This window comes from Salmo salar, chromosome 15 (genome assembly GCF_965601325.2).
Source record: "Salmo salar chromosome 15, fSalSal1, whole genome shotgun sequence".
NCBI lineage: Eukaryota > Metazoa > Chordata > Actinopteri > Salmoniformes > Salmonidae > Salmo > Salmo salar.
The window spans coordinates 78,215,354-78,483,079 of record NC_138305.1 but is presented as its reverse complement, the minus strand read 5'-3'; the positions used below and the strand labels follow the sequence as shown (position 1 = coordinate 78,483,079).

General features: G+C 42.7%; 3 protein-coding genes and 1 long non-coding RNA gene across 5 annotated transcripts; 2 read left to right on the top strand and 2 right to left on the bottom strand.

The window, feature by feature from the left end:
* The first annotated feature begins 81,151 nt into the window (after positions 1-81,151).
* On the top strand, positions 81,152-219,820 carry LOC100380856 (TOX high mobility group box family member 2). Of its 2 annotated transcripts, XM_014146042.3 has the most exons (9): positions 81,152-81,732; positions 149,545-149,640; positions 168,568-168,627; positions 183,037-183,297; positions 205,649-205,876; positions 215,358-215,438; positions 217,052-217,423; positions 217,787-217,923; positions 218,348-219,820. In XM_014146042.3, exons 1-9 carry the CDS (start codon positions 81,643-81,645, stop codon positions 218,388-218,390), a joined length of 1,368 nt encoding a protein of 455 aa, XP_014001517.1. In that variant the 5' UTR covers positions 81,152-81,642; the 3' UTR covers positions 218,391-219,820. The 2 variants fall into 2 exon arrangements, with proteins under 2 accessions (XP_014001517.1, XP_014001518.1); XM_014146043.3 differs by lacking the exon at positions 149,545-149,640.
* Positions 219,821-222,098: 2,278 nt separating this feature from the next.
* LOC106572324 (E3 ubiquitin-protein ligase TRIM35-like) lies at positions 222,099-225,070 on the bottom strand. Its single transcript, XM_082962078.1, has one exon. The coding sequence runs from the start codon at positions 224,847-224,849 to the stop codon at positions 223,566-223,568; it is 1,284 nt and encodes a 427-aa protein (XP_082818204.1). The 5' UTR covers positions 224,850-225,070; the 3' UTR covers positions 222,099-223,565.
* Positions 225,071-226,482: 1,412 nt separating this feature from the next.
* On the top strand, positions 226,483-229,801 carry LOC106572325 (uncharacterized). Its single transcript, XR_001321104.3, has 2 exons — positions 226,483-228,650; positions 229,091-229,801. It is a non-coding gene; the product is annotated as an uncharacterized LOC106572325 (long non-coding RNA).
* Positions 229,802-242,604: 12,803 nt separating this feature from the next.
* LOC106572151 (large neutral amino acids transporter small subunit 1) lies at positions 242,605-259,218 on the bottom strand. Its single transcript, XM_014146044.3, has 12 exons — positions 258,819-259,218; positions 257,899-258,290; positions 257,531-257,702; positions 257,025-257,150; positions 249,830-249,935; positions 249,399-249,443; positions 248,789-248,912; positions 248,492-248,595; positions 248,239-248,335; positions 247,726-247,875; positions 246,708-246,882; positions 242,605-246,196 (listed from the first exon to the last, which is right to left on the bottom strand). Exons 1-12 carry the CDS (start codon positions 258,895-258,897, stop codon positions 246,087-246,089), a joined length of 1,680 nt encoding a protein of 559 aa, XP_014001519.1. The 5' UTR covers positions 258,898-259,218; the 3' UTR covers positions 242,605-246,086.
* Positions 259,219-267,726: the final 8,508 nt, after the last annotated feature.

Genomic DNA, 267,726 nt, shown 5'->3' with positions numbered 1-267,726 from the left:
TGAATGACCAGTCTTGAAACCTGACTGATTTGGATCAAGAAGGTCATTCTGAGAGAGATAGCAAGAGAGCTGGCCAAGGACGGCACGCTCAAGAGTTGTGGAGAGAAAAGAAAGAAGGGATACTGGTCTGTAGTTGTTGACATCGGAGGGATCGAGTGTGGGTTTTTTGAGAAGGGGTGCAACTCTCGCTCTCTTGAAGACGGAAGGGACGTAGCCAGCGGTCAAGGATGAGTTGATGCGCGAGGTGAGGTAGGGGAGAAGGTCTCCGGAAATGGTCTGGAGAAGAGAGGAGGGGATAGGGTCAAGCGGGCAGGTTGTTGGGCGGCCGGCCGTCACAAGTCGCAAGATTTCATCTGGAGAGAGAGGGGAGAAAGAGGTCAAAGCATAGGGTAGCGCAACGTGAGCAGGACCAGCGGTGTTGTTTGACTTTACAAACGAGGATCGAATGTCGTCAACCTTCTTTTCAAAATGGTTGACAAAGTCATCCGCAGAGAGGGAGGAGGGGGGGAGGGGGAGGAGGATTCAGGAGGGAGGAGAAGGTGGCAAAGAGCTTCCTAGGGTTAGAGGAAGATGTTTGGAATTTAGAGTGGTAGAAAGTGGCTTTAGCAGCAGAAACAGAGGAAGAAAATGTAGAGAGGAGGGAGTGAAAAGATGCCAGGTCCGCAGGGAGGCTAGTTTTCCTCCATTTCCGCTCGGCTGCCCGGAGCCCTATACCAGTTACTAGTTATCATCATCATGCTTTCTAGCTAGTTCTTGTGTTTTCCAGCTATACAAGTGCGTGCTACAGTAACGCCAAAGATTTGTATAACTAACCCAAGATAGACCTCTCGCTGTTGTTTCCAATGGGAAGCTAGTGAGTCGAGTGGGCAGAACAAGCAAGGAGGTGGGCAGAGCCAAGCATGATCTTATTGGCACATTCTAGCATGTATTTGCATATTTCCGTTAGGGAGTGCTAGTGTTTGAAGTGCGTGTGTGCAATAACTAAATTCGCCCTTCCTCTCCCTTTTTTGAAACTTTGGCAGAGTCCACTCTGTTCATAAAATATTCTAGTTTTGGGAACAGAAAACTGTATTGAGATAAAATGTTTAATCGATGACAAAATCATCACAATGTCAGCCCAGTTCTGTAACGACCATAGCATAGCTATTTGTCATATTTAGGTTAAGTAACTTAGCTAACTAGCTAGTCAAGGTTAGAAAACTAGCTAGCATGCTTGCTAATCAAAACAAAACCCAACAGATTGCATGGAAAGTCTATTCTGTAGAATGTGCTATTGTAAATACTTAGCTATCTAGCCTATTTGGTAGGCATAACAAAAACACCAGCTAAAGTTGCTACCTAGCTAGCTACGTTTGCTAGCTAGCCAACACTTGGTTAGGTAGCTTGCAAATGCTAGCTAGATAGCTAAATTCCTATGCTAAATAGTTCAGCAGAATTCATGTATCCCCCCCAAAAATTAAACAAATTGCATGGAAAACGTACTTTCTCTCTCCTGTCTTGATGTTTTTGTCTCGTCTACAACACTTCTTTCATTTCGCAGAAATCCGTCGTGTCTGGATTTTGCAGTCTGACCTTCTTGACCCCGTTCTTTTACAAAGGGACACATTCGAGGCCATTTTAATTTCGAGCTTGTTGCACAGATTGGCAGATATGAACTTCTTCAGGATTGGTTGAGCTAACATAGGCTAATGTGATTAGCATGAGGTTGTAAGTAACAAGAACATTTCCCAGGACATTGACATATCTGATATTGGCAGAAAGCTTAAATTCTTGTTAATCAAACTGCACTGTCTAATGTACAGTAGCTATTACAGGGAAAGAATACCATGCTATTGCTTGAGGAGAGCGCACGGTTTTGAACACGAAAAGTTATTAATAAACAAATTAGGCACATTTGGGCAGTCTTGATACTACATTTTGAACAGAAAATCAATAGTTCATTGGATCAGTCTAAAACTTTGCACATACACTGTTGCCACCGTAGTGGCCAATATCTAAATTGCACCTGGGCTGGAATAATACATTATGGCCTTTATCTTGCATTTCAAAGAGGATGGTTCAAAATAAAATACAAAAAAGGTTGTTTTTCTTTGTGTTATCATTTACCTGTGTTTAATGTGTTATATTCTCCTACATTCCTTTCACATTTCCACAAACTTCAAAGAGTTTCGTTTCAAATGGTACCAAGAAAATGCATATCCTTGCTTTTGGACCTGAGCTACAGGCAGTTAGATTTGGGTATGTCATTTTAGACAAAAAAATGTGATCCTTTTAAGCCTTAATTACTGGGATAAAAAAATGATTGCACCACTTGTCAACATCGGGTGTATGAGAGGCAAAGTCAGGTGCAGGAGAGAAGCGAAATGTAACCAAGCGCACTTTATTATAGTTCCAAAATACGAGAGCACTACATAAATAAAAATGCGCTCAAAACCACGGAACATAACCAAAGTAAAACGCGTAAATCAAACGCCACGAAAAAACATGAAACAATTACACACAAAACATGATGAGAAACAGAGGGTTAAATAAATACAAGTAGATTGATTGGGGAAATGATAACCAGGTGTGTATGGAAACAAGACAAGACAAATGGATAATAGAAAAATGGAGTGGCGATGGCTAGAAAGCCGGTGACGTCGATCGCCGAACGAACAAGGAGAGGAGCCGACTTCGGCTGCATCACTGCATCACATCCAAAAGTGAAAATGTTATTCCACAGTGCAAGGTTACATGATGGAATAAGAGTATGACTTATGACCATTTTAAGAGCATTTATAAACCGTTCTTCTACCAAGCTTACAATTTGGCAAGCACAAATGACTCTCACAATCTGAACCATAACTGTTCATCATTGTGTCTAAAATTGTTTAATTGATAGTTAAAGTAACTTTCCTTAACAATTTAACATTACTACGGTATTTAGTCAACCGTACCCACCAAATCCGTCGGTTTGCTCTCGGTGCCTTCAGTGATCATAAACAATGACCACAGAATTACCCAGGCCAAAACGTCAGTGCCGAAAAGCAAATTGGAGAATGGCTTTAAATTCCACGTGGTCCTATTTAACTGATTACGAAGGTATGCATAGTTAACATTATTAACCAACTAGCTAGCTAGCCAAGATAGCTCAGTACTTGCCAGCAGCAACAGTGTTAGCTAGCTCGCTAAACTACTATTTGTATTTGTATTTATTAAGCAGCTACTCTTCCTGGGTCCAGCAACATAAGGAAGTTATATACAGTATAATACTTTTTTTACATGACATTACATTTCATAACACATTTCAGTAAACAAAACAACCAGTTAACTTACTACCTGGTGATCTAAGCAGAGTTGTGTCAACGAGGAGATAGGTTCTCAGTTGGCTAACACATATCACAGGGTTTGTGCACGCTGAAATATGGTATGTTTCCGATGCTATCAGCAGTGGTGTAAACTAAGGTACTTAAAGATGCACTCCAGGATCTTAAGCACAACAAATGTGTAACATATAGTACGAATTGGATTCGTAACATATCATACAAACTGAACACACATTGTACATTTTTTTTCAGGATGTAACATATGATACGATATTGATGACGTAGTACACAATTTGATGATGTAGTACACAAAAAACGGGCACCACTTTTGGCTAATGAGCACCGCTTTCAAAACTACTGGCTGAATTTATACAAAAGTTTGAGAGTGCATGTCACGGTTGTCGTAGGGTAAAGTGGACCAAGACGCAGCTGGGAAATGTGCACTCATCTTCTTTTTATTAAATGGATAAGAAGGTAAACCAAAACAACACGTACACAAAAAAAACACAACGACTAATGACAGGCCGGTAAGGCACAAAGCTATACACAGTACAATCTCCCACAAATACTAAAACAAACACATACCTATTTATAGAACCCTCAATCAGAGGCAACGAGAAAACACCTGCCTCCAATTGAGGGTTCAACCCCCAATAAACTAAACATAGAAATACAAAGAACTAGACTAAACATAGAAATACATTAACATAGAACAGTGCCCAAACCCCGGAATAATAAATCAAACACACCACTAAACACACAACCACCCCGAACCACATAAAACAAATACCCCCTGCCACGTCCTGACCAAACTACAATAACAAATAACCCCTATTACTGGTCAGGACGTGACAGTGCATCTTTAAGTAAAATACTTTAAATACTACTTAAGTAGTTTTTGGGGTTATCTTTTACTTTTCCTCCACTACAGTTCTGAAAAAAATTATTTACTTTTTAGTCAATACATTTTCCCTGACACCCAAAAGTACTCATTACATTTCAAATGCTTACAGTAGAAAGGCAGTAAAATGGTCCAGTTCACACACTTATCAAGAGAAGATCCCTGGTCATCCCCACTGACCTGGTGGACTCACTAAACACAAATTCTTTGTTTGTAAATAATATATAATGTATCATATTTTTTAACACTTTAATTGTGGTGAGGGCCAGAATGTCAGGATGGGTAATGTACTATATAACTACACATTAGTTACAAGTTCATTTTAACTAGCTAAATCCTGTGTAACAACTAGTAATTACATTGTACTTAGACTAACATTACATGTGCTTTGAAATAATGTCTTAATTCTCATCTGGAATCTGTTTTCGTAAACTCAACCAAGTTAACCCAGATGGTACATTTTATTTTGGGGGCAATTGCTAGTAGCAACAACGTTGACTGGAGATATATTTTGAAAATTCATGGTTAAGTGTATAGAGCCTATTTAGTATAGGCCCTAATCTCTCAGACACCCAGCTCGTCCATAAGGGTTCCTAACCTTTGTCACAGTTGTTAATGTATCGGATGCAGCTGAGAAGAAGCAAAACACTAAGTTGGTGAATTTAGTGGAAAGCTGCCCATTTGTAACAAGTATAGTAACAAGCATTCGTTGTTACACTTCTGTAATTACAGACCGCAATTACTACCCGGTATATGTTGCTATTACATTGTAACTATGAGTCATGACAGTAAACTACAATACTTGTTACAATGTAAGTACACATGCAATTACCATGTAATAATTACCGTTTAAAAGGAAGTGTTACCCATATATATTAATGGTATTAATGGTAAATGCTGCATATGTCGGCTCAATTGGAAATAACCTTTACATTTCAAGAGTGCTACAAGCTAAACTTCAGCGATACGGATTGAATCAATCCCTTGGTGTTCCAAGTCTTGTTTTTGTCCAATTCAGCAGTCCACAGACATTTGTCATTCATTTGACATACCATGGCATTTGTCCAGTTTCCATAAAGCTCTCATAAAAAAAAAAGATACATAATAATTTTACGGCAGAATTTTTCTTTTTTAGTTTTCATGTCATAGACATAATTGTACAAGCAATAATTTAGATGTGCTTATAAATCAATAAGAATTTCCAATAAAGCTCCACAAATCAATCTTGTAGCCTATTAGAGCATTTTGTCATCGGCCCCAACAAATTCGGAAGGCACTCCAGATGATTTGTCTGGCCCTTAGAGAGGAAATTAAGATGAATCCAACATCTTTGCCGGTTTCCCACCAAATATTAGATAAAGGCTTACGAGCACGTCTCTCAAAGATGAGAGCCAGGCTAGTGTACGTACCAAATGGTACCCTATTCCCTATATTGTGCACTTCTTTTGACCCGGCCATGGTCAATGGAAGTGCACTATATAGGGAATAGGGAACCATTTAGGACGAAGATAGGACTCTCCACTCTGAGATTGCCCTGTCTCTCTGATTCAGACCCTTGATCTTGATTTAAAGTGGTCTCCGCCTGTCGCACCAGAAGCAGAGAAGCCCTATGTTAGCACTACATTGTTCTATTACAGCAAAAGCTGCCATTAGAGATATTAAGTACACAATGACACATTACATCTGCTCAATTATTAGCCAAGTCATGAAAATGACAGTGAAAATGTGCAAGGTATTTTTTATTGCTAATTGTAAGCTAATTGCAAGGAAATTGTATGTGTGTGGTTCTGTTCTGGAGAGTAGGGCTACATGTATTGACACTTGATTTCAATGGCATGAATATGAACAATAACTAGAGCCAGTACAGTCAGTCAATGCTGATTCTTTTCATGGCTTGTATCAACAATGGCATCTTCATTTTCATAAACATGCATGAGTGCACTTGATAACTGTCTCTAACTCAATTCATCTTTCCGTGATTCCTTGCGTCCTTTCCTCGCCTCCTCTCCTCACCTCTTTCTCAACCATATTGGAGGAGAACGTCCAAGGTCCCTCCCCTTGGACCTTCTTCTCCAATGCGTTTTAAGAAAGAAGCAAGGATAGAAGATGCAAGGAATCGAAGAACCTTGAGAGAGAGCCAATGTTTTGATTCCACTGCAGTACCACAGTTTTCCTGTAGATGGTTGTCTTTGCTTGAAGATAGAGCCACAGCGCTGATTGCTTTTTACCTCTTCCACAGGTTTTACTGTAGCAAATAAAGGCTTATTCTGAAATCTTACAGCTTTAGTCAGTGTAGGAAAAAAACATATTAGAAATGCCTAAAATATCATTAACATGCAATATGTCAACCCATAAGGCTGTATAAGCCTGCCAGTGGCTGCAATCTGTCTGTCTCAATGAAGCAGCTCTCTGTGTTCATTTTGATTGACAGCTATCCCCAGATCCCTCACACAGTGTTATTATACAGGGTGAAGTGAGGAGTAATTTATCTCCAAGAAAGGAAAGGCCATGCAATTTACAAGGCCAAGAAAGTGCAGGACTGCATTTATAGAGTGCACAGTCAGTAACCAATGGAAATGTGGTTGTAGTCTGTTCAAGACTAGCTCTTGTAGTGCCTTATGTAAGAGCATCATCTTCTCAGTCACATACCACAGCACATATTTTATTTTGTATGTAGACTACAGTATCTGCCATACACATTGGCTTTTGGTATATGCTAAGAAAGTCTGCCTACTTCCTGGTTCAAGTCCTGTACTGTTTTTGAATGTGCTTCAAGCTAATATCAAATTCATGAAAATGTGGTCATTTAAGATATGCAAAATTGTATATTCATATTTGTGGATTAATTAATTTAAACCTGATGCCTTTCATGAAGGTTTTTGATTGCATTTCTTTCTTTCATCAAAAACCTTCGTTCTGAGTAAAGGTCAATTAATCCACAAATACAAATATCATTTTACATAGTGTCATAATCTTCGTCGTCTGAAGAGGAGAAATCATCGGACCAATATGCAGCGGGTATATTGCTCATCTTCGTATTTATTGATGGCAAACACACTTAAACAAAAATAACGACGATAACAGTCCAGTAAGGTGCACAGACTAAACCGGAAACAACCACCCACAAACACAAGTGAAAACAAACACACTTAAATATGGCCTCCAATCAGAGATAACAACAAACAGCTGCCTCTGATTGGAGGTCATTGACAAAACTAACATAGACATAGAAAAACTAGAAAACCACAGAAATAGAAAACATAGAACATAAACCAAAAACCCCGAAACACACTAAACAAACACCCCCTGCCACGACCTGACCAAACTACAATAACAAATAACCCCTTATACTAGTCAGGACGTGACACATAGGCTATATCTTAAATTACCTATTAGAAAACAGTACGGGACTTGAACCAGGAAGTAGGCCAGGACTTTCATACGGTATTGCCAATTCCCTCCATCTTGTTTGCCTGATTGGTATTCATCAGTGCATGCAACGAAAATGTTTTAAACGTTTTGCAACGGAAAACATATATTTCCGTTTCTCTTTGGACAAGTCCAAGTAGTCCCTCTGTTTAAGTCTGTTTTCTTCTGTTTGGTGTCTAATGAATACAACCCAGGGCACCACTTTTACATTATATTTCAGACTCTCCCGATGCACAATTGTCTTCCCCTCATTGATATTTGCATCTCGTGTGAGGTGCCTTTACCCCGACACCTAGCTAGCCTCCCCCACCAAACCAGACCACACCACCACCACCACCTATTTTCTCTGTCCTTGGGAATTCAATCATGGGATTGCAGAATGCCTTCTGCAACGCGTGCATGTAACACAGCTTCGCTGCATGTCCTTGACATAATATCATTTTCACTTATGATTTTGGATGTTGAATATACTGTACGTGAGTGGGGAAATTATAGGACTGTAAGTATGGCATTTTTATGTGTACTTTAAGGTCTTTCTATAGCCTAAATAATGGGGGCAATCTGTGGGATCAACATTTGGATAGACATTTCAAAATTTCAGACTGGTTTTAAACAAAAATAAAAAGGATTTTCATGCAGTTCCACATGTGTACTTACAGGAATAAAAGTGAATATATGCAAATTGGCCCATAACTCCTCCTATACAACAACATAGGACTAGGACTATTCATCCTTTAAGCAGGGTTCATACAGACATTGGCAAATCAAATGCAAGCACTTAAATGTCATTTTTGAGGACCTCAATTGTACATATAGGGCCTAATATAGAACCCCCACCAAAAAAAAGCATGGCAAAAGTTTCAGAAAGGAAGGCCATTACCACTTTAAGAATAATGCATTTTAGGCCTTGCCAATGCATTGATATTCAAATGTTTATTACATTCTAAAATATGTGAGAATGTGGACATTGTCTGACTAAATAGATTGGATGCATGGCAATTTTTCTGTAGCCTATGTGGCCGACACAGTCACACATAATAAAGCCATGAATAACAGTAGCATTAATCTCACCATAATAATCACACATGGTTTTACCGCAACAGAGTAGCGCAACACCCTTCAATTGAAGCTGCGGGAAACAAACAAAAATGACCACATTTCTCAAAAACGGACAAGAAAAGAAATCACAGATAATTACAAGGGAGCAGGAGAGCTTATCAATTGGCTACAAATTGAGGAAATGTCAAATTTTCAAGGTATGCCTATTCCAGTACTTGAATTTCTGAGTTCCAAATTCAAGTAGGCTACTTAAGCCCTTTCTATTGTTTAAAATTTCAGGTGTAACATGGAAAGTAAAACGTATTTGTCATGTTATTTCATTATCAGATCTTATCATGAATAAGCCCAGTAGGCTATGTAATTTGTTGTCATTATATCCAGAATAATTAGCAAGAATAACATTGGGAGTCTATACAATTGTGCACAGTAGATACGGTGTCCCTGCTCTACAACAGATTATCAACATAAGTTCGCTAGGGATATTAGATCCAACTTGGATTCAGGCACAACTGTCTTCACCAGTGTAAAAATGTCTTCCTGGATCAGATGATGATGTGTGAAAATATCACAGTGTAACTAATCAGCTGGGCACCAAATGCACATCCAACAAGTATTATGCATAATTATTGAAGAACCACGTTAATGACAGTTGGTGGGAAGCATTCGATTTTGCAACAATTGCATACATGATTTTGGATTTGTGCGCCATGAACATAACATAAGGAGACAAGAAATGTTACATAGTTACACTGCATTTCTGGCGCACAAATCTATACAAAACACTGTCCGACAGCTAGATCCAGGATTCTTCAGGGTTCAATTTCAATGTCTAATTTAACTGATTAATGCTTAATATATGATATACCGGCAACTTACACTGCCGTAAATGCAAGGATAGAAATGTCATGTTTTATGTCACTTGATTTTGGACAAATCCGTCAAGACACCAAACATGATAAAGTTAAACATATGGTTTAAATCAACTAGTGAATTTTATTGAATATAGCTATGATCCCCACTTACAGTATATGTTAATGTAATGACAAAAAAAAATGCTGATTATTATCTATGACTTATAAACAGCTGTAACAAGTTGTCCAACATGGGAAATCCTCACTGCTCCCCTAGTTTATAGAAATACCCAGTAGTGAAATGTAAAAAATGAAAAGGGAAAGGTGAAGCAATTAAGAACAGGTATGGATTGAAATGTCAATTTATGTGAATGATATCAATGCAACTACTGTATATGGTTGAAGAAGAGTATGGTACCATTCAGTAAACTCAACTTAGACCAATACTCCACTCACTGCATGTAATATTCTTCTTGTAATAACCAGCGCTCCTTGTTATTGAATCCTTTGTGGATCCATTGTCTTTCGACAGACTCAAAACAAGTCTAATTTGACCTCTGACTCTTGAGAATGCACCTGCCCCCCCTGACCACACCCACACACCCCCCCCCCCCCACACACACACACACACACACTACAATATTCGGTTATGTACATTATAGCACTGTACATGCCCTGGATTTGACCCCCATGCTAAATCCAATTGCCATATTATCTGCACTCAAATGTTCTTCTCATTCCAGTCATCTTGCAGAGAGGGAATCAGATTTGGACCCTAGATTGCCCTGAGGCCCTGAGGCATCTTCAAACAACTGTTAGGCACTTGAAGGGTAAAGGGCTTGTCATATCAATCTCCAGGAATTGGGAATTCAGGGATACAGGGCATGCAGGGATTGGCTGTGATTGGCTGTGATTGGCTGTGGAGGAAACATGGTTCCCATTGTTGTGAGGTGAGAAATTGAGCTTATTGAGGGATAAAAGCAGCCTTATACCGTGTTTGTTTGTTATTACTCTGTTCCTGTCATATGGCTAGTAAGGCCCTTTGTTAGTGAAAAAAAAACTTGAATAGTGCATTTCAATTGTCGTACAAACACTAAGAATCAGAATCACCTTTATTCGCATGTACAGGAATTTGACTCTGTGAAATAGTGCTGCCACAATAAACAGAATATAAAGACAATAAACAGAATATACGGACCACATATATAGATGCAGAATTTACACAATCCACATACCGTATTTTCCAGAGATTCTGGAGCAGAGGGGCCACAACCCCTAGGAGAACAGCTTTGGGGAAAAGGAGAACGGTTCCCCGACATAGAAGCATCATACCAGCCTGTGCCGCCGCTTCCCCGCCCACCTCCTCAGACTCTGTGGAGGCCCCAGCTGATCCCCCCGTGGCTCCCCCCGGCACAGACAGAGATAAAGAGAACCCCAGGGAGGAGAACACCCCTGGCAAAATGTTTTCAGAGTTTCCCTTTCCGGAGAAGGGAAAGGGAACCTCCCCGAGACAGTTTGGCACTGCCCAAGTCACCGATCCCAACCTGGAACAGGCGAGGACGAGTGTGGGAGCTGCCTGTGGAAAACCAGTAGAGGGGGTGAGTGATCGTTCCTTTCCACATTTTGCAGTAAAAAATAACCTATTTTATCGGGTTGTGAAAGTGGGAGACAAAATGGTAGAACAACTCCTAGTGCCCAAATGTTACATCTCCAAAGTCCTATACCTAGCACACTCACATTTGCATGGAGCACACCTAGGAGTAGGGAAAACCTATGATCGGATCCTAGCTTGGTTCTACTGGCCCGAAGTGAAGAGGGGCTGTCCAGGATTACTGCCGACAGTGAGAGGAATGCCAGAAAACAGCCCCAAAGGTAACCTATCAAAATCCATTGATCCCTTTACCAATAATCAATACCCCTTTTCAGAGGGTAGCCATGGACATAGATGGACCTCTGCCCAAGTCCAATCGAGGACATAGGTACATCTTGGTAATCATGGACTATGCCACCCGCTACTCTGAGGCCATCCCACTATGTGCCGCCAGCGCCTGTTCCTTCTCTTCAGTCGGGTTGGGATTGCAGAAGAAGTCCTGACTGATCAAGTATCGTGATTCATGTCTCGGATAATGAAAGAAATGTGCAGGATGTTAAAGGTGAGCCAAATACGTACTTCTGTGTACCATCCCCAAACCGATAGGCTTGTGGAATGATTTAACAAAACCCTGAAGCAAATGTTAAGGAGAGCCATTGACGCAGGAGGAATAAGCTAATACCCTTTGTTCTGTTCTCCATGAGAGAGGTCCCACTGGCATCCATGGGATTCTCACCCTTCAAACTCCTGTACAGCAGATGGCCCCGGGGAATGCTCGACCTGGCAAAGTATGCCTGGGAGCAACAACTCTCCCTTCACAAGTCAGTTATTGAATGTGTGAAAGAGATGCGCCACTGCATGATGAGAGTCTTGCCTCTGATGCGGGAAAACATGCTCCAGAATCAGCAGGCCCAAGCCCGGGTCTACAACAGGATGGCCCATCTCCTGGAGAACTGGTCTTAGTACTTATCTCCACTGACTGAAAATTCCTGGCCAAGTGGCAGGGCCCGTATGAGATAATAGAATGAGTTACCTGAGAGGCCTTTCAATTGTATTTCTCCCCACCCCGTTCTCCCCAATCTTTATTAACCTCTCTAGGGCCGGCGGGACGAAATCGTCCCACCTACGTAACAGCCAGTGGAATCCTGTGGCGCGTTATTCAAATACCTTAGAAATGCTATTACTTCGATTTCTATGCTATTACTTCAATATGACTATTTTACAGCATTTTAAAGACAAGACTCTTGTTAATCTAACCACACTGTCCGATTTCAAAAAGGCTTTACAACGAAAGCAAAACATTAGATTATGTCAGCGGAGTACCCAGCCAGAAATAATCAGACACCCATTTTTCAAGCTAGCATATAATGTCACAAAAACCCAGAAGACAGCTAAATGCAGCACTAACCTTTGATGAGCTTCATCAGATGACACACCTAGGACATTATGTTATACAATACATGCATGTTTTGTTCAATCAAGTTCATATTTATATCAAAAACCAGCTTTTTACATTAGCATGTGACGTTCAGAACTAGCATACTAGCAAACTTCCGGTGAATTTACAAAAAATGTACTAAATTACTCACGATAAACGTTCACAAAAAGCATAACAATTATTTTAAGAATTATAGATACAGAACTCCTCTATGCACTCGTTATGTCCGATTTTAAAATCGCTTTTCGGTGAAAGCACATTTTGCAATATTCTCAGTAGATAGCCCGGCATCACAGGGCTAGCTATTTAGACACCCAGCAAGTTTAGCACTCACCAAAGTCAGATTTACTATAAGAAAAATGTTATTACCTTTGGTGTTCTTCGTCAGAATGCACTCCCAGGACTTCTACTTCAATAACAAATGTTGGTTTGGTCCCAAATAATCCATTGTTATATCCAGCGGCGTTTTGTTTGTGCGTTCAAAACACTATCCGAAAGGGTAAAGAAGGGTGACGAGCACGGCGCATTTCGTGACAAAAAAATTCAAAATATTCCATTACCGTACTTCGAAGCATGTCAACCGCTGTTTAAAATCAATTTTTATGCCATTTTTCTCGTAAAAAAGCGATAATATTCCGACCGGGAATCTGCGTTTAGGTAAAAAGAGGAAAGAAAATAAAGCACGGGGTCGACTCGTGCACGCGCCTAAGCCCATTGTCCTCTGATCGGCCACTTGCCAAAAGCGTAAATGTGTTTCAGCCTGGGGCTGCCTCGATAGCATTCAGCTTTTTCCCGGGCTCTGAGAGCCTATGGGAGCCGTAGGAAGTGTCACGTTACAGCAAAGATCCTCAGTCTTCAATAAAAAGAGCCAAGATGAACAACAACTTGTCAAACAGGCCACTTCCTGTTCAGAATCTTCTCAGGTTTTTGCCTGCCATATGAGTTCTGTTATACTCACAGACACCATTCAAACAGTTTTAGAAACTTTAGGGTGTTTTCTATCCAAAGCCAATAATTATATGCATATTCTAGTTACTGGGCAGGAGTAGTAACCAGATTAAATCGAGTACGTTTTTTATCCGGCCGTGTCAATACTGCCCCCTACCCCCAACAGGTTAAATAACAACTTTGGTTTGAGCAACGGTGTCCCGTTGTCTTATTTTATTGTGAGTTTCACCTCTGACTCCCCTGGGCTGCCACAATGTATAAATAGTATACCAAACATTAGGACACCTGGAAAAAGGTTTGAGGAGCATGTGTCCATTAGGCCTATGAACTTAATCAGCACGAGTTAGATGTACAATAAAAGCTCCACTTGTGTTCTTCTTAAATTAAACTCGTTTTTGACAGTATTAAGCACAATACCATGGAGGAGTTTAGAAGGGACGCACTCCCTCAAACTTTTATTCCACAGGCTGGGATCAGCACTATGTGGCTGTTGCAAGAGCACATTTTTCATTGGGTGTCGACAAAAACAATGGCAGCTTAAACTTCTTAACCTCTCTGGGCTAGTAGGATGTCACCGTCCCACTCTATTCAACAGCCAGTGGAACCGCGTGACGCGAAATACAAAAACCAAAAACATTCAATAATTTAAATTTTTCAAACATACGACTATTTTACACCATTTTAAAGATAAGACTGTCGTTAATCTAACCACATTGTCCGATTTCAAAAAGGCTTTACAGCGAAAGCGAAACATTAGATTATGTTAGGAGAGTACATAGCCCAAAATAATCACACAGCCATTTTCCAAGCAAGAATATATGTCCCAGAAACCCAAAACACAGCTAAATGAAGCACTAACCTTTGATGATCTTCATCAGATGACACTCCTAGGACATTATGTTATACAATACATGCATGTTTTGTTCAATCAAGTTCATATTTATATCAAAAAACAGCTTTTTACATTGGCGTGTGATGTTCAGAAAATGTATCCCCACCGAAAACTTCCGGTGAATTTACTAAATTACTCATCATAAACGTTGACAAAATACATAATTATTTTAAGAATTATAGATACAGAACTCCTTTATGCAATCGCCATGTCAGATTTTAAAATAGCTTTTCGGCGAAAGCACATTTTGCAATATTCTGAGTACATAGCTCAGCCATCAGGGCTAGCTATTTTGACACCCGCCAACTTCGCGGCACACTAAACTCAGAATTAGTATTAGAAAAATGGTATTACCTTTGCTGATCTTCGTCAGAATGCACTCCCAGGACTGCTACTTCCACAAGAAATGTTGTTTTTGTTCCAAATAATCCATAGTTATGTCCACATACCTCCATTTTGTTCGTGCGTTCAGGTCACTATCCAAAGGGTAACTCGCGAGCGCATTTCGAGACCAAAAAATTCTAAATGTTCCATTAGCGTACTTAGAAGCATGTCAAACGCTATTTAAAATCATTTTTCTCGTAAAATAGCGATAATATTCCAACCGGACAGGAGTGTATTCATTCAAAGAGGAAAAGAAAAAACAGCGTGGTCTCGTGAACGAGCATATCCAATCTCTTTGTCACCAGGCAGACCACTGACAAACTGAGCTACTATACTCTGCCCAGAGACAGGAGACGCCTCAATCCACTTTCTGAAGGCTTTAGAGAGCCAATGGAAGCCTTAGAAAGTGCTACGTAACCCCACAGATACTGTAGTTTTGATAGAGAATCTAAAGAAGAACTCCAAATTCTCAGACAGGCCACTTCCTGCTTGGAATTTTCTCAGGTTTTTGGCTGCCATATGAGTTCTGTTATACTCACAGACACCATTCAAACAGTTTTAGAAACGTCAGAGTGTTTTCTATCCAAATATGCTAATAATATGCATATTCTCGTTTCTGGGCAAGAGTAGTAACCAGTTTAAATCGGGTACGTTTTTTATCCGGCCGTGAAAATACTGCCCCCTAGCCCAGACAGGTTAAATGAAACCATTATTGGGTTAAAATGCATATATACATTTGTGAACACGCGTCCACAACAACCACAATCCATTTGTAAGGCCCACAGTGGTGTACCGCAAGGTCTGTGTTTGTATGCTATCTGGTCGGGGCTGCGGGCTCCTTGCGGGGTCTGAGGTGGTGTGTGGTACACAGTGGTGGTTCTAGCTTGTATGGTTCCCTGGGTGAACACCCACTTCAGCGCCCCCCCCCCCCCCCACCCGCCCCCCAAAAATAAAAAGCACCATTCGCCATAACTGTAATTTTTATTCAGACATTTGGAACAACATAAAAAAACAATCATAACATTTAAACTATACAAATATAGCAATATATACGAAAATAAAAAATAAAGTAACTTAGACAAATAGAAACACATTTTTGTTGATTTGGCACTCGAGCATCAATACATTACCCATCCCCCCAACACGGTCAACCAAGAGTCAACACTAAACCAATTCACCTTGGTGATGTGCAGACCGGTTTTATATTATTCTTAATGATTTCGCACAAACAGAAAAAAATGCAACAATATGTCTGTGAAACTACATATTCACAGTATTATGAATGAATTGTGGTTAATTTGGTAGCATTTCGTAGTGTGACTGATTTTACTAATTGCATTAGTACTGAACAAGGTTTTGGTGCGCAATTTGATAGATCCCCCCCAATCACCCTACCTCGGGATTCCAGTGGGGAGACCTGAGGTCAACCTACCCATGTCCCCCTCCCCATCTCGTACTTCTGAGTGGGAGACCTTCCCAGGCAGTAGCCTGCCTAGCTCACAAACTAGATTTAGGGTGTCCACTCCAACAAGGTTAATTGACCCACAGTCCCACACAGTGACATGATATCATTGACTTGACGTGCAAATGAGCGATAGAAAACCAATCGCGCAAATGTCACCATTTCGACTTTTGTTGTGCGGGCGCCCGTGCCGTCCTCGGCAAGATGCTGCCCTGGGCGGCTGCCCATGTCGCCTATACCTAAATCCGCCACTGGTAGTACGCCAGTGAAGGCCCTAATAGCTAAATGAGATAGTGCATTGATGTGAATCGCACTGCTACTATGTAGATATCAATAATAAGTTATTTGTATCGCATGTAGGCTACACCACTGCTGTCGTCCTTAGCTCTAAGCATTTATTCATGTTGGATAATCTTTGGATGCCGACAGCAGTCGCACCATTGGACTGTAGCCTACAAAAGCCTATTCCTGCTCTTTTCCCGTGATCCATCAAATGCATTTGGTGTGTCATCATAGTGGTCTCTGACTTGTTGTCAAACTCACTCAGGCAGAACAAACTTAAACTTTTGTCAATGCTGGTTTGAATGTCATTGAGAGAACTGAAAGGTGTCAATTTTCTTCTCTCTTGCAAACATTTTTTCTGAATTTAAAAGTAATCCTAGAAGTAATCATCCAGTTTTTCAAAAACATCTGTAATTTGATAACATTTTAGCTGGTAACGTAACAGATTACAGTTACTGTAGGCCTACAGTTTTTTGTACTACGGTATTACTACAACTACAATTACTTCAACCACTACTACTAATGATAATACATATTCAAAAGTAATACTGATAATAACAGTGATGATAACAATGCTTTTTAGAAATCCTCCACATAATCTTCTATATAGGCGAGGATCCCAAGATCTCTTGGGAAATCTAGAATATATTCAGCCCAAGCCTTGGAAGTAAAATGAAAACAAATGTAGTGTAATAAAGCCAAGAAGATGAAGAGATTCCGTGATGATGCTCTCCACCACCCCTTTAAATCAAAATAAAAGTGGAGCAGGCCTCCTCCGCCTCCTCCATGCATACAGATAAAGGGTGCATGTAAGACAGAAGGGGCTTGAAGACAATCTTATCTCCACCCACACCACCACCAGTGGGAATATTCTCTGATGATAGGGTGATAGCGAGAAAGAGGGGAGGGAGGGAGAGATTCTCTATTGGGCTAGCTTTTAGTAGACATGGAGAGAAAAAAGGAGCGGCCTATTGTATGCTTGTTTCAGTCGGTTGTGTAACTGCATGAAGTTGGTACATAAACTCAGCAAAAAAAAGAAATGTCCCTTTTTCAGGACACTGTCTTTCAAAGATAATTCGTAAAAATCCAAATAACTTCACAGATCTTCATTGTAAAGGGTTTAAACACTGTTTCCCATGCTTGTTCAATGAACCATAAACAATTAATGAACATGCACCTACAGCCGGTAGGCAATTAAGGTCACAGTTATGAAAACGTAGGACACTAAAGAGGCCTTTCTACTGACTCTGAAAAACACCAAAAGAAAGATGCCCAGGGTCCCTGCTCATCTGCATGAACGTGCCTTAGGCATCCTGCAAGGAGGCATGAGGACTGCAGATGTGGCCAGGGCAATAAATTGCAATGTTCGTACTGTGAGACTCCTAAGACAGCGCTACAGGGAGACAGGACGGACAGCTGATCATCCTCGCACTGGGAGACCACATGTAACAACACCTGCACAGGATCGGTACATCCGAACATCACACCTGCGGGACAGGTACATGATGGCAACAACTGCCTGAGTTACACCAGGAATGCACAATCCCTCCGTCAGTGCTCAGACTGTCCGCAATAGGCTGAGAGAGGCTGGAATGAGGGCTTGTTGGCCTGTTGTAAGGCAGGTCCTCACCAGACATCACCGGCAACAACGTCGCCTATGGGCACAAACCCACCGTCGCTGGACCAGACAGGACTGGCAAAAAGTGCTCTTCACTGACGAGTCGTGGTTTTGTCTCACCAGGGGTGATGGTCGGATTCGCGGTTATCGTCGAAGGAATGAACGTTACACCGAGGCCTGTACTCTGGGGCGGTATCGATTTGGAGGTGGAGGGTCCGTCATGGTCTGGGGCGGTGTGTCACAGCATCATTGGACTGAGCTTGTCATTGCAGGCCATCTCAACACTGTGCGTTAAGGGAAGACATCCTCCTCCCTCGGGTGATACCCTTCCTGCAGGCTCATCCTGACATGACCCTCCAGCATGACAATGCCACCAGCCATACTGCTCGTTCTGTGCGTGATTTCCTGCAAGACAGGAATGTCAGTGTTCTGCCATGGCCAGCGAAGAGCCCGGATCTCAATCCCATTGAGCACGTCTGGGACCTGTTGGATCGGAGTGTGAGGGCTAGGGCCATTCCCCCCAGAAATGTCTGGGAACTTGCAGGTTGCGTGGTGGAAGAGTGGGGTAACAGCTCACAGCAAGAACTGGCAAATCTGGTGCAGTCCATGAGGAGATGCACTGCCGCACTTAATGCAGCTGGTGGCTACACCAGATACGGACTGTTACTTTTGACCCCCACTTCGTTCAGGGACACATTATCCTGTTATGGATAGGGGGCAGTATTTTCATGGCCGGATAAAAAACGTACCCGATTTAATCTGTTTATTACTCCTGCCCACAAACTAGAATATGCATATAATTGTTTGATTTGGACAGAAAACACCCTAAAGTTTCTAAAACTGTTTGAATGGTGTCTGTGAGTATAACAGAACTCATATGGCAGGCCAAAACCTGAGAAGATTCCAAACAGGAAGTGCCCTCTCTGACCATTTCTTGGCCTTCTTTAGCCTCTTTATTGAAAACAGAGGATCTCTGCTGTAACGTGACACTTTCTAAGGCTCCCATAGGCTCTCAGAAGGCGCCAGAATGGGGAATGATGACTCTGCAGTCCATGGCTGAAAAACAGTAGCGCATTTGGATAGTGGTCGATCTGAGAACAATGAGACGGGTGCGCGCGTGCACGTGAAGAGTCCATTTTACATTTTCAGTCTTTGAACGAAAACAACGACTCCCGGTCGGAATATTATCGCTATTTTACGAGAAAAATCGCATAAAAATTGATTTTAAACAGCGTTTGACATGCTTCGAAGTACGGTAATGGAATATTTTGAATTTTTTTGTCACGATATGCGCCTGCGCGTCACCCTTCGTTACCCTTCGGATAGTGTCTCGAACGCATGAACAAAACGCCGCTATTTGGATATAACTATGGATTATTTGGAACCAAACCAACATTTGTTGTTGAAGTAGAAGTCCTGGGAGTGCATTCTGACGAAGAACAGCAAAGGTAATCCAATTTTTTTATAGTAAATCTGAGTTTGCTGAGTACCAAACTTGGTGGGTGTCAAAATAGCTAGCCTGTGATGGCCGGGCTATCTACTCAGAATATTGCAAAATGTGCTTTCACCGAAAAGCTATTTTAACCTCTTACATCTAGACGTTCCGCTAGCGGAACACCTGCTCCAATATCCAATGATAGGCGTGGCGCGAATTACAAATTCCTCAAAAATACAAAAACTTCAATTTTTCAAACATATGACTATTTCACAGCATTTTAACCTGTTATGGCTAGGGGGCAGTATTTTCACGGACGGATAAAAAACGTACCCGATTTAATCTGATTAGTACTCCTGCCCAGAAACTAGAATATGCATATAATTATTAGCTTTGGATAGAAAACACTCCAAAGTTTCTAAAACTGTTTGAATGGTGTCTGTGAGTATAACAGAACTCATTTGGCAGGCCAAAACCTGAGAAGATTTTGTACAGGAAGTACCCTGTCTGACAATTTCTTGGCCTTGTTGATTATCTCTATCAATTACAGGGGATCTCTGCTCTTACGTGACACTTTCTACGGCTCACATGGACTCTCAGAAGGCGGCAAAATGCTGAATCATGGCTTTGCAGGCTCTGGCTGAAACAAAGTAGCGCGTTTGGGTAGTGGCTGGTTACAGTACTGTGAGACTCAGGCTCGTGCCCGCGTCGACCGAAAGCTTTGTTTTCTTTCCTCTGTTTAGCTAAATGGAGATTCCCGGTCGGAATATTATCGCTTTTTTACGAGAAAAATGGCATAAAAATGGATTTTAAACAGCGGTTCTGAACGTCACATGCTAATGTAAAAATCTGTTTTTTGATATAAATATGAACTTGATTGAACAAAACATGCATGTATTGTATAACATAATGTCCTAGGAGTGTCATCTGATGAAGATCATCAAAGGTTAGTGCTGCATTTAGCTGTGGTTTTGGTTTTTGTGACATTATATGCTAGCTTGAAAAATGGGTGTCTGATTATTTCTGGCTGGGTACTCTCCTGACATAATCTAATGTTTTGCTTTCGTTGTAAAGCCTTTTTGAAATCGGACAGTGTGGTTAGATAAAGGAGAGTATTGTCATTAAAATGGTGTAAAATAGTCATATGTTTGAAAAATTGAAGTTTTCGGATTTTCTAGGAGTTTGTATTTCGCGCCACGCCCTATCATTGGATATTGGAGCGGTGTTCCGCTAGTGGAACATCTAGATGTAAGAGGTTATTCAATTTCTGTTAGTAACATGTCTGTGGAACTTGTTCAGTTTATGTCTGTTGTTGAATCTTATGTTCATACAAATATTTACACGTTAAGTTTGCTGAAAATAAAGCAGTTGACAGTGAGGACGTTTCTTTTTTTGCAGAGTTTACAATAGTTCCCTCTGTAGATTCTGTGTTCACCCTGCCCTGAAAGCTTCATAGGACCCCAACATCTAAATACTGCCATGAGAGATGAATCCAATAAAGAAAAGGTGGCATTGTAGATTACATCTAGAGAAAAAGAGAACATTCATTAGGGGACACCATAGCAGTGTTGTTTTGCTACAGAAAACAAAAAGGTTCAGCTAGTCCCACTATTTCACTCTGGTTGTACAACCAATATCTATTATGTAAAGAGAAGTTGACTATTTCCGCCACAGTCCAAGGGCTGCTGTTGTAATTGTGACAGAGACAAGTGCTCCACAACAGAGTTAGAAATGCCAGTGGTTGAGCTCAAGAGGAAAATGTCTGAAAACGTTAAACTTTTTCATATTTAATTTTTTTAAAACAGCGGAGTCCATCACACTGGTATGCCATCTACAGTCTTGTGACAGGTGTGAATCAGTATAGCAATAGTCACCACTAAACAATCTATTCTCTTCGGTAGTTTACTGTAGTAACACCTGGCGGTTGTTCAGAAACACATTCAACGTAATTTAAAGCAACAGATTGTCAGGGAGCTCTTGTGTCAAGGAGCCTACTTATTACACCGCTAAAGAATAAGCAGTATACGCACAATAAATAATTTATACCAAAGTCTAGGGAGAGGGCTGTTTATTTTTCTCCCACTTCATATCCTTCTCATTTTATGAGGCATTAGCATACATAAAAGCTAGTCGAAACGAAATAAAAAAGTACTTGAAAAAAGTTAGTTGAAGACAGATGAAGCTGGGGATAGTACATACAGTATGTCAAAAACAGGTTTCTAGATCCCAGGCCACCACATAGACAAGGTTGTAAAGGTTTAAAAATCTTTATCCAGAAATGATTGGGTTTGTCATATTCAAATAACACCATTTACACGCAAACTTGGTCCCAGAGAATAATGTTCATGTTGTTGAAGGGATGTTAAAATGCCCGCCGCCACCTGTTGGCTGCTCGTCCAGCATTTGCCATTAGTAGTCAGTTTCCAGTTGTTCCTCGGCGTCCATTGTTATCAAGTGTCTGTGGCACCCAGCCCGTGGTCCGGTCCCATGCAGGCGACAAAGGGGCAGAGTGTCACGCCCTGACCAGGTGAACTCTTCTATTTTGGTCAGGGTGTGGCATTTCTATCGTTTATTTTCTATGTTTTTGGTATAGCCTTGCTTTGGGGCGTATTTCTATGTTGGGTTCTGTCGATTCCCAATCAGAGACAGCTGTCACTAGTTGCCTCTGATTGGGGAATCATATTTAAGTTCCTTTTCGCCCCACGATGTTTGTGGGTTGTTGTCTCTTTTTGTTGGAGCAGTAGCGATACGTTTATGCTCTGTTTTGACCGTGTTATTTCAGTCTGTAATAAATAACATGAGTTCGCTCCCAGCTGCGCCTTGGTCCACTTCTTCCTTCCTGCACGACGATCGTTACAGAACAACCCACCAAACCAGGACCAAGCAGCGGGAGGAAAAGGAGCGCGAGAGATGGGCTCGCGAGGGAAAGGAGTTCTGGACCTGGGAGGAGATCATGTCGGGGAAAGGACCCTGGCGGAAGGATTCCCAGGTCGAGGAGGTGATGCCAGCCGGTGGAAGGAGTCGCAGGCGGCGGGCGAGGAGGCCCGGAAGACACCCCCAAGAATTTTTTTGGGGGGGGCTAATGGGGTGGTCCGGAAGGGCAGAGGAAGAGCCCAGACCACTGCTCTCGTGGGGGATAACGGCGAAGGAGGAGGCAGAGATGTGGCAGGTCCTGGAGGACCTGCATAGGGACAGCGTGGAGGAAGAGCCTTGGGTGGCAGAGGTGCGCACGGTAACGCCAGTGCGCCTCCTCGGTCCAGGATATCCGGCGCCGCTTATGCGCACTGTGTCGCCGGTGTGCGGCCCCAGTCCAGTCCGGCCCGTCCCTGCTCCCCGCACCAAGCCAGTGGTGTGTGCCACCAGTCCAGTCCGGCCCGTCCCTGCTCCCCGCACCAGGTTAGTGGTGCGTGTCCCCAGTCCTGTCCGGCCCGTCCCTGCTCCCCGCACCAGGTTAGTGGTGTGTGTCCACAGTCCTGTCCGGCCCATCCCGGCTCCCCGCACCAAGCCGGTGGTGCGTGTCCCCAGTCCAGTCCGGCCCGTCCCTGCTCCCCGCACCAGGTTAGTGGTGCGCGTCCCCAGTCCAGTCCGGCCCGTCCCTGCTCCCCGCACCAAGCCAGTGGTGTGTGCCCCCAGTCCAGTCCGGCCCGTCCCTGCTCCCCGCACCAAGCCAGTGGTGTGTGCCCCCAGTCCGGCCCGTCCCTGCTCCCCGCACCAAGCCAGTGGTGCGTGTCCCCAGTCCTGTCCGGCCCATCCCTGCTCCCCGCACCAGGTTAGTGGTGCGCGTCCCCAGTCCAGTCCGGCCCGTCCCTGCTCCCCGCACCAGGTTGGTGGTGCGTGTCCCCGGTCCTGTCCGGCCCGTCCCTGTTCCCCGCACCAGGCCCACGGCGCGTGTCCACAGTCCGGCACGGCCTGTGTCCGGTCCACCGGTGACCAGTCCTGTTCCGGTCGGCGGCTCCGCTCCGGAGCCTGAGCATGCCGCTCCACCGTGGTCCAGTCCGGGCCAGAGGGGTAGGGCTAGGGTGGAGGCAGGGGGAGAAACACGCCCGGGGCCAGAGCCTCCACCGAGGGTGAGGCGCCCACCCGGGTCCCCCCCCCAATAGACTTTAGGTTGGTGCGCCGGGAGTACGCACCGTTGGAGGGGGGGTACTGTCACGCCCTGACCAGGTGAACTCTTCTATTTTGGTCAGGGTGTGGCATTTCTATCGTTTATTTTCTATGTTTTTGGTATAGCCTTGCTTTGGGGCGTATTTCTATGTTGGGTTCTGTCGATTCCCAATCAGAGACAGCTGTCACTAGTTGCCTCTGATTGGGGAATCATATTTAAGTTCCTTTTCGCCCCACGATGTTTGTGGGTTGTTGTCTCTTTTTGTTGGAGCAGTAGCGATACGTTTATGCTCTGTTTTGACCGTGTTATTTCAGTCTGTAATAAATAACATGAGTTCGCTCCCAGCTGCGCCTTGGTCCACTTCTTCCTTCCTGCACGACGATCGTTACAGAGAGGAAAACATACATGAGCAGGGAGCCATTCTGAACAAACATATTCGACCACATTCATACATTTGGTCCCCCTCTGGCTGCAAGGTAATCGGCGGCTGGGTGTGACGAGGTCCTGACGCCGGTAGTCGCGACAGCAGTCGTCTTCTGTGGGGTTTTACAGGGGACTACATCCTATTATGATGCATGCCGTCACCTACTGGATGGTGTGAAAAAGCTTTCCAGTGAACATTTTTTAAAGTAAATATTCCCCAAAACAACAAAATAGTCTATAATCCATGTCTGATCCCTACACAGGCTCAGGAGCCTCAATAACCCTTGCAAATCTTCTGCTGTGAATTCCTGAAGCCTCAGATACTTTCCTGCCACAGCATCCAATTTCTTGGACTTCCTTTCTACTTAAGCCATGCAGTTAAGCACATTTGCAATGAACACCACAAAATCCACTTTCTTTACATACATCATATCTGGTTCTCTTAGTTGAGAAATATTCACTACAGGCTGTAGTGCATCCACAACCATCTCAACAGTACTGTCACCTCCTCTTAATTATTTTGATTGCCTCAGCATAAGAGACCCAAAGGACTGCCCTAACTTCAGCCACCTCCACACTTACGAACTACGGGTCATGAGCCACACCACAATTGCAACACAGCTGTTCTCTCATTCCAACCTTCCATATATACACACACTCCACACACTTGAAACATGGCCAAATCTTACATTAGTGGTTTTGGGACAAATGCCCAAATATACCCTACTTTTACAGTTGTAGTCGGAAGTTTACATATGACTCCAACCTAAGTGTTCTTCAACCACTCCACAAATTTCTTGTTTAACAAACTATAGTTTTTCAAGTCGGTTAGGACATCTACTTTGTACATGACAAGTAATTTTTCCAACAATTGTTTACAGGCAGATTATTTCACTTATAATTCACTGTGTTACAATTCCAGTGGGTCAGAAGTTTACATGCACTAAGTTGACTGTGCCTTTAAACAGCTTGGAAAATCCCAGAAAATGATGTCATGGCTTTAGAAGCTTCTGATAAATGATGTAAATTAGCCCGAGTCAATTGGAGGTGTACCTGTGGCTGTATTTCACGGCCTACCTTCAAACTCAGTCTCTTCGCTTGACATCATGGGAAAAAAAAGAAAAAAAAAATCAGCCAAGACCTCAAAAAAATATATTTGTAGACCGCCACAAGTCTGGTTCATCCTTGGGAGCAATTTCCAAATGCCTGAAGGTACCACGTTCATCTGTACAAACAATAGTACGCAAGTATAAACACCATGGGACCACGCAGCCGTCATACCCTCAGGAAGGAGACGAGTTCTGTCTCCTAGAGATGAACGTACTTTGGTGCAAAAGTGCAAATCAATCCCAGAATAGCAAAGGACCTTGTGAAGATGCTTGAGGAAACAGGTACAAAAGTATCTATATCCACAGTAAAACAAGTCCTATATCAACATAACCTGAAAGGCCACTCAGCAAGGAAGAAGCCACTGCTCCAAAACCGCACTGTTTGGTCATAATGACCATCGTTATCTTTGGAGGAAAAAGGGGGAGGCTTGCAAGCTGAAGAACACCATCCCAACCGTGACGCACGGGGGTGGCAGCATCATGTTGTGGGGGTGCTTTGCTGCAGGAGGGACTGGTGCACTTCACAGAATAGATGTCATCATGAGGGAGGAAAATTGTTGATATATTGAAGCAACATCAAGACATCAGTCAGGAAGTTAAAGTTTGGTCACAAATGGGTCTTCCAAATGAACAATGACCCCAAGCATACTTCCAAAGCTGTGGCAAAATGGCTTAAGGACAACAAAGGCACGGTATTGGAGAGGCCATCACAAAGCCCTGACCTCAATCCTATAGAAAATGTGTGGGTAGAACTGAAAAAGCGTGTGTGAGCAAGGAGGCCTACAAACCTGACTCAGTTACACCAGCTCTGTCAGGAGGAATGGGACAAAATTCACCCAACTTATTGTGGGAAGCTTGTGGAAGGCTGCCCGAAACGTTTGACCCAAGTTAAACAATTTAAAGGCAATGCTACCAAATACTAATTGAGTATGTAAACTTCAGACCCACTGGGAATGTGATGAAATAAATCACTCTACTATTATTCTGACATTTCACATTCTTAAAATAAAGTGGTGATCCTAACTGACCTAAGACAGGGAATGTTGACTAGGATTAAATGTCAGGAATGGTGAAACTGAGTTTAAATGTATTTGGCTAAGGTGAATGTAAACTACCGACACCCCAGAGATTACTCCCTTAACAGGTGCCCTACTCTGGAGCCCAAGGCACAATACTTCGGATGACAATTCTTGTGACGTCCACTGCCTTCTTACTCTGTTCCTCAGACACACAATTAATCAGGACAAGCCACACCTGGTCACTGATTGATTTCACTTTTCCCAGCAAACAGTTCACCCTCTCTCAAAGACTAGAACAGATCTCCCAGATAAAGATCCTTATCCAAACAAGGACCCCAACAAGAAAAAACAAATCCTTGTACAACATACACTTATCATCCCTTTCAATACACTTCCTTTTCAGTCAATTCTTCACCACCACTACTTCCTCTCCTCTCCTCTCCACTACTTCCTCTCCTCTCCTCTCCACTACTTCCTCTCCTCTCCACTACTTCCTCTCCTCTCCTCTCCTCTCCTCTCCTCTCCTCTCCTCTCACGTCCTGACCTTAGAGACATTTATTTTCCTCTAGTTTGGTTAGGTCAGGGTGTGATGTGGGGTGGGCAATCTAGTTTTTCTATTTCTTTGTTTTGGCTGAGTGTGGTTTCCAATCAGAGGCAGCTGTCCATCGTTGTCTCTGATTGGGAACCATACTTAGGCAGCCCTTTTTCCCTCCTTGAGTTGTGGGATCTTGTTTTTGTGTAACTGCCTTGGAGCAGCCCCAGAACGTCACGTTTCTGTTTATCCTGTTTATTGTTTTGCTCGGTTTCACTTCAAAATAAAGGATGTGGAATTACCGGCACGCTGCGCCTTGGCTTATTTATGATAGGGAGTTTGAGGACAGTGATCGTGACAGAAGATCCCACCACAAGAAAGCCAAGCAGCGTGTGCTTACTGGGAAGACGAGTTGGACCGGGGAGAACCAACATCAAGGGAAGCACCAGAGGCATCCCCCCCCAAGAAAATTGGGGGGGGGGGGGGCACACGGGGAGTTTGGCAGAGTCAGGGTGGAGACCTGAGCCAACTCCCCGTGCTTACCGTGGGGAGCGAGTAACGAGGCAAGCACCGTGTTACGCGGTGATGCGCACTGTCGCCAGTGCGCACTCACAGGCCGGTGCGATCTGTGCCCGCGCCCTGCAGTTGTCGTGCTGGGTTGAGCATCCAGCAAAGGTGGGTTATGCCAGCCATACGCTCCAGACCTCCAGTGCGCCTCCACGGCCCAGTATATCCTGCGCCAGTGCGCCTGCACAGCCCAGTTCGTCCTGTGCCAGCGCTTCGCCCTTGCCGGGCTAAAGTAAACATCCAGTCAGGACGGGTTGTGCCAGCCCTAAGCTCCAGACCTCCAGTGCGCCTCCACGGCCCAGTATACCCTGTGCCAGCTCTGCGCACCCGGTCTCCAGTGCGTCTCCCCAGTCCGGTGAGACCTGTTCCAGCTCCACGAAAGAAGCCTCCAGTGATGATCTATGGTCCGAAGCCTCCAGTGATGATCCATGGCCCGGAGCCTGTGGTGATGATCCATGGCACGAAGCCTCCAGTGATAATCCATGGTCCGGAGCCTCCAGTGATAATCCATAGCACGAAGCCTCCAGTGATGATCCATGGCCCGGAGCCTGTAGGGATGATCCATGGCATGAAGCCTCCAGTGATGATCCATGGTGCGGAACCTGTAGCGATGATCCATGGCACGGAGCCTACAGCGAAATCCCCCGGTCCGGAGCCTCCAGCGACGTTCCCCAGTCCGGAGCCTCCAGCGACGTCCCCCGGTCCGGAGTCTCCAGCGGCGGCCCGCAGTCCAGAGTCTTCAGCAGCGGCCTGCAGTCCAGAGCCTCCGGCGATGATCCACGGTCTGGTCCCTCCGGCGACACAGAAGCGGGGGGATCAGCGGGCGGAGTGGGGGCTACGCCCCGAACCAGAGCCACCGCCAAGAATAGATGCCCACCCGGACCCTCCCCTATAGGTTCAGGTTTGTGGCCGGGAGTCCGCACCTTTGGGGAGGGCAACCCCAGAACGTCACGTTTCTGTATATCCTGTTAATTGTTTTGTTCGGTTTCACTTCAAAATTAAGGATGTGGAATTACCGGCATGCTGTGCCTTGGTTTATTTATGACGGAGTTTGAGGACAGTGATCGTGACACCTCTTCTCTCCCACCAGTCCAGAAGTGAGTTGGGAGCTCCATTATAACCAGCATGGAGCTCATTAACTGAATCAGGCCCAGGTGTGGCAGACCTGGGCCAACTCCCGTTTCCAAGGAGACCAGAAAAGTGGGAGGAATCCACAATCAATCAATTAGGAAACACAGCAAATCATAATCATGCAAAATTAGAATAAGGCACACAAAATATATACAAATCAAATCAATTAAAATGGTATTTGTCACACATTCCAAATACAACAGGTGTAGATCTTAAAGTGAAATACTTACTTACAAGCCCCTAACCAACAATGCAGTTTTAAGAAAAATATTTTCAAAAATAAGAAATAAAATTAACAAATAATTAAAGAGCAGCAGTAAAATAACAATAGCGAGGCTATATACATGGGTACCAGTACAGAGTCAATGTGTGGGGGCACCAGTTAGTGGAGGTAATTGAGGTAATATGTACATGTAGGTAGAGTTATTAAAGTGACTATGCATAGATAATAACAGAGAGTAGCAGCAGCTTAAAAGAGGGGAGGCAAATTGTCTGGGTAGCCATTTGATTAGATATTCAGGAGTCTTGTGTGTTGTGTGTAGAAGCTGTTAAGAAGCCTCTTGGACCTAGACTTCGCGCTCCAGTACCCTTTGCCGTGCGGTAGCAGAGAGAACAGTCTATGACTAGGGTGGCTGGAGTCTTTGACAATTTTTAGGGCCTTCCTCTGACACCACCTGGTATAGAGGTCCTGGATGGCAGGAAGCTTGGCCCCAGTGATGTACTGGACTGTACGCACTACCCTCTGTAGTGCCTTGCGGTCAGAGGCCTAGCAGTTGCTATACCAGGCAGTGATGCAACCTGTCAGGATGCTCTTGATGGTGCAGCTGTAAAACCTTTTGAGGATCTGAGGACCCATGACAAATCTTTTCAGTCTTCTGAAGGGGAATAGGTTTTGTCGTGCCCTGTTCACGACTGTCTTGGTGTGCTTGGACCATGTTAGTCTGTTGGTGATGTGGACGCCAAGGAACTTGAAGCTCTCAACCTGCTCCACTACAGCCACGTCAATGAGAATGGGGATGTGCTCAGTCCTCCTTTTCCTGTGGTCAACAATCATCTCCTTTGCCTTGATCATGATGAGGGAGATGTTGTTGTCCTTGCACCACACAGTCAGGTCTCTGACCTCCTTCATATAGGCTGTCTCGTTGTTGTCGGTGATCAGGTCTACCACTGTTGTGTCATCTGCAAATGTAATGATGGTGTTGGAGTTGTGCCTGGCCGTGGAGTCATGAGTGAGTAGGGAGTACAGGAGGGGACTGTGTGTTGAGGATCAGCGTGGCAGATGTGATGTTACCTACCATTACCACCTGGGGGCGTCCCGTCAAGAAGTCCAGAGGTGTTTAGTCGTAGGGTCCTTATCTGATGAGCTTTGAGGACACTATGGTGTTGAACACTGAGCTGTAGTCAATGAATAGCATTCTCACATAGGTGTTCCTTTTGTCCAGGTGTGACAGGGCAGTGTGGAGTGCAATAGATATTGCATCATCTGTGGATCTTTTGGTGTGGTATGCAAATTGGAGTGGGTCTAGGGTTTCTGGGATAATGGTGTTGATGTGAGCCATGACCAGCCTTTCAAAGCACTTCATGGCTACAGACGTGAGTGCTACGGGTCGGTAGTCATTTAGGCAGGATACCTTAGTGTTCTTAGGCACAGGGACTATGGTGGTTTGCTTGAAACATGTTGGTATTACAGACTCAGACAGGGAGAGGTTGAAAATGTCAGTGAAGACACTTGCCAGTTGGTTAATGCATGCTCGGAGTACACGTCCTGGTCATCGGTCTGGCCCTGCAGCATTGTGAATGTTGACATGTTTAAAGGTCTTACTCACATCGGCTGCGGAGAGCGTAATCACACAGTTGTCCGGAACAGCTTATGCTCTCATGCATGTTTCAGTGCTACTTGCTTTGAAGCGAGCATAGAAGAAATTTAGCTCGTTTGGTAGAGTTCACTGCAAACTCTAAATTAATATTAAATACACAAAAAGGGCTGGTCTCCATTTGGGGAAAAACTAGGGAGGGGATCATGTGACACATACTTCTCATCTTATCATGGTTGAAGTAAAAACATTTTTTTGAATTCACAACATACTCCCCGTTTCGGTGCAACAATGATGTTGTTCAAGCACAAAATGGATACCTGTCTTCTGAAAAATAGATGCCATACTCTTCCTTCTCCTCATCTTCCTCCTCACAAATCAACATCATAATCTAGTCATATTATTCCCTGCCTGCAACTATAATCTACTACGTAGACATCACTTTTGGTTAATTCTGTCTTCATCCTCAAGTATGAAATCATTTTTCTCTTATGCCAGAGGCTTAAGGAAGTTTAAATAATCCTCATCCTCTGAGTGGTTCTTCATTACATTTCATGAAAGTCACAGACGTGGTGCCTCATTTATTAACCATGCATACATTTCTCACTAAATTCTGACGTAAGTGGAGATTCTAGGTTTTCCGTGCGCAACAAATTATTGGAATTTAACAAATGTGGCATGCAACATAACATGCATGTTTTCATTGATAAATCAGAGACAGACTATTTTCCTGGAAAATGCCCTCCGTTCACCTTTCATGGTAAAAAAAACACATTCATTTGCTGTATGATTTGGAGATGGCATCCCTCATTTCCGATATGATTTGACAGACATGACAGCTCTGCTTCTAGCTCCTAAGAAACTTTGCAGTATTTTTTTGGTGTGTGCTATTTCTTTCAGTATTGTGTTATTACATACATCCGGAAATAACTTTTGGATATCAGAGTGACGGTAACTCACCAGCATTACGACCAAGAATGCGACTTTCCCGAATTGGATCCTTTGTTCGCACCCCCCAAGACAATTTAAGTTATCCCAGAGGCTAATCCATGACGCCGCCGGCGGAGAAGAGGTTTTCGGAGTGGACTTTTGTCCGACTCAGGATGCGGGCACACCATCCACCACTTTCGGGTATATATTAGTATATATTCAGTCTCTGGACAATAAAGTAGACAAGCTCAGGGTGAGGATCTCCTTCAAGAACAACATCCAGGACTGTAACATACTCTGTTTCACAGAATCATGGCTCTCTCCGGATATACTGTCCCCGTCCATACAGCCAGCTGGGTTCTCAGTACATCACGCAGACAGGATTAAAGAACTCTCCGGGAAGAAGAAGGGGGGAGGTGTATGTTTCATGATTAACCACTCACTTCTGTCATCATGAAGTGCTTTGAGACGCTAGTTAAGGATCATATCACCTCTACCTTACCTGACACCCTAGACCCACTTCAATTTTCTTACCGCCCCAATAGATCCACAAATTATGCAGTCACCATTGCACTGCACACTGCCCTATCCCATGTGGACAAGAGGAATACCTATGTAAGAATGCTGTTCATTGACTATAGATCAGCCTTCAACACCATATTGCTCTCCAAGCTCATCATCAAGCTCGGGGACCTGGGTCTGAACCCTGCCCTGTGCAACTGGGTCCTGGACTTCCTGTGGTGCTTCCCCCAGGTGGTGAAGGTAGGAAACAACACCTCCACTTCACTGATCCTCAACACAGAGGCCCCACAAGGATGCCTGCTCAGCCCCCTCGTGTACTCCTTGTTCACCCATGACTGCGTGGCCACACACGCCTTTAACTCAATCATCAAGTTTGCAAACGACACAACCATAGTAGGCCTGATTACCAACAATGACGAGACAGCCTACAGGGAGGAGGTGAGGACCCTGGCGAAGTGGTGCCAGGAAAATAACCTCTCCCTCCACGTCAACAAAACAAAGGAGTTGATCGTGGACTTCAGGAAAACGCAGAGAGAGCACTACCCTATCAACATTGATGGAACTGCAGTGGAGTAGGTGGAAAGTTTCAAGTTCCTCAGCGTACACATCACTGATGATCTGCAATGGTCCACCCACACAGACAGTTTGGTGAAGAAAGCTGAAGAAATTTGTCTTGGCTCCTAAGACCCTCACAAACTTTTATAGATGCACAATTGAGAGCATCCTGTCTGGCTGTATCACCGCCTGGTAAGGCACCTGTACCGCCCAGTAATCTTAGGGCTCTCCAGAGGGTGGTGTGGTCTGCCCAGCGCATCACCGGGGGCACACTGCCTGGCCTCCAGGACATCTACAGTTCCCGATGTCACAGGAAGGCCAAAAAGATCATCCAGGACATCAACCACCCGAGCCACGGCCTGTTCACTCTGTTATCATCCAGAAGGCGAGGTCAGTACAGGTGCATCAAAGCTGGGATGAGAGACTGAAAAACAGCTTCTATCTCAAGGTCATCAGACTGGTGGGTACAGGGTCAGGACAGGCAAGGGTCCAAAACCAGGAGGACGAGAAAAGGGAGACTGTGGAAAAGCAAGAGCTGAATACAAAAATGCTCTTTGACTTCACAAACAAGACGAACTGGCAACAGACAAACAGAGAACACGGGATAATGGCGAAGATGGGCGACACCTGGAGAGGGGTGGAGACAATCACAAAGACAGGTGAAACAGATCAGGGTGTGTCAGTACAGTACACCCCCCCCCCCCCCCCCCCGGGGATCCACATGGCGTCCAGGGTGGAAGTGGTGGAAGTTGGCAATGAGGGCTGGGTCCAGGGTGTCTCTAGTGGGGACCCAGCACCTCTCCTTCGGGCCATAACCCTCCAAGTCAACCAGGTACTGGAAACCCCTGCCCCGTGGTCGAACCCTCAGGAGGCGTCTCACCGTGTACTCAGGATGGCCATCGGGGACACGGGGAGGAGGGGTAGGCCTGGAAATACAAGACAAAGGGCTGTGAGACACGGGCTTAATTCTAGACACATGGAATGTAGGATGAGTACGAAAGGTACTTGGCAACAGAAGCTGGACAGCAGAGGGCTAATGATCTTGGAGATGGGGAAAGGGCCGATAAACTGGGGGACAGCTTGCAAGACTCCACCCAGAGGGGCAGATCCCGGGTGGACAGCCATACCTTCTGCCTGAGACGATACCGGGTATCCGCTTGTCGTCGATACCTGAAGGTGGTCTTGAGGAGGGCCGACCGGGCTCTCCTCTAGGTACGATGACAGCGGAGGACAAACATCTGGGCCGACCTCCTCTTCCTGCTCAGGGAAGAGCGGGGGCTGATACCCCAGGCAACACTCCAAGGGAGATAGGCCCGTGGTAGAGCAGGGAAGGGTGTTGCTGGTTCCAGGTGGTTCCAAGCAGCGCAGGGTAGTCTCGATGTCCTCGTTGGCTCGCTCCAACTGGACGTTGGACTGGGGGTGGAACCCGTAGGACAGGCTGGCCAACAACCCAATAAGGGTGCAGAACGTCTTCCAGAACTGGGACGAGAACTGAGGACCTCGGTGAGAGACCATGTCCACGGGCAGTCCATGGATCCGGAAGACGTGCTGCACCATGAGCTGGGCCGTCTTTGGCAGAGGGTAGTTTGGGGAGAAGAATGAAGTGGACGGCTTTGGAAAACTGATCCACCACGGTCAGGATAGCAGTGTTGCTATCAGACGGGGGAAGACCCGTGACAAAGTCCAGGGAGATGTGAGACCAGGGACGGTGGGGGATAGGCAGGTTGGAGGAGACCAGCCGGAGCTTGCCAAGGAGTCTTGCTCTTCTGCACACACTGTGCAAGCGGCGACGAGTGAGGACATGTCAAGGACCATAGTAGGCCACCAAAAGCGCTGTCGCACAAAGCCCAGGGTCCGATGGGCGCCCGGGTGGCAGGCAAGCCTGGAGAGGTGGGCTCACTCCAGGACCACGGAGCGTACGGCATCAGGAACGAACATCCGGTTATCAGGGATGTAGCTTGAGGTCAAGGTCAGAACGCTGGGACAAGACAGTCCTCACTCTGACATTCGAAGCGTCGGCCTCTATCATGAACTGGATGGATCAGGATGAACCAGGATGGGAACTGTGGTGAAGCGATGTTTGAGGTCCCGGAACACCTGGTCAGCAGCTGGAGACCACGTGAACGGAACCTTGGGCGAGGTGAGTGCTGACAGGGGGGAAGCCAGAGTGCTGTAACCCCGGATAAAGCGGCGATAGTAGTTGGTGAACCCCAGGAAACGTTGAAGCTGCACCCTGGATGTAGGCTGAGGCCAATCCATCACTGCTCTCACCTTCCCGGGATCCATCTGGACACTCCCAGCCAAGATGATGTAACCCAGAAAGGGGATGGTGGAGCGATGGAACTCGCACTTCTTCGCCTTCACAAACAGCTGATTCTCCAGGAGGCGTTGAAGGACTTGCTAGACGTGGAGCATGTGTTCTTGAGGGGAGCGGGAGAAGACAAGGATGTCATCAATGTAGACGAAGACGAACCGGTTCAACATGTCGGGGAGAACATCGTTCACCAGAGCTTGGAACAAAGCAGGGGCGTTGGTGAGGCCAAAGGGCATGACCAGATACTCATGGTGGGCACTGGCTGTGTTGAAGGGGGTGTTCTACTCGTCCCTCTCTCGTATCCGCACCAGGTGGTAGGCGTTCCGTAGATCCAGCTTGGAAAACACAGTGGCCACCTGGAGTGGCTCGAAGGCCGAGGAGATGAGTGGTAGCGGGTAACGGTTCTTAACCGTAATGTCATTGAGAAATTACGGGCACAGGGTCTTGTCCTTTTTCACCACGAAAAAGAACCGTGCACCGGCAGGAGAGGAAGAGGGACAGATAAATGCAGCAGCTAGGGAGTCCCCAATGTAGGTATCCATAGCCTTGGTCTCTGGTCCCGACAGAGAGTACAGACATCCCCGGGGCGGCTTGGTGCTAGGGAGAAGGTCAATCCCACAGTCATAGGGTCGGTGTGGCAGTAGCGACGTTGTCTGGGCCTTGCCTGGGGGTCCTGGTACTCCGTGGGAATGGCGGAGCGGTCCGGGGCGCCTTCCGAGCCCCCAGGAAGACATATCGGGCAGGTTGTGCTGACTTCAGGCAATGGGCGTGGCAGAACGGGTCCAGCCCATGATGGCACCAGTAGACCAGTTAATGAGGGTATTGTGTCGTTGGAGCCAGGAGAATCCCAATACCACAGGAATCAGAGGGGACTTGATGAGCAGAAACTGGATATGGATAACCTCGCTGTGGTTCCCTGACACCCGTAGGTTGATGGGAGTGGTGTTGTGGGTGACTTGGCCTATAGAGCGCCCGTCCAGCCCCATAACATCCATGGGAATGGAAAGGGGCTGAGTGGGGATGTTCAGCACGGACGCCGTTAGTGTCCAAAAGCTCTCGTCGGCCCCAGAGTCAATGAGAACCCAGAGAGATTTTGACTGGTCTCCCCACAGCGGAATGGCATGAAAAGGGGTGCAAGCAGGGGAAGCAGGAACATTCTCCATGTGGCACCACCAGAGTACTTGCTCCTACCTGTGAGCCTAGTTTCTTTAAAGGACAAAAGGACACGAAATGACCAAGAGTCTCGCAATACAGACAACTCTTCCTGTCGATCCTGTATTGCTGTTCCGCTGGTGACAGCCCAGCTCTGCCTAGTGGCATAGGCTCAGGAAGCGGTGACTCGGACGTCTTCAGCAGCCCTCGGGGCAGGTCAGGAAGCCTCAGGTTCTCTCGGTAACGAGACCATCGGGAGCTACCGGAATGACTCAGAGGCAAGGTGGGATCCCTGGGCTGCAAGCTGTCCTTGACCTCCTCTGAGACACGGTGCAGGAACATATCAAACGGTGCTTCTTGTTTCCAAGCACTCTCCGCTGGCAACATGCGGAAATCCACCGAATTATCAGCTACACTGCGGGAGTCCTGCCAAACCTGGATTAGCTTCCGGGTGGCTTCTCGCCCAGAGAACGGGGCATCAAAGATCTTCCTCACTTCTCCCACAAACCCCTCCAGACTAGAGCATATGTGAGAGCATAGGTGAGAGCCCTCCAGGACATCAGCATGATGAGGTAAGCTATCTTGGAGCGATCCGATGGGAAGGAGAAGGGTTGAAGCTCGAAGATGAGGGCACATTGAGCTAGGAACGCCCGACAGGTGCTCAGCTCTCCATTGAAGCGTTCCGGAGGAGGTAAGCGGGGTTCCTGAGAAGGCGGGGTGACCGATGAGACAGCGCTGCCAGCAGCTGAGTCACTGAGGAGCTGTGGGGTTGCCAGTGTGGTTGGCAGTCTCCCAGACAACCCTTGGAATTGCTCCAGCAAACAGTCAACGTTTGGACCCCCTCCACAAGGCCATGAAGCAATTCCTCGTGCATGCCGATGGTGGCTCCCTGGGTGGAGATGACGTTGTGCAGCTGGCCTGGGTCTGCTGGGTCAGTCATGGCCAGTTCGTACTATCAGGAATCAAGATAAGACCCAGATGCAGACCGTGTCAAAGTAACAATGTTTGTTACAGCAAAAGGGGCAAAGATACAGGACGGCAGGCAGGCTCAGGGGCAGGCAGAGTGGTCAGGTGGGCGGGTACAGGGTCAGGCCAGGCAAGAGTCAAAAACCAGGAGGACAAGAAAAGGGAGACTGGGGAAAAGCAGGAGCTGAATACAAAAATGCTGGTTGACTTCATAAACAAGACGATCTGGCAACAGACAAACAGAGAGCACAGGTATAAATACACAGGGGATAATGGGGAAGATGGCGATACCTGGAGGTGGGTGGAGACAATCAAAGACAGGTGAAACAGATCAGGGTATGACACTACCGGCCTACTTACTTTCGAGCATGCTTGGCTATTAAATAAGCGATGGATAAATGGTAGGCTAATATTTGTTGTGGAGATGGAATAAACCAGACATGTCATAAAAATTGAGAATTATCCTGCAATATTATTATGATTTAGGCCAGGGATGGGCAACTACAGTCCTCGGGGGCCGGAGTAGTGTAACACTTTTTCTCATCCCAAGCAAACACAGCTGATTGAACTAATTTCATTCTAAACTGAAGATCATGATTAGTTGATTATTAGTCAAGTGTGTTACCTGGGGCTGTGGCAAAAGTGTGACACCAATTAGGCCCCTGAGGACTGGAGTTGCCAATCCCTGATTTAGGCCTATATACTATAATAAAAGTAAAATGAATACATTAGGCTACAGGTTTTTTTGTGTATTTTTTTAACAAAGCGATTATTATTAATTCATTTGGAATGATATAAAAGCCCCTTAGATATTATCACAGATCAGATTTACCCTAACAAAAAATGCCCCTTAGATATTAATTTAGACTCCTCCAATCCTCTAAATGTAATTATTGGCGGAGAGTCACGTGATATACTGTAGGCCTATCGTAGGCGACATGAGTCTCACTAGTGTTGAGTAATGTGCTGTTAAAAGTGGTGTTGGTGTTATTTATTTAAAAAGCATATTGAAGTAAAAAGCAATAGGATTTGAAGCAATAGTTGACCCGCTGTGGTCAACTATTTCAGCACCGTTTGCGCTGCTCTGAGACAAGCATGGGAACGGATCTTGATAAATCAATGACATTTTTATTTTCACTGAATCTCCATTTGGGTATTGATTAGACTACAATTAGGGTGTGGAAATGTTATGCTCTTAGTACTGTAGCCTACTCCCAACCGTCACGTTCTACAGCGCATATTTTCCGTTCCATCCTAGCTGAAACCCTGAGGGTTTAGTTTTTCTTGGAATAGAAACACCATAATATTAATCAAATTAATGAAGCAACATTTCTTAAAATCAATCCCATATCCTATGTTTTTACAAAACACATTTTTTTAATTATCTAGTACAGCCACTATTGAAGGCTACCGAATGCTTCTCAAAGATGCCCTCTGGTGGTCAAACTAGCACTAACTAGCATTAATGGTAACAACGGCTGACAATTAAATAACGTGCGATAGAATTCTGCGGCAGCCCGCAAGGTGTGCTGCAGTATGACGCACCTTATGAAGGAGGAACCACTGTATAGACAAGTGTGTGCCTTTCCAAATTATGTCCAATCAGTTGAATTTACCACAGGTGGACTCCAATCAAGTTGGAGAAACATCTCAAGGATGATCAATGGAAACAGGATGCACCTGAGCTCAATTTAGATTTTTATATTTAAATTTGCAAACATTTCTAAAAACCTGTTTTCACTTCGTCATTATGGGGTGTTGTGAGTAGATTGATAAGGATTTTTATTTTTATTTAATCCATTTTAGAATAAGGCTGTAATGTAACAAAATGTGGAAAAAGGGAAGGGGTCTGAATACTTTCCGAATGCGCTGTGTATTTGTATTCATGTTGCATAGATAGGGATTGCTTAACCCTCCTGTTGTGTTCATTTCATGTTATGAATTCTGTGTTCCCGGTCCAAAATGTCCGCCCCATTATAGCTGATTATATATCCATGACAATACATATATTATCACTTAATGTTGTGTTAGATCTTTTTATCAGCTTAAGTTATTGTGAACATTACACGTTTTGAACTTCTATTTGCTATTTATGGCCTGTAGGCCTCATTGACCTGAGCTCATACAACTTTATTTTGAGTAAAAAAAGCATAGTGTATAGATTATTTTGACTATAACAAATACTCAGATGAAACTTATTGTGCTATTTATCACAGACTAGTTTGTGTCAAGTTTAAAAAGGACTCTCTCCTCCTCACCAGTGTCATGATCAAAGATATGTTCAAGAGCCTCACATACATCGTTTGGTCATTGTGCTGCCACATAATTAATTGTGAGCAAGGCCTCAAAAAAGCCTTATATACCAGAGTTGCGAGAAAAGTTCTAGATATTATTGAAACAATGTTGCGATTGTTTGTGAGAATGCCAACAGGTGTGGTTCCCGTTGGGGAAAGATTCTATTGGGGAAAGGTTCCCGTGGGGGTTGCCATGGAAGCCAAGAAGGGGAGTGAGGTGTGTGCGTGTGTGCGTGTGTGCTTAAACACATGTGGGGGTCTGGGAGAGGAAGTGTGTCCATCTGATGAATGGGCATGTGCCTGAACTCAATTGTACACACTAATTGTAGTCTCACCCATTCATTTCTAATGACCGGTCATTTTTGACCGGGAACACCACAGGTGTACCAAAGTTAAATAAAACACCCACAATGTAATGAAACTCATCAACATTTATTTTGTGTTCAGATGCCCTGTGTGGACAAAGTCATGGAACCTTATGACAATCAGATAAAATGAACTACATTTTTCAGAGAGAAAACTTTGAAAATCGGTCCAATTCGACTGGAACACAGCAGGAGGGTTAAGTATTCTACATCCAGTACGAATGATCAAGTGTTTCTTTAATTCAGTGGAATGACACCAAAGGCTATGCCAGGGCATGTATTCACAAAGAGTATCAGAGTAGGAGTGTTGAACTAGGATCATTTCTTAAATGGATTGTGTTGATCATGACTTGGTTTTAAATTATTTTGGGATGATTTGGGAATGACATTTTAAACATGCTAAATGGGGGAGATTGACTTAAATGGGGTTTTGGTCCCAAAATGCTAATATTAGCGTTTGTTGATAGTGGCTAGTTTATTAACTAAATCTAATTGTAGATTGCAGTCACTCCTTGTCCATAGACTGCTTCCATGGTAAGGAAGCAAATATCTAAAGATATAATTTTGCTAAACTATCCCTTTATCGACAGTGTATATCAGAGAAGGCCAATTTCTATTGGAACAGTCAACTAAACAAAACCACAATAATCTGTTTACATCATTAAACAGCCTATAAATTGAACCGCAAATGTTGGCTATATTTGGGACTAAAACGCATTATTTATGTATCTAAAGCTATGCATTTCTGCTCACAGTGACCCAGAAAATGAATTTCCCCAAAAGTATTTCAAATGTGCAAACATACACTGTATGCACTTGCATATTATATAAATGTAAGGTGTGTGTGTATGTGCAGGCTGTATACAATTGAAAGTGCAGCATACATTAACATTGTGCTTCTTTGCGTTGTACTATTTCCTGAGCTCAAACGCTTTTAATAGACATGCCTTTGTTCTATAATTGGGTTCCAGGGAACAATAAGTAATCAACAAGTAATCAGTAATCAGTAATCAACAACAAGTAGCTATATAAAACACCATTGCAAACCACAACTGAATCACACAATGTTTCTATCCATTTGTGTGTTCTGTTCGTTCTTAAATGCAAAAACATGAGCAGGTAAATTAATGTGATGTTATCATGCACGTAAGACACAATTAAGAATTAGCAAGAACTGAAGGCAAGAACATGCTCTCAATGTTTCATTTGATATCCAGTGAGGCAGCACCACTTTAGCTGCCTGGTTTAATAACACAGTATTTGACTAAAATACATGTTTAAAATGGTTTTCTGTTTCCTTTGGCACATTTGCCAATGTCAAGTTCTTCCTAGCTGATGACCAAATGTACTCTAAACTCCAAACTCCATAGCTGTAATTCATTTCATGGTCTGTTCTCATTTGAAGAAAAGTGGTGCATAAGAGATTCTCAGATACACAAAGATGGAAAATATTGTAACCTTTTCATGTCTTATCTATGTGACACCATGTGATGCCATAGACTATAACTGGGACACTTTCCCATGATGCAAGCTTCTATTTTAATGTCATCCAGATGTGCTGTCACCTGGGAACACAAAGCCTGCTATTAAAAATACTTGACAGGGAAAATCACTATCCTTGACAATGACAAGTAAATTCTCATTGAATTATTTAGTGTACAGTGCCGTGAAAAAGTATTTGCCCCCTTTCTGATTTTCTCTATTGTGCTTATTATTGATACTGAATGTTATCAGATCTTCAACCAAAACATAATATTAGATAAAGGGAACCTGAGTTTACAAATAACACAAAAAATGTATTCTTATTATATTTATTGAATTAACACAGTTAAACAACACCCAATTACCCCGTGTGAAAAAGTAATTGCCCCCTTACACTCAATAACGGGTTGTGCCACCTTCAGCTGCAATGAATGACTGCAACCAAATGCTTCCTGTAGTTGTTGATCAGTCTCTCACATCGCTGTGGAGGAATTTTGGCCCACTCTTCCATGCAGAAATGCTTTAACTCAGCGATATTTGTGGGTTTTCAAGCATGAACTGCTCGTTTCAAGTCCTGCCACAACATCACAATTGGGATCAGGTCTGGACATTGACTAGGCCATTCCAAAACTTCAAATGCGTTGCTTTTTAACTATTTTCATGTAGACTTCATTGTGTGTTTTGGATCATTGTCTTGCTGCATGACCCAGCTACGCTTCAGCTCACATACAGATGGCCTGACATTCTCCTGTAGAATTCTCTGATACAGAACATAATTCATGGTTCCTTCTATTATGGCAAGTCGTCCAGATCCTGAGGCAGCAAAGCATCCCCAAACCATCACACTACCACCACCATGCTTGACCATTAGTTTGAGGTTCTAATTGTGGAATGCAGTGCTTGGTTTTTGCCAGACATAATGGGACTCATCTCGTCCAACAGTTGAATTGTATTTTTTTATTTTTTTATTTCACCTTTATTTAACCAGGTAGGCAAGTTGAGAACAAGTTCTCATTTACAACTGCGGCCTGGCCAAGATAAAGCAAAGCAGTGTGACACAGACAACACAGAGTTACACATGGAGTAAACAAACAAGCCAATAACACAATAAACAAGTCAATGATACAGTAGAAAAAAGAAAGTCTATATACAGTGTGTGCAAAAGGCATGAGGAGGTAGGCAATAAATAGGCCATAGGAGCAAATAATTACAATTTAGCAGATTAACACTGGAGTGATAAATGAGCATATGAAGATGTGCATGTGGAGATACTGGTGTGCAAAAAGAGCAGAAAAGTAAATAAAATAAAAACAGTAAGGGGATGAGGTAGGTAGATAGGGCGGGCAATGTACAGATGGGCTATGTACAGCTGCAGCGATCGGTTAGTTGCTCAGATAACTGATGTTTAAAGTTGGTGAGGGAAATAAAAGTCTCCAACTTCAGCGATTTTTGCAATTCGGTGATTTGGTAACAAAACGGATGGCACTGTGATAGAATGCATCCAGTTTGCTGAGTAGAGTATTGGAAGCTATTTTGTAGATGACATCGCCGAAGTCGAGGATCGGTAGGATAGTCAGTTTTACTAGGGTAAGTTTGGCAGCGTGAGTGATGGAGGCTTTGTTGCAAAATAGAAAGCCGATTCTAGATTTGATTTTGGATTGGAGATGTTTAATATGAGTCTGGAAGGAGAGTTTACAGTCTAGCCAGACACCTAGGTATTTGTAGTTGTCCACATATTCTAGGTCGGAACCGTCCAGGGTGGTGATGCTAGTCAGGCGGGCGGGTGCGGGCAGCGAACGGTTGAAAAGCATGCATTTGGTTTTACTAGTGTTTAAGAGCAGTTGGAGGCCACGGAAGGAGTGTTGTATGGCATTGAAGCTCGTTTGGAGGTTAGTTAGCACAGTGTCCAAGGAAGGGCCAAAAGTATACAGAATGCTGTCGTCTGCGTAGAGGTGGATCAGGGAATCGCCCGCAGCAAGAGCGACATCATTGATACATACAGAGAAAAGAGTCGGCCCGAGAATTGAACCCTGTGGTATAGCAGACCATAGCGTGGGCTTCGCAATCGATTTGAATTCAGCTAAGAGTAATTCCAATAGTAATGACATTCTGATAAAATTTGAAGGCCCTGATATTTAACAATGAGAAATACTGAGTGACTATTTGCACACACACCCACACACAAGCACGCACACAAGCACGCACACACACACACACACGCACACGCACATGCACACGCTCCACACTCGTGAACACTCGCTCCACTTACACTTAATCAAGTAAATTTCATCTGAAGTTCCAGCCTCTCTTTGAAATGGATGCATCTGTGCCATTATGGGGGGGGGGGGGGGGGGGATTAATTATGGCCACTTTCATCTGAGCGCAATTAGTCTTTTCTGTGAAGTTGTTTGCCATATAAAAGACAAGAGCCAATAGAACTTTTGTTACTTTCATCATGCTACTCTTTTTCTAAATCTAAATGTGAATCAATATCTAATAGTTGAATGTCAACAGCTCCAAATGCCCTTCAACCCGTTTATAATGGTCTTCTCGCAATGAGTCATTCATGCAGCTTCTGTACAGGAAATGGTATTAGTCATTAACTGTTTTCATCAACAATTACAGGGACTGTTTACTGCCATATTGTGGCTAGTAGTCTATCAGATTGAGAATGCAGAGAAGCAAAATGGAAAGTGTGACCTTAGAGATCATTGTTAATTGTTAAGGCAGGCTGCCTATTCTGAATGTACTGGGTGAGGTAGAAGCTGATACAGGTGCAGGTGTCCCGGTTAGAGGACAAGGATAGGGAGAGAGACTTGGGGTTTCAGTTGAGAGAGATTTAGCTTTTATCCTTTCAATTACTCATTTAATTTCCATAAGTGTGTGGTTGGGTATTGGATGCACAGATAGTACAAATAAAAAGGGATACATGCTGGAGAACTGCATGGGTTGTTTGGTACTGAACTAAAAGCAAAGGGAACTCAGGTATTTAATAAGGGATTTGGTTGCAGGTGTCCAAAAGCCTGTCTTAACATAAGCAGCACCATTAAGGACTGATACTTGCAATCTCTATACATCTCTATGGCTCACAGGTGCCTATAGTTAGAGAAAGTTAACCAAAAAGTGCAATTTAAGTGACAGTTTCCCTAAAAAGTATAATAAAAATTTGAGCCTTTTCTACAGTTATTCTACATTACAAAATATGGATAGGGGGCAGTATTTTCACGGCCGGATGAAAAAACGTACCCGATTTAAACTGGTTACTACTCTTGCCCAGAAACGAGAATATGCATATTATTAGTAGATTTGGATAGGAAACACACTGAAGTTTCTAAAACTGTTTGAATGGTGTCTGTGAGTATAACAGAACTCATATGGCAGGCAAAAACCTGAGAAAAATTCAACCAGGAAGTGTAGGATCTGAGAAATGTAGTTCTTCTTTCTAGTCCCTTTCGAAACTACAGTATCTGTGCTGTTACGTTGCACTTTCTAAGGCTTCCATTGGCTGTCTAAAGCCTTCAGAAAGTGGATTGAGCCTTCTCCTGTCTCTGGGCAGAGTATAGGAGCTCAGTTACTGAGTGGTCTGCCTGAGGACAAAGAGATTGGATATGCGGGTCCCCGCGAGCACGCTGTTTTTTCTTTCCCTCATTGAATGAATACACTATTGTCCGGTTGGAATATTATTGCAATTTTACGTTAAAAATACAATACAAATTGATTTTAAACAGCGTTTGACATGCTTCTAAGTACGGTAATGGAACATTTTGACTTTTTGTGTCTCGAATTGCGCTCGCGCATTACCCTTTGGATAGTGACCTGAACGCACGTACAAAACAGAGGTATTTGGACATAAAAACAACATTTCTTGTGGAAGTAGCAGTCCTGGGAGTGAATTCTGATGAAGATCAGCAAAGGTAATACAATATTTCTAATACTAATTCTGAGTTTAGGTTGCCCCGAACTTGGCGGGTGTCTGTATAGCTCACCGTGATGGCTGAGCTATGTACTCAGAATATTGAAAAATGTGCTTTCTCCGTAAAGCTATTTTAAAATCTGACACAGCGATTGCATAAAGGAGTTCTGTATCTATAATTCTTCAAATAATTGTTATGTATTTTGTCAACGTTTATGATGAGTATGTTTGTAAATTCACCGGAAGTTTTTGGTGGGAATACATTTTCTGAACATCACGCGCCAATGTAAAAAGCTGTTTTGATATAGATATGAACTTGATTGAAAAAAACATACATGTATTGTATAACATAATGTCCTAGGAGTGTCATCTGATGAAGATCATCAAAGGTTAGTGCTTCATTTAGCTGTGTTTTGGGTTTTATTGACATATATGCTTGCTTGGAAAATGGATGTGTGGTTATTTTGGTCTATGTACTCTCCTAACATAATCTAATGTTTTGCTTTCGCTGTAAAGCCTTTTTGAAATCGGGCAATGTGGTTGGATTCAGGAGAGGTTTATCTTTCAAATGGTGTAAAATAGTCGTATGTTTGAAAAATTGAAATTATTGGATTTTTTTGTTTTTGTATTTCGTGCCATGCGATCCCATTGGCTGTTGGCAAGGCGTTCCGCTGGCGGAACGGGGTTCCGCTAGCGGAACGCCTAGATGTAAGAGGTTTTAACAAAAGTAACATAACATATATCATAACATCTCATGACAGTGTACTACCTGGATCAAAATGTTGGGCCCAGTCCAGATTACACGGTGCACTTGCCTTGTGTATTGACATACAGTAACTCAGCCTTCAGTTCAAACAAAGTTAATGTCCAATTACCAAAAGTCACTAGTTATGACAGTTGTTGTGATGCCATTTTGGCATCATCATTGACACACCATCAGCCTGGTTTGAATCCCACTCTAGTCAACTGAACTAAGACTGTGCTGTTATCCCCACCCCCGTAAACCACTGATAAAGCTGATTTGGTCTGGCATGGTATATAGTTTTGAAAATAAATCAGTTGGCTCCTTCCACTTCGTGCACTCATGACATAATTTGTTTTCCACCTTAACTCAATTATTGTCAATTAGTTCATCTGTAGGGCAACAATGATTACCTGTAGCTACATTAGGCTGTAGTCCCTCCCCATTCAATACAGTATGACGAGCACTAAGGATGGTTACTCCTCCAGCCTGTGAGTTTGTTAATGTCAAATAAAGGAGGTATAATATCCCCTCCTTTCTCTATCTATCTCCATCCCTTCTTTTCTTCCCTTCATTTTCACTGACAAGCTTTGGTGAATTAAATGTCATCTCTACTTTTTAGAGATTGTGAATACTGCACACACCATTCAATATTCCATTCAATTTTATTCATATTCAATTTCTATGTTGCTTTGTTGTGTAGAATGACATAGTAGAATTGTAGCTGGTAATGTGTGCGAATAGTTCTCTAGGAAGCTAAATGAATGATCACATGGTCATTCTAGACTAGGACAGTCAAGCCTGTCTGAACATGTTGTATTTTTTGCACATCACTCCAGTTTAAAGGGACATTACACTCCAAAATCTCGAATGCGGTCTATTGTCGAGATAAATCCACATCCGAGTGTATTTTGTAGATCCAACTGTATGCTACAATTCTAAATGAATGAAAAAGATAAGCAGCTTATGTGGCCCTTATCCTTTCAATTAATTTGGGGCTGAGGTACATAGCTGGATCTACACAATCGATTGAATGGGATGTGGATTATGTCTTGATATTAGACTACATGAGGTATAGAAAACGTCTGGAAAATGTTTTATTTTGAAGTGTAATGTCCCTTTAAGTTGATATAACTATGTTGGTTGATAGTTTGATTATCTAGAGATCATATACGGACTACTATCCACATAAAGTAATCCGCAGTGATGTTTTGATTTGTCAATCAATGTGCGGACACACCTTTCACACACATCATTACGTATGTATTATATTGTACAATAGTTCTGGATATTACTTGCCTTTACCCTTGCCACCATAAGAGTTTTATCTTTCAGCAATACCAAAGATCAACAACACTCAACTGCCAAATTCTGGATAGTTGGACATACAAGTCTTCCTCTTGAATAATTCAGCATTAACACAAGATGCCAAGACATTATTACATTCTACATAAGCTTTTTATTGAACACACACATTAGAAAAGGTCTTTGTTGTGTCAATTAGTTGATTAAGTATAATCTATGTCCCGTGGGCTCTGACTACCTGATCTGTTTCTAAATGGATTCGTATTACAGAGCGAACCGAGAGCAAAGAAAGGGGACATTTTCAGTTACATGCCACTGTGTTGACTGACAGTCAGGCACTATTTGATAGGGCTTTTATTTTTAATTGCTTGTATTTCATTAAGGGCATTTATTATGAAAATTAATCTGTTCTGATTCAGCAATGTGCAACTGCATTATTCATGTAAGGCCAGCAGTCATTAGAATACATTCAATTATGGTATGAGAAGCCAGGTCTGACAATATGTGTGAGGAGACCAAGGAATATACAGTATGTTCTGTTCATTAGTTACCAAGGCTGTTGCAATGTCAATTAATGAGAGAGACAGAGAGAGAGACAGCGACAGAGACAGAGACAGAGACAGAGAGAGAGAGAGAGAGAGAGAGGGAGAGAGAGAGAGAGGGGTAGGAGGATGAATGCCTCTGTCACAGAGGGGAACCTTCATCCTTAAAAATATTTACAAAGCACCTGATCATCAGCTGATTTAAAAGACACCGGACATATTTGGACTGGAACATCACAAGACCTGTGGGCCAGATGCACACTCACAAGATTCAACCAAGATAACATACTGCTGATTAGTATTACTTCAAGTTTTTAAACCCCAGCGGCATGCCAGTTTGCCTCACTTTGATTTCTTCAGTCTCTATGAGACAGACCCAATTTTAGATAAATTGCATTGAATTACATTTCAAATACCTTTAATCTGAAATAATTTTGGAGAATAGCAAACAAAGGGAGAATAAGAACATCTCCTTCATCAAAACAATCAATCTGAATGTGCAACCACTGACCACATTTCCTCAAATTATTTGAACTGACATTTTCAGGAGCTCTACTTGGAAGTGTATGGCTCTAGACTTGTACAGTATGTCCAATGTTCTGATTTATCCATGATTCACACAACTCGGATCCTCCATCACCTCCATTGCTTGGACGTGTTCATTGCTCAAGTAAGGAAACAGCTTACACAGTTTTCAATAGGCTGTGTTACCAATGTCAAACTCAAGATGCTAGCATCACCTTTACACCCTGGTAGTCAATTCAAAGGCAGAATTCCAAGCACTGTAAGTCTTGTCCTTTGACAGCATACACAACAGATATAGGATCTTAATTTTATCACTCTTCTGAAATGCAAACTTGTAGTGTATTTTAGTTTTAAAAAGGCTTCTAATTTCGACTTAGAATTTCAGACTTGATGTGCCCTAACGAAATATTTACAATAATTATAATCCACATAATAATTCACATTTCCTGTTGCTGCAGGATTATTTTCCTGCTGTAACAAACTGGCTCAAATTAAGATCCTTCATCTGTATGTAATCCCTATTCCTTATCTTTATATTGTCCTTTCTATAGTCCTTTGTTGATTTTGACACGTTTTGAAAATATGCTACTTTTCAGTCAAACACTGCGTAGAATACAGCTGCACATCATCCATATCGAAAACTAAATTGATTTGGAAAGACAAAATGGATTTAGGCTATCATGGTTTCTTTAGAAAAATTGTTTTGCGGGCCTGTATCATTTTCAGGGTGTCATCTCAGCGATAAATCCATTCATATTGGAAAGAAACAACAAAAAAATGTACGTAAATGAAAAGCATAACCATGAGAGGCAGGCATAAGAAACCTTTTGACTGCTGTTCTCTCATATTGTTTGGGGTGGATGTTGGGCAAATTATGAGGTGGCACTACTTCTCCATACACAGCGCTCTGTGTGGGAGTGTGCAAACAGATGTGTGACCTGATCTAAATTATAATCTGGTTATCCATTGAGAAGAGGGACAGCTCTGAATTGACGGGCATGACATTTGCATAAAAGTATGTGTACACACTGCTGTGAAAATCCCATTGCAGAGACTTATGCCTTCACCTAAGTCTAGATCACAATGGAACCAAAAGATGAGGGTGACAATAGTCACACGGAAAGGAGCAAACCGTCTGCGTTTATGAAAATGTGATAAAAATGAATTTCTGCCATTTACTGTATTTATATCAGTTATTCTTGTGACTTAGTTGCACTGTAAGTCAAGCTATGCTTGAATGGTCGTCACACTTATTTAGACACCATATCATATTAACATACAGTACATTGACTGTGATAGAGAGGGACAAGATCTTTTGGGGAAATGCTAGGAAATGCTAGTTATTCCGTTGTTTGGAACAAACAGGGATGAAGGTTCAGCAGCTTTTGCGTTGACACATGTTAGGTGTCATAACACTTATGAGCTAAATTACAATTTGATGTAAACATACAGTATATATCTGATGCAATGGGTTCTCTAAGGATGGAATCCAAACTTGAGATCTGGGTGCGCAGGCTACCCTGAGTTTTTGTGCAAATCTCTCATTGACATCAATGCATAATTTACGTGAAAAGTATGTAATTGTAGGACTGAGTGACCAAAAGCATTGATCATTATTACTGTGGCATTCTACTCTAATTCATATTCTCTAAAAACAAATGTTAATAAAATTGGCAATACCTTAAAGCCCTGTGCAGTCAAAAATGTGATTTTCCTTTGTTTTATATATATATTTCCACACTATGAGGTTGGAATAATACTGTGAAATTGTGAAAATTATGATAATGCCCTTTTAGTGTAAGAGCTGTTTGAAAAGATTGCCTAAAATGTGCACCTGTTTTGGTAGGATGTTTTGGCCTGACTAGTGACATCACCATGCTGTAAATTAGTTAATAGACCAATAAGAAAATAAGTTCCAAACCTCTCTGCCAATAACAGCTTATTTTCAGTTTTTCACTCCCCACTCAGACCACTCCCAGACAGTCTTAACTAAATTAACGCTTGAGAAATTGCTCTGTACTAAGAAGCTATTTTTGTTAATTTTGACCATTTTATTTGAAAACAATCACAGTAAGGTACTTAATTCTTACCCAGAAAGGTTTTGATATTGAGGGGGAAAAAATTCTGCATTAGACCTTTAATTTTAAAGTTACCTTTACCAAATAGGATTTAAATATTTGGTTTAAAAACATACTTTGCTCTTCTTAGAACAAATGACAAATGTGGTTAAAATCTCCTATGTGCTTTTATTTCATGTGTTTACTCTTTTGTATCTAAATGGCAATATTTCCAGTGCTTTCCACCATCTGTGGGAATGTGAAACCTTTCTGTAGCACAGTGAACGGGGGGTGGTAGTGGTGTTTTCTGTAATTCCAGAATCCCTCAAATCGAATCATGCAAATGTTGTGCACTTTGAAGCTAATCCAACTCCTACCATATGCACAGTGAAATCAATAATCTATTATGCATGCATTGCACCAAGCTTAAGGTAATGTTATTTCACTGGTTTTCCATATTCTTTTTTAGAGTACATACATATCCTAAGTTAACTTAAAAAAATAGTTTTTGTATCTAATTGTGTTGTGCAATCCTGCATATTAAGTCATTAATTTAAAAGAAGCTGATGATAACTGTTTGGTTTGAGTAAGGATACATTTTTGCAATTTTAAAGTACAGCTCTGTTTCAGCTGTAGTACTACGTAATATCAAATCAAATTGTATTTGTCAGATGCAATGTGAACAACAGGTGTAGACTAACAATGAAATGCTTACTTACGGGCCCGTTCCAACAATGCAGAGAGAAAAATAATAGAAAGATAATAACAGAATGAATAAATACACAATGAGTAATGATAACTTGGCTATATACACGGGGTACCAGTACTGAGTTGATGTGCAGAAGTACGAGTTGATTGAGGTACATATGTACCCTGTAGATACGTACACTACCGATCAAAATTTAGGAGTCACTTACAAATAAATGTCCTTGTTTTTGAAAGAAAAGCACATTTTTTTTCAATTAAAATAACATCAAATTGATCAGAAATACACTGTAGACATTGTTAATGTTGTAAATGACTATTGTAGCTGGAAACGGTAGCTTTTTATGGAATATCTACAGTGCATATGCGTACAGAGGCCCATTATCAGCAACCATCACTCCTGTGTTCCAATGGCACGTTGTGTTAGCTAATCCAAGTTTATCCCTTTAAAAGGCTAATTGATCATTAGAAAACCTGTTTGCAATTATGTTAGCACAGCTGAAAACTGTTGTACTGATTAAAGAAGCAATAAAACATGCCTTCTTTAGACTAGTTGAGTATCTGGAGCGTCGGCATTTGTGGGTTCGATTACAGGCTCAAAATGGTCAGAAACAAAGACATTTCTTCTGAAACTCGTCAGTCTATTCTTGTTCTGAGAAGGCTATTCCATGCGAGAAATTACCATGAAACTGAAGATCTCATACAACGCTGTGTACTACTCCCTTCACAGAACAGCGCAAACTGGCTCTAACCAGAATAGAAAGAGGAGTGGGAGGCCTGGTGCACAGCTGAGCAAGAGGACAAATACATTAGAGTGTCTAGTTTGAGAAAAAGATGCCTCACAAGTCCTCAACTGGCAGCTTCATAAAATGGTACCCGCAAAACACCCGTCTCAACGTCAACAGTGAAGAGGCGACTCCGGGATGCTGGCCTTCTAGGCAAAGTTGCAAAGAAAAAGCCATATCTCAGACTGGCCAATAAAAATATTAAGATGGTCAAAAGAACACAGACAATGGACAGAGGAATTCTCCCAAGAAGGCCAGCATCCCACTGCTCCAGAGTCCAATGGCGGCAAGATTTACACCACTTCAGCCGACGATTGGCATTGCGCATGGTGATCTTAGGCTTGTGTGTGGCTGCTCGGCCCATAGAAACCCATTTCATGAAGCTCCCGACAAACAGTTATTGTGCTGACGTTGCTTCCAGAGGCAGTTTGGAACTCGGTAGTGAGTGTTGCAACCCGAGGACAGACGTTTTTTATGCGCTAACCGCTTCAGCACTCAGCAGTCCCGTTCGGTAAGATTGTGTTGCCTACCACTTCGCGACTGAGCCGTTGTTGCTCCGAAACGTTTCCACTTCACAATAACAGCACTTACAGTTGACCGGGGCAGCTCTAGCAGGGTAGAAATTTGACGAACTGACTTGTTGGAAAGGTTGCATCCTATGACAGTGCCACGATGAACATTACTGAGCTCTTCAGTAAGGCCATTCTACTGCCAATATTTGTCTATGGACATTGCATGGCCGTGTGCTCGATTTCATACACCTGTCAGCAATGGGTGTGGCTGAAATAGCCAAATCCACTAATTTGAAGGCGTGTCCACATACTTTCGTATATATAGTGTACAGTGAATTTGGAAAGTATTCAGACCTCTAGACTTTTCCCACATTTTGTACACACAATACCCCATAATGTCAAAGCGAAAACAGGTTTTTAGAAATGTATAAAAAATCTATTAAAAAAATACCTTTATTTATGTAAATATTCAGACTTTAGCTCAGGTAAATCCTGTTTTCATTGATCATCCTTGAAATGTTTGTACAACTTAATTGGAGTCTATCTGTGGTAAATTCAATTAATTGGACATGATTTGGAATGGCACACACCTGTCTATATAAGGTCCCACAGTTGACAGTACATGTCAGAGCAAAAACCAAGCCATGAGGTCAAAGGAATTGTCCTTAGTGCTCCGAGACAGGATTCTGTCGAGGCACAGATCTGGGGAAAGGGTACTAAAACATTTTGGCAGCATTGAACATGCCCAAGAACACAGTGGCCTCCATCATTCTTAAATGGAAGAAGTTAGGAACCATCAAGTCAATTCCTAGAGCTCGCTGCCCATCCAAACTGAGCAATTGGGGGAGAAGGGCCTTGGTCAGGAAGGTCAGGTAGGCACCTAAAGGACTCAGACCATCGTCTGATGAAACCTAGATTGAACTCTTTGTCCTGAATGCCAAGTGTCACGTCTGGAGGAAACTTGGCACCATCCTTACTCTGAAGCACGGTGGTGGCAGCATCATGCTGTGGGGATATTTTTCAGCGGCAGGGACTGGAAGACTAGTAAGGATCGAGGGAAAGATGAACGGAGCAAAGTACAAAAGATCCTTAATGAAAACCTGCTCCAGAGTGCTCAGGACCTCAGACTGGGGTGAAGGTTCACCTTCCAACAGAACAATGACCCTAAGCACACAGCCAAGACAACGCAGGAGTGGCTTCGGGACACGTCTGTGAATGTCCTTGAGTGGCCCAGCCAGAGCCTGGACTTGAACCCGATCGAACATCTTTTGAGAGACCTGAAAATAGCTGTGCACCAATGCTCCCCAACCAACCTGATAGAGCTTGAGAGGATCTGCAGAGAATAATGGGAGAAATTCCCCAAATACTCGAGGCTGTAATCGCTGCCGAAGGTGCTTGAACAAAGTACTGAGTAAAGGGTCTGAATACTTATGTAAATGTTCAGTTTTTTTTTATTTTATAAATACATAAACATTTCTATAAACCTGTTTTTGCTTTATCGTTATGGGGTGTCTGGTGTAGATTGATGGGGGAAGAAACAATTCAATACATTTTAGAATAAGGCTGTAACGTAACAAAATGTGGAAAAAGTCAAGAGGTCTGAATACTTTCCGAATATACTGTACTGAGTGAACAAAACATTAGGAACACATGCTCTTTCCATGACATAGACTGACCACGTGAATCCAGGTGAAAGCAATGATCTCTAACTGATGTCACTTGTTAAATCCACTTCAATCAGTGTAGTTGAAGGGGAGGAGACAGGTAAAATAAGGATTTCTAAGCCTTGAGACAACTGAAACATGGATTGTGTATGTATGCCATTCAAAGTGTGAATGGGCAAGACAACAGATGTACGTGCCTTTGAACAGGGTATGGTAGTAGATGCCAGGCGCACCGGTTTGAGTGTGCCAAGAACTGCAACGCTGCTGGGTTTTTCACGCTCAACAGTTTCATGCGTGTATCAAGATTGGTCCACCACCCAAATGATATCCAGCCAACTTGACACAACTGTGGGAAGCATTGGATTCAACACGGGCCAGCATGCCTGTGGAACGGTTTCGACACCTTGTAGATTCCATGCCCCGATGAATTAAGGCTGTTCTGAAGACAAAATGGGGTGCAGCTCAATATTGTAAACTCAGTGTGTATTTACATTTACATTTAATATGTACATATATGTACTGTATATGAGATATGAGATGTATTATGCACTGTGATGGTCCTTATGAATGTTACTTAAACCTTCATGAATGTGTTATTCATATTTTTACGTATATTGTTATGAAGGCTGACAACCTTCAAAGAAAGGATCTAAACCCAGCATTGATATTCATTGCTTACTGTACAAGTGTCATCCTGCTTGAATGTCTACGTAGTGTGTATGAATGCTTATTGAGCCCCCTAATTGTGACACAATTTCCTCCCTCTATTCCTGTCGACATATATCAAATGCCAAATTATGTCTGTGAGCGCACTTTATTCCTCTCTGTTTAGCAGTGGCTTAAAACGCAAATTAATTATATTTTCATTTGTTCGCTGTCTAATGAATTCTCTCACCACGCCAAGAAGCATTTTTCATCTCAGCTAATTCTTAATTTAGGGGAGGAATCATGCAAGCTGTAATTGGCAAGCAGGGATGTGAAAGAGGTACTGGTGTTTCCCTTGCGGATGTCAGCTTGTTTGTTTCCACATAGAACTCTCAGTGATGTGAGGAGTCAGTCAGTCACTGGTTCTGCTGTGCTGGCTTGATAACGTTAAGTTCAATACTATAATATATTTTAGCTCAATTTGTTACAAGTCAGCTTGACTTGTATTGCAACCATATCATCCATGAAGCTTTACACTTGCAACCGATTGTCAAAGCCTGGCTAAACTGCCTTCATGATTGACATTGCAACGTGGGTGGTGTGAAAGAGAAGGTGGTAGATTCCACGCCAGGACAGCCTGAAAATATTTTGGGTATCTCAGATTGTTCTGGCAATTCTCACATATTAACTTCGTTGGGAGGAAGAATGTTTGACATGCTTCTTACATTTGTATCACACATTTTTGGGGGGAGGAAATTGTGATGAAAAGGGCCATTTTAAAGGCCTTTTTTAGACCTATACATGCCTTCTGTTAAACCCTATAATCCATGAACCGTACTGGGTACAGACAACATCTTGGTGTTATTATCCTCCTTTTTCTCAAAGATTGTTTGTGATACAAATGTAAAAAGCATGTCAAACATCCTTCCACCCAATTAAGTTTATAAGTGAAAATTGCCAAAACAACATGAGATACCAAAAATCTTTTTGGGCTGTCCTTGCGTGGAATTGCCAAGATCCCATGTAAGAACCGGCAATAAAACACACACACGCACACACCCACACCAGTTACCATTTGCCAGTAAGTGTCAACCACAATTCTCATGTATCATAACATAATTTCTCATAAAATTGTTTCTCACATTCAACACCTTGTTCAGCATTGAGGCCTTACAGTGTGTAGATGACTCTGCTGAAATTACTTGGATAGAAGGTTTTACAGCTATTGTGATGTCTTGTGGTGCAATGTATTACTTTTGACCAGAGGTTCCAAATGTCCTCTATCTAATCATGTGTGTATGTATTACAACGTCCTGCTAGAATCATTAATGATGACAATAGTTGTAACGGTCGTCGTAAATAGTGGACCAAGGCGCAGCGGGTTGCGTACTCATTTGAACATTTATTTGAACACTGACAAAACAAAATAAGAAAACGAACAAACAGTAATACAGGCCACACACACACACACACACACACACACACACACACACACACACACACACACACACACACACACACACACACACACACACACACACACACACACACACACACACACACACACACACACACACACACACAAAACAAACTGGACCCACGCACATCAAGGTACAGTACACCTCATGAAGTGAGGATATGGTATGTGGAATAAAAAGCTGTTAAGCTTCTATTGAGAGACCAGTTTATCTGGGAAGCGACTATCAGACAAAATTAGAGGGATGTTGGGTGGCTTCATTTTCCAAACTTGCCTCATTTAGGCTGTGCTCAGCCAGGGAGACTCAAGTTTTTCTATGCAAGTGGAGCATTGATTTTCGACACGGTTATCTCACATTTTTCCTTATATCCCCAGAGGAAAATTGTGGGGATGAAAAAAATATTGTAATCGATTACTATCTCCTAGGTCAGTCCCACAATCTTAAATCGTTTTTTTTTTGTTGTGCCTAAAATCTGCTATAAGATTTTTCAAATGTTGAGTATAAGGTAAACAATGGAATCACTATAAAAGTGCAATTTGTAAAGGCTTCATAAGCATGACATTGTGAAGGGTGGTTGTCCATAGTATTGTTATACTCAATATGTAATACTCGTTATTATACAACAGCGAGTGTGACGTCACTGTTTATACAAAACTGGCCTCAAGGACAAAGTTGACCTGTTCTCAAGCATAACTGTGAAGTGGTAGCAAAATCAACGTTAAAAGAGAACTGAATGGAAACAGTATATGAAAATAGCTCCATTGTCAACAGCTAGTCAATTAGACACACTCTATGAATAAATAATGCTGCATCCACTCTATGTTCAGACAAGTTTCTATACATTTTCATTAATGTCAACTGATATTTATTTTATGTGCCTTGTTGTATGCCTTACACGTTCTACTCCTCCACCATTCTGTTATCAGTGATGCATGTAACATTCCACTTATGTTCAAATGTTACAGTAAATGCGTGAAGAGCATGAAACAGATGCCCAAGATAAAGTTCTTTGTCAGTGGGAAAAAGCTAGGAAACCCGAGGATCATAGTATGTCTGAATTCCAACCTGGACTCCAATTACTATGATATATTACGTTTGGTATGGTACAGCTGAAGTCGTAAGTTTACATACACCTTGGCCAAATACATTTAAACTCAGTTTTTCACAATTCCAGACATTTAATCCTAGTAAACATTGCCTGTTTTAGGTCAGTTAGGATCCCCACTTAATTTTAAGAATGTGAAATGTCAGAATAATACTAGAGAATGATTTATTTCAGCTTTTATTTATTTCATCACATTCCCAGTGGGTCAGAAGTTTACATATACTCAATTAGTATTTGGTAGCATTGCCTTTAGATTGTTTAACTTGGGTCAAACGTTTCGGCTAGCCTTCCACAAGCTTCCCACAATAAGTTGGGTGAGTTTCGGCCCATTCCTCCTGACAGAGCTGGTGTAACTGGAGCTGGAGTCAGGTTTGTAGGCCTCCTTGCTTGCACACGCTTTTTCAGTTCTGCCCACACATTTTCTATAGGATTGAGGTCAGGACTTTGTGCTGGCCACTCCAATACCTTGACTTTGTTGTCCTTAAGCCATTTTGCCACAACTTTGGAAGTATGCTTGGAGTCATTGTCCATTTGGAAGACCCAGTCAACTTAGTGTATGTAAACTTCTGACCCACTGGAATTGTGATACAGTGAATTATGAGTGAAATAATCTGCCTGTAAACAATTGCTGGAAAAACTACTTGTGTCATGCACAAAGTAGATGTCCTAACCAACTTGCCAAAACTATAGTTTGTTAATTAACAATACATTTGTGGAGTGGTTGAAAAACTAGTTTTAATGACTTCCGACTTCAACTGTAGAAGAAGTTTACATACACTAAGTTGACTATGCCTTTAAACAGCTTGGAAAATTCCAGAAAATCATGTCATGGCTTTAGAAGCTTCTGATAGGCTAATTGACATCATTTGAGTCAATTGGAGGTGTACCTGTGGATGTATTTCAAGGCCTACCTTCAAACTCAGTGCCTCCTTGCTTGACATCATGGGAAAAATCTAAAGAAATCAGCCAAGACCTCAGAAACAAAATTGTAGACCTCCACAAGTCTGGTTTATCCTTGGGAGCAATTTCCAAATGCCTGAAGGTACCACGTTCATCTGTACAAACAATAGTATGCAAGTATAAACACCATGCAACCACGCAGCAGTCATACCGCTCAGGAAGGAGACGCGTTCTGTCTCCTAGAGATGCAAATCAATCCCAGAACAACAGCAAAGAACCTTGTGAAGATGCTGGAGGAAACAGGTACAAAATTATCTATATCCACAGTAAAACGAGTCCTATATCGACATAACCCGAAAGGCCACTCAGCAAGGAAGAAGCCACTGCTCCAAAACCGCCATAAAAAAGCCAGAATACGGTTTGCAACTACACATGGGGACAAAGATCCTACCTTTTGGAGAAATGTCCTCTGGTCTGATGAAACAAAAATAGAACTGTTTGGCCATAATGATCATTGTTATGTTTGGAGGGAAAAGGGGGAGGCTTCCCAACCGTGAAGCATGGGGGTGGCAGCATCATGTTGTGGGGGTGCTTTGCTGCAGGAGGGACTGGTGCACTTCACAAAATAGATGGCATCATGAGGCAGGAAAATGATGTGGATATATTGAAGCAACATCTCAAGACATCAGTCAGGAAGTTAAAGCTTGGTCGCAAATGGGTCTTCCAAATGGACAATGACCCCAAGCATACTTCTAAAGTCAAGGTATTGGAGTGGCCATCACAAAGCCCTGACCTCAATCCTATTGAAAATTGAAAAAGGACATTTTTACTAGGATTAAATGTCAGGAATTGTGAAAAACTGAGCTTAAATGTATTTGGCTAAGGTGTATGTAAACTTCCGACTTCAACTGTATGTAAGCACTTCAGAGTTAAGCTAATAAGTCGCTCACAAGACAAGAAAGTTGTAAGAGTGTGCTTAACTGTATTTTCATTTATTTTATAGTTCTCACAGAAGGTGATAATTCTAACTAAATCTACAGAATAAAACTGCCAGTTAAAATCAAGGAACAGTTGTGCTCGTGGTTACTGGAGGGAGTTACAGCTGCTATGAAAGTGAACTGTGTTTACTGGTGGTCAGGGGTGTATTCATTCAGCCAATTCTGTTAAAAAAAACGTTTCTTAAACGGAAGTAAACGACACGAAAGAAACTCTTGTCTAATAGAAACTCTCATTTGCAACTGTTGGACTAATGATTACACCCTAGATCAGCTATATGCAGGCAAGAGTGTGCAATTCGTTATTGAACGTGTCACTGTCTGTCCATGTGTAACTGTCTGTCACCTAAACATTTTCTCTCGACCTGTGTGCACCTATGTTCCAAACTTTCATTCATAGGTTGGACTAGGTTGTAGCAACCTCATGATGGGTATTGGGAAATTTGAGTATCATGTAGTAGCCTAAACCTGTCACTGTTACATTGAACTTCGTGAATGGAATATGAATGACAGCAAACCAATAAACTACAATAGAAATAAGGCCATGCTCATGAAAAATAAAAATGTCCTCCCTCATCTTAAAAGGCACTGACGACCACTGGTAACCATATCAAACGTAACATATCATACTCATTTGAATTACCCAGATTTTTGTTTAGTATGTTACGTCTAGTCTATGACAGCAAAAGCACGGTTGTTTCTATTGGTGGTATGGGGGACCACAGGGGACCAGTACGAAGAAATGTATGCACTCACTCACTCGCTCTGGATAAGAGCGTCTGCTAAATTACTAAAATGTAAAAAAAAATTAAAATGTGGTAAAACTTGCAGAACTTAGATTTATGATTGTAGAAGCTCAAACAATTATAAATTGAACCACTCCTACGACAAATTATTTTCAATGGAACCACCACTGTTGTTTCTGCTTACAGTGGTACTACAAACACTTCAACAACAAAATCATCAACAACAATACTGCTATTTCCCATTACTACTGCTGATTCTGATGAAATTGACAAGGATAACTGTAATGACAAATCTAAAATACATTTTAAGAGAATGGTGATCTAAACAACAGCAGAATTGCCCTTCTTTTAGAAGATAAACATTATCAATGTAATTACATCAGCGTAAATATGTAATATTGTGTAAATTAGATCTTTAGCTAAAACATTCTTGTAAATGGAATTTTATCTGTAGCTCAGTACCATTAGTGGCAGAGTTGGAGGCAGCCTAGAGGACTGTAATTAACTCCATTCATGCGCGACTAAACATTTTTGACATTTTCCCTAGTCCAGAATGAACTGTCACTGCAGAGAGAGAGTAACCATCTTGTCACATTGTGTTTGTATAAGAATAACAGAATGCTGTGTGTTCTATTTCTGAGAGTGTCAAGTTTCGTTTCAGAGATTTTTCATTATCAGCAAAATGATGGAAAGAGAGATAAATATCAGCCTGAAACACTAGGGTGTGTCTGCCTTTTGGAGTGTGCTTGTGTGTGCGTGTGTGTGTGTGTGCAAGAGAAAGACAGAGGGAAAGAGAGCAAGCATATTCAAAATGTTTGGCAGCTTAGGATGGCAAGATTCTACTACCCTCTTCTTACCAAACTGCACTAAGGCCCCGATTCAATCAGATCGAGTGTTAACCCACGTTGAAAGTCTCATCCTAGTTTTAGGAAGTCAAGCTAGCCTATTCTAAAGCCCATAAACAGTCCAAGTGTGGGCTTTAATGGACTCCCTTTGCCCACTGGGGTTATCCTTTACAGAAAATAGGCCCCAGTTTGTGCCTCCAGAGTTATATCTCCACTTGGAAGGAAAAGGGTTCATTACATCTGCACAAAATTCAACCACCTTCAGACCACCCTTAGCGGGACAGTAACAACCGGATGCATCCGGTGTTCATGGGAAATGGGAAGAGGGTTTCCAACTAGCCTGTGATGCGACTTTCGTTTTTTGGAGATAAACCAGTATTTCTGCGATAACAAGGCAACACTCCATCTTAACTCTTCCTCCACATTTACTGGATTGGTTGAACAGTGGAGAAGAGAACCTCCCCAGACATTTGTTTTTCTCTCGCCAGGACCAGAAATAAGGAAACGCTGCACATGCATTTATTTTACACCTGCTACGTTAGGTTACCTACAAACCAACATGCTAGCCACCTCTCCAAAGTGCAAGCACGTTCTGTCAAGTTAAATACAGTCAGCCCTGTTAGCCTACCAGCCATGTGGCAGGATGCCTCAGTTGCTCCACTATCCTATCAACAGGCAGTCATAGATGGGATTGAGCCCCAGTCTCAGCCTCGCTACCTGAACAACAGTGATACTGTGCTACACGTTAATGCTATACTGTTTGAACCGTGGTCCTATTTTACCGCCAACCTAGCTACCAACCTGCTGCCTCTTGCTGTTATGACTCTTGCTGTATTTCCACTCCAATTTTGGAGCAAGCAGTAAAGTATGTGGGTACTTTGATTGTAAGTCGTTCTGTATAAGAGCATCTGCTAAATGACCAAAATGTAAAAAATACAAATACAAATAAAAGAAAGTAAATGTACTTTGTGTTTTTTTTCCTAGATACAAATATAATAAGTTACAGTGCATGGTGAACAAAGCATAAAGAGATGACAAGATGACTTTAACTGTAGCTTAGGTGATATTCCATGAGCATACTCAAAAAGACAAAAACATTAATCAACCTCCTTTTGCAGGAGAAAATGCAATATCCTACACAACATAGTTCCTGAAAACACCTTTTATGCATTGAAAGAACCAATAATGGTAGCTTTGTGGAGAGGTATCGATTTTGTAACATTAAAGCATTACTTTAATTGACTAAACAATATATCTGTCTTTATTGTGTACAGTGACATACCGTAGGTATGGTAAAACATAAATAAGGATCACCATAATGATTCTTCATTTTATGAAGTCTCAATTTCATTTTAGCAAAACCTTTTTAGCTTTGTTTATTTGTAGTTGTGGTCGCTTGTTCAGTGTGAATCCAAATGCATTCAGTCAGGGTCATACAAAAAATTCCAGTATTAAATAAGTTAATATGAACCAATATGGGAGATTTGTGAATATTGTTTTGACTGACATGAGAGTGAACATTGAGATTATAAACATTGCCGTATAATTGCAGTCCTACCATGTGTGTTTTTAATAATGGGGAAACATATTTCTGCATAACTTGATGGAGGAACAATATGATTTTGTCAAGGCACATCAGTTAAAGTTTGATTGAATTCCAGTCTCAGTTTGAACGACAGTGAATTAGCTTCAGTAAAAAACAACAAGTGAAGTCAAGCTTTAAATCTGGTTGCATACCATGTGACTTGACACGAAGACAGAGAGAGAGTGCAATACCCCCATAGAAACCATCTTTGTATTCGGTTTAAATAGGTCCTATGATTTCCATGACAACAGTGGTAATGGTAACATGGAAATATATTAATGCAAAACCATGGCAACGTTCTCCAATTGAATTAAGCAGCACCTGTGCACATTACAGAAAAAGATAAAAGACTAAAGGAGTTTGCGCTTGCCAAGCAGCTGTGGCTTTCAGACCTTAAGTTCATGTATATTTTCTGTATGGGAATAATTTGTTTTCATATGTTCTGTGTGGTACATCACCGTGGAATTCAATGGGTTTGTGTGATATTTGTTTCTGTGTGGTACATCACCGTGGCATTCAATGGGTTTGTGTGAAATTTGAGCAAACAGGGATGTGTGTGAGTAATGTGTATTTGGTTTGCAATCAACCCGATATGAATGTCAATGAGAAGGGTTTCATGATTAAATTAATTTCATTGGGTTTTATGTACGTAAAGAGAAAGGTTTCGATAAGTGAATACTGTGGTCGTTGTGTAGAGAATGATGAATAGTGGTGATGTGGTCTCTTTTCTCTAAGCTGTGGTGGGAGAGAACATGATCTACATCACCATGCAATCAAATATGATTGATTTACCCCCCCCCCCCCCCCCCCCCAGCTTCTGTGTTCAGTGGTAATGGCATCACCCTTCAAAATGTGTGTGTGTGGTGTGGTGTGGTGTGTGTGTGAGAGAGGGAGAGAGGTTGTCACAGGATCCAACGAAAGTGGCGCCCCTCCTCGGTCGGGCCGCGCTCAGCGGTCGTCGTCACCGGCCTATTAGCTGCCACCGATCGTTGTTTCTGTGTCGTTTAGTTTTGTCTGTCTGTTCCGCACCTGTTTTGTGTATGTCATTAGTGGGGACTTATTTAATGTGTGTTTTCAGTTGGGATTTTGTGCGGGATTGTTTATTGTCCACGTTGTGTGATCGACAGTTTTTTTTGTGGAAGGATTTACCGGGCTGCGCCCCTTGCCTTAGGAATTATATTTTGTGCTGTATGGGCGCAGTTAACAAATACTGGAACTGTGTATAGCGCCCTGTGCTTTTCGGCGTGTGTGAGTAAGAATTATTAAAAGACACTCACCTCCAGCACCTCTGTCTCCTGCACTTGATTCCACCTATCAGCCAGTCCAAGTCCGACGTGACAGAGGTAGAGAAGGAGGGGGGAGTTAAATGAAATGACTCTTAAAAGGATATTGTTGTTCCCAAAGAATGTTGAACACCTCTCATTGCAATATTTTATTAAAGTATTCATTGTTCTCACAGTGATGTTCAGCATAGATGTACGTTCAATCTGTCCACCTTGTTTTTTTTTTAATGAGGAAATGAATGACATGTCCTTACAGTGCAAGAGAGTGCTGATAAGGCTTTGGTTTTTCTTCAATGAGTCGGACGCGAGGGATATACTGTTGACACCCGACCAGGCCCCGATCCCCATGATTCGCTGGAGAAGGAAACAGAGATTTCGAGGCAAAAAGATCAGGGAGCCTTGTGAGGACCAGGCAACGAGTGGCTAATCTGCCCATGCCCTCCGTTCTGCTAGCTAACGTTCAATCGCTAGAAAATAAGTGGGACGAACTGAAAGCACGTATATCCTACTAAAGGGACATTTAAAACTGTACTATTTTATGCTTCACCGAGTCGTGGATAAACAACGACATTAAGAACATAGAGCTGGCGGGTTATACACTCCATCGGCAAGACAGAACAGCAGCCTCTGGTAAGACACGGGGCGGGGGCCTATGCATTTATATAAACAACAGCTGGTGCACGATATCTAAGGAAGTCTCAAAGTTTTGCTCGCCTTAGGTTGAGTATCTAATGATAAGCTGTATACCACACAATTTACCCAGATAGTTTTCATGTGTATTTTTCGCAGCTGTTTACATACCACCACAGAGCGAGGTTGGAACTAAAACCGCACTAAATGAGCTGTATTCTGCCATAAGCAAACAGGAAAAAGCTCATCCAGAGGCGGCTTTCCTAGTGGCCGGTGACTTTAATGCAGGGAAACTTAAATCTGTTTTACCGAATTTCAATCAACATGTTAAATGTGCAACCAGAGGGGGAAAAAACTCTAAACCACCGCTACTCCACACACAGAGACGTGTACAAAGCTCTCCCTCACCCTCCATTTGGCAAATCTGACCATAACTCTATCCTCCTGATTCCTGTTTACAAGCAAACATTAAAGCAGGAAGCACCAGTGACTCGGTCTATAAAAAAGTGGTCAGATGAAGCAGATACTAAACTACAGGACTGATTTGCTAGCACAGACTGGAATATGTCACTGGCTTTATCAATAAGTGCATTGAGGACGTCATCCCCACAGTGACTGTATTTACATACCCCAACCAGCCTTTGATTACAGGCAACATTCACACTGAGCTAAAGGGTAGAGCTGCCGCTTTCAAGGAGCAGGACTCTAACCCGGAAGCGTATAAGAAATCCCACTATGCCCTAACGAACTATCAAACAGGCAAAGCGTCAATACAGAACTAAGATCGAATCGTACTACACCGGCTCCGACGCTCGACGGATGTGGCAGGGCTTGCAACCTATTAGAGACTTCAAAGGGAAGCACGGCCGAGAGCTTCCCAGTGACACGAGCCTACAAAATGAGCTAAATAACTTCTATGCTCGCTTCGAGGCGAGTAACAATGAAACATGCATGAGAGCACCAACTGTTCCGGACGACTGTGTGATCACGCCCTCCGCAGCCGATGTGAGTAACACCTTTAAACAGGTCAAAATTCACAAGGCCGCTGGGCCAGATGGATTACCAGGACATGTACTCCAAGCATGTGCTGACCAACTGGCAAGTGTCTTCACTGACATTTTCAACCTCTCCCTGTCTGAGTCTGTAATACCAACATGTTTCAAGCAGACCACCATAGTCCCTGTTCCCAAGAAAACTAAGGTAACCTGCCTAAATGACGATCGACCGGTAGCACTTATGTCTGTAGCCAGAAATGCTTTGAAAGGCTAGTCATGGCTCACATCAACACCATTATCCCAGAAACCCTAGACCCACTCCAACTTGCATACCGCACCAACAGATCCACAGATGGTGCAATATCTATTGCACTCCACACTGCCCTGTCACACCTGGACAAAAGGAGCACCTATGTGAGAATGCTATTCATTGACTACAGCTCAGTATTCAACACCATAGTGCCCTCAAAGCACATCGCTAAGCTAACGACCCTGGAACTAAACAGCTCCATCAGCAACTGGATCCTAGACTTCCTGGCGGGCAGCCCCCAGGTGGTAAGGGTAGGTAACAACACATCCTCCACGCTGATCCTCAACACGGAGGCCCCTCAGGGGTGCGTGCTCAGTCCCCTCCTGTCCTGCCTGTTCACTCATGTCTCCACGGCCAGGCAAAACTCCAACACCATCATTAAGTTGGCTGATGACACAACAGTGGTAGGCCTGATCACCGACAACGATGATACAGCCTATAGGGAGGAGGTCAGAGACCTGATCATGTGGTGCAAGGACAACAACCTCTCCCTCAACGTGATCAAGACAAAGGAGATGATTGTGGACTACAAAAAAAGGAGGACCGAGCACGCCCCCATTCTCATCGACGGGGCTGTAGTGGAGGAGGTTGAGAGCTTAAAGTTCCTTGGCGTCCACATCAACAATAAACTAACATGGTCCAAGCACACCAGGACAGTCGTGAAGAGGGCAAGACAAAACCTATTCCCCCTCAGGAGACTGAAAAGATTTGGCATGGGTCCTCAGATCCTCAAAAGATTTTACAGCTGCACCATCAAGAGCATCCTGACGAGTTGCATCACTGCCTGGTATAGCAACTGCTCGGCCTCCGACAGCAAGGCACTACAGAGGGTAGTGCCTACGGCCCAATATATCACCGGGGCCAAGCTTCCTGCCATCCAGGACCTCTATACCAGGCGGTGTCAGAGGAATGCCCTAAAAATCGTCAAAGACTCCAGCCACCCTAGTCATAGACTGTTCTCTCTGCTACTGCACGGCAAGCGGTACCGGAGCGCCAGGTCTAGGTCCAAGAGGCTTCTACACATTTTCTACCCACAAGCGATAAGACTCCTGAACAGCTAATCAAATGGCTACCCAGACTATTTGCAACCCCCACACACACACACTACGCTGCTGCTCCTCTCTTTTATGATCTATGCATAGCCACTTTGACAACCCTACCTGCATGTACACAATTATCTCAAATACCTTGACACCGGTGCCCCCTCTATATAGCCCCGCTATTGTTATTTATTGCTGCTCTTTAATTATTTGTTTTTCTTACTTTTTTTACTATTTATTTTGTAGGTATTTTCTTAAGACTGCATCATTGGTTAAGGGCTTGTAAGTAAGCATTTCACTGTAAGGTCTACACCTGCTGTATTCAGCGCATGTGACAATGTCATATGTTTCGTCTTCTGATGAAGAGTAAGAAATATCGGCCCAATACGCAGCGTGGTAAGTGTCCATACTTATATTTTTATTCATACGTGAACACTGAAAGAAACCGCACGACTGTCCTGTAAGGTAACCTTGCCTATACATGGAACAATCACCCACAAACACAAGAGAAAATAAACCCATATAAATATGGCCTCCAATTAGAAGCAACGACAACCAGCTGCTTCTAATTGGAGGTCGTCCCCAAAACTAACATAGAAATACAAATACTAGAAATACAAACATAGAAATACAAAACATAGAATACCCCCCAAAAAACGACAACACAAAACAAACACACCCCTGCCACGTCCTGACCGAACTACAATAACAAATAACCCCTTTTACTGGTCAGAACGTGACAGACAAATACAATTAGATTTTATTTGATTTGATTTCTACACTCTTAAGGAAACTTGATCCAATGGAAAACAATTTTCTCCAGACGACTTTTACAATTCCTTTCCTCTCCAATATCAATTCTATGAATAGCAATCCAACAGTTTATTTTACCATTAAGTGAGCTTATATAATGCACTCAAGCCTCATCGTAACCTCCATTTAATGGGCAAAAATTACATAACCATCCCTTTAAAACCTCAGCCATTTCACGACAGAAAGAGACAGAGTGAATGAAGGTAACAGGTATACAAGAAATCAATAACAAGAGCAAACGTTGAGTCTCTTATCGGGCTTTGTCTCAATAGTGCATTAAATATATTAGAGCTTTTTGTTTCACTTTATGACCCCAGTTTTGTTGCACCACTGCCAGTGGGAGAGAGAATGTGCATAACTTTAACAGTTTATGTCCCTTTGATATTTTTCCCTTATTTTACCTGGTAAGTCGACTGAGAACATATTCTCATGTACAGCAAAGACCTGGGGAATAGTTACAGGGGAGAGGAATGAGTCAATTGCAAGCTTGGGATGATTAGACAGCCATGATGGTATGATGTCCAGACTGGAAATTTAGCCAGGACACCAGGCTTAACACCCCTACTCTTACGATAAGTGCCATGGGATCTTTAATGACCACGGAGAGTCAGAACACCCACTTAAAGTCCCATCCAAAATACGGCACCCTTCACAGGGCAATGTCCCCAATCACTGCCCTAGGGCATTGGTATCTCCTTAGACCAGAGGAAAGAGTGCCTCATACTGACCCTCCAACACCACTTCCAGCAGCATCTGGTCTCCCATTCAGGAACCGACCAAGACCAACCCTGCTTAGCTTCAGAGGCAAGCTAGCAGTAGGATGCAGTTATTAGTGCTACATGTTCGTCATGCCCTGTTACTATTGTATCCTGTCTTCAAATTCAATTGTAGAGTAAGAGTTTAGATCACCTTTTAGCAAGGTGAGTAATTAATTAACTAATAGATCATTCACAACAAATGATTTATGGGTGAACAAATTAAAATGTTTGTATTTGGGCTGTATCTGTTTCCTGTATCTGTCATTTCCCAACATATATCACAGACAAAATTAAGTATTTACCCTCTAAAGCAGTAGCATTAGCATTAAGAGTAATACATATACATTTGAATAATTTAGCTGACGCTCTTATCCAGAGTGACTTACAGTGGGGTGCATTCATCTTAAGAGCTAGGTGGGACAACCACATATCACAGGCATAGTAAGTACACGTTTCCTCAATAAAGTAGCCACCAGCAAATTCAGAGCTAAAAGGGGGGGACGGGACTATTTCAGATACTCCTTGAAGAGGTAGAGTTTCAGGTGCTTTCGGAAGATGGGCAGGGACTCTGCTGTCCTAGCTTCAGGGGGAAGCTATGGGGAAGTTCCACCATTGGGGCGCCAGCACAGAGAAGAGCTTGGACTGAGCTGAGCGGGAGCTGCCCTCCCGTAGATGTGGGAGGGCCAAGAGACCAGAGGTGGCAGAAGGTAGGGAGGGGCAGTCCCTCTTGTTGCTCTGTAGGCAAACACCATTTAATTTATTTTTTATTTCACCTTTATTTAACCAGGTAAGCTAGTTGAGAACAAGTTCTCATTTACAACTGCGACCTGGCCAAGATAAAGCAAAGCAGTGCGACACAAACAACAACACAGAGTTACACATGAAATAAACAAGCGTACAGTCAATAACACAATAGAAAAAAAGAAAGTCTATATATAGTGTGTGCAAATGGCGTGAGGAGGTAGGCAATAAATAGGCCATAGTAGCGAAATAATTACAATTTAGCAGATTAACACTGGAGTGATAAATGAGCAGATGATGATGTGCAAGTAGAGATACTGGTGTGCAAAAGAGCAGAAAAGTAAATAAAAACAATATGGGGATGAGGTAGGTAGATTGGGTGAGCTATTTACAGATGGACTATGTACAGCTGCAGCGATCGGTTAGCTGCTCAGATAGCTGATGTTTAAAGTTAGTGAGGGAAATATAAGTCTCCAGCTTCAGCGATTTTTGCAATTCCGTCCAGTCACTGGCAGCAGAGAACTGAAAGGAAAGGCGGCCAAAGGGGGTGTTGGCTTTGGGGATGACCAGTGAGATATACCTGCAGGATGGGTGCTACCGGTGGGTGTTGTTATCGTGACCAGTGAGCTGAGATAAGGCGGAGCTTTACTTAGCATAGACTTATAGATGACCTGGAGCCAGTGGGTCTGGCGACGAATATGTAGCGAGGGCCAGCCGACTAGAGCATACAGGTATTGCATTGGATGCAATCTTCGACTGAAAGACAGTGGAGTGTGTGGAGGAGTGGGGTGACATGGGAGAACTTGGGAAGGTTGAAAACCAGGCGGGTTGCGGCGTGCTGGACAAGTTGCAGGTATTTGATGGCACAAGCGGGGAGCCCATCCAACAGCGAGTTGCAGTAGTCCAGACAGAAGATGACAAGTGCCTGGATTAGGACCTGCGTGGCTTTCTGTGTGAGGTAGGGTCGTACTCTACGGATGTTGTAGAGCATGAACCTGCAGGAGCAAGTCACTGCTTTGATGTTTGCAGAGAACGACAGGGTGTTGGCTAGGGTCATGCCAAGGTTTTTTGCACTCTGGGAGGGCAACACTATGGAGCTGTCAACCTAATGGAGAGATCTTTGAGCGGGCAGGCCTTCCCCGGGAGAAAGAGAAGCTCCGTCTTGTCGAGGTTGAGCTTGAGGTGGTGGGCCGACATCCTAAGCTATCTGCAAGGCACGCAGAGATGCGTGTCACCACCTGGGTGTCAGAAGGGGGAAGGAGAAAAGAAGCTGAGTGTCATCTGCATAGCAATGATAAGAGAGACCATGTAAGGATATAATGGAGCTGAGTGACTTGGTTTATAGAGAGAAGAGGAGAGGGCCTAGAACCGAGCCATGGGGGACACCAGTAGTGAGGGTACGTGGTGCAGACACAGATCCTCTTCACGTCACTTGGTAGGAGCAATCCAAGAGTGTGCAGAGCCTGACACACCCAGCCTTGAGTGGGTGGAGAGGAGGATTTGATGGTTCACGGTGTCAAAGTCAGCAGATAGATATAGGAGGAGAACAGAGGAGAGAGAGTCAGCTATGGCAGTGCGGAGAGCCTCCGTGACACAGAAAAGGGCAGTCTCGGTTGAGTGACTCGTCTTGAAGCCTGACTGGTTAGGGTCAAGAAGATCGTTCTGAGAGAGACAACAAGTTAGTTGATCAGAGACAGCACACTCAAGTGTTTTGGAAAGGAAAGAAGGAAGGGATACAGGTCTATAGTTTTTTATGTCAGATGAGTCGAGTGTTAGTTTCTTGAGGGGAGCAACTCGGGCCATTCTGAAGTCAGAGGGGATGCAGCCAGTGGCCAGGGATGAGTTGATGAGGGAAGTAAGGAATGGGATGTCTCCAGAGATGGTCTGGAGAAGGGAGGAGGGGGTAATAGCAGAAAGTGTATTCCTATCAAGATCGACACATCTTTAACATATACTGTATATCTTTACATATATACAATGGGGCCGGAGGAGATGGCTGCCTTTTTACGGCCTCCTAACCAATTGTGCTATTTTTTTGTAATTTTCTTTGCATTGTTTGTAACTTATTTTGTACATAATGTTTCTGCCACCATCAATTATAACTGAAAAGAGCTTCTGGATATCAGAACAGCAATTACTCACCTCGAACTGGACAAAGATTTTTTCTTTAACGAGTCGCAAAGAATTTAATGCTGATACCAGACAATGCCCAAATCCCCGTCATTCTCATGAAGAAGAGAAGCCGATACAGGGGACGCAGGTCCGGGTGCCTTGTGAGAATTTGTCGGCGAGTGTGTAACCCGCCCTATACCATCCGTCCTATAAACCAACGTGAAATCATTGGAGAATAAACTGGAAGAGCTCCTACCAACGGGACATTAAAAACTGTTATATCTTATGTTTCACTGAGTCGTGGCTGAATGACGACATGGATAATATACAGTTGGCTGGGTTTTCCGTGCATCGGCAAGACAGAACAGCTGCCTCTGGTAAGATGAGGGGTGGTGGCATGTGTCTATTTGTCAATAACAGCTGGGGCGCGATATCTAATATTAAGGAAGTCTCTAGGTTTTGCTCACCTGGGGTAGAGTATCTCATGACAAGCTATAGACCACACTATTTACCAAGAGAGTTTTCATCTATATCTTTTGTAGCTGTCTATTTAACACCACAAACTGATGCTGGGCACAAAGAACGAGCTGTATAAGACTATAAGAAAACAAGAAAATGCACATCCAAAGGCGGTGCTCCTATTGGCTGGCGACTTTCATGGAGGGAAACTTAAATCTGTTTTACCTAATTTCTTCCAGCATGTCACATGTGCAACCATAGGAAAAAAACTCTAGACCGCCTTACCACCTTTACACAGACACGCTTACAAAGCCCCGCCTTGACCTCCAATTGGAAAATCTGACCATAATTCTATCCTCTTGATTCCTGCTTACAAGAAAAAACTAAAGCAGGAAGTACCAATGAGTCGCTCAATACGGAGGTGGTAAGGTGATGCAGATGCTAAGCTACAGAACTGTTTTGCTAGCACAGATTGGAATATGTTCCGGGAATCATCCGATAGCATTGAGAAGTATACCACATCTGTCAACGGCTTTAACAATAAGTGCATCAATGACGTCGTCCCAACAGTGACCGTACATACATACCCCAACCAGAAGCCATGGATTACAAGCAACATCCGCACTGAGCTAAAGGGTAGAGCTGCCATTTTCAATAAGAAATCCTGCAATGCCTTCCGAAGAAACCATCAAACAGGCAGTGTCAATACAGGACTAAGATTGAATCGTACTACACCGGGCTTGCAAACTATTACGGACTACAAAGGGAAGCACAGCCACGAGCAGCCCAGTGACACGAGCCTAACAGTCGAGCTAAAAAACTTCTATGCGCGCTTCGAGGCAAGCAACACTGAAGCATACATGAGAGCACCAGCTGTTACGGACCACAGTATGATCACGCTCTCCGTAGCCGATGTGAGTAAGACCTTTGAACTGGTCAATATTCACAAGGCCGCAGGGCCAGACGGATTACCAGGACTTGTACTCAGAGCATGCTCTAACCAACTGGCAAGAGCCTTCACTGACATTTTCAACCTGTCCCTCATCGAGTCTGTAATACCTACATGTTTCAAGCAGACCACCATAGTTCCTGTGCCCAAGAACACTAAGGTAACCTGCCTAAATGACTACTGATCCATAGCAATCACATCTGTAGCCATGAAGTGCTTTGAAAGGTTGGTCATGGCTCACATCAACACCATAATCCCAGAAACCCTAGACCCACTCCAATTCGTATACTTCCCCAACAGATCCACAGATGACACAATCTCTATTGCACTCCACACTGCCGTTTCCCACCTGGACAAAAGGAACTCCTACATGAGAATGCTCTTCATTGACTACAGCTCAGCGTTCAACACCATAGTGCCCTCAAAGCTCATCACTAAGCTAAGGACCCTGGGACCTAACACCTCCCTCTGCAGCTGGATCCTGGACTTCCTGATTGGCCACCCGCAGGTGGTGAGGGTAGGCAACAACATGTCTGCCACGCTCCGCAACACTGGGACCCCTCAGGGGTGCGTGCTCAGTCCCCTCCTGTACTCTCTGTTCACTCATGACTGCGTGGCCAGGCACGACTCCAACACCATCATTAAGTTTGCCGACGACACAACGGTGGTAGGCCTGATCACCGACAATGATGAAACAGCCTATAGGGAGGAGGTCAGAGACCTGGCAGTGTGGTGCCAGGACAACAACCAACGTGATCACGACAAAGGAGATGATCGTGGACTACAGGAAAAGGAGGGCCAAGCACGCCCCTACTCATCGACAGGGCTGTAGTGGAGCAGGTTGAGAGCCTCAAGTTCCTTGGCGTCCACATCACCAACAAACTGTCATGGTCCAAACACTCCCAGACAGCCATGAATTGGGCACAACAACGCCTATTCCCCTTCAGTAGACTGAAAACATTTGGCATTGGTCCTCAGATCCTCAAAGCGTTCTACAGCTGCACCATCGAAAGCATCCTGACGGGTTGCATCACCACCTGGTATGGCAACTGCTCGGCCTCCGATCGCAAGGCGCTACAGAGGGTAGTGCGTATGGCCCAGTACATCACTGCGGCCAAGCTTCCTGCTATCCAGGACCTCTATACCAGGCGGTGTCAGAGGAAGGCCCTAAAAATTGCAACCAGTCTAGTCATAGACTGTTCTTTCTTCTACCGCACGGCAAGAGGTACCGGAGTGCCAAGTCTAGGTCCAAAAGGCTTCATAACAGGTTCTACCAAGTCATAAGCCATAAGACTGCTGAACAGCTAATAAAATGGCTACACAGACTATTTGCTTTGACACCCCCCTTTTTTACACTGCTACTACTCGCTGTTCATTATCTATGCATAGTCACTTTATCCCTATCTACATGTACATATTACCTCAATTACCTCAATTAACCTGTACCCCCGCACATTGACTTGGTGCCGGTACCCCCTGTATATAGCCTCGTTATTGGTATTTTATTGTTACTCTTTCATTTTTTTACTTTAGTTTATTTAGTAAATATTTTCTTAACTCTTAAATCGGTCTACTCACGAAAACGTCTGTAGCTTCCGAACGTTAGAAAACCCTTTTGCAATTATGTTAGCACAGCTGAAAACTGTTCTACTGATTAAAGAAGCAATAAAACTGGCCTTCTTTAGACTTGTTTAGTATCTGGAGCATCAGCATTTGTGGGTTCAATTACAGTCTCAAAATGGCCAGAAACAAAGACCTTTCTTCTGAAACTCGTCAGTCTATTCTTGTTCTGAAAAATTAAGGCTATTCCATGCAAGAAATTGCAAAGAAACTGAAGATCTCGTACAACGCTGTGTACTACTCCCTTCACAGAACAGAGCAAACTGGCTCTAACCAGAATAGAAAGAGGAGTGGGAGGCCCTGGTGCACAACTGAGCAAGAAGACAAGTACATTAGAGTGTCTAGTTTGAGAAACAGACGCCTCACAAGTCCTCAACTGGCAGCTTCATTAAATAGTATCCGCAAAACACCAGTCTCAACGTCAACAGTGAAGAGGCGACTCCGGGATGCTGGCCTTCAAGGCAGAGTTCCTCTGTCCAGTGTCTGTGTTCTTTTGCCCATCTTAATCTTTTATTTTTATTGGCCAGTCTGAGATATGGCTTTTTCTTTGCAACTTTGCCTAGAAGGCCAGCATCCCAGAGTCGCCTCTTCATTGTTGACGTTGAGACTGGTGTTTTGCGGGTACTATTTAATGAAGCTGCCAGATAACTTTTTGGGGCAAAGACTCAACATCAAAACTCAAAAGAACAGATGATGACTCTTCTGTTTCACAACTCACGCCACCCTGTCTGCGTCTTATCAAACGACGAGCATCTCAAACACTGGGAATCTTCCCCCTTCAGTTGGTCAACTTTCACATTTACCGCTACACCAGTAATCACTCCTTTCAATAGCTCCCTTTTCTTGAGAGCAAAACAGGTCACAGCTCTTGTCCTCATTCGTGTGGCGTGGAGCTCCCTATCCCTCTGACTGGCAGAAACACAAACAGTGATCACAAGACCACTATGGGTTACCTTCACCGATTTCACAGCTACCAACTCCGTTTTCACCCACCCTGCAACCACGGATCAGCCAAAAGGAAGGGGTCCACTTTCTCCAAAAATGGCACCCTACCGTCACAGACACATCTTCATCCTGACCATCGTGCAAGCCTCGTTTAACTTTTTTTTTAAATGACTATCGTATTTGTTGATTAAATCTGACTTTATTAGTAGAATGAGTAATCCAGGAATGTCATGAGTTCTTTGACAACTCTACAAAGAGCCAAAGGCTACAATAAATGGCTAAATTATTTCTGGACACAAATGGTCCTCCTCAACACTCTATTAGGTCTACACATAAACAGAGCTGAGCTGAGCTGTAATGAAACCAGCAACAATGTAAGCTTATTCCATGCCATTTATGTTACAGTAAAAAGCTGAGTGAGCTCTTTGGCATTGTTTTATTTTAATGTGAAAGATAAAACAATGTTGCCTTAAAGCATCCAATGTTATCTCAGACAAAGCAGATGAGGAATGAGGTTTGCATGCTTTCTGATTTTAGTAATGATTATGAAGCTACCAATTGTTAAAGACCATGGCAAAATTCATCACATTAGAACGAGGAAAGTTAAGTGTTATAAAAGTATAAGCTAATACAAATTGTCATTTGTCATTATGCTTCATCTAAGCATAACGTTTTAAAAAAGATATATTTTGCTAATTCTGCTTACATTTATGCAGATGATGTCATGGTATAACAATTAGCACCACCTTTACCAAAACAATAACAAATAGGTGTAGGTTTAATGGTGAGCATTTATGAAGATAAATACAACAGAGAATAGGTCTCGTTGCTGACTACTGCCATGAGTGGTGATATATATTGTACATTCTCAAAGGAGTGCAAAATATGAACAGGAGCTGGATCTTATATGGCCAAGTGAGTGCAAATGTATAGGGAAAGGTTGAGAGAGCTAGCTCCCTTTGACAGCTCACTGAATGTGATGGATTGTGCTCCCTTCTCCTGTGATGTGCATGCACATTGATGTTGAAATGGCCTATCCATGGGACCATTGTCTTTCAATCATGTCAAGGCAAAGTACAGAATACACTCTGCAGCGCTGTGTTGTTATTATCATACCACTAGTCTGTAGCAGATCATGCACCATGCACAAAATGGCTTATACAGTGCATTCGGAAAGTATTCAGACCCCTTCATTTTTTCCACATTTTGTTACATCACAGCCTATTCTAAAATTGATTACAATTTTTAGAAATGTTTGCAAAATTATTTTAAAAAACCCTGAAATATCACACTTACATAAGTATTCAGACCCTTTACTCAGTACTTGAAGCACCTTTGACAGAGATTACAGCCTCAAGTCTTCTTGGGTATGACGCTACAAGCTTGGCATACCTGTATTTGGAGAATTTCTCCCATTCTTGTCTCTGTCAGCTCTGTCAGGTTGGATGGGGTGCGTTGCTGCACAGCTATTTTCAGGTCTGCCCAGAGATGTTCGATCAGGTTCAAGTCCGGGCTCTGACTGGGCCACTCAAGGACATTCAGAGACTTGTCCCGAAGCAACTCCTGCGTTGTCTTGGCTATGTGCTTAGGGTCGTTGTCCTGTTGGAAGATGAACCTTCGCTCCAGTCTGAGGTCTTGAGCGCTCCGGAGCAGGTTTTCATCAAGGATGTCTCTGTACTTTGCTCCGTTCATCTTTCCCACGATCCCGACTAGTCTCCCAGTCCCTGCCACTCAAAAACATCCCCACAGCATGATGCTGCCACCACCACGCTTCACAGTAGGGATGGTATTGGCCAGGTGATGAGCGGTGCCTGGTTTCCTCCAGACGTGACACTTGGCATTCAGGCCAAAGAGTTCAATCTTGGTTTCATCAGACCAAAGAATCTTGTTTCTTATAATCTGAGAGTCCTTTAGGTTCCTTTTGCTAAACTCCAAACGGGCAGTCATGTGCCTTTTACTGAGGAGGTGCTTCCGTCTGGCCACTCTACCATAAAGGCTTGATTGGTTGAGTGCTGCAGAGATGGTTGTCCTTCTGGAAGGTTCTTCCATCTCCACAGAGGAACTCTGAAGCTCTGTCAGCGTGACCATCGGGTTCTTGGTCCCCTCCCTGACCAAGGCCCTTCTCCCCCGATTGCTCAGTTTGGCCGGTAGGCCAGCTCTAAGAAGAGTCTTAGTGGTTCCAAACCGCTACCATTTAAGAATGATGGAGGCCACTGTGTTCTTCAATGTTGCAGAAATATTTTGGTACCCTTCCCCAGATCTGTGCCTCGACATAATCCTGTCTCGGAGCTCTAAGGACAATTCCTTTGACCTCATGGCTTGGTTTTTGCTCTGACATGCACTGTCAACTGTGGGACCTTATGGAGACAGGTGTGTGCCTTTCCAAATCATGTCCAATCAATTGAATTTACCACAGGTGGACTCCAATCAAGTTGTAGAAACATCTCAAAGATAATATTTTTAATACATTTGCAAAGATTTCTACAAATATTCTTTCGTTTGGTCATTATGCGTAGATTGATGAGGATTTTTTTTATTGAATCAATTTTAGAATAAGGCTGCAGCGTAACAAAATGCGGAAACAGTGAATTGGTCTGAATACTTTCCAAATGCACTGTATGTTTATATAAAGTAGGTAAATATTTCAGGTGCCCAACTTGTTCCTGTCACAAAGGTCGTATTGAGTGGACCAAAACGCAGCGGGTAAAGTGCTCATCTTCTTAATTTTATTAAAGAAAACACTTAATCAAAAATAAACAAATGACAAAAACAGTCCAGTAAGGTGCACAGACTATACTAGAAACAACCACCCACAAACACAAGTGAAATCAAACACAACTAAATATGGCTTCCAATTAGAGACAACAACAACCAGCTGCCTCTAATTGGAGGTCATTGCCAAAACTCACATAGAAATTGAAAAGCTAGATTAAACATAGAAATAGTAAAACTAGAACCTAAACCCACAATACCCAAACCCACAAAACAAACACCCCCCTGCCATGCCCTGACCAACTATAATGACAAATAACCCCTTTTACTGGTTAGGATGTGACAGTACCCCCCCCCCCCCAAAGGTGCAGACCCCGAATGCACCTAAAACAAAAACCCCACAAAACAACCCCAAACTTAAAGGGAGAGAAGGGAGGGTGGCCATCGTCAACAACGGTCCCTGTGCTACACTCCCCCCCCCCCAATCCTCCCACTACGGAGGTGGCTCTGGCTATGGGCGTAGCACCCGTTCCATAGACTCTAGGTTGGGGAGCGTCGCTGTAGACTCCGGGCTGAGGAGCGTCGCAGGAGACTCCGGGCTGGGGAGCGTCGCTGGAGACTCCTGGCTGGGGAGCGTCGCTGGAGACTCCTGGCTGGGGAGCGTCGCTGGAGACTCCTGGCTGGGGAGCGTCGCTGCTCAGGGCTGAGGAGCGTCTCTGCAGTCTCCGGACTGTAGGCAGTCTCTGCAGTCTCCGGACTGTAGGCCGTCTCTGCAGTCTCCGGACTGTAGGCCGTCTCTGCAGTCTCCGGACTGTAGGCCGTGTCTGCAGTCTCCGGACTGTAGGCCGTCTCTGTCGGTTCCGGACTGTAGGCCGTCTCTGTCGGTTCCGGACTGTAGGCTGTCACCGGAAGCACTGGACGGGGAACTGTCGGCGGAAGCTCTGGACGGGGAACTGTCGCCGGAAGCTCTGGACGGGGACTGCGCACTGGAGGCCTGATGTGTGGGGCTGGCTTAGGAGGCTCCAGACTAGTAACCCGCACCACAGGGCTAGTGTGAGGAGCAGGAACAGGATGTACTGGGCTGGGCAGGCGCACTGGAGGCCTAATGCGTGGGGCTGGCTTTGGAGGCGCCAGAACAGTAACACGCACCACAGGGATAGTGCGAGGAGCAGGAACAGGACGTACCGGACTGGGCAGACGCACTGGAGGCCTGATGCGTGGGGCTGGCTTTGGAGGCGCCAGACTAGTAACCCGCACCACAGGGATAGTGCGAGGAGCAGGAACAGGACGTACTGGGCTGGGCAGGCGCACTGGAGGCCTGATGCGTGGGGCTGGCTTTGGAGGCGCTAGAACAGTAACACGCACCACAGGGCTAGTGCGAGGAGCAGTAACAGGACGTACCGGACTGGGCAGACGCACTGGAGGCCTGATGCGTGGGGCTGGCTTTGGAGGCGCCAGACTAGTAACACGCACCTCAAGGCTAGTGCGGAGAGCAGGAACAGGACATACTGGACTGGGCTGACACACTGGAGGAAGAGTACGAGGAGCAGGAACAGGAAACACTGGGCCATGAACCCTCACCGGCGGTCTGATGCTTGCAACTTGCATCACCGGTCCAGGCTCGATGCTGGCTCTAGCATGACACCTGTGAAAAGCTTTCACCAAGCGCACCGGGCTGTAGCTGCGCACTGGCGATACCGTGCGTATCTCCGCATAACATGGTGCTTGCTTGATCCATCGCTCCCCATAGTAAGCACAGGTGCTCCTTCGTGCCCTTTCCACCAGTACCTCTTTCCGGAATCTCGCGTCAAGCTCCTCGCTTGATTCCTTGAATGGCTCCTTTTTGCTCCACGGCTCTCTCCTGTACGCCCGGGAAGTTAGGTCAGGGCTCCCCCCTTACTTAGCCCAACTCCCCGTATGCCCCCCCCCAAATGTTTTGGGGCTGCCTCCTCACCTCCTGAAGTGGAGGATATAATGCCTCATACCTCCGTCGTTCTCTCTTAGCTTCCTCCAGCTCCTCCTTCGGGCGCCGGTACTCCCCAGCCTGGCTCCATGGACCCTTACCATCGAGGATCTCCTCCCATGTCCATGACTCCAAATAGCTCTCCTGCTGCTCCTTCCGCCGCTGCTTGGTCCTTCTTTGGTGGGTGGTTCTGTCATAAAGGTCGTATTGAGTGGACCAAAACGCAGCGGGTAAAGTGCTCATCTTCTTAATTTTATTAAAGAAAACACTTAATCAAAAATAAACAAATGACAAAAACAGTCCAGTAAGGAGCACAGACTATACTAGAAACAACCACCCACAAACACAAGTGAAAACAAACACAACTAAATATGGCCTCCAATTAGAGACAACAACAACCAGCTGCCTCTAATTGGAGGTCATTGCCAAAACTCACATAGAAATAGAAAAGCTAGATTAAACATAGAAATAGGAAAACTAGAACCTAAACCGACAATACCAAACACACAAAACAAACACCCCCCTGCCACGCCCTGACCAACTATAATGACAAATAACCCCTTTTACTGGTCAGGACGTGACAGTTCCATACTGTATATTGTTGGTTGCAGCGTTCAAAAATAGAGAGGGCAGACTTCTTTCATTCAATCCTTCCACACCAGTCCTTAGAATTATTGTGATTTGCATTTACCAACGAAAAAACTAAGAATATGGATCTTAATAAATTTTTTAGTTGCAGTAGGTTAAGTCATCATGCTATATTGCCAGGATAGGCCTTCAACAATTTATTTGTAAACTCTAGATGTTCCCCATATAGGGTAACGTCTGACTGATAATGTTATTTTTCCAGGAGACAACAACAATGTATTTGTAAACGATGGATGTTCCTTATGATTGGTTGTGGACCTGTTTCATTCTGGACCCGATAGTGCATGCTGATTGTGTCGTGTGGACCGGACTGCATAGATTTGCCATTTGCCACACAGGGTTAACTTCGTGGCCCAGTGCCATAGATTCATGGGAATGGAATGTGGAGTGCTGTATGTGTAGGGCTCCCTTCCCCAGCAGCCTTCACTGCCCACTGAATGCTAATGATCAGTATTATTAAAGAACAATTGATGGGCTAGCAACCAAACAAGATAATAAAATTACTTCTAAAGCTTTATTGTCCTTTAATTACTAAATGCTCTGTGGCAATTAATGGAACAAAAACACTACCCACTTTAATGCAAAATAAAATGTATTGTGGCTGGGGATAAAACAACAGTAAAGGTAAAAGCTGGATAATGTAATCTAGCTCACAATACTGCTGTTGACGAATAATGCAACAATTATTTACTGAGACATGTTCTTATAATACTATGCCTCATTGTCTCACACCAGTCTGTCTGTATAATAATTCTGTATCCTTTCAGTTATTCTTTAAACAAACTACAACTTATAAAGGCTTTATAGGGCATTTACAAATAATTTATAAACAAAGTCATAAAGGATGTTATTCATTTTTAATTTGGTGCTTTAATAAATGTGGCATTACCCCTTTAAGATGACATTTGGTTACATGAATGATTTAAAAAAGTAATGCAGCTCCAAATGCATTACTAAAGTGTATGTAGTATGCAGCATATACTTTAGATCTGCATAAAGGATGCAAAGCCTACTAAAAACATTGTAAATTTAATTAGCTATACTTTAATACATGTAATAATAAATATAATAACAAATATATGAGGTACAGTACTGAAGAATCCGCTGACGGAAATTATCATTTTCAAGGGAACCCTTTTCTTGATCATGCACAGCCGTGCACACTACTACATTTCCAGCTAATCAGAATCGAGAAAGGAGAGCGGTTGTCAAGGCAGCCCCCAATATCCCCTCCCCCTTTTCCCCTCCTTTCCCGTTTATCAGCAGAGGTCGCATGGCATATGGAGAACAGTCCAACCACTTCTCTGTCCTGGAACCAATGTATGAATATGCACCTCCGTGACAAAGCCTATGGAGTATGAGAACAGCGGGGGAAAAAGAAGCAACATTATTTGTGTCTTACGCTTTTTTTTTTTTACATAAACCAAGGGGGTATTTAATTTAATTAGTTCTGGAGTACGTAATAGTATAACCGATCTGGATATTTGCAGTTATTTTTGTTCTACGGTTTAGCGATAACTGTATTTGGCTCTCCAAAGTGGACGCATCTTGTAGTCTAGCGAAAAAAGGACTGTGCATCACTGGGACGCGAGTTGGTGCAGAAGTTCGACCGCGAACGGATGTGAGGGACGAGTGCACTGAGAACCTCAACCCCCTTTTCTTTCTCTCCTGGCTAAACAATAGAGTCAAAGTCAAAGACACTGAAACTGATTTCATGCCGTCAGTCTCACAGACCCTGACATGGACGTGAGATTTTATCCTACGCACCCGTCAAGTGTGGGTTCTGATCCAAGTTGTCTAAACTCGTTGGACTATTACCACGCGAACAAGGTAAATACAAAGTGCAGTCCTCCTCGTGCGGTAGTACCATGAGTTTGAAGTCTACACGTTTTCTCACCTGCCCCCGCTTCTTCAGCATGTCTGCAACATTTACGCAATGCACGTGTAGGCTATGGAATGTGGTGTTTAAGCTTAATTTGTTTCCTTCTACAAAAAGTATGTTTTGAGATGGTGTTCGTTCCCTAACAACCCACACCTCCACATAGCCTAAACCACGTTTTTCTCTAGTACATATCTTATTCAGTCAACATTTTCGGCATATAATATAACTATTCTAGTCTAGAACATATAGCTATTTTGCTTTAGGCTATGTTTAACACAATTTGGATACCTGCTACAATATATTTATATAGGCTTCATGATTGCTGTTAGAATCGGTCTAGGCTAACGTTACTTTTGATAAACTATCTCGCTGTTATCATAATGCATTGCTCTTGCAGATGAATGAATGCACTTTCACGTTACCCAACATTTATAACCAGAGTGCGAATTACATTCGGTGGTCTGTTTCTTTCTCTTTGGACCTCCTGTGTGAATGCGCTTGCGTGTACAATACAATGTTTATGGGCCTAATAGTAAAGACATGTCATTTAACGGTAAACATTTTTTTATTATCTTTTAATTTGGCATGAACACAGCCAGTCATGGTTTCGTCTTATTGTCAAACATATCACTTCAAAAAGTAGGATACCTGCGCATGTTCGTTCACTCCAAAATAATAATTCCATCCAAACAGTGGTGTGCACTCGCGTCGTTAAATGAATGGAAAGAGACATCTGTAACGAAACACCTAACTGTTATGACATTTGGCGATTGTCATTGGGTCTACCTTCTTGTAGCCTGAATTCATTGATGTGTCTTGTTGACAAAATGACTTTTTTTTGTAGAAAGAACAGTTGGGACACCTGAAAAGGGGCTGAAATACAGGACTGTCTTGGGATGATGAGTGCAGCCACATGGGGAAACATGTTTTTAACCATGACACAGAGGTGGGGTTGTTTCATTTGGAATAAGCTTTCCACTGTAGCAGTAGGCATACGATTTACATTTTAAACAAATAGGATAATGGTTAAATCACCATTATTTAGAGACCCCTCCAAAGTTTGACTTTCTTACATTTTGGCCAGTCTTCATTTTTGCAATCTTTTTTAGATTTAGTCTAGTCTTAGTAATTTTGACTTAAATACCATTAAGTCTTTGTGGCATTATGTCATTTGAACAATGATTTAGTCCAGTTATTGTCAAAATGACAAAAACAGTGGTCCATTTTAGTCAACTAAATGCCCTTTCATTTTAGTTAAATCACATTTGTGTTGCTTCATTAATCTATAATAAACATAAATCACTGACTTCCATGTGCACAAACATACATAGCCTTGTCCTACTGACATGTTTGTTGGCCTAACATCCTAGCGCATGATTCTCTTCCTAACAGCCAAATTGGCAGAAGAACACATTACTCTGCAGCAGATTTCTTTTTAAATCACACCGTTGACAGGGCTCCAGACTAACATTTTCCCCTGGTGGCACTGGTGCTACTAACTTTTTCAGTTGGTGCATGGCACCAGCCCATGATTTGGTCACACCAATTTTTTTCCTCCGTGTCACGCAAAATATTATTTTTTGCTTTAGACTGTGTAATAGACTACTGAGATGGTAGGCTATTCAATAAATAAGTTGTTTCATCTAACATGTCTAAGCAGGAATGCATGATTAAAGATGTTGATGTGCAACTTAATCCAGTGATTATCATGAATTGTGAGTTGACGATAGGGTATTGTTGTTATATTTTACTGTTAAAATAGGGCTCCAGAATTTTCAGAATTTTGTTCTTCAATAAATAATCTCTATTGCACTCTGCACTGCCCTCTGCCACCTGGACAAGACTAACACCTATCTGAGAATGCTGTTAATTGACTACAGCTCAGTGCGCAACACCATAGTGCCCTCCAAGCTCAACACTAAGCTCAGGGCTAGGACTAAACACCTCCCTCTGCAACTGGATCCTGAACTTCCTGAGGGGCCACCCCCAGGTGGTGAGGGTAGGCAACAACACATCCGCCACACTGACCCTCAACACGGGGGCCCCTCAGGGCTGCGTGCTTAATCCCCTCCTGTACTCCCTGTTCACCCACGACTGCGTGGCTGCGCACGATTCCAACACCATCATTAAGTTTGCTGACGACACAACCGTGGTAGGCCTGATCCCCGATGACGATGAGACAGCCTATAGGGAGGTCAGTGACCTGGCAGTGTGGTGTCAGGACAACAACCTCTACCTCAACATCAGCAAGACAATGGAGCTGATGGTGGACTACAGAAACGGAGGCCCGAGCCCGTCCCCAACAACATCGACAGGGCTGTAGTGGAGCGGGCCGAGAGCTTCAACTTCCACGGTGTCCACATCACTAAGGAATTAACATGGTCCACACACATCAACACAATCGTGAAAAAAGAGGCTGAAAATAATTGGCATGGGTCCTCAGATCCTCAAAAAGTTCTACAGCTGTACAATTGATAGCATCTTGACTAGGGCTGTTACGGTGACCGTATTACCGCCACACTGGTGGACACGAGTCATGACCGTAGTCTAATTCACGGTCACGGTAACTAGGCTTATCCAAGCTCTGATGCGGCTGATGGTCATTAGTAGCCTATCAAGCGTCCTACATTCGCTTTTTTGATCCAAGATGGCGTAGCAGTTCAGACGTCCTTTACCCTCCTCTTGTCGTGTCCCATGTATATATATATTTACATATTTTTTTCTTCGCATATCTTTTTACATTTTTTCTTCTAAAAACTCAACCTCAAAGCACTCTCCTGCAACCCGTCTCACCAATTTAAAAAATAAAGTATTATTTACCTCAAATCTGAAATCCACAACAGAAGCTAGCCATTTTCACTGGCTAACGTTGGAGTTCAGCTAGCCATGGTTAGCGGTCATCAGATATCCATTAGCTCGAAAAGCTATCGCCAGTCTTTGTACAGTGCGACTCAGACCAGAGCATACCGGTCCTATTCTCTCTCCTTTCCCCGGATTTCTACCGCATGCTCTGGACATTTACACCTGGATCTTGCCGCTAACTAGCTGCTACCTGAGTGACTATTGGCAACGTCGGTCCCGGAATTAACACACATTAATCCGGAGCTAGCCAGCTGAAGAGTTCCGTCAGCCACTCCTGGGCTATTCCTGAGCTAGCCAGCTGAAGTGTCTCCTGGGCTACAATCACCTATCCGGACCCGGTTTACTGCCGATGCGGAGCCCCATCTGGTCTTCACGACTGGACCACCAACGTTATCTGCCCGAGGGAGTTATCCAACTGGCCCCTCCATCGCGACGTAACCTGATCGCCCATTCTGCGGCCCGCTAATCGTTAGCTGTCTTATCGGCTGCGATCTGAATAGGTCTATCGGACACTTTTCTTGGGCCACTATAACTAACTATTTTGCCAACTTGGACTGGTCCCCCCTTCCACACGGAACCCCACTAATCCACAGATGGAAACGCACGAGGTGGCTAAAAACAGACCTCCCTCCATCTTCCACCAGCTTGCTACCTATGGCCCGGCTAGCTGTCTGAATCTCACTGGACCCTTTGATCACTCGGCTAAGCATGCCTCTCCTTAATGTCAATATGCCTTGTCCATTGCTGTTCTGGTTAGTGTTTATTGGCTTATTTCACTGTAGAGCCTCTAGCCCTGCTCATTATACCTTATCCAACCTCTCAGTTCCTCCACCCACACATGCTATGACATCTTCTGGTTTCAATGATGTTTCTAGAGACAATATCTCTCTCATCATCACTAAATGCCTAGGTTTACCTCCTCTGTATTCACATCCCACCATACCTTTGTCTGTACATTATACCTTGAAGCTATTTTATCGCCCCCAGAAACATGCTCCTTTTTCTCTCTATTCTGGACGTCACAGACGACCAATTCTTATAGCTTTTAGTCGTACCCTCATACTCATTCTTCTCTGCTCCACTCCTACTCCCCAGGCGCTCTCTTTTGATGACTTCTGTAACCGTAATAGCCTTGGTTTCATGCATGTTAACATTAGAAGCCTCCTCCCTAAGTTTGCTTTATTCACTGCTTTAGCACACTCTGCCAACCCGGATGTCCTAGCTGTGTCTGAATCTTGGCTTAGGAAGTCCACCAAAAACTCTGAAATCTTCATCCCTAACTACAACGTTTTCAGACAAGATAGAACGACCAAAGGGGGCGGTGTTGCAATCTACTGCAGACATAGCCTGCAGAGTTCTGTCCTGCTATCCATGTCTGTACCCAAACAATTTGAACTTCTACTTTTAAAAATCCACCTCTCTAAAAACAAGTCTCTCACCGTTGCCGCCTGCTATAGACCACCCTAATAAGAACACCTCCTCCCAGCCGCCCACTGCAATGAGGATAGGAAACTCTGTCACTACCGATAAGCCCACTATAATTGAGAATTTCAATAAGCATTTTTCTACAGCTGGCCATGCTTTCCACCTAACTACACCTACTGCATTCAACAGCACTGCACCCCCCACAGCTACTCGCCCAAGCCTCCCCCATTTCTCCTTCTCCCAAATCCATTCAGCTAATGTTCTGAAAGAGCTGCAAAATCTGGACCCCTACAAATCAGCTGGGCTTGACAATCTGGACCCTTTCTTTTTAAAATTATCTGCCGAAATTATTGCAACCCCTATTACTAGCCTGTTCAACCTCTCTTTCGTGTCGTCTGAGATTCCCATAGATTGGAAAGCAGCTGCTGTCATCCCCCTCTTCAAAGGAGGTGACACTCTTGACCCAAATTGCTACAGACCTATATCCATCCTACCCTGCCTTTCTAAGGTCTTCAAAAGCCAAGTCAACAAACAGATTACCGACCATTTCGAATCCCACCGCACCCTCTCCGCTATGCAATCTGGTTTCAGAGCTGGTCATGGGTGCACCTCAGCCACGCTCAAGGTCCTAAACGACATCGTAACCGCCATTGATAAGAAACAATACTGTGCTGCCATATTCATTGACCTGGCCAAAGCTTTTGACTCTGTTAATCACCACATCCTCATCGGCAGACTCAGTAGCCTTGGTTTCTCAAACGATTGCGTCGCCTGGTTCACCAACTACTTCTCTGATAGAGTTCAATGTGTCAAATCGGAGGGCCTGCTGTCCGGACCTCTGGCAGTCTCTATGGGGGTACCACAAGGTTCAATTCTTGGGCCAACTCTTTTCTCTGTATACATCAATGATGTCGCTCTTGCTGCTGGTGAATCTCTGATCCACCTCTACGCAGACGACACCATTCTGTATACTTCTGGCCCTTCTTTGGACACTGTGTTAACCACCCTCCAGACGAGCTTCAATGCCATACAACTCTCCTTCCGTGGTCTCCAACTGCTCCTAAACAAGTAAAACTAAATGCATGCTCTTCAACCGATCGCTGCCTGCACCTGCCCGCCTGTCCAGCATCACTTCTCTGGACGGTTCTGACTTAGAATTTGTGGACAACTACAAATACCTACGTGTCTGGTTAGACTGTAAACTCTCCTTCCAGACTCACATCAATCATCTCCAATCCAAAGTTAAATCTAGAATTGGCTTCCTATTTCGCAACAAAGCATCCTTCACTCATGCTGCCAAACTTACCCTCGTAAAACTGACCATCCTACCAATCCTCGACTTCGGCGATGTCATTTACAAAATAGCCTCCAATACCCTACTCAACAAGCTGGATACAGTCTATCACAGTGCCATCCGTTTTGTCACCAAAGCCCCATATACTACCCAGCACTGCGACCTGTACGCTCTCGTTGGCTGGCCTTCGCTTCATAATCGTCGCCAAATACATTGGCTCCAGGTCATCTACAAGACCCTGCTAGGTAAAGTCCCCCCTTATCTCCGCTCACTGGTCACCATAGCAGCACCCACCTGTAGCACGTGCTCCAGCAGGTATATCTCTCTGGTCACCCCTAAAGCCAACTCCTCCTTTGGTCGTCTCTCCTTCCAGTTCTCTGCTGCCAGTGACTGGAACGAACTACAAAAATCTCTGAAACTGGAAACACTTATCTCCCTCACTAGCTTTAAGCACCAGCTATCAGAGCAGCTCCTAGATCACTACACCTGTACATAGCCCATCTATAATTTAGCCCGAACTACTACCTCTTCCCCTACTTTATTTATTTATTTTATTTATTTTGCTCCTTTGCACCATATTATTTATATTTTAACTTTGAACTTTCTTCAAATAACAAATCTACCATTCCAGTGTTTTACTTGCTATACTTTATTTACTCTGCCACCATGGCCTTTTTTGCCTTCACCTCCCTTATCTCACATCATTTGCTCACATTGTATATAGTCTTATTTTTTTCTACTGTATCATTGATCGTATGTTGCTTTACTCCATGTGTAACTCTGTGTTTTTGTATGTTGTCGAACTGCTTTGCTTTATCTTGGCCAGGTCGCAATTGTAAATGAGAACTTGTTCTCAACTTGCCTACCTGGTTAAATAAAGGTGAAATAAATAAAAAATTGTGAATGAGAGACTGATGAATTGTGTGCAGCCTGCAAAAGAAACAAATCAGAGCTCATGCCTTTCATGCAACACTTTTTTCAAATCATCATTAGTGTCGCATCCTGCAGCCTTAGAATCTATTAAAATCAGAACATAACCCAACGTTTGTATCACAATTAAAGTTGCATAAATACTAAGAATATAGGAGGACCTGTTTCTTCCGCTCAACACAGAATAGCCGCATGTGCACATCCTTTCTATTTTATTCAGCTAAATTCAATTGTATTCTTCATACTCTAAAATAATAAAATAATGCCACGTAATTCTAAGCAAATCTTGTCTGCTAAATTAACTAGTGTAGCCCACAGCCATATGGCACAGCCATATCAGGGCCTAAAATAAGGACAACTCAGAGTCTGCATCAGTGGCTTGTAGGCTATGCATGGAAGCTAGGAGATTAACGGTCAATTACTGTGAGACCGGCAGTTATTTGCTTGACAATCACCGGCTGACAAAATGTCATGACCGCCACAGCCCTAATCTTGAATGGCTGCATCACCGCTTGGTATGGCAACTGGTTGGCATCCGACCGCAAGGCGCTACAGATGGGAGTGCGTATGGCCCAGTGCATCACTGGGGCCAAGCTCCCTGCCATCCAGGATCTCTGTACCAGGCGGTGTCAGAGGAAGGCCCAAAAAACTCCAGCCACCCAAGTCATAGACTGTTATCTCTGCTACCGCACAGCAAGTGGTACAGATGCACCAAGTCTGGAACCAACAGGACCCTGAACAGCTTCTACCTCCAAGCCATAAGACTGCTAAGTAGGCAGTTAAATAGTTAACCAAATAGCTACCTGGACTATCTGCATTGACCCTTTTTGCAAAACAATTTTATTTTAGATGAATTTGCCTACATCTTTATATGCACTAATATCATAGAAACATTTCTTTTGGGGCTAATTCACCACATGAGGAAGTGAAAACTCAAAACGCATTAGCTATATCGCTGACACTACACATAATAGCCACTGCTAGTAGTCATGTATCAATGTCCTAAAAAAACTTTGCCGTTGTAGACTGCTACCTGACAGTATGTGCACTCACAATGGCCAATGCGCAATTGCGTCATTTTGTGGGCTTTGTATCTTAAAGCCATATCAAATATCTTCATTGTAAAATAGTTGCTATTGAGCTCAATATTAAGAGATGAACAATACAATTATTAAAGTAGTTTCTTCCAAAGCTATGTATTTCCCACAATTGGATTTTGAAATGTTATACAACAGATGCCTTTTTTCCCTCTCCCAGAGTGCACATCAAGTGGCTCGCTCATCACAGAAGCAGGCCCCAGAGAAACAGGCAAAGGGGCTACAGGAAGCACTTTCATTACAGGAATCATGAGGATAATGCAGTTTATTGTTTGACTAAATCATGCTTTTAGCAGCAAAATAATAAGAAGTTTTGAAACTTTTGAGTGAGGTGACCATGTAATGAATGTTCAGCTCGCGCTGATGCGACCAATTAAAAATGTAACTTACACAGCCAAGTCAAAGGGTCGCAAAATGCGACTAAATGGTCGCAGTCTGGAACCCTGTCCCTTGACATACTGTAGCTATGTTGTAATCAAAGTTCTGTCATAAGTAGTGGTTACAGCAAGCTAACTAGCTAGCATTATCAATCTGTTATTACCTGAGCGTATATATTGGAATGATGTGCTTTCAGATGTCTTTTGAGGTTGGTAGTATTTTTCCCTGTCAACTTGTGGGTACAAACGCTGTCTTCTCCCGTGGAAATCATTGCATTCGGTCTTGTTTGAATCGACCTGATACATAAAGTGACTCCAAATGTCGCTCTTTTTTCTACCAGGAGCTTGTACCACCGGGAGAGTAGCCATGCCTTACTCACATGATTGATTTGTTGCTGCCAGATTGGAGAACGGTTGCCTGGCAGAGAGGTGACTTGTGAATGACATGGGCATGGTATATATTTTCCACTGCATTGCAACAATTTAATGAGAAAGCCTTACAATTCTCCTAATGTCATGCATGCATTTGATTAGACCAAACAAATAACACTGAAAAGCTCTCAATGTCTCCAAAAACTCTTGTCAAATCCACTTACTAGTAAGATTTTAGTCACAGAGAACATTTAGTCTCGTCTCGTTTCCGTCAACAGAAATTATAAAAACGTTTTGTTTAGTTATAGCATTTTTCTGGGTCTATTCAGTTAGTTATCGTCTCGTTCATTTAGGGGGGCTCATGTCTCATTCAGGGGGTCTGAGACCCTCTCTGGGCCGCTGTAATCCATACCTTCTTGGATCATTTTCAATCACTTTGTACGGTAGGTAGGCTACTACTCTCGTTCTGAGAGGCTATCCCGTCAGATGAATTAGCATGTTGGATCGAAATAGGCCATGGGCTATTTGTCTATATTGCCCGTATCTTTGATGAGTCCCAATCATGATGTCTCACTATGAGATGAATAGTAAAATGGTTTTAGAGACGCATCTTTTTACACACCACTGCTTCAGTTCTCGAACTGACCTCTGACACTTCATCTCCATCTTTGGAGGCTGTATGGTTGACCTAGCCAACTATAGCTAGGCTACTCATGATGTATTGGTTGACCTAGCCAACTATAGCTAGGCTACTCATGATGTATTGATTGTCCTAGCCAAGTATAGCTAGGCTACTCATGATGTATTGGTTGACCTAGCCAACTATAGCTAGGCTACTCATGATGTATTGGTTGACCTAGCCAAGTATAGCTAGGCTACTCATGATGTATTGGTTGACCTAGCCAAGTATAGCTAGGCTACTCATGATGTATTGGTTGACCTAGCCAACTATAGCTAGGCTACTCATGATGTATTGGTTGACCTAGCCAAGTATAGCTAGGCTACTCATGATGTATTGGTTGACCTAGCCAACTATAGCTAGGCTACTCATGATGTATGGTTGACCTAGCCAACTATAGCTAGGCTACTCATGATGTATGGTTGACCTAGCCAGCAATAGCTAGGCTACTCATGATGTATTGGTTGACCTAGCCAACTACAGCTAGGCTACTCATGATGTATTGGTTGACCTAGCCAAGTATAGCTAGGCTACTCATGATGTATTGGTTGACCTAGCCAAGTATAGCTAGGCTACTCATGATGTATTGGTTGACCTAGCCAACTATAGCTAGGCTACTCATGATGTATTGGTTGACCTAGCCCACTATAGCTAGGCTACTCATGATGTATGGTTGACCTAGCCAACTATTGCTAAGCTACTCATGATGTATTGGTTGTTAGTTTTTTGCGTTTGATGTGCTTGAGATTATGAGCGCTATAGAAATGTAATCAATTATTATTATACCAAATATAGTTTATTCAAGCAAAAAGCTCTAACAAAGGCCAAGAGGCCGACACGTAAGCTTCAATAAAAAAGTGATGTTAGCAAGAGCACTGTGCAGGTTTCTTTTTTCTTTTAACGTATTTAATTGTTATGCACTTGCAACAAGATGTGCGAGTGCATTTTTGAATGTTGAAATGTTGAAATGGAACACAACAACAGTAGATGTACCGGTATCAAATAAAGGATTTAATTACACACAAGAAACACTTTTCAATGAGAAAACAGAAATCCACTTTGGGTTTTAAAAAAGGACCACTTCCAGTGTGCGGCTGTGACCTCCCCTCCCTCCGTGCTGACTCCGGTGGGGGGAGCTTCCAACTCCTGAAAAATATGCAAAAGAATAGCTCTCTGTCATCAAACATACTACATGTAAAGGCCTGTAAAAGGTATTATGCCAATTACAGTACATTTCTCTGGAATACACTTGCATCTTTCTAACACATAATACTGAGTGTACAAAACATTAGGAACACCTGCTCTTTCTATGGCATAGACTGACCAGGTCAATGCTATAATCCCTTATTGATGTCACTTGTTAAATCCACTTCAATTATTGTAGATGAAGGGGAGAAGACAGGTTAAAGAAGGATTTTTAGGCCTTGAGACAATTGAGATGTGAAATGTGTATGTGTGCCATTCAGAGGGTGAATGTGAAAGACAAAAGATTTAAATGCCATTGAACGGGGTATGGTAGTAGGTGCCAGGCGCACTGGTTTGACTGTGTCAAGAACTGCAAAGCTGCTGAGTTTTTCACACTCAACAGTTTCCCGTGTGTGTCAAGAATGGTCCACCACCCAAATGACATCCAGCCAACTTGACACATCTGTGGGAAGCATTAGCGTCAACATGGGCCAGCATCCCTGTGGAACACTTTCGACTGAGGTTCTCCCACTTATTTTTCACCCATGCAGGTGTCAGCTGCCCCTCCAGCTCACACTCCTTCACATATATCCTTAACAGTCATAAGATGAAGTACAACATTAACCAAAACATAGCTAGACTGCCACATCATTTGTCAAATTGGAAGGTGAAACAGTAACGAAAGCATTTTACCATTACTTTCACCATAACAGCTTATGTGCAATGAAACAACACAGATAAACTAGTGACAAATCAGGAGAACTAGGAGATTAGAGAAGTGTTGGGACTAGCTAGCTCTTGATCATGACTCTCGGCTCCATTACATTACACATAAGAGTCATTGGACGAAGGCGTCTTCTGTAGGGTGGAGTTTTGCTAAGATTTCCACATCGCTTGTGGTAGCGCTTGTTTACGGAAAACAGATGGAAGATGAGGCGGCCACATGTGCTAATTAGCTATCTAGCATGCTCCGAACACCTGTGTGTAAGGGTAACTCAGGAAGTGTAGTGGAAGTGTAGTTTCGTTGGACGGAGACACCCATAGCTGTATGGATCTGTTCAAAACTGCAACAGTAAGTGTATCTTCTTTCTCGCTGATGAAAGATAAAGGCCATATGTTTCAAAAGCCAGATAGCAAACAATGAATATTGACGTTTTTTAAACGTTAAAACTCAGAGTCGGGATTGTAGTTCACATGAGGCAGTCGTGGGCAAAGCTAATGGCTGTGAACTTTAGGGAGAAGGCCGAATGCTACCTAGAGTTTTCGAGCTATGACCAGCACCACTGTGGAAAATATGAATGCAGGCTGCCGCGTTATTAACGTTAGCTATAACATAGCTAGTGGCAATGCATAATGCAGTAGCAAGAGGACTAACTATGTCCACATGACTTACTCAAACCCTTTTTTTGTGGCATTTCTCCTGCTGTTTTCACTACTGAATTAAATGCCTGGTATTGTCATCAGACCTTGTAACAGTTTGAACACAAGCCCTGGTTGTCACGCCCTGACCATAGAGAGCCCATGGTTCTCTATGGTGTAGTAGGCGTGACTAGGGGGTGTTCTAGTTCAGTATTTCTATGTTGATGTTTTGTATTGTTTGTTTGTGGTGGTTCTTGTTACACCACGTTGTGTTGCTTGTTTATTGTTTTGGTTGAAGAAGTTTCACTTGAAGAAGTTTCACTTTAAATAAATATGTGGAACTCAAGAAACGCTGCGCCTTGGTCCGTCTCTTATCAGCACCGTGACACTGGTATTTACAACAAGTAGCTCGCTAACTCGGTTAATATCAAATATGAAGCTATCGCTAAACAACAAGCAAGTAACCCTATAGCTAACATTACTGTTCAAACAGTTATAACTTTTATTCCTACTAAAGCACGTAGCCAGCTAAATGCACGGCAGGCAGCAGGCTGCAGATCTGTTTTCAATGATCTAACGTTAGGATGAAATAGTTCGCTATTCGCCATCCTCCAAGTTGTTTTGTTGTTTACGTGAAGCTATCTATCAAAACGCACAGCCCTCCCTTTTCCAATGTATTGTGGCTGTGAAATTCCTGAAAAGTGTGCAGCGAATTCTACTAGATGAAAAACCGAAATTAGTATAATATCCTGGCATCTAAAGCATAGTCGATTTTCAAAGATGCACATACTTCTATTTTCACATACTGAGAATGTGTCATGCACAATTGCGTTGTTTCCCACTATAAATTGATTTCTGTAGTGCATCCCCATATCTAATTGATCAGCTGTTGTCAAAGCCAAAGTGAGTGTGACATCCGGGCATTTAAAGTATACTTGATGTTTGAAATGTCTATTAAACATAATTTTTTCCCGCATACTCCAGTGGCCTACTATTTAGGATGCAATTATGGGTATTAGGACACGGCCAGTATCTCAGGAAAAAAATAACGCATCAAGCTGGCTATAATAGGCTACATTGGAATGCTCCAAAATATGTCTTCGGTCCCATGAATCTCAGGTATTTATTTGAAATGTTTAAAGGTGGCCTATGCTTCTGGTTGAGAGGTCCCTCACAAGGCGAGATTACAATCATCCCACATGTAACATTAACTGCCTTCACTGGCATTACAAATGAGACAGAGACCATTGGGACCGTCTGATCTCATGTTAACAAGGGGCTCCGGGTCAGTTTCTGATCCTCAAACCGTCGTCAAACTGGCTGTCTCATTTAGAGTTGCATCAACCTCTCTAATGTAGGCCATATCTATATCTGATCTATCAGTAGCTAATCGTTTTAGGTGGGCTCTGCTGCCGAGATCCTCAGGGATTTTGACACATACCCTTTCAGAGATGGAAAGGAGGCAAAAGAGTCTCATGATTGCTCATTTCCATGACAAGATAATATGCCATTAGCAGACACTTTTATTTAAAGCGACTTCCAACAGTGCGTGTATAAATGTTCATATGGGTGGCCCCAGCGGGAGTCAAACCCATTGTCTCGACATTGTAAACGCCATGCTCTACCAACTGAGCCACACAGGTGCTGTTTTAGGTTTTTGTTGCACACTTCCAATTAGACATTGTGATCCCTGGTTAAACCTATGATGTATTTTGGGAGGAGAGATGAGAATATGTTTGGCTTAACGGTGAGGTGATTTGACAAAAAAAAGGTCCCGGGAAGATTTGCTGGCTGCAGTATGCCCCTTGAATATCCATCCTCAAGCCGAATCACATCTCTGAAAACATGGGAGAATAAACAATTCTTGTTTCTTACTATCCCTCTGAAAAGCAATTTGCAGCCTGAGGAAACGTTTTTCTTTTCATAGGTCTTGAATTAACAAGTCTCACGTGTCTCACCCAAGCTTGATTGGAAAACACGATAAAACATTTTCTGGTATAGATTAAAAGGTATGTTTCTTTGCCAGCTTTTTTTCAGAGCAAATTTACTACTTACTTTCAAATCCACATAGGTTACAAACCTTGTTAAGGTAACTAATTAGCATGCTTATGAGGCATCCAGAGAATCAAGAATGGTGTAGTTCTGTTTTAGCATACAACTGTTCATTTTAGTTTGACTGCTCTTACATATTTTAAAGGTATTTAAAGGAAATTAATTACAGTAAGAGGTTAATCAATGACCCTATGATTCAGTTCAACTGACCATGGCACTCTCCATAATTGGTTGAAATGTCTTGATGAGAGAAAATGTAAAGCCTTTTTCAGATTTCATTTTTATATAGCTACAAAGCATTGCATGTCAATTCCTCCATAATGTCTCTTCCATCCTATAGCTAGCCATTTTTCTTGGTGGAGCTGAACCATGCACATTTGAGGGCAAATGGAATTCTGTGAAATTATCACGATAGGGGCTACTGGAGGAGGAAAAGGGAATTGGTAAGGAGTTGAGACTTTCACATGTCCATGAATAACTCTGAATAATGTCTGTGATAATACGTCTCTCTTACTCTGTGGCTCTCACGCAGCCTAGAAATAACATCAAACGTTGTAATTACTGCAGTCTTTGTGCTACTTTGGAATATGAAACAGTACCATGTTTTAGTGTTCTCTACCTTTGCTTTCAGCACATCAAATAATTGCTGCATAGGTTGTCTGTAAACGATAGAAAATAATGGAGTTGAACTACATTTTTTTATACTGCCACTTCTAGATGTTTTGTTCAGCTGTAATTATGTATGGTCTTCTATTCTGTCATCCAGCATGTTCAGTTTGTTTTGGGAAATAAGGGTACGCAATGGCAAATCCACTGTTTGTATAACTAAATCAGACAGTGCAGCTGTCCTTCTGTCCTACAGTATGCTGAACACTTTAAGTGGAGGCCACACCCAGGTCCTATATTTTCCGACAACTGACATCTGGATGCCTGTCTGCCTGCTTTATATACCAAGCCAAGGCCACGTAAATCATTGTCTGTAGGAGAGAAACATTTTCGTGAACGGGGGGGGGGGTGTACCTAATGAACTGTGTGTGTGTGTGTGTGTGTGTGTGTGTGTGTGTGTATATGTATGTATGTATGTATGTATATATATATATATATATATATATATATATATATATATATATATATATATATATATATATATACACACAGTTGAAGTTAGAAGTTTACATACACCTTAGCCGAATACATTTAAACTCAGTTTTTCACAATTCCTGACATTTAATCCTAGTAAAATTCCCTGTCTTAGGTCAGTTAGGATCACCACTTTATTTTAAGAATGTGAAATGTCAGAATAATATCCACACAATTTTCCTACTTATATTGCCATCTATTTTGTGAAGTGCCCCAGTCCTTCCTGCAGCAAAGCACCCCCACAACATGATACTGCCACCCCCCGTGCTTCACGGTTGGGATGGTGTTCTTCGGCTTGCAAGCCTCCCCCTTTTTTCTCCTAACATAACGATGGTGATTATGGCCAAACAGTTCTATTTTTGTTTCATCAGACCAGGAGACATTTCTCCAAAAAGTATGATCTTTGTCCCAATGTGCAGTTGAAAACCGTAGTCTGGCTTTTTAACAGCGGTTTTGGAGCAGTGGCTTCTTCCTTGCTGAGCGGCCTTTCAGGTTATGTCGATATAGGACTCGTTTTACTGTGAATATAGATACTTTTGTACCCGTTTCCCCCAGCATCTTCACAAGGTCCTTTGCTGTTGTTCTGGGATTGATTTGCACTTTTCGCACCAAAGTACGTTCTTCTCTAGGAGACAGAACGCATCTCCTTCCTGAGCGGTTTGACGGCTGTGTGGTCCCATGGTGTTTATACTTGCGTACTATTGTTTGTACAGATGAATGTGGTACCTCCAGGCATTTGGAAATTGCTCCCAAGGATGAACCAGACTTGTGGAGGTCTACCATTTTTTTCTGAGGTCTTGGCTGATTTCTTTTGATTTTCCCATGATGTCAAGCAAAGAGGCACTGAGTTTGAAGATAGGCCTTGAAATACATCCACAGATACACCTCCAATTGACTCAAATGATGTCATTTAGCCTATCAGAAGTTTCTAAAGCCATGACATAATTTTCTGGAATTTTCCACGCTGTTGTCCCACTCCTCTTCAATGGCTGTGCGAAGTTGTTGGATATTGGCGGGAACTGGAACACACTGTCGTACACGTCGATCCCGTGCATCTCAAACATGCTCAATGGGTGATAGGTCTATTGAGTATGCAGGCCATGGAAGAACTGGGACATTTTCAGCTTCCAGGAGTTGTGTGAAGGTCCTTGCGACATGGGGCCGTGCATTATCATGCTGAAACATGAGGTGATGGCGGTGGATGAATGGCATGTCAATGGGCCTCAGGATCTCATCACGGTATCTCTGTGCATTCAAATTGCCATCGATAAAATGCAATTGTGTTCGTTGTCTGTAGCTTATGCCTGCCCATACCATAACCCCACCACCACCATTGGGCACTCTGTTCACAATGACATCAGCAAACTGCTCGCCCACACGATACCATACATGGTCTGCGGTTGTGGGGCCGGTTAGACGTACTACCAAATTCTCTAAAACGAGGTTGGAGACGGCTTTTGGTAGAGAAATTAACATTTAATTATCTGGAAACAGCTCTGGTGGACATGCCCGCAGTCAGCATGCCAATTGCACGCTCCCTCAAAACTTGAGACATCTGTGGCATTGTGTTGTGTGACAAAACTGCACATTTTAGAGTGGCCTTTTATTATCCCCAGCACAAGGTGCACCTGTGTAATGATCATGCTGTTTAATCATCTTCTTGATATGCCACACCTTTCAGGTGGATGGATTATCTTGGCAATGGAGAAATGCTCACTAACAGGGATGTAAACAATTTTGTCCACCAAATATGAGAGAAATAAGCTTTTTGTGAGTATGGAATATTTCTGGGATCTTTTATTTCAGCTATACATGTTGTGTTTATATTTATGGTCAGTGTATATTCACACACATGAAACCAATGCAAAACTTGTTGGTCTGAGGCATTTGCAATATTGTTAATTCCATTAGATGCCAGGAAATAATTCAAGCTATGGTACGGTTTTATATCCTAAGGCAGCAAATGTAGTAATGTAGCTATTAGCTAATAACAAGCCCTATTGTGGTGAAGGGAGAGCGAGTGGAATGGGTTGAAATAATCAGTGCCACACAGCAGGTGGACAGTGTGTGTGTCTCAAATGGCACACTATTCCCTATATAGTGAGCTACTTTTGACCAGGGCTCATACGATGTATTGCACTATGTAGAGAATAGGGTGCCATTTGGATTGCAACCAGTGTGTTCTCACTCTGACCTCAGCCATTCACTGGTTTTGCTGACTTAGACATCACAATCACAATTGCTTTTCTAGACTGTGAAGGGGAAGGCCATGCATACCACAGTGTGGACTCATGACACAGAGGGCCCTGGAGGAACAAAACACAGTAAATCACTTGTGCTCCAAGGAGATTTTTAATGGGAATTCGTACCATTTGAAATCATCCATGGGGCAGATATTTTGCACAGGAGACTAACTAGATTATTTTCGTTAGATGTGAGAAAGTCTTCGGGCCCCCATCTCATTTTGAATCTGTAACTGAGTGAATTTTGTTCTACCCCAAGATTTAGATTCTCAAGGAAGACATCCATTTGAATGTGTAACTTTTTTGCCAACTTTTAATAAAACACCTCTAGTTGTCAACTGTAATATCATCAAGAGAGTAATTACAGCATAGAAGAGCTCCATGCAGCTCATTTTAGAACAGGGATTAGTCCTATTTAAGAGTTGGACTTATTTAAATCAGCCTGAAGAGAGAGCAAAGGAAGCCAAGAAATGCACACTCAACTAACGGAAGAATCCTTTTTTTACTTTCTGAGGCCTCATCAGTCCGTACTGTGCATGTAGTGTTTGTGTTGAGTGTCTCTCTGTGTGTTGGATAGTGTGAGGGAGAGGGAGAGAGAGATTCAGAGAGATAAAGAGAGAGAGACAGAAAAATGGATACCCTTGCACTAATTAGTGGGACTGGCAGCCATGGATTGCTGCCTGTTGGTGTAAGAGAGAGAGGGGAGTAGTCTGTTCCTCGGAGCGGCTGTTGGCATAATTAAGACCAGTCGGCCTGTTCCAGTAAGACTCCGTCAGAACGAGCCTCCCATGGGGCAACTCCACGGCCCTCTAATTTTACCTGCAGAAAAGAAAGAAACTGCTGTGGGGTAGGCCCCTGGGCGTTGTGTTAAGTGTTGATTATGTTTGTTAATGGTTACGAGCGCTGAGAAGTCAAAAGCTGGGGTTGTTAAAATGGATGCGCTAATAACAGTGTACGTCCATCACGTTGGTTCCACTTCTTGCGGCATGAGGACAGAAGCATGGACAAACATTTTGGATGTCTTAGCATCACAAGGAAGCTATTGTTCTACTGGCCTTGACATGTTCATAGACCTTTCTGGTATCCTTCAGCATTTTGTGTGTGGGGTTGAGTTGTGCAGCATATTTGAGGGGATCGGTTTGAGCAAGGTGAGGGACAAAACCGATAATCCTGATCACATAATGAATAGATATTTGGGATGTAGGTGTTTTTCAGTCTCACAAAGCCAACCTTACAAATCGCACCTCTTTGACACGACTATTGGAATATTGGACTATTCTGTTAGCGAACCCTGGGCTTCTGAGGCTAGTTATTTTGTAGATCAGTGATTCTGCCCAGTCCAGCTGCAATGTAGAGGATTTCAAAGTCAAAGATGTACACTAAGCTATATGGAATTGTTTAGCTATTTTATTTAGAATTTTAAGACCCCTTGAAGTATAAAGAAAATATAAAAAGCTTTTTTTTGTATACAGTGGGGGGGGAAAGTATTTGATCCCCTGCTGATTTTGTACGTTTTCCCACTTACAAAGAAATGATCAGTCTATAATTTTAATGGTAGGTTTATATGAACAGTGAGAGACAGAATAACAACAACAAAAAATCCATAAAAAACGCATGTCAAAAATGTTATAAATTGATTTGCATTTTAATGAGGGAAATAAGTATTTGACCCCCCTCTGCAAAACATGACTTAGTACTTGGTGGCAAAACCCCTGTTGGCAATCACAGAGGTCAGACGTTTCTTGTAGTTGGCCACCAGGTTTGCACACATCTCAGGAGGGATTTTGTCCCACTCGTCTTTGCAGATCTTCTCCAAGTCATTAAGGTTTCGAGGCTGATGTTTGGCAACTCGAACCTTCAGTTCCCTCCACAGATTTTCTATGGGATTAAGGTCTGGAGACTGGCTAGGCCACTCCACGACCTTAATGTGCTTCTTCTTGAGCCACTCCTTTGTTGCCTTGGCCGTGTGTTTTGGGTCATTGTCATGCTGGAATACCCATCCACGACCCATTTTCAATGCCCTGGCTGAGGGAAGGAGGTTCTCACCCAAGATTTGACAGTACATGGCCCCGTCAAATGATGCGGTGAAGTTGTCCTGTCCCCTTAGCAGAAAAACACCCCCAAAGCATAATGTTTCCACCTCCATGTTTGACGGTGGAGATGGTGTTCTTGGGGTCATAGGCAGCATTCCTCCTCCTCCAAACACGGTGAGTTGAGTTGACGCCAAAGAGCTCCATTTTGGTCTCATCGGACCACAACACTTTCACCAGTTGTCCTCTGAATCATTCAGATGTTCACTGGCAAACTTCAGACGGGCATGTATATGTATTCTTGAGCAGGGGGACCTTGCGGGCGCTGCAGGATTTCAGTCCTTCACGGCGTAGTGTGTTACCAATTGTTTTCTTGGTGACTATGGTCCCAGCTGCCTTGAGATCATTGACAAGATCCTCCCATGTAGTTCTGGGCTGATTCCTCACCGTTCTCATGATCATTGCAACTCCACGAGGTGAGATCTTGCATGGAGCCCCAGGCCGAGGGATATTGACAGTTCTTTTGTGTTTCTTCCATTTGCGAATAATCGCACCAAATGTTGTCACCTTCTCACCAAGCTGCTTGGCGATGGTCTTGTAGCCCATTCCAGCCTTGTGTAGGTCTACAATCTTGTCCCTGACATCCTTGGAGAGCTCTTTGGTCTTGGCCATGGTGGAGAGTTTGGAATCTGATTGATTGATTGCTTCTGTGGACAGGTGTCTTTTATACAGGTAACAAGCTGCGGTTAGGAGCACTCCCTTTAAGAGTGTGCTCCTAATCTCAGCAGCCTTCCCCGTAGCTCAGTTGGTAGAGCATGGTGTTTGCAACGCCAGGGTTGTGGGTTCGATTCCCACGGGGGGCCAAGTACGAAAAAAATGTATGAAATGAAAAAAAATGAAATGTATGCATTCACTACTGTAAGTCGCTCTGGATAAGAGCGTCTGCTAAATGACTCAAATGTAAATGCAAATGTTACCTGTATAAAAGACACCTGGGAGCCAGAAATCTTTCTGATTGAGAGGGGGTCAAATACTTATTTTCCTCATTAAAATGCAAATCAATTTATCACATTTTTGACATGCGTTTTTCTCTATATTTTTGTTGTTATTCTGTCTCTCACTGTTCAAATTAACCTACCATTAAAATTATAGACTGATCATTTCTTTTTCAGTGGGCAAACATACAAAATCAGCAGGGGATCAAATACTTTTTTCCCCCCACTGTATATTTTTATTCAAGTTTTACTAAATGTACAAAGATTTGACCATATCCCAACCACCTTCCCTCCCTCCCTTCCTCCCTCCACACAACACATCCACCCTCCCCCAACCCCCCAATCCCCCCCAGCCCCTTCCCTACTTCAGTCCACCCACCTCAATTCCCTCCAAACCACTCACCCCAACCTCTCCCAACCACCCACCCCAATAAAACAATGATTTGATGAGAAATAAACATGTGGCCTTACTGCCATTAGCTCGTACAAACACATTGAATAAAAGATTCACTACATGGAGCAAAACATCGCAAGGAAGTTTGTTCTGAAGTATCTTTCCTATATCTAAGAGATGTAACAAAGATCAGGAAACATTATTATTTATTTTTGTACATGTATTTAACCCCTTAACTTAAGCACTAAACTGTCTCCATATACACTGAGTACACAAAACATTACTCTTTCCATGACATCGACTGACCAGGTAAATCTAGATGAAAGCTATGATCCCTCATTGATGCCACTTCTTAAATATATTTTCAATCAGTCTAGATGAAGGGGAGGAGACAGGTTAAAGAAGGATTTTTAAGCTAATTGAGACATGGATTGTGTATGTGCCATTCAGAGGTGAATGGGTAAGTAAAACATGTAAGTGCCTTTGAATAGGGTATGGTAGTATGGTAGTAGGTGCCAGGCACACCGGTTTGTGTCAAGAACTGAAACTCTGCTGCAACTCCGTGTGTATCAAGAATGGTCCACCACCTAAAGGACATCCAGCTAACTTGACACAACTATAGGAAGCATTGGAATCAACATGGGCCAGCATCCCTGTGGAACGCTTTCGACACCTGGTGGAGTCCATTCCCCAACGAATTGAGGCTTTTCTAAGGGCAAAGGGGGGTGGGGGGGGTCCTAATGTTTGGTATACTCAGTGTATACTTCCATAATAAAAAAAAATGTTAGCCGGGATATTCAGACGAGTCTTCTAAGGCCTGTGGGCGTCTTAGCCCAAACTGTTCGGACGCTACAGACAGAAGTTGGCATATCGTCTGTACCGACTTCAGAAGAGTCCCAAGGCGCGTGTGGGGGTCGTAGAGCAAAACAGATAACACCGTCGTGTTCGTGAGAGTCTCATTTTTTCCATAATAGTTTGCAGGCCAAATCGTTCGGACACTACAGATGGTTTTGTGAGAAGACCAATTTTCGGGATGTCTCACGGTCTGACAAACACTGCTCGAGCTTTGTCACCTTCCACCGTAGATGCGGAAGTGTGACATTGGTGGATGCGGTGGATTGAGACTCAAACAGATATCTCTAGCTTAAACTGACAGATTTTTATGGGGATTTGTTTATTATGTTAATTACATTTCCGCGGGGTCATCGACACTAGTTAAAGTGATCTACCAATAGAGGGAGATAATACGAGGGGGGAAATTAATTAATTAATGAATGGAGAGGAATGCAAGCTGCTCGGCCTGTGTATGTATGGAAGAGTCTGTGAGCTGGACAAACATTCACAGTTGTCTGAGCCTCCTGAGGTATGTCCTGTACAAATATTATCAGAAATGGCAAGCTCTTCGTCTGGCTTAAAGGCTCTTTCCCACACTTATTTTTCTGAATATCCTTTACAAACATTATCGGGTGAATGTCAATGCTGTGTTTGCACTGCGGCCTGGAGGGATGGTGTCAACGAAAAAAGGTTACATTCATTAATGATCTAGCTCCAAATGCAAACAAACAAACAGATGGGAAGAGGGCCCAGTCTTACATTTTGTCCAACTGTTCTAACAGTTCAAGTAGCTATTTAAAAGGCTCAAATCTAGACAGCAAAGATACGTTTTGTGGTAATGTTGCGTTGTTCTGTTGCAAAATGGCAGTATTGCATCATCCCTTGTAGATCCAACATATGTTTAGTTTGTGGTGTGTTACCCTCAGCCTTGATACATGGCAATCCATCACCATGATATAGAATGTGTGTTATATTTAGTATCAGTCTCCTTCAGAAATCCATTGAGTTTGTCGATCCCATTGGTTGTCAGGTAGAATATGGACCTGATTGACTGTGCCTCTCTCTTATATGAGGCTGTGTCTCCTGCCTTGTCCCTCGTCTGTCAGGAATGCCGGATTTATTGTGTGTGACATATTTAGCTAGCAGATATAATTGCCTGTGCGAGGTGATGATAGCCCCATCCAATGGAGTCACTGGAGAGGGCGCCGGCAGCGCGACAGCGAGATCGAATCTGAGGCTCATTCTTCTTCATTGAGACTTAATGATGAGATTAATTCACAATGGGCAGAGAGAAACATTACAGTGTATGGCAGAGCCAAGCAGAAGCTGTCTTTTTCTCACAGCATTTCTGTAATGAAGTGGTGTGGCAGAGCAGAGAGGGAGAGAGAGAGGCGCTATTTGTCTTTGTTTTGTCCGGCTGTTTAGTTTCAGTCGACAAGCCATCCTGATGAGGGATGTAAGAGAAACAAACAGAGGAAATAAAGTATGACACCGTGTTGTGCTCAGTTGATTCTGTTTCGTCTAAACAACACCATGACAACTTAGTAATTGTTGTTAACACCGCAAACACAGGAAAGAGTACCTTAGCATATATTTTTTTATAGAACTGTTAATCACACAGTAGACAGTAGTGAAGAAACACTGCCTGTGTGCGCACGCTTGTGCTCATGTGTGTTGGGGAGAGCGGGAGAGAGAGGGAGAAACAGAGACAGTGAAAGAGGAATGTATCAGAACATTTGGACAATTGCTCCTTTCAGCTTGGATCTGAAACTGAACTAAAACCAGAATTGTTTAAAATGGCTAGATCGCTGTTCTTCAGCAGCTCAATGTCCTGCAGGACTTCATGTTGTCTAAATTCATGACGTTCCTATGTACGTGTTGACTTTGAATATCTCAAATAGCATACTGTATGTGGGCAATTCCAAGGTAACAGAGTGATGTGGAGACTCAGATTTTTCACATTAAAATGTACCTCAAACAAAAAACAATGATTGCAAAGTGAAACAAACCATAGAGATCTATGCACAAGGAGAACTTTAGTCATTTTGCATAGAGTTGTTGTAACAGTCGTCGTATGTAATGGACCAAGGCGCAGCGGGTTGAGTGCTAATTTTTACGTTTATTTGAACACTGACAAAACAAGAAAACGAACAAACGCACATTATTACAGGCTAAACACAGCAGTGCAAAAACAACTTCCCACAAAGGACAGGTGAAAACAGGGCTACCTAAGTATGACTTCAAATCAGCAACAACGATGTACAGCTGTTCCTGATTGAGAGCCATACCAGGCCAACACAAAGAAATACACAACATAGACAGAGCATAGAAATAGAAAACATAGAACATAACCAAAAACCCCAGAATGCTCTAAACAAACACCCCTCTACATAAACACATATCCCAACAAACCCCGAACCACATAAAACAAACAACCCCCCTGCCACGTCCTGACCAAACTACAATAACAAATAACCCCTTTACTGGTCAGGACGTGACAGTTGTATGGTTTGTTTAACATGGAATTGCCCATGTATCAATGCATATAACATGTGGAAGATAACACTCCAACTCAATTTAATTTACTGAACAGCAGGTTTTGGGTATGCACTGGTACCCAGTACTCAAATGGTAAAACATGCTTGACTCCTTACTTACTTCTTGAGTCCTTTCCTTCATAAACAGTGCAACCATGAGGCCTGAGGTCAATACGATCTTTGGTGGGATTTACTTCACTACCCAGGTCTGAAAATACACTGAACACTGGCTCCGTCAAGCCTATTAGGCTTGATTGTTTGTACCTCTTCACCCTTTCTGTTGCTTACCGTGTTGTAAAAACCCATATAGAGAGGATAGAGGCTTGAGGGTGCAATGGCAGCAAGGCTAAAAATAGCTTATGAAAACATAATAACCGTCCTATTTTGGGCTTGATGAGTATCAATAATTCAATGAAGAGCTCTGATGATCCGAACAAGGCCCGTGGAATAAGAATGTCTGACTCATTTAATCAGATAGAGCAGGTCAATATCGATTATATTGTCAGAATAAGGGCTATAGTTGGGCGCTCTCATTGAAAATAAAGCACCAGGGTCCTTATGCATAAAGCGTCTCTGAGTAGGAGTGCTGATCTAGGATCTGACCATATAATCATATTCATTGTGATCTAAAAGGCAAAACTGAGCCTAGCCCAGCACACTTTCTTTGAGACACTTTGTGGATATAATCCCAGGTCCCCCCATCCATATCATTTAAATCATTATGATTTAAAAAGGAAAACGGATCCTAAATCAGCACTCCTACACTGAGACGCTTTTTGAAAGTGGGCCCAAGAGGTTCTTGTCGTAAACAGGAGCAAATGTTTGCGGTCCGACAGGTCATGTGATATCAAGTGAAACTGAATGGAGCCGACAAAGGGATCGTCGTCATATTTTATTAAACAAGATAACGTGGGCTAATCTCTGGCTCAGGTTACCCAGTGCTTTGTGGGAAATTAGAGATCATGTTATAGGGGAAAAATGACACCCCTCCTCTAATCCCTTCCTCCCCATCCACCTTTCTCTCTCGTCAACCTCCCTACTTTCCCTCTTCATTGAACTGCATGCTTTCCATAAACTGGCACCGTTTAAGACCAAAAACAAACACACAAACAGTCATGTCCGTGCTTCAGAGATTGCGGCTGTTAAATGAATGACTAATCCGTTCGGGCAAGTGCACAGCGTTTACTCTTACCCAAACAATGGCACTTGATACAGTGTGTCCTTGGTTTACACATAGGACTTCAGACCACTGGTGCTTTCTAACCGAAACACTGACTTGTCAGTTACAGTAAATTCTCAAAAAGCCTGCCAAAAAAAAAAACCTGCCTGTTGAATCTGTATACAGTTACTAGAGACTAGTCATGTTTAGGGCCTATTATAATAGAGCAGGTGTTACGATAGAGTTAATACGATTTCCCAATTACAACTGTACATTTCAGACCCCTACGGGACCCCCCCGTGTGATTTCCACATGAGACTGTAATTAAGTAATCTCAGAGCCTTGAGCGCATGAGTTGCGCACCGAGCTGAGACCAATCTGGAGCTAATTGTCCTGAGTTTTAATTTCTAATAGACTAAGGACCAGCGGGAACAGAGCTTAATGAAGTGCATGCTGTGTGTGTGTGTGTGTGTGTGTGTTAAGCAGCTTCAGAGCTAAAGATCAACTGACTCTGTATCAGTACTGTTTGCTTTCATCACTTCATCATCCGTGAAAATTTGATTAGACTTCCGGATTCTTCTAGATGGGTGGATTTGTTGTGTTCAAGAACTTGTATTCCATTATCAGTTATGGACTGATAATAACCGAGTTCCTTTCAATCTAATGCTTTACAACTGTTCCAAGGCTAATTTCTTAGTTGCTCTAGGTGTTGTGCTTTTCAACTGTGTTGAATAACTTCCTTTGCTACAGTAATAACAAGGGTATGGGGTGAGGGAGGTGGGCCCGCTCCGCCTTAGTAATTGAAAGGCACGGGAAAAAGTACTGACTTAGGATCTGCTCGTTATTGCCTAGAAACCATGCATGTAGATTGTAACATTGAATGTGTTTACATTGCCTTGGGAATGTTTGTCTAATGATTTAGATTCCAGTCATTTCGATATTGGAACAAATCCGTTTCGACTTGTGTGGGAAAATAAACCTCCAATATGACAAGTAACAGCTCTACCAAATATGCTAGATTGTTTTCCATGATACGTTCAGAACATTGTGTATACAATGATGAGCAGTTACACTAAGTATACAAAACATTATGAACATTATGAACTCTTTTCATGATAGACTGACCAGGTGAATCCACGTGAAAGCTATGATCCCATATTGATGTCACCTGTTAAATCCACTTCAGTCAGTGTAGATGAAGGGGAGGAGACAGGTTAAAGAAGGATTTTTAAGCCTTGAGACAATTGAGACATGGATTGTGTATGTGTGACATTCAGAGGGGAATGGGCAAGACAAAAGATAGTAGTTAAATAAACATTGAATTGTTAATAATATCTTATTAGCTTACATAACATGCTTTAGCCTTTTTATTAGATTCTGTTTAGTCCATTGCTATCACATATTCAAAATGTTTTGAAATGCTATTGCATTAGCAACAATATTCCTTGGATCTTAAAGGATTGACTTGGCCTATACTGTGTGTTATATTTCTTCATGAAGCCTAAACTGATCTAAATCCACTGGCAATACTTTTGCACCATCAGATTAATTATTCTACAAAGACTATAGTGAATGTACTGTCATTTACTGTGCACACTAGAGTCGAGTTTGCTTTTGCAACTGGCTCAAGGCTCTTCCTCTTATTGTTTCAACATGTCAGAGGCATTGTTTGAATGAGGTCATCCATTACCGATTTGGCCTGAGGCCAGGTTGACTTCGGCTGATTTTAATTGAATCTACAACATGACTCAAACTCAAACAAGCAGAGATTGCTCCGCCATGACAGCCTCATTATTCCACATTAAGGACTCATTTCGGAATGCATTGTGACTCGGCTGCTTGACGAACGATGGAAAGAGACTAAATAAAAAAAAGTGGGGAGGGCTCGTTTTGGAGAAATATATTCCCAAGACATGAAATGATAGGAAAAGGGGGCTTGGGGGGTTTGGGTTTTTACAGGTCAGAAGTGCATCATGCATTTCTGTCAAATCATTTCAAGGCAATAGCTATTAGTCTATATACTTGTACTATAGTTCATTAACGGGGAATGGCATTGACAGGCTCGCTCTCATGAATGTATAAAAAATCTAACCAAAATTATTTGTAAAAGCATTGGCAGTGCAGAGAAGGTCAAACATGCAAATCAAGCCTAAGATAGATACAGACCTATGTCATCTGCAAACACAAGCAAATGAAGAAAAGCCATTTTAACACCTTAACTAACTGTAAATCGGACAAAGGACGGATCAATATCATATACCAAGGCACTACAGAGGGTAGTGCGTACGGCCCAGTACATCACTGGGGCCAAGCTTCCTGGCATCCAAGACCTCTATACCAGGCGGTGTCAGAGGAAGGCCCTAAAAATTGTCAAAGACTCCAGCCACCTTAGTCATAGACTGTTCTCTCCGCTACCGCACGGCAAGCGGTACTGGAGTGCCAAGTCAAGGTCCAAGAGGCTTCTAAACAGTTTCTACCCCCAAGCCATAAGACTACTGAACATCTAATCAAATGGCTACCCAGACTACTTGCATTGCCCCCTTTTTTACGCTGCTGCTACTCTGTTATTATCTATGCATAAGTCACTTTAATAACTCTAACCACATGTATATATTACCTCAATTAGCTCGACTAACTGGTGCCCCCGCATATTGACTCTACTGGTACCCCCTGAATATAGCCTCGCTATTGTTATTTTCCTGCTGCGCTTTAATTTTTCGTTACTTAATTTATTTTTTTTTGTTGGTATTTTTCTTAAAACTGCATTGTTGGTTAAGGTAAGCATTTCACTGTAAGGTCTACACCTGTTGTATTCGGTGCATGTGACTTGCACAGAAACGTACAGTTGGCTTCGAACCGCCAGTGCCTCACAATAGGAAAGGAAATGTTGAGACTGTGAGGGCTGCAGAGAGAAGATAGGCAATGTTTGCTCAGGGCTAGGTATCGGGCACAAAAACAAACATGGCCACCCTTAATGAGCCTGTTTGCCTGCCAAAGGTAAAGACAGCTGCTCGCTCTCTCTCTCACTCTCTTTTTTGCCACAATGGAACAGCCTCACTGTGCCACAGAGCAGTGGAACACTCCACGTCCCCATAGTAACGTTCACCCTCTCTCTACATCCGGGGGAACTTATAACTGAGGTCAACAGAGATGGATAGAGTGATATGTACTGTAAATAGTGAGGCTATAGCTACAGGCCACAAAACGAGGCCTCTATAAGTACAGACCTTTAATTGTTTGCATGAGGTACTGTGTACTAGCCAAGTGACTGTAGTGTAATGTACGAGTTGAAAGAAGAGGGAAAACATACACATAGGTTTGTGAGTTGAGAGCTTGTCAATGATGAGGCTCTCTTTGCAGTCGTATGTATGGGTAGTGACTATAGTGGTCATACAGTAGTGCACAGTTGTCTTATATTTGTCTTGCCATCAATGGGGGATTGTTTTTAAGTGTTTGAAAATTCTGGTTATTTCCCTTTCATAAACCTCAAGGGACTTCTGAAAATGCCCCTAATGCAAAAGAATATGAGCAAAGTGGGGGGTATTGAAACGTTGAAAAGCACTTTCCTGGCTTACGAGAAAATGAATACACTTTCCTGTACCTGTCTGGCTGAATCAGCATTGACAAGTTTCTGCTTTCAGAGGCTATATTTAGCAATAGTTTTCAGGGTCGGTTTTTGAGTGAGAAGACTGCACCACTACTCTGCAGTGGGGAAGGCAACAAGAGACCACAAAACGAAGTCAAAGAAAGGGGATTTCATAATGATTTTATACTTACAGTACCAGTCAAAAGTTTGGAAACACCTACTCATTGAAGGGTTTTTCTTTATTTTTACTATTTTCTACATTGTAGAATAATAGTGAAGACATCAAAACTATGAAATAACACATGGAATCATGTAGTAATGAAAAAGTGTTAAACAAATCAAAATATATTTTATATTTGAGATTCTTCAAAGTAGCCACCTTTTGCACTTATTTCAGTATGGTGTCAAAGTATTCAATGTCAAAAGATGTGTTTCATTATGTGAAAATACCGAAACATTTAGAGTGTGGTATCTATGTTGAGTATAGTGGTAAAATATGCCAAATAAGATAGCTATCGTATTTGTATTTATTAAGGATCCCCATTAGCTGCTGCCTGGCGTCTGGCAACATTAAGGCAGTTATGTACAATTTCAAATATTACATGACATCACATTTCATAACACTTTTCACAACACGTTAAGTGTGTTCCCTCAGGCCACTACTCTACATATCTATAATACAAAATCCATGTGTACGTGTGTGTAGAGTGCATGTCTTATCATGTGTATGTGTGTCTGTGCCTGTGTGTGTGTGTGTGTGTGTCTCTTCACAGTCCCAGCTGTTCCATAAGGTGTATTTTTTAAAATCTGGTCCTACTGCTTGCATCAGTTATCTGATGTGGAATAGAGTTCCAGGTAGCCATGGCTCTATGTAGTACTGTGCGCCTCCCATAGTCTGTTCTTGACTTGGGGATTGTGAAGAGACCTTTGGTGGCATGTCTTGTGGGGTGTGTCTGAGCTGTGTGCTAGTTGTTTAAACAGACACCTTGGTGCATTCAGCATGTCAACACTTCTTACAAAAACAAGTAGTGATGAAGTCAATCTCTCCTCCACTTTGAGCCATGAGAGATTTACATGCATATTATTAATGTTAGCTCTCCGTGTTCATTTAATTTTCAAAGGTCCCTCTTTGTAGCACCTGACCACATGACTGAACAGTAATCCAGGTGCGACAAAACTAGGGCCTGTAGGACCTGCCTTGTTGATAGTGTTGTTAAAAAGGCAGAGCAGTGCTTTATTATGGACAGACATCTCCCCATCTTAGCGACTGTTGTATCAGCATGTTTTATCCATGAGAGTTTACAATCCAGGGTTATTCCAAGCGGCTTTACTCAAGGCCAGTGGCATGTCATTAGTAAAGATTGAACAAAGTAAGGAGCCAAAACAGCTGCCCTGGGGAATTCCTGATTCTACCTGGATTATGTTGGAGAGGCTTCCATTAAAGAACACCCTCTGTGTTCTATTAGACAGGTAACTCTTTATTCACAATATAGCAAGGGGTGTAAAGCCATAACACATATGTTTTTCCATCAGCAGACTATGATCGATAATGTAAAACGCTGCACTGAAGTCTAACAAAACAGCTCCCACAATATTTTTATCATCAATTTCTCCCAATCATCAGTCATTTCCGTAAGTGCCATGCTTGTTGAATGTCCTGCCCTATAAGTGTGCTGAAAGTTGTTGTCAATTTGTTTACAGTAAAATAGCCTTGTATCTGGTCAAACACAATTCTTTCCAAAACTTTACTAAGGGTTGGTAACATGCTGATTGGTTGGCTATTTGAGCCAGTAAAGGGGTTTTTACTATTCTTGGGTGGTGTAATTACTTTTGCTTCCCTCCAGGCCTGAGGGCACACACTTTCTAGTAGGCTTAGATTGAAGATATAACAAATAGGAGTGGCAATATCGTCCACTATTATCCTCATTAATTTTCCATCCAAATGTTCATGCTTCTCATCTTACTTGTAATGAAAATGCTTAATTTCCTCTAGTGTTCAGTGTTATTTTTGATTACCCCCTTGCTGGAAAACATTAACCGTTTTACATTGAGATTGCCATTCATATAGACATATTTCTAGTTGAATATCAACTCACATTTTAAGAAATATCACATATTTTGGGTCAAAATGTCCCTAACCACACATTTTACGCCACTTCCTAAAAAGGTTACATGGCACAAGCCACAGTGGTGACACACTTAAACATGCAGTACTTTAACATGCAGCATTCATTTAGGCTGGGACTTCCGAGGTACTCAAAGACTGGAGTTGGGAAACACTGTTTTGTTTTTCACAATGTGGAGTGCCTTCAGAAAGTATTTACACCCATTGACTTTTTTCCATAATTTTGTTGTGTTACAAAGTGGGATTAAAATGGATTTAGTTGTTGTTTTGTGTCAATGATCTAACCAAAATACTATAATATCAAAGTGGAAGGAAAATACAAACATTTGTAAAAAAAAAATATATATATCTTAATTAATATTTGGAATATTTGTATTCTGTACAGACTTCCTTCTTTTCACTCTGTCATTTAGGTTGGTATTGTGGAGTAACTACAATGTTGTTGATCCATCCTCAGTTTTGTCCTATTACAGCCGTTAAACTATGTTTTAAAATCACAGTTGGCTTCATGGTGAAATCCCTGAGTTTCCTTCCTCTCCGGCAACTGAGTTAGGAAATCTTTTTAATGACTAGTGTATTGATGCATCTGCCAAAGTGTAATTAATAACTTCACCATGCTCAAAGGGATATTAAATGTCTGCTTTATTTTTATTTTTACCAATCTAATAATAGTTGCCCTTCTTTGCGAGGCATTGGAAAACCTCCCTGGTCTTTGTATTTGAAATTCAGATAATTGTATGTGTTGGGTACAGAGATGAGGTAGTCATTAAAAAAATGTTAAACACTATTATTGCACATAGAGTGAGTCCATGCAACCTATTATGTGACTTGTTAAGCACATTTTTACACTATTTAGGCTTGCCATAACAAGACATTTCATCTTTTCATAATTCCACTTTGACATTATTGGGTATTGTGTGTAGGCCAGTGACACAAAATCTCTCTTTTTTTAAGGCTGTAACACAGGTGCATCCAATTTCCTGATCATCTTTAAGATGTCACTACAACTTGATTGGAGTCCACCTGTGGCCATTGTTTAGGCATGATTTAGAAAGAAACACACCTATCTATATAAGGTCCCACAGTTGACATGCAAGAGGTGCGTACTGGCGGCAGAGAAGTCAGACGCAGGAGAACAAAAACTGTGTTTCCAAACGGTGCAGTTTAATAACAAAGAAAAACACCGGAAAACAGAACAATCAAATAATAGGTACATAACCCGACGCACACCAGGAGCACTTACAATAAACAATCACCAACAAGGACATGAGGGGGAACAGAGGGTTAAATACACAACATGTAATTGATGGGATTGGAACCAGGTGTGATGGAAGACAAGACAAAACCAAAGGAAAATGAAAAGAGGATCAGCGATGGCTAGAAGGTCGGCGAACGCTGCCCGAACAAGGAGAGGGACCAACTTTGGCAGAAGTCTTGACAGTACCCCCCCCCACCGACGCGCGGTTCGAGCAGCGTGTCGACACCGGCCTCGGGGACGACCCGGAGGGCGAGGCGCAGAGCGATCCGGACGAAGACGGTGGAACTCCTGCAGCATAGATGGGTCCAACACGACCTCGACCGGAACCCAGCACCTCTCCTCCGGGCCGTACCCCTCCCACTCCACGAGATACTGAAGGCCCCTCGCCCGGCGCCTCAAATCCAGTATGGCTCGAACGGAGTACGCCGGGGCCCCCCCTATGTCCAGAGGGGGCGGAGGAACCTCCCGCACCTCAGACTCCTGGAGCGGGCCAGCCACCACTGGCCTGAGGAGAGACACATGGAACAAGGGGTTAATACGGTAATCGGGTGGAAGGTGTAACCTATAACAAACCTCGTTTACTCTCCTCAGGACTTTAAATGGTCCCACAAACCGCGGACCGGCAGGGCAGGCGAAGGGGCAGGTTTCGGGTCGAGAGCCAGACCCGGCACCGGGGTCTCACTGCGGTGGCAATCTGCATTCCTCTTTTGGCGCGTCACGGCCTGCTGAAGGTGGACACGGACAGCTTCCCATGTCTTCTCGGTGCGCCTGAACCAGTCGTCCACCGCAGGAACCTAGGGTCTTACCCTGATGCCAAGGTGCCAGAACCGGCTGGAACCCCAGTACGCACTGGAAGGGAGAGAGGTTAGTGGAAGAGTGGCGGAGCGAGTTCTGTGTCATCTCAGTCCAGGGCACGAACGCCACCCACTCCCCCGGCCGGTCCTGGCAATAGGACCGCAGAAAACTACCCACATCCTGGTTCACTCTCTCCACCTGCCCATTACTCTCGGGGTGAAACCCTGAAGTAAGACTGATCGAGACCCCCAGACGTTCCATGAACGCCTTCCAGACCCTAGACGTGAACTGGGGGCCCCAATCAGACACTATATCCTCAGGCACCCCGTAGTGCCGGAAGACGTGTGTAAACAAGGCCTCCGCAGTCTGTACGGCCGTAGGGAGACCGGGCAGAAGAAGGAGACGACAGGACTTAGAGAAACGATCCACAACGCCCAAACACGAAACGGGTGAAAAACATGGCCCACCTTGCCTGGCGATGGTTCAGTCTCCTCGCTGCCCGGATGTACTCCAGATTGCGGTGGTCAGTCCAGATGAGAAAAGAGTGTCTAGACCCCTCAAGCCAATGTCTTCATGCCTTCAAGGCCTTGACGACAGCCGGGCTGTGCTTCTTCAAGAAGGCACAGGGGCGGAGCTTCGGTGGCGTACCCGAGCGCTGAGAGAGCACAGCTCCTATCCCAGCCTCGGACGCGTCCACCTCCACTATGAATGCCAAAGAAGGATCCGGATGGGCCAGCACGGGAGCCGAGGTAAATAGAGCCCTCAGGTGACTAAAGGCCCTGTCCGCCTCAGCTGACCACTGCAAGCATACCGGCCCCCCCTTCAGCAGTGAGGTAATGGGAGCCACTATCTGACCAAAACCCCAGATAAACCTCCGGTAGTAGTTGGCAAACCCTAAGAACCGCTGCACCTCCTTTACCGTGGTGGGAGTCGACCAATTACACACGGCTGAAATGCGGTCCCTCTCCATCTCCACCCCTGAGGTGGAAATGCGATATCCTAGGAAGGAGACGGACTGTTGGAAGAACGGGCACTTCTCAGCCTTGACGTACAGGTCATGCTCCAACAGGCAACCAAGCACCCTGCGCACCAGGGACACATGCTCGACGCGTGTAGCGGAGTATATCAAAATGTCATCAATATACACCACCACACCCTGCCCGTGCAGTTCCCTGAAAATCTCGTCTACAAAGGCTTGGAAGACTGATGGCGCATTCATCAACCCGTATGGCATGACGAGGTACTCATAGTGTCCTGAGCTGGTACTGAAAGCCGTCTTCCGCTCATCTCCCTCCCGGATACGCACCAGGTTGTAAGCGCTCCTGAGATCTAGTTTGGTGAAGAAGCGCGCCCTGTGCATTGACTCAATTGCTGTGGCTATGAGCGGTAGCGGGTAACTATACCTCACAGTGATCTGATTCAGACCCCGATAGTCAAAGCACGGGTGCAGACTCCCTCCTTCTTCCCAAAAAAGAAACTTGAGGAGGCGGGTGAAGTGAAGGACCAAATGTACCCCTGACGCAGGGATTCGGAGACATATGTTTCCATAGCCTCCGTCTCCGCCTGTGAGAGGGGATACACGTGACTCCTGGGAAGTGCAGCGTCTACCAGGAGATTTATCGCACAATCGCCCCGTCGATGAGGTGGCAATTGAGTCGCCTTCTTTTTAGAGAAGGCGAGAGCCAAATCGGCATATTCAGGGGGAATGCGCATGGTGGAGACCTGGTCTGGACTCTCCACCGTAGTAGCACCAACGGAAACCCCTAAACACCTACCTGAGTACTCTTGCGACCCCCCCCCCCCCCCCCCCCGTAAGAGCCCTCTATGGCCAAGAAACAGTGGGGTTATGACAAGCTAACCAGGGTAGGCCCAGCACCACGGGAAACGCAGGAGAGACAATGAGGAAGAGACTAATTCTCTCCCTGTGACCCCCCCTGCGTCACCATGCCCAACGGAGCGGTGACCTTCCTAATCAACCCTGACCCTAATGGTCGACTATCTGAGGCGTGAACGGGGAAAGGCACAGCCATGGGAACAATGGGGATCCCTAAACTATAGGCTAACGCTCTATCAATAAAATTCCCAGCCGCGCCTGAATCGACGAGCGCCTTATTCTGGGAATGCAGGGAAAACTCAGGGAAAGTAACATGCACAAATATATGTGCAACAGAGGGCTCTGGGTGAGAATGGTGCCGAATGGCTCTGGGTGAGAATGGTGCTCTGGGTGAGAATGGTGCTCTGGGTGAGAATGGTGCCTCGATCCCCAGAGGAACCAACCCGGCACCGACCGGCAGTGTGACCTCTGCGGCCACAGATGGTGCACGAGCTGGAACCCCCTCCGGTCTCCCTGCGCACCGCCCCTCCCAGCTCCATGAGTATCGTAGAGGTGGTGCGGGTGGATGGAACCACCAGACCCCGATCAGAACGTCCGCGGGTAGCCAGCAGGTTGTCCAGCCGGATGGACAAGTCCACCGGCTGGTCGATCGTGAGGGTGGTGTCTCTGCAGGCCAACTCCTGACGGACGTCCTCGCGCAGACTGCAGCGGTAATGGTCGATCAGGGCCCTGTCGCTCCATCCCGCGCCGGCAGTCAGGGTCCTAAACTCCAGGGCGAACTCCTGGGCGCTCCTCGTCTCCTCCCTCAGATGGAAGAGGCGCTCACCCGCCGTTCTACCCGAGGGCGGGTGGTCGAAGACTGCCGAGGGCGGACACCCTCTCACGGACCCGATGGAGCCGGTTGAACAGTGGCCAGGTATAGGTCCAGTTGAAGAAGGAACCCCTGGCAGTTCGCAGCCTTTCCGTCGTATTCCTGGGGCAGGGAGAGATGAATCCCACTGGAACCGGAAGGAAGAATAACTCCCTGTCTCTCCCAGCGGTCCATAGTCTGGACAACGCGGTCCATGGCGGTGCCAAGATGGTGGAGCATTGCTGCGTGCTCCCGGACGCGCTCCTCCACCCCTATACCCGGGGTACCTGCTCCTGCTGACTCCATAGTCGGGTCGGTGATTCTGTAAGGGGTGCGTACTGGCGGCAGAGAAGTCAGACGCAGGAGAGCAAAAACTGTTTCCAAACAGGGATTAGCCTGTCCACTTTGTTAAGATGTTGAAATCAAGTGGCCTACCTTATTTCTCAGAATGAGAATGAGTTGCCAATTCCTGATATAATTGTTTCATGCTTATTGCACATTTATAAAACACAGTCTCAACAGCTAGTATAGCAATCTTTATTTGACTGAAATGCTGCTGTCGATACATGGTACCGTAATGCGCGTGCGACAAACTGAGCATTCATTTTCCAGAATGAGTGTTCATTGGTACATCCGCTTTAGCAGTGTCTGCTCTGCTTGAAATTTGAGGAGCTGAAATGGTTCGAAAGGTTACCTTCGCTTCTATTACATTAAAATAATGTCTCCAAGTGTTTCGGTGTCCATATGACCGATTCTGTTGCACCAAACCTCAAATACAAAGAGCGGGTTGAAACTGTTTGTCAGAGAGGAAGAAGTGGTCTCTTGGGAGAAAGAGGTGAAGCGAGAGGTTTCACTCTCGCCAAAGTCTGTCCAAAATAATCCCAATGCGTTTCTATGCGCTTATTTTAAACCTAAGCGTATGACCTGCCTTCCCGCCTTTGGGACAACCACTCCCATTGTTAGGGCGGAGACATGCGCATTTCGTTATTATATACAGATCTCTGGTGTAAATGGGAAGGTGCACAGCACAGAAGGAGCGAACGAGACGAGACCAAAAAGTTAACATGAGAACAAGCGGACATAAACGCTCATAAAAACGAAAAATACAAAGAAAACTAAATTCTGCGATACAGGCATTTGGAATATCGTGGGAAAACATAAATTCTAATTAATTGAATTAATTCAATATATCGCCCAGCCCTAATCCACATCAACACTAAGTCCTTTCTAAAACAATTAAGAACTACTCTTCTCTCAAATGAGCAGGCCGCCGCGCTGGGAGCCCAAATCTTCTTCAATGAACTGAAAAGGGCATTGGATAGCGTGAATAAAGATATTCCTCCTGAGGTCTATTTGACATTTAGGAACTAATTGGGTGTTTTAAATGATTAAAACAGCCATTCACAAAGGCTCATTTGGGAGAGATGTGAATAGAGCACAAATTTTGCTTTTATAAAAAAAGGTAAGGATGCCACCCATTGTTCTCATTTTCACCCCCTACCTTTGATAAACAGCGTTATTAAACTGTTTTCCAAAATGTTGTCATCCCGTCTTGAGACTTAATTACCCAAATAGGTCCACATAGACCAAAGCGGGTGTGTAAAAATTTTTTTGTGTCGGATAATCGTTGACTATTACATGTCTTCAATGCTTCATCAGAAACAACAGCTCAGTGGGCTGTTTTATGTCTTGATGCAGAAAAAGCTTTTGATAGACTAGAATGGTCATACAGAGTATTCGGAAAGTATTCAGACCCCTTGACTTTTTCCACATTTTGTTACGTTACAGACGTATTCTAAAATTGATTAAATAGTTTTTTGAGGTCCTGAGTGCTCTGGAGGAGGTTTTCATCAAGGATCTCTCTGTACTTTGCTCCGTTCATCTTTCCCTTGATCCTGGCTAGTCTCTTAGTCCCTGCTGCTGAAAAACATCCCCACAGCATAATGCTGCCACCACCCTGCTTCACCGTAGGGATGGTGCCAGGTTTCCTCCAGACGTGATGCTTGGCATTCAGGCCAAAGAGTTCAATCTTGGTTTCATCAGACCAGAGAATCTTATTTCTCATGGTCTGAGTCTTTAGGTGCCTTTAGGATAACTCCAAGTGGGCTGTCATGTGCCTTTTACAGAGGAGTGGCTTCTGTCTGGCCATTCTACCATAAAAGCTTAATTGGTGGAGTGCTGCAGAGATGGTTGTCCTTCTGGAAGTTTCTCCCATCTCCACAGAGAAACTCTGGATCTCTGTCAGAGTGACCATCAGGTTCTTGGTCAGCTCCCTGACCAAGGCCCTTCTTCGCCGATTGCTCAGTTTGGCCAGGAGGCCAGCTCTAGGAAGGGTCTTGGTGGTTCCAAATTGTTTCCATTTAAGAATGATGGAGACAACTGTGTTCTTTGGGACATTCAATGCTGCAGACATTTTTTGGTACCCTTCCCCAGATCTGTGTCTCAGAACTTTACGGACAATTCCTTAGACCTCATGGCTTGGTTTTTGCTCTGACGTGCATTGTCAACTGTGGGACCTTATATAGACAGCTGTGTGCCTTTCCAAATTATGTCCAGTCAACTGAATTTACCACAGGTGGACTCCAATCAAGTTGTAAAAACATCTCAAGGATGATCAATGGAAACAGGATGGACCTGAGCTCAATTTTGAGTCTCATAGCAAAGGGTCTGAATACGTATGTAAATAAGGTATTTCTATTTTTTATTTTTTTATTAGCAAAAATGTCTAAAAACCTGTTTTAGCTTTGTCTTTATGGGGTATTGTGTGTAGATTGATGAGGATTGTTTTTATTTAATATATTTTAGATTAAGGCTGTAATGTATCAAAATGTGGAAAAAGGCAAGGGGTCTGAATACTTTCTGTATCTCTGGTCTGTCTTGGAACATGGGAATTGGCTCCAATTACATTGATGTGAATGTATTGCCGTAGAAAGATTTATATATTGCCACGGCTGAATTTCTGTAATTCAATGCATGTCTCCCCTTTCTGGCTATTGGGATAAAATTCATAGTGCGGTTTCAAAATTCATGTGGCATGGTAAGCAATCCCGCATAAAATTAACAAACCTACAAAGAGTGAAAGACGTAGGAGGACTATCCGTACCAAACTTTAAATTGTATTCCCAGGCACTAGCATTTAGCCCCATCCTAAATTGGTTTAGACGTGATTCTTCTGCCCCCTGGCTGAGTATAGAGAGAAATTTGGTGTATTCTTTTGCCCTGGAAGAGGTGTTCTTCACTGATATATGGCTTAAACAATGTAAACTACTCTTTGGTTCTATTATTGCTCACAACATTTATATTTGCCTCAAAATAAAAAAAGCTATCTAACTGGGAATCAAAATAGCATGCCCGTACTCCATTATTTCACTATAATGCCTTGCGATCTGGAGGGCGGCCTTTTGCATCCCCCGCAATGATCCACATGTGGAATCTGTACCATTATCGATATGATGGACAGTAATGGTTTGAGAACATTCCAAGATTTGAAAGACACATACATTACCAGGCAACTCCAAACTGTCCAATGATGGGATTTATAAATAAATTATCTGGGCTCCCAAAAGGACTGATCTCAATAAAATATATAAACAACTTTTGGAAAGCTCATATTCTGAGCTAGCCATTAGAAAAGTATGGTCCACAGATCTAAGTGAATAACAACCCTTTAACTGGAACAGAATATGGAAAAATATGACCTTGGCATCCTGTTTGTTCACAGACTGTATTTAACGACAAAGAAAACTTTTCAGATGAAATTGGCCCCAGCTCCCAACTGTTCACTGTGTTCCCCAAATCAGGTAGGCACATTCCTTCATATGATGTGGGAGTGCCCTGCAGTTAAATGCTTCTAGGACAAAGTTACACAATTCATTTTGAAGTGCATAAATGTAAAAATTCAATGCGTTGCATTTACTATGTTACATAACATTGACAGCTCCTTGAATCTCACCCTCTGAATGGCACACATACACAATCCATGTCTCAATTGTCTCAAGGCTTAAAAATCCTTCTTTAACATGTCTCCTTCCTTCATCTACACAGTTCAGTCTGTCATGGAAAGATGAATTGTAGACTCAGTGTATATACAGTACCAGTCAAAAGTTTGGACACACCTACTCATTCAAGGGTTTTTCTTTATTTTTACTATTTTCTATGTTGTAGAATAATAGTGAAGACATAAAAACTATAAAATAACACATTTGGGATCATGTAGTCACCAAAAAAGTGTTAAACAAATCAAAATATATTTTATATTTGAGATTCTTCAAAGTAGCAATCCTTTGCCTTGATGACAGCTCTGCACACTCTTGCCATTCTCTCAACCAGCTTCACGAGGTAGTTACCTGGAATGCATTTCAATTAGCAGGTGTGCCTTGTGGAATTAATTTCCTTCTGAATGTGTTTGAGCCAATCAGTTGTATTGTGACAAGGTAGGGGTGGTATACAGAAGATAGCCCTATTTGGTAAAAGACCAAGTCCATGTTATGGCAAGAACAGCTCAAATAAGCAAAGAGAAACGACAGTCCATCATTACTTTAAGACATGAAGGTCTTTGAAAGTTTATTCAAGTGCAGTCGCAAAAACCATCAAGCGCTATGATGAAACTGGCTCTCAAGAGGACCGCCACAGGAAAGGAAGACCCTGAGTTACCTATGCTGCAGAAAATAAGTTCATTAGAGTTACCAGCCTCAGAAATAAGGTTCAAGTAACAGACACATCTCAACATCAACTGTTCAGAGGAGACTGCGTGAATCAGGCCTTCATGGTCGAATTGCAGAAAATAAACCACTACTAAAGGACACCAAGAAGATGAAGAGACTTGCTTGGGCCAAGAAATACGAGCAATGGACATTAGACCGGTGGAAATCTGTCCTTTGGTCTGATGAGTCCAAATGTGAGATTTTTGGTTCCAACTGCCGTGTCTTTGTGAGACGCAGAGTAGGTGAACGTATGAACTTTTGACTGGTACTGTACTTATTTTCATATTTTTTAACTTTCTTTGCTTCCAGGCCCACAGGGAAGGGGTGTTATGGGTAGTGTTTTCTCTTTTTTGGGAGGGTGGATGTAAAAGCATCCTAGGTTGATAAGGGGATGGAAACATGTTGGGCTCGGGGGAATGGGATAGGGAGTTGGCGGTGTAGGCCCACCTCCTTTTTGTTTCTTTTTCTTTACATACCAATTGTATTATTACAAAATCCTGCGTGGTCAATATGATCAGTTCTCTGTATGTATTTTGTACTTATTTTTTTTTTTTTAGAGTGGAAGCCTACAGGTACATGTGGTATAAACCTAAGTGTGTACATTTACATGAATATTGTACCCACTCCTCTTTCTATTCTGGTTAGAGCCAGTTTGCGCTGTTCTGTGAAGGGAGTAGTACACAGTGTTGTATGAGATCTTCAATTTCTTGGAAACTTCTCGCATGGAATAGCCTTAATTTCTCAGAACAAGAATAGACTGACGAGTTTCAGAAGAAAGTTCTTTATTTCTGGCCATTTTGAGCCTGTAATCGAACCCACAAATGCTGATGCTCCAGATAATCAACTAGTCTAATGAAGGCTAGTTTTATTGTTTCTTTAATCAGTACAACAGTTTTCAGCTGTGCTAACATAATTGCAAAAGGGTATTCTAATGATCAATTAGCCTTTTAAAATTATAAACTTGGATTAGCTAACACAATGTGCCATTGGAACACAGGAGTGATGGTTGCTGATAATGGGCCCCTGTACGCCTATGTCGATATTCCATAAAGAAATCAGCCGTTTCCAGCTACAATAGTCATTTACAACATTAACAATGTGTGCACTGTATTTCTGATCAATTTGATGTTATTTTAATTGTCAAAAAATGCGCTTTTCTTTCAAGAACAAGGACATTTCTAAGTGACCCCAAACTTTTGAATGGTGGTTTAATTCCCCCCTATGGGAAGATGATGGAACATGAGTGCTGTGTAGGTTGTGTTCATTAGGCACCAAACGTAAGAAAACGGACTGAAACAGGAAAGACTTATCTGGACTTGTCCAATAAGAAACAGAAAATGTTGTTTTCTGCTGCAAAAACTTTTAAAGCATTTCCCGTTGCATACATGACTTAACATTAAAACAAACTGAGCCACTCACACCCTGTTTTCCTTGTGAAACGACATGAAGTCAATGATGTTTAAGGCAGAAATTGCACTTCTCCGAGATGGATAGTTAATAGCCTCAGCTGGTTGTTGATTGAGAAATAAACCCTAATAAAGAGGGGCCAATTAGCCTAATATGATAGGGAATGTAATGGCAGTATTAAACGCCTGTGACAGACAGACAATAGGCTGCTCTGTCACTGCCACACACTGACTAGCTTATTACAATTAATCTGGCATGATTAAGAATGCAAATGGATTAAGGTCATTGATGAGTTTAAATGTTTTTATAACGTTTAACTGACTTAATTCACCGGAAAATGAACCGGCGAAGTGTGATTGAATATTTCCCCTCGCCGATTGCCACACACAAAATAATATTTATTCCCTCTTGCCAGGAAAACAAGGTAATGAGATTGTTCCTGTCAAGGAAGGTGATGGCATTGGTTTTAGAGGAACTGAGAAGGGGGACATTTTTTAAGAGGGCTTCACTTGCAGAAAATACATGTTTGTTTTTTTTACTTCATTTTACACCTCGTAATGTGGCCATCCGATACCATGACGTTTCTGGCAAGTCAAACTACACCATGTTCATTATGCCCTATTAGGCTAGATTTAATAAGATAATATGACCGTGTGTGTGTGTGTGTGTGTGTCAGATTTTCTTCCTAGCGTCCAACACATATTCTAAATAGTAAGTTCTGATATTGCAGTCAGCTCTACAAACAGAGCTAAACAGGACCACAATTAGATAAGATAGATTTGTAACTAAATGGAAAGTTTCTCAGTTGAAACATGCTAGGTTTTTACACTTTTCAGCTGCTGTGGCCATTAAGAATTCTATCATGAGAGGATATCCTGTCGGGAAGGAAATAGATTTTTGCCACTTTGTTTGTTCAAGACTGGTGGGCAGCTCTCACTGTATGTTTTCCTAGTCATGTTCTCTTTTGCCGGATCATTTTATGACCTTTATCGCTTCACTGCTGTTTTTGGAACAGTTTTATTTTGAAACCAGTTAGACCTTCTTACTGTTTTCCACAATAAACATACTTTTCTGTGCTGGCATTGATATGAATCTGATGCCAGCTGGGTCTATTTTACCAAAAGATTAGCTTTGACACATGTTCCTATTTGGACATACAGGTGGTCATGTTATTTTTTTATATTTGTGTTGGGGCAAATGAGAGGGATAATGTGTGTACTCGCATTGTTAAAGTCCAAGTAGCAGATAATGGACCCTAATAGATATTTATGTAGTTGGTACTGTATATTAACTCATATACATTAAAAAATGATTTGTTAGTTTACAATTGTACAATTTATGCTCCCTTCATATAAAAACCACGAAGACTGCCGAAAATCTCCGAACGCAAGATTGTAATTTCTTTGACTCACACGGTGGAGAAACATATTGCTTGTAGCCTACTGTACTTGGTAAGCTGTAAGTGGCAAGTGAGGATTTTTCTACAATATTCACAACATATTGACACAATTACATCAATAATATGTGATACCATGTATTTCAGTGAACATTAGCAAGCCAGCAGCAGATGAAACAGAAAGTGAATTCTCTCCTCCCTCTCTCCCTGGTTTTAGCTTGCCATCTAGCTGGCTATGTTTAGGATATTTAATAGCCCAGTGACAATCTTAGCTATGTTATCAACATATGGCAGTGCAAACAAACGCAATCTAAAATCTACCTTACTTATTTTGCTACAGTGGGGGGGGAAAGTATTTGATCCCCTGCTGATTTTGTACGTTTGCCCACTTACAAAGAAATTATCAGTCTATAATTTTAATAGTAGGTTTATTTGAAAAGTGAGAGACAGAATAACAACAAAAAAATGCAAAATATGACTTAGTACTTGGTGGCAAAACCCTTGTTGGCAATCACAGAGGTCAGACATTTCTTGTAGTTGGCCACCAGGTTTGCACACATCTCAGGAGGGATTTTGTCCCACTCCTCTTTGCAGATCTTCTCCAAGTCATTAAGGTTTCGAGGTTGACGTTTGGCAACTCAAACCTTCAGCTCCCTCCACAGATTTTCTATGGGATTAAGGTCTGGAGACTGGCTAGGCCACTCCAGGACCTTAATGTGCTTCTTCTTGAGCCACTCCTTTGTTGCCTTGGCAATGTGTTTTGGGTCATTGTCATGTTGGAATACCCATCCACGACCCATTTACAATGCCCTGGCTGAGGGAAGGATGTTCTCACCCAAGATTTGACGGTACATGGCCCTGTCCATCGTCCCTTTGATGCGGTGAAGTTGTCCTGTCCCCTTAGCAGAAAAACACCCCCAAAGCATAATGTTTCCACCTCCATGTTTGACGGTGGAGATGGTGTTCTTGGGGTCATAGGCGGCATTCCTCCTCCTCCAAACACAGCGAGTTGAGTTGATGTCAAAGAGCTCCATTTTGGTCTCATCTGACCACAACACTTTCACCAGTTGTCCTCTGAATCATTCAGATGTTCATTGGCAAACTTCAGACGGGCATGTATATGTATTCTTGAGCAGGGGGACCTTGCGGGCGCTGCAGGATTTCAGTCCTTCACGGCGTAGTGTGTTACCAATTGTTTTCTTGGTGACTATGGTCCCAGCTGCCTTGAGATCATTGACAAGATCCTCCCGTGTAGTTCTGGGCTGATTCCTCACCGTTCTCATGATCATTGCAACTCCACGAGGTGAGATCTTGCATGGAGCCCCAGGCCGAGGGATATTGACAGTTCTTTTGTGTTTCTTCCATTAGCGAATAATCGCACCAACTGTTGTCACCTTCTCACCAAGCTGCTTGGCGATGGTCTTGTAGCCCATTCCAGCCTTGTGTAGGTCTACAATCTTGTCCCTGACATCCTTGGAGAGCTCTTTGGTCTTGGCCATGGTGGAGAGTTTGGAATCTGATTGACTGATTGCTTCTGTGGGCAGGTGTCTTTTTTACAGGTAACAAGCTGCGGTTAGGAGCACTCCCTTTAAGAGTGTGCTCCTAATCTCAGCTCATTACTTGTATAAAAGACACCTGGGAGCCAGAAATCTTTCTGATTGAGAGGGGGTCAAATACTTATTTTCCTCATTAAAATGCAAATCACTTTATAACATTTCTGACATGTGTTTTTCTGGATATTTATGTTGTTATTCTGTCTCTCACTGTTCAAATAAACCTACCATTAAAATTATAGACTGATCCTTTCTTTGTCAGTGGGCAAACGTACAAAATCAGCAGGGGATCAAATACTTTCCCCCCCTACTGTAGCTAAAAAAGTTTTGCCACAAATTCATTCAGAAATGGATGAAGAAAATAGCTAGCTATAGCAAGCGAACGTTAACAGCTGCATCATCAACAAAAAGCAACTGTTACAACATTGATCCTAAGATAAAAAAGTAAACTCCCCCATTGAGCAAAATCCACAATCCACCCCTCCAAAGAAAGCGTGGCTCTGGGGCTTCTCCAAAATGCCTTCAGATCTTCGATCTGATCGATAGCCAAAGTGATGCATGTCAGTTTAGCTCGCAACGCGCAGCCCCTACAAACACATTGAAAACCTGCTCTATACAGTAACAGTGACATCCGTTGCGGCCAAAACTACTCTTTCCCATAGGCTTGTAATATCTATACGACAGCATCAGCAGTTAGCTACCAACAGCTGGCAGACATGTTTACATTTTGGTTAGTTTTATCAGTGTTGTTTAGATGGAAGACGTGAGCTAAACGTTAGCATAGAGGTAGCAAACTAGCTCTTTGAATTTCACTTACCAGGTGGACTTTCATGCTCACTGAAGCCCATGATAATGCCCTGTCTCTGCTGGTGCTGCTGGCTGTTTGTGATGCTTTAGAAGCCACATTGATGGTAGGGACAGCATCCACTTTGAGAAGCAACTTCTTACTGAAGCACTCCTTCCATGGTTGATAGCGGTGGAAGTTGTCAGGGATGAAAGGTGCCCCACAGATGGACGAGTAGACGCCCAATTCGCCCGCCTCATTCTTACAAATTTATCCCACTTTTTATGAAGTTTAAGTAACTATTACATGTGTTTCTGGCACTGAGAAATAAGTGCTACACTGCCTTTAAGATTCAGAGGTGGCAATATAGACTTACATTTTTTAAAGCAAAGTGTCTATTAAGAGTCACCGTAGTAATATGGTAATATTGCTTGATGTCCCATTTGCTACTAAAAGCAGCCCATGGAACTCGATAACATTTTCTTGCCATCACATAATTTATAGTGCAGAAATCAAGTAGTTCATAATGTGTCTCCAAAACTATTTTCCACGCAGCTATGAGGCTGCAATGCAGACATACTTCAGTTATTCCCCCTTCCCCCGACATTTTCCCTCGAGGGGAAAAAAAACACAATTTCTCAATGTGCTGTGCAGTATATCACATTTTGCACATTTCAGGCAGAGAAGACAGGCGCTGTTTTTTGTGGCATCGTGATCAATATGATTGAGAGGAGGAGGGAGGTGGTGGTTCACTGTCAAGGCATACATTGAATGAACAATAGTGTGTTGATTAGATTAACATACTGTAAACAATGGGTTATTTTTTAAAGATATTCCAGTTCAAGTGTTTCTATGTTAAAGGGAAGTGAACCGAAAAAGAATGACTGTGAATATTTGCGACATACACAAAAAGGCCGGAAAAGGGTTTGAATTTAAATATTGACGATTGGTTTGATTTGATCATTACTTGGTATGTTTGGGAATGTTGATATGTAGTAAATAGATATTGTGTCTCAACGACAATTATAACCGGGATCCAAACATACTATCTGGCAGTGAGTTAAAGTGCTATTTTGCTTCAACGCAGAAACTCAAACTCTCTAGTCCACAATGTATGTTGCTCATAGTACAGTCAGGGGCATTCAAAAGTTGGCCTTTACTGCAGTGCAAGTAAAAACACGTCCTTTAAAATGGATGTACCTATAGGTGGAAATAACTTAATCATCAGGGGAATATTTCAGAAATGTATTTCCTCACGTGGGTCATTGTTGTGATTGTAATTGTAAATGAGAACTTGTTCTCAACTTGCGTACCTGGTTAAATAAAGGTGAAAAAAAAAAATGGTTAGATGATTACTAATGAACTTGCTTCATGTAGACTAGAGTGGATGTAGAGCGTTAAATGCGTGATAAGAGCGAGAAAGAGAGACTCTCCTTGAAAAGCAATTGAATTGGGTCAGCACATCTACTGTACTGTGAGCCAACACTGAAATGACAGGAAACATGTCGGTGACAAGGAACACCCTGGCAGTTGCACACAGTAGAGCAGAGAGTAAAAATAGGGCATGGTAAGAGGTTCAGGAAGTTAGCGGACAGTGGCTTCTAGCAGGGACTTTCTTCTGGGGAGCAAAGATAAGAAACTTAACCCTTCGGTGTCTGTGTGGGCTTTCAGTTCAATCTTTCATCTTTGTCTTATTGTCTCCAAAATTGTTCAAGAATGTTGTTCGGCTTACCAAGGCCTAGTGTTACTCATAACCCCTCTTTTGGAAAGGTGGCGTACTGTATATTCTTGTGTGGTAGTTTCAAGGTTTACATAAGCAACTCTCTTAGCCTGGTCGAGCATATAGGAGTGGGCTATACAGCACAAACAGATCTGGAACCAGCCTCTGAACTTTCACCACTCTGAGTACGGTTTCACAGAGGTCATGTAAAAAGGGTCAAACAGGTAGCCCCCAGGGAAAGCAACCACACAGATCACTTCTATCTCCACAGGTTTTCCCATTCATCTGCTCTCCTCCTTAATGGGTAATTACCTGTAATTAGTGAATCATTCCCTCTTAATGAGGATGTTTAGAGCTGCCAGAAGGAGCAGTCCAGGTTGATGTGCAAGACGGTGCATGACTCTAATCAATTAAAGCCTGAGTGGGCTACTTGTTTTGCATGCACATCAGGGGCCATATGTATCAAGTGTCACAGAGTAAGATTGCTGATCTAAGATCAGGTCTCCTCTGTCAATTGAATCTTATTATTTGTGATGTAAAAGGCAAAACTGATCCTAAATCAGCATTTCACCTGATTACTATATATTTAGGCCATTAATCCCCATAGACGTATATTGTACAGTAAGTTAAGCTCTCAGTAGACGTCTTCTAACCTGTCTTTCTATGCAGGCTTTCCATGTAATGTAAGCTAGGCCAAGTAGCTTCAGTACTGTACATGCGCTGCCTGCCTTAGCCAGCATTTATTACATCCAACCATAACTCCAGTGACATCACATTTCCTTACTCTGGGGGGCAAGTGTGAGTTATTATATCAAAGCAGGCTAATGCGGGAGATGATAGCTGTGTGTGTGTGTGCGCACAGTGACTGTTTAATCTGGCCCAGTGGTGTGCCTTTGGCCCAGCTAATCATAGTCTGTCTGTGGGAGCGAGGTGAGCCAGGGGAGCACGCCATTGCTAACAGCGCCTGACAGACTCATTAGAGAGGCCTGGCACTGAGTTAGCAGACTCCCCGACCCACTCACACACTCCACGTGTGAGAACAAGGCAGCCGGTGACCTCTCACAGTCGCAGGCCAAACACGAGGCAGTGCCAGGAGAGCATCTGGTAAAAAGGGAGGGAGGGTGGGAAAAAAGGAGAGATGGGGAAGAGAGGAAAGGAAAGGAAGGAAGGGGAGGACCAAGCAAGTGAATCGCCTGACGCAGCAACTTTCTCTCCAATTCAAATCGTTATTTAGACAGTCAAATGGCTGTGGACTTCAATGGACTCCCGAGGCTTATTGCCATCTATGCTAAGGAGGCAGTCTGTATCCCATGTAGAGTTTTTTTAATCAACCTCATACCAGCACAGTGGATGGGTGTGGGACTGCAAAATGTGATGCTTATGATTGGTTGATCATTTGACATTACATACATACCAAATGCCTAAGTAGCGATGTTATTTTTTTGTTTGTTGCATAAGGCTATTTATTTCTGCAACAACACACTCATCAAATGAGGGTGGGCTATCAGCTGATTATTGATGTTGATGATTGATGTAAATCTACTAGTTAGATTGTGATTTACCTCTGTCTTTCTGCCTCTCTTTGCCGCGCATATCAGCCAACCAGACAGAATATTGATGATGATGTAGGCTCAATCAAGTGTTATCAAATGTTAATCAAATGTTGTGCTACTGTGGCAGTAATGTTGATATTTAAACTAGGTAGCTACACACACTCGACGGGTGACCTCATCTCTCAAGCCATGCATGTTTGGATACCGGATGCGCGCAATCTCCATACAGGGTAGACTGGGGGAAACGGGCACAACCAACGGACTGGGTGGGGGTGGTGAATTTGATGATGACTTGTGGGTAGTGGGTTCTGAACAACAATGACAAAAATGTGTTTTTAAAAATGTATTTGGGGGGGAAATTATACCACCACCCAAAAGGGCACTTTGAAAACTGGAAGGGCAAAGGGGCATGTGCTCTGTACAGGTTGAGCCCTATCTGTGCATATGCCTGCTTAGAACATATTTCACCCCTTTGGTGAAAAGGTTCTACTTGGAACCAAAAAGGGTTCTCCTACACAGGGACAGTTAAAGAATCCTTTATGGTTCTAGAGTTCCCCCGTATTTTTTCAAAGAGTGTGTGTGTTATCATTGGTGCATTGTTGTGATGAAATGAAGGTGTTGCGTGTGTGGTTCAGTGCAGAGGAAGACTAGGGCGTTGAATGTTGCACCTGCCACACCAATGGGCAGATTCACACACTTTGCACTGGAGTTGATGGCAGGGCAGGAGCGCTACAAGCAGCCAGTGGAAAATGTTTGGTTTGGCTCACTAACAGGTGGATGCAGAACAAGTCAAGACAATAATGTAGTAAAGTACACACACACACACACACACACACACACACACACACACACACACACACACACACACACACACACACACACCCAACACGCTCCAGGTTAACCTTTTTCATCCGTTGTGCATTATGGGCACTCGCAGAGTAACCTTCTTGTCAGTGACTTTCATCTTGCCCACTAGCTATAACAGGTAGACTCCTCTCTGACGACCTTGTTTCACGCAAAAACCAAATCAAACACGCTTGAATCTTCTCTCTCACTGTTCATAGAGACTGCGTCCCTGTGATGTGAAGGGATGTAATTGTGGTGAATAATGTATTCTGCTAGGATTGTAGAGAGCAAACGGAGCAGATGGCTGCAGGTTGGTGTGTGTGTGTGTGTGTGTGTGTGTGTGTTCTTGGGGGAGGGGGTGAGAGGAGAGTGCTGGGCTTGGGGTTCCATTGTGAATGCAAAACGTGCAAATGGTGGATTATTTTAATGCATTTTTTTCTAGATCTGAATCCCTAATCCCTGAAGCAGTTTGAAATGAAAAAAGTATATGTTTTCCTTCAAAGTAACGCCATCCCCCTTTCCAGATAGGAATTTACAACTACCAGCTGTCTAGGAATATGATCCTTTGCACTTTAATTCCACTGTGGCACAGTTTTATACTGCAAAGCAAATAGTTACATCACTGTAACATGGAATGGTGCCAGTTTGGTCAAAACCATACTGAATTAATTCTCCTTTTCAAATGTTATATGATGGTTATGATAATGTAGTTGTGATGATACTGTGGAATTATTTTTATCTTGTGTATTTACAGAGTTTAAAAAATTATACCCACACAAATAAATTCACCTTTGGAAAGGTTGTTTGACAGTGATGAGAATTGTAATTATACTGTAGAAAAGGTACTGCATTTAGAACCTTCAATTGAAACAGGGTGGAGGCCCACACATCAAGTCACTTGTCTCAGATGTCCTCTATAGACTCCAAGGTAACAGATGAGAAAAGCTCTTTGCACTCATAGTATTATACTGTAGGTGCTCATTCTACAGTATTACCTCAATGACCTCGACTAACCTGTACCACCGCACATTGACTTGGTACTGGTACCCCCTGTATATAACCTCATTATTGTTATTTTATTGTGTAACTTTTTTTAAACTTTAGTTTAATTAGTCAATCTTTTATTAACTCTTATTTTCGTAAAACTGCATTGTTGGTTAAGGGCTTGTAAGTATGCATTTCACAGTAAGGTCTACACCTGTTGTATTTGGTGCATGTGACGAATCAAATTTGATTTGATTTATATCACTTTAAATACAGTGTTGTTTGACATGACAATGAATGAAAATGAAAGGGAGGAGATATTGTGACAGGGTAGGAACCAACGTGTTGATAAGTGTTTCCTAGCTGACCCTATTTGTATTTGTATTTATTAGGGATCCCCATTAGCTGCTGCACTCTTCCTGGGGTCCAAACACACCAAAGCACCCACATTACATATAAAACAAAAGATAATACAGTGAACTATGTTTGTACTGAATGAGCTAAAGATTAAACAGTACATCATATAACATTCCTGCACCACCACATATCCACCACATATCCACAAAATGTTCAATACCACCATACACAAAATCACAATGTGTGCGTATGCATTTACATTTATTTTTTTTATTTTTTTAAACCTGGCAAGTCAGTTAAGAACAGCTATGTAGACCACCTCAAGATAAAAACGTAATATTCAATATCGGTAAGTAAATATTAGCACTACACAATCTGGTGGGTAATAACCTTCAATCTGGATAACAACACAAAACAAATCATAAGACTAGAGAAATGTATCGACAAATATTACGAAAACAAGCAACACCCAAACATGTCGGAGAGTAAGACAGGGGAACCTATTTCAAAATAAAAACGTGACTCTTCTACAGACACAGACGATTTCATATTTTCACCACCGGGATGGGTAAAGGTCGAAACCGATCTGTTAAAACAATAAATAACAAACTGGGTATATTTTAACTAGTCAGTAAGGATATAAAAGAGTTGAAGGCAAGCCTCGAGATGAGTGATGAAAAAGCTGTGATGAAAAAGAATGTCCAGTTCCCGAAGGAAATTGCACAACGGTGTAAAGTTCTGTATCCAATTTTCAAGGAAAATAGATGGAAAGGAAACACGTAGCTCTCGTCGTCGATAAACTGTAACCACTTGTTCAGAGACACAAAGATCACTCCATGGCTATTTAAAAAATTACAAAGTTCTCATAGAGGAGGCAAATAAGGAAACACACAATTCTAGCCCGGTTATGGATTGTAATAATACAACAACAAATCTTAAAAGTAATTAAATAATTAAAATGTAACTAATTGGAACATAAAAGCACTAATTCAACATGGTGGAGATAAAAACTCAGTAAACAGAAGGCAGGGTATGTGTGGATGGATGGTGTGGTGTGTGTTTTTTGGTGTTTGGAAAAGTGAGTGAGAAAGGAAATGGTTGCATATCTCAGAGCCAATGTTTTGCTGTGAGCAGGGGTTGTGAGAGAGCTTTCAATGTTGTTCAGATGAGGGATATACATTTTATAATGAATTATACATCTTATTTATGTATTTATTTATTGTCCTATCATGGTGGAACAGTGTTTTACATTTTTTATATAAATTATACATCTAATGTATTTATTTATGGTCCTATATTGATGGAACGGTCCACAACCCTATACCCTAGACACGCACCTGAATGACCCAGATACTAAGGAGAAGTCCCTAACTGTTTTCTGGGCCTGCTGTAAGTGATCTGTATGCAGTCAAAATGCGGTCAGAGACCTAGAGCAGCATCGCCCCCTCTGAGCCTGCTTGGCAGGGTTGATCCTGCAAAGCCAAAGCCCCCTGAAGGGAGAGCATAATATACAAGGAAATTCTCAAAGCTGCTAATGAGAACCTTGACGACCTTGTACTTAGCTGGTGGGGATTCCAGTGGGGTGCCCCCACCCAGGCAGTGGCAGTGCTGGCAACACTAGCTGCTGTAACCCATGGGGAGGGGGTCACACTCAGACATTCATAGAGGGGGCATATTATTGTGGCCCTTGTGGCACAAAATCAAAGGTCTGACTGCACGGAGATGCTTGGAAATATGGTCAAATAGGGTGGACCATGTTGTGGGTGTTTCAGGGGAAGGGGGTATATCTGACCTCCATCATCTTGGATGTGACAATGGTTAATCAAATCTCCCCATTTCTGCCCATTTTTTGCACAGTTTTGCAGGCCTTCTCATACAGCTGCAACTGTATATACATTCGTAAATCAAGAGTTGGGCTCTGGGATGGTGCAACTGTTGAGAATCTGAGTCTATGGTTGTTGTGGGGGAAAGGGGTTGAGTGTTATGAGGGTGTGGGTGTGTGTGTATCCCACAACTGTTGCAAGGGAGTAAAATATGTTAGGGACAATATAGGATGATTCACAATAATTGTTTGCTTATACAATAATTGCTTGCCATAGTGTCATTTTAGTAATGGCGAGACTGGTGAGAGGTAAAAATCCTTTGCATAAATTGCCTACATTACTACAAATATAAATAAATAAATAAAATTTAAATTAAAAAAAAAATATATATATATATATATATATTTAATGGCTATATATAATTCAAATCAAGGTGAGGTCGATGGAAATGCATTTGGCGGTAGATCTGCTTCTGTTCTGTGGGTGGCACTGTGTGCTCTTTTCGAAGGATGGGTCCTGGTCTCTCTGGGGCTATGGGATCCGGGGGGTTGGGAGTGGGACAACCCAATTCGGGATGAGGAGGGCTTTTAGCGGGTGGAATAGTGGGGACCAATTGGAGGTTTACTTAGTAGCAATGCAAATATCATGGTACAGCTATATAGACACTCAATCATCATGTTACTTTTTAATGGTACGTTTACAAACATATATTTTGATAAATAGAATTGAAACTTGTGTCTCATTAAGGTAAGTGGTGAAATAAGTATAGCCAGTTATAATTGAAATGGCTTAGCAGATAATAAGAAAAGGCGATCAGTGTTTACCTGGCTAAAAGAGAAGGAATATAATATCTATTGTTTACAGGAAACTCATTCAACAATTTTAGATTAAGATTTGTGGAAAATGGACTGGAAGAGGCGTAATATATTTCTCCCACGGGCAAAGAAATTCAAAACGTGTGATGATATTAATTAACAGTAACTTTGATCCAAATGTGCAAATTGTCCAACGAGATCATCAAGTTAGATGGATTATTTTAAATAGGTAATTGGACAATATATAGATATGGATTATTAACCTATGCGGTCCAAATAATGATGATCCAAACTTCTTTGAAAATATATATAAGAATTGATCAACTCTACAAGCAACACTATACTCTATTATTATGTTGGGGGATTTTAATAGTGGGTCAGAAGTTTACATACACTAAGTTGACTGTACCTTTAAACAGCTGGGAAAATTCCAGAAAATGATGTACCTGTGGATGTATTTCAAGGCCTACCTTCAAACTCAGTGCCTCTTTGCTTGACATCATGGGAAAATCAAAAGAAATCAGCCAAGACCTCATAAAAAAATGGTAAACCTCCACAAGTCTGGTTCATCCTTGGGAGCAATTTCAAAATGCCTGAAGGTACCACGTTCATCTGTACAAACAATAGTGCGCAAGTATAAACACCATGGGACCATGCAGCCGTCATACCCTCAGGAAGGAGACGCGTTCTGTCTCCTAGAGATGACCATACTTTGGTGTAAAAAGAGCAAATCAATCCCAGAACAACACAAAGGACCTTGTGAAGATGATGGGGGAAACAGGTACAAAAGTATCTATATCCACAGTAAAAGTCCTATATCGACATAACCTGAAAGGCCGCTCAGCAAGGAAGATGCCACTGCTCCAAAACCGCCATAAAAAGCCAGACTACAGTTTGCAACTGCACATGGGGACAAAGATCGTAGTTTTTGGAGAAATGTCCTCTGGTCTGATGAAACAAAAATAGAACTGTTTGGCCATAATGACCATCATTATGTTTGGAGGAAAAAGGGGGATGCTTGCAAGCCGAAGAACACCATCCCAACCGTGAAGCACGGGGGTGGCAGAATCATGTTGTGGGGGTGCTTTGCTGCAGGTGGGACTGGTGCACTTCACAAAATAGATGGCATCATGAGGAAGGAAAATTATGTGGATATATTGAAGCAACTCAAGACATCAGTCAGGAAGTTAAAGCTTGGTCGCAAATGGGTCTTCCAAATGGACAATGACCCCAAGCATACTTCCAAAGTTGTGGCAAAATGGCTTTAAGGACAACAAAGTCGAAGTATTGGAGTGGCCATCACAAAACTCTAACCTCAATCCTATAGAAAATTTGTGGGCAGAACTGAAAAAGCGTGTGCGAGCAAGGAGGCCTACAAACCTGACTCAGTTACACCAGCTCTATCAGGTAGAATGGGCCAAAATTCACCCAACTTATTGGGCAAGCTTGCAGAAGGCTACCTGAAACGTTTGACCCAAGTTAAACAATTTAAAGGCAATGCTACCAAATACTAATTGAGTGTATGTAAACTTCTGACCCACAGGAAATGTGATGAAAGAAATAAAGGCTGAAATAAATCATTCTCTCTACTATTATTCTGACGTTTCACATTCTTAAAATGAAGTGGTTATCCTAACTGACCTAAGACTGCATTTTTACTAGGATTAAATGTCAGGAATTGTGATAAACTGAGTTTAAATGTATTTGGCTAAGGTGTATGTAAACTTCCGACTTCAACGGTATATGGAAGCTTAAATAGCCTGACCTAGTGAGATATACATGGCGGAGACTTAATCAAGCTAGTCGTCTTGATTACTTTCTTATGTCATTCTGGCACAAAAGGTTTTTAAAAAATTGATAGGGGACAGAATGCGGTCGGATCATCACATAATTGGCATATATATTACTCTTACAGAATTTCCACGTGGGCGAGGATATTGGAAATTTAATCAAAGCCTACTGGATGATAACTTGTTTATAACTAGGACAGAAGAATTTATAACTGACTTTTTCCGACATAAAATAGGTACAGCAGATCCCCTTGTTGTATGGGACACTTTTTACATGTGCCTTTAGAGGCCATGCAATTCAGTACTCATCTATAAAACAAAAGAAATTTAGATCAAGAGTCCATATTTACAAAAGAAATTGAAGGACTAACAGTACAGTTAGATAGAAATAAAAACTGTACCATAGAGGCACCGAATAAGTTAGAGGAGGAAAAACAAAAAGAAATGGAGGAACTTTTTCAAGAAAGATCCAGTGTGTCATGCATGATTCACTGAATGATACTTTGAAAAAGGAAGTAAAGTACTTTAAAAAATATGTTTTCGTTTCAGTCTCCTCCATCGCCACTAACCGAAGCTAATTGTATGGATTTTTTCATATTAATAATGTAAAATTAACATCTGTACAGAAGGACTCATGTGAAGGCCAAATTACAGAGGAGGAACTTCTTGATGCAGTTAAAGCCTTTATGGCTGGGATAACTCCAGGGCTGGATGGCATACCAGTGGAAGTATACCAAACTTTTTTTGATATACTCTGTGGACCATTATTAGCATGTTTTAACCACTCCTATATAAATGGTAGATTATCGGACACCCAACAAGAAGGTCTGATTTCATTATTACTGAAACATGATCCAAGTGGTATACATTTTACATTTTCATTTTAGTCATTTTAGCAGACACTCTTATTCAGAGCGACTTACAGTAGTGAATGCATACATTTCAATTCATTTCATAATTTTTTCCCCCCGTATATATAAAGATCCAGTCCATTTAATAAATTGGAGGCGTCTTACACTTCAGTGTTGTGATGCAAAGATTCTAGCTAAATGCTTGGTGCATAGAATTAAAAAGGTATTGTCAGATATTATTCAGCCTAATCGGACAGTTTTTTTTTATTTTTTACAGGGACGATACATTTGGAGATAATATAAGACAAGTATTGGAAACAATAGAATACTATGAAATATTGGGGACACCAGGCCTGGTTTTCATAGCTGATTTTGAAAAGGCTTTTGATAAAGTACGACTGGGGTTTATATATAAATGCCTAGAATATTTCAATTTTGGAGAATCTCTTATAAAATGGGTTAAAGTTATGTATAGTACCCCTAGGTGTAAAATAGTAAATAATGGCTACATCTCAGAAAGTTTTAAACTGTCAAGAGGAGTAAAACAAGGTTGTCCACTATCGGCATATCTATTTATTATTGCCATCGAAATGTTAGCTGTTAAAATTAGATCCAAGAATAATACTAAGGGATTAGAAATCCGTGGCTTAAAAACAAAGGTGTCATTGTACGCTGATGATTCATGTTTCCTTTTAAAACCACAATTAGAATCCCTCCACAGCTTCATAGAGGATCTAGATACTTTTGCTAACCTCTCTGGAATTAAACCAAATTATTATGTGTACTATATTACGTATTGGATCACAAAATAAATGTACTTTTACAATACTGTGTAGCTTACCAATAAAAGGGTCTGATGGGGATGTGGACATACTCTATATACAAATCCCGAAAGAAAGAAATGATCTCACTCCAATACATTTTTATAGAAAGTTAGCAAAAATAGATAAGATCTTGCTACCATGGAAAGGAAAATACCTGTCTATTTGTGGAAAAATCACCCTGATTAACTCTTTAGTCATATCACAGTTGACCTATTTGCTTATGGTTTTGCCTACAGCTAGTTACCTGCTTTTTAAATTATATGAACAAAAAATATTCTATTTTATTTGGAATGGCAGCCAGCTAAAATTGAAAGGGCCTATTTATATGACGAATATGAATTCGGAGGGCAGAAATAATTAAATATTAAAGCATTAGACCTCTCACTAAAGGCATCAGTCATACAAAAGTTACACTTACATCCGAAATGGTTCTCTAGTAAATTGGTAGGAATGTCTCACCCCATGTTCGGACTTTTCCCCTTCATTCAGATTACAACTGCTCACTTTCGGTTGTTTGAAAACAAAATCATCTCCAAAATATAATTATTTTTTAAACAAGCCTTCGGTTGTTTGAAAACTAAATCATCTCCAAAATATAATCATTTTAGAAAGCCTTAGAAAGTTTGTTGCAATTTCAGTTTAATCCACCTGAAAAGACAGAACAAATAATACAACAAATATTGTGGTTAAACTCAAATATACTAATTGATAAAAAAAACGTATTTTTCAATGAAATGTTTAAAAAAGGTATAATTTTTGTAAATTATATCATAAATAGGATTGGTGGAGTTATGTCACACATGCAGCTAACACAGACATGGAAATGTCTGCTCTACCCAAAATTACAACCGACTAATTGCAGCATTACCACAAAAATGGAAGAGGCAAGTAGAAGGGGGAAAAAGTAATGAACTTGTCTGTCGGCCCTGCATTAAAGAAAATTGTGATATATAAAAACATATAGCAATTTAATTTAAGGACCCAAAAATTGACCACTGTGCCAAATAAATGGCAAAATAGTTGGGAAGAGCAACACCGGATTCAAAACTTCGAATTTTTCTATTTAAATTATTATACAAAATTCTTGCAACCAATAGAATATATATATAATATGAATATGAATATAATATAATAATATAATATGAAACCAATATTATGGTTGGGTTTTCAATAGGGTTATAAAGTGAGCCCTGAATCCTCTAAAAGAACACTTATATAATAACAGGATCGTGTTAACGAGTCTCTTCACGCGCACCCAGCATTACTGCCACGCGCACCCAGCCATTAAAACAAACTAGTCAATTGATCAAGGTTGCATTTCATGGAACTTAACACTATAATTCAAAAGTGCTTCATATATATATATATATGGGGGATACAATCTTCCCAGCTCTGCAGACTTTGCTGTGAGGAGGCAGAGTCATTAGATCATTTATTTTGGTACTGTCCATATGTAGCTCGTTTTTGGTCACAGGTCCAGGAATGGCTGAAGAATTGCAACATTTACCTAGAACTAACGCTGCAGATAGCAATACTGGGTGCTTTGAAAAGTCGTAGTCAATCAATCAATAATATAATAATTATTTTAGCAAAAATGTTTATCTTAAATTTTTTATCTGTAGTTTTACCTGCTTTTTAAATCTGATTCTATGGCTTGCATCGGTTACCTGATGTGGAATAGAGTTCCATGTAGTCATGGTTTTATGTAGTACTGTACACCTCCCATAGTCTGTTCTGGACTTGGGGAATGTGAAGAGACCTCTGGTGGCATGTCTTGTGGGGTATGCATGGTTGTCTGAGCTGTGTGCTAGTATTTTAAACAGACAGCTCGGTACATTCAGCTATTCAGCACCTCTTACAAAAACAGGTAATGAAGAAGTCAATCTCTCTTCCACTTTGAGCAGTGAGTGATTGACATGCACGTCATTAATGTTAGCTCTCCGTGTACTTTTTAGGGCCAGCCGTTCTGCCCTGTTCTGAGCCAACTGCAATTTTCCCAAGTCCCTCTTTGTGGCATCTGACCACACTACTGAACAGTAGTCTCGGTGCGACAAAACCAGGGCCTGTAGGACCTGCCAGTGTTGAAGGCAGAGAAGCGCTTTATTATGGACAGACTTCTCCCCATCTTAGGTACTGTTGTATCAATATGTTTTGACCATGACCGTTTACAATCCAGGGTTACTCCAAGCAGTTTAGTCACCTCAACTTGCTCAATTTCCACATTATTCATTACGAGATGTAGTTGAGGTTAAGAGTTTAGTGAATGATTTGTCCCAAATACAATGCTTTTTAGTTTTGTAAATATTTAGGACTAACATATTCCTTGCTATCCATTCTGAAACTAACTGCAGCTCTTTGTTAAGTGTTGCAGTCATTTCAGTCGCTGTAGTAGCTGTCGTGTATAGTGTTGAGTCATCCGCATACATAGACACACTGGCCTTACTCAAAGCCAGTGGCATGTCGTTAGTAAAGATTGAAAAAGCAAGGGGACTAAACAGCTACCCTATAATCTTTGGCTTCATTGAATGTTTTCTCTTAGCTACTTCATGTAGATAACATATTCTTGCATCAGCTTGCAGCTGTGGTAGCGTATAAGAAGGCTGAGTATTTTTATCAATCGCTGTTTGATCATCGACAATTTCATGCATCTAAGATGGTGGAAGCGGACACTGATGTGGATTGTGAATCGAATGGCGGTAGAATCAAGGAGCATTGGAATATTGTCCAAAAGAATGGAAAATGGAGCAAAGTAGTGTATAGTGCTGAGAATGACCTTCATATCTCGAAGGAGTACGGTTTATTAATGAGGAGCAGCTGATTGGATTACCAATCTTGAAGAATCCATTTGAGATATCCAAACTGGTGGAAAGAGTGCTGGGAAAAGTGAAGGCTGTAAGGATCACGAGAGGCGGCTTGCTTAGATTTTTTGTAGTTCTGAGGATCAGAAGGAACGTGTGTTGCGTCTCATCTGATTTGAGAAGTTAGACGTGTCATGTGTATCTCTTTGGAACAGGGCACCCATCAAGGGGGTAATATCTGGCGTCTCGTAGGAAGTCGATGTTGAAGAGATGAAAAATATTCCTGGACTGGTTGATGCACGTCGGATGAATCGGGTTGTGAATGATAAAAAGTGAAGAGTCTATCAGTTCTTTTGTTTTTTGATATGGAGTCTCTCCCTACTCAAGTGCAGTTGGGCTATATAAACTACAGAGTCTAAGCATTTATCCCAAGACCAATACAACAGGATCACTGTAAAGTTTTTGGACATGTTTCAGGTGTTTGCAGAAGGGAGAAGCCGAGATGTCCATGTTGTCGAAAGATCATGTCATCAAATCAAATGTATTTATAAAGCCCTTCTAACATCAGCTGATGCCACAAAATGCTATACAGAAACCCAGCCTAAAACCCCAAACAGCAAGCAATGCAGGTGTAGAAGCACGGTGGCTAGGAAAAACTCCCTAGAAAAGCCAAAACCTAGGAAGAAACCTAGAGAGGAACCAGGCTATGTCATGTATTTTAAAAGTGCTGAAAATGTGACATGTTGCAATTGTGGTGGGAACCATTAAGCCATGCCTTGGAATGCCCGACAAGGGTGAAAGGGATTGAGGTCGATATCATTGTGGATGCGGCGGAGTGGTTCCTGGGACTGAAAGATTTCTCGGTGGATGAGTTGCATGGAGTATTGTCAAAAGCCGTACCACTCTCTCAGGCCTTAGAGCCTGAAAGGGAGATATGGAGGTCTAAAAGAAGGAAGAAGTGGGAGTTTTGTTTTGTTTTGTCAATGTACTATCTTTATTTGGGTGGATTAAGTTAGTTTTCCCTATCACGTATGGATTTATTTTTTCCTTGTTTTCTCAACCCGTCCAGTTGGTGGCGGCAATACACCTTTTTGTTTTGTAGTCCGCCATAAAACCCACAGAAGAAGATGAAGAAGAACATATTCTTGCTTTGCGTATTCCTCTTCGATTTAAAAGATACTGTTGCACAAACAATATGCTGATTTACGTCTACACCATCACTGGTATTATCAGGCTGTATAGCTAATTACATTTGCTCTGACTCAGTACATTTATTAGCTAGCTAGCAATTAGCGGCTAACAAGATTTAGACCCAACTTACTAAGAAAATACAAACTAGCTTTTTATAGATGTAAGAAACACAAAATAATAGTGTAATTATAGAATGCTAGTGGACTTATATTAACCTGTTAGGGACAGACGTTCCGCTAGCGGAACGCCTCACCAATATCCAATGGTAGAGCGTGGCGCGAAATACAAATACCTTAAAAATGCTATAACTTCAATTTCTTAAACATATGACTATTTTACACCATTTTAAAGACAAGACTCTCATTGATCTAACCACATTGTCCGATTTCAAAAAGGCTTTACAGCGAAAGCAAAACATTAGATTATGTCAGGAGAGTACCCTGCCAAAAATAATCACACAGCCATTTTCAAAGCAAGCATATATGTCACAAAAACCAAAACCACAGCTAAATGCAGCACTAACCTTTGATGATCTTCATCAGATGACACTCCTAGGACATTATGTTATACAATACATGCATGTTTTGTTCAATCAAGTTCATATTTATATCAAAAAACAGCTTTTTACATTAGCATGTGATGTTCAGAACTAGCATACCCACCGCAAACTTCCGGTGAATTGACTAAATTACTCACGATAAACGTTTACAAAAAACATAACAATTATTTTAAGAATTATAGATACAGAACTCCTTTATGCAATCGCGGTGTCAGATTTTAAAATAGCTTTTCGGCGAAAGCACATTTTGCAATATTCTGAGTAGATAGCTCGGCCATCACAGGCTAGCTAATTTGACACCCACCAAGTTTGGTGCTCACTAAAATCAGAATTACTATAAGAAAAATTGGATTACCTTTGCTGTTCTTCGTCAGAATGCACTCCCAGGACTTCTACTTCAACAACAAATGTTGTTTTGGTTCGAAATAATCCATAGTTATATTGAAATAGCTCCGTTTTGTTCGTGCATTGAGGTCACTATCCGAAGGGTGACGCGCTGGCGCATTTCGTGACAAAAAAATTCAAAATATTCTATTACCGTACTTCCAAGCATGTCAAACGCTGTTTAAAATCAATTTTTATGCTATTTTTCTCGTAAAATAGCAATAATATTCCAACCGGGCGACGTTATATTCATTCATAGACTGAAAGAAAAACATGGAGTCATCTCGTGGACGCGCACTCCAGTGTCATTGTTCCCTGCCTGACCACTCACAAAAACTCCTGCTGTTTTTCGCCCAGAGACTGCAGAGACGTCATTCCACTTTCTGGCGCCTTCTGAGAGCCAATGGAAGCCTTAGAAAATGTCACGTTAAAGCAGAGATGCTGTATTTTTGATAGAGATGCCCTAGAAGGAGAACAAATTGTCAGAGGTGCACTTCCTGTATGGAATCTTCTCAGGTTTTGACCTGCCATATGAGTTCTGTTATACTCACAGACACCATTCAAACAGTTTTAAAAACGTTAGAGTGTTTTCTATCCAAATCTACTAATTATATGCATATTCTAGTTTCTGGGCAGGAGTAGTAACCAGATTAAATCGGGTACGTTTTTTATCCAGCCGTGAAAATACTGCCCCCTATCCCAAACAGGTTTAAGAAACAAAGTAAAAACAGCATCTTGTCATCAATATTGTTGCATGTGCTGCATTGACCATGCAGACTGAACGCAAGTGTCTCGTGGTTGAGGAACAACAAATGTGCTCCTTGAGTGAGGCTAGGTCTGTGTGGAAAGTGGCATGGAGAGAGATGAGTCAAGTACCTTAGTAAACTATAAAAATGTATGTTACACACGGCACATCACATTTAACAAACCAAACATTCAAATACTGTTATAGAAAGTAAAGTAAAAACTCAAACCGGTCCGTGCATCAATACTGGTATACCGCCCAGTCCTACTGACATAACTTTGTCACTCATTATTATGAGGTTTTGCACATTGCAAACATGTTACAAAAACTTCAGTGAAGAGAGCAGCAGGGTCCCCAAAGAAAGGTAGCTGTAAGAAAAGGTACTGTAAGACATTACATTGTCATTCACTTCATTGGTCCACGAGGGGCTGGATTCCTCTCTAATTGAAGTTGTTATGGTCATTGGGATTGTTCTGTTGGTCACATAAGCCACGCTATCTCAATCAAGCACAGATAAAGTATTTGAAATGATTTCACATTGTATATATGCCATGGTTGTGCTTAATTCAGAATTTTGGAATTGACTCCCATTCAACTCATGAGTTGAAAATGTAATTGAATTGGCCACTGCACAGGATGTAACATTTGAATTAGAGTTTGAGTGACAGGAACAGCGGCGATTTAGGCATGTAAATCATGGTGGGGCAAAAACAAATGATGCATGCCAGCAAAGCCACAACACTAAACAATACGTTAATTGCACTATAACGGTGCCCACAAACTGTTAGGGTCTACATAAAGCTGTCACAACAGCAGAGTCCCATCAGCAGTACCAACACCTTACCACTGCTATACCTGGCTATCAGCGGAGCCTTGTCTGGCAGCGAAACGGTACTGCCTTTTAAAAAAACATAGCTGATATGGCTGACTTGTTTAAATAAATGTGGTTTCTACTGACAATTGAAACCACATTTGAAACCACCATTGGGCGGTAGGTAGCCTAGTGGTTAGAGCATTGGGCCAGTAACCAAAAGGTTGCTGGATTGAATCCCAGAGCTGACAAGGTAAACATCTGTTGTTCTGCCCCTGAACAAGGCAGTTAACCTACTCAGTGGTATACTGGTATTGATGCACCTACTGTTCCCTGGTAGACTGTCATTGTAAATAAGAATTTGTTCTTAACTGACTTGCCTAGTTAAATAAATGTTAAATAAATAAAAAAACATGTAAATGTGCAAACTATGGCATAAAGGAATGACGAGCGGATAAGAGGCAATCTGTAATTTCGATTAAGACATTAATGAGCGAGCTAGGATGGACGTTGCCAATATAACTATTAGTTCAGCACTTTTGAAATGTACAGCGACCGAATTCAGAACATGGGCCGTTCTTACAGTATTCTCCCTGTACACCAAGTTAAACCCGTAGGATAAATAACGGGCCATATAACGGGCCATAAGCAGACAATATTCAATGATTACATTTCTCTAAAACAGGCTATAGGCTACAGGTGCACGTGCACCACCAAGTCAGAACAGTAGGCGAAAGAGGGAAAAAGGGACCAAATTATTAGCTTACTTCACCACATACACTTAGTATTACTTTCTTAGCTACAGTATACTACATATCTCCCTGGCATATTACATCATTTACAGCATACAATACATTTTTGGACTCACCTTGTTGTGCTCACTTCCTTCCAAACCACGCATTGATGAATTTGCGATTCCCAACTTCTTGTGTAAAGTTTATGTCCAATGGCCGATGTGCACCGATACGTTTTATCTGTAATTTCTCTTCATTATTTCTCTTCATATGACAAGGATTGAAAAGGATTTGCCAGTAGATTGTCGACTTGATTCATGATGCTGACTGCTAGCTAAGATTTTGAATGTATGATGTTCACATGATCAGTTCAATCGAAGCTACTGTACATATAACATGATTTGACGTAATTTTATCTGTGGCCAATGACCTTGAGCCTTCTTGGATGGGCACTTCTAATGTATCTCTATGTCAATACCCAAAGGGCTCGAATTCTCGAGGTCTCACCTTAGACTTCGCGATGACGTAGTTTCCCCATGAGTGACAGAACACTGAGCCAATCATGGCGCAACGCTCCGTATTTTCTGCTGGCTTGCCCCACCACCACAGAAGCACTGGCCTGGGCTAAAACACCTGCATTTTGGAGCTGCCTTACTTAGAAAACAAAAAAGAGACCATGTTTGTATGCAGCTTTATTAACTCAGTGATATATATACACTACCTTTCAAAGGTTTGGGGTCACTTAGAAATGTCCTTGTTTTTGAAAGGAAAGCACCTTTTTTGTCCATTAAAGTAACATCAAATTGATCAGAAATACAGGTTAGACATTGTTAATGTTGTAAATTACTATTGTAGCTGGAAACGGCTGATTTTTAATGGAATATCTACATAGGCGTAATGAGGCCCATTATCAGCATCCATCACTCCTGTGTTCCAATGCCACGTTGTGTTAGCTAATCCAAGTTTATCATTTTAAAAGGCTAATTGATCATTAGAAAACCCTTTTGCCATTATGTTAGCACAGCTGAAAACTGTTGTACTGATTAAAGAAGCAATAAAACTGGCTTTCTATATACTAGTTGAGTATCTGAAGCATCAGCATTTGTGGGTTCGATTACAGGCTCAAAATGGCTAGAAACAAAGAACTTTCTTCTGAAACTTTTCAGTATATACTTGTTCTGAGAAATGAAGGCTATTCCATGCGAGAAATTGCCCAGAAACTGAAGATCTCATACAACGCTGTGTACTACTCCCTTCACAGAACAGCGCAAACTGGCTCTAACAAGAATAAAAAGAGTGGGAGGCCCCGGTGCACAACTGACCAAGGGGACATGAACATTCGTGTGTCTTGTTTGAGAAACAGACACCTCACAAGTCCTCAACTGGCAGCTTCATTAAATAGTACCCGCAAAACACCAGTCTCAACGTGAACAGTGAAGAGGCGACTCCGGGATGCTGGCCTTCTAGGCAAAGTTGCAAAGAAAAAGCCAAATCTCAGACTGGCCAATAAAAATAAAATATTAAGATGGGCAGAAGAACACAGACACTGGACAGAGGAACTCTGCCTAGAAGGCCAGCATCAATATGTCGCCTGGTATGGAAAAGAGATGAGATGGAAGCGAACATCTGCTCGTGTTAGTCATATTTGCTAAACCGGGTATAATTGAACCAGTCTAGTGAAGTATTTTACAGCGATGATTTACTGTCTCAGTGGGATCTTTGATACTTTGAAAGAAATGTAACGTGAGGCAATATTCATTAACTGTAAATAATTGAGCGGCTTGGAAAGTGTATCACCAAGGTGAAATTAGCCTCTTATTATTTGATAAAGTTTGTGTTCCTAGGGCTTTCCAGTTAGGATTATGAAAAATGTACAGCCCTCCGACAAATTACTCACTAGAAAGATTCACTATTGGCCTTTAAAACAACCCAATCAGCTCCATGTTGTTTCAAATTGATAAAATGTGATGTTGCCCTCTGTCTCGTCTTTGTCTAGTACAGAGGATAGCTTGGTATATCCTTTATCTCCTGTGCCTTCTATATTTCTAACTACACCCATTATTTTGAACATTTATATTTTAGTTATAAAGGAGACTCTCTTGTTCGTAGAGACCTACAATAAGTGCATTCAAATAATGAGAAGTAACCGTATCATACAAACATTGCAAGTAAAACCTTCTTCAAAGGTTCAAAGAAATTGTATTTGAAGAGTTTCTCAAAAATGATTTCCATTTTGGGCCCCACTTGGGTTGATCCACTTGTTCTCCCAATAGGGGGTAATGGAGCTCCTCATTGAGCCAGGCAGGCGACAGGCCGGTAGATGAGTTGCCAGGGCTCACACGCGCCAGCTCTCCTAGGGGAAGCCTCACTGGCAAACAAACACATCTACCCTCTGCCAACGCTGAGTGAATCAGCGTCTTTTTTTCTTCTTTCATTTTTACCTCAGGAAGGATCTCGCAAATGGAGTTTGTTTACATTAGCTAACACCAGGCTAATTTCTTAACCGTTTGCGAACCCATATGAGTTTAATGAAGGTTTCACCTCTCTCTGCCTCGTGTTTTTTTTCTTGTCTCTCGCATTCTCTCTCTCTCTCTTTGTATCACCACAGTACTTTTGCATTGAGTCTCAGCAGTACCGATGTGGGGGTGGCATCTTCAGTTTCCGGGTGATGCAACATAAAAGGCCGCTGAGACTTTATTTAACATTTTATTCACCCACAAACCATGTGACAAATGAGAAATGGCGGAGCTGTCAATGCCTCGATTGGTTATTTTTGCAGTGTCCTTTAAGGTGATAGGCCACAGCCACACCACATTTTGAGGCCCGGGTTTCGGTATGTATGCCTCGGCTTCCCAAACTGTGTTCCAAGCTGCTTCTCAGTCAAGCAGTGTTGTGTTGGTAGATGTGCGTAAGTGTGGTACTCAGAGGTGTGCATACATTATGAAACGTGTTGGTCTGTGCATGTGTGGTGGTTGTGTGTGTGTGATTGTAGGCCTATGTGTGTGTCTGTGAGTGTGTAGTGTGTGTTCTCATGTGTGTTTTTGTGTGTGTGTGTGTGTGTGTGTGTGTGTGTGTGTGTGTGTGTGTGTGTGTGTGTGTGTGTGTGTGTGTGTGTGTGTGTGTGTGTGTGTGTGTGTGTGTGTGTGTTTGTGCCTGTGAGTGAGGTGTTTGTTCTCATGTGTGAGTTTTTGTGTGTGTGTTCGGTTGTATGTGTGTGTTTGTGTACGTACGTTTGATTATGTATCCTCTCTAGTTACAGTTCAAAGTGATCCCTCTTTCCCATCATTCATCCTAGCCCCTTATAGACTGCTCTAGTTTGGTCAGACAGCCACTACTATGAGGCCTGGGAGCTCCATGGCTCTTCCCTAGTCTCCAAAGCCTTGGCTCTGTGTCAGTGTTCAACCCAATACTCTTTTGGGAATTGGGGGGGGGGCACCGGGAAGAGGGCGGTAAGGAGGTGGCGGAGGATGTCAGCTCATTAAGCTCTATTCTTCCCGTGCAGCGTGGCACTGTATGGAACCACTGTTTGAGACCCATGTCATTACCCCTCGGCTCCCCCGGCATGCGTGGGGAGGGAAGGGTGAGAGGGGGAAAAATATTTTGGGGCTTGATATATTCCTTTTGAAAATGCCCTGCTTGTAACGCCGATCTAAAGGGCTTCCCTCTCCTTTCCTCCCCCTCCTTCTGTTCTCTCTCTACCTCTTGTCTCTCTCACCACAGGCCCGGTACGGTGCGGGTGGAAGAGGTGTTCACCTCCTCCACGGTACCCCACCCCCAGGCTCCAACCCAGCTGGGAAAAGACTGCCCACTGCTGGGGTGAGATATGGCTAAGGCCCCCCTAACCTCCTACCTCTATGCTAAAGCCCCAGAGGGTGTTCCCCAGGGGTTGGTACTGAGCCCCTTGTAGGTTCAGAAGGTTGTGATCCATGAATTAACACTCCCTAGACTCTAGAGTTAGCACATTAGTGGTCCTCCAGCATGCCAACAAGCAAACCCAGAAGCACTTGTATGCAGGGCAGGTACACACACCATTTATTTATTTAGCATAGAGAACAAGTAGCAGGTTAGCTAATATGCTTTTGTATGTTCTACTTATATTGTCTATTATACATTTAATAGGATATCATGGTCATAAACACATGTAGGGATTTCTCAAAGGATCTTTGTGACGTTTTATACGGCCGGGTAATTTTTGTAGTACATCTCACTGGAAGTTGCAGTGAGAGTATGTTTATATTGTTCTTGTGCTCCAATTATTTATATTCTAGAGGGTTCCGATTGATAGTAAATATGGAAATCATATTTAAAGCACACACACACTGCTCCGTACTCATCGAGACTCCAAACACTCTGGTAGTCAATGTAACCATTGTAACTTATGTTTCCCCCCGTGGTTGTTCTCTGTTCTTTTCACACCGAACCGTGCAGGGAGAAAAGAAGCCTGAGATGTAAATAGACTGATACGTTTCCCTTGCTGGTAATGATTTCTTTTTGTCACTGCCAGAACAGTCAAAACTTCAGCTGCGCTTTTTTTCCTCTCTTATTTTTATTCCTTTTCTCTTTCATACGTTCATATGGTGCAGGGAGGCACGAGAGCAGTAGATCGCATTCAGATAACCAATTATATGCTAGAGAAAAACTAACGTTTCCCCCCCACTGCCGTTATCTGATGTTGCGGCGAGCAGAGGCAAAGAGCTGGGGTAATGTGACATTCGCTCTGCCCTTCATCTCCCCATCGCTGTTTGCCAGATTCAGTTAAAAGTGGGTTCTGCTGTACATCCTCTACCTCGCCAGAGAAACCTCATAGACACACACGCGCACACACACACACACACACACGTGTACACACGCACACAAACGTGCACACACACGTGCGCACACACATACACACACACAAACAAAGAAATGGCAGACACCCGCTCACACTCACACTCACACCATCCCCTTCCCCCTCCATGGCTGCACCTTACTGTTACATTTGAATGTGTGTCTGTGGATGGGTGCAGTAGATATACCAATTGTTTGTTTGTGTGTGTGTGTGTGTGTGTGTGTGTGTGTGTGTGTGTGTGTGTGTGTGTGTGTGTGTGTGTGTGTGTGTGTGTGTGTGTGTGTGTGTGTGTGTGTGTGTGTGTGTGTGTGTGTGTGTGTGTGCTTGCGTGTGGTGTTCAGTGTCTGTGTTCAGTGTTTATCTACCTCTTCACTTGTTACCTTATGCATGCTCATGTTTAGGTTTCTGATAGGTCACAGGTTAGCCCACACTACAGATTATGAGCTAACACAGTTGATCCTAAGGAAGTCCTCTTATCCCCTGTTCATGCTAAGACTAAAGTGGCAGGCTAGTTATATTTTTCTCATTAATTCTAAGTGTTTCCCCCGACACAGGTTAATAGGTGGGCTGTCAGAGGCCATAGTGGCTGGATGGGTAAAGACAGATTGGGTGAAACACATTTTTCCAGGGGACGTTTTATAAGGGCTCTTTTACTCGCATGTTCACTTTCTCTCATGTATACACACATCCTTGTTCACACTGTCAAAGCAACAGACACTCAAGCTCATGAAGAAGCACACACAGATGCATGCACCCTCACACACATAAAAGACTTGCAAACATAGACCAAGAAGACTCACTGCATATAAACAGTATTTATTATACAGCTATTTTACATTTCATATCCCCTATTGTGGGCTGGTGAGGCCTTTTGTTATACTATGGCAGTAGTTTTGAATTAGATACTCTTTATGCTTCAATCTTGTCTAGTCCTTGTGTTTTGAACATATTTTTCTCTACTATTCTTTTAACTCCAAACTCTATCCGCCAGTATTGTGAAATTATTATTTGTTATAATGGAAGTGAGTTGAAAAGCTTGGAGTTGAAAATGGTCACAGTGGCCAAATCAAATCGGGCAAAAAGAGAAAAACATCTCTAAAAACTGATTCCATCTTTCTTTCAACTATTGACCTGTGAGCATTGCTTGAATGGGAGATTTTTATCCTATTGTACGCGCTCACAGTGAAAACAAGACCTTATTTAGCGCCACCCCACCCAACCCCATTCCATAGCGCCTTTCTCTTCAATCTCTCTTTCAATCTCTCTATTGTTCAACCTCGGCTGTGTTGTGTTGGTTCGACTGCAACAGCAAGTGGATGGATGACAACCATCTCAGCTGTCAGCCATTTTCTTTTTACATATTTGCAGTGAAAACATGCCTCCATAGTTTGTCATCCTTCTTTTGCTCTTTAAATTATCCTTATTTTAGAATGAAAACATTATTTTATGCGTTAGCACTACATTGATGTGTCGACCAAATAATGCTACCAACAGAATATTTTCTCTTTGAGTCTCTGTATTTATTGTCATAGAGTTCAATATTGTTGTCTTCAAGTCAGTTTGTTGGAGCATTAGGCCAACCTTGCTTACTGGTAGTAGTTTGACCCTAAGGTTTGCTAAAACAGAGTTTTTCATTGAAATTGTAGTGGGATTCAGGTATAATGCCACACAGTTTGATACTCGCCCTACTAACTCGTGTTGAGTGCTAATTATAGACTATATAAACACTTTATATACACTATATAAAAAAGTATTGCACACCCATTCAAATTAGTGGATTCGGCTATTTCAGCCACACCTGTTGCTGACAGGTGTATATAATCGAGCACACGGCCATGCAATTTCCATAGACAAACATTGGCAGGAGAATGGCCTTACAGAAGAGCTCAGTGACTTTCAACGTGGCACAGTCATAGGATGCCACCTTTTCAACAAGTCAGTTCGTCAAATATCTGCCCTACTAGAGCTACCCCGATCGACTGTAAGTGCTGTTATTGTGAAGTGGAAACTTCTATGGGCAACAACGTCTCAGCCGCGAAGTGGTAGGCCACACAAGTTCACAGAACGGGACTGCCGAGTACTGAAGCGTGTAGCACGTAAAAATCATCTGTCTTCGGTTGCAACACTCACTACCGAGTTCCAAACGGCCTGTGGAAGCAACGTCAGCAACTATTCGTTGGGAGCTTCATGAAATGGGTTTCCATGGCTGAGCAGCCGCACACAAGCCTAAGATCACCATGCGCAATGCCAAGCGTTGGCTGGAGTGGTGTAAAGCTCCCCGCCATTGGACTCTCGAGCAGTGGAAATGCGTTCTCTGGAGTGATGAATCACGCTTCACCATCTGGCAGTCCGACGGATGAATTTGGGTTTGGTGGATGCCAGGAGAGCGCTACCTGCCCGAATGTATAGTGCCAACTGTAAAGTTTGGTGAAGGAGGAATAATGGTCTGGGGCTGTTCTTCATGGTTCAGGCTAGGCCCCTCAGCATAAAATGACATTCTAGACGATTATGCTCTTCCAACTTTGTGGCAACAGTTTGGGGAAGGCCCTTTCCTGTTTCAGAATGACAATGCCCCCGTGCACAAAGCTAGGTTCATACAGAAATGGTTTGTTGAGATCAGTGTGGAGGAACTTGACTAGCCTGCACAGAGCCCTGACCTCAACCCCATCGAACACCTTTGGGATGAATGGGAACACCGACTGCGAGCCAGGCCTAATATCCCAACATCAGTGCCCGACCTCACTAACGCTCTTGTGGCTGAATGTTCCAACATTTAGTGGAAAGCCTTCACAGAAGAGTGGAGGCTGTTATAGCAGCAAATGAGGGACCAACTCCATATTAATGACCATGGTTTTGGAATGAGATGTTGGATGAACAGGTTTCCACATACTTTTGGTCATGTAATGTATCTGTAATATAGATCTGTGTACTAGGTATAGAAATAAATATTTGCATGTGCAAATGAATTGTGTGGTAGAGAGGAGAAAACAAAAGGTGGATTTGAGGCACTGTTGGTGGATTTGACCTAGCAGTGCTGGTGCAGCTCTGTCTGTGTAGTTAGGATCAAGCAGTCAGACCCAGGAAGAGGCCCTGTTTCCCCTTATCTAACGACAACAGAGCGTGTGTCGCCATGGCCACGGGCTGCTCTCTTTATGGGCTTACGGCTGTGTGGGTGTGTGTATGTGTGTGTGTGTGTGTGTGTGTGTGTGTGTGTGTGTGTTCGTGTGTGTGCAATAAAACATTTTTATTTATTTATTTCTCTTCTTTCTTTCTTTTCTTTGTGACAGGTTGGGCCCTCTCAAAATTCAGTCACACATTGTTTCAGGAATTGTTTCAGGTTGAAGCTGGCGAGGACCTTCAGTTAATTGCACAGAAAAAGAAAGGGAGAAGAGGAAGATGGAGGAGTAGGGTGCTCAAACCGACATGCATATTGCATGAGTCCCTCCACCGCACCCCGTTCTTCACAGAATGGCTGAGCGGTGCTTGTTATTTCCGCTCGGTGAGAGAATTATTTTTAGAGAGTTAGTGTACTGTACTGGCAAAAGCTTTTAAAGTCAAAAGTATCATACACTCGCTCTTTATAGATTGTCTTATATAAATTGACAAAAAAATAAATCACTGTCAAAATATTTTCCTTCTACCATGGTAAACTGCGACACATTGTAGCCACCAATGTTAATGGTTCCGAGACCACCTTGCCTGTGATTGAGATTTCAGTAACACTGTACTTCATTCAACTTGTCGCCATAACGCCTTCAGTTCTTCAGTCCTTTTTCTGATTGGTGCCTCAAATACAACCCAGTTGAGTGGTCTGACCGATCAGCCTATTTGTTTTCTTACTGCCATTCAGCAGTAGGCCTACGCTGCAAGGTAAAATGTGAAGTTGTGTAATGTAGGGCTATGCAAGGTGTTTGTGTTTCACGCTTGGCTAGCCCACCAAGAGGAATGGATTCTTTAGTGTAATGGTGGGATAGCAGACCTGGGTTCAAATACTATTTGAAATCTTCAAATGCTTTGAGCGTTTAGTTTAGCCTGACTGGAGTACCAAAGGTTAGCACTTTTGCAACTACTCTATTGGTTCCATTACGCCAGGCGAGCTCAAACAAACCCCGAAAAAGTATTTGTAAGGATTCTAAATAAAGTTTTAAGCCAGGTCTATGGGATAGTTGTGTTGATATTCAAGAGGAAATAATATAACATTGAACAATCGCGCAAGCCAAGATGAAAAGACAGCAACATTGTGTTCTACCATTACCACTGTAAATATTACATGTATAAGCTAGTTAACATTACTTCCACCTCGTGAGTTCATTATTTTTGAAGCTCCACGCTCATCGATGATGGCAAGGCCTGACCTAGTTCTGACTACCTCTCTCTCTCCCCTTCTCTCTCTCTTTCCCAATCTCTCTCTCGCTCTCTTTCCCAGTTCGCTCCATCTCTTTCTCCCCATCTCTCTCTCGCTCTCTCCCCGTTTCGCTCTCTCTCCCCATTTCTCTTTCTCCCCATCTCTCTCTCTCCCCGTCTCTCTCTCTCTCTCTCCGTCTCTGTCTCTCTCACCATCTCTCTCTGTCAGCCCGTTTCTCTCTCTCCCAGTCTCTCTCTCCCCATCTGTCTCTCTCCCGTCTCTCCCTCCCCGTCTCTCTCGTTCCCCGTCTTGCTTTCCCCGTTTCTCTCTCTCTCTCTCTCCCTCCCCGTCTCTCTCTCTCCCTGTCTCTTTCTCTCCCCGTCTCCCTCTCTCTCCCTGTCTCTCTCTCGCTCCCCGTCGCTCTCTCTTTCTCACGGTCTCTCTCTCTCTCTCTCCCTCTCCGTCTCTCTCTTTCTCCCCGTCTCTCTCTCTCTCTCCCTCCCTGTCTCTCTGTGCCTCCCTGTTGCTCTTTCTCCCCGTCTCTCTATCTCTCCCCGTCTCTCTCTTTCTCCCCGTTTCCCTCTCTCTCTCTCCCTCCCCGTCTTTGTCCCTGCCTGTCGCTCTTTCTCCCCATCTCCCTCTCCCCGTCTCACTATCTCTCCCCATCTCTCTTTCTCCCCGTCTCCCTCTCTCTCTCTCCCTCCCCATCTTTGTCCCTGCATGTCGCTCTTTCTCCCCGTCTCCCTCTCCCCGTCTCTCTATCACTTCCTGTCTTTCTCTTTCTCCCTCTCTCTCCCACCCCGTCTTTGTCCCTCCCTGTCTCTCTTTCGCCCCGTCTCCCTCTCCCCGTTTGTTAACATTGCCAAAGCAAGTGAAGTAGATTATAAAGAAAAGTGAAATAAACAATCAAATTAACAGGAAACATTACACTCACAAAAGTTCCAAAAGAATAAAGACATTTTAAATGTCATATTATGTGCAAATAGTTAAAGTTAAAGTTCATTATTTTTGAAGCTCCATGCTCATCTATGATGGTAAGGCCTGACCTAGTTCAGACTACCTCTCTCTCTCTTTCTCCCCATCTCTCTCTCGCTCTCTCTCCATTTCGCTATCTCTCCCTGTCTCTCTCTCCCCCCATTTCTCTTTCTCCCCGTCTTTGTCACCCTCCTCATCTTTCCCTCCCCGTCTCTCTCTCTCCCCCTCTCTCTCCCTCTCTCCCCGTCTCTGTCTCTCTCACCGTCTCTCTCTGTCAGCCTGTTTCACTCTCTCCCCGTCTGTCTCTCTCCCGTCGCTCTCTCCCCGTTTCTCTCCCGTCTCTCTCTTTCCCTGTCTCTTTATCTCCCCGTCTCCCTCTCTCTCTCTCCCTCCCTGTCTCTCTGTCCCTCCCTATTGCTCTTTCTCCCTGTCTCCCTCTCCCCGTCTCTCTATCACTTCCTGGGTTTCTCTTTCTCCCCGTCTCCCTCTCTCTCTCTCCCTCCCCGTCTTTGTCCCTGCCTGTCGCTCTTTCTCCCCGTCTCCCTCTCCCTGTTTGTTAACATTGCCAAAGCAAGTAGATTATAAAGAAAAGTGAAATAAACAATAAAATTAACAGGAAACATTACACTCATTACAAATAAATTTCAAATTTCATATTATGTGCAAATAGTTAAAGTACAAAAGGGAAAATAAATAAACATAAGTATGGGTTGTATTTACAATGGTGTTCTCTCTCTCTCTCTCCCTGTTTCTCTCTCACTCCATCTCTCACACACACTCTCCCTCGTTCTCCCTGTCTCTCTCTCTCTCTTTTTCTCTCCACCACATGTCACACTGGGAAACATTGCAAGTGGCGATCCCTGCTGAACAATTACCATGCAAAGCAATCCAAATTGAGATGTTTCCCGAAAACAACATGTGTGTAATTACTGCTTAATGAGCCCCTTGTCTGGGCCGAATGCACAATTAGACCGGAAATGGGGAAGCACTGCCGGGGCCCACTGGAGAGGGAGGGAGAGAGGGAGAGAGAGAGAGAGGTTTTTGCAGTGAATGTGGAGTAATGGCTGCGCTGATAGCATTCTGCCGAGGATAAATTGGCATTTTAAAAGGGAGAGAGGCAGCGCAAGGAGAGCTAGCAGAGCAGAGAAAAAGCCTTACATTGGAATATATGTGCAGTCATGTTGAACCACAAAATGGCTGACCTTTCTCTGTTGTATTCGGGCCTTTTGGTGGTTGATTGGTAGTCGGGTTGGATTCATTTTGAACATCAGATATCGTCCCAAGTCAGTGTTGAAAAGACAAGACTGTGACTACACAGATAAAGACTTACATTATGTATCCATTTTTCAAAAGAAGAGGGTAAAAGGAACTAAAAATTGGTGTGTTTGTTGACTGAACTGTGAGACCTGACACAAGACCAGACTGAGTCTCTTCCAGCCTCACCTCTTTATGTAATTGCCGACTACAGTGGTTTTTGATAGATTAAATTAAACTCATATGTTGATGTAATGGAGAGGCTTTCATGAAACAATTATATCACCCTGTACCACTCATTGATCAAGGTGTTGTTCACATAATGTATGTCGTGCGGTTTTGAAAGGAGATAGGCCTATGATTTCACCAAGATAAATGTCTGAACATAACTTAGCTATTCAAAGTGAACAGAATATAGGTGCTCGGCATTTAAACTGTTCTCGCCATAATATATACTTGGTCTTTTACCAAATAGGGCTATCTTCTGTATACTTCCTGACTGGCTCAATAATAATAATAAATGCAATGAACTTTTAACAAGGCGTTCCAGGTGACTACCTCATGAAGCTGGTTGAGAGAATGCCAAGAGTGTGCAAAGCTGTCATCAAGGGAAAGGGTGGCTACTTTGAGAATCTAAAATATATTTTCATTTGTTTAACACTTTTTTAGGTACTACATGATTCCATATGTGTTATTTCATAGTTTTGATGTCTTCACTATTATTCTACAATGTAGAAAATAGTAAAAAAAATTAATAATAATAATAATAACTTGAATGAGTAGGTGTGTACAAACTTTTGACCCCAAAAATAATTATGATTGTGTTTTGTGCCATGCTAAAACATGTTGAATATATTCTTGGAGACAAGAAACTGAGGTGTCATTAAGACATCTTATTTATGTGTCTGGGTGGTGAATCTATAGGGATGAATATTAATGGTTTCATTAGAATAAGCAAGTAGATCCTCACAAGGTTTCCTTGAAATGCATCATTAACCAACCATTGCTTCGGGCCACTGCTCCTTCCCCAGTCATTACTAGCAATAATTTGGTGTAAATTGTGAATCCCTCTCTTTCGCTTCCTCTCTTTCTTCCTTTGTATCTTTCTTTCTCCCTGGCCGTGTCTGAAATCCATGTTGCCTACTACTTACTAAAACTGCATATTGTGTACTAATCAAACTACATACTATTTAGAACACACTGTTTAGTAAAAATGTATGCAGTAAGCTACAAATATCAACATGCGTCATCTAATGTGGAATTGCGTTGTTTCCCGCCATTCATTCATTTTGGTACAGCAGTCCCCTAATCTGATTATGGTTATGAATCGACGATTCTCTTCCTCAATAGCATGCAGTTGTCACATGGGTTGTATAAAGGGGACCAAGGTGCAGCGTGTTTGTAGTTCCACATTATTATTTATTTGTGAAACGTAATGCAATACACTAAATAACTGAATATACAAAAACAACAAACCGTGACGCAGAGAGAAACAAACACTACTCAAAAGATAATAACCCACAAAACAGGAAGAGAAAAACCCCTACTTAAATATGATCTCCAATCAGAGGCAATGAGGATCGGCTGCCTCCAATTGGAGATGAACCCAAACAACCCCAACATAGAAACAGAAAAACTAGAACTTAAACATAGAAATAGAAAACATAGAAAAACACAAAACACCCCCTGTCACGCCCTGACCTACTCTACTATAAAAAAATGACGTCTTACTAAGGTCAGGGCGTGACAGTAACCCCCCCAAAGGTGCAGACTCCGAATGCAACAAACCCCCCCCAAAAAAACACAAAACAAAAGGGAGGGTAGGGAGGGTGATAATTGTCTATGGCGGCTCAAATGCAGTCCAGATAACCTTAACCTCCGGCATAGGAGGCGGCTCCGGTTCTGGGCATACTCCCCGCTCCACCCGCTGATCCTTCTGCTTTATTACCACCTGACCGTGGATCGTCGTCGAAGGAACCGGACTGTAGATCATTGCTGGAGGTTCCGGGCTGCAGGCCGCTGCTGGAGACTCCGGGCTGCAGGCCGCCGCTGGAGACTCCGGGTTGCAGGCCGCCGCTGGAGACTCCGGGCTGCAGGCCGTCGCTGAAGACTCCGGGCTGCAGGCCGTCGCTGAAGACTCCGTGCCATGGATCATCGCTACAGGTTCCGTGCCATGGATCATCACTACGGGTTCCGTGCCATGGATCATCACTGGAGGCTTAGTGCCATGGATCCTTTCTACAGGCTTCAAACCATAGATCATCGCAGGAGACTACGGGCTGCAGGCCGTCGCTGAAGACTCTGGACTGGGGAACTTCTCAGGAGGTTCCGGACTGTAGACCGTCTCAGGAGGTTCCGGACTGTGGACCGTCTCCGGAGGTTCCGGACTGTAGACCGTCTCCGGAGGTTCCGGACTGTAGGCGGTCTCAGGAGGTTCCGGACTGTAGGCCGCCTCAGGAGGATCCGGACTGTAGGCCGCCTCAGGAGGTTCTGGACTGTAGGCCATCTCAGGAGGTTCCGGACTGTAGACCGTCTCAGGAGGTTCCGGACTGTGGACCGTCTCCGGAGGTTCCGGACTGTAGACCGTCTCCGGAGGTTCCGGACTGTAGGCCGTCTCAGGAGGTTCCGGACTGTAGGCCGCCTCAGGAGGATCCGGACTGTAGGCCGCCTCAGGAGGTTCCGGACTGTAGGCCATCTCAGGAGGTTTCGGACTGTAGGCCGTTTCAGGAGGTTCCGGACTGTAGGCCATCTCAGGAGGTTCCGGACTGTAGGCCATCTCAGGAGGTTTCGGACTGTAGGCCGTCTCAGGAGGTTCCGGACTGAAGGCCGTTTCAGGAGGTTCCGAACTGTGGACCGTCACTGCAGGCTCTGTGCCGTGGATCATCACTACAGGTTCCGTGCCATGGATCATCACTACAGGTTACATTACATTTACATTTAAGTCATTTAGCAGATGCTCTTATCCAGAGCGACTTACAAATTTGTGCATTCACCTTATGATATCCAGTGGAACAACCACTTTACAATAGTGCATCTAAATCTTTTAAGGGGGGGGGGGGGGGTTAGAAGGATTACTTTATCCTATCCTAGGTATTCCTTAAAGAGGTGGGTTTTCAGGTGTCTCCGGAAGGTGGTGATTGACTCCGCTGTCCTGGCGTCGTGAGGGAGCTTGTTCCACCATTGGGGTGCCAGAGCAGCGAACAGTTTTGACTGGGCTGAGCGGGAACTGTGCTTCCTCAGAGGTAGGGGGGCCAGCAGGCCAGAGGTGGATGAACGCAGTGCCCTTGTTTGGGTGTAGGGCCTGATCAGAGCCTGAAGGTATGGAGGTGCCGTTCCCTTCACAGCTCCGTAGGCAATCACCATGGTCTTGTAGCGGATGCGAGCTTCAACTGGAAGCCAGTGGAGAGAGCGGAGGAGCGGGGTGACGTGAGAGAACTTGAGAAGGTTGAACACCAGACGGGCTGCGGCGTTCTGGATGAGTTGTAGGGGTTTAATGGCACAGGCAGGGAGCCCAGCCAACAGCGAGTTGCAGTAATCCAGACGGGAGATGACAAGTGCCTGGATTAGGACCTGCACCGCTTCCTGTGTGAGGCAGGGTCGTACTCTGCGAATGTTGTAGAGCATGAACCTACAGGATCGGGTCACCGCCTTGATGTTAGTGGAGAACGACAGGGTGTTGTCCAGGATCACGCCAAGGTTCTTAGCACTCTGGGAGGAGGACACAAGGGAGTTGTCAACCGTGATGGCGAGATCATGGAACGGGCAGTCCTTCCCCGGGAGGAAGAGCAGCTCCGTCTTGCCGAGGTTCAGCTTGAGCTGGTGATCCGTCATCCACACTGATATGTCTGACAGACATGCAGAGATGCGATTCGCCGCCTGGTTATCAGAAGGGGGAAAGGAGAAGATTAATTGTGTGTCGTCTGCATTGCAATGATAGGAGAGACCATGTGAGGATATGACAGAGCCAAGTGACTTGGTGTATAGCGAGAATAGGAGAGGGCCTAGAACAGAGCCCTGGGGGACACCAGTGGTGAGAGCGCATGGTGCGGAGACAGATTCTCGCCACGCATCCTGGTAGGAGCGACCTGTCAGGTAGGACGCAATCCAAGCGTGGGCCGCGCCGGAGATGCCCAACTCGGAGAGGGTGGAGAGGAGGATCTGATGGTTCACAGTATCAAAGGCAGCAGATAGGTCTAGAAGGATGAGAGCAGAGGAGAGAGAGTTAGCTTTAGCAGTGCGGAGAGCCTCCGTGACACAGAGAAGAGCAGTCTCAGTTGAATGCCCAGTCTTGAAACCTGACTGATTAGGATCAAGAAGGTAATTCTGAGAGAGATAGCAGGAGAGCTGGCCAAGGACGGCACGTTCAAGAGTTTTGGAGAGAAAAGAAAGAAGTGATACTGGTCTGTAGTTGACCCAAGGTTCCGTGCCATGGATCATCACTGGAGGCTTAGTGCCATGGATCCTCCCTACAGGCTTTGGACCATAGATCATCGCTGGAGGCTTCATTCGTGGAGCTGGAATAGGTCTCACCGGACTATAGAACGTCGCTGGGAGTTCTGGACTAGGGAACGTCTCTGGGAGTTCTGGACTAGGGAACGTCGCTGGAGGCTCCGGACTGGAGAGCGTTGCCGGAGGCCAGGTGCGCAGAGCAGGCACAGGGTATACTGGGTCGTGGAGGCGCACTGGAGATCTGGAGCTTATGGCTGGCACAACCCGTCCTGGCTGGATAACCTCCGTAGCCCGACAAGCGCGAGCCGTTGTGACAGGTCGCACAGGTTTGTATTGGCGAACTGGGGTTACCGTGCGTAGACCTGGCGCAGGATAACCAGGGCCGAGAAAACGCACTGGAGACCAGGAACGCTGAGCAGGCATACTCCTTCCTGGCTGAATGCCAACTCTAGCACGGCACCTGTGAGGAGCTTGCACCGAGCGCACCGGGCTGTAGCTGCGCACTGCCGACACAGTGCGTATCTCAGCATAACTTGGTGCTTGCTCGGTCACTCGCCCCCCACGGTAAGCACGGGGAGTTGGCTCAGGTCTCCAACCTGACTCTGCCAATCTCCCCGTGTGCCCCCCCCCCCCAAAGAAAATTGTTGTGGCTGCCTCTCGCACTTGCCTCGACGTTGGTATCGTGCCTCCTCTCGTCGCCGCTCTGCTCTCGCTGCCTCCACCTGTTCCCATGGAAGGCGATCCCATCCAGCCTGGATCTCCTCCCATGTCCAGGATCCTTTGCCGTCCAGAACTTCCTCCCAGGTCCATTCTCTTCCACGCTGCTTGGTCAATTTATGGTGGGTTATTCTGTCACATGGGTCGTATAAAGAGGACCAAGGTGCAGCGTGTTTGTAGTTCCACATTATTATTTATTTGTGAAACGTAATGCAATACACTAAATAACTGAATATACAAAAACAACAAACCGTGACGCAGAGAGAAACAAACACTACTCAAAAGATAATAACCCACAAAACGGAAGAGAAAAACCCCTACTTCAAATCAAATCAAATGTATTTATATAGCCCTTGTTACATCAGCTGATATCTCAAAGTGCTGTACAGAAACCCAGCCTAAAACCCCAAACAGCAAGCAATGCAGGTGTAGAAGCACGGTGGCTAGGAAAAACTCCCTAGAAAGGCAAAAACCTAGGAAGAAACCTAGAGAGGAACCAGGCTATGAGGGGTGGCCAGTCCTCTTCTGGCTGTGCCGGGTGGAGATACTTAAATATTATCTCCAATCAGAGGCAACGCGGATCAGCTGCCTCCAATTGGAGATTAACACAAACAACCCCAACATAGAAATAGAAAAACTAGAACTTAAACATAGAAATAGAAAACATAGAAAAACACAAAACACCCCCTGTCACGCCCTGACCTGCTCTACTATAAAAAATGACATCTTACTAGGGTCAGGACGTGACAGCAGTGAATTCGTACTAGATGAAAACCGAAACAGTATGACATCTTGGCATTTAAAACATACTACATTTTAGAAATTTCACACACTATGAAACATAATATTTTCGCATACCCAAAATGCTTACTATTTAGAACACAATTATTGGTATTCGGACACAACCCATCTCTCGCTGTCTCTCTCTCTCTTTCTATCGCTCTGTCTGTAACTCATCTATCTATCTATCTACAGTGTCATTTTCTGTCAACGATCTACACAAAATACTCTGTAATGTCAAAGTGGATTTTTTTTAAAACATTTGCAAAAATAAATAAAAATTAAAAAAAGACTAATAAAACATGAATACATCTTAGTTAGATAAGTATTCAACCCCCTGGGTCAATACATGTTAGAATCACCGTTGGTAGCGATTACAGCTGTGAGTCTTTCTGGGTAAGTCTCTAAGAGCTTTCCACACCTGGATTGTGCAACCTTTGCCCATTATTTTTTTCAAAATTCTTCAAGCTCTGTCAAATTGGTTGTTGATCATTGCAAGACAACCATTTTCAGGTCTTGCCATAGATTTTCAAGTAGATTTAAGTCAAGACTATAACTCGGCCACTTAGGAACATTCACTGTCTTCTTGGTAAGCAACTCCAGTGTAGATTTGGCCTTGTTTTTTAGGTTATTGTCCTGCGGAAGGTGAATTAATCTCCCAGTGTTTGGTGGAAAGCAGACTGAACTAAGTTTTCCTCTAGGATTTTGCCAGTACTTAGCTCCAGTCAGTTTATTTTTTATCCTGAAAAACTCCCCAGGCCTTAACGATTATAAGCATATACGTAACATGATGCAGCCACCACTATGGTGGAAAATATGGAGAGTGGTACTCAATAATGTTATATTGGGTTTACCCCAAACATATCACTTTGTATTCAGGTCAAAAAGTGAATTGCTTTGCCACATTTCTTGTAGTATTACCTTAGTGCCTTGTTGCAAACAGGATGCATGTTTTAGAGAAAAATAAATTCTGTATAGGCTACCTTCATTTCACTCTGTCAATTAGATTAGTATTGTGGAGTAACTACAATGTTGTTAATCCATCCTCAGTTTTCTCCTATCACAGCCATTAAACTCTGTACATGTTTTAAAGTCATCATTGGCCACATGTGTCACGTCCTGACCAGTATAGATGATTATTTGTTATTGTAGTTTGGTCAGGACATGGCAGAGTTTAGTTAGTTTATGTATTCCGGGGTTTTGGGTTTCTTTTCTATGTTTGTGTTTCTATGGGTTTTCTATCTGTTCTGTTTCTATGTTAGTTAATTGGGGTATGGACTCTCAATTGAAGGCAGGTGTTTTCTAGTTGCCTTTGATTGGGAGTCCTATATATTAGGGTGTGTTTGGTCTTGTTGTTTGTGGGTAGTTGTTTTAGCACTGCTATACGTGTGTAGCCTGCTATACGTGTGTAGCCTGCTATACTGTTCCTGTCGGTCATTGTTTTCTTGTTTTTTGTTCGTGGTGTTCACATTATAATAAATTATGATGAGCACGCAATCCGCTGCATATTGGTCCACTTTTTCCGACAGCGATTTCAACATATCTTCTGACGAAGAGGAACGTGACAGAACTACCCACCTTAAAAGGACCAAGCAGCGGAGGAAATCTGGTGAGGACCGGGGAACTCGGCTGGTAAGGGAGCCCGAGAGGCAGCCCCAATATTTTTTTTTTGGGAGGGGGCACAAGGGTAGTTTGGCTGGGCGAGGATGGAGCCCCAGGCCAGCTCCCCGTACCCTTTTTGGGCAGAGACCTACTGGACAGGTCCCGTGCTTTGGGGTGATGGGTGCTGTGGCGAGGCCGGGTATTTTCAGGCCGGTACGCGCAGTACCAGCGCCCTGCATGTGCCAGGGGAAAGTGGGCATCCAGCCAGTAGGGGTGATGCCAGTCCTGCGCTCGAGACCTGCCAGTGCGCCTCTACGGTCCAGTGTTTCCCGCTACACGCACTAGCCTTGAGGTGCGTGTCTCCAGGCTGGCACGTCCAGTACCAGCCCCACGCATCAGGCTTCTAGTGCGTAAGTCCAGCCTCACCAGTCTGGAGCCGCCCGCCAGTCTGAAGCCGCCAGAGCCGCCCGCCAGTCTGGAGCCGCCAGAGCCGCCCGCCAGTCTGGAGCCGTGTAGCGCAGGTACCGTCGTTGACGGCAGCCACCCTCCCTTCCCTCCCTTTAGTTTAGGGGGATTTTCAGTTTGTTTTGGGGGATTACTGGGTTCTGTGTAAGGTGCATCCGGGGGTCTGCACCTTTGGGGGGGTGGGGTATGGACTCTCAATTGAAGGCAGGTGTTTTCTAGTTGCCTTTGATTGGGAGTCCAATATATTAGGGTGTGTTTGGTCTTGTTGTTTGTGGGTAGTTGTTTTAGCACTGCTATACGTGTGTAGCCTGCTATACTGTTCCTGTTGGTCATTGTTTTCTTGTTTATGTTCGTGGTGTTCACATTATAATAAATTATGATGAGCACGCAATCCGCTGCATATTGGTCCACTTTTTCCGACAGCGATTTCAACATATCTTCTGACGAAGAGGAACGTGACAACATGGTGAAATCCCTGAGCGGTTTCCTTCCTCTCCGGTAACTGAGTTAGGAAGGACGCCTGTATCTTTGTAGTGACTGGGTGTATTGAAACACTATCCAAAGTGTAATTAATAACTTCTCCATGCTCAAAAGGATATTCAATGTCTGCTTTTTGTGTTTTTACCCATCTACCAATTGATGCCCTTCTTTGTGAGGCATTGAAAAACCTCCCCGGTCTTTGTGTTTGAATCTGTGTTTGAAATTCACTGCTCAACTGAGGGACCTTACAGATAATTGTATGTGTGGGGTACAGCGATGAGTCATTCAAAAATCATGTTAAACACTATTATTGCACACAGAGTGAGTCCATGCAACTTATTGTGACTTGTTGCACACATTTTTACTCCTGAACATATTTAGGCTTGCCATAACAAATGGGGTTGAATACTTATTGAATGACATATTTTCCTTTAAATAATTCCACTTTGACATTATGGGGTATTGTGTGTAGGCCAGTGAACAAAATCAAAATGTAATCAATTGAAATTCAGGCTGTAACACAACAAAATGTGTAAAAAGTCAAGGGGTGTGAATACTTTCTGAAGGCACTGTATCTATCACATCACTCTCTCTTTTTATCTACACTCTCCCCTCTTATGAAATTGTTTTTAATGTCTTCCATTGTGGATGTTTTCGTTCACCCTCAGGAATTGTATCCATTAGTGGTCTCAGGACATAGTTTCTTAGATAATTGCAGTGGCCCATTTGTGTTCCCTGATATTTTACTTCTGTTTATCTAGGTAGTAAACCTTCAATCCATGTCTTCTGGCTCGGAAAATACCACACACTGAATCGCCATGTATCTCTGGAATTTGAAATGGAATGCTGTCTAGTTTGATCATGTTTTCATTGCTGTCTGTCTGTTCCCTTTTACACAGAGCTTGGCGATATGGCACGCGCTATGCAAAGAATGACTTTTGTCAATAGACAAGAAAACATTCCTCTTCTTCGTGACTTTCAATACTTCCACAGCAGTTTGAGAGCTGGCGTTGATATGTGTCTATGAACTTTCTGTATTACCCGATGGGGCGGTGAGGTCACTGTCACGGTTTATCAAACGGCTTCACTACAGAGCTGAGTGCTATGGAGAGTCCAATATATTTATTTCTGTTGGGCCATAGCACTTTTTTCACCATCACAATTGCTACCATCTTATTCTTTTGTAGTGTTCTCAGTTTGGGCTTTGTGAACTTTCCCAATTCTTAAAAGATGAGTCTTTAGATGACTATCGTCACTGGTGTAAGGTACTTAAGTAAAAATACTTTAAAGTACTACTTAAGTCGTTTTTGGGGGTATCTGTACTTTACTTTACTATTTATAGTTTTGACTAATTTAACTTTTACTTCACTACATTCCTGAAAATGTACTTTTTACTCCATACATTTTCCTTGACACACAAAAGTTCTCATTACATTTTGACTGCTTAGAATGCTTAAATTGCCCAATTCACGCACTTATCACAGAACGTCCCTGGTCATCCCTACTGCCTCTGATCTGGCGGACTCACTAAACACACATGCTTTGTTTGTAAATTATGTCTGAATGTTGGAGTGTGCCACTGACTGTCCTAAATAAATATTTTTTTTAAATGGTGCAATCTACTTTGCTTGATATAAGGAATTTAAAATGATTTATAATTTTACTTTTGATACTTCAGTATATTTTAGCAATTACATTTACTTTTTATACTTAAGTATATTTTAAACCAAATACTTGTAGACTTTTATCTCAAGTAGAATTTTACTGGGTGACTTTTACTTGAGTCATTTTCTATTAAGTTATCTTTACTTTTACTCAAGTATGACAATTGGGTACTTTTTCCACCACTGACTATTGTGATTGAGCACACTACCATCAATCTTTCCTCAGATAGGCAGGACGATTCCAACTTAATAGTAGTACTGATCTAGGATCAGGTCCTCCCTGTCAATGTAATCTTATTAATTGTGAACAAAAATGATAAACATAGCAACATACTGTAGTTAAAACAACATAGCTTCAACAACATAGCGCTATAGTACGTCCAGTTTTAGGCATTTAGGGCCATATCATAACATTCTGCCATGCATGACTAGAACACTCCTTATTGCCTACCTCATGTGAGAGACATGGATCCCCTTCCTTCAACAGCACACAGACACGCACGCACACAGCGACAGTGTACACACACACACACACACACACACACACACACACACACACACACACACACACACACACGCACACATGCACACAAACACACGGTATGAACAACCCCACAGGGGAAGCCCAACGCTTGTCACTCGGCTCAACTAATTACCGCCCCACTGACGAACAGTAATTACCGAAGCCGCCGCAACGAGGTTTAGTGAACGTGACAAAGTCATTAGACTCATGCTCCTTGCCTCCCGTAGAGCCATCACTACTTCTCTCACTCTCTCTATCTTGCTTATTTATTTATAAAATCATTTATTTACCCCCTTTTTATTCACAATTTCAATCTTGTCTCATCGCTGCAACTCCCCAACGGGCTTGGGAGGCAAAGGTCGAGTCATGCGTACTCGGAAACATGACCCACCTAAACCGCGCTTCTTAACACTCGCCCACAGCAATGTGTTGGAGGAAACAATGTTCAACTGACGACTGACCTCGGACAATACTGGGCCAATTGTGTGCCACCCTTTGGGACTCCTGATCACGGCCGGTTGTGACACAGAATGGGATGGAACCTGGGTCTGTAGTGACGCCTCTAGTAGTACTGTGATGCAGTACCTTAGACCGCTGCACCACCCGCTATCTTGCTTATTATTCACAAAATGTTTGTTTTCTTTTCTTTTTCTGTTCACAGTTTGATGGTGACAACATGTACATGAATGACAATAACCAGGAGTTTCGGTCACCAAGCCAGGTGAGTAGTCCGGTTCAGGGTTCACCAATTAATCCTAAAGGTTATACCTCCATTATGGTCAAGAGACATTCTCTTTGTGGTGACTAGGTGACTTATCAACATAAGCCTTCAAATATCTATTAACGAAGTATGGAAAGCACAAACAAAGGAATGATACTGAGTCAGTGCAACTACCCCGCTGGGGGTCTTCCATGTTGTAGTTTTCGCTTCTAGAAACATTCAATACATTTGTTAAACACCAATAATGCCACCGAAAGTTTGCCCTAACTGCTTATTTATTGTGTAGTTCTTATGGAGTTCCCAAAACCCATAGCTGTGTGACCTACTCCAGGTAAGGTAAGGTGTAGATGAGTTGTTACCGAAGTGGGTTTCACTTCCTTGTCTCAAACCCATCCGCTCCTTGGAGGGCATAGGCCATAAACAAACTTCCTCCAGCAGACTTGGTGTTGTGAGGTTTTACAGTATTTGAAGGTGTTGTTAGATTTGTGTCAAACTAGTCTGTTGGGAGCTCAGGGCCCGTATTCACAAAGTGTCACAGATCCTAGATCAGCACCGCTACTCTGACATGATTTGTGAATACGGGCCCAGGAGTGTAAGATAGGAGCGGACCGACACTCGGTCACTCGGTCCGCTCCTATCCGGACACAGGTTGACATTTATTGTCATGAATCTTGGAGGCAGCTCTGCAGAGTGGTCACAAGCTAGCACAAGCCACAAAGTCATTCAATTTTAAAGCTAACCCTAACCTTAATCCTAACCTTAAACACACTGCTAACCCTAATGCCTAACTCTAACCTTACATTTTTGTGTTCATGGATTTTTACAATATAGCCAATTTTGACTTTGCAGCTGTCTCATCTAGCGGAAATCGCTCAGTTCTGCCTCCAGGGCAAGATTCATAACAATAAACGTCAACCTGCAGTTTGGACGGGAGGGAGTGGAGCAGAGTACTCACAGCCAGAGTTAGAACGCCTTAGTTGACATATGGCAGTGTTTAGATCTCCAGGATTTGTTGATACTGCGGCAAAGCCTTGGTGTTTAAACAAAACATAACAAGGTTCCAACTACTCATCAATTAGCACTTGCCTACACAGAGAGAGAGAGCAAGGGAGAGAGAGAGCGAAGGAGGGTGGGAGGTGGTGAGAGGGGAAGAAAGAGTGAGAGAGAGGAAGAGAGAGGTGGAGGGAGAGAAGGAGAGCATGAGGCAAACCCTTTCCTAGTAAGTTTGTATTTTCTTTTAAGTCTTGATTGACTGCGTATAATGAGGGGTTGAAGGATAGATTTAGCAGCTTATTGGTTGCTCAGTGCAGCAGCACAAGGTCTACCGACATCACTGGAAACCCATTGGTTGCTTGTAAATTGGGCAAACTGTTCGGCACTATTGTCGGTCAGGCTGGTCATATGTCAATCAGCACCTACTCTACTTTAAAGTCTTACAGAGAGCGTTTGAACTACTTTGCCGATATGAAACAAAAATACAATCATAATATCAGTTATAAATATCAAATTCCCAGTTTATGCTACAAAACCAATTTTATAAGAGGTTTTAAAAATAAGTAATATTTGACAAAAAATTCCATGACGTACAGTAAGGTATTGTTGGTATAATAGATGGATATAGTTCAATGCCCGATTAATAGAATTCAACAATACATTTCTTGGTAGTCAAATAAAATAAAATAACATGTATATATAAAGCCCTTTTTACATCAGCAGATGTCACAAAGTGCTACACAGAAACCCTGCCTAAAACCCCAAACAGCAAGCAATGCAGATAAGCACAGTAGTCCAACAAATATTGCTATCAGGTTGTAAATCACAGCTGGTCTGTATTGTTTCAGTTTCAATGACTCAATATTTTGGACAAAAAAACGGACTAAAGTAACTACGGACCAATTCTAACTATATCGTTTTTTCTGTGGCTGTGGCTAGAGATGTGCATTTGATGATAGGGAGATTGTGATGTGCAAAACTCCCTGATCTTCTAAAAAAGATATGTTTGTCTAGTTGTGTCCAGTCCAAGTGGTGCTTGTACAGGCGGACCATCTATGGGAGGAAGGACGTCAGCGTTGCGCAGCAGCTGAAACCTGGTCCCGACTGAGTCCCAACGCTCCTTGGCAACAACAACACCAGGCTCCAGAGCATTGAAGCTGTAAAACAAGAAAATAGAAGAAAAAAATGTAGAAGACATTACAACCTTGCATAGCATCAATTCACCTCCTAAGTATAGATAATAAGAATAACCTCATACAATGCAATGAAAATGATATTCACCTGAAGTGCTGGTACTACTTTGAAGTGCTGGTACTACTTGATCTGTGGTTGCGGCCTGAAGTACGCAGTCGTGTTTTGTTGCCAGCCATAACTTTCCACCAGCACCGTACCATTCTGCAGTCCAACCTGTTGTGGGATGTTGACCCCCGTCACAGTGCTGTCCTTGACCACACCAGCAATTTCTCCACAGATTCCTGAAGGAAGACAGCCTGACTACATGTACCTCTGAAAAACACACAAATAATGTGAGATCCATAAAAGTAGTGCCAATCATGTTGGAGGTAAATGAAATAATGAAAACGTGTTGTTTATGCTTTACATTCCAAGTGTTGTCATCGATTCCTTGTGGAGACGCCACACCACTGCTTTTGTCACATGAGATGGCAGCAGCTTTCCACCAAAGTGTTTGTGTCCTGGGCGGTGTCCTGGTAATACTATTGCATTATCCTCTGCGTGGTTGTTGATGAAGTTCACAACTCACTGCAAGTACTCATGCTTCAGGTGTGACCTGTGCTTGCTTGGGCCGGCTCTCTTTTTGATGGGAGGCATTAGACCGTTCTCCTTGTGTGACTGACTGGTGGAGGAGAGTCGGGGGTGTTCTACTGATGCTGAAAGACAAATTCTAGATACAAATACTTTAGCATTATTATACAAAAGATGGCCGTAATCACCTCCAGACACACCTGGCTAACTAGAAGGGGTTATGTAATCATCTGTGGAGTCTTTTGTTTAGGCATGTAGCTAGCTAGCTAGCGAAACAATGAACCATTATTCCAACCCATCACAGGAGGTTGGCGGCACCTTAATTGGGGAGGATGGGCTCGTGATAATGGCTCTTATGTAGTTATGTGGCAATATGAGCCAGGACCCTTTTAGTCATTACCTTGTTTTTATTTTTTTATTGCATCTCCAATTTTTGGTGATTTTGGGAGTATACGTTGTTGTCATATTTAAGTCATATCATGGCCTTTATTTTCCTGACCTTTTTAGGTGGAATCATTGGCAAATTCAAGCACATATAGTATGCCTAATGGCCTATTTTAAAAGGATGGGGCATGATCCAATACAGTTGTTCTGCCCTTAATGTGGGTTACTTAGACTTTTGATGGCCCGTCAATGTTGTGTCCTATGTCTGTGTACAAAATGTGGAGTCTAGTACAGAGTCGCCTTTGTGAGTGTCCAAGGCTTTTTGTGTCTAAGTAGCACCCTTCAACACAGAGACAGGAGATTACATTACACACGCTACTGTATCTCAGGCCCCTTCAAGAGAAAACCCGCTAAACAAAAACAGCTTTCCTTGACTCTAAGCTAGGAAACAGGTCTAGTCACTCAGTGGCTTTTTCCAAAGGTATTCATTTGTTTGTTGTTACTGTACATGTAAGGGACTTTGTAATTTTTTGTTTGTTTACCAGCTGACATTCTTGTGGGCGACGTATTTAGTGGATCAACATGACATGGTTGTTAATCAGTGTTACATGTGTTTTCCTACTGCATACTGTACCAGTATAACTAATAATATCACTAATTCGCCCTATTGACTCGCGTCCGGGTGCCGCGTTTAATTAGAATCCAGGATTTTTAATGGCTCGTTCAGTGATCCTGATTGATATGTTCCAAGAAAAATAACATCTGTCATTTGATCTTTCCAATCTGTCATTGGATGCACATTATTCACACACACTTCAAGTGCAATGATGTTAATTGCTACACATACATGTAAAATAAATGTAGTACATATTGTGTGTTTACGTCAACAAACATGGTCGCCAAATTACGTGTGGCATCATGGGTAATGTAGTAATGTAGTGTAGTTGTCCTTATACAAGCCTTCCTCTAGCCCAGTGTTGCCCAGACTTGGTCCTGGAGCCCCCCCTGGGTGCATATTTTAGTTTTTGCCGTAGCACTACACAGCTGATTCAAATATCCAACTCATCGTCAAGCTTTGATGATTTGAATCAGCTGTGTAATGCTAGGGCAAAAATGAAAACGTGCATCCAGGGAGGGCCCCAGGACCAAGTTTGGGAAACCCTGCTCAAGCCTGCGTCTGCCCAGTGCATTGAGAATCCATTGGTGCCCCAAATAATCAGGCTGATTGGATATCAGGCCAGTGTGACGGACAGGAAATGCTTTGATTGGGACTGGTCTGGAATGAGCGGTGAGGGTGATCCGTTTGGGTGATTACAGACTGGAGCCGGTGTGTGTTTACGTTGCTGTCGCCCTCCTCTCTGTTTTTACAGTCCCTGTCCCACTGGGGTTTCATTTACAATAGAGCTTTAACAGACTGGATTTATAACTTCCTCTCTATGTTATAATCAGTCAGTGTAAGGAGAGCAGACCTGAGTTAAAAAACTATTTGAAATATTTCAAATACTTTGAGCGTTTGCTACCTGGAGTGCCAGGAGGATAAATAAAGCACTTTTGAGACTTTTCTATTGGTTCCTTTGCGACAGGCGTGCTGAATCAAGCACAGATCCAGTATTCAAAAGACACTGAGTATACCGAACATTAGCCCTCAGAACAGCCTCAATTCGTCGGGGCATGGTGTCGAAAGCGTTCCACAGGGATGCTGGCCCATGTTGATTCCAATGCTTCCCACAGTTGTGTCAAGTTGGCTGGATGCCCTTTGGGTGGTGGACCATTCTTGATACACACGGGAAACTGTTAAGAGTGAAAAACCCAGTGGCGTTGCAGTTCTTGACACAAACTGGTGCGCCTGGCACCTACTACACTACCCTGTTCAAAGGCACTTAAATGTTTTGTTTTGTCCATTCACCCTCTGAATGGCACACATACACAATCCATGTCTCAATTGTCTCAAGTCTTAAAATTCCTTCTTAAACCTGTCTCCTCACCTTCATCTACATTAATTGAAGTGGATTTAACATTGACATCAATAAGGGATCATAGCTTTCACCTGGGTTCACCTGGTCAGTATATGTCATGGACAGAGCAGGTGTTCTTAATGTTTTGTATACTCAGTGTAATTTCAAATAGAATTGGAACCCAAATCTGGTGTGTAGAGGGAGAGAAAGAATGACAGAGAAATACTTTTCTCTCTGTTACCTCATTTTTCACTTTTGTACCAACCCTGCCTTGCTGTAGAAAGATACTCAGGGTCTTTTAAGAACCAGCTAGTTTTAGCTTGTTTGTGTTTGTGCCTTTGTTTCTTTTGTTGTTGAGAATGCAAGACAACGTGGGGCTCTTATATAGTCACGACCACAGGGGAGCTGTTGCTGATGGTCTAGATTAGAATAGAAACTTGGATAAAGTGGCTTCTCTCTCTCTCTCTCTCTCTCTCTCTCTCTCTCTCTCTCTCTCTCTCTCTCTCTCTCTCTCTCTCTCTCTCTCTCTCTCTCTCTCTCTCTCTCTCTCTCTGTCCCCTTTCTCTCATTTTCCGTCTTTCTCTCTCCTCTTTCTCTCTCATTCTCTGTCTCTCTCCATCTCTCCCCTATCTATCTCTCTCTCTCTATCTCTTCCCTATCTCTCTCTCTCTCTTTCACCCCTCTCACCGACACACACAATATCCCTCCCCTCTCACCACACAGCAGCTTCATCCAGTCAAGTGCGTTGCCCATAGGGTCCGTGCAGATGTTGTTTGGCCTCTCTGGCCCTGCGCTGTTCCGACACACATCTCCACTGACTGACTCACAGCGCAGGGAGCAGAAACATCTTAGAACACGGTGGTAGCACATACACCACATGTGGGTGATGGCGAGGTGAGAGCGAAGTTACTTAATGGTGACTCATGGTGTACCATTTATACTCTGAGCACAACAGACAGACGCAAGCACGCACGCACGCACACGCACACACACACACATACACTCCCCTTCCCTCTTCAGTGGATGTGCATATACAGGTCTCTTCTCATCATCTTTCCTTTTTGGTAATGCGAAAAGTTGCATGAGTAGATGACTAATCATGTGGAAAGGGTGACGCACATCTCTTTCCTGAGCCCAACTAGAACACTTTGTGCGATGCATAAAAACAATGGAGAGAGTGGAGATGGAAACCTTATCGTCTAGCTCTATCTGTTGTGTACTGTTATTCTAAAGCAGTTACACCAAAAAAATATGCTCCTTCAACATTGAAAAAACATTGAGACAACACTGAGACAACATTGAGGGAATAGGATGCCCACACCCACGCTGAGAGGATTTGTTAGGGTCGTCTTATGTAGGTCAGCCTATGTCAGCCAATAAATCCAATTATCATCAGCTTCTGAAAGAGTAGAAATGAAAGAAGAAATGGGCTTAGGGTCGCCACGATCTCTGTGAGTGCGTTCCAGTTTTAGCTGAGATTTCCCTTTATGTTTCAGGTTCTACTAGACTAGACAACAGGACCGATACAAGACTATCCCAATATCTTTACTATAGCAGACTTGGGTTCAAAAATACTATTTCAAATAATTGAAAATGCTTTTAAGCTGGGCTTGATTGAGCTTGCCTGGCGCAATGGAACCAATAGCATAGTTGCAAAAGATCTGGTTCTTCAGACAGATGCGCATTTTAAATATTTCAAATAGTATTTGAACCCAGGTCTGGAGTAAAGTGCATGAGAATTATCTAGTGAAGGCCCTCCTTTGACTGTGACTCGCTTGGTCCTCCTCATCTAAATGTACATCGTGCTAAAATCTTAAAACCACCTTATCAGCAGGGAAAGTAAACTGAATGATTCATGCACTCTTTTAAGAGAACTTGAAACCTTGGATCTATTTTGGGCTCCACTCTATATGCAGTATTGCTGCTGTGGAGGGATTTAGAGAGGACTAAATAGTTTTAGCTTTTTCTCTCTCTCTCTCTCTCTCTCTCTCTCTCTCTCTCTTCTCCCCCCCCCCCCCCCCCCCCCAGTGATCTTTCTCATCATATGGCGACCAAGGTCATGCCTGAAATACAATAGACGTGTAGACATCTGGTATAATACTGTGGAAAGTTAAATCTATATGAATGGCCCTGCCACAGTAGATTCTCTCTGATGCACTCCTCGCGGTTCAGTGAAAGTAAATCACAATGTTCTCTTATTACCCTGACTGGAATGAGGGCATAGAGAAAGAACATGAGGGATCACCCCATTCCCCCCTCCCCCTGTTTGCCACGGCTTAAAGAGAATGACATCACGGAAATAAAAAATAAATGAGGATTATGGGTAGGCTATTGTGCCATATGTGATTACCGGGGCTTCCACATTCCCCTAGTGGGAAGAGTGACTACAGGCTGACATTTTTTATTTATTCTTGTGATTTTAACCATAATGATTGGATAAAATACGGAAATGTGGTGCACCACAAATATTCCTGTTTTTGGCCACTGACAAAGATCGTGCTTTTCGGGATGTTTCAAACGGTTGTAGGAGTCTGTCAGAGCTTTATTTCTTTATACATACTCTTATTACCCTGTCTGAGAAGAAAAAAAAAACACTTTTCAACCCATATGATCTAGTACATAATAAAAGTATAATAAACCATATACAAAAATAAATAGAAAACGTGAATGAATAAGCCTTTTCATACATTATAACATATATAGTTATAATCTGTTTTAGAAACATCTACCCAAGATCATTCACATTCTTTATTACTTTACCAAACGTATCATGACATTAGTGATAGTCAAAATCTGTTATTTTTGTGAACGTCTAAATCAACATTTGGGACATTTAAACAGCGTGTGTCCCTGCTATAGATGAGGGGAGACGGGCGATGTAAAGCATATGCAATGTCTCTGCCTCCGACGTAAAACAAATGTTTGACTTCCACACAAAATTACTTTGTTACTTATTTCAGGTTTAAGGAGGTATGTCGCATTCTTTATTGTAATTTAGATCCACCTGCTCGAGACAAATTCAATGATTGTGTTGCCACATCTGTGCGGTGAAGCAGTCGAACTGGATAAATGTTTTTATAAGGACCGCGTCTCTGACGTAACGTTGCAGTGAACTTGATTTCACCACTCTGAAAACACATCCATCACATACTATGTTGAATGTCCTTTGAAGAAGCAATAATATAAATGAATCTAATGATGCAGCCGACCACTGGAGAAAGGCAAATGCACGAGTATTCGACAGAGGACGTTAATGTTATCCTAGGATGGCTGTCTTGTGACTTCTGAAATGGTGTGAAATCAAGAAAATCGGTGATGTAAACATATACAGAAAAATTGGGGGTAATTCTAGTGCCAGATTTCAGGGACTGTCAGCTTATTATGGTGTGTTTCTTTTTCCACTCTGGTCAAAAGTCTTCCTCATATAATTTATTTGTATGTGGTTTTGGTGGAGATCGAGCTCAGCTCAAATAGGCCAGACACAGCTGTAATGGAGTGTGGAGAGGGGTCTTTTACCCAACTAAATTAGATCTATTTTGGTGTGACATTTGAGGGAATTGCCAGTGAGGGGAGCAGGATGTCAGATACTCCCCCTCCCCAAGGCTTCTGAAGGACATCACCTGTGACCCTGACACGGGATTGGACGGTGCAAACCGCCCCCTTTTCAGGCTACTTATCCCAGTTCTACCTGGCTGTCAGTCAGCCGGCTCTGAAATCCATCTTCTGCTCTTTTTCAATCGAGGGCCATTTATTGCCATTGCCATCTATTGTAGAGGGCTGGTTCTGCTGATGCATAAAACCCAATGGAGTTTTGTGTCAATTGAAAGCCTGGTGGATAGGTCACGTGCCCCAACGCACTGTCCTTTGTCCTTTTGACCATCGTTCTGAAACACCCACTCGTTCTCGTTGATGAGTGTCGTTTTTGTCCTCTCTCTGCTCAAGAGGCTCTTCTTGGCTGTTGGATCTAGTTCTAGGATGTAACGTTGTGTTGTGTTTGAGTAGCCTATCCTCATCCAACTGTCGTCGTCCTATTGCTTTCTTTTATCTTAGCTAGAGATGGCCGGACATCTTTGTTTATGCATCACCAGCTTCTGCAAATTGCTACAGCAAGGCCAATCTGTCGTTTTCTTGACGTGACATGTAGCTACTGGACTGGCTTTCAATAGATAGCCTATTCTTAGTAAAGGTAGCGGGCGTTTGATTAAGAAAATGGAATGCAGTATTGGAGTATACAGTACAATCAAAACAAAGCATTTAAATGTACATGTATGCTGTGGAATACTAGTGGATTTATCCAATATATTTATTCAACATAGATATTAATCCATTTAATCACTGGTGTTAGATAATCGCATATGTGGACAGCCTACGTGTAGAATGGAACTGTAGAGAGGAGGAGTTGTGCAGTGTCCTCGGAGCTTTACAAGCATTTTTTTCTCCGCAAAACAAAATTATAATACATTTCACCTTTCATGGGAGGGCGATGGTTGGGTAGCGAGGTTGAATTTTACATTTAGTTTTGACCCCTTCTGTTTTCTCCACAGCCTGCAATGTCCTGAAAGACAGTAGATGTATGAATTATTTATCTGTATTTGAACATATTAAACTTGTAATGTCCTTGTCCCACATTTTATCCTCAAGGGCATCCAACAGAGCTGTTAAAAGAATGGAAGGCCTGATTGTAATATCACCTCTTGCAGCATTCAAATCTTCTAACATGAATCCTACATCAATTTACTTTAATCTTGGAGAATCATTTGTCGGAAATATATGTTGTGGTAGTTCGGATAAAAGCTGGATGAAATGCAGGGGAGGCTTTAGCCATTTTAAGCATTTAAAAAGCTAGCGTTTCATAACGTCTTAGCAACATACACTGCATGACCAAAAGTATGTGGACACCTGCTTGTTGAACAGCTCATTCCAAAATCATGGACATTAATATGGTGTTGGTCCCCCCTTTGCTGCTATAACAGCCTCCACTCTTCTGGAAAGGCTTTCCACTAGATGTTGGAACATTGCTGCGGGAACTAATGCCACAAGAGCATTAGTCAGTTCGGGCACGGATGTTGGGGGATTGGGCCTGGCTCGCAGTCGGCGTTCCAATTCATCCCAAAGGTGTTCGATGGGGTTGAGGTCAGGGATCTGTGCAGGCCAGTCAAGTTCTTCCACACCAATCTCGACAAACCATTTCTGTATTGACCTCATTTTGTGCACGGGGGCATTGTCATGCTGAAACAGGAAAATGCCTTCCCCAAACTGTTGCCACAAAGTTGGAAGCACAGAATTGTCTAGAATGTCATTGTATGTTGTAGCGTTAAGATTTCCCTTCACTGGAACTAAGGGGCATAGCCTGAACCATGAAAAACAGCCCCAGACCAATATTCCTCCTCTACCAAACTTTAAAGTTGGCACTATGCATTGGGGCAGGTAGCGTTCTCCAGGCATACGGCTAACCCAGATTAGTCCGTCAGACTGCCAGATGGTGAAGCGTGATTTATCACTCCAGAGAATGCGTTTCCACTGCTCGAGAGTCCAATCTGGCTTTAGAAGATGCTCATTCAACTGATACTTGCCCTATCCACCTTTTTGACCACATCAAGCAGGAAAGTGATTTAGGGGAACTATACAGGTATGGTCATGTTAGACTTGCAGAAAGCTTTTGACACAGTGGACCATGATATTCTCCTGATGAAACTGAAATGCATGGGTCTAAATGATGTAGCAGTGAATTGGTTTGGGTCTTATCTGACCAACAGAACACAAGTATGTAATGTTGGTGATGTTCTGTCAGAGGCCAAAGAAATATCCTGTGGAGTACCGCAGGTATCAATTTTAGGGCCTCTCTTATTTCTTATATGCGTTAATGATATGCCAAGTACAGTAAAGTACTTTATGCTGATGACTCAGCCATACTGGTATCAGGGAAGGATACAGTTTACATAGAGGATTGCATTTTGCATTTTGTTAGAGATTGGTTGACTGACACCAATTTGTTGCTACATTTGGGAAAAACTTTAGCGATTTTGTTTGGAACAAAACGTAGATTGCTTAGGGCTGACAAGATAAGGGTAAACTATGCAGACAAGGAGATTGAATCTAAAACAAGTGTAACTTATTTTGGTGTGTCTCTAGATCATTCCCTTTCTGGAGACCTGATTGCTGCTAAAATGATATCTAAAATGGCGAACAAATTGAAATGATTGATATTTTAACATCAAAGTTAAGAAACTGCTTGTCTCAACCTTGATTCAGTGTCATTTTGATTATGCCTGCTCTGCTTGGTATAGTGGGCTATCAAAAAAGATGAAAAGGAGAATGCAGGTCATGCAAAATAATGTTATCAGGTATATGGTGAATGTCCCCCTAGGACCCACATAGGGGTACAGGACTTCCGGGGGGTGGGCATGTTGCCTTTGGAGTCCGGAGTGGAGAAACTTAAACTTAATCATTATGTTTGACATCTTAAATGATCGTGCCCCAGGTTATATGAAGAACATTGATAACCAACACAGTTACAATACCAGATCTGGTGTTATGTCTTCTAAAATCCCAAGAGTAAACAGTACTGAGAGGAGCACGTTTTTCTATACAGGCATTTGTCTATGGAATAGCCTCCCCTTGGAGATCAAGCAAAGAAAAAGTAGATAAAGCTTTAAAAAGCAGTTGAAGGTTTTCATTTGGACAAGGTTGTCTCAGTAAGAGAAACCACTCCACTTCCCCTTGTGCCCCCTACGGCTGGTCAGGTGTATTTATTTGAATGATATGCATGATGTGCAATGGATAGATTGTTTTAATGTGAAATTACTATGGTTGATTTTTAAGGTTAGGGAGAAGTGCAGTGAATTGTGCCACTTTTTAGGATGTCAATATAAATGAATGTATTTATGGTTGTTTGTAGTTTTGTCTTGCCTTTTAATCATTATTTATGTTATTGTTTTTACCATCGAGGACCACTTTGGAAAAACAAGCATTTTAATTAATACTTTCAAGTGATATCCTCTGGTTCCACATTGTACATTTTGTTGCATATGTCTGTTACCCAAAATAAATTCAATTCAATTATGGCGAGCTTTACACCACTCAAGCCAATGCTTGGCATTGTGCATGGTGATCTTAGCCTTGTGCTCGGCTATGCTGACGTTGCTTCCAGAGGCAGTTTGGAACTCGATAGGGAGTGTTTCAACCGAGGACAGACAATTTTTACACTCTACATGCCGTTGTTACTCCGAGACGTTTCCACTTCACAATAACAGCACTTACAGTTGACCGGGGCAGCTATAGCAGGGCAGAAATTTGACGAACTGACTTGTTGGAAAGGTTGCATCCTATGACGATGCCATGTTGAAAGTCAGCTCTTCAGTAAGGTCATTCTACTGCTAATGTTTGTCTATGGAGATTGCATAGCTGTTTGCGCGAGGTGTGGCTGAAATAGCCGATTCCACTAATTTGAAGGGATGTCCACATACTTTTGTATATATAGTGTAACAGTCAATAAATGTATCCTAGATACATGTATCTCATTGAAACTTGATGTCATAAAGTGTCTTAATAACAGCTGTTCTTTCATTGTTGTGCACATGTTCAAATGCACAGTAAACTACCTCATATTACTGTATAGCCAAGTTATGACAAACCATAGAGAATCCCATACAGTATCCCTTCAATACAATTGGTAGGTTCATTCAGAGAATAATAGGACTGATTAGAGCCAGATAAATGCATAGGACTTTCTGCAGTAATCTAATTATGGTGTTCCTAAATTACATACTTGAAAATACTTGCTAAGTGAGATATTTGCCTTTTTTTTTCAAGAAATCCTTATATATTACAATAATATGCTATATTTATCTCGCTCATTAGACAAAACTATAGTAGCACAGTCCTTGAAAGTGTTTTGAGAAGTGCAATTCCGATGGACAAAGTAGAAAATAAATATGGTTGTCATTAACCTGTTTTGTGGGAACGCGAGATCTCACTGAAGTTGAATACAATAGTAATTATAGTATTGTGTTATAAGCCCATACACACGTAAAGTGTATGTTATGAAAACATCAAGGGAAAAAAACGGCCTTTTCTCTTGGTTCCATGCACCAACACCATGCTTTATTTTCCTTAGTATTTCTTTCCATTTGTTTGCTAAAAGTATTTGTTTGCAAGATAAATGGCTGCTCTGGCAGGCGAGGTGACGGCCTACACGAAGATGATATTGAATTGATTTCTGAAATGTTGCAGAACGGACTGCTTGATGTGTACCCCGAGACATGAATCATAAAAATTCTATTAAAAAGCTCTTGAATGGCTGACACTGGAATACTATTTGTGATGATTAATTTTCCCCAGTCATTATAAAGGGAGTCAGCATCAGATTGCCTCTGACAAAATTGCTTTTCATTCCCTGGTGAATACCCTCAGTGTGCTTTTGAGAGTGCAAAACCATATTTCTCAGCATAATATTATGTCAAGATGGCCCTTGAAGATACCACAGTGAGGCTTCCTCCTCTACCACCTGATTTGCATATGCAGAATCGTGAGAACGTTTTTCACCTTGTTCTGATAGAGGGAGAGAAGAGGTATTTAGTCACTTTAGATACAACTCATGACGTCAAGACTGTCAGGGGGATTTAGTTCATTCCATCTCAACCAAATTCAGTTCAGGAATTTGATTGAAATCCCATTATTAATCAGAACATTGACAAATGTTAGTCAATGTGAGGATCTTTAATTGAAATAGTTAAAGTAATTGACCCCAACCCTGGTGTTTGTTGCCAGTGCTCCATGAGTCAAAATTTGTTTGGCTTCTTGATTAGTAAGCCATTAATCTTCAACAGACATTGAAGTAAATTATTTTCATCATCACAAACAGATTTCTTTGTTTGTACATGCTCCTGCTTTCTAGACTGACACTGAGGCCCCCTAGTCAGAGAGAGCTTTACATCATTCTGCGTTATAACATGCTCTAGGATTGATTTCAAAAGCTGAGTGAGCACATTAGTATTGGTTATTAAAGTACGATTTGTATATTAATGTCTTCCTACGTAGAGAAGCATATGCAGTTGTGGTTTCAGCTGAATTCATTGTAGTTTAATCTCCTAATAGATGACTGTAATTTGTGGCATCATGAACGATGGCATTTGTTGATATATTTTATTTCAATATCTCAACTCCTATGCTCCACACTCTCACCATATCACTCCTTTTACCGAAAGAACTTGAGTTAGCAAGGTTTCCAGTGTGTTCATCACAAATGGAAAATAAACTGAAAATGTGAACCTTGAACTTGAAACTCATCCCATCACCTTGTCTCCCCTCTCAGAACTACTCCAGTCAGGGCCGAGGAAGCAACAGCGGAGGAGGAGGGGATGAAGACTACGAGATCCCCCCCATTACGCCCCCCAACCACGCTGATCCTTCTCTGCTGCACCTTATGGACCCCGAGTCAGGCTACACCTTTCACTCGCTGCCCCACAACGGCCTGCTCAACCCCTACTCCTACCCGGAGCTGCCCGCAGCCCTCATGATGTCCAACATGCTGAGCCAAGATAGCCATCTTCTCTCGGGGCATAACATGCACTCGGTAAGATCCACCACTTACAGTCTTTCTCCTCTTCTGTCTCTTCCTCTTCCTCTTCCTCACTCATCCAGAGCTGCAGGTTGGTTTATGTATATCATCATGGAATGTTTGCTAACACTTTACTTAAAGCCTGCAGGTATAACACATTATGATGCAGTTATAATGCATTGCAAGACTTGTTATGAGCATGTATGATAATTTAATTGGTATGAAGGTATAACCAGTATTTGTTTGCCAATGCAGAGTAAGATTCAATTCAATGTTTTGTTAATTAACACATATTTTCAGTGTGGCTTCATAAGGGACATGTTCTGGTTTTAGAACAGGGAAACACGCTTGTTTCAATTAGCAGCACTCTAACAGGCCTATTACAGAGTGTGGAACAAAAGCTTATGGAGACCCCAGCAGACACATGCAACAATTTTGCTTTACACATGATGCTTTTTAACTCCCAGACCTTTGCCACAGACTCCTTCATGTCTATTCAAATCGTCAAACTCAAAAGATTTGATTCGCTCAAAGTGAGCACAGAGAGAGTGCAACGAGCTGTGCGGTGCACATTTTTATTCACTCTTATAGACAAAGCGAAAAAGAGGGTCTTGGAGGAGAAAGGGTTCTCCCTTGTCAGCTACTTTTCTCTTTCATAAGGATGTCGAGGACCTCCATTCCAACGCCGGTAAGCGACTATTTCATGTGTTAAACATGGTTCACACTGAACATGCAAACACCCCTGGCGTACACATTCAAGTTTCTTAATCATGGAATCGAACCAGATGAATTATAGATGACCTGCGTGTGAATAATTCAGTTTTATATACTTTCAACTGACACAAATATATCTTTTGGCTTATAAATATTCATGGTTTAATGTGAGCATCCGTGGCATTTATCCTTGGTTTAATCAGGTCTTATGAGATTTTGGAATCAAAGTGCATATGTTGTACATTTTATGTGTGTGGCAGAGACTGGGCTTAAGTCACTGTGTTGAACATACCAGTGAGCTGAATATGGGTGGTATAGTGATATATAGTAGGCTACGTACTGGTTTTTTTGCGTTTATTTCTTTAGTTAACATTTGCCAGTGGTCAGAAAATGCTCGAGCTACTATTTGTCATAGCAAATACAGCATTAATTGACACAATTGGAATGAGGCATGCATGGATGCATGTTCATGTGCATGCCATGCATATGTGCTTACACGCACAAACATAGACATTTACATATGGGAGAAAGCAGTTCCCCTTTCCTACTTGGTGTATTAGGCCAATAACATTTCTTTGAGAAAGAGAGTCCTGGTTTATTAACAGCTTTTGTTTCACCTTTGCAATAATTTATTTTCAAATAGTCCTTCAGGGTAATGTTCCATTTTCTTATTTCACACCCCCTTTTCTCATAAATGAATCGTCATCCCCATAAATCACAGCACAAACAGAGACTTGCACACACCGTGAACGGTCCAAAGATTTATATAACACATTCATGTTTTCCACTTCCTCATTTTAGTACTACTCTGCTGGAGCCTGGCTAATAATAGTGACTATTAATATTTCCTGTTGCCTAGCAACCTGAGCAAGTAATAGCTTACTCTGGAAAAATAGATGACCGATAAGGAAAAAAATGTAATTCATTTATTATCTCTGGGGACAAGAGGAGCTTATTTCTCAGGCAGAGGCATAGAAATGTATAGCATGAAATATCTTAAAGGAATTGAAGATGAGGATGTTTCATTTGACGTTTTTCCTATGATGTCAATGAACCTTAATTTCATGCCAATAAAGGCATAATTGACAGATGAAATTCATATTATTGTCATAGCCACAGCACGGTATTTGTGTTTTAAGAATATACTGTGTTGAAAAAGGCAGAAGGTGTGGTTTTTGCAATGTGGGGTAATGCAAAACATAAAGGTTTCCTTAGTATTCGATGAAGGCATATGCTGATCATTATTATTATTAAATTGAAGCATCATAATTCAGTGTCAACTGTTTTCTTTCATTGTAGCTGTACTGTAACTGATAAGAAAATGAGTTGATTCAACAGCAGTGCCTCAAGCCTACAGTTCATATCAGCAATGATAACTATCCTACGGGTTTGTAAACTTCTTTACAGATACAGAACTACAAGCTCAGCTGGAGCAATAGACATTGCTCATCTCTGGGGATGATGTTGCTGGTTTGTGTACAACATTTAGCCTAAGGCTAAAGCTCAGGAAACTTCTCTCTGCTTTAGGATTCTCCATGCATCTCATGGTCTCACATAGCAAACCGTTTTAAAGAGAAAGTTCAGGGAAATTACATACTCTTAATATGTGTTGTCTTACCTTGAAAGCAGTCTTTAGGACAAGGAGTGACCGCAATCCTTTTGCTTTTGTTAAACTAGCCACTATTTATAAATATGTACGTTTGCTGAACTATCCCTTTAAGGCACATGTGTCAAACACATTCCACGGAGGGCCGAGGGTCTGCGGGTTTTCGCTCCTCCCTTGTACTTAATTGGTGAATTAAGGTCACTAATTAGTAAGGAACTCCCCTCGCCTGGTTGTCTAGGGCATAATTGAAAGGGGGAAAAAAAATGAGTTTGACATCCCAGATTTAAGGCATTACAGTATTGTCAGCAGTTGATCTGACCATGAGCATCAACATCATTTTAGAAATTGACATAGTCATATAAGCCCAGTTGTTCATTTCTTGTCATAGATGTCTCAAATAGATTTGTTTTATTACTGAGAGCAGTGTCACAAATATCCCAAATCTCTGATCACTGGTGGAACACATGATAATACCCTTCCACTCATTTAGAAACCTCTTATTTCTTTCTATGAATTAATCTCATCTTTGACAGGCTCTTCCCTCTCAGTTCATTCTGACTGCTCAGAAGGCTAAATAATTAGCTGCTAATTCACAGGATGATCTGCAGGAGATGGGGAAATGGGCTGAAGCAACTAAATGTTGATACGATATGTAGCTTTCGACTTGGATATGAAAGTAGTAGTATTTTTTATGATAGTTAAATGAAATTTGTATTTACGTCAAGCTACTGTATGTTTCATCTGAGACTTTGAATCTTAGCCTGCCTTTCTATGAGGCATTTGCATGTAGTAGCTGACAACAAACTCTGCCTTTGTTGCTAATTACAATAATGACATATCACACGTTTAAACAGCTAGCAAAATAAGTTTCCAAAACATGAGGGAATGGTTCGGATATGTTATCCTTAATTAGAAGTTTACGGTGGTTTGTTATCGGTAAAGTCAGCGGCCCACTACTCATTTGGCTGATGTGCTTTCCAGTGGTCAGACGGCAGTAGCCGACACTACTTAGAGAGTAAAGGCTATTGACATGGGTCCAATATCAGCTTACAGTGGTGTACTGCCTCATAGCCATCAGTGGTCCGATAGGTGTTTGCTAGCTGGATAGTGTTATAGGAGAATGTTAGGTGTTTACCCAAGTGTGATGTTCTAGAAACTTTCTGAACCCCCTGCCCAAACAAACTCTGTTATCTAAGGGCAAATGGACACAAAGTTTGAATGGGACATTGACCAATGTTGAACTTTTAAGCTTGATAGAGCGCTCATTACGCCTGCATGGAGAATCCCTATCACTGTCAACGTTGCTTTCTCCTCAGTGTGCTACTGTGGGGGGGGGGCGTCATGTTTGACTGGCCACCAGATCCCCTAGCCTGGATCGTCTGGCTTATGTTTTCAAGAAAAAGAGGAGGGAATTATTTGAAAAAGAGGAGGGAATTCTCCGGCAGGCGGCAATAAGAGTCGAGGATGGGAACAGGCACGGTGCCGAGGGGAACGCCGGGACGTTTAAATATTCAAACTGAACGCCAGCCGACGTCTCCTTTCAAGCATAATGAAGGTGGTTTGGGGAACTGCCCACCGCCACAAAAGCTCAGTCAAATCTGCAAGTTAATGTAGAACTCACATTATCCGAATTAGGGGATTTGTTCAATCTAGTTAAACATAACTATTTTTGCAGGGTGCATCTGTCATTAGACCACAGGCTGCCCGTATTCAGGAATCTCTGTTGTCTAAATACTTTAAATGTGGGTTATTGTTAGACTATGAATAGTGTCTAGTTGGCATTACTGGTCTGATGCAAAACCAATGTTATTTTCAGACTATTGAAGGCCATACTTGCTTTATCAATATAAAAAATGGTTGATTATGCTGCTATCCAATAATAACACACTGAAGGGATAGTTCATCCTTATTAGAAAATGTGTTGAAATGGAAGTCAATGTACTCGATGTTACATGTTTTAAATGACATGCCTAAGTATGGATTACAGTCTCCTTGTCCATAGACTCCGTTCAGGGTGAGGGACCAATAAACAATTCTTACATTTGGATAAACTATCACTTTAATCATGTGGGATGTTTTACTTCTAGATTTTCTTTATAACCCGTTTTAGATCTACACAAAGTGTTAGTTTTGAAACTGTCTGTGGTTGTTTGTGTGTGTTTTCGGCATACATTTTAGTCAGACTCACTGAATGTTAGCTTAACTTAATTGAATCTGTTTAAAGGAAATGTGTATTGCATCACTTGGCATTTAGGACATAGACCGGGGCAAGTGTATCGATGGCTGCAGTTATTGACAGAATCATAGTACATGGAAGGTGAATCAAATGTTGAACAAGGTCAGAATTAGCCAGTCACATATTATACAAATCACTATCTGATCTTAAAAACATGAATGGTCATATTCAAACAGCATAACCTCAAGATGAATAATGATGATTACATATGGGGCTAAAATGGACGATTTCTGCTGTTTGAAGTGAAGTTAGCAATGAAGTCCCATTCCAGACAGTCTGGGCAGGCCTGGAACACATCTAATATGACCTGCCTGTACTGTTGCCATTAACTGGAACATATATGACCTCTTGTTTCGCTTTCACAGGAACTCAATAACAGTCAGGGCATTATGATTCACTTTGAATAAAAACAAATATGTTATTAAAGAAAGTGTTTAATAAAAGTAAAGCTTTGCTTTGGATGCTTATGCATGGATGAGAGTAAAGAAATGAAGAAGTGTATTAAAGGATTAAACATTAAAAACAAATGAGCATTCATTGCAGCCATGAATATTCATGCTGCTAATTCAAATAACCTTAGGCGACTGTTAAGACAAATTAATATTTAAAACAGCATGGTAGTAGAGTTTTTGTAACATTGCATTAGCTGACTTTCTGAGATTATGTACAAGAGTAAACAATTGAATCGAGAGAACCACTTTTTATCCTGATGAAAATAGTTCTGCTTTTTCATGTTGCAGTACATATTAGTTCCAGTACAGTAAAGTACTCTAAGGTAAGATTTTATCATGGAGAGAAGAAGCACAAAAGGGAGAAGCATACTCACTATTTAGTATAACTAACATAAACCTAGTACAATTATAATACCAGTATCCAGCACACAAGAGCAGAGGGAAGGAAGGGATTTACCAAATTGATATGCAGCCCAGAGAGTGAGTAGAAAGGGCACTGACAGACTACACAGACTGAACATGTTGCTTTTCCATGCTAGTCTGCTTACAGTACACACAGAAGGTGGGACACAAAGCCCACTTAAAAGGGACTTGCCGTTTCCTTTGAAATGCTAATTAAGCCCAGCACACAACAAGCCATTATTATAGTCATTTGTTTAAATTAAACGCTCTGTGATTCTACAATAGCAGCCACGGCCCCGCGCACGGGGAAGCCATCACTCTCACCCAGGGAGCGACTGTGGTTTGGGTTAGACAGTCAGTTCGCAGGATTAGGCCTTACTACCTGCTTTCACCAGCAGTAGCGCTCGCTCAGCACAGCTGCTGTAGGCCTACAAGCAAGATAGGGTGTAGCATGTAGGACTACTGTACAACCAGTAACACTTTATTTGAAAAGGCTTCATAACGACAACTTCATAACACATTCAGTGCATGAGCATTTCTTCATGCCAACGACCGCAAGTTAATATTTCCGTTATGTCGCGTGTCGTCCTTTGGAGCGTGAACACAATAGGGCCTACACAATTTACTTGACTGTTATTTCTGTTGTGGAATTGATTGAATGTTATTTCAAAGCATAAGTGAAGTTCATAGATTATAAGAGGCCTGAACTCGGAGCGTTGCTCATTTTCTTGTCTTCCTTTTCTCTTTCTTTAAATCGTGTTTGAAGGGGATCCAAATAAATGGTGCTGTGCTACAAGTGATTTTGACACACATTTTTCATCTAGTCTTTTTGTATGAGACAGTGCACGTCAGCAGCCAGACAAAGCCTGTTGCGCCGACAACACCCCTCCCCCTCCTGACAATTAGTCATTTGTTATGTTTACACACCATCTCTGTACCATCTCATTGAGGGGCGCAGAGAGAAAGAGGAATGAGTCGTACTGGCAGAGCATGTTGCATAAGGTGTGCACATGGAGGAGATTATAGTTTTGACTAAGCTCACTGATGCTTTTCGCAGGAGCGGAAAGAAGTTGGAAAATAACCCCTGACTTGAATTAATGGGCACGGCAGCAGCTCAAATCAGCTAGGCTTTCTGCAGCAGCAGGTAGTAGCAAGCAGTTAGCTCCTATACAGTGGGGGAAACAAGTATTTGATCTCCTGCTGATTTTGTATGTTTGCCCACTGACAAAAAAATGATCAGTCTCTAATTTTAATGGTAGGTTTATTTGAACAGTGAGAGACAGAATAACAACAACAAAAAAATCGAGAAAAATGCATGTCAAAGATGTTATAAAGTGATTTGCATTTTAATGAGGGAACTAAGTATTTAACCCCCACTCAATCAGAAAGATTTCTGGCTCCCAGGTGTCTTTTATACAGGTAACGAGCTGAGATTAGGAGCACACTCTTAAAGGGAGTGCTCCTAACCGCAGCTTGTTACCTGTATAAAAGACACCTGTCCACAGAAGCAATCAAGACCAAAGAGCTCTCCAAGGATGTCAGGGACAAGATTGTAGACCTACACAAGGCTGTAATGGGCTACAAGACCATCGCCAAGCAGCTTTGTGAGAAGGTGACAACATTTGGTGCGATTATTCGCAAATGGAAGAAACACAAAAGAACTGTCAATATCCCTCAGCCTGGGGCTCCATGCAAGATCTCACCTCGTGGAGTTGCAATGATCATGACAACGGTGAGGAATCAGCCCAGAACTACACGGGAGGATCCTGTCAATGATCTCAAGGCAGCTGGGACCATAGTCACCAAGAAAACAATTGGTAACACACTACGCCGTGAAGGACTGAAATCCTGTAGCACCCGCAAGGTCCCCCTGCTCAAGAATACTTATACATGCCCGTCAGAAGTTTGCCAATGAACATCTGAATGATTCAGAGGACAACTGGTGAAAGTGTTGTGGTCAGATGAGACCAAAATGGAGCTCTTTGGCATCAACTCAACTCGCCGTGTTTGGAGGAGGAGGAATGCTGCCTATGACCCCAAGAACACCATCTCCACCGTCAAACATGGAGGTGGAAACATTATGCTTTGGGGGTGTTTTTCTGCTAAGGGGACAGGACCACTTCACCGCACCATTTGACGGGGCAATGTACTGTCAAATCTTGGGTGAGAACCTCCTTCCCTCAGCCAGGGCATTGAAAATGGGTCATGGATGGGTATTCCAGCATGACAACGACCCAAAACACACGGCCAAGGCAACAAAGGAGTGGCTCAAGAAGAAGCACATTAAGGTCCTGGAGTGGCCTAGCCAGTCTCCAGACCTTAATCCCATAGAAAATCTGTGGAGGGAGCTGAAGGTTCGAGTTGCCAAACGTCAGCCTCGAAACCTTAATGACTTGGAGAAGATCTGCAAAGAGGAGGGGGACAAAATCCCTCCTGAGATGTGTGCAAACCTGGTGGCCAACTACAAGAAATGTCTGACCTCTGTGATTGCCAACAAGGGTTTTGCCACCAAGTACTAAGTCATATTTTGCAGAGGGGTCAAATACTTATTTCCCTCATTAAAATGCAAATCAATTTATAACATTTTTGACATGCGTTTTTCTGGATTTTTTGTTGTTGTTATTCTGTCTCTCACTGTTCATATAAACCTACCATTCAAATTATAAACTGATAATTTCTTTGTAAGTGTGCAAACGTACATAATCTGCAGGGGATCAAATACTTTTTTCCCCCACTGTACAGCCATAAACCAAGCCAAGTTGATTAGGGATACCGTGAGACCTCATCGTTTGCATTGTTATCGGAATGTATGGTTCACTAAAGAAATATGCGTCCCTTTATGAACTTATAGACATCTAACCTTTTAAATGCATTATGAGCTTAGTCAGTGTTTCCCCTATATTAATTTTAAAAAATGGCATGGCATGGGGCCACCGTTGATTTTGTTATAATGTTTTAGTCACTGAGATAGCATAAGAGCACGACCTAAGCCATGGCAAATTGTGTAGAATTGCAGGCAATTTGCTTTAAAATAACAACATATTGTCTCTGCGGCCAAGAGTAGGCATAAAAAAAAATTGGTTGGATAACCACCCCACTACCCCGCTAACTTTGCCACCGCTGATGAAAAATATCCTACGGGAACACTGGGTTAGTACAGCTGGCTTACCCTGTCAAAACCTGAAATGTATGGTTGTAGTACTCCATTGTTTATTTATGTTTTTAATGTAATTTGAGTCTTGACACCGCAATGCATAGCTTCATGTTGATCTCATGGAGTGTAGTTAAGAGTAGTTACATTTTAATTGAAGGGTAGTTACAGTGGTACTGTAAGAGTAGTTACCTAACCTCACTCCTCTATTTGCCAAACAAAGTGGCAGGGTCAGGCTGGTGAAATGACATATTGTGCCTATAAAGTGTTAAGGCAGATATGCCATGTCAATATGCAGCAGAATACTGCTCTGGAGTGTTTTTCCTTTCTTTTTCCAATAGAAAATGAAAGTTTGATTGATATCAACAGGTTGTGGCCCTGTGATGCCTCTGTTGCCTGACATTCTGTTGCCGGCCATCTCTCCTGCTGGTCTGATGTTTACAGAGAAACATAGCAAATGGCCATTAAAGGGTCCGACTTTTTCCATCAGGCTGTTGCTATGGAAATAACCCAGCAGCGTTTGATTAATAGTTCATGTTTGAGTAATAGTTTTATCTTGTATTGCCTCTCGGTCTGCAAAGCCCCATTCAGAGTGCCATGTCAGATAGAAAACAAAGAAAATATAAATATCATCCAAATCGACTCAGGTTTTTTGACTTTTTGGGACTCAATGCTGTTTTCAGGTCTCTCCAGAGATGTTTGATCGGGTTCAAGTCCGGGCTCTGGCTGGGCCGCTCAAGGACATTCAGAGACTTGTCTCGAAGCCACTCCTGCTTTGTCTTGGCTGTGTGCTTAGGGTCGTTGTCCTGTTGGAAGGATCTCTCTGTACTTTGCTCCGTTCATCTTTTCTAGTCTCCCCGTCCCTGCCGCTGAAAAACATCCCTGCAGACAGGTGTGTGCCTTTCCAAATCATGTCCAATTAATTGAATTTACCACAGCTGGACTCCAATCAAGTTGTAGAAACATCTCACGGATGATTAATGGAAACAGGATGCACCTGAATTCAATTTCGAGTCTCATAGCAAAGGGTCTGAATACTAATGTAAATAAGTTATTTCTGTTTTATATTTTTAATACATTTGCTAACATTTATAAAAACCTGTTTTCACTTTGTCATTATGGGGTATTGTATGTAGATTGATGAGGGAAAAAAGTAATTTAATCAATTTTAGAATAAGGCTGTAATGTAACAAAATAGGGAAAAAGTCAAGGGGTCTGAATACTTTCCAGATCCACTGTAGGCCTACCTGGATTGAAAATGAGCATTTAATTTCCCCACCTCTAAATAACACGGTTGTGCTACAGAAACCCACTGGGGCCAATTAGAACGTGAGCAGAGTCAGGAAGTGCGTGGCAGATGCTTTGCCACTCTTTATGAAGAGCCGACCTCCAGGGGCCTCTCCAACAGCTCGTTAGCAAAGTGTTAATGTAATTAGTTTTCACTTAGGACTGTTTTCACCACATTATCAAATACGAGGGCTCAGCAATTTGTGCTTAGTTAGGTCCACCGCTGGGCAAAGGCCGCTGGGCAAAGGCTTTTAGAAATGTCTCCTTTAGGGTTGACAGTAGTGCCATTGTACATAATATAATTATATATACAGGGTTTGGGAGTAACTGATTAAATGTAAAAAACAATGTCAGTATCTTTTCCAGAAATCATCAAGAATTCTGAGGTTTTACATTGCGAGATGCCTGTCTTGGTTGCAATGTAATCAGTTACATGCAGGAATGGAATTTAAGGATTTTGAGCACTAGCCATCAGGCTAGTTGAGAAAATGTTTTACTAGAAAAGTTCTAGCCTCAGGCTAGCGGGCCATCTTCATTTCCATCCTTGGAAATACATGTAATACAAGCAAAAATATTGTCATCAGATTACAAATCCTTTTTTTTCCTTTTTTTTTGTTTAACTAGAGGAATACTCCTTAGATTACTTTTAGATTCAGAAATGATGTATGTGGGAAAAAAATACATTGTGACACCTTTCAGTGTTCTCAATGACATTCAATTCAGCATTGAAAAAAGGCGGAAGTTTAAGTTTGTTCCACCTGAGCGAGTCTGTTACACACCAAATGCATTTGATGGATCATTTTTGTCTTCTTCTAATGCCTCTTGAGGGGAAAGTAATCCAAAACTAACTGAAAGTAATCCAATTACATTTCTGAGTTTGGGTAATCAAAAGTGCAGTTACTGATCACAATTTGGAACAGGTAACATTTAGAAAGTAACCTACCCAACCATGTGTATATATATGCCATTTAGCAGATGCTTTTATCCATAGAGACTTACATTGAGAGCAGACTTTTTCATATCAGTGCCACAGCGGGATTTGAACACCCTACCTTTGTGTTGCTAGCACCATAGGCTTACCAACTGAGCCACATACGACCCATCATTCATATTTTGTAGGTTTAGTTCATATCTACCTAATCTGTTATCCTTTTAAATGGAGGTTATTGGTAGATGTCATGTCTGGTGTGCAAGTTTTGTCTGTATACTGTATGTTTGAGGAAAAACAATGTCAATATCTTTTCCATAAATCATCAAGAGTTCTGAGGTTTTCCGTTGCGGAATGCCTGCCTTGGTTGCAATTTCCTGAGCCAAAGAGCCTGGGCTATAATATTAATTTCCAACCAATATAATCATGTCTTAAATACCATGTGCCACATACATTTACACTTCCTCTTCATAATTGTTTGGGCTGAACAGTATTTCCTTTTGATTTGTGTGGTTCTCTGCACATATGCCTGGATATACTCAGGGTCATGACGTTCAGTCAGACTTACTTACAGAGGAACAGTATGACATGAGTTTCCAGATGTGTGTGGTATATAATTAAAGCATAAACGGCAGTCTCTTGTTGGTATAGGTAGGGCTATGACCATGTGATTTGACTAGGAAAAACTCTGCCAATCTATAACCAGCAAAAACCAATAACCAGTCACCACAGTTCAAGCCATGTTCCACTTGGCTTTTTCTAAACCCACAAAGGCTTATAGACAACAGCTGCATTAAGCACTCCTTATAAAAGTCAGTTTTTGGAAGAGTCCATTTTCCAGGGAGCTAAGGGGGTACAATAACCAGGGATGGGCAAACATTTGAAAATAAAATGGCAAACTACAATTACAAAATACCATAAAGATCAATGTATCAAAATAAAGTACACAATACTTGTATTTTGAAATGTATTTAATTAAAATACATGTATTTTGTATTTTAAAATAAAGAAATGCATTTGCAAGTAGCCGGCCCGAACAGCAACAACATTCTCAGTAATGGTTACAGAAACGTTTTACTTGTTATGGCTGTGATATGTTGTTTAACTACCATAGTTGATTGCACTGACGGTAAGTCACTCTGGATAAGAGTGTCTGCTAAATGACCAAAATGTACAGTAAATGTATATGTGAAAATGAACATACCAGAATTAACTGCAAAGCACAAATATTATTATTGTCCTCGTTTCAGGGTCATGTCTAGGTGACATACAGCGTGACATAGTTCTCTTAAACCTGCTACGAAAATTCAATTTTGACAAAAGCTGTATCCCTTCTAGACAAAACCTTGTTTCGGGGCTGAGCTCATTAGAATAATACTCAGCATGCTTTGCAATTGTCTATTCTTACTTACACATTTATATTTAGTTCATTTAGCAGACGCTCTTATCACACCATAGTGCCATCAGACTTCTGATACCAATGCCGGATGAAAGGGGGTCACACAATGGTGAACTGCATTAAAAAATGATGTAGAAAAGTATTTAAAAAATACAAATACAAAAATACAGCTCTCGAAAGTATCTTCTTACAAAATACATTGAAGACCCCCCTCCCCCATCTACATTACATGACCAAAAGTATGTGGACACCTGCTCGTCGAAGAGCTCATTCCAAAATCATGGGCAAAAATATGGATTTGGTCTACCCTTTGCTGCTATGAAAGCCTCCACTCTTTTGGGAAGGCTTTCCACTAGATGTTGGAACATTGCTGTGGGGACTTGCTTACATTCAGCCACAAGAGCATTAGTGAGGTCTGGCACGGATGTTGGGCGATTAAGCCTGGCTCGCAGTCGGCGTTCCAATTCATCCCAAAGGTGTTTGATGGGGTTTAGGTCAGGGCTCTGTGCAGGCCAGTGCAGTTCTTCCACACCATTTATGTATTGACCTTGTTTTATGCACGGGGGCATTGTCATGCTGAAACAGGATAGGGCCTTCCCCAAACTGTTGCCACAAAGTTGGAAACGCAGAATCCTCTATAATGTCATTGTATGTTGTAGCGTTAAGATTTCACTTCACTGGAACTAAGGGGCCTAGCCTAGCCCATGAAAAACAGCCCCAGACCATTATTCCTCATCCACCAAACTTTAGAGTTGGAACTATCCATTCGGGCAGGTAGCGTTCTCCTGGCATCCACCAAACCCATGACAGGTAAAGTGCATTCAGAAAGTATTCACACCCCTTGACCTTTTCTACATTTTGTTGTGTTACAGAGTTAAAAATTAATCAAATGTAGACTTGTTTGTCACTGGCCTACACACAATACCCCCTAAAGTCAAAGTGGAATTATGTTTTAATATTTTCTTAGCAAATTCATTAAAAATGAAAAGCTGAATTGTCTTGAGTCAATAAGTATTCAACCCCTTTGTTATGGCAAGCTTAACTTCTTTGGGATTGGGGGCAGTATTTTCACGGCCGGATAAAAAAACGTACCCGATTTAATCTGATTACTACTCCTGCCCAGAAACAAAATATGCATATAATTAGTAGATTTGGATAGAAAACACTCTAACGTTTCTAAAACTGTTTGAATGGTGTCTGTGAGTATAAATAACAGAACTCATATGGCAGGCCAAAACCTGAGAAGATTCCATGCAGGAAGTGCCCTGTCTGACAATTTGTTGTCCTTCTGTTGCATCTCTATCTGTGCTGTAACGTGACACTTTCTAAGGCTTCCATTGGCTCTCTAAAGCCGCCAGAAAGTGGAATGGGGTGTCTGCTGTCTCTGGGCAAAGTATAGGAGCAGAGTTTGTAAGTGGTCAGCCTGGGGACAGTGAGACTGGAGATGCGCGTTCACGAGACTTCTCCATTTTTTTCTTTCAGTCTTTGAATGAATACAACGTTGCCCGGTTGGAATATTATCGCTATTTTACGTGAAAAATAGCATAACAATTGATTTTAAACAGCGTTTGACATGCTTCTAAGTACGGTAATGGAATATTTCGGGGTTTTTTGTCACGAAATGCGCTCGCGCGTTACCCTTCGGATAGTGACCTCAACGCACGAACAAAACAGAGGTATTTGGATATAACTATGGATTATTTGGAACCAAAACAACATTTGTTGTTGAAGTAGAAGTCCTGGGAGTGCATTCTTACGAAGAACAGCAAAGGTAATCCAATTTTTCTAATAGTAATTCTGAGTTTAGGTGACCCCGAAGTTGGCGGATGTGAAAATAGCTAGCCGTGATGGCCGAGCTATGTACTCAGAATATTGCAAAATGTGCTTTGGCCGAAAAGCTATTTTAAAATCGGACATAGCGATTGCATAAAGGAGTTCTATTTTCGGTGGGTATGCTAGTTCTGAACATCACATGCTAATGTAAAAAGCTGGTTTTTGATATAAATATGAACTTGATTGAACAAAACATGCATGTATTGTATGACATAATGTCCTAGGAGTGTCATCTGAGGAAGATCATCAAAGGTTAGTGCTGCATTTAGTTGTGGTTTGGGTTTATGTGACATATATGCTTGCTTGGAAAATGGCTGTGTGATTATTTGTGTCTATGTACTCTCCTAACATAATCTAATGTTTTGCTTTCGCTGTAAAGCCTTTTTGAAATCGGACAACGTGGTTCGATTCAGGAGAAGTGTATCTATAAAATGGTGTAAAATAGTCCTATGTTTGAGAACTCTGAATTATGACATTTTGTGGTTTTAAATTTGACGCTCTGATTTTTCACTGGCTGTTGAATAGTGTGGGACGATTTCGTCCCACCTCCCCTAGAGAGGTTAAATAAGTTCAGGAGTAAAAATGCGCTTAACAAGTCACATATTTGTTGCATGGACTCATTCTGTGTGCAATAATAGTGTTTAGCATGATTTTTGAATGACTACCTCATCTCTGTAGCCCACACATACAATTATCTGTAAGGTCCCTCAGTCGAACAATGAATTTCAAACACAGATTGAACCACGGAGACCAGCGACGTTTTCCAATGCCTCGCAAAGAAGGGGATCTATTGGTAGATGGGTAAAAAAAAAAAGACATTGAATATCACTTTACGCATGGTGAAATTATTAATTACACTTTGGATGGTGTATCAATGCACCCAGTCACTACAAAGCTACAGGCGTCCTTCTTAACTCAGTTACCGGAAAGGAAGGAAACCGCTCAGGGATTTTACCATAAGGTGATTGCGCCGGAGGGTAAGGCTGCTGTCTTATCGGCTCGCAACCAATCATGCTATTTTGTTAGTTTTTTCGTGTTGTTCGGGAACTTGTTTTGTACATATTGTTGCTGCTACCGTCTCTTATGACCGAAAAGAGCTTCTGGACATCAGAACTGGGATTACTCACCTCAAACTGGACGAGGAGTTCTTCTTCAATGAGTCGGACGCGAGTGATATACTGCAAACACCTGACCAGGCCCAATCCCAGTGATTCACCAGAGAAGGAAACAGAGATTTCGAGGCAAAAGATCAGGGTGCCTTGCGAGGATCAGGCGACAAGTGGCTAATCTGCCCATGCCTTCCATTCTGCTAGCTAACATTCAATCGCTGTAAAATAAATGGGACAAACTGAAAGCCTGTATATCCTACCAACGGGACATTAAAAACTGTAATATCGTATGTTTCACAGAGTCGTGGCTGAACGACGACATTAAGAACATACAGCTGGCGGGTTATACACTCTATCGGCAAAACAGAACAGCAGCCTCTGGTAAGACACGGGCGGGGGCCTATGCATTTATGTAAACAACAGCTGGTGCATGATATCTAAGGAAGTCTCAAAGTTTTGCTCGCCTGAGGAAGAGTATCTCATGATAAGCTGTATACCACACTATCTACCTAGAGAGTTTTCATCTGTATTTTCCGTAGCTGTCTACATACCACCACAGAAGTTGGCACTAAAACCGCACTCAATGAGCTGTATTCCTCCATAAGCAAACAGGAAAACGCTCATCCAGAGGCAAACACTCCTGGTGGCCGGTGACTTTAACATGCTGATAGAAGTTTAGTTTTACCAACTTTCTATCAGCATGTTAAATGTGCAACCAGAGGGGGACAAATTCTAGACCAACTTTACTCCACACACGGAGACGTGTACAAAGCTCTCCCTCGCCCTCCATTTGGAAAATCTGACCATAATTCTATCCTCCTGATTCCTGCTCACAAGCAAAAATTAAAGCAGGAAGCACCAGTGACTCGGTCTATAAAAAATTGGTCAGATGAAGCAGATGTTAAACTACAGGACTGTTTTGCTAGCACAGACAGGAATATGTTCCGGGATTCTTCTGATGCATTGAGGAGTACACCACATCAGTCGCTGGCTTTATCAATAAGTGCATCGAGGACGTCGTCCCCACATTGACTGTACGTACATACCCCAACCAGAAGCTATGGATTACAGGCAACATTCACACCGAGCTAAAGGCTAGAGCTGCCGCTTTCAAGGAGCGGGACTCTAACCAGGAAGCTTATAAGAAATCCCGTTATGCCATCCGACGAACCATCACACCGTCAAAGCGTCAATACAGGACTAAGATTGAATCGTACTACACCGGCTCCGACACTCGTCGGATTTGGCAGGGCTTGCAAACTATTACAGACTACAAAGGAAAGCACAACCGAGAGCTGCCCAGAGACATGAGCCTACCAGACGAGCTAAGTAACTTCTACGCTTGCTTCGATGCAAGTAACACTGAAACATGCATGAGAGCGTCAGCTGGTCCAGATGACTGTGTGATCACGCTCTCTGCAGCCGATGTGAGTAAGACCTATAAACAAGTCAACACACGGATTAACAGGACATGTACTCTGAGCATGAGCTGACCAGCTGGCAAGTGTCTTCACTGACATTTTCAACCTCTCCCTGTCTGAATCTGTAATACCAACATGTTTCAAGCAGACCACCATAGTCCCTGTGCCCAAGAACACTAAGGTAACCTGCCTAAATGACTACCGACACATGCACTCACGTCTGTAGCCATGAAATACTTTGAAAGGCTGGTCATGGCTCACATCAACACCATTATCCCAGAAACCCGAGACCCACTCCAATTTGCATACCGCACCAACAGCTCCACAGATGATGCAATCTCTATTGCACTCCACACTGCCCTTTCCCACCTGGACAAAAGGAACACTTATGTGAGAATGCTATTCATTGACTACAGCTCAGCGTTCAACACCACAGTGCCCTCAAAGCTCATCACTAAGCTAAGGACCCTGGAACTAAACACCTCCCTCTGCAAGTGGATCCTGGACTTCCTGACGGGCTGCCTCCAGATGGTAAGGGTTAGTAACAACACATCCTCCACGCTGATCCTCAACACGGGGGCCCCTCATGGGTGCATGCTCAGTCCCCTCCTGTACTCTCTATTCACTCATGACTGCACGGCCAGGCACAACTCCAACACCATCATTAAGTTTGCTGATGACACAACAGTGGTAGGCCTGATCACCGACAACGATGAGACAGCCTATAGGAAGGAGGTCATAGACCTATGGTGCAATGACAACAACCTCTCCCTCAACGTGATCAAGACAAAGGAGATGATTGTGGACTACAGGAAAAGGAGGGCTGAGCACGCCCCCATTCTCATCGACGGGGCTGTTCTGGAGCAGCTTGAGAGCTTCAAGTTCCTTGGCGTCCACATCACCAACAAACTAACATGGTCCAAGCACATCAAGACAGTCGTGAAGAGGGTTCTTCAAAACCTATTCCCCTCAGGAAACTGAAGATTTGGCATGGGTTCTCAGATCCTCAAAAGGTTTTACAGCTGCACCATCGAGAGCATCCTGACAGGTTGCATCACTGCCTGGTATGGCAACTGCTCGGACTCCGACCGCAAGGCATTACAGAGGGTAGTGTGTACGGCCCAGTACATCACTGGGGCCAAGCTTCCTGCCATCCAGGACCTCTATACCAGGCGGTGTCAGAGGAAGGCCCTAAAAATTAGACACCCTAGTCATAGACTGTTCTCTCTGCTACCGCACGGCAAGCAGTACCAGAGCGCCAAGTCTAGGTCCAAGAGGCTTCTAAACAGCTTCTACCCCCAAGCCATAAGACTCCTGAACAGCGAATCAAATGGCTACCCAGACTATTTCAAAGCCACTTTAATAACCCTACCTGCGTGTACATAATTACCTCAATTACCTCGACACCGATCCCCCCGCACATTGACGCATTGACTCTGATCCGGTACCCCCTGTATATATTGTTATTTACTGCTGTTCTTTAATTATTTGTTTTTCCTATCTCTTACCTTTTTTTAGGCATTTTCTTAAAACTGCATTGTTGGTTAAGTACTTTTAAGTAAGCATTTCACTGTAAGGTCTACACCTGTTGTAATCGGCTGTTACGGTTGTCGTAAGGAGAAGCGGACCAAAGTGCAGCGTGTGTGTCGTTCCACATTTTATTTACACTGTGAAACTATGCAATACATAAACATAAACTAAAGAACAAAACAACAAACCGTGACGCAGAGGTGAAATATACACTACTCAAAAACAACTGGACTGGGGACCGCCGCTGAAGACTCCGGACTGGGGACTGCCGCTGAAGACTCCGGACTGGGGACCGTCTTAGGAGGCTCCGGACTGCAGGCCGTCTCAGGAGGCTCCGGACTGCAGGCCGTCCCAGGAGGTTCCGGACTGCAGGCCTTCTTAGGAGGTTCCAGACTGTAGGCCGTCTCAGGAGGTTCCGGACTGGGAACTGTCGTCGGAAGCTCTGGACTGGGAACTGTCGCCGGAAGCTCTGGACTGGGAACTGTCGCCGGAAGCTCTGGACTGGGAACTGTCGCCGGAAGCTCTGGACTGGGAACTGTCGCCGGAAGCTCTGGACTGGGAACATGCATCCTGTTTGCAACAAGGCACGAAAGTAATACTACAAAAAAATGTGGCAAAGCAATTAACTTTTTGTCCTGAATACAACATGTTAGGTTTGGGGCAAATCCAATACAACACATTACTGAGTACCACTCTCCATATTTTCAAGCATAGTGGTGGCTGCATCATGTTATGGGTATGCTTGTAATCGTTAAGGCCCAGGGAGTTTTTCAGGATATAAAATCATTGGAAAGGAGCTAAGCACAGGCGAAAGTCTAGATGAAAACCTGGTTCAGTCTGCTTTCCACCAGACACTGGGAGATGAATTCACCTTTCAGCAGGATAATAACCTAAAACACAAGGCTAAATTTACACTGGAGTTGCTTACCAAGAAGACAGTGAATGTTCCTGAGTGGCCGAGTTACAGTTTTGACATAAATCTACTTGATATCTATGGCAAGACCTGAAAATTGTTGTCTAGCAATGATCAACAACCAATTGGCAGAGCTTGAAAAATTTTGAAAATAATAATGTGTAAAACTTGCACAATGCAGGTGTGGAAAGCACTTAGAGACTTACCCAGAAAGACTCACAGCTGTAATCGCTGCCAAAGGTTCTTCTACAAAGTATTGACTCAGAGGTGTGAATACTTATTGAAATTAGATATTTATGTATTTCATTTTCAATACATTTGCATTGTGGTGTATTGTGTGAGAAAAAATATATATTTTATCAATTTTGAAGTCAGACTGTAACACAACAAAATGTGGAATAAGTCAAGGGGTATGAATACGTACTTTCTGAAGGCACTGTACACATTCCCACCCATTTGAAATCGATACACAGCCCTTGGGAGACGTTTTAGAGATAACCTTACCCTTTCTGGGTTACATTTTGCTTTTCATATGATGTGTAAATATACGTATGTGCTGGGTCCTCTGATTAAACAACCACTCCCTCTCTCTCTCCTTCCCCCTCTCTCCAGTTTTGACAGTGACGCAGGTATCAGGCTGTCAAATCTAATCTCGTCTTCTCTGCACAGTGCTGTCCATGCAGAATTACAGCAACCCCTCCCCCTTCCCCATCGTCCTCTTTACCTCTCTTCCTCTCCACATTTCTGACAACAGCAATGCTGATTGTATGGGCCTAGAGCTGACACTTTCAAATCCAGGACTAGACTTGCGAACTGAAAATCTATTTACCATCTATGTACGATTTTGTTATATGTTTATAGTATAGTGCAATCAGCAGTCGGTGACTGTGTGGTGTAGTGGTTGGAGAGTGACCATTTCTGTTTTGATCTGTAAACAAGACTGCACATATTATAACTGCAGGTTCAGTTAATTTGAACGACCATCTTGCTTTATGCCATCAGTAAGCTGCTTTTACTGTACAACGGCATTGACACTTGAACATATAGGCTACCCAGCTTTACAAATGATATTCATCCGTTCCATTTCATCAATATTCTATTCCATCTGAGTTGATGTTCCATTGAAGTTTTGTTTCTTCTCTATCTAGTGTAGCCAACTATCATACTGTATACAGAGAGAAAATGGTGCAATGAGAGAATTTCCTTATTTTATTTCTCTGACGGGTTGCTGTGCTTTGCCATTTATAAATATAAATGATTTTTCCTGGAGATTATTTTGCTTTTCAGTTTGTCATTTCATTAGCTCTACTCCAATTTATTCAGCTTTTACATCAAAGGCAGAGGGGAACAGATGTCATTTCAAAGCTTTTTTTGCCTAATTGCATATAAGTAGAAGATGTTTTTATTTTTATGAAACCACACACTCGTGGAGAAAGAAATGTATACTATCCAAACCAGAGAGAGAGAGAGAACAGGCATGAGTGCATTTTCACTTTGAATGGGGTATCTTCATTAATTTCCGCATCCACATCACATCCAAAGTTATATTCAAGTGACCCTTTTTATACCCAAGCGTTTGCGAGTCTCCGATTCTGATTAGCTAATTTCATGCTGTGTGGAAGATATTGTTTCAAATGGTTTCTTAAACAATGCCATTTCAAAGGCAATCATTTCTGTTTAGAAAGCGCAGTTAAAAGGAATGATGATTGTATGAAATGGGAATGCTTTCAACATCCTAGAGTTGCCATTTGATAGTTGCTAGTCAAGTGATCATTCAGAATTATTTCACATGGTTTGTGTCCCTGATTGCCTGTTAATACTAGAGCAGTATGGATCAATGTTTTTTTTCACAGAACATTTTCAAAGTAGTTATATTTTGTCAAATCTAACACAATGGTAACATAAACATGACATTTGGAGATAAATAGATTGTTTAGTCTCATATGACGGTGACTACGCTACCTGAAAAAAGCCCTTAAAATGGTCACTTGAGTCATGGGTTCAGCCATACATTAAGAATGCATGCATCTTTCATTCCACACAATCATAGATGATCATTATATATTTGGTAATTATGTAGGCTATCAAATGTGATTATTTTTCTTTATGGTCACCAGGACTCTTAATGGCACATCAAGCCACAGTCACTTCTCCTTTCCATCCTCCATTAGCTACAGCCTCTCTCCACTTTATGTTTTTCTCCCTCTCCTCAAATGGTTGATGGGCTCTACTCACATCAGGAGGAAACCAATTTCCATAAAGAATCACACTGAGGCTAAGTTGACCTGGATTTGACTTCTTCGAAGCTTTATGTGCCAGGTGACTAATGTATGCATAAACATTTGATAGACGTCAATGTCGAATATAGGTGAAAGCTGTACTTTACGCTGGAAAATATATTATGATGGCTGTTTATGATTATTCTTAATGAACCAAGTGGTTAGCTCTTACAAGAAGGTGTCATGTGGTTTTATTTATCCTGCAAATTACTATTTAGAGCTGCAGTTTGGAATTCGTCTGCTCAAATCCTTTCGATATTCTCATCTGGCACTCATGTCATGGCCACCTAACCATCCCAAGCTTTCAATTGGCTCGCTTATCCTCTCTCCTCACCCAGAAACGAAAACATTTAAAACAAATGCAGAGTCAATCATATAGTGTGAATGAGTAGTATAAAACAACATTTAGTTGTGATAAGGTTCTACCTAGTGTCCTCCTCTCTCCTTCAGACCATGGCGCTCTGCTCAGTCTCTCTACCTCAGGTCGTGTCCTAAAATGTAACCGTACTCTGGGGAGCTAGATAGACTCAGGTGAGGGTGTCCAAAAATGTCAGCCGCCATTCACCCTCGTCCTCAGTAACTGATTTGTTTTCTTTCTCTTCTCAGAAGAAGGGGATCTTGGTTTCTCAGAACCCTCCTTCTCTAATTTGTTCTTTGTGTACTCTTGTTTGTGAAGGGTACCGACCGAGCAGTCCTGTTCCATCGATGTCGTATTTGTGATTAATACGACAGTGTTGCTCTCCTTCCTTGTCGAGGGTTTTCCCTACAAGGAAATATCTGACCTGTCTTTCCACTGTCTTGTTGGGGATACCGTTGTGAGAAGATTGGTTCAAGTTCTGTTTCTTTCGATACAGGGCTTTTACAATGACAGGCCCCCTTCCCTACCATTTACCTAGAAAACAAAAGATGAAGGTACCATCTACATCTCAGCTTCCACAGTTATCTATTATCATTTTGGAATGACTAACGATGGAAGTAGAATAGGCGGAACCACTATAAATCGTTTTTATTGAGATCAGCATTTGTTGGGACTTTTATGTCAGTCATTGCTTACAATCCTCTCTCTGCCTCTTTCCCTCCCTTCTCCTTTCCTCTCGGCCTTCCAGATAGGGGAGAAGCGGCCCTCCTCGGAGATGACGAAGCCCAAGCCCAAACCGCAGAAGAAGAAGAAGAAAAAGGACCCCAACGAGCCGTCAAAGCCCGTGTCAGCCTACGCCCTCTTCTTCAGGGACACCCAGGCGGCCATCAAGGGTTCCAACCCCAATGCCACCTTCGGGGATGTGTCCAAGATCGTGGCCTCCATGTGGGACAGCCTGGGGGAGGAGCAGAAACAGGTACACACACACATACAACACATTGCTGAGTTCCCAGCAGATGGAGCCAGTGCACTAGCAGATAGAACTCACCTTAACCTCTTGGGGCTATGTGGGACGCTAGCGTGCCACCCGTGGTGCACCCTATCAACAGCAGGTGCATTTCAAGAGCGGCAAATTTGAAACCAAATAAATGTCAAAATTCCAATTTTTCAAACATACAACTATCTTACACCCTTTGAAAGATAAACATCTCCTTAATCTAACCACGTTGTCCGATTTCAAAAAGGTTTTACGGCGAAAGCATAAAGTTAGATTATGTTAGGAGAGTACATTGACAATAGCTGTGTGTAATGTTTTGTCAATTCAAAGACAGGGTCACCAAAACCATAAAACCAGCTAAAATGATGCACTAACCTTTTACAATCTCCATCAGATGACACTCCTAGGACATTATGTTAGACAATGCATGCATTTTTAGTTCTATCAAGTTCATATTTATATCCAAAAACAGCGTTTTACTATGGCATTGATGTTGAGGAAATCGTTTCCCTCCAATAACCGGCAGTCAAGTCAGCACCACAAATTAAATAATTAAAATTAGAAAACATTGGTAAAATATTATATTGTCATTTAAAGAATTATAGATTTACATCTCTTGAACGCAATCAACTTGCCAGATTTAAAAATAACCTTACTGGGAAATCACACTTTGCAATAATCTGAGCACTGCGCCCAGAAAAATATGCTTTGCTATACAGACAAACGGCCATGTTGGAGAGATCTAAAATCGAAAATACTATGTAAATAATCCATTACCTTTGATTCTCTTCATCAGATGTCACTTCCCGGAATCCCAGGTCCATAACGAATGTAGTTTTGTTCAAAAAAGCTCATCATTTATATCCAAAAAGATCCGTGTTGTTAGCACATGATCTAAGCCAGCCGGACTTCTCGTCATGAACGAGGGGAAAAAATATATTTACGTTCGTTCAAACATGTCAAACGTTGTATAGCATAAATCATTAGGGCCTTTTTTAACCAGAACATGAATAATATTCAAGGTGGACGAATGCATTCTCTTTTAAAACGTTTTGGAACGAGGGTACCCAACATGACCTCGCGCGCCAGAGTCTAATCGGCCATCACCGTTCCAAGGCTCGTGTTCGGTCAGATCTCATAGTAGAAGATTCAAAACAATTTGTAAAGGCTGGTGACATCTAGTGGAAGCAATAGGAAGTGCCAAAACATTAATCAGCCCCTGTGTGTTTCAATGGCATAGGCTTAAAGGTAATTCAACACATCAGGTATCCACTTCCTGTCAGAAAATGTCTCAGGGTTTTGCCTGCCAAATGAGTTCTGTTATACTCACAGACACCATTCAAACAGTTTTAGAAACTTTAGGGTGTTTTCTATCCATATATAATAAGTATATGCATATTCTAGTTACTGGGTAGGATTAGTAACCAGATTAAATCGGGTACGTTTTTTTATCCAGCCGTGAAAATACTGCCCCCTAGCCCCAACAGGTTAATGAGCTAGTTCTGCTCTTTCCTAAAGAAAATCAGTCTGTTTATCCCCGGTCCCTTGACTCTCATTAAAATGATTTTATTTATAAAAAAAATGTATTTGAGCCAAAGAGGAAACACAAGAAGAGCCTCCATGCAGCAACAGTAGAAAATTCAATTGATGTAGTCAAATTAAGTTAGACATTTTACGACAAACCTGTTTTTGACAGACAAAACACCCACTGCAATGGTGTACCTCCTTCTAACTGTCCTGACAGCAGCTGATATAGAGCAGAGCCTATCATGTGAGTTCTAATCTAGAATGGAATATTACGTTTCCCCTGTATTGTATTTTAGGGCAAGGTACTAACTAAGTTGCCTGAAGCGACACCCACAGCAGTTGTTGTCATCTGGATTTTCAATTGAAAGCAGTTGAAGCTACATTTTATTATGTAGGATACAAAAATGGGAGGGATGGGGGACATTTTCAAGTCTTGCCATAGCTTTCAAACCGATTTAAGTCAAAACTGTAACTTGGCCACTCAGGAAAATTCAATGTCATCTTGGTAAGCAACTCCTGAGTATATTTTGCCTTGTGTTTTAGGTTATTGTCCTCCTGAAAGATGAATTTGTCTACCAGAGTTTGTTGTAAAGCATACGGATCCTCTAGGATTTTGCCTGTGCTTAGCTCTATTCTGTTTTGTTTTTTTGCCGATGACAAGCATACACATAACATGATGCATCCCACCGCCATGCTTGAAAATATGAAGAGTGGTATTCAGTGATGTGTTGTGTTGGATTTGCCCCAAACATGTATTCAGGACATAAAGTAAAATTATTTTTTACTCCAGTTTTACTTTAGTGCCTTATTGCAAACAGGATGCATGTATTGGAATTGTTTTATTATGTACAGGCTTCCTTCTTTTCGATCTGTCCTATAGGTTAGTATTGTGGAGTAATTACAATGTTGTGTAATTAATATCTTCACCTTGCTCAAAGGGATATTCAATGTCTGCTTTTTTAAATTGATTTTATCTACCAATAGGTCCCTTCTTTGCAAGGCATTGGAAAACCTCCATGGTCTTTGTGGTTGAATCTGTGTTTGAAATTCCTTACAGAAAATTGTATGTGTGGAATACAGAGATTAGGTAGTCATTCAAAAGTCACATAAAAATCTATCAGTTTAAGAGAGATCTGAGAGATCTGTCTTTTGGCATTGGATGCGTCTCAATCCACCACATCCACCGATGTCACACTTCCGCGTCTGTGGTGAAAGGTGACAGAGCCAGAGCAATGTTTGTCAGACCATGAGACATCCCGAAAATTGGTCTTCTCACAAAATTGGCCTATTATGACCCTTCTATGGAAAGATGAGACTCTCACTAACACGATGGTATTCTCCGTTTTGCTACAACCCCCACAAGCGTCTTGGAACTCGTCTGAAGTTGGTACAGTCGATCTGCCAACTCCTGTCTGTAACATCCGAACAGTTTGGGCTACAAACTAATATAACCCTCTGTGAAAAGGTGAGACTCTCACGAACACGGAGATGTAGTTGTTTTGCTCTAGGATGCCCACAGGTCTCACAAGACTTGTCTGAAGGTCCCCCGTTACCAGTTGAAAAAAATGAATGGAAGTACAGTATACAGTTTATGTCAGAGCAAAAACCAAGCCATGAGGTCGAAGGAATTGTCCCAAGAGCACTGAGACAGAATTGTGTCGAGGCACAGATCTGGGGAAGGGTACCAAAAAGTGTCTGCAGCATTGAAGGTCCCCAATAACACTGTGGCCTCCATCATTCTTAAATGGAAGAACTTTGTAACCATCAAGACTCTTCCTAGAGCTGATCGCCTGGCTAAACTGAGCAACTGGGGAGAAGGGCCTTGGTCAGGGAGGTGACCAAGAACCCAATGATCACTCTGACAGAGCACCAGAGATCCTCTGTGGAGATGGGAGAACCTTCCAGATAGACAACCATCTTTGCAGCATTCCACCAATCAGGCCTTTATGGTAGAGTGGCCAGACGGAAGCCACTCCTCAGTAAAAGGTACACGACAGTCCGCTTGGAGTTTGCCAAAAGGCACCTAAAGACACTCAGACCATGAGAAACAAAATTATCTGGCCTGATGAAACCAAGATTGAACTCTTTGGCCTGAATGCCAGCGTCACATCTAGAGGAAACCTGACACCATCCCTACGGTGAGGCATGGTGGTGGCAGCGGCATGCTGTGGGGATGTTTTTCAGCTGCAGGGACTGGGAGACTAGTCAGGATCGAGGGAAAGATGAACGGAGCAAAGTACAGAGAGATCCTTGATGAAAACCTGCTCCAGAGAGCTCAGGACCTCAGACTGGGGGCGAAGGTTCACCTTCCAACAGGAGAACAACCCTAAGCACACATCCAAGACAACGCAGGATTTGTTTCGGGACAAGTGTATGAATGTCCTTGAGTGGTCCAGCCAGAGCCTGGACTTGAGCCCGATCGAACATCTCTGGAGAGACCTGAAAATAGCTGTTCAGCAACGCTCCCCATCCAATCTGACATAGCTTGAGAGGATCTGTAGAGAAGAATGGGAGCAACTCCCCAAATACAGGTGTGTCAAGCTTGTAGATTCTTACCCAAGAAGACTCGAGGCTGTTATCGCTGCCAAAGGTGCTTCAACAAAGTACTGAGTAAAGGGTCTGAATACTTATGTAAATTTGATATTTCCTTTTTTTTTTTTTTTATGCATTTGCACAAGAAAAATATAAACTGTTTTTGCTTTGTCATTATGGGGTATTATGTTACGATTGGTGAGGGGGGAAAAAACAATTTAATCAATTTTAGAATAAGGCTGTAACAAAACAAAATGTGGAAAAAGTCAAGGGGTCTGAATACTTTCCCGAATGCACTTCATATGGAGACTGTTAAGTGCCAAAAATAACAAATGTTTCCTGATCTCTCTTATATCTCTCAGATATAGGACAGACACTTCGGAACAAACTTCCTTTTGATTTGTTTTGCGACTCTGTTGTTCCATGTAGTGAATCTGTTATTCAGTGTGTTTGTATGGGCTAATAGCAGAAAGAAACATTTTCTTTTAAATTGTTATATCTTTTTTGGGAGGGATACTTCAAGGGTTCTTAAAATTCTAAATCAAATAGCAAAAGGATCCTTGGTATGACCTTCTTAAATGGGTTTAAACACGGTTATTGCACACAGAGTGAATCCATCAACTTATTTTGTGACTTATTAAGCACATTTTTACTCCTGAACTTATTTAGGCTTGCCATAACAAAGGGGTTGAATACTTATTGACTCGGCATTTCAGCTTTTAATTTTTATATACACTGTATATATATTTCTTACTCTAAAAACATAATTCCACTTAAATCAAAATTTGATCCATTTAAAATACAGACTGTAACACATACACATGTGGAAAAAGTCAAGGGTTATGAATACTTTATGAAGGAACGGTATCTGTATCAGTCTATTAAGGAAAATAAGCTGTATTGTTAATCTTCTTCTCCACCCATCAGTCTCAAAAGCAATTGCTAAAATAAGAAGTTTATTTAAGGGATTTAGATGAAGATGTTACCTTTCACCATGCATTTGGTCTCGTTAGTCTTTAGTAATATAGTTATTGTGTCAAAATGTAATTTAGGAATACTAGCTATCAGGGAGGTGTGATAAATTAACCCATAACCAAATATTCTACGTAAAACTGAACATAAATAAATGACCATTGGTGCTCTCTAGGTCCGTCCGCAAGTATCTAGGCAAGGTCTTCAAAGCATCAGTTGTTATGAATGAAAGTTATGAATGTAGTTATGAATGATATTGCATCATTCATGTCATGGAATAAAGGTAGGAATTGACCAGGCAACTGGAGGGCTGCTGGGTTCACATCCTAAAGACATCCCCCTACCGTTGGGCCCTTGAGCAAGGCCTTTAACACCACAATATGCTCTCCATCCAGGGGCACTGCAGTTTGAACCTGTGCTCGTCTCAACGGCGAAGAAGCCACATTTACGTTGTTCGCTGTAACATGGACAATAAAGTTGTTATGTGTGCGCACTACAACAAAAGATTTTCCAACCAAAGCATTGCGTGTGTATTTCTACTTACAACTTTGAACATTAAGGCCACACAGCTAAAATAACCCTAAAACACAAATTGCAATCAGACCCTTATGAAATATCTTCTTGTTATAATTTAGCTCCCTCTCTTTCATGTCCTATGACTAGAAAACTCTATCTTGCACCGATACTGTAACAATATAATTTCTGCTCAAATTCTTAATCAGCTCATTTTTGTTGAGCCACAGATGCTGTATGTGTTTATTTGTATGCATTGTAGAGTCAGCTGTCAATCAAAATGCTGCCATGCTGCTCCATCTGGAATTTAAATGCATTATGATGTATTCACTGTAAATCAAATCAAATCAAATTGTATTTGTCACATGCGCCGAATACAACAGGTGTAGACCTTACCGTGAAATGCTTACTTACAGGCCCTTAACCAACAATGCAGTACAAGAAATAGAGTTAAGAAAATATTTACTAAAAAGACTAAAGGAGAAAAATGTAAATAAAAAAGTAACACAAGAAAATTACATTACAATAACGAGGCTATATACAGGGGGTACCGGTACCGAGTCAATGTGCGGGGGTACAGGTTAGTCGGGGTAATTTGTAAAGTGACTATGCATAGATAATAAACAGCGAGTAGCAGCAATGTTAAAACAAAGGGGGGGTGGGGGTGGATGTAAATAGTCCGGGTCGCCATTTGATTGTTCAGCAGTCTTATGGCTTGAGGGTAGAAGCTGTTAAGGAGCCTTTTGGTCCTAGACTTGGCACTCCGGTACTGCTTGCCGTGCGGTAGCAGAGAGAACAGTCTATGACTAGGGTGACTGGAGTCTTTGACAATTTTTTGGGCCTTCCTCTGACACCGCCTAGTATATAGGTCCTGAATGTCAGGAAGCTTGGCCCCAGTGATGTACTGGGCCGTACATACTACCCTTTGTAGTGCCTTGCGGTCAGATGTTGAGCAGTTGCCATTCCAGGCAGTGATGCAACCGGTCAGAATGTTCTCGATGGTGCAGCTGTAGAACTTTTTGAGGATCTGGGGACCCATGCTAAATCTTTCCAGTCTCCTCAAGGGAAAAAGGTGTTGTCGTGCCCTCTTTACAACTGTCTTGTTGTGTTTGGACCATTATAGTTCGTTATTGATGTGGACACCAAGGAACTCTTGACCCGCTCCACTTCAGCCCCGTCAATGTTAATGGGGGCCTGTTCGGCCCTCCTTTTCCTATAGTCTACGATCAGCTCCTTTGTCTTGCTCACGTTGAGGGAGAGGTTGTTGTCCTGGCACCACACTCCTCCCTATAGGCTGTCTCATCATTGTCGGTGATCAGGCCTACCACTGTTGTGTCATCAGCAAACTTAATGATGGTGTTGGAGTCGTGCTTGGCCACACAATCATGGGTGAACAGGGAGTACAGGATGGGCCCCGGTGTTGAGGATCAGCGTGGCAGATGTGTCGTCGCCTACCCTCACCACCTGGCGGCGGCCCATCAGGATGTCCAGGATCCAGTTGCAGAGGGAGGTGTTTAGTCCCAGGGTCCTTAGCTTAGTGATGAGCTTTGTGGCTACTATGGTGTTGAACGCTGAGCTGTAGTCACTGAACAGCATTCTTATATAGGTGTTCCTTTTGTCCAGGTGGGAAAGGGCAGTGTGGAGTGCCATTGAGATTTTGTCATCTGTTAATCTGTTGGGGTGGTATGCGAATTGGAGTGGGTCTAGGGTTTCCGGCATGATGGTGTTGATGTGAGCATTCACCAGCCTTTCAAAGCACTTCATGGCAACCGACATGAGTGCTACGGGACCGTAATCATTTAAGCAGGTTACCTTCACTTTCTTGGGCACAGGGACTATGGTGGTCTGTTTGAAATATGTAGGCATTACAGACTCGGTCAGGGAGAGGTTGAAAATGTCAGTGAAGACATTTGCCAGTTGGTCCGCGCATGCTTTGCACACACGTCCCAGTTATCCGTCTGGTCCCGCGGCTTTGTGAATATTGACCTGTTTAAAGGTCTTGCTCACATCGGCTACAGAGAGCATGATCACGCAGTCGTCCGGAACAGCTGGTGCTCTCATGCATGCCTCAGTGTTGCTTGCCTCGAAGCGAGCATAAAAGGCATTTAGCTCATTTAGTATGCTCACGTCACTGGGCAGCTCGTGGCTGGGTTTCCCTTTGAAGTCCGTTAGTTTTCAAGCCCTGCGACATCCGACGAGCGTCAGAGCCGGTGTAGTGGAATTCAATCTTAGTCCTGTATTGACACTTTGCCTGTTTGATGGTTCGTCTGAGGGTATAGCGGGATTTCTTATAAGTGTCCGGGTTCGTGTCACGCTCCTGGAAAGCAGCAGCTCTAGCCTTTACCTCGGTGCGGATGTTGCCTGTAATCCATGGCTTCTGGTTGGGATATGTACGTACGGTCACTGTGGGGACGATGTCGTTAATACACTTATTGATGAAGCCAGTGACTGAGGTGGTATACTCCTCAATGCCATTGGATGAATCCCAGAACATATTCCAGTCTGTGCTAGCAAAACAGTCCTGTAGTGTAGCATCCTCGTCATCTGACCACTTCCATATTGAGCAAGTAACTGGTACTTCCTGCTTTAGTTTTTGTTTGTAAGAATCAGGAGGATAGAATTATGGTCAGATTTGCCAAATGGAGGGTGAGGGAGAGCTTTGTATGTGTCTCTGTATGTGGTGTAAAGGTGGTTTAGAGTTTTTTTCACCTCTGGTTGCACATGTGACATGCTGGTAGAAATTAGGTAAAACGGATTTAAGTTTGCCTGCATTAAATTCCCCGGTCACTAGGAGCGCCGCTTCTGGATGAGCATTTTCTTGTTTGCTTATGGCCTTATACAGCTCGTTTAGTGTGGTCTTAGTGCCAGCATCAGTTTGTGGTGATAAATAGACATCGACGAATAATATAGATGAGAACACTCTTGGTAGATAGTGTGGTCTACAGCTTATCATGAGGTATTCTACCTCAGGCGAGCAATACCTCGAGACTTCTTTAATATTAGACTGCACCAGCAGTTATTGACAAATAAACACACACCCCCTCCCCTCGTTTTACCAGACGTAGCTGCTCTGTCCCGCCGATGCACTGAGAAGCCAGCCAGTTCTATATTATCCGTGTCGTCGTTTAGCCACGTCTCAGTGAAACATAATATATTACAGTTTTTAATGTATCGTTGCTGGGATAGTCTTAATCCTAGATCGTTCAGTTTGTTTTCCAATGATTGTGGTGGTTTACCTACCAATGGTGCATTAGGGCTTAAGTTCCATCTACCCCACAACTCTCCTCTCCTGGGGCTTACTGGGCTTGTTATTTACAACCCCCCTCAACATACACACAGACCAACATGCGCACACACACACTCACACATACATGCATACACAGGCACGCATGTGCATGCACGCATGCACACAAAAATGTACACACACAGGCATGCATGTGCACGCACGTGGGTGCACACCACACGCACGCGCACACACACGCACACACATACACACATACATACACAATATGATTTAAAACATAACTGATGCACTTGATTGGAGCACGAAAGCATTGGCCACATTTAGACATTTTTTGATTTGCACAAACGTTTTGAGTGTATGATGCAATGTCTGTTGTAGCGCTAAAATTATGGAGAGTTCAAGTACATTTTTCTTCTATATAAATGATGTGTGGGCGGCAGGTAGCCTCGCGGTTAAGAGCGTTAGGCCCATACCTGAAAGATCGTTGGTTCAAATCCCTGAGCCGACAGGGTGAGAAATCTGTCTGTTCCCTTGAGCAAGGCACTTAACCCTAATTGCTTTGGATGAGAGCGTCTGCTAAATGACTGTGGAGGAAGACCTCTTGAAATGATGTATGGAAAGGGAAACATTTGTGAGTGTGTCTGTGTAGACCTCTTCTTCTTTGATTTCCAGGCGTACAAGAGGAGAACCGAGGCGGCCAAGAAAGAGTACCTGAAAGCCCTTGCCACATACAGAGCGAGTCTGGTTTCCAAGGTAACACTTATGACACACCAGGCTTGCTTAGAGTGATGATGGATTGGATGGAAAATCTTGGGTAATGGCGGGGGAGGGGCTAAAGAAGAGTGGAGGTGGGGTGTTGCAACAATACTGTATACAATAGGGACAATACCTTATTTCCATAGGTTGGGGGTTGGGACAGTTGTTCTGATAGAGGAAGGTCATACTATTCTCTCCCTTATGCACAAAAAGATATGAAGCTATAAAGCTTTGTTAGAAAGGGAGTTTAGTGATTTTAGTGCTTGCGAAGCATACTGTATGTATGCCCTGTGTATACAGTATGTATGTATGTATGCATGTATGCCCTATATGTACACAGTATTTCATTGAGCCAATATCTTTGTCTGTCGTTACATGAAATGTTAATTCTATCTGGTCTGTCCAGACATAGTTCTATGTTTCTCCACAGCTGAGCTATGCCTGTTCATACAAGACACATGAATGGAACTAATGGTTTATTCTTGTTATTGATGCATCCATCATGTCTTCTGTTTCACTGCTTATACAAGAATGTGCATCCAATTCAATACTACACATAATTGGGTTTTTGTTGCATTTTCTCCGCGTGACACCTCACTGCTAATTTAGATTTATGGCTTTCTCCTTTTTGCCTATGAGTAATGGCGCCCTATCTCCTGTGCAGCAACATGGATAGGAAGGAAGGAAGGAATGGTGGAATTGCATTGTTTAGTGCCGTGTCGCGTTAACAGGCCACAATGTAGCGTCTGGGAGATTCCTTTTGTCATTCCATTTGTTCTCCTGGCACACAGTCTCATTTCCCTCTCTGTGTGTGTGTGTGTGTGTGTGTGTGTGTGTGTGTGTGTGTGTGTGTGTGTGTGTGTGTGTGTGTGTGTGTGTGTGTGTGTGTGTGTGTGTGTGTGTGTGTGTGTGTGTGTGTGTGTGTGTGTGTGTGTGTGTGTGTGTGTGTGTGTGTACGCCCTCTCTATTCCCATCCAACTGTCATGGTGTCCACTGATCATTATATGGTGGCACAATTCATACAAATGGGCTCCATTACCCCTGTAATCAACACTGATAGGTGCAGATAAGCAATCTGACAGCTCATCATAGGGTCTGGGTTGGGGGGCGGGGGCAAGACGAGGGCTGCACCTGCTCTGAATGATTCACCCACGATATACATAAGGAGCCTATAAGTCGCATGATACATGACCTGGCAGTTCTGGGTTGGATTCATTAGGGTACGACACGGAAGCAAACAGGCCAAAATAGGGGAGGTACTATCTGAACTTGTCCAATAAGAAACATTGGTTTACATTTTGCATCACGCAAAATGTTAAAATGTTTTACTATGTTGTGCCCTAATGAATACAATCCTGAATAATACTGACTGGGGCTAAGGCTTGTAAACTCGTCTCTTTCTGCTGTGGCCATTGTAGTCAAAGATAATGGGAAGAGTTGAATGAATGTGTTTGACTAATTTATTACATAGATGAGAGATGAGTTTTAGGGGGAGAGTCCACTCTCCAACAGTATATGAAATCATGAAATGTTTACACATTTACACATATAACTATTTGTGCTTTCTCTAACTCTTCCTGCTTCCTATTTCTTTTGTTTCTCCCCTCCAGACCTACGACGACCCCGTCGAACCAAAAAGTGCCCAAAGCAGCCAGCCCTCCCACATGCTGCCCCCCAAGCAGCCCTTGTACAGCATGCCTCCGCAGCCCTCCTCCCCCTACGGTCTGGGCCCCAGCTCCTTCCCCCTGTCGGACCTGCAGAGCTTCGCCGGGCCGCCCCGCCATGCCCTGACCAGGACCCTCAGCCAATCCCAGATGCTGCCGCCCAGCATGAGTGCCTCTCCCCCCTCCCCCTTCCAGATCAGCCCGCCCCTTCATCCCTCCCAGCTTGCCCTGCACCAGAGCTCTCTGCGCATGCAGCAGGTCCAGTCGCACTCAATGGGGCTCCAGGGGTCTCTGCACTCACCTCCTCTCAGCCAACAGGTTAGTCCTATCTCTGTTCTTTAGTGTTCAGTCCTGTAGTGTTGTGGAAACATTTGAAATAGGTGATAGAGCACTGATATAATGTTTGCCTTAAGGATCTCATAACACCGGGTGATTGGACTATTATTAATAATAGGAAAAACCTTAAAGATCCATTCTGATCCTAGATCTGCACCAGAGTTAGGGATCAATTCGAAATGAAGCCAGTGTCCACTTACTCCCCAACTTAAAGTAAATTGAGCATTACCCCATTGCCTGCAGTGAACGTGAACCTCTTCCTATTGGGCACTCCAACCACATTGGAACATTTGAAATGGTAGTGGTTTTTAAGAGAGCACTCTTCTGTTTCCCCTTCTGCTCCAGGGGTTCTCTCACATTCAGGACTACCAGAACAGTGTGGGTGGGTCTCAGTCTCCGGGGGCGCCCAACCCAGGGCATGGACAGAAGCCCGACTGGGATGGCGAGTACTGCAACCGGGACTGTGGGCCCAACCACTGCAGGTGAGCACGTCGTGATAACCTAGTATACTGGGACGAGGAACAGTTTTATCAACAGTGCTTTGCCAGATGAGTGAGGCTTGAGGCTGAGTCGTACTGTTTATTCAAAAGTGGTAGTAGTGAAATAACACTTTTCCCTACACTGTGAGAAAGTGTGACATCCAATGAAGTTTCCCTTTGTTTGACTTAGTACACATTGTTATATGGAACGTAGGCATTTGAGCATGCATGCATTCTTCCAGCACAAGATCATGCAATGTCACTGTTCATTCACTTCCACTGCTATGCAAGTGACACACAACTACTTTGCCACCAAATAAATAATACAGAATTGAATAAATAGTTTTCAGACTGTCATTCAATGCATTGGTTTCTGGACCAACATTTGCCTGTTTTGACAGCATCTTCTCTTTGTTCTCTTCATCAGCAGTGGCATGGGAGTTCGGGACAAGCCTCTCTACCTCACTTGAAGCTGGTGGACCTCCAAAAGTCAAGACTCCAGGGAGTTTTCCAACATTCATTAACAACGTCAATGTATCTTTTTCCTCCAGCTTGTTTTTTTCTGAAGGATTTTTAAAATCCCAAAGACTGCTACTACTTCACCTTTTTTCCAAGCACTTAGACTGGACAGGAGCCTTGCTTATTTTTTCCATGAACGTTCCATTTTGTGGGGGGTTGAGCTTTAAGCTCACATCAACATACTATACACGAACCCCCCCCAAAAAATGTCTGTCTTTGTTTTGACAAAGGGGTCGTTGTAGGTCTGGAGGGGAGAAAGACAAGTGTCCCATTTTTCTTTTCTCAGAGTGATTGTAAATATCTACCAAGATGGAACCTGGCCCCCAATGCCCAGATGTGTGTATCTAACCGCAGTCCCCTTGCTTTTTACATTATTTTGTCTGGTTATGTGATTCTTGTGCGGGCTGGATTCAGTGAGGGAACACACACTAAATCTGATCCCAGATCTGTTTGTGCTGTCTTTTCAACTCCAATGGTGACAATGGCCATATAAGTTGGCAAGACAGCACAAACAGATCTGGGACCAGGCTAACTCCTCTCTAATGAAGAGAGAAATACAAAGACTGCAAATGATTCAGTTCCCCAGTTGTTATTGGGGGCTCTCTGAGAGAGAGTGTCTGCGTCTGAAATGGTACCCTATTCCCTATCTAGGGCACTACTCTAGTCAAAAGTAGTGCACTAGATGAGGAATAGGGAGCCATTTTGGACACCCTCTGCACTGGCCTCAGGATGTTACTGGACTGAAGAGGTCAAAGGTGAAACCTCTCCCTTAGTTTAAACCTCTCCTGGTCCAGCGGACCATGCCCCCCCCACTCCCCATTACCACTTGCTAAATGTGAAATGTTACTAAAGATAAAAACATAACAGTGGGTTTTAAAGTTTTTGACTAGTTTCATTAGGTGTTTTAGAATTGTGTTGATTTTATCTTTATAATTTGTTGTGAAAAAAATAAATAATGCATTTAATTCTTAAAACATTTTAGTTTTTCACTGTAGCACAATTTAAGTTTCTATGGTATGGTTGCCAGGTAGATATTTAATTTGTGCACAAACCTGCCAAAAGTACTTCTTTTATTTGAAAAGACAGCAATGAGAGAACCCATTTCCTTTAGTTGAAGAACATGTTTCACAATATAGTAATGCTATTTAATTCGGTTGACAGATTTCTAATCTATTTATGAATGATATGAAGTTATGTTTTGGCTTGTTTTCATCAGGGTGCATTATTATTATTAATTTCCATGGTAATTTGAATAATTATTATTTGTACATCACTTGTTGCTGGTGCATTGACTTTTTGTCAGCATTTGTTTAATTCTGTGTTGCAATGCTTCTTTTGTTTTCTTTTGTGTGAAATAAAACAACATTAAGTGGAAACTAAACTGTTTGCCTCTGCTTATATTTACATGTTCTTATTAGGTTTATCACATTTACATGGTGAGGCTAGCGAGTGAAAGGATAGTTGGTCTCAAGGCTTGGCAGCCTCACGTGATAGGCCGAGTCCAAATTTTTCACCCTTCTGAGATGTGTGCATTTGCACACTTTCTCGTGAGGATTTTACAATGGTGGAAACTTCTTCCAACCAATGCTTATACCAATCCTGTATGTTTTGTTATGTGCACATATCAGTTATTTAGCTGCTAGTTGTCTGAACCAATGTAGATGTCTTTGTTCGCTTAGCATGTTTTCATTTTCATCAGGTTAGACTATGAAAATGAGAAGACTATAAGAGTTGATGCAGTGCTAGGCCTAGCTGAAAGTTAAAAAAACACAGGCTCTCACTTATGAATTTCACAGATGGATTAGAGTTAGAAAATACATTTAATCTATCATCCCTCCCCCCTCCAACCTCTCTCTCTCTATCGCTCTCTCTCTCTCTCTCTCTCTCTCTCTCTCTCTCTCTCTCTCTCTCTCTCTCTCTCTCTCTCAGACACACACGGAACATATAACCGTAAAACATGACAATATAGTGCCCTCTAGTGTTAGCTTAGGACATGTTTTTAAACAATAACACCTAATACTGTCAATGGGTAAAACTAATGTGTCCAAATCTCTCTCGTTCTCTCACTCTCTCTCTCTCTCTCTCACTCTCTCTCTCTCAATTCAATTGTCAATTTAAGGGCTTTATTGGCATGGGAAACATATGATTACATTGCCAAAGCAAATGAAATAGATAATAAACAAAAGTGAAATAAACAATAAAAAAATGTATAGTAAACATTACACTCACAAAAATTCCAAAAGAATAAAGACATCTCAAATGTCATATTATGTGCAAATAGTTAAAGTACAAAAGGGAATATAAATCAACATAAATATGGGTTGTATGGTGTTTGTTCTTCCTTGGTTGACCTTTTCTTGTGGCAACAGGTCACAAATATTGCTGCTGTGAATGGCACACTGTGGTATTTCACCCAATAGATATGGGAGTTTATCAAAATTGAGTTTGTTTTTGAATTCTTTGTGGGTCTGTGTAATCTGAGGGAAATATATGTCTCTAATATGGTCATACATTTGGCAGGAGGTTAGGAAGTGCAGCTCAGTTTCCATCTCATTTTGTGTGGGCAGTGTGCACATAGCATGTCTTCTCTTGAGAGACAGGTCTGCCTACGGCAGCCTTTCACAATAGCAAGGCTATGCTCACTGAGTCTGTACATAGTCAACGGGTTCCTTAAATATGGGTCAGTCACTGTAGTCAGGTTTTCTGTCACTGTGTACTCTCTGTTTAGGGCCAAATAGCACTCTAGTTTGCTCCGTTTTTTTGTTAATTCTTTCCAATATGTCAAGCAATTATATTTTTGTTTTCTAATTGTGTTGCTGTCCTGGGGCTCTGTGGGGTCTGTTTGTGTTTGTGAAGAGAGGACCAGCTTGCTTAGGGGACCCCAGGACCAGCTTGCTTAGGGGACTCTTCTCCAGGTTCATCTCTCTGTAGGTAATGGCTTTGTTATGGAAGGTTTTGGAAATGCTTCCTTTTAGGTGGTTGTAGAATTTAACAGCTCTTTTCTGGATTTTGATAATTAGCAATATCGGCCTAATTCTGCTCTGCATGCATTATTTGGTGTTTTACATTGTACACAGAGGATATTTTTACCCATCAAAAGGAACATAAAATTTGACATACCAACTAGGATCTGGCTAAAAATTAGTTATAGAACCCATTGCCTTTTATGGTTGTGAAGTCTGGGGTCCGCTCACCAACCAAGAATTCACAAAATGGGACAAAAACCAAATTGAGACTGCATGCAGAATTCTGCAAAAATATTCTCTCTCTCTCTCTCTCTCTCTCTCTCTCTCTCTCTCTCTCTCTCTCTCTCTCTCTCTCTCTCTCTCTCTCTCTCTCTCTCTCTCTCTCTCTCTCTCTCTCTCTCTCTCTCTCTCTCTCTCTCTCTCTCTCTCTCTCTCTCTCGCTCTCAGACACACACACAGCCTATAACTGTAAAACATGATAATATAGTGCCCTCTAGTGTTAGCTTTGGACATGTTTTTAAACAATAACCCCTAATATTGTCAACGTGTAAAACTAATGTGTCCGAATCTCCCGCTTTCTCTCTTGCTCTTTCTCTCAGACACACAGCCTGTAACCGTAAAACAGGATAATGTAGTGCCCTCTAGTGTTAGCTTTGGACATGTTTTTAAACAATAACACCTAATACTGTAAAATCGTCGAACTGTCCCTTTAATGTTATAATATTATAACTAATGACACTTGGGACATTTTACAGAAAATACGTCATGCATTTATTAGCAGTTACATCAATGACATTTGGCAATAAAGGCAGCATTAATGAAATACTATTGATGAAAGAAAAATAGATTTGCATTGTATTTCAGTCATGAATCAATACATAGTTCAGACAAGAGCAGTGATGCTGTACAAAGATTCTGAAGAGCACTGAGTGTAAACACATGTAGGATATTGTTACCAAAGCCTGTAACATTATACTACATAGAGTATCTGGTATGAACACAAATGGTTTGTTTGTAAATTATGTCTGAGTGTTGGAGTGTGCCCCTGGCTATTCGTAGTTTCTTTTAAAAAAAAATGAAAATGGTGCCATCTAGTTTGCTTAATATATGGAATTTGAAATTATTTACACTTGTACTTTTACTTTTGATACTTAAGTATATTTTAGCAATTACATTTACTTTTGACACTTAAGTATATTTAAAACCAAATACTTTTACTCAAGTGGAATTTTACTGGGTGACTTTAACTTTTACTTGAGTCTTTTTCTATTAAAGGTACTTTTACTAAGAGGACTGGCAAGTCGTGGAACATACGTGGAACATACAAAAGTACAAGAGAATCTCTTTAATGTAATAGAAAAAAACACAAAAGTAAATTGGTGCTCACTATTTCCTGAGGTTAACTGATTTGAGCTTTCCATTTGAATTGTTCTTCCATTTGTTATACTTTAATGGCATCTTCTGGAAGGAATGTGATAAGTGTGCTGGGGTATATGTCCAGGGCCCCTATTGCAACAGAAAACTAAAAGTCCAGGTATCCCCTTCCTGTTTCAGTCCGTTTCCTTCCATTTGGTATCGAATGAACATGACCCAGGTCAAACGTTTTGAGGTTAGCAGCACAGTCTTGAAATCGAACGTGCTATTACACTGAGGTTAGAATTCAGCAATGGGAAAAATATATAAGAATGCATGTGTATCATGTCGTACTGAAAGCCACTAACCAATCAAACTGTCTGAATTCTGGTCAATTCTTTTAAATCAACTTTATTCACATCAGAACTAGGACTTAATTCAATCCGTATCGCTAAAGTTCAGCGCTATAGAGTGATTGAAATGTAAAGGCAATGTTTCCGCAATCGCGGAGACTGCATTCACGGTAAAAGCTGCATATCCCGGCTCAATTGGAAATGACCTGTAAATTTCATATAGCACTGAACTTCAGCAAAATGGATTGAATTGAGCCCCTACAATTAACATCACAAGTCTCACAGACGGGGATTAGCTAAGCATAATTTATATATATATTTTTTTTTCTTCAATTACTGTTCTGTTCAAGGCATTATTTCAAATCATTATCCCAAATGGTATTTTTTTCTGCACAAGATTCTAGCCTTTGAATTCATTTTTATAAGTTTTGATTGTAAGATGTGATCACATACCTCACTGAGATGCCATTACAGTCAGAGACACCTCTGATTGGCAGATATGTATATCAGGGTTGTTGGCACCACCAGCCAGTCCAACAAGAAAGTATGGGTACAGTCTCTCAGCAAACGTGTCTTTATGAGTATAGATGTGTGTCATATCTTTGGGGTCGTAGAAGGACACCTCCCCACTGGTGAAGTCCAGCTGCACTCGGATCCTCTTCAGCTTCTCAAAAGCAAGGGGCTCACCCTTTCCACTTTGATACACACCATTCCTGTTCAGTATAGCCCAGATTCCATAACCTGGTGAAGCAAGAATCTCCCCCTTCCTATCAATGGTCTCTTTAGCTACGCCCAGATTCCACTCAGGATGGTCCCCCACCTCCACCTCCCAGATGTGCTTCCCTGAGCTGAAGCCCTCTGAGCCTAGAACCTTGGCATACTGTGCGAACCTCTCTGGGTTGTCAGTGATTTGCTGACCTATGTTATTAAATCTCACACTGGTCAGATTATCAGACACAGAGAGCCAGCGGTTTGCAGTGTTGGGGTTCAGAATCACAGGAGTGTATTGGACTATCTCCTTCATCTTCTCCCACATTCTGAACTTCAGGTTTCCCAGGTGTTTGGCCATGTCGATAAGCCCTCCTGAGACCTGCTGTGTACCCGGCAGTGTGCTGTTCTGGGTGTATTTGTAGCTCATGAGGAATGTGCGGTCGTCTTTCTGCAGGTCCTGTTCAAGAGAAGAGATCTGCTTGAGAATTCTCTCCATCTCTCTGGCGATAGCCTTGCCCTTCTGCTCCTCTTCCTCCCTGAGCATAACCAGTCTGGCCTCTTCTTCCTCTCTCAGAAACTGGTGGAACTTTTCAAACTGCTCCCTCATCTGCCTCTCTGCGTCCGCACGTTGCTTCTTAATGTGGACCTCCATGCTTTTGTACGTTTCTTGATTCTTTCGAAGACTCTCTAAATTGGATTTTAGTTCTTCCTTTTGATCAAACGCAGTCTTTTTCAGTGCTGGCACCTTTTCTAGAGTGCCTGTCTCCAGCTTCATAGCAAGATCATTCTGGTCCATCTTCCTCAGGATCTTCAGTGAGATCTTCACTGCTCCTTCGTGGCTGTAGGCATTGACCATCTTCTCCACGGTGTCCTCCCTGCCAGCGTTCTCCAGACAGCCCTTAGGAATAGGAAACCGGCCATCTAACATGTTCTTAGTCAGTAGATACTGAAATCTCTTCAGCTCGCTTGAGACCAAGCTATCCAAAGTGTCCAGCAGCAGCTCATGGACAGGAACAGGAGTTGCCATTGTAGATTATCCAGAAACTAAACTACAGTCAATAAACTTTGATCAACTTTACAACCTTCACTTTTAACAGCTGCTCTTAGAATTTTCCATTTAGATGATATCTCCTTGTAATTGTTTAGTCTCTTGGTATTTGTAAGGAGAAAAATTCCAGTTGTGTATCGCAGTGAGAGTGACAGTTATAAACAGTCTCTGTAATGACTTCTGATGGAACAAATCTATTTTCACTTTCGACAGCTTTCTACTAGTGAGATATGGGTGGGAGGGGCTTCTAGGTCGTGCTAAACTTTCATATGTTTGACTTTATTTTCCTTTATGCAGCACATACATTTACCCACACACTTTTTCTTTATATTATTTATTTGTATTATATATAGTATACATAGTTGTTATACCGGGGCGGCAGGTAGCCTAGTGGTTAGAGTGTTGGGCCAGTAACCGAAAGGTTGCTGGATTGAATCCCTGAACTGACAAGGTAAAAATCTGTTGTTCTGCCCCTGAACAACGCAGTTAACCTACTGTTCCCTGGTAGGCTGTCATTGTCAATAAGACTTTGTTCTTAACTGACTTGTGTAGTTAAATAAAGATTACATTTAAAAAAAATACTGTAGTTATCGTTATCATGTAATGTTGACGCTCTACCTAGTGACACATTAACCTTCTAATGCTGCCTGAGGAAGACCTTTGGCCGAAAGGTGTGGCACCATACATAGCTGTGTATCCAAGAGTTGGATAGATGCCACATATTTTCCATTATGGCACTTGTGACATCGTGAGCAGTGCCATTGAGGGCAATCTCCGTTTTAAAGTACAGTAGTCAATTTCTTCTTCTTCTAGTTCTATAAGTTTATTAACAGTCGGTAAACAAACTGAAAGGTGCATACCGCCACCTAGAGTGTGTTGTCTGTTCAGGCATGAAGCCAAGGTTAGTAAATTACTGCCAGCTACAACTATCAAATGTTTGCTCAGGGGGCTGAACTCGCTGATTTTGGCTTCGTTTTTTCACCTCCACATTAAGAAATGCTACAGTAGAAGCCAATCTAGAGTTTAAGTAGTGCTCGTTGGAGACCTCTCCAGAACAACCGGGAGGTTTGCTTTTGTACTTGCCCGTCGGATAGCACACGTTTTGTCACATCCTGATCTATCTTGTGCTTGTCTCCACCCCCCTCCAGGTGTCTCCCATTTTCTCCATTATCCCCTGTGCATTTATACCTGCGTTTTCTGTTTGTCTGTTGTCTCGTCAAACCTACTAGCATGTTTTTCCGTACTCCTATTGCTATAGTTGCTAGTTGTCACGGTTCCGACCATTTCTGCCTGCCCTAACCCCGAGCCTGCATGCTGTCCTGTACTTATCTGACTCTGACCTGCTTACAAACTTCTGCCTGCCCTACCCATGAGACTGCCTGCCGCCCTGTACCTGTCGAACTCGGACCTGGTTATGAACCTCTGCCTGTCCTCGACCTGCCCTTTGCCCGCCTGTATTGAACCTTCTGTTTCTTGTGTTTGCAACTGGGTCATATCCTGAGTCGTGTTAGTTTTGGGGCTTTTGTTGCACTGTTTCTGACTAAAGTACATTTAACCAATTTACTGCCAATGTATTAGGCCTAAGAAAATGGCGTCCATTGAGAGGGCAAGAACAAGATGTATGTCAGGAGAAGTGCAGTATTATCATAAGGAGATACTTGGAATACGGATGAGGAATGGAGGGAAAAAGAGAGGCAGAGGTCAAAGAGAGGGAATGAAGAGGGTGAGCTTGAATCGGAAAAAGGGGAGCTGGTTTGTTATAGAAGAATGGTAGGAAGTGTAAGCAGAGTGAGCTGTATGCCGGATCAAAGACAGGGGGAGAAATGGAAGTGAATGACGGCAAAGTATCAGAGGTGGTAAGTGTGGCGAAGATCTCAGAGCCTGAGGCTTGCACCGAGGGTCAGGATAAAGATGAGTCTGTGACGGTAGGAGTGACATTTGTGGAAAAAGTGGACCCTTGCCTTTTTAGATGATCCATTCGTGTTTTCAGGGTGGGTGAAAACAGAGTTGGGTGCTGTGGAATCAGTGAAGGTAACCAGAAGTGGTCTTGTGATAATTATGTGTTTCTGCTGGTCAGAGGGAGCAGTCGCTCTGCTTTGAACATGGGGACGAGATGTGAATTGTTTTGCTCTCAAGAAAAGGGTGCCTTTGAAAGGAGTGATTACTGGGGTAGCAGTAAATGTGAGAGTTTATCAACTGAAGGGGAAGATTCCCAGTGTTTGATGCGCGTCCTTTGGTTGCGACGCAGACATAGTGGCATGAGTGTTGAAACAAGAGTCATCTGTTCTTTCAAGTTTTGATGTTGAGTCTTTGCTTGACAAAGTGATGTTTGGATATAGAAGTTATCCCGTACGAGCTTTTGTGTCGAATACATTACGTCGTTACAGGTGTCAAGCTTATGGGCATGAGACAAAGGAATGTGTAGCATTGGGGAAAGTTGTGGTATGTGTTAATTGTAGGGGTGCCCATGGAGCTGGGGATCAGAATTGCCCGGTGTGAGAGAGCCAGGTTGAGGTTACCAGTGTTAGAGTAGTGCAGAATTTGTTGTATGCTGAGGCAGTGAAGACAGTAGAGGAAGATGGGTTAAGGGGGAGGGATCCTGAGAGGAGTGGTGTGAGTAGTAGATCTGTAATAGTACAGAGGGATAGGCCAACAAGTGATATATGCTTCAGTAAGATTGTTCTTCTTAGCATTTATAGCAATGGTTATCAACTGTACTGCAGGGATGGAACATAAATCGCAGAAAATTGAGGTTGTGGTGGCAGCTGCAGAGAGGTATTTGAGTGTACAAGACTTGACGTCAGAAGAGTTACATGGTGTTGTCACGCCCTGACCTTAGAGATCCTTTTATGTCTCTATTTTGGTTGGTCAGGGCGTGAGTTGGGGTGGGCATTCTATGTCCTTTTTTCTATGTTTGGTATTTCTTTGTTTCGGCCGGGTATGGCTCTCAATCAGGGACAGCTGTATATCGTTGTTGCTGATTGGGAGCCATACTTAGGCAGCCTGTTTTCCTTTGGGTTTTGTGGGTGGTTATTTTCTGTTTAGTCATTTGTTACCTGACAGAACTATTTAGCTGTTGCACTTTGGTTTTTTGATTCAGTGTTCATTCAAATAAATTTCATGATGAGCACTAACCACGCTGCGCCTTGGTCTACTCTTTCAGACGGTCGTTACAGGTGTGTTGAGTGCTGGTGTCCCGTCCTTTCAGGCTGTTGGCCTAAGGGAGGACTAGATTGATTTAAATAGTGGAGTAGGGTGGTGGGTTTTAGTGAGTGTAGGATTAGATGGTAGGGTATTTGTTGATATAGTTTATTTTTTTAAGAAACATATAAGGGAGTTATACTCCAGTCTAGTAGGTGATGGTAATACAACATTTATTGGATGCCAACTGCTGTTAAACCTTATTGAAGAAGAAACAAACGGGAGTTGTCTTGGGGGTGTGGTTTGATCAATGTGTTTGATGTGGGTGTTCTGTTCACTATTAGGTGATTGGCAGTAGGAAGCTGTCTGCTTAAGTTTTCGAGATGATCGATCTCTGTGGAGGGAGGAGCTGGTTTTTACATATTGTGTATATTTATTTATTCTGAAAATATTTCAGTTTGTTGGCAATGTCAATTCTTGCAAATGTTATGTTCGCTAGATGGACAGGCAAATGCCGCCGACTACTAAAATGTAAACCTATCAAAACGTGTGTACTATCCATGGTACTATCTCTGCTGATCACGTTATCCGTATCTAAGGTAGTAGACTGGTGATCTCCGTTCATCAAACTGCTATCAGGTAAAGTCTTATTTAATTTTTATCTAACTAGCTATTTAGTTATAGAAACATGATACCATCAGTGCAAGCTGTAAAATGACTCAACTTAGAACACAGCAACCTTAGTAATGTAGCTAGTTAGCTAGAAAGCATTATAACGAGCTAGCGTGTCATTCCGGGACAATGATCGCTTTAGCTTTCAGATTATTCCAAGTAATAATTTAGGACTACAAAAATCTATAGGACAAGTAGTATAAATCTACTACAGTCATCAAGGCAGGACCCACTTATTGTATTCATTCTGACAAATAAGAAATAACACATTATCCCTGTCAATAGTTGGAGTACGATGATTGCAGAGCTTTCAGGATGTTCATTTTCAAGCTACAAATGACATTCCTTTGCTGTGATTTATTTGATTAATTCTTGTCTCTCACTTTTGTCTCACATGACCTATTCAGCTTTCCTGTGTCCTGCTCCCAGATATCATCCAAGTGCTATTCACCAAGCATGGGCTGACTCGTTCACCTGTGAGAACCATCCGACTGCAGTTTGAACTAACCCTGCTGTCACTATTTAGACATTGGGACCACATATTGTCTTAGTCTAGTGCATTTTAGAATTGAAGAACACCCATTGCAGATACATGTGCTTGGTTGAGCATATTTATTCATTGTCTCTCACTTTTGTCTCCTATGATCTATTCACCAAGTCCTGCAGTTTGAACTAGCCCTGTCGTCATGATTTAGACATTGCATTTGCCTGTTTTCTTTTCTTTGTGGGTTGTTTTACAGTGTTAGGGTGGCAGGTAGCGGTTAAGAGCATTGGGCCAGTAATCGAAAGGTTGCTGGTTTGAATCCCTGAGCTGACTAGGTGATAAATCTGTAATGTAAATGTCTCTCTACATTGCTGACCAGGGTGGGATACTTTTGATATGCCTATGGGGTCTGCGCACACAAATGCTCCTGGAGAGAAGGAGGAATACTGAAGCATGCATTGATATGTCTCCTTCAGAGGCTCAGGCTTTTGGCATAGATGGTAACGCTCTCATTACTGGACTGTAAGATTGTGCCCACTTGAAAAATATTGATTGGTACTGTAGGTTATACTATATTTAGATACTTGAAATACCTTTGCTATTGTCTCCTTACTCAATAAATGGTGAAACACTATTCGTGATGGTGCTCTTTGTTTGAATGTACAGTGCATTTGGAAAGTTCAGACCCTTTGTCTTTCCACATTTTGTGGGGGGGAGCCATATGCTCTTATTCTAAAATAGATTTGATTTTTCTTTTAAATCAATCTACACACAATACCCCATAAGGACAAAGGGAAAACAAATGTATTACAAATAAAAAACAAAGACCTTATTTACATAAGTATTCAGACCCTTTGCTATGAGACTCAGCCTTTATGGTAGAGTGGCCAGACAGAGGCCAGTCCTCCGTAAAAGGTACATGACAGCCGCTTGGATTTTGCCAAAAGGCACCTAAACAACATTCTCTGGTCTGATGAAACCAAGATTTAACTCTTTGACTTGAATGCTAAGCGTCACATCTGGAGGATACCTGGCACCATCCCTATGGTGAAGCATGGTGGTGGCAGCATCATACTGTGGGGATGTTTATCAGCGGCAGGGACTGGGAGACTAGTCAAGATTCAGGGAAAGATGAACAGAACAAAGTACAGAGAGATCCAGAGCACTCAGGACCTCAGACTGGTGCTAAGGTTGACCTTCCAACAGGACAACGTCCCTAAGTACACAGACAAGACAACGCAGGAGTAGTTTCGGGGACAAGTCTCTGAATGTCTTTGAGTGGCCCAGCCAGAGCCTGGACTTGAACTCGATTGAAAATCTTTGGAGAGACCTGAAAACGCTCCTCCATCCAACCGGACAAAGCTTAAGACGATCTGCAGAGAAGAATGGGAGAAACTCCCCAAATACAGGTGTGCCAAGCTTGTAGCATCATACCCAAGAAGACTCGAGGCTGTAATCGCTACCAAAGGTGCTTCAACAAAGTACTGAGTAAAGGGTCTGAATACTTATGTAAATATATTTTCAGTTTTAAAATTTTAAAAACCTGTTTGTGCTTTGTCATTATGGGGTATTGTGTGTAGATTGAGGGGGAAAAAAACTATTAATCAACGTAACAAAATGTTGAAAAAGTCAAGGGGTCTAAATACTTTCAGAATGCACTGTATATGCATGAAATGTACATTATGGAAAACATGTCTTACACTCAGTCATAGTTAGTAGAATAATGAATGGATTGGCAAGATTTTGGCTCCGTCAACATTTAGAAGGTTCATAGGAAAGTTTTTAAATAATTTAAACCACTTAAATATACTCACATTCACTGAACATTTAGTAGCCTTCTTTGATACTAAAACGTTCATTTCCCAACTGATTTTTCTATAATCCTACTACAGGCTCTTTATCAAGGTCAAAATGTTGCCGACAGAGAGCACTGCCGTGCTTCTAGCTCTTAGGAAACTTTGCAGTATTTAAAAAATATATATATATTTCTTACATTACTAGCCCAGAACATTTGTTGTGTTATTACATACAGCTGGGAAGAACTATTGGATATCAGAGCGACAGTAACTCACCAGCACTACCAGTATTACGACCAGGAATAAGACTTTCCCGAATCTGATCATTTGTTCGCACTCCCCAGGGAAATTGAACTGATTCCAGAGGCCGACCCAAAACACCGCCAGCAGAGGAGAGGTACTCGGAGTGGTCTTCTAGTTTGACTTAGGAAGCGCGCACACCACCGACCGCTTATGAGTATAACTCGCTAATGTTCAGTCTCTGGATAATAAAGTTGACGAGCTCAGGGTGAGGATTTCTTTCCAGAGAGACATCAGGGATTGTAACATTCTCTGTTTCACCGAAACATGGCTCTCTTGGGATATACTGTCTGAGTCCGTCCAGCCAGTTGGGTTCTCAGTTCATCGCGCAGACAGGAATAAATATGTTTCCGGGAAGAAGAAGGGCGGGGGTTTATATTTCATGATTAACGACTCATGGTGGGATTGTGATAACATACAGGAACTCGACCTAGAATCACCCGACCTAGAATACCTCACAATCAAATGCCGACCGTATTATATCCCAAGAGAATTCTCTTCGGTTATAGTTACAGCTGTGTATATGCCCCCTCAAGCCTATACCACGACGGCCCTCAAAAAACCTCACTGGACTTTATGCAAACTGGAAACCACATATCCTGAGGCCACATTTATTGTAGCTGGGGATTTCAACAAAGTAATTTTGAGAAAAAGGCTGCTGAAGTTATATCAACACATTGACTGTAGTACTCTTGCTGCTAAAACACTCTACCACTGCTACTTCAACCTCCTCCCTTCCTATTGACAGAAACTCAAACAGGAAGTACCTGTTCTAAGGACTATTCAACACTGGTCTGACCAATCGGAATCCATGCTTCAAGATTGTTTTGATCACGCGGACTGGGATATGTTCCGGGTAGCCTCCGATAATAACACCGACGAATATACTGATACGGTGACTGAGTTTATCAGGAAGTGTATAGGAGATGTTCTACCCACTGTGACTATTAAAACCTACCCTAACCAGAAAATGTGGATAGATGGCAGCATTCCCCCAAACTGAAAACGCAAACCATCGCATTTAACCATGACAAGGTGACTAGGAATATGGCAGAATACAAACAGTGTAGTTATTCTCTCCGCATGGCAATCAAACACGAAAAACGCCAGTATAGAGACAAAGTGGAGTCCATATATTTATATATTCTTAATTCCATTCCTTTACTTAGATGTGTGTGTATTGGGTATATGTTGTAAAATTGTTAGATATTACTTGTTAGATATTACTGCACTGTCGGAGCTAGAAACACGAGAGTTTCGCTACACCCACAATAACATCTGCTAAACGCGTGTATGTGACCAATAAAATGTTATTTGATTTGATTTATCATTCTCCATATACCTTATATTCCAATGCATCCAACATTATCTGCTATTTGAGAACTCATCTGGTTTAGAAATCGAACTCTTGTTCTCATTGCAGAGCACATTTTTCAACTTTTAGAGAAGATTGTATTGCAAGTTATGCTATATGTGTAGCTATGCCATAAGTATAGGCTAATATGCATATGCAGCTGTTGTTTTTAAGCCTCCATTCTAGCATACACACATCCTTCTATCCACATGCTTTTATTTGTGTTACCATGCAAAGTATATTGAATGTTTCTTTAAGCCTGCAGCTAAATACTTGAAATTAGACATTTAATATGCCAAAACATGATTCAACAATTGAATTCACTGAGAGATAGCTAACGAAACACAAATTGACATTTACAGTAGCTAGCTGGCTACTCTGTAACATTGGCTAGCTTTCAATACATTGGCTGAATGGTCAACGGAGTTACCTCTTCATATGATCAAGACCATTCGTATTGCATGTTGCATATTTCAAGTGCACTCGAAAACAGATATTTATGATATTTTAGTCTAGGAGCTAGCTAGCTATATCTGCTTCTCTTCATCAGACAGCAGCTTGCGTTTTCACAATAGGCTGTGTTTACGTTGTAGATAGAAGCAGGCCGTTGGCTGCCTTCATCAAGAGGGGGAGGAGTTCTGATTGGTTCCAAGTTTAGTAGTTCGGCAAATTTGCCTCAGCGGCGGAGTGTTGAAATATACTTTTTATGAGAAAATGTGCAAGAATTGAAGGTGCCAACAAATTTTATAGTCATCATAAGAATGTTCTACTGTCATGTACAAAAAATTTGCTCCTCCCTCGACGGGGATCGATCAACTTCATGTTTAAAGGCTTCGGCACACCACCTATATAGCCTACTATCTATATAGCCCACCGTTGTGTGTTCCCCCTCACTCACCGTCGTTGAAATATCCCAAACAGCCACCGTACTTTGGCTAAAATAATGATCGGTGTGTTTGTGATGCTACGTTAGCTCATCATGTGAGAAAGTTTGAGTTGAATAAAAAAAAACAAGCCATTTATAAAGAACAAGTCTCCTTCTTTAAACATAACATTGGTGATTGTATGTCAATCAAACAGGTCCCGAGGCACTATATGCTAATGACTCAATTGGTTAATTCTGCTGTCTGTAATGAAGTGGGTAGGTTCAAATAAAATTGTATTTGTCACATGCTTTGTAAAAAACAGGTGTAAACTAACAGTGATAAGCTTACTTACGGGCTTTTCCCAACAATGCAGAGAGAAAAACATAAAAATAATAGAAAGATAATAACACAAGGAATAAATACACAATGAGTAACGATAACGTGGCTATAATCATGGGGTACCAGTACTGAGTCCATGTGCAGGAGTAGGAGGTAATTTAGATAGATATGTACATATACCAGTGAAGGCTCCTAAGAGGAGGAAGGGGAGGACCGTCCTCCTCAGTCAATTTCATTTTTTTTAAAGAGGGAAACATTTCTTTAAGTGGTCCTTTAAAGATAAATCTATACTAAATATATTCAAGTCACCAAATAATTGATTAAAACACATTGTTTTGCAAGGAAGGTCCACAGTACACTCAACAGCACACTGTAGGGTGGAACCATGGTATGTTGGAGGAGAGCTAGCTTCCGTCCTCCTCTGGGTACATTGACTTCAATACAAAACCTAGGAGGCTCATGGTTCTAACCCCCTTCCATAGACTTACACAGTAATAATGACAACTTCCGGAGGACGTCCTCCAACCTATCAGAGCTCTTGCAGCATGAACTGACATTTTGTCCACCCAATCAAAGGATCAGAATATGAATCTAGTACTGAAAGCATAAGCATAAGCTAACTAGCACTGCAGTGCATAAAATGTGGTGAGTAATTGACTCAAAGAGAGAGAAAGACAATAGTTAAAGTTTTGAACAAAATCATTTCTTAAATAATGAACGAGAAGCAAGAGAGAGAGAGAGCTAGCAATAGGCTCAGACAGAGGGATGTTATGATAGCTAGCTGGCTATGACTATCCAACATTGGAACTCTTCCAAGTCAAGGTAAGCTTTAGGTTTTACTAATTTGTTGTCACCGGGACCTGCTGATGTAACTGCTAAACTGCTTACTGACTGTACACTGTACTGCATAGTTGCAGCGGGTTTTCTAATGCGTTAGTTCTATTAGCTGACTTTACTTTCATAGCAGCGACATACAAACAGCTCATTCTATTCCTTTTGCATCTACGCGCTCTCCTCTCCTTTTCCCTTCGCTTGTGGACTTCAATGCACAACACATCAGCTGTCTGTGACCAGGAGGAAAAACATTTCCAAGCCAAACCTTCACAGGATAACCGCTAAACACAGCCTACATCGTTGTCACCATATTAGCTAAAGTTACATCAAACTATTTACATGTGATCAGGGGTGTATTCATTCCGCCGATTCTGTTCAAAAACGGAAGGAAACAGAACGAAACGGGGATAAACATACCTGAATTTGTCCAGTAGATATTTTTGTTTGCAACTGTTGGACTAATGATTACACCCTAGATCAGCTAGATGCAGGCAAGAGTGTGAAAGGCAGTATTGAATGTGTCCCTGTCTTGACCTGTGTGCGCCTACTTTGTAAACTTTCATTCATAGGCTAGTTTGTAGCAACCTCATGATGGGTATAGGGAACATTCGAGTATCATGTAGTAGCCTAAACCTATTGATGTTCTGTTGAACTGGGTGAATGGAATATGAATGACAGTCATCTAATATGCTGTAATAGAAAAAAGTATATGCAGATAGTCCGGGTAGCTATTTCGCTAACAATTTAACAGTCTTAGGTTTAGGGGTATAAGCTGTTCTCAAATATAATCAAATTGTATTGGTCGCATACACATATTTAGCAGACGTTATTGTGGGTGTAGCGAAATGCTTGTGTTCCTAGCTCCAGCAGTGCAGTAGTACAGTATCTAACAATTCACAACAACACACAAATCTAAAAGTAGATGTATAAATGTTTAAATATTAGATATTAGTTCAGGGTCCTGTTGGCTCCAGACTTGGTGCATCGATACCGCTTGCCGTGTGGTAGCAGAGAGAACAGTCTATGACTTGGGTGACTGGAGGGACATTTTTTAGGGCCTTCCTCTGACACTGCCTGGTATAGAGGTCCTGGATAGTGATGTACTGGACCGTACACACTAACCTCTGTAGCGCCTTGCGGTTGCTATACCTAGCGCTGATACAGACAGTCAAGATGCTCTCAATGATGCAGCTGTAAAACAAATCTTTTCAGCCTCCTGAAGGGGATGAGGCGTTGTCGTGCCTTCTTCACGACTGTATTGCTGTATGTGGACCATGGTAATTCCTTTGTGATGTGGACACCAAGGAACCCGCTCCACTACAGCCCTGTAGATGTGGACGTGGGCGTGCTCAGACCTCCGTTTCCACACCACACGGCCATCTCACTGATCTCCCCCATATAGGCTGTCACATCGTTGTCGGTGATCAGTCCTAGCACCATTGTGTCGGCATCAATCTTAATGATGATGTTGGAGTCGTGCGCGGGCACGCTGGCGTGGGTGAACAAGGAGTACAGGAGGGGACTAAGTAAGCATCCCTGAGGGGCCCCCGTGTTGAGGGTCAGCGTGGCGGATGGGTTGTTGCCTTCCCTCAGCACCTGGGGGCGTCCCGTCAGGAAGTTCATAATTCAATTGCAGAGGGAGGTGTTCAGTCCCAGGGTCCTGAGCTTAGTGATCAGTTTGGAGGACACTATGGTGTTGAATGCTGAGCTGTAGTCAATGAACAACATTCTCACATAGGTTCCTCTTATCCAGGTGGTAGAGGGCAGTGTGTAGTGCAATAGTGGATCTGTTGGGGCAATATGTGAATTGGAATGGGTCTAGGTTGTCTGGGATGATGTTGTTTATGTGAGCCATGACCAGCCTTTCAAAGCATTTCATGGCTACAGATGTGAGTGCTACGGGGCGATAGTCATTTAGACAGGTTACCTTGGCGTTCTTGGGCACAGGGACTATGGCGGTCTGTAGGTATTACAGAGAGGGTCAGGGAGAGGCTGAAAATATCAGTAAAAACACTTGCCAGCTGATCAGCACATGCCCTGAGTATGCGTCCTGGTCTGACCCTCCGCTGCCTTGCGTCAGAGCTGGCTTACTAGGATACCCTCTTAGTCCTGTATTGACGCTTTGCCTGTGGCTTCTGGTTGGGATATGGACATACGGTCCCTGTGGGGACGACGTTGTTGATTAACTTATTAATGAAGCCAGTGACTGAGGTGGTAAACTTCAATGTTATTGGATGAATCCAAGAAGATATTCCGGTTTGTGCTAGCAAAACAATCCTGTAGCTTAGCATCCACTTCATCGGACCACTCCCTTATTGAGCATGTCACTGGTACTTCCATTTTGAGTTTTTGCTTGTAAGCAGGAATCAGGGGGATAGAGTATTGTTCAGATTTGCCAAAGGGAGGGTGAGGGAGAGCCTTGTATGTGTTTCTGTGAGTGGAGTAAAGGTGATCAAGAGTTTTGTCACCTCTAGTTGCACAGGTGACATGCTGGTAAAAATGAGGTAAAACAGATTTCAGTTTCCCTGCATTAAAATCAATGGACACGAGAAGCACCGCCTCTGAATGTGCATTTTCTTGTAGGCTTATGGCCCAAACAGCTTAGTGCCAGCATCAGTTTGTGGTGGTAAATAGAGAACTACAAAAAATATAGATGAAATCTCTCTTGGTAAATAGTATGGTCTCCAACTTATCATAAGTTATTGTAACATATGCGAGCAAAAAACTGAGACTTCTTTAACATTAGAGATCGCCCACCAGCTTTTAACAAAGAGACACCCCTCCCCCTTAAGCTTACCCGAGCCTGCCGTTCAGTCTAGATGATGCATGGAGAAACCCACTAGAAATATATTATCCGTGTCCTTGTTCAGTGAAGACTCCGAGTAACATAGAATATTACAGTTCTTCAGGTCCCATTGATAGGATAATCTCGAACAGAGGTCATCCAGTTTGTTCTACAGTGACTGCACATTCGCCAATGTTAGGAGGCCGCCTCGCCTACCTCTTTTTCGCCGCCGCTTCCTCTTTTGAGGATTAGGGCCTGGTCCAGAGCAAGCATAGCTATAGCCGCGGGAAGGCCATGCTGACATTTTTGGGGGGACCACACTACAGACGGCAATATTGGTCCGCTAATACAGGACTAATAGAAGGCCAGTGCACCACTTTTGGGAAGAATTATGAAAATAGAAAAATAGAAAACAATATAGAAAAAATACATTTGATTCAGATTTTTCAGGGGGTACTGCAGCACCCTCAGCACCCCTTGGTCCCGCGGCTATGAGCATAATGTCCGGCCGTGCCAGGCAGCAGTCCCGTAGTGGGCATGTGGGCAGGATTGAAATCTAAATCCAACCGAAGGAAAACGGTGACGTCCCCTGTTCCATAAATCTCACAAAACTCTGTTTTGAAAAATACTGACATTATAACTAAAGTTCTACTTATATTTTTTACGCCCATTTTGGGACTACAATTCATGTTTAAGACTACTGTTGATGCCACATAGCCTGTTTTCAACTAGAGAATTTGTTATTTTAGTTCAGCCCCTCTTTAATGCTGGAATCTGTACTTGGTGAAACTGTCATACTCGTTTGGGATATTACAAGAATAAATAAGTTACTTCAAAACACCAACACTGATTTTTTTTCCCCTTGTATGTTATTGCATGCGCGATAGAACAGCAGAATACAGTGCACTCTGAAAATATTCAGACCCCTTGACTTTTTGCACGTGTTCTTACATTACAGCCTTATTCTAAAATTGATTAAATCTTTTTCTCCCCTCATCAATCTACACAAAATACCCCATAATGACAAAGTTAAAAACAGGTTTATAGCCATTTTTGCAAAAAACTAACAAAAAAAACCTGAAATATTACATTTACATACGTATCCAGACCCTTTACTCTGTACTTTGTTGAAGCACCTTTGGCAGTGATTACAGCCTAAAGACTTCTTGGGTATGATGCTACAAGCTTGGCACACTCGTATTTCGGGAGTTCTTCCCATTCTTCTCTGCAGATCCTCTCAAGCTCTGTCAGGTTAGATGGGGAGCGTCGCTGCACAGCTATTTTCAGGTCTCTCCAGAAAAGTCTGGGCTCTGGCTGGGCCACTGTCGTGGAATATTCTAATCAAGTGAGAGAGACTTTGTCATTTCTTCAAACAATCATCTTTATTTAATATCAATGAATTATTGCAATAATGAAACTAATAGCCTAACCTTAACAGAAATGAGTAATCTTGGTTTCATCAAACCAGAGAATCTTGTTTCTTGTGGTCTAAAAGTCTTTAGGTGCATTTTGGCAAACTCCAAGTGGTCTGTCATATGCCTTTTACGGAGGAGTGGCTTCCGTCTGACCACTATAACATAAAGGCCTGATTGGTGGAGTGGTGCAGAGATGGTTGTCCTTCTGGAAGAATCTCCCATCTCCACAGAGGAACTCTGGAGCTATGTCAGAGTGACCATTGGGTTTTTGGCCACCTCCCTGGCCAAGGCCCTTCTCCCCCGATTGCTCAGTTTGACCGGGCGGCCAGCTCTAGGAAGAGTCTTGGTGGTTCCAGACTTCTTCAATTTAAGAATGATGGAGGCCACAATGTTCTTGGGGACCTTCAATGCTGCAGAAATGTTTTGGTACCCTTCCCCAGATCTGTGCCTCTACACAATCCTGTCTCGGAGCTCTAAGGACACTTCCTTCGACCTCATGGATTGATTTTGACTCTGACATGCACTGTCAACTGTGGGACCTTATATAGACAGGTGTGTGCCTTTCCAAATTATGTCCACTCAATTGAATTTACCACAGGTGGACTCCATTCAAGTTGTAGAAACATCTCAAGGATGATCAATGGAAACAGGATGCACCTGAGCTCAATTTCGAGTCTCATAGCAAAGGGTCTGAATACTTATGTAAATAAGGTTTTTCTGTTTTTTATTTTTTATAAATTTGCTAACATTTCTAAAATCCAGTTCTTGCTTTGTCATTATGGGGTATTGTGTGTAGATTGATGAGGAAAACAATGTAATTCATTTTAGAATAAGTCTGTAAAGTAACATAATGTGGAAAAAGTCAAGGGGTCTGAATACTTTCTGAATGCTCTCTTTTACCACAGTGCTGGACATTTCTCTCCTGTTTCATTAACAAAGCAAAAACAATAACAGAGGTGCTGGGAGCCAAAGGTGGCACTGTTTCACCTTATGCGGATTCCAGCTTTAACCCATAGAAAGTCTTACTAAATAGTTAACCAAATAGCTACCCGGACTATCTATATTGACTCTCTTTTCACTAACTCTTTTGACTCATCACATATGCTGCTGCTATTGTGTATTATCTATCCTGTTGCCTACTCACTTTACCCCTACCTACTGTATTTGTACATACTGTATCTACCTCAATTACCTCGTACCCCTGCACATCGACTTGGCTATATACACGGGGTACCAGTACCAAGTTACTCATTGTGTATTTATTCCTCATGTTATTATTATTATTATTATTATTATTATTATTATTATATGTTTCTCTCTGCATTATAGGGAAGGGCCCGTAAGTAAGCATTTCACTGTTAGTCTACACTTGTTGTTTACAAAGCATGTGACAAATAACATTTCAGTAGATCCGCGACTGGCTCCTAATCACAGAGGCAGCATCCTAATTTCCTTCCCTGGCGGATATGAACTCCTCACCCAGAACAGGCCTCAATCTTATCACCGTTTGGGAATCAATGAACACAGAGCTCATTGCACCATGCCTTTGATACTAGCTTTGGAAATAAATCATCACAGAGACAATGACAAAACAGAGCATATTGCATGTAGTACTAGGTATCATGGTTGTATTCTGAGACCCTCATACAGGCAATATTCTTCTTTGGAGATGTTATCTTGTTGTTACCTAGTTGTGCCATGCTTTTTCATGATTTGGTGGGTTCCCTTATGCTCAGATAATGGGTTGTTGTCTGTATGCATCCAGTGGCTACTGAGTTCTGCAGTAGCTGACTTTGTTTCCCATGGAAGTTGTGCATAATAATACAAATCCTTATTTATTTGAAGTAAACAGATGCAATGAAGATGTTGACACATTGTATTATCAAGAGTCTGATGCATTGCACCATCATGCTTTAGCTTGTGCTTATTTCCAGCATCACTCCCCAAATGAGCTTGAAAATTAGAATGAAAATACAATAAAATCAGTGGCGTAGCGCAGTTTTGCTGGCCCCCCTCAAGGTTCGAGCAAAGCACATTTTGCCATGAGGCTGAGAGAAAATGTTATTTTAGAGGTCAGGGATTCTTGAAAGATGGGACAATCTCAACTTTTTTCCCACAAATATTTGTCTTAATATTAGCAACATTTTCAATATATATTTTGAAAAACCAAAGTTTCAGCTATCACGCCATGTAAAGGAACAAGCTCCAAATTACATTTTTTTATAAAAAAATAAAATGAAAACTAACTGGATTTATGTCAACTCCGTCAGACACCATAAAAGGCATTTCATTTTTACAATTATCATCCAACAAGTGTTTAAAAGATTGTTTAATTCTAACATTAGATTATTCAAATACTGTACAATGCATACATTTCATACATTTCTCCGTACTGGTCCCTCGTGGGAATCGAACCCACAACCCTGGTGTTGCAAACACCATGCTCTACCAACTGAGCCACACGGGACTATATGTAATACAAATCTCAAAACTTATTTTGTTTTGTTTTGTCTTGTTTTATAGCACTATTAAATGTTCCAGGGCACGTCTTTAGCCTTTTGGCATGTTTTCTAGATTTAGAACCTAACGCAAACATTATCCTTTAGCTCTAGCACAGCACAAACTTCAATTGTTTAAGCATACTGTATGTCGCAGATCAGTGATTAAAATGTTGTTTCAGAATATTGACAAAAAATGTATCTTAAGGGGGTTAGCCATCAGTGACGGAGTTGATAACAGATACTCAACACAGACATATTTTTGCCTCTAAAAATCTAAGTTCAATACAAAACATTTGTAAAATATATAGAATTATTCACTTAAAAATCCCCAATAGAAACATAACCATTCTCTCAGATATTTTGGCACTCAGATGGAGTTGACGTTAGACAAAAATCTAACGGAGTTAATGTTTCACGGAGTTGACAAATTATAATTTTTCTTCTTCATTCAAGTGGTATGCACAGTAGCAATTCATTTTTTTCCTCAGTTGCTTTATGACTCTAAAACCTATTTGAACCAAAATTCATATTCTATCATAATCTATCAAGCAGAAGGAATTGACAGTTTATGGTTGTGACCATGGTGATTCCAATATTGTTTGTTTAAATCTATCAAAAGTAGAAAACTTTACAGACCATTTGTGATCTTGTTGAACTACAGTACATGTAATGAGGACATGAATAAGGCGTCCTTATGGTATAGCTGACCCTGCTCTTTCTTGATTAATCAACTGAGTTGACCAAATCTCCAGACACTTCTTTTAGAAATCACAGTTTTAAGAGAAATATTCTTCAAAGTCACAGAAACTATAAGATAATTTTTCAGTTTATATCCATTATTGCCTGTTTTTAGAATTTTAAACGCTTTTTTGGAACGTTTAAAATGTGGATGCTATGCTCCAGACTAGGGCATTTCCAGGCATAGAGCCGACATGGAACTTAATAATATTGAAAGTATATGGAAAATTCCCAAAAGTAATATTTTCCTTATAAAATCCCCCTAAACGTAAATGTTATGCTCAAATAATGCAACAAAATAAAAAAATATATGTATAAAAATGAAGTTTTACTGCTTGACAAGGATTGTCCGGATGTTCAAGAGTCGCTGAGCTAATTTCTTGCTATTCTACACACATTTTTTTCATGGGGCTTCTGGGTTCCCCTGCGGGGTGCGTGCTATGCCAGTGAATAAAATATGAAATGTGTGAACAAAAATGTGTTTCTTAATTTCACCTCAAAGACACAGACCATTTGAACAAAAATAGTTTAATGGTAGATGTACCCGCTATGGTCACTGACATTTAAGTTACAATAGCTGACAGCGATACAATTGTTTCTTCCAATTCAAATAACAAATAAGTATTTTACCATAACATTAAATACAATTAAAGACTTTATAATACATAATACGCAAGACTTTGTACACACCTGAACTGTGTTGTGCGATACATTTTGGGCCACAAAAGTTTGGAAGGTGCCCCAAAAGTTTCTCCATCTGCTGCCAATCATGAATATACTCTTACAAGACACAGATATATCAGTAATCTATTTAAACTTCCCTATTCCTTATACTTCCTTATTTACTCTATCTGTAAACTCTTCCTGTATCCGATTCGTAAATTATTTTCCTGTAAACTCTATTCCCTCTGTGCCTGTCGAGCTTCTTCACAGTTTGTACTTTCTGTAACTCCAGTGACTTATTGTGCTCTTGACCTATTGCGCCTACTTTCCAAGCCACTCAATAATCAAATGGGGGGAAATTATATTTTATAATAATAGGAGCAGTTAACATTCTATACTTCATCATGTCCATAATTCAGTAACATGTACATGTTTGTGCTAATATTTTGTGCTGAAGGCCCTCCAGAATTTAATTTAGGTATTTCTTTTGGTTTGTCTTTTGGCTTGAACTGGTCTGGCTTGGGGTGAGACAAGGTTTGGACTGGGGTAGGGACAGCTGGTCTTAGATCTGCACTTACAGTAATCGCTCCTTCAAAAGAGAAAAGACCCTCCAATATCCACTTACGATGCTCACAACATTAATTCTGGTCTGACATGACAAAGATATACATCAGTAGCATGAAATAGTCATGTTGGCTGAATGTCGACATCAGACATCTGGCATGGTATCTGATGAGTACAAACAATACAAAACATTGATACAAATGTCTTCACCGAATACAATGGTTCAAAATATATGGTAGAAAGTTCAGACACAGGAAATTAGTTGACTGGGTTGATGCCGTATTCACGACTGCTTGTATCGAACAACATAAAACAATTTTTACAACGATATCATGAAGGCATGGTTTGACATAGGAACTGAGAGGTAACAGGGCATTGAGTATCAATACAAGCAACTGACCTGTGTAACAATAATCTTAAGGCAACACATCAGAATACAACACGGTAGAAATCCACAAATGTGCTTCAAATAGTGCTCTGTCGAATCAATTTGAAAATGTTTCAAAGTGAATTTGAGTATGGGACATTACTATGTGTTCCAAACATCGAATTTAAAACTGGTTGTAGCAATACAGTGCACAAATAAATAATGTTAACATTACATAAAGGACATTACACTCCAAAATCAAAGGACAGAATGTGTTGTATGAGTTACCTGAATCAATTGATGTGTTTCTCATAGATGGATGGCCATTGTTCAATCACATTAAGTGAGCACTAGATAGTTCATTCAAATACACTGAGTTCAATACATCCCTTCAGTTAAAGTGAGGTTAATAAATAATATAAATCAAAAGTTAAATATATGCACTACCGGTCAAAAGTTTTAGAACACATACTCATTCAAGGGTTATTCTTAATTTTTTACTATTTTCTACATTGTAGAATAATAGTCAAGACATCACAACTATGAAATAACACATATGGAATCATGTAGTAACCAAAAAAGTGTTAAACAAATCAAAATTAATTTTATTTTTAAGATTCTTCAAATAGCCACGCATTGCCTTGATGACAGCTTTGCACACTCTTGGCATTCTCTCAACCAGGTAGTCAGAGGTAGTCACATGGAATGCATTTGAATTAACAGGTGTGCCTTCTTAGAATAATTTCTTTCCTTCTTAATGCATTTGAGCTATCAGTTGTGTTGTGACAAGATAGGGGAGGTATACAGAAGATAGCCCTATTTCCATATTATGGCAATAACAGCTCAAATAAGCAAAGAGAAACGACAGTCCATCATTACTTTAAGACATGAAGGTCAGTCAATCCGGAAAATTTCAAGAACTTTGAAAGTTTCTTCAAGTGCAGTCGCAAAAGCCATCAAGCGCTATAATGAAACTGGCTCTCATGAGGACCGCCACAGGAATGGAAGACCCAGAGTTATCTCTGCTGCAGAGGATAAGTTACCAACCTCAGAAATTGCAGGCCAAATAAATGCTTCACAGAGTTCAAGTAACAGACACATCTCAACATCAACTGTTCAGAGGAGACTGTGTGAATCAGGCCTTCATGGTAAAATTGCTGCAAAGAAACCACAACTAAAGGACACCAATAATAATAAGATAGTTGCTTGGGCCAAGAAACACGAGCAATGGACATTAAACCGGTGGAAATTTGCCCTTTGGTCTGGAGTCCAAATGGGAGATTTTTGGTTCCAACCGCGGTGTCTTTCTGAGACGCGGTGTGGGTGAACTGATGATCTCTTCATGTGTATTTCCCACCATAAAGCATGGAGGAGGAGGTGTTATGGTGTGGGGGTGCTTTGCTGGTGACACTGTCTGTGATTTGTTTAGAATTCACACTTAACCAGCATGGCAACCACAGCATTCTGCAACAATACGCCATCCCATCTGGTTTGGGCTTAGTGGGACTATCATTTATTTTTCAACAGGACAATGACCGAACACACCTCCAGGCTGTTTAAGGGCTATTTTACCAAGAAGGAGAGTGATGGAGTGCTGCATCAGATGACCTGAACTCCACAATCCCCCGACTTCAACCAAATTGAGATGGTTTGGGATGAGTCGGACCGCAGAGTGAAGGAAAAGCAGCCAACAAGTGCTCAGCATATGTGGGAACTCCTTCAAGACTGTTGGATAAGCATTCCAGGAGAAGCTGGTTGAGAAAATGCCAAGCGTGTGCAAAGCTGTCATCATTGCAAAGGGTGGCTATTTGAAGAATTTCAAATATAAAATATATTTTGATTTGTTTAACACTTTTTTGGTTACTATGGGATTCCATATGTGTTATTTCATAGTTTTGATGTCTTTACTATTATTCTACAATGTAGAAAATAGTAAAAACAAAGAAAAACCCTTGAATGAGTAGGTGTTCTAAACCGTTTGACCGGTAGTGTAGTTATCTAGATTTGGATGATTGTCTCGGGACCATACCAAAACTTGATGAAAATATGACTATTTTGTCTGTTTCCTGACTCCTCTTTTTGTTATCTTAATTCGGGTCTATTGAATACTGAAGAACAAAATAGGTAAAAATAAAATACAAAAGGTTAGGTAAGGTAAAATGTGAGGATGTTTGAAGTACTCTATACGACTGGAAAGTGTAATAACTGTAATTGAATTGCTGGAGAGAGTACAAAGGGATGATACAGTATGAAAATGCATGTAAAATACAAAATATGTACACCGAAGCATACATATAAACCCTATATGTATAAACCCTACTTTACCAAGAGTCATTGAACTCTGTCACAAAAGCAATAATGAGTGTAAACATGTAATGTTCCAACTAAAAGATTGACTCAGTCGTCCTTTGTTGTTTCGACTTCTTCAGCTACTTCGGCTGATTCCTTCTCTTCCCGCTCTTCTGGAACAGACATAAAAATCTTCTGGCAGAACAGAGTAAAGATCTCTGAGGAAAGAAAACAGCCATTTCGCATTATTTCTTTTTTAGTTGTCTTTAACACTCCGAAGGACACATTTCATTTGCACCAATGGAAAGTTTGCACCATTTTTAGAAGCACATGTGTAACGATGTATTTTATATGTTTTTTCTTCCTTTAAACCTCTTTACTTTTTGTTTTATTTCATTTTGGGGAAAAGATGGAATGTTTTTATCTGAGTAAAAAATAAGTAAATCGGTGGGAAACCGATTTAACTGGATGTTAACCTTAGACACAAAACAGTTTGCGAAGTGCAAAAATATAAATGGCTGCTAATGGTAATATCAAATAACCGGTCACAAATGTATCTCCAGCCTTGACAACCCATTACATATAGGCCTAGTTCACACTCAAGCAATTGATATATAATGACACATTTGTGATTTATGAGTTTGCCTCCACATACTGTACATCAGTTGTGCTACCCACGTTTGAACTAAGCCAGTAACAGATATCAGAGAAACCACATGACCAGCTCACCTAGGACTTTCTTTACAACGTGGGGCTTCTTCCACTTGTACCCCAGAAGATAGGCGGGGATACCAGTGAGGATAATCCCGCTGCCTATCAGGCACTCAAAGGGAGCTGCCCAGAAGGACACCACGATCATAAAGACACAGCCCAGCACAAACACCACAGGGACCACCAACCAAATCTGCCAGGGAAAATTTGATTAATGTACACAAACCCAACGGTTACAGGATGAAACTAAAAGAAACTCGGCTTCATATCACTTCACTCGTGCTATCTCGGATTGCATGGAAAACATTATTTTTGACTTTCTCCGGTCACTCATTTTAATTGTAGCGTTTTAGGTGACCCAACTAAATTCACATAGAAATGTGAGTTATAGATCTGTCATTCTCATTGAAAGCAAGTTTAAGAAGCGGTGGATCTGTTCTATGTGGGCTATTTCTATGCTTCCCATTCTTAAGTTTTATTTTTGCGTCTTTTACTTTCGGGTTTTGTACACCAGCTTCAAACTGCTGAAAATACAATGTTTTTAGTTATGGAAAATATATTTCATAGCAGTTTAGATGCTACAATTATTCTCTTGTCGCATAAATTAATATTAAGCAAATTATTAGAATTTTACCAAACAGGAAATGGCAGAGCAATTTCTACATAGTACATCTTTAAGTAGGCCCTGTTTTATCATCTTAAAATGCATCCATCCTTACTTCCTTAAAGTAATCACTGATCTGACATGGCATACAGTAACTGCTGAAAGCAATGCATAGGACATCTGGTGTACAAGAGAATAATTGTAGCATCTAAACTGCCAAGAAATATATTTTCCATAACTAAAAACATTGTATTTTCAGCAGTTAGAAGCTGGTGTACAAAACCCGAAAGTAAAAGACGCAAAAACAAAAAATTTTAATGTAAAATGGTGTACACCAATCCAGCCCTACCAGATCAGTGATTAATCAAGGAAGGGATAAAGGGAGGATGCATTTGAAGAATATTCAAACAGGTCTTATTACAGTAATGGTACCTTGATGGGTCTCCTGAGCTCTGGCTTGGTCCAGCGGAGCCACAGCAAGCCGGCGATAGCCATGCCAACACACAGCCAGGTGAAGAAACTGAACAGGTTGATGACTGAGAAGATGTCCTTGGACAAGGCATACAGCATGGACAGGAAACACTGCAGGGAGACATTTGGCTCATGTATTAAACCTAATCTGTAGTCAAATTTAGGGGTAGGTAATTGCATTCTTGCGTTGTATATGTACGTTGACTATAAATTAGCCTTTTTTCTGTAAAACATTACCATGACACTTTTTTTAAAAGACAATAAAAAATGTATTGCGATGGGAATAACTGCTATTCAGTTGCTATGTACAATTTTGGGATGTACTGTATTTACCATCTAATAATCTATGCCAGATTGACTTGAGTTGATGACTATGATTTTAGCCTTGCCCAATTGTGGGTTCTCAAATTGGATCTCAAAATTTGAAACCAATTTACATTTTAAACCAATTTAGGGACCAATGGCAGTACTCACCGTGAAAATGAGGGAGGGCACTGGAGTGAAGAGGTCAGTGTGGACCAATCCCAGTGCAGCAGGGAGCTGACCCTCTCGAGCGCCAGCATAAAACAGCCTATGAGACAGACAGGCAAACCCTCATAATTGAGCATTTTGATACAATCTCCGGGCTTTAATTAAAGTATCAAATGACTGGATTAAACACACACAACCACACACAGATCTACACACACTCTTTGCAGAGTTATCTGTGTGTAGAACAGATACAGACCGTGCTGAGGTGAACAGGCTTCCATTGACCGCTCCGAAGCAGGACAGCCCCACAAAGACAGGGATGAGCCAGGACATCACACCAAGATGGTACTCCCCAAAGATCTGCAATGGGAAAGCACTACCATTCAATACTCCAATTCACATTCAATCTCTTTATCTTTGCTATTATTATGCTGTCCCCTGTTGCATTTTTGTTAGCAAAATAAATGACAGGCACATTATGAATGAAAAGGGGAATATCAGCGCACTGTTTTCCTGCTCCCAAAATATTATATTTTAATAAAGCCATCCTTACCACAGCTACTGCCTCGGACTCAACCATCACACTCGGGGGGATAGTGGTGAAGTAGGCCAGATTGGTCAGTACGTACACCACAGTCACAATGGGCATGGAGATAATGATGGACAGTGGCAGGTTTCTGGAATCAAGGTCAAAGGTCATCAATGACAGATGATGTCTTGGAGGAGCACTCATAATATGTCAGCCAATCCAATTTGAGTCAACTGTTTTTGTGTTTCATTTCATGCAATTTCATGACTGTATTCAATGTGATTATTCTATTGTTATATTGTATGAATGTGATATTTGATAAATTACTAGTACTGTGAATTTCTTGCTATCTGAAATGTCACAAACTGTCATTATCACATTGAAAAACACAGTCAATCGAGGGCAATTAAGCACAATCAAATTGTTAGAGGACAATCATACACATAGTGATAGACATATTTACAGGGTAGTTGTGGTAACTCTGTACAATCCTCAATAAAACCTTCATAACACATAACCCACTGAGCGCACACTGGTTGAATCAACGTTGTTTCCACGTAATTTCAATTAAATTACATTAAACCAATGTGGAATAGACATTGAGAATTGACGTCTGTGCCCAGTGGGAAGTCACCTCTCTGGATTGATCATTTCCTCTGTCACGTAATTCAGGTAATTCCTAAAGGAGAGGAAACAGAATATGATTCATTATACAGTATAACAACATTGTATAAAAAGTATAATATTAGATTAGATTATTAAATCAGATTAGTAGCATAACATCAACCTTCTATAGTCTGCAAAACTGGAAATTCATCTATAGTATATAAGAAGCATCCTATGACCAGATAATCTTTATTGGTTAATGAAAGTCAGATGACAAAACCAGGGTCGTATTCACTGGACACAAAACAGAAGAAAACGGAAGCACACTATTTAAAATTGTCCAATAAGAAGTGCTTGTTTACGCTTTCCATTGCATAACATTTTGAAACATTTTACTATGTTGTAACCTAATACGACTTGGGTGTAAACATGCCCTAAATTGTGTTGCAAAGGCCTTACCAGCCACCAAAAGCAAAGAGTCCACTGTATAGAGCCAACACAATGTTGTCGACTCCCCATTTGCTGCCTTCAAACGCCAGTTCTGGTGTCAGGTATGGCACATCACCTGTTTAGACACAGACAAGAGAGCAGCATTGATATCACTGCTTGGCAAAAGGGATTGACTCCAACGAACTGAGAATATCAACAGTACAGTCAGTATATCACATGCATGAATGTTTGCTGCGTGGAATATGGTAGATACACACACACACATGTCTACACACACACGAAGAATGTCAACAAGAAAAATCACAATTGTTGCAGTGATTTGGCCCAATATATTTTGCCGTTGCACACCTGCTACTCTCTTAGAAAAAAGGGTTCCAAAAGGGTTCTTCGGCTGTCCCTTTTGAGTTCCAGGTAGAACCCTCTATGAAAAGGGTTCTACATGGAACCTAAAAGTGTTCTTCCTGGAACCAAAAGGGTTTTACATGGAACCAAAAATGGTTCTTCAAATGGTTCTCCTATGGGGACAGCTGAAGAACCCTTTTTGTCACGGGCTGGCTCGAGGAACAACAGGAGAGGTAGAGTCAGGCGCAGGAGACAGAGAGAGTTCGTGACCACCCTTCTTTATTTGAAGCACTGTACGTGGTCGACAAGGTATAGGGGCGCAGCCCAGAACGATTCTGCGGTGGTGTACACAAAATAAAAGAAACCACTGGCAGAAGGAAAAACTAAATACACGTTCTTACGAACACACAAAACCCGGACAAGCAACACAATCACGTACAACCACATACATCCTACGCTAACCTAAATAACCCCCCCTTACTAATGACTAACCCAAAACAGGTGTGTGCCTACCTAGACCTAACCAAACGAAAGTGAAACAAAAAGGGATCGATGGTAGCTAGTAGGCCGGCGACGACGACCGCCGAGCTCCGCCCGGCCGAGGAGGGGCGCCACCATCCGTCACTGTCGTGACAGTACTCCCCCCCTGACGCGCGGCTCCCGCAGCGCGCCGACGCCGGCCTCGAGGACGCCCCGGAGGGCGAGGCGCAGGGCGATCCGGATGGAGGCTGTGGAACTCCCGGATGAGCGCTGGGTCCAGTATGTCCTCCACCGGTACCCAGCACCTCTCCTCCGGGCCGTACCCCTCCCAGTCCACGAGGTACTGCAGGCCCCTCGCCCGGCGTCTGGAGTCCAAGATGGACCGGACTGTGTACGCCGGGGGCCCCCCGATGTCCAGGGGGGGTGGAGGGACCTCCCGTACCTCATTTTCCTGCAGCGGACCAGCTACCACCGGCCTGAGGAGAGACACATGAAACGAGGGGTTAATGCGATAATAAGAAGGAAGTTGTAATCTGTAACACACCTCGTTTATTCTCCTCAGGACTTTAAATGGCCCCACAAACCGCGGACCCAGCTTCCGGCAGGGCAGGCGGAGGGGCAGGTTCCGGGTCGAGAGCCAGACTCTCTCCCCTGGGGTGAACACCGGGGCCTCGCTGCGGTGCCGGTCAGCGCTCGCTTTTTGTCGTACCCTGGTTCGTTCCAGGGATTCCTGCACAGCGTTCCAGGTCTCCCTTGAGCGCTGAACCCATTCCTCCACCGCAGGGGCCTCCGTCTGGCTCTGATGCCATGGCCCCAGGACCGGCTGATAACCCAACACACATTGGAATGGTGATATGTTGGTGGAGGAGTGGCGCAAAGAGTTCTGAGCCATTTCGGCCCATGGCACGAACCTTGCCCACTCCCCTGGCCGGTCCTGGCAGTAGGACCGCAGGAACCTGCCCACCTCCTGGTTTACCCTTTCCACCTGCCCATTACTTTCGGGGTGAAACCCCGAGGTCAGACTGACCGAAACCCCCAGTCGCTCCATAAACGCCCGCCACACTCTGGACGTGAACTGGGGGCCTCGATCTGAGACGATATCCTCGGGCACCCCGTAGTGCCGGAAGACGTGGGTGAATAAGGCTTCTGCGGTCTGCAGGGCCGTAGGAAGACCGGGTAACGGAAGCAGACGGCAGGACTTAGAAAACCGGTCCACAACGACCAGGATCGTAGTGTTGCCCTGAGACGGCGGGAGATCGGTCAAGAAATCCACCGCCAGGTGGGACCATGGTCGTTGTGGAACCGGGAGGGGTTGTAATTTCCCTCTAGGCAGGTGCCTGGGAGCCTTACTCTGAGCGCACACCGAACAGGAGGAGACATAGTGCCTCACGTCCCTCACCAAGGTGGGCCACCAGTATCTCCCACTAAGACCACGCACTGTCCGCTCAACCCCTGGGTGACCCGAGGAGGGAAGCGTGTGAGCCCACCGAATCAGCCGATCGCGAACATCGAGCGGAACGTACTTACGACCCACTGGACACTGCGGAGGAGTAGGCTCCGTCCGTAACGCCCGCTCGATGTCCGTGTCCACCTCCCAGACCACCGGTGCCACCAGGCAGGAGGCTGGAAGTATGGGAGTGGGTTCGGTGGACCGTTCCTCGGCGTCATGGAGACGAGACAGTGCGTCGGCCTTAGTGTTCCGGGAACCTGGGATATACGAGATGTTAAACCGAAATCTCGTAAAGAACATCGCCCACCTGGCTTGACGCGGGTTCAGTCTCCTCGCCGCCCGGATGTACTCCAGATTGCGGTGGTCAGTCCAGATGAGAAAAGGGTGACGTGCCCCCTCAAGCCAATGTCTCCACACCTTCAGGGCTCTGACCACAGCCAACAGCTCCCTGTCCCCCACATCATAGTTACGCTCCGCCGGACTCAACTTCCTAGAGAAGAAGGCGCAGGGGCGGAGCTTTGGGGGGGCGCCCGAGCGCTGGGACAGCACGGCTCCTACCCCAGCCTCGGACGCGTCCACCTCCACTATGAAGGGCAAAGAGGGGTCCGGGTGCGCCAGCACCGGAGCGTCGGTGAACAAAACCTTCAGACGACTAAAGGCCCTGTCCGCCTCCGCGGACCACTGCAACCGCACCGGGCCCCCCTTCAACAGTGAGGTAATGGGAGCCGCCACCTGACCAAAGCCCCGGATAAACCTCCGGTAGTAATTGGCAAATCCCAAAAACCGCTGCACCTCCTTCACCGTGGTGGGAGTCGGCCAATTACGCACGGCTGAAACGCGGTCACATTCCATCACTACCCCTGATGAGGAAATGCGATACCCCAAGAAAGAGACGGCTGGTTTGGAAAACTCACATTTCTCAGCCTTGACGTATAGGTCATGCTCCACCAGTCGCCCAAGCACTTTACGCACCAGAGACACATGCTCGGCGCGTGTAGTGGAGTAGACCAGAATGTCATCGATGTACACCACTACACCCTGACCGAGCAGGTCCCGTAGAATCTCATCCACAAAGGATTGAAAGACTGCGGGAGCATTCTTTAACCCATACGGCATGACGAGGTACTCATAATGGCCAGATGTGGTACTAAATGCCGTTTTCCACTCGTCCCCTCCTCGGATACGCACCAGATTATATGCGCTCCTGAGATCCAATTTCGTGAAGAAGCGCGCCCCGTGAAATGACTCCATCGCCGAGGCGATGAGAGGTAGTGGGTAACTGAAACCCACTGTGATGGCATTTAGACCTCTATAGTCAATGCACGGGCGCAGACCTCCCTCCTTCTTCTTCACGAAAAAGAAGCTCGAGGAGACGGGTGAGTGAGATGGCCGAATGTATCCCTGCCTCAAGGACTCAGTGACGTATGTCTCCATAGCCGCTGTTTCCTCCTGAGACAGGGGATAAACGTGACTACGAGGAAGGGCAGCGCCCACCTGGAGGTTTATCGCACAGTCTCCTCGTCGATGAGGTGGTAATTGGGTCGCCTTCGTTTTACTGAAGGCGATAGCCAAATCGGCATACTCTGAGGGAATGTGCACGGTGGATACTTGGTCTGGACTCTCCACCGTAGTCGCACCGATGGAAACTCCTATGCACCTGCCCGAGCACTCATTTGACCACCCCTTAAGAGCCCTCTGTCCCCACGAAATCTTAGGGTTGTGAGTGGCTAGCCAGGGAATCCCTAGAACCACTGGAAATGCTGGGGAATCGATGAGGAAAAGACTAATCCATTCCTCATGACCCCCCCGCATTACCATGACCAGAGGCACAGTGACCTCCCTGACCAGCCCTGACCCTAGTGGTCGACTGTCTAGGGCGTGCACGGGGAAGGGTTGGTCCAACTGGACCAGGGGAATCCCTAACTTAGCCGCGACCCCACGGTCCATAAAACTCCCTGCTGCGCCTGAATCGACTAGCGCCTTAAACCGGGAGTGAGGGGAGAAACAAGGAAAGGACACTGACACATACATGTGACGGACAGGGGGCTCTGGGTGAGGCTGGTGCTGACTCACCTGAGGTGTCAAAGGAGCGCTCTGCCTGCCCTCTGGACTCCTAGGGGAGTCTCCCCAGCACCGGTCCACAGTGTGCCCTCTGCGACCACATGAGGTGCAGGAGCGACCTCCCCCTCCAGTCTTCCTGGCTGCTGCCCCCCCTATCTCCATAGGCGTGGGAGCAGGAGGACTGGAGGGTGGAATGAGCAGGGCCCGGGTCGGACGTCCGCGGGCGGCCAGCAGATTGTCCAGTCGGATGGACAGATCCACCAGTTGGTCCAGTGTGTGGGTCGTGTCCCGACAGGCTAATTCCCGGCGGACGTCCTCCCTCAAACTACAACGGTAGTGATCTATAAGGGCCCTCTCATTCCACCCTGCTCCCGCGGCCAGGGTCCGGAACTCGAGAGCGAAGTCCTGCGCGCTCCTCGTCTCCTGCCTCAGGTGAAACAGCCGCTCACCCGCCGCTCTCCCCTCCGGGGGATGATCGAATACTGCCCGAAAGCGGCGGGTGAACTCTGGGTAGTTGTCCCTGGCTGAGTCCGGACTGTCCCACACGGCGTTTGCCCATTCCAGGGCCTTACCCGTGAGGCAGGAGACGAGGACGCTGACGCTCTCCTCCCCCGAGGGAGAGGGACGAACGGTCGCCAGGTATAACTCCAACTGGAGCAAGAAGCCCTTACACCCAGCGGCCGTTCCATCGTACTCCCTGGGGGGAGCGAGTTTCACCCCACTGGTACTGGGTGCTGTGGGTGCTGGTGGGGGCGCAGGCTGTTGGCCTGCCGAGTTCAGGGGGCCGAGAGCGCGTCGGTCCCAGCTCTCCAGGCGCGCCAACACCTGATCCATGGCGTTCCCCAGCCGGTGGAGCAGGGTGGAGTGTTGGTCGACGGTTTCCTCCATGGACATGGCTGGCGCTGAAGCTCCTGCTGACTCCATTTAGTTACGGTACGTGATTTCTGTCACGGGCTGGCTCGAGGAACAACAGGAGAGGTAGAGTCAGGCGCAGGAGACAGAGAGAGTTCGTGACCACCCTTCTTTATTTGAAGCACTGTACGTGGTCGACAAGGTATAGGGGCGCAGCCCAGAACGATTCTGCGGTGGTGTACACAAAATAAAAGAAACCACTGGCAGAAGGAAAAACTAAATACACGTTCTTACGAACACACAAAACCCGGACAAGCAACACAATCACGTACAACCACATACATCCTACGCTAACCTAAATAACCCCCCCTTACTAATGACTAACCCAAAACAGGTGTGTGCCTACCTAGACCTAACCAAACGAAAGTGAAACAAAAAGGGATCGATGGTAGCTAGTAGGCCGGCGACGACGACCGCCGAGCTCCGCCCGGCCGAGGAGGGGCGCCACCATCCGTCACTGTCGTGACACTTTTAGGTTCCAGATAGTGTCTTTTTTTCCTAAGACTGTATGTGTGACTACGTTTGAATGAAAGACATGACATTTTGAGAAATAAATGAAAGAAAATATATTTTCTTTGACACAGGCTGCACCCTCCAAACACCTAACCCTGGGTTAGTCCGTCTGCCAGTGATGCACTGAGAACATACTGTCTGGCAGTTGACATTTCAATATGAGGAGGGAGACCTTTTCGATGATAAGAAACATCTATCCACTCAATTATTCACACAATGTCCAGTCCAGTGTTCAGCCTACTATAGAGGCCTACATCAGAGAGGGAAGATGCTGTCAGGATTGACTTTATTTTGTGAAAAAGAAAAAGGTTGTTTTCTACTCCACTGTCTTGTCTACCGCTTCATTTCAGGTGTAAATGGCATGGCTTCCGTTACTTGGAATAGATTTGGAGCATTGCATGGTCCATGTGTTATGTCAACTCAGAGAATCTGCTTTGCATACTGTACATATGTTTTCCTCCTCTCTCTCTCTCTCTCTCTCTCTCTCTCTCTCTCTCTCTCTCTCTCTCTCTCTTTCTCTCTCTCTCCTCGCTCTCTCTCTTGTCCCTGAACAAGCAGGAGGGCGCATACCAATGAAGCATTTGGTCCTTATTGTCCATGTTGGAATATATTAACATCATCTGTAGAGGCAAACAATGAGACTCTTATAAGTTGTGGATATTCGTAGTCATCCTACATCAAAGGCACAGTTAAAATAAGATGAAAAGGGTGTTACAACACAGCAAAATGGCAATCTCATCAAGATTTCGTAAAACTTGTTTTGTATTCATTTTTAACAAGATCATCTACTTGACCAATTCTGGTCCTATCTCTCCTACTCTGAGTTAAAAAAATAATCATGAATGATATTTTCCCTCTGTCTTTCTCTTCAACTTTATAATCTGCATAAGAGGTAGAAGATGCTAGAGAGAGGAACCTGAAAGAACAGACACCTCTCAGTTTCAGATGGCAGTGTTTTCGTATTTCCCCCTGTCCTCCTCTCTAGACTTCAGAATCTGAAAAGCACATCACGACAAGCTCACCGCCTAGTTTCCATGGCAACCCTACATGCAGCAGCATGTTAGCCGGCGTGGCAGCGGGACCAGATGTAGTGCGAAGGAAAAGATGGCTGCATATTATATCTCTCGGATGGGTGGGTTGTCTTTACATACAACGCTATTTTGCTATGAATTCATGAGGTGGGTGCAGATAGCGTACCTTCATAGCAGATAGGTCTATGAACATATTACAATAGAAATATCAAAATCCTTTTTAGCTTCACTTTGGTATTTTATAAAGACATTGTTGGTGAAAACTCAGATTAATAAAGTACACATAACTAGCTAAGCCGTGGCAAAAGACTTTTAACAAGCACTAACCTATAGACAGGAGGAGAGTGTGTGTCAAACGCGTGTCAAACGCACCCACACATACACCAGTACATGTGTGAACTGGGTGTTTCCTTACCTGTACCGATCTGAATGAATCCAAAAACGATGATTATGATCAGGGCCAGGAGCTTTGACGCAGTGAACAAGTCCTGGACCTTGGTGGCAGCCCGCACGCTGATGCAGTTCACAAAGGTCAATGATGCTGAGAGAGGGAAGCGCAAGGGAGAACATCATTGCACCTCATAAAGCTAAATTGCATATGTTTTTATTTATTTTATTTCATTCATGTCATTTGTTATTTTAGAAAATAAATAGAAGTGAGAGAAGATCAGTGGGGGAAAAAAGGTCCCTTAACGGGAGGGATAGTCCAAAATTAGACAAAAAGGAGGCCTGTGTATTGCAGCAATAGTACTGTAGTGAATACAGATGTAGCTGTAACAAATATCTACTCAAGCAGCTGGCTGAGAAAGACCTGATTGGTCAATGTGTGTTAGTATTTGTATATAGTTCACTATATAAAAAAGTATTATCTCTGCAATGTACAGGCCACCCGATTCTGGTGGCAGTGCTGGTTATACTCACTGAGGCAGAGGCAAGCAATGAGCTTGGCGGCACTGTCGGGCACACTGCAGTTTGGGTAGAGGGGCTTGAGCAGGTAGGTGGCGAACACCAGCGACACCACGTACTGGGAGGATGGCCTGATGATCAGCATCTCCACCCACAGCTTGAGAAAGGCGGCCAGCTCGCCGTACACCTACAATACAATACAGTACAACTTTATTAATCCATTTGTGAACAAAAGAGATGTGGCTTCTGCTCATATCTCAACCGCTCCAGATGCAGTATTACACATCACACACACACACACACACACACACACACACACACACACACACACACACACACACACACACACACACACACAACCCCCCAACCCCACACACATGTACCTCCAGGATGTAGGTGTAGTCTCCACCCGACTTGGTGATGGTGGTGCCCAGCTCGGCGTAGCACAGGGCGCCCATGGTGGACACCACACCGCACACGGCCCACACCACCAGCGACAGACCGGCCGAGCCAGCCTCCTTTACCACCCCTGTGGGCGTGATGAAGATGCCCGAGCCGATGATGGTGCCGATGATCATGCCCACACCGTTGAAGAGCGTGATGCTGCGCTTCAGCTCGATCTTGCCGCCCGCTGCCTTGGCTGGGGAGGAGGCATCGGCAGTAGGGGTGGTGGCTGCCACGGTGCCGGTGTCGGTAATGGTGGATTGGGACAGAGGCTTGGATGGAGGCTTGTCCGGCGAAGGAGGCTTGTCTGGGTTGTCCGGAACCGCCTCAGCTGCAGGAGGAGGAACGGGTGGGGGGGAAGGGGGAGAGGGTGGGGAAGAAGGGGGTACAGAGGAGAGTTCACGAGAAGGGATTGTTGGCACACTGATAGTTCAGGAGTTGAGTAGCACATGGATTTTACATGCAAATATGCCATAAAGGGAAAGTAAGAGGATGCAAGCAGCATGGGGGGGGGGGGGGGGTCATAACATATCCCTGCAAGAAATCACATTACATTAGAAAACCCTAGCTGACCCCCATACCACCTCACTGAGTAATAGCCTGATAGCTGTGCATGACCAAATACATACATACATATATATATATATATTGCTGCACCAGATCATGCAGCAGCCTATGAGCGACTGATGCAACCCTGCACCATGTGGTGTCTAGGCTAGGCTACTGTGTGTGTGTGTGTGTGTGTGTGTGTGTGTGTGTGTGTGTGTGTGTGTGTGTGTGTGTGTGTGTGTGTGTGTGTGTGTGTGTGTGTGTGTGTGTGTGTGTGTGTGTGTGTGCTATTCTGTAGCGGTGTACCTACCCTCCATCTTCTCTTGGCCCTCGGCTGCCTTCTTCAAGCTCTCCAGGCTGCTCTGTGATTTCAACTCTGGCTCTGCCATCCTGTCTTCCTTTAGCCCCCTTCTCTCCTTTTCCTTCCTTTCTTTTTGCTCTCTTCCTCCTCCCTACCTTCCCCTCAGCTGTCTCTCTCTCTCTCTCTCTATCTTTCTCACACCTCTCTCTTTCTCTCTCCTCCAATGTCTACCTCCTTCTTTTACTCTCACACGCTCTCTCTCTCATACACTTTGTCTCTCTCTCGCTCTCTCCCTCTATCTCTCATCCCCTTTCTCTCCCTCTCGCCAGTGTACTACTGTAGTGCAGGAGAGGAGGCAGCAGACCTAGTGTGGTGCTTGATGTGGTGATAGTGATGCTGCTACCTAGCCTACGCCCACTTATGATGAATGATGGGAGAGATAGAGAGCTCAGCTCAGAGAGGGTGGAACTAGGTCATTGTCAGATTTTGGGGCGTGTGTGTGTGCGTGCGTGCATGTGTGTGGCATGTACTTTGATGCGAGCGTGACACACGGACAAAGGATGCAAAAGCTCCGGCACTCCATCTAGTGGCCATGATGGGGAAATCCAATGTCTTTGTTCTCTCTCCCTTGCTGAACGATTAATGGGGAAAATAGAATGGGTCAAATAGAGTGGATCAACATTTATTTGATGGAGTATAAAGCTTAAAAAACACTGTCCAAATACATACAGAGAGCTACTGTATTTCCCTTGGGGTACAATCCTTGCTTCTTACTCTTTGACCTGCTTTAGACCTAACCAATGACTACAATGGATAATAATATGGAGGTAACCAAACATTTTAAGCCCTAATAATATATGGATACGTGTGATGATTGAATAAGACATTGAAACCCTGGCTGTCATATTCTGAGTATATACAAGCTGTGTGTGTTTTACTTATGTCCACTAGATGGCACTCTAACATATGCATTCACATAGATAATGTGGTTATGCTTGTGCTTGTTTGCTGGTCATTTCTGTTTTGCTACATCCAAGCTGCTCGCATAAGTATGTTTTCACCAATGGTACATTTTCATAAAAATGCATTCTGAGAATGAGCCCCGTTCTGTTCATGCGCTAGTATTACTTGCATATCTATCGCACTGACAAAGGAGACTCGTGAGTACCAAGCTCCGTTCCATGGAACATCTTAGCTACAAATGGTAACGCACAAGCCGAGTAACTGCGACCCAACGCAGGGCACTTTCTGCCATGTGTCCGGGGACTTTCCCCTAGGCGAGAATGGAGAAACTTCGTTCTCAGCTAGTAGCCTAGTCAACAAGCCTTCTGAATGCCCGTATGTTAACTGGCGACTAAAATATTTATAAAGGTTGAAGTAGTAACACAGGTTTAACTAACGGTGTGTAACTATCGAAGTAGGATTTTTAGGGTCATAGGATCCCCTTTTCCAACATTGAGCAATCATTGCAAAGACTTACTGACAAATAATATTGTAAGAGTTGTAATTCTAAAATTACTTCCTAAATCCAGAGCAAAATTCTAAAAGGATCATGGGTAAATTTAAAGTGACAGCGCCTATAGGAAAAAAGAACAGTCGTCTTTAAACTAACCTATTCAGTAAATTTCTCAACATCTTTGTGATGATTGTTACTCAAACAACAATCACCTCATTTGTTTTGATTCCAATTAATTAATTTTTCTGAGTAAAATTATGATTAATTGATTATAATTAGAGTTTGTTCAAACCCCAATTGCAATGCTCCCGTGCCTTGATCTTGTATCCATATGGAATTACATGCTGCCCCTCATCCTCCCTCCCTTCTCCACATCTACTCTCATTCCTACAGTACCTACTTATTGTCTTTCACTGCCTCTTTTCAACCTCTGGTTTTCCTTTTCCCCATCCTATATCTGGTCTTCCATCCTCCTCCTCTTGGGGGGTTATTATAATAAAGCACGGGGTAACTTGATCCATGTTCCCCAGTGTCTGTACAGTCATATCTGACGATCATAACAACTTTATTTTCTCCTCCCATTATCTCTGTCAGTAAAATTAATTAAAAGAGAGACTGACCACTCCATTATACAGAGGATATTTTTTTCATAAATCTGTGTCTGTCTCTCTCTCTCTCTCTCTCTCTCTCTCTCTCTCTCTCTCTCTCTCTCTCTCTCTCACTCTCTCTCTCTCTCTCTCTCTTACACACACACACCACAGGAAGGGGAGGACCATCGCCCTCAGTGAATTTTGTAAAAATACAAATAGTGAAACTTTTAAAAAGTTATAATTTTTAGATAAAACTATACTAAATATATTCACGTCACCAAATAATTGATTAAAACACAGTGTTTTACAAGGAAGGTCTACAGTAGCCTCAACAGCACTCTGTAGGGTAGCACCATGGTGTAGCCAGAGGACAGCTAGTTTCCGTCCTCCTCTGAGTACATTGTCTTCAACATAAAACCTAGGAGACTCATGGTTCTCACCCCCTTCCATAGACTTACACAGTAATTTTGACAACTTCTGGAGGACGTCCTCCAATCTATCAGAGCTCTTGCAGCATGAACTGACATGTTGTCCACCCAATCAAAGGATCAGAGAATGAATCTAGAACTGAAAGCAATAGCTACAGCTAGTTAGCACTGCAGTGCATAAAATGTGTTGAGTAGTTGACTCAGAGAAAGAAAGACAATAGTTGAACAGTTTTGAACAAGTGAATTTATTTAAAAATGAAGGAGAAGCAAGAGAGGGAGAGAAAGAGAGAGATATTTAGTTGTATTTTTTTAAACTTTCACTTAACTAGTGAATGCTGCTAGCTAGTTTAGCCTACTCAAACACCCAGCTCAAACAGAGAGGGGTGCTATGTTAGCTAGCTGGCTATGGCTATCCAACACTGGAACTTTTCCAAGTCAAGGTAAGCTTTTGGTTTTATTAATTTATTGCCATCGGGGCCTGCTGGTGTAACTGCTAAACTGCTCGCTAACTGTACACTGTACATGATTGTAGCAGGTTTACTAATGTGTTAGTTATATTAGCTATGTTGACTGATGTTAGCTAATATGGTGACAACTATGTAGGCTGTGTGTAGTGGTTATGATATGAAGGTTTGGCTTGGAAAGGTTTTTTTGCCTGGTCACAGACAGCTGAAGTGTTGTGCACTGAAGTTCACAAGCAAGGGAAAAGGTGAGATGAGGAGTATGTAGATGCGAGAAGGAAGTAACTAGAAAAGTGATCATGCTGTTTGTATGTGGCTGCAATGAAAGTGAACTGTGTTTGTGTGTGATCAGAGGTGAATTCCTTCCACCGATTCTGTTGAAAAACGTTTCTTAAACAGAATTAAGGGAATTAACTGGAATGATCTCTTGTCCTATACTGATGTGGAAGCTGATAGTCAGGTTTTTCTATCCACAATCCAGACTACAATAAATGGCTTCCTGAAGAAAAGAAAATCCAAACCTGGCCAAAGAGCACTCTTCCTTGGCTAAATGGAGAAATCTGGAAACTGATGAAAGAATAAGATCATGCTCTAAAAACAGCCCTAAAGTCCAAATTAGATCATGACAGACGTAGGTTTACCATGTTGAGAAATAAGGTGATGAAAGAAATCAGACAGGCCAAGGCAAACTTTTTTATTAACATAGTTGGTGAAGCAAAGGGAAATTCTATATTGATCTGGGAGAATCTAAAAAAAGAGGGAAAGACCATAGTAACACTGCAAAAAGACTAGAAATCATGGTGAATGACAATCTAACACAGGATGCAGTCGAAATAGCAATAGCCTTCAATTACTACTTTATTGACTCTGTCAGGGTACTGACACAGAACCCCTCCACTGGTTTCTTGGACTCAGGGCTAGTGAATGACACTCAACCTGTCTTCATCATAAGGGAGGTTTCTGAGTCAGAGGTGAACAAGGTGATTAACTCACTAAAGAACTCTAAAGCCAAAGATTTGTTTGGGCTGCACTCTACCTTTCTTAAAAACTACAAATAGTCACTCATTAGCCCCATTACTAAGGTCACCAACACATCTATTGGTCAGGGGGTGTTTCCAAGGGTATGGAATTCGACCATAATAACGGCCATCTTTCAATCGGGTGACCCAGCTGACGTGAGTAACTACAGGCCCATTAGTATACTACCTGTGATGTCGAAGGTTGTTGAAAAGTGTGTAGCAGAACAACTGATTGCCCACCTCAACAACAGCCCCTTCACATTACACTCCATGCAGTTTGGCTTCAGAGCAAAACACTCCACAGAAACGGCCAACTGCTTTCTTCTGGAAAATGTGAAGTCCAAGATGAACAAAGGGGGCGTTGCTAGGGCTGTGTTTCTGGACCTAAGGAAGGCTTTTGATACTGTTAACCATGAGGTTCTCATCACAAAATTGTCCAAGTTCAACTTTTCCCCCGATGCCTTGAGATGGATGAAATCATACCTTGAAGGCAGAACTCAGTGTGTCAGAGTGAGCAATGAGCTGTCACCCACTCTTAGCTATGATTAGGGCGTGCCCCAAGGGTCAATACTGGGGCCCCTCCTGTTCAGCCTGTACATTAATGATCTGCCTTCTGTCTGTACTGGGTCTGAAGTTCAAATGTAGGCAGATGATACAGTGATATATGTGCATGCAAAGAGCAAACAATAAGCTGCACAAGAACTCACTTCTGTAATGGTCCAGGTTACAAAGTGGCTCAGTGACTCATGTTTGCATCTCAATGTGAAAAAAATTGTCTGCATGTTATTCACAAAGAGGGCAACTGATGCTACTGAGCCAGATGTCTATGCGTCAGGGGAGAAGCTCCAGGTGGTATCTGATTTTAAGTACCTAGGCATCGTACTTGATTCCAACCTCTCTTTTAAAAAGCAGGTGAAAATGGTAATTCAAATAACCAAATTCAACCTAGCTAATTTCCAATTTATACGAAATAGTTTGACTACAGAGGTAGCAAAACTCATATTTCAAATCTATTATACTCCCCCGCTTAATTTACTGCTTGACTAGTTGGGCCCAAGCTTGCTGTATAACATTAAAACCCATTCAGTCTGTCTACAAACAGGCTTTCAAAGTGGTTGATAGGAAGCCCAATAGCCATCATCACTCAGGAAGCATGAGCTCCTGAGTAGGAAAATTCTTGTGCAATACACCGACACGTCTTGTATTCAAGATCCTAAATGGCCTGGCTCTCCCTCCACTCAGTACTTTTGTTCAACAGAAAACCCAAACATATAGCATCAGATCCACAAGGTTTGCCATGAGCGGTGACTGTATAGTTCCCTTAAGGAAAAGCACCTTTAGTCAATCTGCTTTCTCTGTGGGAGCTTCACATGTTTGGAATACACTGCCATCAGACACACATACTGTAACTGCACCACCTATCACACTTTCACAAAAAACATGAAGACATGGCTAAAGGCCAATCAGATTTGTGAACATAATCCCTAGTTGTGTATTGCCGTCTGTTGTCTGTAGCTTGTGAGGTTTGGAAACATTTTGTTGCTTTTATGGATTTTGTCTTGTTGCTTTTTGTGCTATGTTGCTCTGTCTGCATGCCATGTCTTGCTTGTCCCATGTTGCTCTGCTTGTGCTCACTGCTCAATGATTGTCTGTATTGTTATTGTAATTGTTTTTAATAATCTGCCCAGGGACTGTGGTTGAAAATTAGCCGGCTGGCTAAAACCGGCACTTTTACTGAAACGATGATTAATGTGCACTGTCCCTGTAAAAATATATAAACTCAAACTCAAGTAAACGGAACGAAACGGGGATAAACATACCCAAATTTGTCCAATAGAATCCTCTAATTTGAAACTTTTGGACTAATGATTACATCCTAGATCAGCTAGATCATGTGTCGAACTCATTCCACAGAGGGCTGAGTGTCTACAGGTTTTCGCTCCACCCTTGTACTTGATTGATTAATTTTAGGTCACTAATTAGAAAGGAACTCTCCTTACCTGGTTGTCCAGGTCTTTATTGAAAAGAAAACCCCCAAAACCCATGGCCAAAGACACTTGGCCCTCCGTGGAATGAGTGTGACACCCCTGAGCTAGATGCAGGCAAGAGTGAGCAAGGCGGTATTCAATTTTCCTCTGTCTGTCACCTTAATTACTCAAAATGTTTATCTCGACCTGTGCACCTACGTTCTAAACTTTAGGTCATAGGCTAGGTTGTAGCAACCTCATGATGGGTATGGGGCAATTTGAGTATCATGTAGTAGCCTAAACCTATCGATGTTACATTGAGCTGGGGAAATGGAATATGAATGACAATCATCCAATATTCTGTAACAGAAATAAGGCCATACTCATAAAACAAATAATTGTTCTCCCTCATCCGACCGCCACTGCACCACACCCACCACTAGAGAGTCGGGCACATCAATATACGTTTGGTTTCAACATTAGAATGTAACCATTGAGCAGGTTCGAGTTTCTCAAGTCCAGTTAGACTGATGACCTGATGGCTCAGGTGATCCAGCAATGAAACTGAGATACATTACAAATTGAACACACAAGCATTATTATTATGAACATCAGTTATGTATCTCTCTGAACAGATCAATGAAAACCTTAGCATTATCATATTCTTGGGTGATATATAAAGTCTATACATTCACTTGATATGAAAGTGACTATTCTCAACTGAGACCCGACTGGGACAGCAGTTATATCTTGACCCTGACTTATTAAACCCTTTTGAGCTGAATTATTAGCTATGTGTAATGGCAAATGGTGTACTGTAGCCAAATGGTGTACTGTAGCCAAATGGTGGACTGTAGCCAAATGGTGTACTGTAGCCAAATGGTGTACTGTAGCCAAATGGTGAACTGTAGCCAAATGGTGTACTGTAGCCAAATGGTGTACTGTAGCCAAATGGTGAACTGTAGCCAAATGGTGTACTGTAGCCACACACACAGTTTGTAGGCAAGTACAGATGTTCAAATCAAATGTTATTTGTCACATGCGCCGAATAAATCAGGATTAGACTTTAACGTGAAATGCTTGCTTACGATCCCTTCCCAATGACGCAGAGTTAAAAAAGAATAATACAAATCAAAATAGTAACACAAGCGGAGTAAAATACACAAGAAAAAAGATATACAGTTGAAGTTGGAAGTTTACATACACTTAGGTTGGAGTCATTAAAACTCGTTTTTCAACCACTCCACATATTTCTTGTTAACAAACTATAGTTTTGGCAAGTCGGTTAGGACATCTACTTTGTGCATGACACAAGTCATTTTTCCAACAATTGTTTACAGACAGATTATTTCACTTATAACTCACTGTATCACAATTCAAGTGGGTCAGAAGTTTATGTACACTAAGTTGACTGTGCCTTCAAACAGTTTGGAAAATTCCAGAAAATTATGTCATGGCTTTAGAAGCTTCTGATAGGCTAATTGACATCATTTGAGTCAATTGGAGGTATACCTGTGGATGTATTCCAAGGCCTACCTTCAAACTCAGTGCCTCTTTGCTTGACATCATGGGGAAATCAAAAGAAATCAGCCAAGACCTCAGCAAAAAAAGTGTAGACCTCCACAAGTCTGGTTCATCCTTGGGAGCAATTTCCAACGCCTGAAGGTACCACATTCATCTGTACAAACAATAGTACGCAAATATAAACACCATGGGACCACGCAGCCGTCATACTGCTCAGGAAGGAAACACAATCTGTCTCCAAGAGATGAACGTACTTTGGTGCGAAAAGTGCAAATCAATCCCAGAACAACAGCAAAGGACATTGTGAAGTTGCTGGAGGAAACAAGTACAAAGGTATCTATATCCACAGTAAAACAAGTTCAATATCAACATGACCTGAAAGGCTGCTCAGCAATGAAGAAGCCACTGCTCCAAAACCGCCATAAAAAAGTCAGACTACGGTTTGCAACTGCACATGGGGACAAAGATTGTACTTTTTGGAGAAATGTCCTCTGGTCTGATGAAACAAAAATAGAACTGTTTGGCCCCTTCACAAAATAGATGGCATCATGAGGCTTGGAAAATGATGTGGATATATTGAAGCAACATCTCAAGACATCAGTCAGGAAGTTCAAGCTTGGTCGCAAATGGGTCTTCTAAATGGACATTGACCCCAAGCATACTTCCAAAGTTGTGGCAAAATGGCTTAAGGACAACAAAGTCAAGGTATTGGAGTGGCCATCACAAAGCCCTGACCTCAATCCCATAGAAAATGTGTGGGCAGAACTGAAAAAGCGTGTGCGAGCAAGGAGGCCTACAAACCTGACTCGGTTACACCAGGTCTGTCAGGATAAATGGGCCAAAATTCACCCAACTTATTGTGGGAAGCTTGTGGAAGGCTACCCAAAACGTTTGACCCAAGTTAAACAATTCAAAGGCAATGCTACCAAATACTAATTGAGTGTATGTAAACTAATGACCCACTGGGGATGTGATGAAAGAAATAAAAGGTGAAATAAATATTTCTCTCTACTATTATTCTGACAATTCACATTCTTAAAATAAAGTGGTGATCCTAACTGACCTAAGACAGGGAATTTTTACTAGGATTAAATGTCAGGAATTGTGAAAAACTGAGTTGAAATGTATTTGGCTGAGGTGTATGTAAACTTCTGACTTCAACTGTATATAAGGAGTACCAGGACCAGATCAATGTACAGGGGTACAAGGTAGATATATACATGGAGGCAGGGTGAATTGACTATGCAACAGGATAGATAATAATATGAATAATAAAATACAGAACAGAATCACAGCAGCATATGAGTGTAAAAGTGTGTGTGTATGGTGTATGTGTGTGTGTGTATGAGTGTGTGTGTGTGTTTAATCTGTCAGTTTAAGCTAGCAATAGTGTTTTTTTCATTGGATGCGTCTCAATCCACCGCATCTGCCTATGTAACACTTCCTCATCTGCGGTTAAAAGTTGACAGATT

What these genes read in the sequence shown, in the direction of transcription:
- LOC100380856 (XM_014146042.3), top strand. Translation starts at nt 81,643, where the DNA reads ATGGACGTGAGATTTTATCCTACGCACCCGTCAAGTGTGGGTTCTGAT. An exon ending in ACTATTACCACGCGAACAAG is followed by an intron (nt 81,733 to 149,544) that starts GTAAATACAAAG and finishes CTCTCACCACAG; the next exon opens with GCCCGGTACGGTGCGGGTGG. An exon ending in TGTGGGCCCAACCACTGCAG is followed by an intron (nt 217,924 to 218,347) that starts GTGAGCACGTCG and finishes TCTCTTCATCAG; the next exon opens with CAGTGGCATGGGAGTTCGGG.
- LOC106572324 (XM_082962078.1), bottom strand. Translation starts at nt 224,849, where the DNA reads ATGGCAACTCCTGTTCCTGTCCATGAGCTGCTGCTGGACACTTTGGAT.
- LOC106572151 (XM_014146044.3), bottom strand. Translation starts at nt 258,897, where the DNA reads ATGGCAGAGCCAGAGTTGAAATCACAGAGCAGCCTGGAGAGCTTGAAG. An exon ending in GAAATGATCAATCCAGAGAG is followed by an intron (nt 248,913 to 249,398) that starts GTGACTTCCCAC and finishes CCTTGATTCCAG; the next exon opens with AAACCTGCCACTGTCCATCA. An exon ending in AGCCTGTTCACCTCAGCACG is followed by an intron (nt 248,336 to 248,491) that starts GTCTGTATCTGT and finishes TCTGTCTCATAG; the next exon opens with GCTGTTTTATGCTGGCGCTC.